This window comes from Esox lucius, chromosome 12 (genome assembly GCF_011004845.1).
Source record: "Esox lucius isolate fEsoLuc1 chromosome 12, fEsoLuc1.pri, whole genome shotgun sequence".
NCBI classification, from domain to species: domain Eukaryota; kingdom Metazoa; phylum Chordata; class Actinopteri; order Esociformes; family Esocidae; genus Esox; species Esox lucius.
In genome coordinates, this window is record NC_047580.1 from 16,473,904 (window position 1) to 16,747,247 (window position 273,344).

Consider the following 273,344-nt stretch of genomic DNA (forward strand, 5'->3'; position numbering starts at 1 on the left):
CTGATCCTGGACCTGCCCTCCAACCTTGAAACGGAATCTGGATTAACACTTCTACTCTAAAACATTATATTAACACAAGGCCTTATCTAGGATCAGTTTATACTTTCAGAACATAATCAGGTCCTGTGGACAAGGAAGGACCTGATCATGCCTTAGCATCTACAATAGATGCTTTATGAGTGTGGTCCTTGATGTGCCTCTGTATTCTGTGGTTTGAGAGGCTCACTGGAATGTGCCCTTACCTTCTTCTGTGGTAGCATTGCCCCTATGGGACTACGTGAAGTAGAAAAACAAGTTACTGGTTAGAGGTTGAGTATGGCTTAAAACAGAAAGCATAAAAAACCTAATGCAGGGATTGAACCCTCAAGCGTTTTAGGTAAAGCCTTGGAGGCAGAACAGGACATAACTCTGTCAAAAAAAGAACAGTTTTGAGTAGTGATGGCAGCATGTGTTGAAGTGTGAATTTGGAGCAAAGAAATATAAATACCAGAATGAAAATAAATCAAATTCACCTTGAGTTTTCAGGTTGACTCTAGCAATTGTATTCCTACTGATTATTCTAACAGCAACCACATTGATCTATAAGAATTATAATAATTCCAACTATAATTTTTTTCCTTGTGGAATTTTAGGACTTTGTCAAGAAACGATTTACTTTAAAAAACGATTTCTTTTTAAATATAATAATGTCACAGCACATATTAACTTGGCACAGGCCTTAGAAGTAAACCACAGTAGAAGTGGAATCCAGACACTGTGTGGCGTGACTCCAGATGGAGCTGTTTTTTACATTTAATCATATAAAAGAACAATTGTCAATTACATCTAGACTGAAACAAACACTGCCTTTTACAGAATTAAAAAAGAACAACCAGTAGCCTGCACTACAACATGAAGTGTAATGTCCCTTTAATTACCAAGCCTACTGTAGTAACAACTAGTTTTAACACAATGAATGGGTTTTAATGTAGCAGTAAACTGCCTGCTGTACACTCGGCTGTCCCACAACATTACAATATAGTTATTGGTACTTATGTGCACAAAACGTTTAGAACAAAGTTTTATGGGGAATGAATGGGTGGTAGACTAACCCGACAAAGCCAATGCCTATTTCATATGTCACATATTTTTTACTGATTTTTGCTAATATTGGCCATGTTTTACAGATTTTCTGCCAGCCTTTGGGTGCATTGAAAAAGGTTTATAAAATATGATATATGATAAAATATTATGATATATTATTTGTTTCCTGTTTGCCATGATTTCCATTGGAGTCAATAATGTTGACTCTTATCAACATTAAAATGTGTTCCCACTTTTTTCATCATTATTTAATATTGCACCTTGCTGGTTTATTCCTCCCTGAATAAGTACATTATTCAGTTACAAAGAATGTGTGATTACAGATCCCAGTATTAGTTGAAAATCTATTACATTATATTTTATTTTGCTTTCAGTAATGCTATTGTCCCCTGTTAAGGTTTGGCATTTAACTATACCACAAAAGGCTAGTGCCTAGCACTGGGATTGAATCCCAGAGCATCTGAACCAGAGCTCAAGGCCCATCCCAGGCATGTACCATTTAAGAGTGGCCAAACTCCATTCACAACAGGTTTCCAATGGTTAAGAAAGATACATTATATCAATAACAGGAAAAGGATCTCCACATTGTCTCAACCCAGCATAGGGAAAAAAATGTAAAGTAATGTTTTTATTGAGAATGTTAAAAATGTTTGTGTACGAAAGTATGAAAATGTATAGTATGACTCTTTACTGCATGCTAAATGACTGCAATGTAAAAGTGTAGGCATCTCTTGAAAGATTAATCCAAATATGAGTTTAAAAAAGATTTAAATAAATACAATTTGTATCCCTGTTTTAACGCCCTAGTGGCCGGTTTTGAAGGTATTCCCAAATATATGGACGGGTTGGATTTTGCCTTTCAGATTTCAGATATGTGTAATTAAAATTACTTCGTTGTTGTCATATGAAAGGTATTTTTGTTTTGGAGTTAATAATTGATAATTTGACTCAATATATTTGACTTCTATTCTTTAGTCTTTTCTAGTGTTTTCTATATTATATCCTTTGTAGATAATTACCATGGTCTATATGTATTAGAATGGAATAGGCTCATCGACAACTGATATACAATTTATTAATGTTGTATAAACTGCTATAAATACAATTCAGATTAGAGTAGAGTAGGGGAATATTGGAACACGTGTCAGAAATGCGACTGTTTGTTTTGCGCAATGACGTCCGTCGCGGACCCCCCTGCACTTTTTCGCGCTCGCAAAGCAGTTTAAATGGGGCAAGCTGAGAAGCAGCGCAGCAGAGTGCAAATCTTGTTTGGTCTCAGTCTGTGAACTTCAGCGTGACTTTAACGATATAACATACACAGGATTTTAAAACAACTAGGTCTACTTCTAAAGTCCCATCAGCTGATTTTGTTCCACGCAAACAGACCTAGTTTTGATTAATTAGAAATATATAGATTTTCTGTATTGATGGTTTTGTTGTGGAGGCAAGAATATAGAGAACTCGCAAACATTTACATTTTATTGTAGCTTACTATTCCTACACATGAAAATACATTATAGTGAGACAATAGTTGTTTACCTACTGTTTCAGTTTAGATTTAAGCCATAAAGCACATAGAAAGGCATTGACGCCATCAAGGAATGTAAACCTGTTATTGCAAATAAATGAATGTAAGCTAGTTGAAATTGAAAGAGTTTCGTAGCATATAACAGTTTAAAAAAAAACTATACCAAAGACACACGTGGGTTATTGTTAGTGATCACTTTGGATAACGTTATGTCTATGGCTAAAGTCTGGCCACTCCATCATGTCTGGTATTAGAAGTGCGAGTCCGATTAAATGTGGTAGCAAGCGTGGAGAGAACCTTCATGCGAGTGGTGGAGCTGTGGCGGCGGAGAGCGCGGCGACTACAGAGAGCTGGAAACTAGTGAATGGCAATCTGTCGGGGAAGTTCAACGGACCGCTGTCACAGAGCGACACGGCAGCCCAGTTTAAAACCAAGTGGCGCGTCTTCATGTCTGGGGCGGCTGACCAACTCCGAAAAGAGGACACACAAGTTGAGTCGGACGAGCTACTAATCACTTGTTACCGGCGCTTCGCTCATAGTAACATGCCTGCCATCAAAAAGGAGAGACTGGATGGGGACGATATGGCATTGGGTGCCTTTAACCAGTCCGAATACCTGGCCCCTTTAAATGCCACGGCTATCCCTGTGGTGACCCCGCATCCACCGCCGTACGAGCATATTTTCCCCCATCACCGCGCGTACTTTGGGCTCCACGACTCGACGCTGCATCACCAGCACCTTCATCATCACCCGGACGACTTAATGCTGGAGAGGTTTTCTTCCATTCCCGACTTTCAGCCGTTTTTTGACAACGGGGAACCTTGCATCGAGGTGGAATGCGGGGAGAACAAAGCTTTACTATACATTAACAAACTGTGCCAAGGTAGTAAGGGACCCTCAATCAAATACAGGGGCGAGTGGCTCACCCCGAATGAGTTCCAGTTTGTCAGTGGAAGGGAGACCGCCAAAGATTGGAAACGAAGTATAAGACACAAAGGTAGGTTACATCAGATGTAATATCCGAATATTTAATATTATTTGTATTTCGTTTTTTTAACTAGGCCTGTGTTTATTTTAAGCATTATTTTCTACCAAATGTTACGTTTTTGTCATTGTTTGGTGAGTGGACATTAGGTTTCCCTGGGTTGGTTCTGCGTTTCGTTGTTATTAAAGGGTTACTCAGTAGGCTACAACAGCTAGCCAACAGTAAGGAGAGATGGGAAAAGGCGCATAACTGGTTGTATCTTTCCCAGGCAGCGCCCATTCTCAAAACGGGGCGGCAGGAGTCTTGGAAAAAGGTGAAAACGCTATTTTTCGGGTACAGTAGCCTAATGGTAAAACATATGTCCGCTGACTAACGTAGGGGGTATTCCGTCGAGTGTTCGGTCTAACAGCAAGATAAAATGTGTTGACACATCAGCAGAATAATTATGTTGGAGACTGAGGGAAATTATTTTACTCGAAGTTGTGGTCCTATATTTCTCACTCTTTTGTTTTTTTCAGATTTGTAACAGTGTAGTTGCAATTACCATAACTATATAGGTTAGCCTATTGTTTAGCCTATTATTTGTTTTGAGAAATGTAACATTGGTTCAGAGAAAATAAAAGTTAAAATGCGTTGATGCATTCATTTATAATTACAATATAGATTTTTTTTGCTGTCTGCAAAGGATATGCTTACATTAATTGGCATAATTGCGCGTAATCGTGAATGGGCGAGTGCACTTGTTTTTGTACGTAGCCTCACCGCGGGTTACGGGAAACTGAGAGGTACCTCAAGTTCTGTTGAGAGAGGGAGGGTGTTGTCCTCAGGTAAAAATAAATACATCCTGACCGATAACGTCTACATTCATTTCTGAATTCATATGCTCTGTGACTAGTAGCCTATGTAGTCTATTTTACCACTGGGAGCTTAATTTGGTTTCAAAAGTTGGCAGTTCAGAAAGTAATCTGCATGTAACTTTGTGGTTTTGGAGTCATTTTTGTAAGTTTAGTGTAGTGCCAACTATTAATTTAATGTTTCTTTTGCCTTTGTATTTGCATTTTAAGTGTAGTCTGATAGCGTAGTCTCCTGTTCACTCTACATTTTTACATTGTCATTCAGTTATGCAGCAGACACTTTTCCTGAGTGACTTACTGGTACTATAAGGATGAAGTGCCTTGCTCAATGGCACAACAACATGTTTTCACTTTGTTGGTTATGAGACTTAAACGAGTGCCCTTTTGGTTATCTGGCCCAAAGATTTAACCACTGATTATTAGTCATTGTTTCAGTATTATTATATCACTGGTGGCAATAGAAGTGGCTGAATTCAGTGGGTTCTGTATGTTGTGTTATTGTTAACGCTTATAGCTCTCTCTCTCTCTCTCTCTCTCTCTCTCTCCTTCTCTTAGGGAAAAGTTTGAAGACTCTTATGTCCAAAGGAATCTTACAGGTACATCCTCCAATCTGTGATTGCCCTGGGTGTCGAATTTCGTCTCCAGTGGTAAGATTATGTTTCCATCAGCATTTCACTTTGTCCATCTGTTTTTCTTTGTCATTGGTTTTAAACGTGTATGTTGCTTTGCAACTCAGATGGCTGTGTTGAGCTAAAAGCTTACTCTAAACTATGCCTAAGAGCTTCCTTTGAAGTATTTTAATATTGAATGGCAGACAGTAAGAACTATTTTAACGACTAAGGGAAATGATAACTCAGGTAGTATGTTTTTGCATGTGTTATTGACAGGACAGTCAGTACAGTTGACAGAGGACACAGTAGAGAGTTACTGCTTGACCAATCCAGGCCACAGGCTAGTATTGAGTAATAAGAGGATGTCAATTGGTTATTTTTCTATCAAAGTTGACTGTTATTTAGGGTGTCTCCTGGCAACCAGATATGTTAACATTTACACTGACATTTTAGTAATTTAGCAGATGCTCTTACCCAGAGCAATTTACAGAAGCAACTCTGGTTACGTTTCTTGCTCAAAGGCATGTATACACATTTCTCACCTTAAAGGCTCAGGGACATGAACCAGTTAGCTTGTGGTTATTGGCATAATGTTTAAACCACTAAATGTTTGAACTAGCATTAATTAGGGCGGATTGCAGTACTCTAACCTAAATTGAAGTTGTACAACTTTTCTAAAGTTTTACCACGCTAAAGCTAGGTCTAACCTTAAACTTTACATTAACTAATGTCAACTCTTAGGGCTAAGCATACATTTTTGTTCTGCTGGTTGAATATACATTCTTTTTGTGATTGATACATACACAGCATTGACATGACCACTAGCTAAAACTGCAACATAAAGACAAGAATAAATGGGATAGCTTTGGACTAAGTTAATAAGTAATATTCATGGGTGACTAATCTGACTCCCTCGCTAGATTGATCTAAATCTCATGGCTATTGTGTCCCTTTCTACTGTTCCTCACCTAGCCTTTGCACAGGGCTTGTGTTTACCATTTGCTGCCCGTTTGGCTGAGCTAACGGCATTACGCCGGTCTGGCATTGAGGCAGGCGGCACAGGCGTGGTGTCTCTGCCAGTGTGTCAGCTTTGCCGTCACCTAATCTGTTCATACAGGTGCGCCGTGTGTAATTTTTTTTTTATCGCTACGGAGCGCATCTGTTGTCACTCCCAAGCGCTAATCTTGAGGGAAGGGCGTAAGAGGCTTAGCGAGCTACTGAGCGTGGCTACTGCTGATTATTGTGCACGAGGCACGCAAGGCAAAGGTGGTTTAGATAAGCTGAAGGTGTTGGAGTGATACAGGTTAACAAGAGTACAGATATACATTACAGACACATGGGGTTCATGGGAAATACTATTGCAAATTGGATGCAGGGGTTAAGAAGGGAGTGTAGGGAGTATTAAAAACATTTGGATTTCAAAAGGAATCAGAATGTTCCGAGATTAATATTGGTATGCTGAAGTTACAGTGTTGTCGGTACACCCTGTAGTCTAAATGAATGCACCAGTGGCATGAGAAACACTGTTGTTGTTTTCTGAAGGTTCCCTTTTTTCAAAATGTACTTGATTTCTACTAACAGTAAATATAGCATCATACAGTGACTTTGCTCAAATATCTGATGACTCAAGCCATGAGTTGTCTTTCTGAGTCCTGACACAATCATAGTCATAATTTAATTAGTATTTTTTCCTAATTTCACTGGTACATTGCCAAAGTCAGGCACTCATATAGATTGGAGAATGTCTACAGCTATGTCCAGGGTTAAAACAAACGATTGTACCCTGATTTATCTAATTATTCCAGCTGCATAGAGAATGAATGACAGCTAGTTTTTCCAGAGAACTGCCTTTTTAGCACACAAAGTTGGAAATGACTGTTTTTTTTTTCCACTCTCTATACGTGTGTGTGATAGTTGGTTATATCTTTTGTTGATGAGCAATTCAAGTTCCCGGAAATTGTATTCACAAAACCAAGTCTGAGATTTAAACAAATCTGAAATGACTGTCAGAAAACACAATGCAGGCCAACAGTACGTGTAACTGAAATATGTACATCTTATCAACTAACGTCATCTCCCGGGAACAGCAGCAGGTCATTGTCGACAGCTTCCGTTCAATGGCATAAGGAGGCAGCACCTGTTGAAAAACCATGATAAGGTTGCATGGCTGTATGTTACCGTTGTGCTGAGTCTGTCCAAACCTGGTATTTAATTAGCCCAGTGTCATGTCTGCTGCTGTTTCTTCTCTTTCTCTCATTCACTAACTATTTTCTTGTCTCCCATCGATTTATATATTCAGTTCAATTTAAATAGCTTTATTGGCATGGGAAATGTTTAGATTTCCAAATCAAGTGGAAAATCCTAATGAAAACTAAAAAGAGAGAAAGGTATAATAATTTTTTATTGTCAGTATACTAACAGCTTTGTAAAGTGTTGTAACAATCTGCAAATTGTTACAATTATGAATGACAAGGGAAAACAAAGTACTATAGAATCATTATATCTAAATTGTTCTTTTGTGCTCCACTGGTTGCCCAAATCTGGCTCCTGTGATTACACAATGCCTTATTTGGCTTAACAGGTATGGCAGTTCACCAGTGTTGATTTGATTTCAAATAATTTTTGAGTCTGTATGATCTGATGGAAATACGTGTCCCTAATGTGGTCACACATTTGTCATGAAGTTGATTAGGAAGTGCAGCTCCATTTCCAATTCCTTTTGTGTGCAGTGTGCACATAGCCCATCTACTCAAAAGACCCAGGACCTATGGTGACATCAAAGTTTTTCCTAATTTTGTCTCCGTCACACAAGTGAGGTATTCTGCCAATATATATTCTCTGCTTAGGGCAAGATAGCATTCAAATTTCCAGTCTTGTTTTTACTCCACTGGTTGCACTTTTTTCTCATGGCAATGGGAGCACAGCACTAATCCTGCTGTTGTGATTACACATAGGATATTGCAACAGATACCAGAGTTTTTCAATGTTTGATTTGACACAGTTTAGGGCAAATAAGCATTCCAATTTGCCTCGATTTTTGGTTGATTCTTCCCATTGGGTAAAATTATTATACTTTAGATTTCTCATGATTTGGGTTGTGTCTTACTGTGCTGCTCTGTGCTGTAAGGGGTCTGTTTGTGTTTGTCTTTACCTCTGTCTTGGAGGTAGAGCCTTTACCTCTAAACAGAATAACACCAAGCACTGGTAGCTTCATAGGAGTCACGGAGGAGGATGGCAGACAACAGGGCTCATCTTGGGTAAAATGTGTTTAGTGAGATAAGTTAGTGTCATGGTCTGATGACTGCCCTGCCAATTCACTGTACATTTCATGCTGCCCATCTTGACCCCCTTCTTCCTTTTCTGCTCCCTTCAATGACCTGTCCCATCTAACCCAACCCGCCCACCCTCAATCAACCCATCTCACCAGAACCAAACCATTTCACCTGCCCAAAGCCACCCAACCCCACCAACCCGTCACACCACAACCAAACCATCTCACCTGCCCAAAACCTACCACCAATCTAACTAGTCCCACCCAACCCGTCCCATCACAACCAACCCATCTCACCCCACCCCACCCAACCCATCCCAACCCAACCAACCCGTCTCACCCACAACAGCCAATCCCAACCCCAACCAAACTGTCTCACCCACAACAACCAGTCCCAACCCCAACCAAACTGTCTCACCCACAACAACCAGTTCCCCCCGCCACTGTAGAAAAACCAACTGTAAACAACCTATAGCCATCCATTTAATTAAAAAAAAAATTAAATAAGTGAACAGTAATGTACAAAGGTACAGAATGTAATTGTTCATGCTGCACATACCACAGTTACCTGTTACACAGTTAACTAAAGCTCACATTTATCAGTAAAAATAGCATGTTTATAGTAGTAATATTTACAAAAAGGCACAAGCTTACTTAATAGTTTTATTGTTCTTAGCAAATCTGCCAAAAACAGCCAAATTCAACAGTACCAGTTGCTGAAAACTAGAAACATGTGTGAGGATTTGACAGTATAGTGCCATTTTTGACTGCAACATTAAAGCACTGATAGTGCAAATAGACAGATGTTTTCCTCTCACCACCAAATATGGGGATGAGCCTAAACCTGGTGGCTGGCTGTGGGAGAAATGGAGCAAGATGGACCTGAGCCGACATTCTTTAATTGTTCTCATCAATGAAACATTTGATCTTCATAAAGTCTATTACAAAGTGGAGTGCATTTTGTGGACTTTCCCCTTTAGCAATGTTTCTAGAACTTCTGACAGATGTTTTGTTCAGACAGAAGGAAAAGGTAAAATTCTGTTATTGCACTTCATTATGTATGTGTTATGCAATCAGAAAAATGAACATTACAATGTACTAACAGGATCTCACAAGCAAGGGAAGTGCGAGTGTTCAGTAATTAAATACTGCTGAGCTTGTTCTTCCTACTATGCTTCACTTGCTCCCATTGGAAACAACTGATTGTGATGGTGTATCTAATGGTGTATTGTTGTTGTGTGCTTGTTGGATTAGCCTTTTTGTAACTTTGTAGCAAGTATGGTCTGCATGGGCAATGCTTTATATTACATCATGACTATGTGTGCTATATGCAGCATATATCGCCAGTCCTTTGGCCAGTTCTCTAATGCCCCTCTAGCCAGTCAGAAACCAGTATTCAACCATGTTGTGATATGAAGCCTGGTACTTTTCTGTAATACAGTAGTGTTGTCAGACTAGAGTCAGGTACATGCGCATTACAGGTGTGGATGAAGTCATGAGACCATAGACTCTACTTATGTGAATAGAAACAATGTGTGTGGTATGACATCTGTCCAGCTGGCCACTTCATGTGTGAAACAATGGGAAGATATGACAGGATGAACAGGACACGCACTTGATAAGAATGTTAATGAAGCCATGTTTTGGCTCCTGGTTTTAACTGCTCCGAAGACATGTGTTCTTCATGCTCTGGTGTGTGTGGTCGATATGCGAAAGAGGGGCAAGTAGGTGGCTTGTGTGTCTGTGCATTTGTCTCTTTAAGCTGCTTGGAGAGGCAGGCAGTTTGTGTGTGTGTGTATATATAATATATATAAGTATGTGTGTGTGTCTATGTGTGGTTGTGTGTGTGTCTGTGGGTGATTGTGGGTGTGTCTGTGTGTGATGGTGTGTGTGTCTGTGTGTGTCTATGTGTGGTTGTGTGTGTGTCTGTGTGTGATGGTGTGTGTGTCTGTGTGTGATGGTGTGTGTGTCTGTGTGTGATGGTGTAATGGTGTGTGTGCCTGTGTGTGATGGTGTGTGTCTGTGTGTGTATTTGTGTGTCTGTGTGTGGTGGTGTGTGTGTCTGTGTGTGGTGGTGTGTGTGTCTGTGTGTGATGGTGTGTGTGTCTGTGTGTGTCTGTGTGTGTATGTGTGTGATGGTGTGTGTGTCTGTGTGTGATGGTGTGTGTGTCTGTGTGTGTCTGTGTGTGTATGTGTGTGATGGTGTGTGTGTCTGTGTGTGATGGCGTGTGTGTCTGTGTGTGATGGTGTGTGTGTCTGTTTGTGTGTCTCTGTGCTCCCAGGAGAGCCGGCCTTCCTCCGCTGTGTTATTCCAGCGGAACCGGCGGAGGCCTGGAGGAAATTACACTCTCCTCCTCCGGCTCATAAAGAGCTCCTCCAATCAGGGGGCTCCCCCTCTCCTGCATCCTGACCACAGAGGAAGAACAACACACACACAAGCCCACACAAAGACACACCCGCAACACACACATTAGTGCACACATAGAATCAAACAAACAGAATCAAACACACACATACACACATTCTATCACCTCCAAGTGATGTTGGTATTACAGATTTACATTTATACAAAACATTTTCACAGAATGTCAACACAATGTTGGAAATTCACTCAATCCAGTCAGTTAATTCTGTACTCAGGTATATATACAGGTCAGCTACAATACAGGAAAGGGAGAGAGAACTGTCTAATCTGTGGGATTTTTTTACAACATTGTGGACATTCAGCACATAAAGTTGTGTTACTTCTACTTTTACAGAAAGCAAATTTGCTTAGGTGGGGATTGAAGCCTAAACATTTACATTAGTTGTGCTTCTCTGTTGTATTCACCTGAATTTCTCTTGCCAATGGAAATTAGACCAGCCTTTCTATTGAGGGTATGGAATTGGATTTTGATGATACCCATGAAGGAATCCTCTGCCGCAATCCTGCTTATTATATTTTATCTCTGAAATAATATGGGTGGCCCTGAATGGCGCGGCTGTAGAGTCACTGCAGTTAGCTGTGTCATTGGGACAACAGGGTTTGAATCCAGTTAGCCCAGGGTCCCAGAAAGGGCAATGCAGTTGGCCAGCTGTGTGCAGAAATTATTGTTGTGATACGGCATGTGTGTGTGGGTGTGTGTGTGTGGAATCCTGTAAGTCCAGTGTGTTTGTGTGGGTTCTTGTATGTTCAGTATGTGTGTGTGTGTGGGGGATGCTGTATGTTCAGTATGTGTGTGTGTGGGTTCCTGTATGTTCAGAATGTGTGTGTGTGTGTAGGATCCTGTATGTTCAGTATGTGTGTGTGTGTGTGTGTGTGTGTGTGGGGGGGGGGGGGGGGGGGGCACCATGGAAACGGAAACGTGGTTCTGGTATTAGTGTGTTTGGTAGTGAATTCACTAAATTAAACAATGCCTGAGTCTCTTATGCTTATGCACTAGGAGACTTGCACTTTGGGTAGCTGAAGTGTTATTAATCAATGTTACAACTTATTGGCATGGTTACACCACTATAACACACATCCCACCTCTCTGTGACACATACAGATGTACACACACACGCGTGCGCACACTCTTATGCACGCACGCACGCACAGGCAGTATATCTACTGTATCCTTGAATAATTCAGTTTGGAATAATCCATTAAGTCTGTGAATTAGCTATTAGCCTGTGTTAGCCTGCACTCTCAGTAAAAGGACCAGATATTGACAGGGAAACTGAAGTCTCTGGTCTCAGTCAGAGCTTCTTTACCTTTAGTAGTGTGTGTGTGTGTGTGTGTTCGTTTTGGTCGTGTATGTGTGTATTTTTGTGTGTGTTCGTTTTGATCGTGTTTGTGTGTATTTTTGTGTGTGTTCGTTTTGGTCCTGTGTGTGTGTATTTTTGTGTGTGTTCGTTTTGGTCGCGTGCGTATGTATTTTTGTGTGTGTTACTTTTGGTCGTGTGTGTAAGTGTGAGACTGAGCGATAAATAACGTGGATTACTCGTCTGTCGGTGGTTTGCAGCTGATGATGACGAAGCCGGCAGAGATATTTCTGGAAATTCTCTCTTCCCGCTGTGTGTACAGACGTCTGGCCTCATCTGATTGTAGAGTGGTGTCTTCCTCTTTCTCTGGAGCCTCTTCTCACACACTGTGTGCACGTGTGTGTACTTTATGTCTCTGTGTGTCTTTTTGTGTTAGAGAAGATGGGAGTGTGTTGCCTACGCAGCTACATTTTTCACACATGGGTCAATTTGTTTGAAAAATCAAGACATTGCCGCGGATATGAAGCCTTCTCATTATTCAGCAAAACATAACCCTGTCTCTCTCTCCCTCTCTAACCAGTCTCTTCTTCTCTGTAAACTCCCCCCTGTCTTTCTTCCCCTATATCCGCCCTCCTTCTCTCATCCCCCCTTTGTTTTTGTCTGAGGAGAAAAGGGCGGAGTCATTACCTGTCCATAAAGCTCTCCCACGGCTGCCTTGGCAGGCCTATCTAAACACGGTTGAGAGAGAGAACGAGAGAGTAACGAGGGAGTAAGGGAGGAAGAAAAAAGAGCGAGAGAGGCGCTGGCACGCCTGGCTGCACCACCACTGACCTCCCAGCGCCTCCGTTGCTCCTCCAACCCCCTCCCTCCTCCCGTCCCTCGCCTGAGATGCTTCATTGGGCCGCAACCGCCCGCTCAGCTCAGCGCGTGGGGGCCAAGAGGTGGGGGCAGGGAAGGTGGGGGGTTGCATTTGTGGGAGGGAGGTGGCGGGGGGAGGGGGCACGCTTGGTCGCATGCCTGCCCTTCCCATAGTGCTTTCTCACAATTTGTTCTCCTTCTGGCCTTCTTGCCACTTGTACCCACACACACACACACACACACACACACGCAAGCACACAAACCGACCCATTATTTTATTACAGTCTTTAAAACTCTCAAATATAGAACTGGACAAAACGTTCATATGCTGTATGGGTATGCGTTCAAAGTGATGAAAAATAGGTTATTATCTCAAACTCAAATTGGAATGCTTTTATTGATTGATTCATGAATGGGTTTCATGAGGGACTTTATTATTTGGATCCCATAATAAAAAGGAATAAACATATGCAAACACAAAGCCCATCCACTTTTTGTTTTGCTCTTTCTTTTACTGGACCTCTGTGAGTGTTCCCTCCTCCTTTCTGTCTCTCTCACTCTCTCCATCTCTTCCCCTGTCGTCTCCTGCCTCCCCCTCCGCTAATGCTTGCTCCTTGTTGGCCCGCCATCCCGCCTCCGCACACACACAGACACACATAGACACACAGAGACACACATAGACACACAGACGCACAGCCACACAAACACACACACAGAGACACACAGGCACACACATAGACACACAGCCACACACACACACGCTGAGAGGTAACGGCAGACAGGCGCGTGACTCATTAGGCATTTGTCCCCCAGGGAGAACGCTGGGGGGGCGCGTGTGAGAGGGAGCACCGCAGCTGCAGGAATGTCACGGGTGGCTACCGCTGTGTGTGTGTGTTTGTGTGTCTACTTGTGTGTGTGTCTGTGTGTGTGTGTGTGTCTGTGTGTGTGTGTCTGTGTGTGTGTGTGTGTGTGTACACGTGCACGCTGTTTTGAGCCAGCGGCAGGGTACAGCACCTTTCAGGAAATAAGGCAGGCAGAAATATAACGTACTTGCCTTTTCCACAGAGGCTTTATTTAAGGTCTGAAATAAGCTTAGTGAAGTAAGGCTTCTTTAATAATACAGCTGACTTTAACGAAACAATATTAGTATTTACTAGCATTGTTTGGCATTAAACTGATAAAATGACAACCCTAGCAACAACAAGCTTTAAAGCGGGCTTTAGAACACTTCTTCTCTCCTCTTGTGATTGTGTAGAAGCCGTGGTACATGCTGTACTAAATATACTGGTGTCCGTGTGTGGTACGGCAGTGGACAGCCGACGCCAGCCTGCTGTTAAACGCACACTTTGGTCAGATAAGTGGTTTAAGTGAAATGCAAGCTCTTTTTGGTACGTGTTCCAGCCACAGAGCTTGTATAGTATTATAGCATAGTACTGCTACGATGTTGAGGTCAAAACCTGTGTCTGTCTGTGTGTCATGGTGTGCAATGTGAAATACAGATATATTTCTTGGACCTGAGCCGTCAGACAGATTGTGTAGGAGGGGATATTCGTAGAGGTGCTTTTAGACGTTTATAAGAAGCGTTTTTTTCCGTGGCTGACGGAGTGTTGACCACAGTCAGGTCGGCTTGAGTATGTGTGTTTGCTTGTGTTGTTTGTCTGTGTGTGTTTGTTTGCATATATGTTTATATATTCATGTGTTTAATGCTACTTCTAACATTGTTTATGTGTTTGTGTGTACAACTGTACGCACCTTTGTTTTAATACTCCTTGGTGGACTGCCAGGGTGTGTTTTGTTTCATGTTTTTGTTTTAGGGAGTCCTCCTCCGCGCTGCGGAAGTGTTGCCAGAAATGGTGGGAGCCCACCCCCAGTTCTGCGTCAGTGGTGCTAAAGAAAGGATAGGGGGTTTCCGGGAGTTGGGGGGGGGGGGGGGTTACGGGTGTGCTGGCGGCCTAGCTATGTCAGGGCCATGTGGGTGGTTGTCTACACATGAAGCCACACTGTGTAGTTCTTCCTACACTGTTGGAGGGATCACTAAAGATTAACTTCAAAATTACACGTTTGCCTGGTTCCCCAAATTGTTGGTATACTCCTTTAGAAATGGCCATTAGGGGCAATGTGGAAAGTGCATAGAGATGTATAGAGTGGGTAACTTGGAAAAAAATTGTTTTAACATTGCCATTGAAAGTGTACAACTTATACAATGTGATCTGCTGGGTAGGACTTTCAACTTCATGAGCTGATCTCCCCATATCACCCTGTTGATCATTAGCTGTTCCCCCTGCTAACCTGCTGGGTCATGTGATCAAGGCTCAAACCGGATATACGATAGAGATCCGCCAATGAATTATCCTGAAATGATCTACAGTACGTTTACATAGAGATGGCTTTAATGGCGGTGCCTATGCTGGAAAAACACACCATAATGGCACAGATACATCTCTTTTCATCACTCTGGAAGACAGCTATTACTGTCAAGTTTGCCGGTGATTGGTTAGGCAATGCGGATGGGGATAGTTAATTGGCTAATTTGCAGACTCCCATTTCCGAGGGTTCAATCTCATTGCTAGAATTTCCCAAAGCATTTGTTTGTCTATCTTTCCGTGGATACATTTTTTATTTATCTGCATGCATTTTGTAGCTAGCTTGTAACTAGCACTAGAAATTGCCAAAGATTACTAGCAGTAGCGCAATGACTGTCCATGCTATCATGCTAACTAAGGATCAGCAGTGGGTCACAAAGCTAACTCTAACTTCATTCATGCTGGAGGCAGAGACATACAAATAATATGTATGTAGATAAAGTGCGTAACTTTCAAAATCCCAAAGTAACTCTTTAACCTTTAAATAATCACTTGGAATATTTCCCTACCCCAAAGTTTAATGTTTTAATATTAGAATGCGTAACTAAACTTTAACTTCAACCCTATTCCAAACCATAACCCTTAACTAATGAACTTAATCCCTAAACCTAAACAGTAGACCAGGTTTGTTTCTGTTTTGTTTTCACAGAGTTAAGGTAACAATGAACCTAGTCACCAAAAGAGTTTTACCCCACCCTGTCATAACGTCTGATTTAAAAGTGAATTTGAACGTCTAAATCTGATGTTCATTCATGTAACTTGTTGAGCCTTTTCTTGGGGACCAGTACACAAATGTTTGCTTCGTAAAACCCTTTCTTCTCAAGCAGGGGAATTTTTCAGGAACAGGTTTTGCGTGTGCACCTGTATCCACTTCCATACTCACTTGCATGTTTATATTCAAGCTTATGAGTGTGAGAGAGAGCGATGTAGAGAGAGATAGGATACTGAACACTTTTAGTCCAAGTTGTTAAGTCAGAGGGAGTACAGTGGAAGTATCAGAACAGTCCTTTCGCTGTCCTCACACAGTTGAGAGGAACTTCTACAAAGCTTGTGCTCTCCACTGATCCGCCTGTGGAAAGGAAAAACCCTCTTTTGGAAAAACAAAAAAAGATAGAGACTGGATGTGGCCCTGCTCATCCTGAGGGATGTTTTCATCTTTTTCCTCTCTTCACCCCCTCCCTTGTTTTAATGTCTGCCACTTGAGATCCTCCAGAGGGTCTGCACCTGTTTGCCTCCTGGCTAGGCGCCCCTGCACCCCCTCCCCCCCCTTCCCTGCCTGCCACTCATGTCGACGCCCCTCGTGGGTTTGCGTGTGGTGGAAGGGATAGCTGGAGGGTGTGGAGGCGCCTGGGAGAGCAGAGTGGAGATGTAGTCACTGAGGGAGCAAAATGGAGAGAGGAAAACGATAGACAGAGAGAAAGAAATCGAAGGAGTAAGAGAAAGATGGAGAGAGTTTTAAAGCTAGGTTCATTCTGCTGGACAGGTTCTCTCTCTGTGTTGGGGTTGGATACATTACAGATTAACCAAACCCCTATATGACATTGTTCAAGCCATAAGGCATAATAGGGTGGGATAGTGTTTTTTTTAGGCACAATGCATCGAAGAGTGCCTTGATACAGCACTTAGCTGTGGTATATTGGAAATATACCACAGACCCCAGAAATGCTTTAGTTCTATTACAATCCTGTTTCCAAAAAAGTTAGGAAGCTGCATTAAATGCAAATAAAAACAGAATGCAATGATGTGTATGTCATTTATCCCTATATTTAATAAACAATTTGAACAAAAAATAGTACATATCAAATGTTGAAACAGAGACATTTCATTGTTTTTGTAAAAATACATGCCCATTTTTTATTTGATGCCAGCAACATGTTTCAAAAAGTTGGGACAGGGGCATGTTCAGCATTGTAGCATCACCCCTTCTTTTAACAATACTCTGTAAGCGTTTTGGAACTGAGGAGACCAATTGCTGTAGTTTTGAAGCTGAAATGTATTCCCATTCTTGCTTAATATAGGATTTCAGCTGCTCAACAGTTCGAGGTCTCTGTTGTATTTTCCGTTGCATAATGCAGCAAATGTTTTCAATGGGTTACAGGTCTAGTGACAGGTCTAGACTGCAGCCAGGCCAGTTTAGCACCCAGACATTTACTACAGAGCCATGTTGTTGTGATATGTGCAGAATGTGGTTTGGCATTGTCTTGTTGAAATAAGCAAGGCCTTCTCTGAAAAAGATGTTATCTGGATGGCAGCATATGTTGCTCCAAAACCTGTAAATATTGTTCAGCATTAATGGTGTCTTCACAGTTGTGCAAGTCACCCATGCCATGTGCACTAATGCACCCCCATACCATCAACAATGCTGGCTTTGTAACTGTGCCCTGATAAGAAGCCGGATGGTCAGTCTTTTCTTTAGTCTGGAAGATGCGGCATCCATGATTCCCAAAAACATTTTCACATTTTGAATTGTCAGACCACAGGACTGTTTTCCACTTTGCCTCAGTCCATCTTAATGTGCTCTGGGCCCAGAGAAGGCAGCGCCAGTTCTAGATCTTATTTCTATATGGTTTCTTCTTTGCATGGTAGAGTTTTAACTTGCATTTGTGGATGCAGCGACGTACTGTCTTCACAGACAATGGTTTCGGAAGTGTTCCTGAGCCCATGCTGTGATTTCCACGAAAGAATCGTGAGGATCACGACCATCCTATATTGGTTTTTGGCCTTGTCTCTTGGATACATAGATTTGTCTGGATTCTCTGAATCTTTGAATGATATTATGTACCATAGATGATGAGATCAACAAGCTCTTCGCAATTTTACATTGAGAAACATTATTCTTAAATAGTTGCACTATTTGCCCACGGAATATTTTACAGATTGGTGAACCCCTCCCCATCCTAATTTCTGACCTGCCCATCCTGTCTGGAATGATCTTTTAATACCCAATCATGTTACTAACCGGTTGCCAATTGACCTAATTAGTTGTGTGAAGTTCCACTAGGTTTAGTTGTTTAGCATTACACAACTTTTCACTTTTGCTGCCTCTGTCCCAAATGTTTTGAACGTGTTGTTGGCATCAAATTCAAAGTGGGCACACATTTTTCAAGAAACAATAAATGTCTCAGTTTTATAATTTGAAATGTTATCTTTGTACTATTTAAATAATTTGCACATCATTGCATTCTGTTTTTCTTTACATTTTATGAAGCGTCCCAACTTGTATAAACTTGGCCTTGGTATAAAAATTGTATACCATGAGAATTACATGACATCACTTTTTACTGCTCTAAATGCATTGGTAAACGGTTTATAAGAACAATAATGCACCTAGTGGGTTTGTGATATATTGCCAATATACCACGGCTAAGAGCTGTGTCCACACAATGCATTGTGCCTAAGAACAGCACTTAACCATTGTATATTGGCAATATACCACACCCCTTTGTTCCTTATTGCTTACATATACTAGGACTTCCAGCCAATCAAGAATTTAAGATTTGAACGACGCACTTTGTAAAGTGAAATTTACAGAAATTATTCATTGGAAATTTGAGGTATATGTATGGACAGGTCAGCGAGCTGGCCAATTAACATTGTGGAAGATGATGGCCTGAGGGATATCATTCAGTTGGCATGGAACAATTCAACATGAGTTACCTTCGAGAGCCACCATCATTACAAGGGTACATGAGATGTACAAAAATGAGAGGACAAAAAAAGTAGAGGAGTTGGAAAACACACCTTTCATTGGAAACCACGGGCACATCAATAAGTTACTGCTGCACTACATCTCTGACAATTAGAAACTGCATTCACAGTCTCAGTCTCATCATGAAACAGGAGAAGGAGAAAGGTACTATGCTGAAACGTTCAATTAAACGTTTCATGGAAAAGCAGTGAAACATTGAACATTAATTTTGTGTGTGTGTGAAAGGTAGAGTGCAAGTGTGCTCAAACTTAAGAAACATTGTTCAGAGGCAATAGGCCTACATTAACCTTGGAATGCATGTCCATTACCTACTATACCTTGTTAAAAGTTGATTTGAGGATTATTTGTATATGTTTGAGTAAATCAGTTGTATTGTGACAAGGTAGGCTGGGTGAACAGAATACTATCATTGTGTCTTTACTGTAGTAGTCCATATTATGGCAAGAACATCTCAAATGAGAAAAGAGACAAGACTGTCCATCATTACGTCAAGACATGAAGGCCAGTGAATCCAGAAAATCTCAAGAACTCTGAAAGTTTCTTCAAGTGCAGTTGGAAAAAACATCAAGAGCTATGATGAAACTCTCATTAAGACATGACAGGAATAGAGGAGTTACCTCTGCTGCAGAGGATAAGTTCATTAGATTAACCAGCCTCAGAAATTGGCAATTAACTGCACATCAGATTGCAGCCGAAATAAATGCTTCACAGACAAGTGACAGACACATCAACATCAGCTGTTCAGAGGTGACTGCGTGTATCAGGCCTTCATGCATGAATTGCTGCAAAGAATAAGAAGAATAAGAAGAAGAGACTTGCTTGGGCCAAGACGTGAGAAATTGACATTTGACTGGTAGAATTCTGTCCTTTGGTCTAATGACTCAAAATGTAAGATTTTTGATTCAAACCACCATGACTTTGTGAAAGGCAAAGTGGGTGAACAGCTTATCTCTGCACATGTGGTTCCCACCAGGAAGGATGGAGGAGGAGGTGTGATGGTGTGGGGGTGCTTTGCTGGTGACACTTAAGTTATTTAGAATTCAAGGCGCACTCAACAATAATAGCTACTACTGCATTCTGCAGCGATACAACATTCCATCTGGTTTCCGCTGTGTAAAGCCTATTTGACCAAGAAGGAGAATGATGGAGTGCTGCATTAGATGACCTGACAATTAATCGACCTCAACACAATTGTGATGGTTTGGGATAAGTTGAAACACAGAGTGAAAAGCAGTGGACAAGTGGAAAGGTGCTCAGTATATGTGGGAACTCCTTTAAAACTGATGGAAAAGCATTCTATGTGACTACCTCATGAAGCTGGTTGAGAAAATCCCAAGTGTGCAAAGCTATCATCAAGGCAAAAGGGGGCTACATTGCCATGGTTTGGTTACTACATGATTTTATTTTGTGTTATTTCCCAGTTTTCATGTCTGCATAAGTATTCTACAATGTGGAAAATAGTAAAAATAAAGAAATAGCTTTGAATGAGTGGGTGTGTCAAAACTTTCAACTGGTACTGTACATGTACAATATTGTTGCCCATGAGCTAATTGACAGTTGTCTGTAGTACATATTTTATGTATGAAATTAGTTTCAATATTCTTTAGACATATTTGGTTAGGCCAAATTCTCATCGAATTCATGGATATAATGTTAGTGATCATGGCAATGACGTGAGAGACGGAGTACAATGCTTGAATTGTCCCTCGTTGAAATTGGGGAGGGTACTACTGATCTTTGACTTTGAATGATATTGATAATTTTTCCATCCATTCGTCACAGAAAATATCTCTGAGACTTTCCTGACCAATTTTTTTAAAACCTGGCTGACTGATGCTTTTAGCCACAAATCTTTTTCTTATTTATTATTTTATAGTTTGGCACATTTGGAACACGTGCTCTGGGATGTGTGTTTAACTAACCCATGCAGTATCAGACACCATAACTATGACTTTGACAAAACTTGGGTGAATAATGTGTCTAGCCAAGATCTGACAGAAATATTTTGATTGGCCCCCATAAATCCAACATAACTTTAGCCACATAGTAAACCTAGCTAACAATATATGTTGGCATTTGCATTGGACAGAATAAGAACGAGTGACTCATTTTTGTTCACAAAAAGCTGTGATAGTGTGTTGACAGTATATTCTTTATATCCCTACTTTTCTCCCATTCTCTCTGACTCACCTCCTTTTATTTCTCTCTCTTTCTTTGGCTTTCTCGCACTCTTTGTCTTACACCCATTCCCTCCCCCCATTTCTTGCTTGGTGCCCTCCCACTTTCTCTCCATAGAGCTGTGGTAATCTGCAGTGACCTCTTCAGGTCACATTAAAGGTCGCCCAGCTTCACTCCCTGAACCCCTTCGGGCCACACTCCTCTTTTCTTATCCTTTCTTTCCCTTTCACTCCACTCATTAGAGCTTTGTGGCCTAAAAGCACTGAACACACCAACCATAATCATATCCTTTCCTCTGTTTGCATGACTTCTTTATCACTCAGAACTCTGCCTGTGATTAACAATGGTTGTTTAGATGATTCACCTAATATGACTGCTGAGGTATAGGTTTTAAGTAACATAAATGTACTGTAGTGTATATTGTGCAAAGACCCACATCCATAGTTTGAAACAAAGTTGAACATTAATGTATGCTATTGATCCTGTGACAGCAGCAGTGTGTGATGGTGGAATATTATTTTCACTGCAATCATGTCAGCTGTTTTAAGCTGAGTGTTTCGAATGCTAACTTGGTATGCTAGATGTTAGCATATTTTGCGCATGCTTAGTGTGTTAGCACATGCATACCTTTAGCATGCTCGCGTCAAACTGTCGCTGGCATATGTAGAGACGTGTTTCTAAAAGCTTCCTCTTCCCTTTTGCTGTAGAACCGTGGGCGTTTGGCAGAGAAGCGCACCATCCCCCTGCCCCCCAATCGCGTGCCCAAGAGGGAGCTGGCCTCCGTCTTCAGCAGTGACGACAGCGAGGGTAGTGACCGTGCCAGCGGAGACCATGCCCACATCAAGCAGGAGGAGGAGCTGCATTACAGTATCATGAGAAAGAGGTAGGGCCTGGGAGCGACTTGTGTGTCTAAATAATGGTCAATATTAGGAACTTTTCCTATTCCCAACATGTCTCTTCATTGGGTTTAAATGGTGTAGATTGTTCAAGCTCCGACCTTACAGTAAATTAAGTACGTTCTGTGTGAATGTGGAACACATTCACGCTTTCTTTATTGTCTTCCTTGATTAGTGTACCCTTGCTTGACTATGCAATATTTTGGTCTAGCTGAAGAGGTGATATTTGTACTGTAAATTGTAACCGAGGGGCTGTATGGCAACCTAATATACATGTGGTTAGAGCTCAGGCTCGGTGCGTCACAGTGATGTAAGGGTTTAGACCCACAGTCCTTCTGAACTGGAACACCGTGTATGTGCCTCCTTATCCATCCTGCTATTTGGGCAAAAGCTAAAAATGTATTGTTGTCTGAGTGCATTAACTCTTGTTGCTTGCTCTTTGGGGTTTCAGGCTGGTTATCTGTAACTGCTGATGTGAAAAGGGTTGTAAACTGGTCCTGTGATTAATTGATTGATGGGTCTTGAAACAAGGGATATACATTTGCTGATTTGTTTACTTTAAATCTAACTTGGCCTTGGAACAAAGGCCGGCCATGCTAACAGTGATTCGATGCAAGTTCTTTGGTGCTCTGCAAGAATCTAATAATCTTTGATTTTGGGAAATCTGTCATTGTGCAAAAACACTTTTACTTACTGGTGGCTGGAGTAATTACATAACATATTGGGTAAAGGGTGTTTAGTCATTTCAGCACATTTGGCTTATCATGGCATACTGTAAGGCACTGAAAATGTAGATGGAGGAGCATGCATGTAAATGAATGTACACATGCATTCGCACACATGCACAAATGCTGACCCAGAGTTACACACCGCTGAAGGTTGTGGTGAGGTCACCAAATGAAGATTAACCCAATTAGTTCAAACAAAGATGTGGCTGCATTGGTCTGATGACATACTCCACTTTCGTGTGTGCTAGTCAAAAAGAATAGAAGGAATTAGGAATGAACATCACCCTAAATTCAGTTTTTTAATCTTGTCTAGGATTAGCTGATTTATATTGGCATATATAAACGATGCCTATTTGAATGTTTTTTAGAGTGTTTTTTGGTCAGTGTGTTTTTTCACATGCTGGCCTGGTTTGTGGATAAATAGGTTATGTGCAGTAATATGAATACGTTATGTGAAGATTGGTCATTTTTGTACTAATAGAAGAACTCCAAAATGGCAGAAAATCAAATATGGCGGACAATTCCTTGTGTGGATGGGGATACATGTACCAATTTACAGGACTCTAAGTCACATGGGGCGAGTGTGGTGAGCTTACAAGTTTGGCCACCTTAACGGTGTATTGGCAGGGCATTGCATGTGGGGGTGTGGCCCATGGTCTTATACTGTGATGCAACTTCTGGCCTTTTTTAGTAATACGCTAAAGAATATAGAACAATGAAGCACAGAAGTACTGTATAATAATAATCAACTGTAACAAATACAATAGTGTTACATCAGTTTCGCTCCTAAACCACTATTAATAATATTAAATATATACATTTAATTTCTTAGACAGTTTCTTGCGCTTCTGTTTGTGCGGTATATCTATGTAAAATGAAAAGCTGGATATAGCATACCCATTTTCTAAAGGTACATTTTCAGGCATTTACTCTTTGATTTGAAAAGATGTTGTGTCTGTTATTATTGCCGGGAGATGTATGATTCACAAATGTCATGGTTTTGTATTGTTTTTTGTTAGCCATGCTTACTAGAAAGGCTACTTTGACTGTGTGAAACATGTTTTAATGCATTAAAATCAGCTTGTGCTATTTGTTTTAGGGGAGGTGGTTGTTGTTTCTGCTGTCTTGGGACTGGTGTGTGACAGAGGACATCAGAGCAACTGTAAAGCTTTAAAAGGATCCACTAACCTCATTAAAGAGCCTTCTTCCCCCCTGACACTTGCACTGCTTGCGTGTTAAGATGATAATGAATTTAAAGAACACTTATGACTAATACTGTATGTCAGGCTTTTACCCTTTAAAAGGCGGCGGACTTGCTGGAGCCACAGCTCCGGTCTGTCCAGGGCATTTGTCTCGGCTGTACTTTACCCCAAATGCAATGTGTCTGAGCAAAAGGGATAATGGGATGTCCAATCAGTGAAATCTGATTTATATTGACCACAGTCCCTTTAAGTGAGTCCTAGAGGGGTCTTAACCAATTGGATTTGGTCAATGAATGGTGAAAAATACAGGATGCTGGATATACATGAATGTGTCTATACTCAACACGTCATCAGGATATACATGAATGTGTCTATACTCAACACGTCATCAGGATATACATGAATGTGTCTATACTCAACACGTTTTCAGGATATACATGAATGTGTCTTGACTCAACACGTCCTCAGGATATACATGAATGTGTCTATACTCAACACGTCATCTGGCTACACATGAATGTGTCTATACTCAACACGTCATGCTGGATATACGTGGATGTGTCTATACTCAACACGTCATGCTGGATATACATGAATGCCTCTATACTCAACACGTCATCAGGATATACATGAATGTGTATATACTCAACACGTCATCAGGATATACATGAATGTGTCTACTCAACACGTTATCAGGATATACATGAATGTGTCTAGACTCAACACATCATCAGGATATACATGAATGTGTCTAGACTCAACACGTCATCATGATATACATGAAAGTGTGTATACTCAACACATTATCAGGATATACATGCATGTGTCTATACTCAACACGTCATCAGGATATACATGCATGTGTCTATACTCAACACGTCATCAGGATATACATGAATGTGTCTATACTCAACACGTTATCAGGATATACATGCATGTGTCTATACTCAACACATTATCAGGATATACATGAATGTGTCTAGACTCAACACGTTATCTGGATATACATGAATGTGTCTAGACTCAACACGTCATCAGGATATACATGAATGTGTCTATACTCAACACGTCATCTGGATATACATGAATGTGTCTATACTCAACACGTCATGCTGGATATACATGAATGTGTCTATACTCAACACGTCATCAGTATATACATGAATGTATCTATACTCAACACATCATGCTGGATATACATGAATGCATCTATACTCAACACGTCATCAGGATATACATGAATGTGTCTATACTCAACACGTCATCAGGATATACATGAATGTGTCTATACTCAACACGTCATGCTGGATATACATGAATGCGTCTATACTCAACACGTCATCAGGATATACATGAATGTGTCTATACTCAACACATTATCAGGATATATATGAAAGTGTCTATACTCAACACATCATCAGGATATACATGAAAGTGTATATACTCAAAACGTCATTCTGGATATACATGAATATGCCTATACTCAACACATCATGCTGGATATACATGAATGTGTCTATTATCAACATGTCATCAGGGTATACATGAAAGTGTATGTACTCAACATGTCATTCTGGATATACATGAGTGTGTCTATACTCAACACTTCATGCTGTATATACATGAAAGTGTCTATACTCAACACATCATGCTGGATATACATGAATGTGTCTATACTCAACACGTCATTCTGGATATATATGAATGTGTCTATACTCAACACGTCATTCTGAATATACATGAAAGTGTCTATACTCAACACATCATACTGGATATACATGAATGTGTCTATACTCAACACGTCATTCTGGATATATATGAATGTGTCTATACTCAACACGTCATTCTGGATATACATGAATGTGTCTATTCTCAACACGTCATCAGGATCCGTGCAAGCATTGTCACCATTGGTTACAATTCATAAGGCAATGGGTACTTTGGTTAAGCAATGACTATAATTTATCAGTTCCAAACATATTGTAAATGTTAAAACAGAAAATACATAGTAAAATAATGTGCATTTACAGAATACCAAATTATAATAAAATCACAATACATTACATCAAATATTCATATTTTGCCTCTATTTAACCATGTAAGCCAGTTGAGCCAATTCTCATTTTCAGTGATGATGTGGCCTGTGGCATGCAGTTTTAAGAGTTACTGAACAACACACAGAAACACATGAATACTGTAAAACAAAAAGTTGAATCCAAATTAATAAATAAACTCTGTCACTCTGTGATGCATTGTGACTGAACACCAATTAGCCATGCTATATTGGCCAAATACCACACCCCTTTGTGTCAGATTGCTTGGTAGATTTGGTAGATTTAAGTAATTCCCTTAACTGGTGCATGCTTAGTAAAGGGAGTGCAGTGTGGATTTTTTTAATTAAAGGATCTTTGAAATTGGATTCATTACAGAGCATATCTCTTATACACTGTTTTAGGTCCAGTTTGGGTTTGGATAGTGCAGTGGAGCAGATTCTTGCCGGATTATTATTGATGTGGTCAATACGTGTAGATGATTTTATTACAGTACTGTTTGTACATAGGTTTACTGGTATTTCTTATGGTTTAAAACTTTTTTGAATGGACACCTTGACAGCCAGTCAATATGACAGACATTACATATTAACAAAAAATATTTCTATTTTAAATTATGAAAGTGTTTGAACAGGGACAATTTATCCTATTATATGTCCACATTCTGACCGAGTGCTAACCTTGGACTGAACCAAAGATAGAAATATTACCTATTTGTAGTATAACTTCTGTTCATTTGCCCTGCATAATTGAAAAAATATTGAACTGGGTAAAATTACTAAGAACCACCTTTTATTTTCAGCAAAGACCTGGGGAACATTTTACGTGGAAGGAGGAGCAATTGAGGTTAAAGGGATAGTTCGTCCAAAGATCATATTTAAGTCTACTCACCAAAAGAGAATCCTGAAGACGCATAGAGTCATTTTTTCAAATAATCCATTAATCAGCTCTGTCCCAGTCTGTAATTATTATAATGCATTATAAGCATCGTCCAAATTTATGAATAGAACGGTTCGTCCCACTATCGCAAAGCTGCATTACAAGCTGAAAACTACTCAAAACTACATTCAATAATCTGTCGCGGCAGCATCGATTTTATAAACTGTGCACTGACGAAACAGGCGGAGGAATTGGCTGATTTCAAACTGGCACTAGCAAAATACTTCCTATGAATTATATAAGAATTTCTGAGTTCGGATAGTACTTTGGAGCAGTACCAAAATATGAATTGTGGACGAGCTATCCCTTAATATAGCTTTCAGCTTGGGATTGGGGGATTTGAACTAGTGACTTTTCAGACACCAGTAAGATGTCTTAGTTACTAGGCCACATTACAACCCTAACATAACAGACCGTGAAATGATTACCCAGAATGTCAGTCATTTCAGTGTACATTTCAGACAGGATACATTTTCCTCACCAACTCATGTAATCAGTTTTGTTGTCCAATAAATTAGACGTTAAGATGTTTGCTTTTTATTCTACATGCCCTGGCAATAACCGGCTAATAACTTGAGATTGGCTCCCAAATGTATATTGTCTGTTAGTTGAAGAAGTGATCATAATTACTATTGCAGCAATCCACACTGGACATTTGAAATGCCCCTAGCCTGCTGATTTGAGATGCATTTTTGGACTATGGACAACAATGTGATCTGGTCACTTCCTCATTAGCTCAATTAGAAAGTTGTAATGCTGCTTTGCAATCTGTTAACAGCAAGGGTTTCACTGTTCAAGGTATTGTTTTACTGACACATTTAGCAAACTTAAATTCATTGGAACAAACGTAGGCAATGAACATTCACTTTATTTGAAGCGTTAATTTTAAATCTGTTAGTTTATTGCTGCTCACAGCACCTGTCAAACTTTGACATTTTGCTCAAGGATGTCGATAAGGTTGGGACTGTTGTTATTAGGGGATCTTGGAGTTAGCTGAAGAACAGTTTATTTTTGGGGGCTTGGAGTTATTATGCACTGGCTAAGTAAAAAATAATCAGCATGGCCAATTCGGACAATCGATCTCTTTCCCTGACACTTCCATGCAATGTGTGGATAGCCAGGAGAGTGAGGATGAAGTTAAAATGTCAGAGGAGTGGTGGCCGCTCAGTCCATCAAATCAGCAGGTTTTGTGGGAGTGACCATTTTCCACAAAGAGTCTGATATGCACTACTGGCTCACAGAATGGCCTGCACCCACTCAATAAGATTACCCATCCTGCGAGCAAGTGGGAAAAAATATTTTATTACTGGGCTGATAACCCAGTAACACCCTCTCCATGGCGCTGTAAAGGTCCAGGGCCCATTGGTTGCAACTCCCTCCTATAATAGGGCTTTAGTGGAAGAAAGTGATTATTCAATCTTTACTCTTGCTATAATGTACTGATTTGCCAGTAAAAATGTGTTCATTGGAAATTAGAAATGTAACAATATCCATTAGTTTCTCACATAGGTGACCAAACCATAATCCTAGCTTGCTATTTTCATTGCGAATTAAATCTTAGGCAATATGCTGGCTGCATTGTTGGTTGAATGCAAATCTGACAATATTACACCCAAAAAGAATGCGTCCTTCAGCCAATAAACATTATGGAATCCAAATCATACAGTGTGTATTTGGAAATAATGCAAAAAACCTGTCCAGAAAGTTGTATTTAACAATTCCAAGGCATAGGTTATTGTTCTACTATTTCATTCTTATGCTGATGGAGAAATATAACCGATTCAAAATAAAAAATTACATTGCTTTATTGCAAGAGTCAGATATTACATTTTTAACATTTAGTGGCTTGCAAGTTTATTGGGACAATGGCTTAGGGACATTCATGGAATTAATCACACCGGCCAAATGTTGTACAAGTGTATGCTTAGATATAATGTCTTATATTACCAAACGGACAAAACAAAGCCTTCCTAAGTGTTGTTTTAGTTGGATGTTGTGTAGATAACACGGCTTTGATTCCAAAGTGCTGATGGAGAGTCTGGGTAATTACCGAGCAACCACCACGGATTATATAAGTTCCACCTGCTGACATTGGGCTTTTAGGTAGCACCCTCGGGAGAAAAGAAAGGCCATGCAAATCATATGTTCATTACTACAGAGAAGTCATAAAGTTGTGGAATTTATGTTGTGCTTCATTTACATGCACACTTCCTATTTCAAAAGGAAATTGTTTTCCATAGTTGTTATTGAAGGAAAACAGGCAGTATTATTTGTGTAGTATAACGGTGTAAGTAGATTACATGTGGGAAATGGGAGGAGGGATGTTGTCACACGGGTTGTGGTAGGCCCTTCCACCAAGGGACAAAGAGAGAGAGGTAAACTGTGCAAATTAGCCATACCTATTTCCACTGGACATACAACTTCATCAAGCAGACGGACCCTAAACATAGTTTCCACAGATGCAGGAACTAGTTGCTGCAGGGTGTCTAGCCCCACTTTGGGTAACATAGCTAACTTATACTGTATGTTCAAGGTGCTAGGGAATTAATCCAGAGGGGGGCTAGCAACACAATACCCAACGGGGCTCTATCAGTGTTGGTATGTACTTGCGTAGTATTTATTATCTGCCTGAATTGGCATGTCTCTACTGTCTGTAGAAGTAGAAAATGTTATAATTGTCGGTATGTTAAACATGTCGTTATCAACAATACTCTGGGAAATGAATTTATTTGATTCAACAAGTGATTTTCACTAGGGAAAAACCGCAGCTAAGATTGATTGTGGTCTACTGTGAAGGTTTAAACCAATAAGACATATATGATGTGTGTTTTCTGTTGTGTAGTACATGAATGCCGACATAGGTATGAGCGCTATACTCATTTAGTGCATTGTCTCAGAATTGCCCAGAGTTTTACCAAACATATAGTTTGGCTTGTGTCTCTTCCATTTCATATGTATAGACATTTGCTTGTAAAACAATAGTTCTAATCACACTATGATACTAGTAGTGTATTTTGGATGTTGACATTGTGTCATCTTAGATATACTATGCCTGTGGTTAATAAATGGATAGAAGCCTTTCACTTACAAGCTCTCTTCTGGTGTTCTTGGTGAGAACAGGGTGCTGTTCAAAAACGTGGATTGATCATGTACCATGGGAAACCTGCCTTTGGGACTTTTTAGATAGTCTTGTTCTCCATTGAATCTCATGCTCATTTGATTCATACATGTACTTACTTAAACATAATATTGCTTCTGCAGAGAGAAACAAGACAATACATCCAATGCAATGAAACAGTTAGATAATGGATAATAAAAAACCCAATAACTGAGATTACATAGGACGTTTGGGAGAGTATTTGGATGGATACATGGCTAGTAACACTGTCATCACACTTTTCCAATAAACATTGAAATTGGATTCAGACGCCATTTTCTTTGTCCGTCTAGCCAAGGTAGAGCACCATACCAAGACTCAACATGGCAGAATTATCTTTTATATCATTGTTCTTTTCTCTCTGTAGCCTTATCGACCCCACATCGGCTTTTGCGAGGAAGGAACAACAGGGAAAGCCCAAGAGATATCCTGGCTAGTTCTTATTTATTTATTTATCTATTTCTGTATTTATTCATGACTCCCTCTACTTGCTCGACCCTAGTTGCAGGCTGTCTTTCCATCCAAATGTGAGCGGCATACAAACACAAATACGCCTCAAAAAACATACGATTTGCGGAAATCCATTTCCTCACTTCAAGCCTGTCTCTTTCCAATTGTTTTTCCTTGTAATAAACAGTCTTACATAGTTGCAGATACTGAAGACTATTCAGCGGTTATGGTCTCATTCTGTGGCCCTCAGCAACCAGCCATCTTTCCCACAAGGTCTAACAAGACTATGCTTGCCATAAGACACCTTTTAAATGTAACGCTACTCCTCCCAAAACTGTCCATTTTCCAACATGCACATACTATCTAGATGGAACATATACATTCCTCTATGTTGTGTGGCCCCGCTCTACCCACGCTTTACAAATAAAATACTGTGTACGAGCAGATGTAGTTGAATAAAGGCGACTCAGATTGAAACCCTGTCCTTTTTAATTGTCTGCGTTGGTATTAGCGTATATCACATGGTATTACATCAAAACAGAGTAATGGCAGGCTTGAGTGGATCACCTGCAGCTACAGGTTTGAGACGGCTGTGTGATCTGTTTGTTGTCTTGAGGTCGGGGGGGGGGGGTTTGCTGGAATAGCGTTCTACCTGCAGGCAGCAGCTGTTTCCAGGCAGGCTGTCTTCTTTCCCTCTCCCCACCTGTGTGACAACTCCTTGGGCCCACCAATGCAGCTGCCTGGTGCCTGGTGCCTGCTCATGCTATGACCTCACTGACACCTGGTCTCCTCTGAGCCAATGTCATGGGGTAATGTGGTGAAGTCACCCTCCAGTAAGGGGAGGAGCTTTGGGCACTTTCACCGCTCTGAGAAGTTGAATCATTTATTAGGCATGTCGCTCACTGAACTGCGTACTCTCTGAATGGGTCAAAGGAGGAGGAGGACATCGAAACAAAATGGTCACTTAACAGTTATTCTGTCGCTATATGCACGTAAAGGCAATTCCACTGCACGTAAAGGCAATTCTTAGATAAATAGTTTCACTGGCTGTTTCTCTAATAATTACGTACACAAAAACATGTAACAGTCTAACAAATAAATGTGAGTTTGGAGAAACTTTATGTTTGATATATATTTTGATCATATTTTAATTTGAATCAGAATGTATTTCAAACAACACGATAACACCATTCTCCACTTTGGCCACTTGGTGAAAAACTGTCAGTGTAGATGTTCCTGAATATTATGTACTTATGTCATTTTTGTCTCATTATGTGCTGTATGTTGTCAGAACCATTCGCAAACTTGGTGTTTTATATCTAACTGAGGTATGATAGTGATTCTACTTATAGATTATGCACATATAAGCAGCACCTTACACAGCCAGACCGAAATGGGAGGTTGAAAAATAATTGTTTATCTGCATAAATTCCAGAATGCATCTGTTAGTGTAAATATTCATAAAAAAAAGACAATCTAAGAATAATTCCTAATGGGAAAATCTCAAAACTCATTTTGTTATTGAGGTGAGGGCTCATGGTCATTGTTTGCAATGCTAATTTATTAACAGGACTGATCAGAACTATGTACAGGCTGTAGTCTTGTGTGTTAGACGGCAGTTCACTTGCTTAGTAGTCTAGGTTAAAAGTCAATGGCCTGCTTCATAGATATGATTACCAGTTTTCTAATGGAACATAGAGCGTATTGGACTGGACTCAATACATTACTTTGAGTGCGATAAGATTGCATTGCAAATAGGGTTATTTATTTAATTTAATTTTTTTATTAAAAAAGTCTAACAGGTTTCAAACAGCTAGTTTCAATGACAGAGCTGTACCAGCTGAAGTAGACCAGACCACATCACCTTCATCTTGGGCCCCAAAAATAGTATTTCTGATTTTCAATGTGATTAATATACTGTAGATATATATTATAAGTTTATATATATGTATCATATAGGTAGATATATATATATAGTTTACATATTGGGCATAAAATAAATGTTAACAAGGGTTTTGATATTCTCTGATTCTCAAATAGGAAGCACTCATGGTAGGCTTCCCTTTGCACGTTGCATTATAAGAGGTAGTATCCCAATATAATCCATGTCCAAGTTACCCAGCATTATAAGAGGTAGTATCCCAATATAATCCATGTCCAAGTTACCCTGCATTATAAGAGGTAGGATCCAAATGTAATCCATGTCCAAGTTACCCTGCATTAGGGCCTAGCTAATACAGCAGCATCTGGGTCACCGCGTCTGTTTGTCAGTCTGTCAGTCTGTCAGTCCTGTGTGCGTGACCAAATGGGGAGGGGGTCGTCAGTAGTGCAGGGATGAGCTGAGGATGAGATGATTGTGTCCGGCGTGCTGCCTAGGTGATAAGACAGCAGCTCATGCCATTCTAAGCTGTCACCGCCCCAGCCAACTCAAGAGGGAGAGTTGTGTCAGTCAGCTAGTTCTTAGCCCCCCCCCCCCCCCCCCCCCCCCCACACTCCTTCCCGTATCCATCCTGTATAACCCTGAGCACATATACTGACCTTGGCCACCTGTATGTGTGTGTGGGGGGGGGGTGGGGGGGCAGGGCAAGAAATATGTGCTAATTATCATCACTAACGATGCCCTTGCTCGTCACAGCTTAGCTCCACTACTCTGCCATGGGATAATAACCCTGTAGCCTCAGTGAGTAGCATTATCGCCGTTACTTTGACTGATAGAGTGCAGGTCAGGTCAGGGGGCTTAGTTGCTAGTGGTTATGTGATCTACATTTCAGATAAGTGTGGAACTCGTGATAATATTTTTGCATGGACCGGTCTGAATTAGTATGCAACTGTCTGACCTATGAAACTTAAGAAAATATACATCCTCAAGGAGTTTTTCATTCAATTGTGTTCAGCTAAGTTTTATTTGAATTTGGTCTCACCAACCGTCACCAACCGTCTGATGTCATGGTACAACAAAATTTGAATTTGATGCTAAGCAATGAGACAGGACTTGTTTGTGTTTTGAGAGTCATGAATCCCCACTGACTGATAAATGACTGGCAACCCGACGTGATTAGAATCAGAATATCATAATATATTCCCCCGCTCCTTTTCCACCGATTTGGGGAAACAGCTTGGAGCGTGCCAGCTTGGTATTGCAAAGCCAGAGACTATAATCACTGTGCAGTAAAAAGACAGAATCCAGCAGCCGCAGAACCGTGTGGCTTCCTCAGACTGGTGGCCAATCAGAACTGTCTTCAGCAACACCGTTAATTCAAGCCTCTCCACAGGCTCTTCCTGGTTATCAGGGACTGTCCTTGAACATATGGGGAACCTTCTGGATAGTTTTTCTTCTATGATAATGTTACTACTAGCATGCAAACTTTAAACTCATTCAGTTGAACTTGATTCTCCAAATGCAAGGAAAAAGCTATGAAATGTTATACTGTGTATCTGATTTATCTGTATCTTGTCATTTTCACGAATAATAAGAAACGTACATCACTCAGCCTATAATAAACCAAACATTGTTGACCGGTTTCTATAACATGCTATTCACCCGTGGCCACCCAGTGACAGAGAGATTTGTCTGGAAGAAATCTCAAATGCTAAGCACCTATTTTCCATCATTATGTCTTTTTAATGCGATCAGATCACTAATCAGATTGCTTGGAAGTACCTCCATGACAGTGTCCGTAGCTGCTGCTCCTGGGTTAGAGGGAGCTGCTGGGGTATTGGGCCGAGTGGGCTGAGCCGGAGAGAAGGCCTTTTCATTTCCTTTACATGACTATGGTTCAAAATTGGCAATTTGGCTAACCAGAGGTTTTTTTGAGTGTTTGCTGGGTGAGGCTTGCACGTTTTGGCCTGTTTCATTGGTTCCATTGCACCTGGATGCTCAGTCAAGCTAAAGATTTTAAGATATTAAGCCAGAGCCCTATATTATGAACCGGGTTTGAGTTAGTAAACTTTGGTCAACTCTGATTCAACTGGGGATAAGCTTTTAGCCAGGTTAATTTCTATGGCTTCAGATTCCTTAAACTAGCCTGATTTAGGGCAGGATAACTTGGCTAACTCCACTTAATTGAATGAAATGTCTAATCCACAAGTTAAGCACCTATCAAATCCCTTCCTCTTGCAAAGTTTGAGAAAGACGACTGTAGGACGATTATTTGTTCGTGAAATGTATGTATTAAAATAAAAATTACACATATAATGACACATATAATAACACATATAATAAGGCATTCGAAAGTTATCAATGCGTAACATTCAACCAATATCTTATTAATAGGAAAACAGGGCCGCGCATTGATAAGTAGGCTTCACTTAAACAAGCAAAATCTACCCTATGTGAAGCAAACTGAAGCTAGCTAGATTTAGAAACGATTTTTAGCTTTAGCTTTCTTTAGCATATTAATGTGCCATGTATGTCAGTGTCTGTTTCCAACCCTCTGACTACTTTCTTCTCCTGCTGTTTGTGTGGGTTTCAGTCGTGACAGTGACCTATCTACAATCATCTCCAACCTTCACCACACCAGACAGCACGGCATGCCCGACGGTCAGCCTGACACCGAACTCAGCACCAACACTGGGCACTCAGGTAGGATATCACCTAAGATGGATGTGTGTGTTTTTGTGCGTTTGTGTCTTTCTGTCTATATTTCTTTTACTTTCTGAATTTTGTTGGTCTTTTTTTTTGTCTCTTACCCCCTCTCTCTGTATTCCCGTAATTTGTAATGAGGTTACATATTTTTGGGGGATTAACGTGAGTAATTAATCACTATTACACATTAGTCTCGTCATTTGCTGTAATTTGTTTGATTGGGGAATTTACTGTAAGCTGATTAGTGATTCCTGAAGGTGGACCTCAAGTCGATTACTTGATGATCTTGTTTGCCTTTTCTATTGCACTCCAGGTTTTTTTCTTAATGCCCTGTTTAAATTAGCACTAAATAAATAGGTTTGTTTGCCATTAATCCTGTTTTATAAGCATAAAGGAACCGTGGTGTGTTTTAAGCTAAGAGCCTTCTGACAGCTTACACAGTTCACGTTAAGACCCTTAACACCAGCCACTGTTTCATTAGTTTTAGTTCTAAATTAGACTAAATGGTGGATCTTCAAGCTTTTATTTGCGTCATGTTCTTTGTAGTTCTTTGTATCTTCAGATTTTAGGGTTGGTTAAGGCACCTGTAGTTTGTGGGTTAAAATAACTATTATAAACCAAGTGTTTTGGTTCATAGATCTTGTTAGAAAGGTAATACTGGATGTAGGTCACGGTATTAAAGAAGGGGTAATGTATGTTATTTTGATATAGCAGCATTATTGCATCCCAGTAAATTGAACAGCAAAGGTCAATGTTTAGTTGTAGTGAAGAGTTTGTAATCTACAGCAAAAAACTTTTCACATGAATTAAATGTAATAAATCAAATGTACAACTTTACCATTATAGTGCATTTTGGTAATTCTCCGCACAGCATCGTTGCCATGCTACACTGTGGTTACAAACACTGCTCTCATTTTCTTGTCTTATGCCATGCTAGCTGGGGGGGGCCCCCAAACTCCCTCTCTCTGAGTAGCCGATACCTTTTCAGTACATCCTTTGACATTGAAATATGTGTTTGATAAAAAAAAACTATTCAATTTTCAAGTGATCAGCTTGTTTGTTAGCTAATTAACAATAGCTAAATATTGTCTTTTATCAAACGACTAAATACCAGCTTGTGACTATATATACAGTGGATATCAAAAGTCTACACACCCCTGTTAAAATGCCAGGTTCTTGTGTCCGAATTTTATCCACCTTTAATGTGACCTATAACGTGAACAATTCTATTGAAAAACAAACTGAACTCTTTGGGGGAAAATAAAAAATAAAAAACTCACAATAACCTGGTTGCATAAGCGTGCACACCCTTAAGCTAATACTTTTTTACCTTTTGATTTTATTACAGCACTCAGTCTTTTTGGGTAGGAGTCTATTAGCATGGCACATCCCCACTCTTCTTTGCAAAAGCACTCCAAATCCATCAGATTGCGAGGACATCTCCTGTGCACAGCCCTCTTCAGATCACCCCACAGATGTTCAATTAGATTCTGGTCTGGGCTCTGGCTGGGCCATTCCAAAACGATAATCTTCTTCTGGTGAAGCCATGCTTTTGTGGATTTGGATGTGTGCTTTGAGTCGTTGTCGTGCTGAAAGGTGAACTTCATCTTCAGCTTTTTAACGGACGCCTGAAGGTTTTGTGCCAAAATTGTCTGGGATTTGGAACTGTTCATAATTCCCTCCACCCTGACTAAGGCCCTGATTCCAGCTGAAAAAAACAGCCCCAGAGCATGATGCTGCCACCACCATGCTTCACTCTGGGTGTGGTGTTTCTTGGGTGATGAGCAGTGTTGTTTTTGCCCCAAACATATCTTCTGGAATTATGGCCCAAAAAACCACAGACTATTACAGACTAAAACCACAGACTGTTTGCCAGAGGCATATTTTTTGTGATGTGTCCATGCAGGAACAAGTAAAGAGCCCTTAATAGGTTGTGTTCAGTGAACAACTTGAATTGTGATTAGCAGCATCAAAAACATTAACAGCTACCATTTAAAACACATGATAACTTAAAAAGATGTTAACACATTCACTTTGACTGCACTTGTTAAAACATATATTTACTCACTTCAGGGTTAATCTGGATAAGTGAGGTTATGTTGTTGCTTGAACTGATACAAGTATGAAAACACTAATAGTTCTTGGTGCCAGTGTGCAACAATAGAAACCACTGTGAATGGTAGCAAAAACTATTCAGAACATTATGGACATAATGTTGCTGGTATTTTGCAGTTCCACTCATTGTGGCACATAACAAAACACAATTTGGTGGTTGGCCCTTGCTCAGTTACCCCCTGTGGACATTCTGCTCCTCTTCATTGCATTAGTCAGAGGGACAAATTTGTGGGATAATCACCCCAAAATCCAACACCTCGTCCACTAGTGTATCCGTTTAGTAGCTTAATTGGCCATCCGGTAGGTAATACAGAGAACTAGGGGAGTGGAGGGATGGTGGGAGGGAGACTGCCTATCCCCCATCATTTGGGTGGGGAAGTTTGGTGTTAAAGTCTCAGCCGCCCACTGTCTTTAGACCCCAGTTTGGGTTGGATTTCCCCAAAAGACCTGTCTAATCGGCTGCTAAGCTTAATGGAGAAATCAGCCTGTGAATAGTAATCTTAATGGAGAAAGACATAAAGGGGGGAGGATGAGAGGGGAGGGAGGGATGAGCGCACTGTGGCCTGCGCCGGAGGGGGCCTGGGCCTAAAATCTGTCAGTTTGAGCATTAGAGGGAGATTTAACTGGGTGGCTAAGCGGCTCGCTCCGTGTCTGTAAACAAGTCCAATCCCATCAGCCACTGGCTCACATTCTGTCTGCTAGGGAAGTTGGAGCGACGCACACAAACAAATGTACATGAACATGCATGCGCACATACACAAACGCACAAACACACACAACACACACACTGGGCCAGAGAGAGGTGATAGGACAGCGCAAACACGTTTATGATGAGGTCAGACTGGGTGACTGGATGAGGAGTTTTGATACTATGTTTTCATTAATTGCTTTAATGCTTGACAGTTGACATTAACAGATCATCCTATAAACCTTTTTATAGTTTTGTTCATTCTTGTCATGATTCCGTAAACCATTTAAGTAGTTCAAGCTATGTATCATGTCTGCTACTATATAGGGAATAGGGTGCTCAACAATCAGACAAACAGCACTGCTATCTCTGGTGATGTGCTTGTGTTGCATACTATTAAGTGCTCAGTGTTCTGTTCTGGTGTAGCGTCGTCTTTTCCTGAGCCCGCTCCCCTCTCTGAGTGTCTCACTCTACCAGCAGGCATGTGGTTAAAAAAACAGAGGGGAGGAGAGATGGAACGAGGGGAATGAGGGGGAGAGAGAAAGAAAGAGAGAGAGAGACAGAAAGAAAGAGAAAGATGAATGACTGTGGTGCCGGTATCAGGGGAGGGCAGACGGCGGGCTGTGGCGGCGGGCGGCAGTGTGTGTGTGTGTGTGTGTGTGTGTGTGTGTTTGTGTGCGCGTGTGTGTGTGGGTCAGAGGAAAGGGAAGCAGGCTGCCGGGCCGTCTCTGCGCCGGAGTGGGCCGTTAATTAAATCTGAGAGACAGACAGGAGGCCTGCCCCTCCCCTCCTCTCCTCTCCACCTTCCCCCCTCCGCCTCCCAGGCCCCTGGCTACTCTGGGGCTGTGGGAGGGAGGCTGGGGGGAGGGGGGAGAGCAGGGGCGCCGGGCTGAGCGTCTGGCTGCCTGTGGAAACTGTAAACCGTGGCTCTGCGGTCAGGCCATAGAGACTAACGGGCGGATAAGGTGTTTTTTGGATCGCTTTTTTTTCTCTTCCCTCCCTCCATTCAGACTCCCAGAGGCAGTTAAAAAGGAGATGACGGTGTGTGTGTGTGTGTGTGTGCGTGCGCGTGCATGTCTGTTGGTGTGTTTGTGTGCGTGTGTGTATGTGTGCGTCTATACGTTTTACCTTATGATTGGGACTAAAAATCCCTGCTGAACAAGAAAAACAAGGAACAAGATTTTTTTTTACATTTGGTTAGGTGTAGGGTTAGGGGTTAGAGAAAATAGGATTTTAAATAATAACAGGTCCCCACAAGGATAGGACATCATAAATGTGTGTGTGTTTAGCTAGTTTCCTCTACCTTTACTGGGTTTAGATTCACCACAACTGTCCTCACATGAAAACAAGAAACATGGCTAAAGGTCAGGAATTTGTTAATAGCTTTTTTAGGCTTATAGGTTAGGAGTTAAGAGGTAAAGGTTGTTCTTAGGCGTAGCAGTTATGTTATAGAGTTTAGGGTTAAAGTTTAAGGTTTACTGTTTGGGAGAATCTTTTTTTGAATAAACAGGGGTTATTTACTGTGTGTGTGTGCGTGTGTGTGTGTGTGGGGTGGGAGTTATTTTCATCAGGGTATTATTAGCCTTAAGGGGAGCGTTAACATCTTGGTTCATCTTGTTCCAACATTCTTATTTAAAACACACACACATTTAGGTTTTGCTGTCGCTGTGACCTGAAAATGATTTCCATTCAAACTCCTATTTGCCCCAACCATGACCTTAACTCCAACCTCTGAACCTTAACCCTAATCCTAACCTGAATTCTCAGGTTAAATCTTCCTACTTTTCCCTTGCAGGTATGTTTGAGACTCAAAGTACAGTAAAACACTGAAACACACACACACACACTGACCACTGATGTACACTGGCTGAGCCCACCCAGTCCTCTTCTGAACAGAAATGAATGTGTTATTCTAGCCTTATTCTTCCTCTTCAATCGTCTCACTGCTAATCTTTAGCCAGCTCTTTCTCCTCCCTCCACCTCCTCCCCATCTTCCTCCTTGTCCTCTCCTCTCTCATCCTCCCCTCTCTCCCTCTCTTCCGTCTGTCTTGGCTCCCCGGGGGAGGCACTGTGGGAGAGAAGGACAGAACGTGTGTCTCCCTGTGTGTGGCATAGCAGTGGCGGCGATGCATCCTCTGCACGGTTTGAAAGGAACCTCTCCCCCCACCTCTCCTCCATCCGCTCACCCCAGTTGGTCCGTAGCCAATCAATGAGGGGCTTTCAGGGCCGGACGACGGACGGACGGACGGGGGGGGGGGATCAATAAGTTATTAGCACCATTCTGTCAGCTGTAATGTGGAGATTGATCGGGATGCTGCGGCCCCCGGCCTTCCCCTTCCCCAGCCCTCGCCACCTCCTCCCAGCCTGATAAAGATGACAGATTAACGGAATAACAGGGGGAATTAAGGAGTCGAGCTGTCTGGGCTGTCAGCGTGCCTCCACGGCAAGTAAAGTGAGAAAAAAAGAGGAGAGGAAAAGAAGAAAGAAGAGATAACAATATAAGGAGTAGACGAGAAGATAGATGGGAGAAAGTGAGAGAGAGGTTGTCCCTGTGGTTGCCTGATAGCCTCTGTGGTAGATAATGGAAGTTGCAAGGCTATTTTTTTCTTTGTTTTAACCTGCTTCTCTTTTTTTCTTTCTTTTTAAGCCTACTACACAAATTCATAGTATTACTCAAATAACGTGCATAACTCAAAGGGGCATTTTCTTGATAAAAAAGACAATCTGCTAATAATAAGGAAACTAATGTGGTTGCTAGTTAAATAGAAGGGAGAGGTGCAGTTCATGGCTTTTGAAAGTGTTTTTTTGTATATGTTTGCAAATCGCCAAAATTACAGAGGTCTTGGAGTTTTTGACTCCTTACATAGGTACTGCCCTGCAGGCACTGCAATTATTAGTAAACATAATTAATACACAGGTAGAAGATTAGATAGAAAGTTAAAAACATGCAACTTTAATTTACTGTTAGCAGTTATTTGGTCTGTGGCTATGGTTAAAGACAAGGAGGAGAATCTATACAGTAGCAACTTTGGTTGTTCAACAAGCTTTCACAATCTCTGTTCATTAACACAATTAAATTCAAGCATGAATTCTGAATGGTCCAGATTATGAATTGAGGTAGTGTTAAAAAAATTATTATAGAAAATAACTGCATATGACTTGACCATGTGTTGCTTGAAGCTGCATTTTTCAGTTTTTACACATATTGCCATTTCCATCCACAACACCCTAGGAAAGCACCTACTATCAGGTAATAGCGCTTAACTGTTGCCCCTAGTGGTCGGTATTGATATCACATCCTAAACATCCTGGTGATCTGGACTAACGTCAGATATTGCCTTGTGTTTGTTGGTAACTCTCTGGGTTTTTAGCATTCGCGGTGGGAGTTAAGGAGTTAGCGTTTGCTCCACCAGAGCTCAGGCTGGTTTAAGGCGGGTTTGTTGTTGAATAGATGCGCCAACGCTTTAAAAAGAACCATTTAATTGGCTTTAAAAGCTTTCCGCCTTAAAATCTCTGACCCTGAGGCAATGGCTCAGGAGAGACACAGTCTTGTGTGAAGTCGGCCCAAGGGAAAGCGTGTGTGTGTGTGTGTGTGCTTGCATGTGCGCTTGCGTATGTCTGTGCATGCAAATGCATGTACAAATATCAGTCTTGTCTTTATGTAAGCCTATTTATGGGAAGAAAGTGTAACTAGTCTGGAATCTTTGTTTAGGGTTAGTCTGGAATCTTTGGTTAGGGTTTGTCTGGAATCTTTGGTTAGGGTTTGGGTTAGTCTGGAAGCTTCGGCATCCCAACATTTTATTTGAGGTCTAATATGTGACACCTATCTCTCTTACTTATCTCTCTCTTTTTTTTCTGTCTCTCTCTGGGATCTCCTCTTGCCTGGAGAGGAGACATCAAACAGGGGTATCATTAGTGAACCTCCTCTCCCTGACACCAGGGCTCTTCTCTTCCACAAACCAAACAAAAGCCTCCAAGACCCCAACTCTGCCACTCCAAGCACTCTTTCATGCACAGGCTTGCTTTCTTTCATCTCTCTCTCTTTCTCTTTCAATATCTCTCTTTCTAAAGGTTTCTATTGTACTTTCTCTCTCCTCCTCCTTCTGACTTTCTTTCTTGTTAAAGAGAGGTGCAACATAATAATGGGCGGTGTAAGGTTATCGGTCAAGGGCAACAATGTCTGAGGTCGAGGTTGGTCTCAGTTGACAACCCTTCCTTGTTGTCACGGTAACAAAGACAGGCAACATGAGTGCACGTGTAGGAAGGCCTGGATGGCGTTCACCGTTCAACTCTTCAGCAGCGCGCGTGAAATAACCAAATAAAACCAGAACCTGAAGAAGAAGCCGATAGAGTCAATGAAAGAGATGGAATCTGTGAGAGAGGAGACAGAGACAAAAAGATAGAGACATGACAAACAGCCTGTTCCTTCCTGCTCACACCACATGCCTTGCACTCGGCGTCCCCACCACCCACTCTTATTAGGCGGATATTGATTCAGGCTCTGTTTGGGGGCCGGGATGGAGAGGGAAGAAAAGGGGGGGTTGCAGCTGTAATCGTCCACTAGCTGCTCTCCTCTCTGATGGCGGTAGGGAGGCGGGGTGGGTAAAAGGAAGGAGAACAGGATGTTACTACGAGGCAAGAGAATTCCCCTGTGCTTTAATGGAAGAAGTGTTTAGATTCACCTACAGCGTAAAAGTCTACGCCCCCTTCAACTTATTCTCCTTCTGCTGTCTCTGTGCCTCGAAGTTTCATGCATTTCAATTAGGATGTTTTTCCATTTGCCATATGCACAAACCGTACTCAACACTTTAAGTGGATTTTTTGCGTGTGAAATGAAATTACAGTATATAATGAAAAAATAGATAACCTCACCACCCTTGTAATAGCAATCTTAAAAAAGTGACACATTTGTGGAAAGACACAGATCAGGGGGTGGTTACAAAAAGTTGTTGAATATCCTTTGGAACATTGTGAAAATGTGCATTAAGTAGTAGAAGATTTGTGGCTCACGATCCTGCCAAGATCTGGTCACCCATCCTAATGGATTATTAAGCAACAAGGAACTGTTTTGTAAAGATGAATGGTCAAATATTGAAACACGTAGTTTTGTTAAATTGGTAGAGACCTATACCAACAGATTATGATAATTATTAGGATATTTCAGTGCTGTATTTTAAATATATATAATTGTATTTCACAAAAACAGTAAGTTCTCCTTAAATTTGTGCAGTTTGGTGTGTGGAAAGTAGAAGACATTCTACATTTGAATAATAAATAGGCACTGACAGGACAATTCTAATAGAAGTATTGTTTCCCATATATATACAGTATCTCACAAAAGTGAGTATACCCCTCACATTTGTGCAAATATTTGATTATATCTGAAACACAGAAAAAATGACACTTTGCTACAATGTAAAGTAGTTAGTGTACAGCTTGTATAACAGTGCAAATTTGCTGTCCCCTCAAAATAACTCAACACACAGCCATTAATGTCTAAACCGATGGCAACAAAAGTGAGAACACCCCTAAGTGAAAATGTCCAAATTGGGCCCAATTAGCCATTTTCCCTCCCCGGTGTCATGTGACTCATTAGTGTTACAAGGTGTCAGGTGTGAATGGGGAGCAGGTGTGTTAAATTTGGTGTTATCGCTCTCACACTCCCTCATACTGGTAGAATTGTTGCTCTACATAAAGATGGCCTAGGCTATAAGAAGATTGCCAAGATCCTGAAACTGAGCTGTAGCACTGTGGCCAAGACTATACAGCGGTTTAACAGGACATATTCCACTCAGAACAGGTCTCACCATGGTTGACCAAAGAAGTTGAGTGCACATGCTCAGCCTCATATCCAGAGGTTGTCTTTGGGATATAGACGTATGAGTGCTGCCAGCATTGCTGCAGAGGTTGAAGGGGTGGGGGGTCAGCCTGTCAGTGCTCAGACCATACGCCACAAACTGCATCAAATTGGTCTGCATGGCTGTCGTCCCAGAAGGAGGCCTCTTCTAAAGATGATGCACAAGGAAGCCTGCAAACTGTTTGCTGAAGACAAGCAGACTTAGGACATGGATTACTGGAACCGTGTCCTGTGGTCTGATGAGACCAAGATAAACTTATTTGGTTCAGATGGTGTCAAGCGTGTGTGGCGGCAACCAGGTAAGGAGTACAAAGACAAGCGTGTCTTGCCTACAGTCAAGCATGGTGGTGGGAGTGTCATGGTCTGGGGCTGCCGTCATTGGGGAGCTACAGTTCATTGAGGGAACCATGAATGCTAACATGTACTGTGACATACTGAAGCAGTGCATGATCCCATCCCTTCAGAGACTGGGCCGCAGGGCAGTATTCCAACATGACAACGACCCCAAACACACCTCCAAGACGACCACTGCCTTGCTAAAGAAGCTGAGGGTAAAGGTGATGGACTGGCCAAGCATTTCTCCAGACCTAAACCCTATTGAGCATCTGTGGGGCATCCTCAAATGGAAGGTGGAGGAGCGCAAGGTCTCTAACATCCACCAGCTTTGTGATGTCGTCATGGAGGAGTAGAAGAGGACTCCAGTGGCAACCTGTGAAGCTCTGGTGAACTCCATGCTCAAGAGGGTTAAGGCAGTGCTGGAAAATGGTGGTGGCCACACAAAATCTTGACACTTTGGGCCCAATTTGGACATTTTCACTTAGGGGTGTACTCACTTCTGTTGCCAGCGGTTTAGACATTAATGGCTGTGTGTTGTGTTATTTTGAGGGGACAGCAAATTTACTCTGTTATACAAGCTGTACACTCACTACTTTACATTGTAGCAAAGTGTCATTTCTTCAGTGTTGTCACATAAAAAGATATATTCAAATATTTACAAAAATGTGAGGGGTGTAGTCACTTTTGTGAGTTACTGTATGTATAAATAGTAGTGCTGTCAAATGATTAACATAATTAATTGCGATTAATCGCATAATCTTCTGTAGTAAATCACAATTAATTAGTTTTAGAATGTGTTTAAATTGCGCCCTTAATACACACTTTTCTGTTTAAAGACATACTTTGTTTTATTGCTAACTATGGACAGTGCTTGACTGGGAATTAAATAAATGCAAGTTGTCACAGCCCTTAATTTAGTTTAATATACATACAATGCCAGTCTATAACTTACCACAATAACTGGCTGCATCTAAATGGAGCCCATGTAAATCTAAACAGAATCTTGCCATCTCATATTGTTTTCTTGATTCACCCATCAAGGACAATATCTGCTATGTTAGGCTACTGTATAAAACACATTAACACGCGTTAACTTTGACAGCCCTAATATATAGAATAGATATTAAGAGAGTATATAATATAGTATATTATTATAATACTACACTATAGTGTATACACAGTATATACATAAATACATATGTATATAAGTATATATATGTATATATACAGTACCAGTCAAAAGTTAGGCAATAGCTTTAAAATATCCACACCCCTGAAATTACCCATTTCCACTAATAAATCAACTACAGCTGAGATAAATCTGCTTGAAAGAGGGCCCCCATCCACAGTGAGGATATTTAGGAAGGTACAACATTTATGGATCATGTTCATATTAGGCCTCACCTCCATGCCAATAAAACCTCTATTTGATAAATTACCTGGAACTTTGATTGTCAACTGTATGGCATAGACTCTGTCAAGGACCAGTTTTAGCCACTGCCAGGATGCTAAAACTGGGTTGTCGTTGGATTTTCCAGCAGATCAGTGATCTAAAGCTTTCATCCAGAACTCTGGCTATGTGTTTTCCCACCTCATCAATATGAGAAGACTCAGTACTGTTATCTTGGCAAGGGGAGGGTGTAAAATATACTAAATGAAATGTAATGCCAACTGAGACGTGTTTTATGAGATTATATATATTTTCAACCAAAGAAAAACAAAGTCTGGGTAAGTTTTGAAAATGAGGGCAGAAGCCAAGGTGGACTTTTTCTTGCTTAGTCTTTGACTGTGAGGTTTGGGTAGTAACACATCCAAAGGCTTTTTGCGACATATGAGAGACATAGAGAACACAATACAATTTTCGGCACATAATTCCTTCTCCCCTATTTCATACACACATGAACACACACTTGAACACACACACACACACATGAACACACACACACACACACACATGAACATACACACACGAGGAACATAGGCGGGATTTGTCATCCTTGGTGATGCAGGCCCCTTCTCGCCTGATGCAGGCCCCCAAACCTGCTCTTCTCCAGAGGCCCATAGCTTCTCCATGTCTCTCTCTCTTTCCATCTCCATGTCTCTCTCTCTGCTCTTTCTATCTCTCTCTTTCTATCTCTTTCTTTCTATCCCTCTCTTTCTATCCCTTTCTTTCCGTCTCTCTTTTGCCCTCATTTCGATTCCAAATCCTTTGTTTCATGACACAGTAATGTACATATGACCAAAGTGTACTTTTAAAATTATAAGTGTAACATTAAAGTTCAAGTGATAATCAAGAAAGTCACGATTTTACTTGACTTTGACTTTAAAGATGAAAATGTTTGTAATATTCTGGTATTTCCCAATGTTTGCAATATTTTGACAGAAACAGGACAATCAGTAAAACATTAATTGAACAAAATGTCAAATTTCAGCATATACCTTTTTATATCACTATCCCTCATTTAAAACAGATAATGTAGAGCGCTGCCTCTCTAATGCTCAGAGAGGTTTTTGAAACCTTCAATAATTTTTCTTCAGATTGGGGAAATTACACACTGTTTTAGATTTTTCTACATCTCAGTCTCTGGTTCTGCTGTGGTACGGTGATTGCACTGCTTTTCCTCAGTGGTGATCCAGGTTTTCCTCTGACTGCCCTTCTCAACAGCCAGGGCTCAATGAGCCTTTACTCCGTCTAGGTTTTAGATCTTTTACCATGGTTTAACAACACTATGGGCCAGCACTTTGAGTTTGTGTTTCTGTTTCCAAACAGGTCATTTTGTTAAATTTCGAATGCGTTCCAATTGTGGCTCAAGGACAGAATAACAGCCTTTTCACCTTGTTGGTTCTGTCTAGCGACTTTGGGTTACAGGTCAGATGCCCTGCTAGGCTGTCTGCTGCCCCATTACATTTGACTCAAGTCTTGGTATTGGTGGGCTTGGTAGACATAGAGTGGGGCTCTGTTTTACTTAGTCTTTCAAGGCGCCCGGCATGTATACATGTACCTAAGGGACAGAGCAGGAGACAGACACACACCTCATTGACTGACCTCTCTGTGTTGACAGATGATCTTCTAGGCAAGAGGAGAGCATACTCCCCCAACAGCAGCAGCGAGTGCCTCTCAGACAGCAAGAAGTCGCGCAGCGTTTCCCCCAAAGGTAAGATTACAGAAAGGAGGTGGACAGAGGAGAAGAGATGAGTGGAGGAGCTTAATTGATTTCCAGTGAGGAGAGAAACTAGGTGTGAGCTGGTGTTGAGTGAAAGCACGGGGTCAGGGTTACACACAAACACACTCACACATGCACTCATATACACACACACACACACACACATACACAGACAGACAGTCTGGGAGAGGGAGTTGGGGGAGGAGTGTTGGCCAGCCAGCAGAAGTAGTTGATATGGAAGAAAGGGTTCGGTCACCTCTGCTCTTCTTCCAACACACAACACACATATACAGTGGGATAATGCCACAGTTATCTGTACTGTCCAACAGACTACTAACACTGGGATAATGCCACAGTTATCTGTACTGTCCTACAGACTACTAACACTGGGATAATGCCACAGTTAACTGTACTGTCCTACAGACCACTAACACTGGGATAATGCCACAGTTAACTGTACTGTCCTACAGACCACTAACACTGGGATAATGCCACAGTTATCTGTACTGTCCAACAGACTACTAACACTGGGATAATGCCACAGTTAACTGTACTGTCCTACAGACCACTAACACTGGGATAATGCCACAGTTATCTATACTGTCCTACAGACCACTAACACTGGGATAATGCCACAGTTATCTATACTGTCCTACAGACCACTAACACTGGGATAATGCCACAGTTATCTGTACTGTCCTACAGACCACTAACACTGGGATAATGCCACAGTTATCTGTACTGTCCTACAGACTACTAATGTCATAGAATACATTATTTGCATGTATTTGAAAGGCCTAAACTACTATGAAAGGCCTAAACTACTAACTTGTGCTTGCCATAGCAATTGGGAATTGCGAATGTCATCAAGAAATGAATATCTTTTCTTGCTTTTCTGTGAGGAGCCAGCATGACTACTTTGTCTCCAGACAAGACTTCCTCAGTTACAGATGGTTAGATTTGTCACACACTGGCACACTATTCATGTGTTTGGTGTTGGTCCATGGTATCAGCTCAAGCAACACATAACCTCACTGATCCAGATGAGCCTTGAAACCAGGACATATGGTCTAGCCATGTACTTTGGTTATTGCAAAACCTTTAGGCAGCTGTGGGGCTAAAGGCAGCTCCACATTTGCTTGTAACACAGCTCAAGCAAGGTCGGCTAGCTAAACCAAGCTATATTGTGTTATATGATGTTTTAATGGGTTATTATTGCATATTATTTAGGGATTTGCCCCAATCTGGCACAAATATTGCTTTGTGCAAGCAATAAAGATGGAACTATGTTGTAATGGTATTGATGGTATAACAGTTGTAACTAAGATGTAACATGGGAACCTCATAATGTTACTAAGGGAAATTACCCATAATGCACAATGACATCGAAATTATTTAATTGAGAATATTCAATATAGAGTAGTATATAACAATCTATAAATGATCTACAAATTCATTGGTCACAATTTTTCATTCTGTATCCTGGGCACGACATACCTTCCCAGAGATATATTTAGGTGGATGGCCCTGGGAGTGTGTGCATGCACACACACACACACACACACACACACTGTGTTGAACAATCTTTTGTTCAAGTTTTTTTGCAGATTAAAAAAGCAAATGCCAGGTTACCCAACCTCAGTTGTGCGGCCAAAGGCGTGCCACAAATATGTATTTTTCATAACGAGTCTGGATTTGACTCTCTGTATGAACATTTCTTTAATTCAAACACAATCCTACTGTTCTGAATGGCTAGAGCAAGGACACACATTATAAAAAAAAACATTTATGTATAAGGAACAATCCAACTGTAAATATTTCATGTAGAGATTTTTCATTGATCTTATGTTGTTACTTTTTGTTTATGTCATGTTGAGGTGTGTTTAGAATGGAGTGTATTCAGTGACCTTTACCTTTATATGACCTCTGACCTGGCTGAGTCCTCACTCCTGTGTGTGTGATCCATGTTAGGTGCGTTAGATGCCCCCATAGAGATAGAAAAACCTGAAATATCTGCCTCTATGTGTTTTTTTTAACCAGTCCACTCTAGGGTTCAATATTTTCCTGACAATCTACCAATTGTGCTACATGCAGTCTGTTGCAAATGACATTAGTTGCAGCTTTGTCGTTTTCTCTTTTAAGGATGTTGTCGCATGCTACTGGTGATGATTTTGAAAGAGGAAGTTTCTGATTGTCCACTATCTAGTGCAGATTAAAAACCATAAATAGCGCTGTGTTAAACAACCGCGCCATTATGTTATTATCAGTAGGCTTTTGTTACTTCTTACTATTTTGCATTCTGTAACTTTCATTAGTCTAGAAATAAACATTTCTGTACAGTTTCTTAGTGTTACAGCATAAAGTTAACAAAATGTGAGCCTTCTGCTTACACAAACCTGAGCTATGATCTTAATAAAAAATCACCCTTCTGCAGTTGCCTCAGTTTTTTGGGGGGGTAGATCTAGAATTATGGATAAGTCAATTCGTGGAAGAGGCTGTACATTTAATGTTTTGCATGGATGTTTTGCATTATGTCTCTGTGGCATTCGTTTTAGTAACGCTATGACACACTCATTACTGATTTTTACTGAATATACCAGTAATTGTAAAGTAGTATCCCAATTTTGTTACCGTATTAGTGCATGTTTTATTCACGTGTAACTGCAGTACAAATAATGCATGTGCCTTAAATGTAAGGTCTGTAACCAGCTTGGTAGGATTAAATCATTTTCTGGCTTAGGGGTTAGGTTTAGGTTAAAACATACAATTCAGGAGTTAGTGTTAGAATTCGGGTTATTTTTAGGTTTAACCATAACTTGTTAGGACTAGGTTAGGTTTTGGCGTAAAGCTTATACTGTTGAGGTTAGGGGTAGGGGTTAGGGGATAGGGAATGTGGATTTAGGGTTTTCCGTTCCTCAGAAGGATAGAAAATCAGTTGTGTGTGCATGTGTGTGTGTGTGTGTGTGTGTGTGTGTGTGAAAGACTGCAGCAGGAATGGTGGATTAACTAAGCTTTAGAACACTGCTGATCTAATATCTCAGCGTGCTGAGCCTCATACACACCCAAACACTGACGCTGCACAGGGGTGTTTGTGTGTGTGTGTTCCTGCTGTCTGAGGGTTTTTACACCACGATAGTGTTGAAACTTTATAGAACACGGTTTCATTTAAGTAAGATTCACATGAAGTGTAAATACAATTTTCAATTCACACAAACCGCGAGTTACTCATGCGCACCTGGAAGGTGTGTAAACTCACGGACAGTGTTGTTTACATGGTAACTTACATGGCGCTCTCCAACGAATAAGTGGTGTTTCTGGTGATAGTAGAATTGTTTTGGCACCAATGTGTGTTGTTTTGAGTTGTTTCCCAATAATGATTTTTGTTTTAATCTGATTCATTTATGCAGCTGGAAGAACTTTCTGAACCAGAATTCCTAGGTCCCTGCTAATTCAACTCCAATACTAACTGGGCAAGCAGTCGTCTTTAAACATCAGTAGCTGTGGGGAGTTTTGGTCAGAAAGGTGTCCCGCATTACCTAGGAAAGTGGCGTGTGGCAATGGACAGCGTTACCCGTCTCACTATAAAAATGTATCTCTGACACAGCCTTGTCCATCTAAATAAAATTATTGTAGTGGCATACCACTGACTCTGGTATACCACTGATTCTGGCATACTACCGATTCTGGCATACCACTGATTCTGGCATACCACTGATTCTGGCATAGGACCGATTCTGGCATACTACCGATTCTGGCATAACACCGATTCTGGCATACCACAGATTCTGGCATACTACCGATTCTGGCATACCACTGATTCTGGCATACTACCGATTCTGGCATACCACAGATTCTGGCATACCACCGATTCTGGCATACTACCGATTCTGGCATACCACCGATTTTGGCATACTACCGATTCTGGCATACCACAGTTTCTGGAATACCACTGATTTGCAGCCTTATATATTTGCCCCGGGTTGTGGGTCCCTGTACCTATTGCATATGCGGGGCTGTGGTTGGCACCGTCTGTGATAGTTTTGGGTTTGATTGTGGGTGTGTGTCTGTGTGTGGTGGGTGTGTATGGGGGTATAGCTGTGCACGGATAAAAAAATGAAATGATGCTAATATACATGGTTTACAGATAGCTAATGTCTGCTAGCTTATGGCTGATCTACATCCACCCCCTCCCAAAAAAACTGTTGTAGTTTTCAAACCCTCTAAGTCTTACCCGATGTGTACACATAATGCCTTAGCAAACAGTGAAGTGAAGAGATGAGTGGCTGAGAGACAGAGACACAGAGAAAGACAAACCAAGACAGAAAGGGAGACAGAGAAAAAGAGAGGAAGAGGGACAGGGAGAAACACAAAGACAACAACCTGGAGAGGGAGAAACAATGAGCAGGACAGAGAGAGAGAATGGGCCAGAGAGAGAGAGAATGGGACAGAGAGAGAGAATGGGACAGAGAGAATGTGACAGAGAGAGAGAATGTGACAGAGAGAATGTGACAGAGAGAGAGAGAATGTGACAGAGAGAGAGAATGGGACAAAGAGAGAGAAGGTAACAGAGAGGTTTGAGTTTGTCAGACACTGTCCTATCTGTGGCAGGTTGGTACCCCCCGCATAGAGCCCACATAGAGAAATGCAGATGGGTAGAGAAGCATAGTTTTCACACACATAAACACAGACACAGACACACATACACACAGACAGACACACAGACACACAGACAGACAGACACACAGACAGACAGACAGACAGACAGACAGATACACAGACACGCATACACACAGACAGACAGACAGACACACAGACAGAGAGACAGATACACATACACACATATACACACAGACAGACACATACAGACAGACAAACATACAGACAGACAGACAGACACACAGACAGAGAGACAGATACACATACACACATATACACACAGACAGACACACAGACAGACACACATACAGACAGACAGACAGACACACAGACAGACAGACACACAGACAGACACATACAGACAGAGACACAGACAGACACACATACAAACAGACAGACACACATACAGACAGACAGACACACAGACACGCATACACACAGACACGCATATATACAGACACACATACACACAGCCACACTTACACACAGACACACATACACACAGACACATATACACACAGACACACGTACACACAGCCACACTTACACACAGACACACATACACACAGACACACATACACACAGACACACATACACACAGACACATATACACACAGACCCGCGCACACAGTTACACACACTCACATTGGTTCACCTAAACCTAAATCCTAACCTTAACTCTGAACCACTGACTTCAACAGTTGAAGTATAATACCAGTGCACACATACACACACAGACAAACACACAGGGGTCTCTGGGTGGCTGGATTAGTTGGAACTTGGCATAGGAGATGGAGACAGCAGGCTTATCCTTTCTCCCTCTGTCTCTCCCTCTTTATCTCCCTCTCTCCTTATCCCTCTCTTTCTATGTCTCCCTAGCCCTCTCCATGCTTCTCCTGCTTGCATGCTCAGGGCCAGGGTCAGGTTTCATTCAGGAGATAACAGTAAAAATAACCTCCTCTTCTTGCTCCACCCTCTCAACCACCAACCACCCTGTCCCCCCCCGCCTGCCAGAACCTCCACCCTCAATCACCTCCACCTCCTTCCTCCATTCCTTCACCTCCTCCCACTTGCCTCTACTTCTTCACCTCTTCCCCAGTTCCTCTACTCCCAGTTTCAGGTTACTGCAGTAGAAAGAGAGAAAAGGAGATGAGATGAGACGCAGAGAGAGCCACACAAAAATACACACATATGCTGACATAGTTTTAATCAGAATAAATACTTTCTATTTCTAGCTTGTAATATAAGTGATTGCTCAGTGACTGGATCAGTTAGAGAACATCTGCACCACTGTTTGATAATGGATTCTAATTATTTGTGTTTCAAAGAGCACCTTGTATTCTGTATTTTTCTATTCATGGTGGGATAGTGAAGGCTGTTAGACACTGAGTGATTGTACATTAAGTCACCTGTGAAAACTATGCTCCGCTGCTGCCTTTGCCATGTTTGTGTGTGGGTTGCTATACTGGTTAACAGTGAGATAGTGGCTAATTAAGTGTGAGGTGATGTTAAGATAACTTTTAGTGGGGAGTTAGTGGTGAGGTAATACTAAGATTATTGTCGGGGTTAGTTATTTGTAAATTAATAGTGAGTCAGTGGTAAGATAATGCTAAGATAGTTGTCAGTGTCGAGTGACTGGTGAATCAATAGTGAGGTAATGCCAAAATAGCTGTCAGTGTGTGGTGAGGTAATGAAGAACTGCGGTTCAAGGCGTGGTAATGCTGAGGTTGTTGCCAGTGGTGAGGTAATGTTAAGATAGTTGTCAGTGTTCAGGTAAGATAGCTGTGACTTAAGCAACCAGATTTTTGACCGACATGTTAGACAGCAATTTCCACCATCATCATCTAAACACCAAATGAGGGAATATCTTCTGGAAGAATCATGTCCCATCCCTCCAGTTGAGAGTCTTGTAATATCCACTGGTAGCTCGCGGTGGCCCAACACCTTACTGAGAGACTTTGTTGTTTTTTTGTTTAAATTGTCACCCCTCAGTATGTTAACAGAAGAGATCCCTATCTTTTTGAAATGTACTATTTGTAGTCTACAGGCCCTTACAAAATAATGTTTTCTTTGACCATAAACAAGATATTACTCCTTGTAAAACTTAAATAGCCATATAGCCTAAAGCATGATTTAAACTATCATTTTGGTATTGTGGATGGTATTTGGTATTGTGGACGGTTTGGGCTACACATTTGAGTATTTATTTTTTACCAAAACAAGTGGGTTATTCACTTTGGTATTGCTATAACCACAGATTCTAGCTTTAATTAATAAGTGTTGAGATAGTTTTGAGCTCATGAACATTGTATGTAGATAATGGTGAGTGGATGGTTCATATTGAGTTAGTGGTGAGGTAACTCTTTTCCTTTCCTCTGTACAGAGAACTCCCACACCCCTGTGCTGGAGGGGGGCAGCCTCATCCACATGACCCCAGAGGAGCACTACAGACGGATGATGTCAGCGCTGAATGAACAGGGTTCTTACGAGGAGCAGCAGCAGCGGCTCTACCAGCTGGCTAACAACATGGGTCTCCCTCACCATGGTGAGTAGAGTGTGTGTGTTTTCATTTTACATACCCAGTTAGGACCAAAAGTTAAGTAAAATATAAAAAGGGACCCTTGTTAGGACCTTTTGCCTGTCCCTGGCTAGGAAAAAGTCAATTTCTGGTTTAGGGGTTAGGTTTAGGGTTCATTTTAAAATTGGGGTTAGTGTTCGATTAGGGGTTACTTTTAGGTTAAGGCATTACATTACACCCATCATACCTGCTCACATAACTGACCCTAGTCCACCACTGGTAGAGCTTACCCGGTCTATGACCAGTATTGGAGCTAACCCGGTCTGTGACCAGTAGTAGAGCTAACCCTGTCTGTGACCAGTAGTGGAGCTAACTCGGTCTGTGACCAGTAGTGGAGCTAACCCAGTCTGTGTCCAGTAGTGGAGCTAACTCGGTCTGTGACATATAGTAGAGCTAACCCTGTCTGTGACCAGTAATAGAGCTAACCAGGTCTTTGATTGGGGTTGAGGGGTCTGTCTGTGAATATGTCACCCTGTCAGTGTAAATCTTTAGCATGGAGCTGGTCCAGCCAATGTCAAAGTGTCAGCCTAGGAGATTTGTGACACGCTGCTACCCGCTTTAAACAACGCTCCCAGCCAGCACGCCCAGGCGCCGCTATCGATTCACCGCTTACACATAGGTTGTCAGCCAACCCTTTAAATCTCCAATACCATGGAAATTACAATGGTCTTTTTTTGCACATGGTTCGTAGCTATGGAGGACCAAAATTATATAAATAATTAAACATGCCACTTTATTATGAAATGATATAATATTTCATAATAATTTAATTATATTATGCGGTTTTCATGATCACAAGTGATATCTCAATCAATACAAATGAGTGTTCTTTAGCCACTGATTGGCTAATGCTTTTACCATTGCTGGTCATGGCTACCAAGGGATAAAGCTCATGCTAGCGATATTCTCTCTGGTAGCATGCAAATTTATAAACAATGTTGTCTACCTGGCAACAACTTTTCAAAAGTTTGTCAAAAAAGACACACAACCTGCAATGCCAGCAGAAGTGTATAACTAGCTAGCTATCTAGCTACCAAAACAGCTAGTATTTGGTAGTCACTAGCAAGCTAATATTGACATTAGATTTAGTACAGACCCTCCAGGATCTATATCTGCCACCGTCTCTGTATGCAAATAGTGCGCAATCGTATAGATCAGGGAATCCCATCATTGCTACTGTGAGTTAGTCCATTTCTTCCTCAATTTTACAAAGAAAATTTAAGACAGCTTACTTGCATTGATTGACATATCCCTTGTGATTATGAAAAAGCATGGTAACATCAAATAGGCCATGAATTTATGAAACAGAACACAATAATATATAAATGGTCTTGAAATTATGAAAAATGCCATGATATTATGTTATACATCTTGTGATGTAAAAAGGCTTTGGGAAATAAAATGTATTATGAAATAGCATACTGTTGTTTTGAAAAGTGGATTTTTAAAAAAGATTTCATAATAACTTGCCACTTAAATAAAATATTTATTAAATTAATTATATATTTATTTATATAATTTTGACTCCTCTGGTCCTCCATACGTTTACTTAAGTAAAGAGAATATACTGGGTTGGAACTTGAACATTTTGAATTAAATCAGAAAATATGGTGGAAAGAAGAAAAAAAAAATCACATTAAAAGAGACCCTCATTCGACTTTTCATGAGTATTTTTGTTTCGGTGCTGTTTTAAACCCATGTGGCATCAGACTTTTACCTTCTGTTTTATAAAGTATTTTTACATAAATTGTCACCAGATTTTACAATCCCCTTTGCAAAAGCACAAATCAAACCGATTCAACAACTTAAACCCTATTTTTCTTCAATCTAAATGAATTTTTATTTGATTAGTAAAGTTGTTTAATATTTTCGACTACATATCTTAGAGTTGAGGACTATGAAGTTTTTAATTTCCATCCCTGCATCTGAGGAAATGTGGGCTGAAGTGCATTGCATTCTGGGGGTTTAATGGCCGTGGGTGACATGTTCTCTGTTTTCCCTTCCCAGAAGGCTCCTCTGTGTCTAAGGCGTACACTCTGGTGCAGTGAAGGGGTCTCATGGGAAGGCTCTCTCTTTCCATTTGTTTTCAGTCTCTCACTCACTTGGTTTTAAAATAATCCTTAAGTCGTTTTCCTCCTTCCTATAGTCAGACTAACTGCAGCCCTTCCAGCTGTAAAAGAAACAAACATAGAGGTGGGGAGAAAGAAAGCCTTTAAGCAGTGAAATATTCTGGACAGATGAGTGAAAGAGCAACAAAACCCAGGATGCATGCTGATTATTAATTAATGACGCCTGGGCCTTGTGGCAGTAATGTTCAGGAAATCACATACATATACTTGCCATTTAAAACAGATAACACGCAGGCGTGCTCACGCTGACACTTCATAGAAGGCTTTTCCTCTTTAGTAATGTGTTCATGTCCTCAGTTAGTAATATAACATGTGGGGTGTGTATGTACTTAAATGTGTGAACGGTTGTGTACTGACTCCACTAAACATCGTCAGCCAAGGCATTGCCAACTCCTCCCAGCAGACAAGTCTTTGGTGTTACTGATATTCATCCTAGATTCGGCACCTGGTGGCTGCCTTCATCAATCTCGCTTTCCCTTGAGCTAGACACAGAAAACTTGCTTTGAAACTTGCACTTCAGTTTTAACACAAAGAAATACATGTGATACTTGGTGTGTGTTTTTGACCTTATGTTAGCCCTTCTCAGTTTCATTGGCTCTTGTCCGTCTTCCCTCCAGTCCCCCAACATTTTTCAAGGAACTGTCCAGGGCTTCCGGACTTCTGTGAAGTATTAACATGTGCTGTGTGGATTGGTGCGTCAGTTGCGTTCAGTGTTTGGATCGCTGAGGGTTGACCCCAAACGACTAGTGAATGTTGTGGGAGTATACGAGTCCTTCAGAATATGAATGTGTGTGGACTGTAGGATAGGTTCCACTTATCACCGCGATATCATCCTCTATGAGGTCATAGCAGGCGTGTCAGTTAAGCGTTTTTTACCTTATCTGGTTTTGAGTTTACAGAATATTACGTTTCGTAGGTGACATTTTCAGGGGCTAGTTTTGTTAAGCAGCTGATTGGTTGTTCCGTAGTGTAAACTCCCTCTAATTTAATTTCATAGGCCAGTGGATTTCCCACCTGTACTGGCTCCCTCCTCCCACTCCCCTACCTGCTTCCTTTACTTTGTCTTCCTCTCCTCTAAGGGGATGGGGTGGAGGTGACAGAGGGAGGGATGGCCTTGTCTGTTCCTTGAGTGGTTGATCTGAATCGCTCCAGTGAGAGCCCCCTTGACATTGACCTGAGCTCTGGTGAGCCCCTATGGTCCTAGTCCCCCCCCCCCCCCCCCCCCCCCCCCCACCAAACATGCTTTTCTTTCCAAGCATTGCGGTTGCTTTTATATTCTGTCTTTTTTCCCTCACTCCTCCTTTTCAGTTTTTTTCTCTCTCTCTCCGACTTTCTCTGTTGCCTTGGTCCCTGCAGAGCATCCTTTCATGTGTTTGAAGTGGAGGGCACTGCAAATGAAAGTGTGTGGAGGGGGTGTGATGGAACCGAAGTGTGTGTGTGTGTGTGTGTTCGTAAGGTGCTCGTTCGGGGGGGCTCTCCTTGGACCTGACGAGGGAATGGAGCGGGGCATTGGAAGTGGCCAGGAGGGTTTCTTCCTTCTCCCCCTTTCTGTCTCCCTCTGTTATGATGAAAGGAGTGAAAAGAAAGGAAGGAGGGGTTGGAGGAGAGAAAGTAGGAGGTAGACATGAAAGATGAAAGAAGAGGGCCTCATGTTTAGTCTCTTCTGTACTTCTTTTTTTGTTTGTCTGCTAGCAGGGCAGCACTGTCTAGCACAGTCATTAGGACCAGCATGGTAGCCACACATCTCTTAATGCCCACAGTCAGAAGCCTAGGGGAACTCACTTCCATTGGCTCTTGTTTTTCCAGAACTTCATCTACTTGTTTATACCATTGGCTTTGGAAGCTGGAAGATGATTCAGTAAACCTATAAAATAACTCTGTGTGTTTGAGTTTGTGTGTGTGTGGTTTGTTTGTGTGTGGTTTGTGTGTATGCACGCGTTACTGTAAGTCATATATAAGAGCGTCTGATCACTGACCTTAATGTGCGTGTCTGCGTTTCTCAGTGAGTGAGGTTGTCTGTTGATTTTCTTTACCCTCATCTCACTATTTTTGCCGGCCTGGTTCCCTGTGGGAGGCCCAGGTGCCCCTTCCTACCTTACATTAAACAGAATAATGGAGAACGACATGAAAAAGAACGCTGGGTTTGGGAGGCAGGGAGGAAGAACATACATACCTTCATGTTCACCAAATCTGTCCTGGAGAGCTTTAGCACGCTTTTGCTCCAGCCCTGCATGGGTGTGGGATTCACACCGGTCAGTGTTAGAGCCACATTACAGGGCTTTCAGATGGACATGGGCAGTGTTTGCTGTTAATGTGGCGTCTGGAAAGGCTGGGAAATTGCCTTTGAAAGGCACATGCATGTGTTCCCAAACTATGTCAACCTGACCGATATACACAGACCCAACCCCCCACCCCTGCCCGGTCAGATGTGTGTGTGTGTGTGTGTGTGTGAGAGAGTGTTGACTCCTTCCCTTATCTACCCCCACCCCCCACACACACCCCGTCTGCCGCCAGTTGAGTCCCCCACGGCCCGGCAGCAGCAAACAGATCGATACCCCAGAGCTGGGACGCATTAATATCTGTCGCTCCACCCCCGACCCTAGCACCCGCTCAACACCCCAGCATGCACGGACACACGCGCGCAAGCACACGCACGTGGAGAGAAGAAGATATATATATACACACACAAACACACACACAGACTCGAGCACACTAAGAGAAGAACACATACACACACACACACACACAGCGACGGCGGCGGAAATGGCCCCTGGATCCCGCGGGATCTGTCTAATTAAAAAGGGGGGATGGAGGAGGAGTGAGAGGGAGGGAGGGAGAGAAAGAGAGGGAGATATGGAGTGAGACGGAGGGAGGGGGAGATAGAAGGATGGATTTTCTCTTGAAAAGCCTCTCATTAGAGACCATGTCTCCAGGTGGGCTTGGCTGATAATGATGAAGAGAAGGACAGAGTGGGAGAGAGAGAGGAAGAGAGAGTGAATGGAGGGAGGGAGCAGGAAGGAAGAGTGGAGGAGGGGAGATCTGGGAATAGAGATCCATGTCGGAAGTTCCTCAATCCTATTATGGAATAAAGGCCAAGACTTTCCAGTTTCTGCTGCTTGAGATTCTGGATTTCCATGGTAGCACTCTTTCTATCTGTCTCTCGGCTTCTTTTCTCCCTCTATATCCTTGGCTTTCTCCTCTTTCTCTCCATCCATCAGACAGAGCTAGGATTTGGATGGCTGGAGGAAACTATATCTGTGTGTTTGTGAGTGTGTAGACAGAAGTCTGCATAAAAACAGTAAAACCTTACAGTTTCTTTTTGCTGGTCCCCACAAGGAGAAAGACTTGTGGGTTGGGAGTAGGTTTAGGCGTTACGGTTAGACATTATGATTTTGTGACATTGTGATTTGCATTGAGCCGTTTATTACTTAGCAGGGTATTTAGGAGCTATTGCATACCTAAGAACATATCCTGTACTTCTGTCGTAAGAGGAAGCACTTTTCCTCCTCCAATTCCAGCTGAACCGTCACCACACATTTAGATGGAAATGAAGAAGTAAACTTTTACGATGACACATACATTCTAGCAAATCAAATGCATAGCTGGGATTCTTAATTGACTTGGTTATGAAATTACTTATGCCCGGTTCCGCAGAAAATCATTCAGAGGAGCGGCTTGATGCTGAAGTGGTTTTGTCTCCTTCTGTAGATCTACTGAGGATGCGTCAGGATGCCCTAGCAGCGGTGAGGAACGCCGGGGGTTTGGAGGCCCATCTCCCCTCAGCGGGAAGCTCATCCAGCCAGAGACGCAAGCAGGGCTTGCCCCAGCATCGAGATGCTCACTATACAGAGAGGTAACATAAGCCAAACGCCCGGTCTCCCTGACAGCACTGTCACTTCCTGGTAGAAAAACAACAGAATAATAAAGACTAGTGTTTGTGGGTGTTTCTAGGGGTTAGGTTGAGGTTAGGGTTAAGATTATTAGAATTAGGATTGTCTAAGGACAGTCAACTTTAGTGTCCCATTGAAAAAGCTAAGTAAACGCGTGTGTGTGTGTGTGTGTGTGTGTGTGTGTGTGTGTGTGTGTATTGGTGTGTACATTAAATCAAAACTGAATAGTGCACCAAAAGCTGAAAATATATATATTTTGAAAATGTGGAAAAGAGATAATGAATTTAATAAAATAAAAATGAACAGGCTGTGTTAGATGAGATGACATAACCCTCTCTTTAGCCTCTTCACTTGGAACCCAAGTTGTTATTGTGAGGTGTGTGTGTGTGTGTGTAACTAGGGGCACACAAACAAAATTGCTGCTGCAACCTTCTCCCTCCCCCCTCCCCCCTCCCCTCATCTCCTCCCCCCATGGCCGCTGCGCCTCCCAAACAAAGCCGGGGGCAGCGGTAGTGGGCGGGTAATTGCTTGTCGATTATTTATGTGGCGCGGGGAGAGGTGGGCGATCGATAATGGCCGGCGGGGCGGCGGCAGGGGGGCGCAGGGGAAGTGTGCGTGTACGGGCGTTGGGGGTTGTGTGGCTTCTTTCTCCAAGCCTAGCGTCGGGGATGTGTGTGTATATGTGGGCCAGAGTGTGCATTTATGTATGTCTTATGCGTATTTGTCGGCTGTGTGTGTAGCTGGGCAGGTTAGCTGTACTCAGTTATCCACCAGCATAGACCGTAATTAGCCTCACAGGACAGGGGGATGTTAACTAGCTCTGTGCACTTCTCGACTTCCCTCCATCCCTCTTGCTCTCTCTTTCTCTTCTTTCATCCATCCTCTCATCCCTCTCTGCCTGCCTCTATCCATCTGTCACTCATTTCTTTTCACCGTGTTGCTTAATCCACACCCTTTTTACTCGTACTCTCACTAAATGATGTAGGGCTTTTGAGTAGAAAAAGAAGAAACTTGCCCTTCCAGCTCCCAGAGGTCATGTGTGTGTGTGTTGTGGTCACATGATTTAATTGAATAAAGGACAGGGGTGTGTGGTCTGCCACGGCCCCTCATAAAAGCAGGGTGTAAGAGAGTGGGAGAGACAGGGAGGTGAAGAGAGAGAGTGGGAGAGACAGGGAGGTGAAGAGAAAGAGAGTGGGAGACAGGGAGGTAAAGAGAGAGAGAGTGGGAGAGACAGGGAGGTGAAGAGAGAGTGGGAGAGACAGGGAGGTGAAGAGAGAGTGGGAGAGACAGGGAGGTGAAGAGAGAGAGTAGGAGAGACAGAGAGGTAAAGAGAGAGAGGGGGAGAGACAGGGAGGTAAAGAGAGAGAGAGTGGGAGAGACAGAGAGGTAAAGAGAGAGAGAGAGTGGGAGAGACAGGGAGGTAAAGAGAGAGAGAGTGGGAGACACAGGGGTGGAGAGTAAAAGAGAATGAGCAGTTGTTACTTTGCTGCACTAATATTTAAATATGCACTAATATAATACAAATATAATACATTAAAAAGATTTGAAGTGCCATTATCCTTTTGAATCATTTGTCTGTGCGATGTTTAACTTCTGAATACTATCTCTGGTGGTGTAAACAAATGTTTGTCATGCCAATAAAGCCCTTTAAATTGAATTAAAAGAGAGATATGTGGGGTGGGGATGTATAGAAGTATAGATGAGAGAGAGAATGAGAAACAAAAAAGAAATAAAGAACAGTTAGAATGAGAGAGAAAAGGAGAGAGGGAGGAAAGAGAGAGAAAGAGAGGTGGGAAGAGAAGCCATCCCTCCAGGCAGCTCACCTTTCCATCGACCCCCCCCCCCCCCTCCCCCCCACCCCATCATTGATTATCTGAGGCCCATTAGGAGCCATTGTTAAAAACAAATCATTAGGCGGGTCGATATACTTAGAGCCTGGCTTTCCATTTGTCTGGTCTTAAATGGCAGATCACATTTAGGGCTTCGTCCCAAATGGCACCCTGATACGGAGCCAGATGTGTCCTGGTCAAAGACAGGACACTACAGAGAGAGACTGTACTGACAGACAGAAGTCTGCACGGGGAGAGACTGTACTGACAGACAGGTCTGCACGGGGAGAGACTGTACTGACAGACAGAGGTCTGCACGGGGAGAGACTGTACTGACAGACAGAGGTCTGCACGGGGAGAGACTGTACTGACAGACAGAGGTCTGCACGGGGAGAGACTGTACTGACAGACAGGGGTCTGCACGGGGAGAGACTGTACTGACAGACAGGGGTCTGCACGGGGAGAGACTGTACTGACAGACAGAGGTCTGCACGGGGAGAGACTGTACTGACAGACAGAGGTCTGCACAGGGAGAGTCTGTACTGACAGACAGAGGTCTGCAAATGGAGAGACTGTACTGACAGACAGAGGTCTGCAAATGGAGAGACTGTACTGACAGACAGAGGTCTGCACGGGGAGAGACTGTACTGACAGACAGGGGTCTGCACAGGGAGAGACTGTACTGACAGACAGGGGTCTGCACGGGGAGAGACTGTACTGACAGACAGGGGTCTGCACAGGGAGAGACTGTACTGACAGACAGGGGTCTGCACGGGGAGAGACTGTACTGACAGACAGGGGTCTGCACAGGGAGAGACTGTACTGACAGGGGGTCTGCACGGGGAAAGACTGTACTGACAGGGGGTCTGCACGGGGAGAAACTGTACTGACAGACAGGGGTCTGCATGGGGAGAGACTGTACTGACTGAAAGGTCTGCATGTGGAGTGACAGAGAGGTTCAGCAAGATATAGCAGAGACAGAGAATACAGAAGAAACAGGATAGGATGGAGCTATAGAGAGAAAAACAGGAAGAGAGGAGAGAGAAAGGGAGTTAGAGGAGAGAGAGGTGTTATGGAGGAGGGGAGAAGGAGTTAGAGAGGAGGAGAGACAGAAAAGGAGTTAGAGGAGAGAGAGAAGCATAGGGAGGGAGAAGGGGTGAGAGCGAGCCTCATCCATTTTAATGAGCTTCCTGTGTAAATGTGTTCCCGTGGAGCGAAAGCCCAAGGCGGCCGCGCGGCTCTCCTAATCTCCCCACGCTCCCGTCATTAGGGCGGCCCTGTCACACACACACACAAATAACACGCACACACACCGACCGAGACGCACACACAGACACACACAAACTGTCCCGCTGTGGGAAGGGGCCGCTGTCGCCACTCTGACAGGTCGTCACACACGAGTGAATTCCCCAGGAGCCCCTGGCCTCTCTGCAGGCGGGAAGCGAGAAAGAGAGCGAGAGAGAAAGGAGAGATGGGGGTTTGGGATGTTACTAGAGCTAGCTAGAGAGAGACACACATTGAAAGAGAAACATTTCTTAATATTCTGTTCTGTGAAAGTGTTGTTTTTGAAGGTACAAACAAATTCATGTTCATGGTTATATGGGTGTTTGTAACGCTCAGAATGAAACAGTAACCCATACAGACATGCAGACACACGCACGCACACACACACACACACACACACAGCCCATGCCAGGCCCAAACCGGTTAATAGCTGCCTCCTTCCCCCCAAATTGCTTCCTATAAAAGGAAAGAGAGCACGTCTGGCTCATTCTCTCTCTCCCTCCCGCCATTCTCCCGATGCCTCGCTCCCACCCTCCTTCTCGCTCTCGCCCCTTCCCTCCCCGTGATTAGGCCTAATTATGGTGTAGCGGACGCCTGGCGGCCTCAGTCATGCAGCTTTAATTGACCGTTATTCATCCGCTGGCTACCGCGAGCGCTAGGCTAGGTTAGGCGGCGCAGGGGAGGGACGAGAGGAGAAATGAATGGGGGTTTGGCATGCGGGGTCCCTTGCCTGCCGTAGTGCAGCGGCGCAGGCTAATTGCTATACCCGAGGGATTAGGCCAGGTGATTACACACTGGGCGGTGTAATTACATAAGCAGCGGCGGGGCCCCGGTTAGCGGGCCCCGGGGTCACGCTGCCCCGGCCCTTCCCCAAGATTAATTGGAGCTGCCACCAGAGTGCGAAGCACCGCCGGAGAGAGTGGTTATACGATTAGCATTAACATTTCAGCGGCGGGCTGCCGATCGATGAATGGTTTTCTCCCCCTACCTCCCTGTTGGCTCCCTGTGTGTACCCCTTGCTGTTTCTCTCTCCATCTCTTTCTTACTGCTTCTCTCTGCACCCCCCCTGCTTTTCTCTTTCTCTCTGTTTCTCCAAGTTTAAGAACAGAGAGATGCAAAGGAACTAAGTGATTAAATTCAACCGGGACAACAGCTGTGGATCCATTTCAGTTTGTTCATATGCAAGTTTCAGATTGTTTATTAGTTAGGATTTTTTTCTTAAATCTTATTTGCCGGTTCCCGCTCAACAATGAATGGAAATAGGGATAATAATAAGAAGGTCTGAATGCAGTATCTGTGCTAATAACATGCATTATTCACATGAATATTGATTATTTACGTGAATATTGATTACATGAATATTGAACTCAAAGTGCATGCGTGCCCAGTTGAGTCTATGTGGTGGTCAGACAGGTCAAGTGCTCAGCAGTCTCATGGCTTGAGGATAGAAACTGTCCCCTCACCTTTTAGTATGAAACCAAGCTCTTCATTATAGTCTGACCGACCGTAGGTGAATGTAAAGCGCGTGGACGTGATGTGTAGAGTACTGGATAATGCTGCAGGCCTTCATGAGGCCGCGTTTTTGATTGATGTCCTGGGCGGGAACCCGGCCTCGTTGAAGCTGCCGTGTCCACTCCCCCGACCCCAGAGAGCCGGTTACGCTGCCGGGCCAGATGCTCTGGGTGTTGCAGCAATTGAATTTGGACCCGTGGTGCCAAATGTCCTCAGGGAATAGACCCTCGCCCACGCCCCCTTCCTGACCACACCCGTGGCGTCGATGGTCCGTGACGAGTCGTCAGATACGTGAACGCTGCCCGACGTTCTGTCTCTCGAGCGCAGGCCTGTTGATGCGGATTGGTGGTCTCTCCTCAGCTTCCTAAAGCCAACGGGGTTCTCCTTTGTGGAGAACCGATGTGGAGGGATCATTTGTTGCCGGTTGGTGTACCTCCTCCCTGTAGGATGACTCATCGCTGGTGGTTATCCGGCCCACAACCGTGGTGTCGTCGGCAAACCTGATGACGGAGTTGGTGCCGGTGAACAGGGAGTAGAACAGAGGGCTAAGGACACACCCACAGTCAGTGAGGACTCAGTGAAGAGGAAGAGGTGTTGCCAATCCTTACAGCCTGAGCTCTGTCAGTCAGAAAGTCCAGTATTCAGTTCCACAGGGTGGACAGGTTTGGAGGGAGCAATAGCCAACAGTCGATGAAACCTCTCAAGCCTCTCAAAGTACCTCTTTGATGACAGTGGTGAGTGTGATGGTGTGTTAGTTATCAGAACGGGCTGTCTTGGTGTTTTTGGGCGCTGGGGTTATGGTGATCTCCTGGAAGTAGGAACTACAACCTGTGACAGTGATGGGTGTTAGATCCCAGGTGGGATGCCAAGTGGACCGGGGACTTTGTGAGGGTCCTCTCTTTTAAGAGTGTTCCTGACATCACGAGACACCTGGTCATCCGACGTGTTGCGCTAGTCTGGAAGGGAAGCATATGTCCATTCAGCTGGTTTTACCTTTATAAAGCATAATGGTGTGTAGATCCTGATACAAATTCAAGTTAATTTGGTCGGTATAGAGAGAGAAAGTATGTGTGTCTTGGTGTCTGTGTGGGAAAGGGGCTTGGTTTTGATAGCAAACACTTAGACAGTCAAAATATCACTACGGACTTCTAATACCCTGTTTTGTCCCTGAAGCGTACCTAGAAAGATTTAAATGATACTTCTGTCGTCTACCTTTCACTCCATCTTTTTTCCGATCACCTCACATTCCCCTGTAGCTCCTGCCTCTTTGGGATGAGGGACAGAGCAGGAACATAAAGACAGAGAGGGGAGAGAGCAGCCGTTCTTTGCACTGAGACAACAAAAGGAGAAGCACATAATAGAGGCTTTTTCATAAATAGGGTTTGCAGAAAATGGCTACCTATTCACTTTCTCAATACAGCCTGGAATGGGGGAAAGAGGGAGGAAACTGGGGAGAGAGGGAGAAGAAAATGAGGGGAGTGAGCGGGAGAAGGGGCTGAAAAAAATGAGAGAAGAGAGGAGGATGAGTGTTAATTAGAAGGTCCTTCAGTCCGTGGCCCAGCTGTCAGAGCATGACACACTCCTATTGTGTATTCAGCCCTCATTATGTGTGTGGTTGGGGAGGAGGGAAGGAAGGCGGCTAAAGCCCAGGGTACAAACATGGCCAGCGGCGGTCTTAGCAGCGTGACAAGACTGACGAGAGGGCTATGGCGACACGGGAGCCCCTAGAGCCTCTAGTTAAAAATAAACTAGGAGTAGAGCGTGCATCGAGCCATAGCCCAGTCACCGAATCACCCCAAACCTGGCCCTAAAGACCCACTGTAGGTACAGACTTTCACCTCAAGAAATTGCACAGACCGAGTCTAGAAATCTGTTGCTAACCTCTCAAAGCTAAAGACCCGATTCACGTTTTCCATGTGTTATTTTACTCAGACATACAGTCAGAGCAGCAGCTATGTAAATGAATCTGCAGAGAATACAGAACTAGATGCCTTAGTTAAATAGAACCAGAAAAGTCAAATCCACAGCCAGTTCATTTTCTATATAGTACAGTAATGAAATCGACTTACACAGCCAACGTATAAATCCACTCTTCTAGAACCTATATTAATTTGAGTATTCTAATAAAAACAACCCCATTCTCAGCTCAGTTGATCAAGAATTCATGTCAATGTTAAAGTACATTTTCTCTAAATCTTTTTTTATTTGTCCGTGTCCACAGGGAGATGTCCCATCCTCCACCTCTTCTGTCCCCCCAGAATGCCCCTCACATAGCGTTGGGGCCACACCTACGGCCACCTTTCTTGGGCCTGCCCTCGGCCCTGTGCCAGACCCCTGGTAAGTTAGATACTAACGCTAGCAGGCTAACCACATACATGTCTGTAAGGCCTACACTACTAGTTAGATGCTAATGTCAACTAGAATCAGGAAGGACAGGCCTACTCTACACAGCAGTATTTGCTCCAAATGTTGAACAGAATTAAAATGTTGTTCTTTTTAACCGGCATTACTGGAAATCTTAAATCGATTTTCAATCTTATGAAGAATATATACTGGTAACGTGTGTTTTCTGTGTGTTTCTCTCAGGCTATGGCTTCCTCCAGCCTGCTCAAGCTGAGATGTTTGCCCGGCAACAGGAGATGCTACGGAAGCAGAACCTAGCCAGGTTTGTCATTTTCCTCTAGAATGTAGTGCTTTCCCTGCTGTCCCATTCACTAGGGAGATGACGGCAGCGCTGAATGTGTGGTGAGGTGTAACCTCTGTCCTACGTGCTCCGCTCCAGGTTGGAGATGTCAGCAGAACTGCTCAGACACAAGGAGCTGGAGAGCCTCCAACGGCAGCAGCAGCGTGTGTTAGGGGCCTCGGACCCCCTCAGTCTTCCCCTCGGCCTTCCCCCCGACCACCCCGCCCTGCGCAGTCTCCACCATCTGCCCGAGGGACACCCACTCCACGAGGAGTTCAGCCGACGCCAAAACGCCATGCTGGTGCTCCGACACACCAACACCCCCCTACTCTCCCTCAACCTCCAGGGGCCCTCAGGGGCCACACTCCCAAAAGACACCCAGGCACAAGGCTCCGGGAATGGGTCTGGATCCAGAAAGGGCTCCCGGAAAGGCCCTCAGCAGCCCAGAGGGGGAGAGCATCCGGAGAAGGAGGGCCGAGGGAGGGACGGCGACGCGGCCGGACACGACAACGACATGAAAGACTCAGACAGCGAGACGGAGATGGGGGAGGACAGGGCCGAGGGTTCAGGGGGCAAGGCCTACGACAGGTACAGGCATCACAGGGACAGGGGGGCAGAGAGCGCTGAGAAGGGGGGAGGGGAGCCTGCCAAGGAAGCGGCCGAGATCTCAGGTAGGCTCAGTGCCCCCTGTAGTTCTGCGGGCACAGATTCCCCACCCTGCCACTACCTCTTTGGCCCAGGGCTGGGCAAGAGCGATGTCAAGTATCACTTTTCCCCCAGTGCCATGCCTCCACTGCCAGGACTCCACGGACCATCGCTGCCATTTGGATTCCCCTATACAAGTCCCTACTTCCACACCGGTGAGTAACACGCTGCCGCATGGTTCCATATGCACCCCCTGATCACCCCTGGTTTCATAATCCAATTGTGGCTCAAACCTATTCTCAACCCGCAACGGGTCAGAGAGAGTCAAAGATCGGGATATGTCCTCCAAAACACGGCCGACAAGACTGTTTTTTGTTTGCCAAGCTTAACCCGGGCATTCTCAACACCTGGGGTTGTGGTGTCGGACAAGGTTGTCTTGCCTCGTCGCACTAAAAAGACTCCCTGTGGTATGTCAAGCTCCTGCAAGCTCAATCATGTTGGTTGGCTGGTGAATGCATTTTCTTCCAAGTGCATAGGTGCTGGCTAGTACATTAGTTGAAAAAGGGACTTTGGTTATTTACTTATTTGAATTATTTGTGTGTTGTTCCAAGTGCAGTAAACAGTTACTTTGCTGCTTATGAAATCAGAAGAAATACCAGTAGAAATACAAAGGATATTTGCACATCCACCATTATTTCTCCACCCTTACAGCCTAGCTTAGACTTACAAATACACACAGAATGGAATCCTCACAGTAGAGCAACTTTGTTTGGGTTAATTAGAAACCTGGTTTTAGTTGCCAGTCTCTAATGACTGTCATTAAATAAAGACACACATCCCTGGGCCGGCATATGAAAGACATTAGCAGCACTCTCCCTCTGTCTCCAGCGTGGAGACCTCCCGCAGGATGGGGCCCTGCCACTGACCCCACCTGACCCCGACACACTGGGTTATCACCACAACCATGTGAAAGGGGAGAGGGGGGAGAGCGTTAGAAACAATACGAATAGGGTGGGGTACACTTTTAAATGTGAAATATAGAATCTCTATTTTAAAAACCTATGCACTCACATTTTCAGAGAGAAACAGAACCTTTCGGCTGCTGTGTCTCCAATATAACAGACCAATGACTGTTCACTTGGGTAAAGGTCTAAACCAACCATCCTATCAGAGCTGTATATATAAATATCTTAAGACATTTTTCCTAGAGCCCACACAGTATTTCAAGGGCCTAGAGAAGTTCAAGGATATAAATAATTATAAAAATATGTCAGTTATTTTCATTCTGTAAACAAAGAGTGATTCATTAGACACAGTGATGATCAAAATCTGTTTCAGTATTTGTAGTCTGCACGAAGCATCTCAACCTACACACCGTCAAAATGGCCCAAATTTGATTAACTTACAAGCATTGGTACTGCAATCTTATGAGTTGGCAAGATCTGAATCAAGGAGAGACCGTCCAGAACTTGGCCAACATGAAACGGTCATTTCTCAGTTTTGTTTGCTATTGCAAGACGTTCCGCTACGGCCAGGCTATGACTGGGTGATGTACAACACTGTCCTCTACCTCACCCAGGTGGTGTGGGAGGTCTGTTCATGGACGACGATGACTCAGCGGCACCCCCGGTGGAGGACATCAGCAAGTGGAGCGTGGAGGACGTGTGCGGCTTCGTGGGCGGCCTGGCCGGCTGCGCCGAGTACACCCAGGTAAGGACCAGAAAAGGAGGGTGGGGGTCTGGTTTACACCCCTTTAAACCAGAGAGAGGGGGAGAGGGGACGGGGCGGCTGGTGAAACAGTAAGGGTAGGTGAGTTTAGGGCCTGGTGACCAGATTGTCAGCTCAAACAGAAGTTCTATTTGTGAAGTTTGTATGGAGTCCATTCCATAGCCATGGCGCCTAAGTTATCTACACACACACACACACTGTTGGATTGAGAGTGTGTGTCGGATGGTGTATGAGTGTGAGTGCATGTGTGTGTGTGGGAGGGCGCATGGGTGCCTGTGGGAGAAAGTGTGAACGTTTGTGGAAGCCCTGTGGACATGGGTGCCTGTGGGAGAAAGTTGTGAGCGTTTGTGGAAGCCCTGTGGACATGGGTGCCTGTGGGAGAAAGTTGTGAGCGTTTGTGGAAGCCCTGTGGACATGGGTGTCTGTGGGAGGAAGTGGGGGCGTTTGTGGAAGCCCTGTGGACATGGGTGTCTGTGGGAGGAAGTGGGAGCGTTTGTGGAAGCCCTGTGGACATGGGTGTCTGTGCGTGTCTGTCTCAGCTCTGGCTGAAGTGGCTGTGTCTCTCCTGAAGGTGTTTCGGGAGCAGGCCATCGACGGCGACACCCTCCCGCTGCTCACAGAGGAGCACCTGCTCAACACCATGGGACTGAAGCTGGGCCCGGCCCTGAAGATACGCTCCCAGGTACACCCCACTGATTGGCCCCACACTCAGGACCGCCGCTGAAGCCTCTGTGGTTGCGTGTGTGTGTGGTTGCGTGTGGCTGTGTGTGTGTAGACCCAAAGTCCATACGTGTTTGTATGAGTAGACAGTTCATGTGTGTGTCAACTGTGTGTGTGTGTGTGTGTGTTTGTGAGAGTGGTGGAAGCTAGTTATGTATGGTGGCCTAAGACAAAGCAGGTACAGTTAGTGTAGCGAATAAAAGTCAGGCCTGTTGGTGCCGATTGTCAGGCTTACCGTACCCTGGCCCTTAACCCTCTCCTCTCTCTCAGCCTGGTGGCACAGTAGGACACTTGTGCATCCCAAATTACACTCTATTTCCTACATAGCGCACTACTTTTGAGCAGCACCACCTGTGCCCTGTTAAGAAGTAATGTGCCAAGCAGGGAATAGGGTGCCATTTGCCTCTAATGCCGGCATGTGGTGTACTCTCTCCCCTCAGGTGGCCCGACGTGTTGGCAGACTCTTCTACATGACCAGCTTCCCGCTGGCGCTCCCTCTGCCGCCATCTGGCCTGCGCCCCACGGACAGGGACCCCGTGCTGCCCGACGCCTCCTCGGGGGTCCCAGTGCGACCGCCTTCAGCCGCCAGCAGTAGCTCATCTCCCTACAGAGCCCCTCAGGCCCCCTGTCGCACCTCCCCGAAGCAGGAGAACAGCAACAACTCTGCGTCGGGGTCACAAAACTCCCTCCTAGAATCCAAGCAGCTGAACAAGGACCCAGGGTTGAATAGGAGGAGGAGGGAGGGAGAGGAGGCGCTGAGAAACCCCGTCTGACGGACACTGAATCCACGCCCTTTGGGTTTGGGGAGTAAACTGTACAAAAATGAAAACATTTAAAAAAGGGAAAGAAAAACTAACAAAAGACAATGAACTAAACTGACTAATCAAAACAGTCCAATCAGTCCCAGTGGGGCTGTTGCAAAGCAGAATCCAAAGAGGGGAAAAAGGGCTGGAGGGATGGATCTGATGAAGCAACAGAGAGACAACACGAAACAGATAGACCGAGGGAGGGAGCAGAATGCTGGTCTCAGACAGCTTGCCAAAAAATGCGAAACCCCACAACGACGTCATTCTTTTGAGTCAGACAGACAGACGCTACAGGAAACTCTTCCTTCCTGGGCTGAAGAAGGGAGCCCCTCTCTCTCTCTCTCTCTCTGTCTTCTCCCACAGTCAACAGCGCCCAGCACTTTTCTCTCGCTCTCCTTTCTCCCCCTCATTTTTTCACACTCTCAGGAGTCTATAAAGCTCAGAGGATTCTGGAAGCTGGAGCGAAAGCGTACGCTAAAAAAGAACTCCAAACTCCCTTCATTGTCGCAACTATGCATTCCACAGTCCAAAACCAAAGATGACCGGATTTGTGGAATCGGAAATATGTTTATTTTTTATTTTATTTTGCTTGACTAGTCTTAGGGAGGTGTGATACAGAAAGAAGAACAGTGGTCCCAGTACCTCATGATTATCTTTAAGAGACATGGGGGGTGACACAAGGGGGACTTCTTTATACACCAACAAAGGTACACACCACAGTTATGCCCATTAGCCGACTAGCCAGAGTTTATTCTCAGATACGCCCTGATTAATGGGGCCAGAGGTTACTGATATGGGGCAGTGATGAAACATTGGCTTTGGCTCATAGGGCTAATGTCATTGTATAATTGTGTTAACTACTGTGGGAGATGCAAACAAGTCGAATTGTACAGAATCATGCTTAAGATGAAAATATCCTGAAGGTTACATACTTGGTACTTTTTGTTGTTAAATGTCATTGCACGAATAACATTTTCTTTATGACTGAACAAATTGTAACTTGCTATCTTTTGGTGGTACTTTTGTTCCAAACTTTTTAGTTTTTTATTTCAAATTGTATATTGAAAGAAGCCCCAATCTTGAATGCTACTTCAGCATATAAATGAGGAAATAATATTTATAGGACTTTTCATGTAGTTAAACTGATGAACAATATGTATAATACTTAGTCCTCGCAATGGATCCCAAAGAACATTCATGTTTTCTCTTGGTTGCAGGGAAATGGAAGGCACAAAGCTCTTAATAATACAAATCTTTGAATTTGTTATGGATTTTTTTATGTGTAAACAATTAATTAAAATGGTCTAGATTTCCCATCAATGTTTGGTTTTGATCCTATTTTTCTATTCGCCACCTGGTGAAATAAATCCTACTGAAACTCATGTAGCTGCTTACTTGTCGGTAAATAGGTTTTCTGGTGTGTCTTTGGCTGGTATGTGCTTTGTATCACATGGGCTGTCCGTGTTTTTAGGGGAGTGGACCCCTGAGACCATGGTCCAGGTCAACACCAGCTGTCAGTGTGTGAGGTTCAGCCGCAGGCCAAGTCCTCCCTGCCTGTGGGGATAAACCTGACCCTCCCGCCTACACGCTACACCCGCACACACGCCCGCACACACGCCCACACACACACACTAGAAAAACGCTCACCAGAGTGGTCACGCCCACCTTTATTCTTCAAAGAAAACTGTTTCCAATGAAACTGTCAGATTGACATCTATCCCCTTTGGGCCACTGCTGAGATTTCATTGGCTTGGTCTTCGGTTCAACTCAACTGGTTGCTACAATGTGGAATTCAAGTGGAGTATTACAAAGGAAACTTGTGCTGAGGATGTTATTTGCAATGTCTGAAAACAATATTCTACTACTTACTAAAACTACACTATACTAATCGTACCACGTCCTGGCAACAAGCATACATTCAAGCCTCACCCATACCCATATCATCTAATGTGCAATTGCAAGGTTTTTGCAGTAGACAAAAAAGACAATTTTCCTCCTCAATAACATGCAATGAGTTCATACCAGCTACAAGCCAAAAAGAAGTATGACATCCTGCCATTTAATTGTCTGCTTTTTCTTTCAATTAGAGTTTTGCATACCCAATCAGCTTATTAGTTAAATTCAAGTATGAATGTTGAAACAACCACAAGGCAGAGGCGCCAATTGTAGCCAGTCCCCAGGCAGAAAGCATAGTCTTCCTCAGGCCCTTCTGCTGCCGATGGAGTCAGCCCCTGAATGTTCAGAAACCAATTCAAACAACATAATGGCTAGGAGAATCAAGACAAGTAATGAATGATAGGGGTGATGTGCACAAGTTAAGGTGGAAGCGGGGAGGAAAAGGTTGTGATTGCAGGAACTGAGGAGGTGATTGTAGGTGAGGATTAAACGAGTGAGGAATGGGGAGGCATTCTGAAGAGTGAGTGGATGAGAAATGGAGAAAGGTAGCAACGTGTGCCTGTGTGTGGGGGTGTTAATTGGCAGGGGGACCGGACAGTCTGTGTTCCTATTTCACCACCTGGGCAGAAAAGGCTGGCGCAGCATCAGACGTGGCCATGCCCGGCTGGCACACTGCTGCCCTGAGGCTGCCCACCCCCACGGTATCCAACACAGCCTAGCCGTTTTAGAGCCCACCCCAGAATAACATGGCTCAGTGTAGTCAAGCGACTTTCTTCTAACAAACGGCTTTCGCTAAAACCTATTTTGGTAAGTCTTCTGGAAACCCAGATTCAAACAAGGAAACATTGGGGCTCTTGGACACATGAAGCCTCGTTGCAACTCCAGACCTGTGCATTTGGTTTCCAAACACTGCAGGTAACTTCCAGTAGTCTGTGTAGAACATGTCACTTGCAATGCCAGCATTGTGAATTTGATTAACAGTCAATAAGAAGACATGATGTTAGACATCAGCCAAATTACAGTACAAGGAAATGTTACCTTGACAACATTTACCAGCCCACTGGTTTACCTATTCAGTTAGTATGGGCTACATAATGTATGGATAGTGTTTTGTTTATATCCAACTTTTTATCCAACTGAATTCATGCCTTATCTCCTCAAAAGTGCACTGCCATCACAGATTGCACAGTATAAGGACAAGGGAGTGAGCCTCAGAAAATAACAATGAAAAACATCAAAATGATACATCTATGTAGTCCGTAAGTATTTGGTTACGTATTCAAAGCACATTGAGTTTGAAATGGAACAATGAACAAAGAGGTTGAAGTGCAGAGGGTCAGCTTTAACTTAAGGGTATTTACATCCATAAACCATGTAGAAATTACACACTCCCAAGCATTCTAAGGGACCGAAAATAATTGGAAAATTGGCAGTCAGATGTTTCTTGGCCAAGTGTGTGTCATTGCATCACAGGTTCTTGCAAAAGAGAGCTAACAAAAGGTCTAGAGGAGATTCTAGATGTGGCATTTGTCTCGCAACATGAGGAGCAAGCGTCAATGCCAATGAAACAGGCCATCATGAGGCTGAATAATCTAAATAAATCAGTCATAGCCAAAAAAAATCAGTGTGTGAAAATGTTCGTTACATTGTTAAGAAGCAAGAATGAACTGATGAGTTAGTGGATGACTGAAGAACATGGCAACTGTGACAAAAAACATAAAACTCATCAAGAACACTCACCAGGATGTAGGCATAGGCATAAAAAAATAATAATACTGGAACTAAGTCTTACTTACAGATGAGGCGAATATTAACCTGCACCAACGTGATGGAAAGAGTGGAGAAAGAAGGAATTGTTTACAATCTAAAGTATACCAGTTTATCTGTGAAACATGCTGGTGTTAGTGTTATGACATGGGCATAAATGTCTGCCACCAGATCTGGCTCTCTTCATTGATGCAACTGCTAGCGGCAGCACCAGGATGAACTGAGAAGTGTACAGAAACATCTGCACCAAATGCCTCAAAACTAATTTGATTGCACTTCATCATGCAGCAGGACAATGACTCCAATCATACAGCCACAGCCACCAAGTTATTCAGTGCCAGAAAATGCTGTTTTTGACTGGCCAACTCAATCACCAGACCTTAATCCAGTTGAGAAAACATTTCAACAGTGATGGATAAAATGCCCCAGAAACAAACAGGAAGTGATTGTGGCTACAGTATAGGCCTGGCAGAGCATCACCAGGGAAGACACCAAGTGTCTGGTGAAGTTGTTGGGTTGCTGAGTTCAGGCTGTCATCAACAGCAAATAATTTGCAGACAAGCACTAAATATGATAACTTAGGATTGTTAACTTTTCCAATTAGTTTTGGTCCCCTGAAATGGAGGCTAAGTACAGTATAAATGAGCTGCAATTAATGTATATACCCTCAAATTAAAGCTGCACCAAGCCACAGTTCAACATCAAATCCAAAGTAGAGAGTCCAAATACTTATGGACCACACAATGCATTGGTTACAAGGCAGAACACATTCCTTTACCATCCTGTACACTTAAATATGCAAATAATGCATTAGGGGGTTATGACATTAAGAAACAGTTAAATGTAATAGGTCCAGTATTATTTATTTTTTGTAAATACAGGGCCAGTTTGTAATGTAGAACAAGATATTTGAACTGGACACAGAGGGAGAAAACCAGAGTCCAATGGAAATGTCAGTGTGTGTCCGTCTCAGTCCTCATCAGACATCTCAAGGTCTTCCACCAAGTCCTCATCTCCTTCGGCCAAGTCTTTTAGAGTCATGCTGGACACCTGCTTTGGTGACTTAGAGGTTTTAGGCCCTTCTTTATCACCTTCATCATCGTCTTCCCCATCACCATCATCTTAATGTGTAGAAAGGAACAGCACTGATCAGTAAGCCATTCTGGATAATATGTAAATGTAAACAATATCAAGAAAACCATCCTAAAGGCTTCTACATATTTGTTATATAAACTGAAGTGGTGTTTATCTGAAATGTCTGGTCCTGTAACTAAGAGAAGCCACTCCACAGACCAGAGTCGTCATCGTCCTCCATGCCCTCGTCACTGCTCAGGTCAGACAGCTCCTGAAGATCTTCATCATCATCTGAGTCCTCCTTTTTGTCCTCCTTTTTGTCTGGCAAGGAAAGAAATTACGACAACATTAGCTCCTGATAGAAGTCAGATACATCATATTGTATTGATCGGTTTTGTAATATACTTTGAACACTTCAGGGCTTTTATTCAAAGCGTTTGAGATTAGTGGGAGTTTTAGGATCATAATGACGATGTTGACATGAACTGAAAAGACCTGTACCCAGAGCTGCTCTGCTACTCTAATGATTTATGAACATCGGTCCACCTGAGGTGTGTACATTGGTGGTACGCAACTCCCTCTTCCTAATCTGTAAGAAAACAGTCTTTGGACACCAAGTGAAAGCCATTAACTAGCAGGGAGAAACCAAAATAATCCAGAAGACACTACCTTTTACCACAGGCAAAGACTCACGCCCCTTAACCACAGCCAAATACTCACATCCCTTAACCACAGCCAAATACTCACATCCCTTAACCACAGCCAAATACTCACATCCCTTAACCACAGCCAAATACTCACTCCCCTTAACCACAGCCAAATACTCACATCCCTTAACCACAGCCAAATACTCACATCCCTTAACCACAGCCAAATACTCACTCCCCTTAACCACAGCCAAAGACTCACGCCCCTTAACCACAGCCAAATACTCACGCCCCTTAACCACAGCCAAATACTCACATCCCTTAACCACAGCCAAATACTCACATCCCTTAACCACAGCCAAATACTCACGTCCCTTAACCACAGGCAAATACTCACGCCCCTTAACCACAGCCAAATACTCACGTCCCTTAACCACAGCCAAATACTCACGCCCCTTAACCACAGCCAAATACTCACATCCCTTAACCACAGCCAAATACTCATGTCCCTTAACCACAGCCAAATACTCATGTCCCTTAACCACAGCCAAATACTCACATCCCTTAACCACAGCCAAATACTCACATCCCTTAACCACAGCCAAATACTCACGCCCCTTAACCACAGCCAAATACTCACGCCCCTTAACCACAGCCAAATACTCACGCCCCCTTACCAAAGCCAAATACTCACGCCCCCTTACCAAAGCCAAATACTCACGCCCCCTTACCAAAGCCAAATACTCATGCCCCCTAACCAAAGTCAAATACTCACGCCCCTTAACCAAAGCCAGTTTCACACATAGTAAACTCATATTGCAGAGATCACCGGCAGACACTTTAGACAGCTACAAATTCCCTCCGTAAGTCTTTCACTGTGTGGATTTTGCCTGCAGGTCACTGTGCTTTATGTGTTGTTGTGCAAAATTATACATGGATTCTAAGTTGAAATGTGTGTGTACATTTCTGACTGAAGCCACGGTCGAGCGGTACCTGGGCTTTGAAGTGGAGTTTGATAACATGCTGGTGGCAAGAAGAGGCGTGAACATCTATTTGAGAACAATTTTCTCTCAAACAATTCTTCCCATGCTTCACTTCTCCACTCACCCAGACACCCAGCATTACAAAACAGCCTAAACATGCATAAGCGGTAATCCCAATTGGTTGGTAACACATGGTGGTGGAGAATGGACTTTGGAAGTTGTTTAATGAAATAATCCGTTGATAGCCAAGTCAAGTGCAAGCCAAAACAATGAATTTTATCAAAATTGCTTTACACAGAGATTTGCTTCAGTAAATAATAGACTAACCTTTTCTATAGAGCAGGTCTCTGATAGGCCAAGATTTGTTGGGTTTGTTGGTCGTGAAGCGAGAACATAATTGTAATACAAAGATTATTGGTCAACCAATTATCAGCCTGGCTGATAATTGGATTTGATATTCATACTTTTTATAACAATCTGAATTGTTAATTTGTCTGATATGATTATCAATAAAATACTTAAATGTTAATGCACTTTCATGGCAGCCGCATCTCTCTGACAGGTTTCTGTTGTATTGGAACCAACTTACACACAAAGACTTCCAATGCTTTGTGCTGTAATAAGTGAAGCATTATTGCACCCTAATAATTTAAGCATACATTTGTTTTTTGACCCTCTTAACTTCCTTTATTTGCTGATGGCAACACCACAGAAAGGTTAGTTACAGTAAAGTTTTACTTTATTCCTTTTTACAGGAAAGAAACCTGACAGATTGTAAACAGTAAAATGTACCTGATTTGGGGAGCTATTTAGTATTATGTTTATCTAAATAAAATCTCATTGAGAAAGAAATGCTGCTAGGAGGTCCCTGCACCTGCTTCTTCTAAATATAATGTTAACATTTTCTGTTTTCTAGTATTTAATTACAATCTTTTAAATGCATATAAAGAAACTTCAGATTTTGACAGTAAAATATTAGATTTTTACCGGAAATGTATATCAACCCCAAATATCGTCATTGGTCTCCTTGATCACTAATAATTGGTATGGCATTGGCCCTGAAAAAAAGATATGGTGGTCTACCCCTAATGACAGAGGACATTTGTGGCCATATGACTATAGTTTGTTAACACCATGTGCTCTAAAACTAGCCATTTGAGAGAACCTTTGATCTAGATGGCAGTTACTGCCGCCCAGCTTGCTGGAATACCTTTCCATGAGAACTTTTATTTTGCCCAAAGTTCTGTTTATAGATGTTGTATGTTGTCAGTTTAATATAGTTTGATTTTGTATCAACAAAGAACCATCAATATTACCAAGTCATATGATAGAAACTGCTGCCTAAAGCTTATAAAGCATAGGTAAACAAAAGTCTGAGGTGAGTGATGGCAGGTACAGGTACAACATTATATTTTCTCTATGAATAAACAAAACGAAGGCATTTGTCCACAGAATAAATCAATTGTTCGATGCATCAAAAAAAGTAATCAACAAATGTTTTGACCAAATGTGCACTTTCTGCTTGGTATTGCTAAGAGCTCTCCAAACCAGGAGGACACCCAACAACTACTAGACAAATTCGTAGAAAACGATTCTCCTTTCTTCCTCCTTTGCCACTGGGGGAGAATCAGCTGGCTCCAACCACATTTTAAGCCACAGGTTGGAATGTCGTCAAGAGGGGTGGGGGGTGGGGGGGCATGCGGAGGCAGCCATTTAAGCCTTGGGAGCTGGAGGGGAAAGTACTGGGAAGCAGCCACCTCTGGCTATTCCAGTGGGCTGTTTTAAATTAGGAACCCCCAGCGGGATCCAAGCCTGGGCTTCCTGTGACTGTGAGACGAACGTTAGGGAAAACAGGGGGAGGGACCAGCCAACGGCTCGCCGGCATCTGCCTGCCCGTTCACAGGGACTCTCCTCCCTCCAATGAGGACCATATGGAACATAATAAGTCCTGTAGTACCCCCTCACTGGCTTCCTCCACTTCCTCCCCACCCTCTCTCTTCTGACCTCTAATGTCCTCCCCCCCCCACCACCCCCGAAGCGTGTCCAACTGTAAAGCTGCAAAAGAGGACTCCTGCCCTGTGGATGACCCAAAGCCAAGCACACGGATGAGAAGAAAACTGCACTTGGCTCCCAAAGAAATATATAAATGAATATATAATGACAGAAAGCCAGAGAGGATGGGAGAAAGAGAGGACAGAGAGGATGGGAGAAAGAGAGGACAGAGAGGATGGGAGAAAGAGAGGACAGAGAGGAGAAATGTGAGATGGAACGAGGGTAGTAGTAGTAGAGGGAGACAGGAAGAAACGATAAGGAAATAAAAATTGCAAGATAATTGAAAGATTAGTAAAGGAACTTAGCAGCAGAGAAAATATTGAAGGCAAAAAGGGAGGAGGAAAACAGACCAGCTAAATGAACAGAGGGTTTAAGATCTGGCAGGAGGGGCAGAATGGCTACACTAAGTAGGCTAGTTGTCACTGTCTCATAATGAGCAAGTGATGGAAGCAGTGTTCATTAAGAAGGACTACAAACCTTACATTCAGTCAGAAAAGGAAGTGACGTCAAGTCAAAAAGATGAAGAGTAAATATTCACCTGGGAAAGGGAAGATCCTTGCCATTAAGGCGTTGAATAGTCTAAAACTCAGCGCGTATAAGTTAGACCATCTAAACTGTCAGCAGAAAACGGAAGCAGCCTGACTCAATACCGCCTCCTGGTGGCCATGACAAAACAGCTACAATGAAACCTCTAGCGTGAACATCAGATGAGACAAGCGAGGACTTCAGGAGCCCTTACTAGTGAGCTCAAACATGAAATGCAGTGAGAGGGTGCCTCAGGCAATTTAACAGGAATTGCAAATAGAATGACAGGTATGCAGAAACTTCAGTGGAATTAATTATAAAGCTAATTCTGACAGTTGGAAATGACTGTGCAAGTCATTAAGGAACAATTCCCCAACGGTGTTAGGCAGAAGACAGTCCAGTTCAGGGTCGAGTTCATAAAGCTACACACTGAGAAACACATTTCAAGGATTTGTTTTTTTCTGGGGCAGTTCCACTCAACTATTTATTATAGAGCTAGAAAAGGGTTTGAAACAAGGGTTCAAAAGAAAATTGACAGATTGTAACCCATACTGACTGAAACGTGCTGGGTGCTGGGTTAGTAGCTTAAGACCACCCTGGGCCACAAAAGGAAAAAATCTTAAACGTTTTGAAACCAGTTGTCACTGGCCGTTGCAGAATGTTTTGGACTGTTTAGTGTTAAATGAACTGGGCCCAGCAGTGAATGTAAATGTAGTTACCTTTGAATTGAAGTCCCCCGTCGTCATCTGAGTCACTGTCAGACTCAAACAGATCTGTGAACTTCTTCTTGTCCTCCGCCTTCTTTTCCTGAATCTTTCTACGTTTGATCTCAGGGAAGTTCAAGTCTTCCATCTTATTTGGGAGAGAGAAATTGTCAATTTGCTGTTCAATTTCATTAGACATTGATTTGATTTTCATTGGGACCATGTCAGAAGAATCCTGTACACATTAAAGGACCAGGGCTAAAACCCTCTAGAAGCAAAGCTGGGAACATACATGCATCCCAATTAATACACACCAATGTCTTTAATCTCGTCTGATATTTACAATATACATCTCGGTCATATTGAACATAATTGGCCACAAAATTTGTGAAATGAAAAAACATCAGTACTTCGTCTGTGTTAGTGCAGCCATTGACCACAGACGTTAGAGTTATCCAGTCAATCAATGAAATAACTTTGTCCTAAAACATCATGAACCAGTAAAGATCTGACCCATTATGAAATCATCAAAAACAAATGAACTGTCAAATACAGTTGTAACATTACATGAAGTTGTTGGGTTATTTTACAGTAGTGGAAGAGATCTGAATAGTGGAAATGTAGAGAATGATCTTAAATCGTTAACTGAACCAACCACACGTCCACAAGTTTACGTTGCCTGTCCCCATCAATATCATGGTACGGGGGCCCAGGTGAATTTGGTTCCACTAACTGGATGAATGAATAAGGGGCATCATGGGGTTTACTTGCTACAGAGTTTGAGTCAAAGAAATTTGGATATGTTATGTGCCCCACTGCACTGCTGTCTCTGTTCTCCTCTATGGTGGTTCCAGAGCAAGCAAATAGCATAGAGGGTCTCCACACAGGGAGCCACAGTGCACTGTTTTACATCAGGCACGCTAAATGGTGAGGGAAGACTAGGTGAAACCTGTGTCAAGTGCCTGGAAAAGGATTATATCTTCACGTTACCTGCATGAGACACCACACAGGGAAACATCATTTAAATGGTTGATTGTGTGTTACATGACAGAAATGTGTGGTATTTGTTTAATTTTTTTTTACACAAATGTTCCTCTTTATAGCAGATAGTAATTCCAAATGTAATCAGCGTTTTAAGTTATCAATTGATTACACGTAGTTGACATTCCTAATCTTCTACAGGAGTCCTTGTTACAAGTAATCAAATACTACCCAACCCTGGTGACCAGTGAAGACCATATGCTCCAACTTTGTCAAACTTGCTGGAAAAGTGGTCAATCTAACAACAGGGAACACAGGCTGTGACTTCAACTCTGTGCAGACATCTTGACTTACCCGGTCCTTTCCAGAGATCTCCAGCTGGATCTCCTTCTCTCTTAACTTCTTCCACTGGCTGTAGTACCTGGTGAGAGGTGTTCCATCCTCCCGAGTCTGCTTCTCCCACTTTGCCTGCGCATGCACGCACACACACACACATGCGCACACACTCTCTTTTACTATCATTTGTATCACCACTGAAGCACACAGACAGACAGAGTTGCAGGATGATAGACAAACAGACGCGCAGAGCGACAGAGACAGACGCGCAGAGCGACAGAGACAGACGGGAAGTGCGACAGAGACAGACGGGGAGAGCGACAGAGACAGACAGACGGGGAGAGCGACAGAGACAGACAGACAGGGAGAGCGACAGAGACAGACAGACGGGGAGAGCGACAGAGACAGACAGACGGGCAGAGCGACAGAGACAGACAGACAGACGGGCAGAGCGACAGAGACAGACAGACAGACGGGCAGAGCGACAGAGACAGACAGACGGGCAGAGCGACAGACAGACAGCAGAGCGACAGAGACAGACAGAGCGACAGACAGACGGGCAGAGCGACAGACAGAAAGACACACAGCGACAGACAGAAAGACACACAGAGCGACAGACAGAAAGACACAGACCGACAGACAGGCACACAGACAGACATGCAGGGAGCCACAGACAGACTGACGGCAACAAGAGGAGACTGGAGGATCTACACCAGCCCTTCCCCTAAAGGTCTTTGCGGATGGTATTGATCAGGTCCAATAGGATTATCTGACCTCCAAATCCAATAGACCGTATAGACCGCAGCTTCCTTTGTCGGTTAGCTAAACCCATTTACGACAATTTGCAGTGGCGGTTATTAGGCTAGGCTCCGACGCAATGAGAGGACATGAAAAGAGAGCCAAATCTTTTTTTAAAACACTTTAAACCCAGACAAAACAATGCTATCTGATTATGGGCAAGATTTCTGCTAGAATGTTCTCTAGGAGATGGGCATTTGGCAGTAGCTCTTCTCCTCAAAATGGTGTATAGGAAAAAAAGTAGTATAGCAATAAACAGGCTAGTTGTAGCCATGTGCAACTGATGCTAACAGCAGTACACTAACAGACAACAGTTATAGAATGCACACCTCATACCATTTTTTCTTTTTTTTAAGAATCTGTCAAATCTAAAGATGGTGGGGCAGTGCTGTCGTATTCCCTTTTCACAGTTGAGCACATAAGTAACCATCAGACTAACTCTCAGGTTGGGATGTGTGTGTATGATATATATATACACACACACACACACACATATATGTGTGGGTGTACTCATTGCAACGGGCTGGTTTGCAGTGCCGCACAGTACAGGGACGGATGCCATGGCGACAGGCTCCTCTGGGCTGGGAGTCATGGAGACAGGCGCTGCCCCCGGTGCCACACTGTCTGTCACTTCACACACACCACACATACACAGCACACACACATACACACAAACATAGCGCACACACAAACACAGCACACACACCTACTCCAACACTAAATTACAAATGGAGACATCCCCCCCCCTCCACATTTAATTTCACTGTTACATGCCTTAAAATATTTATCATGGGCACAGGGTGAGGTATTTGCTAGAATTAGAGGAGCAATGCAGCCTGGGAAGAGTGTGGGTGGTATGGTAGGTAAAGAGTGCAAGCGGAATTAGCATATCTGAACACACTAGAGTGGTGGTGGTTGGGGCAGAGGCCTGATTCAGACTTATTACGAGGGTCGACAGAGCAGCCCTTTAACTAGCTTCACTGTGTTTCCATTGGAATGTATCCTCCAGAACCTCCCTCCCCTTCCTACTCACGTTTCACTGCTGGAGGTGTAGGTGTGTGACAAAGCTAGAGGCATCAGGGGGTTAAGGGTCAAGGGCAGGTAGAGCCTGATGGTGGTGGGGGCTGGGGAAGACTGGGATGGGTTTTTATTGCTGAATAGGTTAAATGAGGTTGGTAGAGAAGCCCAGACAGAAAAAGAGAGAGACAGACTCACAGACAGAGAGAGACAGACTCACAGACACAGAGACAGATTCACAGACACAGATTCTCAGACACATAGAGACAGACACACAGGCAAACAGAGAGACACAGACAGACTGGCACACAGAGAGACACACAGAGAGACACAGAGAGAGACACAGAGAGAGACACACAGAGAGACACACAGAGAGACACACAGAGAGACACACAGAGAGACACACAGAGACACACAGACAGGCACACAGAGACACACAGACAGGCACACAGAGACACACAGACAGGCACACAGAGACACACAGACAGGCACACAGAGACACACAGACTGGCACACAGAGACACACAGACTGGCACACAGAGACACACAGACTGGCACACAGAGAGACAGACAGGCACACAGAGAGACAGACAGGCACACAGAGAGACAGACAGGCACACAGAGAGACAGACAGGCACACAGAGAGACAGACAGGCACACAGAGAGACACACCACCGCGGTCACGTCAGCCACTCCAAAGGCGGCCCTCTGTCTCCGGGCTGTGATGTGGCCGCTGTTCTCCTGTATCTTCTCCAGCAGCTGGCGGATCTGCTTGCAGTAATTGGCCACTTTGCATTCCTTCAGGAACGCTTTCAGCTGTGGAGCGGCAGAGAGGAGGGCAAAGGAGGTAGCAATGGAGGAGGAAAGAGAGGGGGGAGAAAAGGAGAGACTGTAAATAATTATCTAGTCTACTGCTTGTCTTGTCTCACTGGACTGTGTCAGGGGTGTGTGTATGTAAACAGTCAAAACTGGAGTAGAAAAAGTTATGCGTTCTGGAATAGTGGAGGTAGAGGAGAGGACATTAGTGACAGTTTGCTTTGGTGAAGGCAGATTCTGACTTCATTGGCCAGGCCAGCACCAAGAGGACTCATCTTCCTCCATGCCTCCTGCCTTCCCATACACCGCTGGCCATCCTTGACAGGAAATGAGCTCTGCGGTCTGTCACAAGTGCCGTAAAAACAAGGGCACGTTAGCGGGACCATTAACTCTTTACCCTCGTACTTGTAATGATGGACACTGACAGGAGGCAACATTGGAAGGCAGTGGCTTTAAAGTATTATACTATACATGACCTTACAGCTCAGGGGAACACAGTACTGTAAGGCTGACAGATTGTCCACACTGCACACAAGCTAACACAATCCCTCCCTCCAATTAGCCAGCATTTGTCCCTGAGTGAGGGAAATGCATTAAATGAAGAGGATATTTAAAACGGGAGATTTTAAGGTAGGGCACTATATAATAATTCCCTCAGGTGGCACTTGGTTAAACTAACTTCTGATTTGGTCAAACCAATTCTTTACGGAAGCATCACGCAGAATCGTGTTTTGTAATCATCTTATTAGCAGGGCTGTTTTAACTTAGTCGGGGCCCCTGGACTAAAAGCCGCCAGTATGATGTATGCATGTTCACAGTGCAATCTTAAGTTCAGGACCAATGTGTGTACCTTCACAACCCTCCATCTTATCACTGTTCTTTCCATTAACCTTGAGGTGGGCCAAACAGGGTACATAAAAAATAAAATACATAATGGAGGTGAACCCGCCTAAGACATATAAGAATCTACTTCTAGAGAAACAAATACATTGCAGTTGAAAAAGTACATTGATTTAGGCTTATTGGAACATAATCAGTCAAGGCTACCTTGTCTGAACTACACATTAGCGGAGTTATGAGTTGAAAGGGTCTTAGCAGTTCTACTGTCAATACTGCGATGACTTGCTGAGTACGCTATAGCTACAGCCGGTCCTTGCCAGGCGAAAGGTTACATTTTGAAGACCAAACTGCAAGCCCGGTTACACGTTTCCAGACCTGGATATACCGTATGGATAGGCTACTCCACTAGGTAGGCATTGACATATAAGCCTGTTGTTTTTAATCCTTGATCAATCCATGTCTGATTATGCATTATGTCATATTTTACACTTAAAAATGACTTTATTATGACTATTATTATGATATAAACGGGCGGTGTACATGTCGCGGCGGGCGGTGAACATGTCGTGGCGGGCGGTGTACATGTCGCGGCGGGCGGTGGTACATGTCGCGGCGGGCGGTGTACATGTCGCGGCGGGTGGTGTACATGTAGCGGCGGGCGGTGTACATGTCGCGGCGGGCGGTGTACATGTCGCGGCGGGCGGTGTACATGTCGCGGCGGGCGGTGTACATGTCGCGGCGGGCGGTGTACATGTCGCGGCGGGCGGTGTACATGTCGTGGCGGGCGGTGAACATGTCGTGGCGGGCGGTGTACATGTCGTGGTGGGCGGTGTACATGTCGTGGTGGGCGGTGAACATGTCGTGGCGGGCGGTGAACATGTCGCGGCGGGCGGTGAACATGTCGTGGCGGGCGGTGTACATGTCGTGGCGGGCGGTGTACATGTCGTGGTGGGCGGTGAACATGTCGTGGCGGGCGGTGTACATGTCGCGGCGGGCGGTGTACATGTCGCGGCGGGCGGTGTACATGTCGCGGTGGGCGGTGTACATGTAGCGGGTTTGGTGGCATTACCTGGATGATGGTGGGGAGGGCTAGCTCAGGGAAGCTGATGGAACAGGCCTGAGTGTGGAAATACTCCAGGATCAGGTCATATATCTGCTCTATCAGCCCATCCTGAAACAGAAATACAACAACACTCAGTCCCCACCTGTGCACAGACATGAAAATCTGGGATTTTACATCGTTCAATAGACATTTTTATTTCCAATCAATGAGAAAACTTGCAAACCTTGAAGACAGTAATGCCTGTAGACTGTGACTAAATTCCACTATTTTACTGAGAGAAACTTTTCCATAAGATAACTACTGACTGGCAGCATGCACACAGTAATGCATACAGTATAACCACTCCAAATGATATCAGTACCAATATATCATCCAGCAATTGTTATTGGCTGATAATAAGCTTTACTGCTGACAGTCCTTTCGTCTTTCTTTCTTGTGTCATGTGTCCCATGGTTTTATTATTTAATATCTCTTATAGTATTAGAGAAGTCTAATACCCCATTAACTGAATGTCTAAATAAACATTGTATAATGCGTATAATATACAATTACAGGAAGAGAATGAGTATTTATCATAGAATGTATCATTTTTCTAATTATTGTACTTTGACATTATTGTGGGGGGGAAATGTTAGGCTGACTACAACCCCAGTTCCTCAAAGGATGAAATAAAGTGCAAGACATTCTGAGGGTAGACGCTATCACCACGCAAACACCTGAAGGCTAGTGAGGGCTGGAGCACATCGAAGCCCAAACACACACTTCCAAACTGATGCCAGTTCAAGGCCCTAGAACAGACCTGAGTGGGCAGGAAGCGGTTACCAGTTGATTGAGCACGAGAAAAGAGGAACATGGTGTGCCTTGCCACCTGTTCACAGGACCCCAACTCCACCCCCCCCCACATCGTCCTGATAGGCAAACACCCAGAGCCCTTTGCGTCTTTGAAATGTGCACAATTTGAACGGCCTGATTCTGAAGAGGGACTCCCCACACTGTGGACAGGTGCTGAGCCTGATGAGACAGATGACATTTAAGGACAGGTAAAAAATTTAATCAAAAATGATTTAAACATTTACGTCCTGCCAAAAGAGGCTCACAGAAATAGATGAAATATATGTCAATGTGATTTATTTGAACAGTGTATTGGTGCATGGGTGCATTCATTCAACATCTCTCTAGCTGCTAGCGTTTCAAGAGAAATGATGGCACACATTCCAGTAGACAGTGAAGCTGTCTGGGGGCTTTCCTATCACAGTTGCTATCATATGGCATATAAAGGTTTGCCCAACATTATTTTTTATTTACAGCTGTCATAACAATTCTCTGAACAGCTTCCTCTGCTGACTAAAAAACAAAACAAGGATAAAGATCAGGTAACGGAAACACTATGGCGGAAAGGGAAATGTATTCTTAAAGTAACAAAGCTAATACACAATACTCGAAAAAGTGACTGCAAAAACATTACCATGAAAAATACATTTCAAAGTACTTGATACCACATTAAGACATTTTACTGCGTTAATGTTTCCTTTTACTCTAACCTAACATGTTACCCTGAACACTTCCTGACCTACGACCAACTTAACATCAGCCAATCATCGCACAGAGGCATCACTGCAGGCACTCAAACGTGACAACCGTTACAAAGCCTTAAACCCGAAGGTTCCATTAGTAAATTTAGCCCTCTGTCGGCTAGAATTGGAATTGCAGTAACAAATGAAGACAGAAATAACTTGGAACACCTATCCCTCTCCTTTTCTGATGGATTAAAAGCTAAACCATTTGTTATGATGTTCATATCGCCAGATTGATTTTAGGTGGAGTAACATGAGGCTAGTTTACCACACATTTCAGTAAGCTAATGTTACTAGTTAGCTAATGTCATTGTTAGTAATTTTTTACTAGTTATTCTTTTTGATGATCAGGGTGTTTTGCAATAATGTAGGATGTGGGAAGAGTAGGCGAAGAGGTCGGGGAAAAAGGAAGCGCTGCACTACAACTGGGACCCAAACATGCAACACAATGATCAGGGTGACAGAACCTCCTGAAAGAAATATGCTTCAATCACTAATCATTTATGAAGTGCACTATTTTAAATAACATCTTTCCACAATACCTTTTGAAATATAATTAGAACTTGTCTACTGTTATATGGTGGAAATCTTACATATGGCACCTCTAACTGTCCTAGAGAAGGTCTTAGAAATAACTCTGTTAAAGAGAGGTATTCAGACAATCTGAATGTTTAATGTCTGATTAGTGGTTGTCTAATTGGATCATTAATTGAGATTGTAAAAGTATCAACAGGTCAAGTGTCAGGAAAATATACAATTCTGACCACTCTACTTCAGGACCAAACTAGGCCTACTAGTTCAGAAATGCTTTCTCCTAATCCTAACAATAACACAATGAATCTATAAACCCCTCCTGTGGTGGATATTTCTAACTAGCTATGCTAGCAGAACTTGCCTGGGTTTCCTCTGTGTACACAAGCATACTCAGCACGTGAACTGCAAAGATAAACATATTAACCAAGTCTTAGGTCTCCTCCTCTAAAGAACAATGCTAGTTAGTTAGCCTGCATGCTAGTAGTACTCACCCTGTACGCCTTCTCCTGCAAGTTGGTGTGGCTGAGCTTCAGAATAACATCAAATTTGATGGGCTTCAAACTCATTCGACCAGGCTTCTTGTTGAAGTCCACTTGATGGATGATCTAAAAGATTAACAATGAACAAAATAAGTGCAGTTTGTTCAGAAATAACAAAAACACATGGAAGTATAATTATGGTGAAACATTTTGGCAATAGACACTAATAAATGTTAAATGTAAAGACAGCCAAATGATACAGAGCCTAAAAAAAGACCCAGTAATACATCCAGTAATACATGTGTGCGCATGCGTGCGTGCATGAGCGAGCAATCGAGAAACAGGAGCAAGTGGGGAACTCCTGGTCTGGTTTGTCTGTAAAAACAACGGATGTGGTGGCGGTCTGAAGGGGGAGAGGGAAGGCATGGACCTGATATACCCTGATATACAGACAGAGCTGTTGGAGCACAAAGCTCCAAAAATCATACACCACTCTTGGAGAAGCACGCGCAAAAACACACACGGCGTGTAGAGGCACACGTTTATGATGTGTGGTTCGGGTAAGTTTGCGAGAAGGTCAGAATGGAGGCAACAGCTTGGCCTTGTGGGGGTGGTCACGATGATGGCCTGGCTCACATGTGTCTGGGGACGGTCTGACCAGACGAGGCGGTGGTTTACACTCAGCTCCGAGTGCACTCGGCAGACCACATCCTGCCTGCCACCGCAACACACACACCTACAAACGTAGGGGGGGCGGAGGGGGCTTCTGCTGCTCCAATTAAAACAGTAGCAGCACCTCTTTTCTCTTTAACGAGGGTAAAAGAAAGAAAAAAACAGAGGAAATGGGCTGCGTCACAAATAAACACGGCGCTGCTAGGGGGTCTTGGAGTGTGTTGGTGAGGATGGCTGTGCCTTAGGCAGAGAGGATGTGGTCTGCAAAGCACGCTAGGAGCAGAGCATAAACCCCAGTCTGGTCTTTATCGCTCTGGTTAGACCATCCACACACAGAACAAGTCTCAATAAAAAAAAAATAGACACACACACACACGCACTTTTTGCCTCCTAGTTCAGACCCCATTTTGCAGTTAGCCGTTGAGACATGGCTAAGTGCCTCAGATACACCGGACTGTTTTCCACTGACACCTGAAAAAACGTTACATCACTCCCACATGGTTTCCATCCGTCTTATTGCCCAAGCCCTTGTATACCATTCATTTCTACTCATTTCTACCTTGTATACCATTCATTTCTACTCATTTCAACCTTGTATACCATTCATTTCTACTCAAACACTCAGAAAAAGCCACCGTCCAGCAGGTTTTCACTCAAACTTCAGATATACAGTTGTGCCCATAAGTTTGTATACCCTGGCAGAATTTGAGAAATTGTGGCATTGATTTTGAAAATATGACTGACTTTTTTTCTTTTATTTAAAGATAGTGATCGTACGAAGACATTTATTATCCTTTTTAAATCATAATGATAACAGAAATCACCCAAATGTCCCTGATCAAAAGTTTACATTCCCTTGAATGTTTGGCCTCGTTACAGACACACAAGGAGACACACACACGTGAAAATGGCAATTAAAGGTGGATTTCCCACACCTGTGGCTTTTTAATTGCAATTAGTGTCTGTGTATGAATAGTCAATGAGTTTGTTAGCTCTCATGTAGATGCATTGAGCAGGCTAGATACTGAGCCATTTGGAGCAGAATAGACCTGCATAACAAAGTAATGGAACTTCATAAAGAGCATGACCATGACCTGGAGTGGCCATCATAGTCTCCTGACCTTAATATTATCAGGCCACTCTGGGGAGATCTCCAACGTGCGGTTCATGCAAGACGACCAAAGACTTTGCATGACCTGGAGGCATTTTGCCAAGACGAATGGGCAGCTATACCACCTACAAGAAATTGGGGCCTCATAGACAACAATTACAAAAGACTGCACACTGTAATTGATGATAAAGGGGGCAGTACACAGTATTAAGAACTAAGGGCATGCAGACTTTTAAACAGGGGTCAGTTCATTGTTTTTCTTTGGTGCCCTGTTTTGTTTTATGATTGTGCCATTCTGTTATGACCTCTAGTTGAATGTGAATCCCATAAGAAATAAAAGGTTTGTTATTTGAACTGTGCAGGACCCATATTGACTGAATACGTCATCCTGACAATATATTTATACTCATGATAAAGATTAAACTGAACCTAGCTACCTTAGAAACACTGTTGTTTATGGTATTTACGCACATTGAATTTTATTACTTGTAAATGTCATATTTAGAATCATTAAAATGTGTTTCTCGTATGATTTTACTTCATTTAAAAAAAGCATAACCTCCCATAACCTCCTCTCATCGGTTTTCTTTTTTAAGCAATGCAATGCCAAAGTATCATATTTGAGACTGTCAATAAAGGGTTTGGTTTGTAAGACCCCTCATAAAGACAAATATTAATAACTGAATTAAGCTTTATTGAAAGTGTGGAAACCTTTATCTATGATACATGATTAGCATACATTATGGAAGAGTTCCCATTATAGCCTACATAGTCCATACTGTGCATCCATAAAGAAACAACAGATATGGTCAGGGTAGTGAGTTAAAAATTAAGGAATTCATCTATAACAATTCCTTGCTTTTCATTTCATATGATTTTACCATCCTGGTTTGATGGTGAAAACGTCCGGGTTCTGTTTGGGCTTCTCCATGACAACTCCCGCCGTCATTGCCCAGTCTACCCAGCAAAGTCAGAGGAGGACTGTCCACACCTCAGTCTGCCTCCCCTCTGTTCCAAGGTTCCAACCCTACTAGGGAGTTTTTCCTAGCCACTGTGCTTGTGTTGTTTTTGTACTTGCTTGCTCATTGGAGTTTTAGGCCGGGGAATCTGTATAAGCCGATGTAAAATGGCACCAAAACGTATGACAATGGACACACCAACTACTAAGCCACTCTAGATGGGAGCATCTGATGAATTACTTAAATGTAAATGCTAGTAACGCATAAACATTAAATTCCATTTATATTTTAGATACTGTTAATGCCTTCTCCATTTCTTCCCCGCGTGGAACCAATTCTATTTAAGCACATTTTCCACTGACCTTTTGAAGCACAGCACATAACACCATGAGCACTAAACCACATTAACCAACTGCTCCATATTTACAGGACAAAGACTGCAAATACTTTACATGGCTCTGGTCAATGTGTCAATCAGATATGAGGAGTACTCATTTAGCCTGTCTGAAGGCATAACCATAGTCTGGTTGGGGGCCAATTAGAGGGAAAAAAATGCAGATGGCATTTTGTAGTTAAATGCAATGAGTGTGTTCATTCACAATACAGATGTTTATATTTGACAGCCCAGGAAATTAACCAGCATTTGTAAAACACTCGTAAACATATAGCTTCACCACGGGCCCCCAAATGTCCCTGGCAGAGCCAAATAATTGTTGTTGAATACAGGGGGGGTACTCTGTGAGGAGGGATGACAGACCAGGCAGGGGATCTTACCTCCAGCAGAAAGGGCAGAACTGGCACAAAGGTGTGTGTACTGCCAGAGAGGAGGGTGAGGGCTCTCACACAGTGGATCCTCAGAGGGTAGTAGCGTGATGTGGGCACCAGCCTGCAGAACACACCAGATTGATTTACAACAGTGGTGAACACTGCCACCTCCTGGTGAACGGCATGTGTATATATTGGGTCTGTTTCATAGCCAGAGATTAAGCCTACAACACGCACAGGCACACACAGACGCGCACGTGCGAGCGTGCGCGGACACACACACACACACACACACACACACACACACACTTAAGACAACAATATATGCCAACACTAATAGTAAAAATTATTCAATCTTGGCTTCCCCTTAACTTTGTGTGATATGCTAGTAGTGTGTGTGCTCTACAATATCAGAGCTAATGAAAGAATATGATCCCAAGTTAAGCCCCTGGTCCCGGTGTGTGACCCACTTGATGGTGCCCACTATGACCTGGCACAGTGGGTAGATGAGGGGCTGCAGGACGTCGCTGGGGTAGAGGGTGCTGAGCACACGACACCACAGGTACAGGCAGTGGACAAACTGCCAATTATACACCGACTGGTAGGTCTCCTGCAGGAGTCACACACATCACATTTAACACCGGCGTTGATCGACAAGTAGTTGATTAAGACGTATGACACAGCACACGGTCAAAAACATATCTCTCGTTACCATCTTCATCAACTGTACTTCCTGCTCCCCTTGGAACACATGGACATCTACTAGTTTCTACCCAACAGGGTCCCGTATTCACAAAGCATCTTAGAGTTTGGGTGCTGATCTAGAAAGTGTAGCCTTTGAAATCCTACTGAATATGAAAGGGCACCAGATCAGCACTTCTGCCCTGAGAAAGAGTCTGGTGCAGAGCTGGCTGTGGGGAGGTGGAGGCGAAGTGCATACCTTCTTCTTCATGGTCATGGCGTTCCTCAGGTGGATGGCCAACTGGCGGATGTAGATGAAGCTGTGCTGGTAGGAAACTTGTGTGTCCAGTGAGTACATCTCTGTCAGCGTCCGTTGCATGAAGTTGATCATGGGCAGAACAGTGGGCGACGTGAACTTGCAGTTCTGCACATACGATATGTACATTTGCTGTGGGAAAGGGGGACAGTAAAGGGGGTTAGGAGTTACGTCTAAAACGACAGGTTGCTCATTTTGTAGGTTCTGAGCATGGGCATTATATACGGACAGTGACATTTTGGTACACTAAAATCGGATGAATACGTACCAAACGGGCTGCAATTTACAAATGGTAAATTTCAAACATGTTTAAATACTAGGGTTGTAACGGTACGCGTATCCATACTGCTTGGTACAGGACGTTCGGCCCGGTACACAATGTGATCAGAATGAATATAGTCTAGTTTGTACCGCACACATTACCCTCTTGTGTGCAAAACTAACATGTCCCCCCGGAGACGGATCTTGGAGCCATAACTCAGTAACTGAAGTAGCCTAGAACATGTAACGCAGCCTCGTAAATAAATATGGTGAACACAAACGACAAGCCAGAGCTTGAGGACCCTCACGTACCCTTCCTGTTTGGGAAAATTAAGGCTTTCCAGTTAAGGTTTGTCCCCGGTAAACATGTTGTGTAAGCTGATGAGGCCCTCTAAGAGTTGTTTAGCAACACAGACAGTTCAGAGCCAGCGAAATGTCAATCTATAATATTTTTGCTTGCCGCTACTCTCCAGACCATCCGGTTCCAGCAATCCCATTCCAGCCAAATGCCTTGTGTGAGGCAGGCTGGGGAGAACAAGTATTTGACACTCTGCCGATTTTGCAGGTTTTCCTACTTACAAAGCATGTAGAGGTCTGTAATATTTATCATAGGAACACTTCAACTGTGAGAGATGGAATCTAAATTATTTAATTCTCCAGAAAATCACATTGTAAGATTTTTTTATAATTAATTTGCATTTTATTGCATGACATAAGTATTTGATCACCTACCAACCAGTAAGAATTCCAGCTCTCACAGACCTGTTAGTTTTTCTTTAAGAAGCCCTCCTGTTCTCCACTGTATTAACTGCACCTGTTTGAACTCGTTACCTGTATAAAAGACACCTGTCCACACACTCAATCAAACAGACTCCAACCTCTCCACAATGGCCAAGACCAGAGAGCTGTGTGAGGACATCAGGGATAAAATTGTAGACCTGCACAAGGCTGGGGTGGGCTACAGGACAATAGGCAAGCAGCTTGGTGAGAAGGCAACAACTGTTGGTGCAATTATTAGAAAATGGAAGAAGTTCAAGATGACTGTCAATCTCCCTCGGTCTGGGGCTCCATGCAAGATCTCACCTCGTGGGGCATCAATGATAATGAGGAAGGTGAGGGATCAGCCCAGAACTACACGGCAGGACCTGGTCAATGACCTGAAGAGAGCTGGGACCACAGTCTCAAAGAAAACCATTAGTAACACACTATGCCGTCATGGATTCAAATCCTGCAGCGCACGCAAGCTCCCCCTGCTCAAGTCAGCGCATGTCCAGACCCGTCTGAAGTTTGCCAATGACCATCTGGATGGTCCAGAGGAGGAATGGGAGAAGGTCATGTGGTCTGATGAGACAAAATAGAGCTTTTTGGTCAAAACTCCACTCGCGTGTTTGGAGGAAGAAGAAGGATGAGTACAACCCCAAGAACACCATCCCAACCGTGAAGCATGGAGGTGGAAACATCATTCTTTGGGGATGCTTTTCTGCAAAGGGGACAGGACAACTGCACCGTATTGAGGGGAGGATGGATGGGCCATGTATCAATTGGTCAACAACCTCCTTCCCTCAGTAACAGCATTGAAGATGGGTCGTGGCTGGGTCTTCCAGCATGACAACGACCCGAAACTCACAGCCAGGGCAACTAAGGAGTGGCTCCGTAAGAAGCATCTCAAGGTCCTGGAGTGGCCTAGCCAGTCTCCAGACCTGAACCCAATAGAAAATCTTTGGAGGGAGCTGAAAGTCCACATTGCCCGGCGACAGCCCCGAAACCTGAAGGATCTGGAAAAGGACTGTATGGAGGAGTGGGCCAAAATCCCTGCTGCAGCGTGTGCAAACCTGGTCAAGAATAACAGGAAACGTATGATCTCTGTAATTGCAAACAAAGGTTTCTGTACCAAATATTAAGTTCTGCTTTTCTGATGTAACAAATACTTATGTCATGCAATAAAATGCAAATTAATTACTTAAATCATACAATGTGATTTTCTGGATTTTTGTTTTAGATTGTCACTCACAGTTGAAGAGTACCTATGATAGAAATTACAGACTTCTACATGTTTTGTAAGTGGGAATACCTGCAAAATCGGCAGTGTATCAAATACTTGTTCTCCCCACTGTATAAAGTATAAGTACAGATTACTGTAAGCAAAGTTTGCTTACTGTAAGAAACAATAATGGCAGCTAGAGACTAGGATGACAAACAGCCAATTCCTCCCTTGTCTACAACAGCATACACTACGAAAACAAGATGCGAAAGAAGTCTCTCTATAGCTAGCAACCAGGAAACCTAAGCTAACGTTAATAAGGCTAACAATAACATTGAACTCTGAGTTGGTGCTTTTTTGGAACAGGTCATTCTATTTTTCATATTATTATTAGGAACTTCATTCTTTATCGTATCGGGCATTGGTTCAGAACCACTTTCTGACCAGTGAGTTATTGCAAAATGCTGTAATATTTTTTTTTACATAAAAGATCCTACCTAATACAGCTTTAACTACAGTGGCAATGGGAAAAGTTAATAACTATTAAATACCATGAAATGAAATCGGACAGCATGTGCTTTAACTGTACAGTCAATGTATCATTCTAAATTCAAAGCACTGGAATACAGTGAACCCTTCCCAAAAATAGTTTGTCTAAATACACTGTCTTTTAAGAAAAAATGACAAATCCAACTACCATACCAATTAATGGTTACATATGCCTACTTCACACACGGCATCTGGCCTTCCCACATGCGGGAAGAGAGAAATACATAGAAGATGTACCTTGAGAATGGAGTTAAGGTAGGTGTCCTGTTTGTGTCGGCAGATCTTGTTGAGAGCCAGGAAAGCCAGCACACGATTGGTCTCCTCTCCAGTGCTCCACTGCTTAATCAGTTGCTAGAGAAAGGTGAGCGGTAGACTGTGAGGCCAAGCTTCAGAGAACCACCTAGATCGCAATGTAAAGGCTACCAGTACAGAACAGTGTAATGCTGTACAATTAACAAAATAATTTTCAGAAAATAAAGAAACAGCCCTATTGGACCATGTAAGAAAATATGTAATTATGACGATGATTGGCCAGTTCGTACGGTCCTCAATGCACCCCAACACCCATCATAAACTTAACAGATCAACCATTCATTATTTATCTCTATAGGCCAGTCACTGGCAACACTAACCCACAACAGCTATACATTACAGAGAGGATGTGTGTAATAAGTGTGCAATTCCACTTTAATGACCACTGTGCGGTACGGTCACCCTAAATCTAGGTGTTTCCGTGGGAACACCGTGGAGCTCACCTTGAGCAGGTGACGACACTGTTTGGGGTTACACAGGTAGTAGGGCACCAGCTGGTTGGCATGCCTCAGGACAGCGCTGATGACGGTGGCCTCGGTGAGACAGGAGAGGAGCTGGGGATGAAGGAGACAAAGCTGAATTAATTTACCATTGGTAACATGTGTTGGAGTTTACCCCGGTGAACGAGAGGGTCGTTTCCCTGCGCCTACAGGTCGGGGATAGGTCTCTCACTGTTGTTTGTGCCTATGGGCCGAATGGCAGTGCAGAGTACCCAACCTTCTTGGAGTCTCTGGGAGGGGTGCTGGAAAGTGCTCCGACTGTGGACTCTATCGTTCTACTGGGGGACTTCAACGCCCACGTGGGCAACGACAGTGACACCTGGAGGGGCGTGATTGGGAGGAACGGCCCCCCTGATCTGAACCTGAGTGGTGTTCAGTTATTGGACTTCTGTGCTAGTCACAGTTTGTCCATAATGAACACCATGTTCAAGCATAAGGGTGTCAATCAGTGCACGTGGCACCAGGACACCCTAGGCCGCAGGTCGATGATTGACTTTGTTGTCGTTTCATCTGACCTGCGGCCGTATGTCTTGGACACTCGGGTGAAGAAAGGGGCGGAGCTGTCAACTGATCACCACCTGGTGGTGAGTTGGATCCGATGGCGGGGGAGGAAGCTGGACAGACTCGGCAGGCCCAAGCGTACTGTAAGGGTGTGCTGGGAACGTCTGGCCGAGTCTCCTGTCAGAGAGATCTTTAACTCCCACCTCCGGCGGAGCTTCGACTGGATCCCGAGGGAGGTTGGAGATATTGAGTCCGAGTGGACCATACTCTCCACCGCCATTGTCAAAGCGGCCGCCCGGGGCTGTGGCCGTAAGGTCTCCGGTGCCGGTCGAGGCGGCAATCCCCGAACCCGGTGGTGGACACCGGAAGTAAGGGATGCCGTCAAGCTGAAGAAGGAGTCCTATCAGGCCTGGTTGGCTTGTGGGACTCCTGAGGCAGCTGACGGGTACCGACAGGCCAAGCGGACTGCAGCCCGGGTGGTTGTGGAGGCAAAAACTCAGGCCTGGGAGGAGTTCGGTGAGGCCATGGAGAAGGACTATCGGCTGGCCTCGAAGAGATTCTGGCAAACCATCCGGCGCCTCAGGAGAGGGAAACAATGCCCTACCAACGCTGTTTACAGTAGAGGTGGGCAGCTGTTGACCTCAACTGGGGATGTCATCGGGCGGTGGAAGGAGTACTTCGAGGATCTCCTCAATCCCGCCGTCACGTCTTCCATTGAGGAAGCAGAGGATGAGGGCTCAGAGGTGGACTCGTCCATCACCCGGGCTGAAGTCACAGAGATGGTCAAGAAACTCCTCGGTGGAGTACCTCAAGTCTCTGGATGTTGTGGGGCTGTCTTGGTTGACACGCCTGTGCAACATCGAGTGGCGGTCGGGGACAGTGCCTCTGGGATGGCAGACCAGGGTGGTGGTCCCTCTTCTTAAGAAGGGGGATCGGAGGGTGTGTTCCAACTATAGGGGGATCACACTTCTCAGCCTCCCCGGGAAAGTCTATGCCAGGGTGCTGGAGAGGAGAATACGGCCGATAGTAGAACCTCGGATTCAGGAGGAACAGTGTGGTTTTCGTCCGGGCCGTGGAACACTGGACCAGCTCTATACCCTCTACGGGGTGTTGGAGGGTTCATGGGAGTTTGCCCAACCAATCCACATGTGTTTTGTGGATTTGGAGAAGGCATTTGACTGTGTCCCTCGTGGCATCCTGTGGAGAGTGCGTCGGGAATATGGGGTCCTGGGTCCTTTGCTAAGGGCTGTCAGGTCCCTGTACGACCGAAGCAGGAGCTTGGTCAGCATTGCCGGCAGTAAGTCAGACTTGTTCCCAGTGCATGTTGGACTCCGGCAGGGCTGCCCTTTGTCGCCGGTTCTGTTCATAATTTTTATGGACAGAATTTCTAGGCGCAGCCAGGGGCCGGAGGGTGTCAGGTTTGGGGATCACACGATTTCGTCTCTGCTCTTTGCGGATGATGATGTTGTCGTGTTGGCCCCTTCAAACCAGGACCTTCAGCATGCACTGGGACGGTTTGCAGCCGAGTGTGAAGCGGTGGGGATGAAAATCAGTACCTCTAAATCCGAGGCCATGGTCCTCAGGATGAAAAGGGTGGCTTGCCCACTTCAGGTTGGTGGAGAGTGCCTGCCTCAAGTGGAGGAGTTTAAGTATTTAGGGGTCTTGTTCATGAGTGAGGGAAGGAAGGATGGAACGGGAGATTGACAGACGGATCGGTGCAGCTTCTGCAGTAATGTGGTCGATGTATCGGTCTGTCGTGGTGAAGAAAGAGCTGAGCCGCAAGGCAAAGCTCTCGATTTACCGGTCAATCTACGTTCCTACTCTCACCTATGGTCATGAGCTTTGGGTCATGACCGAAAGGACAAAATCCCGGATACAGGCGGCCAAAATGAGCTTTCTCCGCAGGGTGGCTGGGCGATCCCTTAGAGATAGGGTGAGAAACTCGGTCACCCGCGAGGAGCTCAGAGTAGAGCCGCTGCTCGTCCACATCGAGAGGGGTCAGCTGAGGTGGCTTGGGCATCTGTTTCAAATGCCTCCGGAACGCCTTCCTGGGAAGGTGTTCCGGTCCCGTCCCACCGGGAGGAGACCCCGGGGAAGACATAGGACACGCTGGAGGGACTATGTCTCCCGGCTGGCCTTGGAACGCCTCGGTGTCCCCCCGGAAGAGCTGGAGGGAGTGTCTGGGGAGAGGGAAGTCTGGGCATCCCTGCTTAAACTGCTGCCCCCGCGACCCAGCCCCGGATAAAGCGGAAGATGATGGATCGATGGATGGATGGATGGAATAAAACCTGACCAAATTATAAGTTCAAGAGCCTGTGGGTTTGTTTTTATTTACAGTTCCCATGGGGCTTCTATTCATAATTTTATTGTTGCAAGAAGTGGTCATTGGAATTGTCAAATGAGCAGCTCATCATTTCTGAAATCACAATATAAGAGTGCAGGCAGGGACATGAGTAGATTCACACACCAGGTAAATAATCAAAAGTAAACGTTGCCCAGAAAAAACAGCCCTTTACCGGTAAAATACAGGTACCTAAATTGAAATTAATCTTCGAAGCTATAAAATATGAAATGGCAGTTGGAACCCCAGTAAAATACAGATATATAGAATATTTTTTGTCCATACCGGTAATAGAATCTGTTAGAACAAGCAGATCACCTAATTAGAGCAGGACAGTTGTATAGTGTTGTAAAAAGTACTAGTACATAGTTAATAACAAACACAGCCCAGTTAATTGTTCTAAGAGCGGTTGTACATTATCTATGATAAACACAGCCTAGATCACTGGCATTGCTGCAGAGCTGGCCATAAAACAAGAGATGAAGGACAAAAACATTAAGAGCCTAATATTAATTCTCATATATAATTCTGTGAAAACTGTGAGGGGCCCATTGTTAACATAGAAATATTGAACAGAACACCTTTCATCTAAGCTGTATTGTGTTGATCAATTTGGAAAATCCTTTCCAACAAAGATAGCGGATTGGAAAACATGAATGGACAGGAGAGTAAGGAAAAGGTCTACTGAGTTAATTGTATGCAATTACAATGGTTTGTTCCTTAAATGGAAACGTTTTATATGCGTTTTTGATTACACTGATTATGGTAAGCGTGAATAATGATCCTGGATAGAAATGTCATATTTTGCACTTATTCCTATTGAAGGATTTTTTTTCATTTAAGCAATGGCATTCTAATTTCCTGCTCCCCTCAGACAAAAGACAGCAGCCCCATGGCATCCACTGGACTCTTATTCTGCTAAGAAAACCCCGACATTTGCTAGGGCCAGTCCACAGTAACGGAGAGAAGAACACTGTTAATATATCAGAAATAATAGTAAGAAAACCCAGATGTTTGCTAGGGCCAGTCCACAGTAAGGGAGAGAAGAACACTGTTAATATATCAGAAATAATAGTAAAGGAATGAAGTGAAGTTATCAATTCTGTACCCATGTTATAGTAATGTAAAATTGAAATACTGTGTTCATGGCTGATATTCTGTATATGAGCTGACTATTGACCTCCCAGTATTTTAGTTTTTTGGGAAAACGACAACTAAAGGAAAATAACAAGGTGCAAGCCTTGTATTAGGGAGGTTCTGGTCTATACTAGTACGATTGCTTTGCATTTCTCTGTACTAACACTTGGATAAGGAAATGTAATGTTTTCAGAATAATTATACGGTTTATATACTGGGGGGAAAGTACTGGAGTATGAAATAAGGAGTGGGTCAAACCTGAACAATCCCGCTGAGATACATCCTAATGTCCACCTGGTTCTTCGGCCATTTGGGACTGGATGACGGAAGCACTGGCCTGAAAGTGGAGGAAATTGAGAGAGGAAATAAAAGAAAATATATTGTCTCAGTGGTTCATCTATTTAGCCATTTTTATTCATCAAAAAAACTTTTAAAAAGGTATTGAGACCAGGCATCCATTTCTTACTTCTGATCTTTGTCTGGCTTTAAGTTCAGCATCCTCTGAAGAGCCACGTAAATATCTCGAATACAGAAAAGGATCAGGGAGTTGAACACTGTTGGAATAAGCACCGCAAATTAAGTTATTGTCCCTGGATCTGTAAAGAGAGGATCTTACACACTCATAGAGTAGGTTCCCTACCTGAACTTTCTGCCACTTTATATCGACAAGGTTCTCCCTCTCCCCCTTTAGTGGTCGCCACAGCAGCCTTGAAGGCCTGTGTGACCTCTCTGAAGAGGCGAGGAGTCGGCTCATTCTGAAGACAAAGACATGGACGGGAGGCAAAAAAGACATTTAACCACTTTCCTGCTCAATAACACATAAAAACTACGGCAGGTCAATAAAGCCTGAAAAAAATATCTGAAAGAAATACAGTACACACATGCTAAAAAAAACAATCCCCACAATAAGTCAATTTATGTCATAAAACATTTTGATACAGTGCGCTGCCATCAAAAATGCATTTTGTTGTTTTAGAGAAAAAACCTGTGTCAACAGTTGATTAGCCATAAGGACCATCCAGTAACATGGGTCAGTATTGTCTGTGTCCTTTTGTCTCTGGTAGAAGGTTAAGCGGAGTAGATAGCCTTCAAATAACTAGTCTGTTCATAAAATATTTTAAAAAGTGTTACCTTGATTGCCCTTCTCCACTCATCCACCATTTTATCGGTTACTTTGATAACCTCCGCAGTCTTCCTGGATTTCTTATTGGATTCTTCTTCTTCCTCATCAGAACTGTCACCCTAAAGTCATACATGACATTACAGTTAATATGACTATGTAAAGGGCATACAGGGGGGGGATATAAGTTTCATATAATGAAATACCAAATGCTTAGGGAGAAATACAAGTCAAAGTTCCAATACCTCCAGTTTACTGGGAAGGGTGTGATACTTTCTCTCCTCGTCATCCTCCGAGCTGTCTGTGTCATCAAAGTTGAGCAGGGTCTGGTCATTCTGCTGCAGGAACTTATAAAACTCAGGATCTTTGTTCTTTAACCTAGACAGTGAGTCTTTGTGCTGTGAAGCTTTGCCTTTCTTTTTATCATCACCCCTGCAAATAGAAAATGTGTGAAAATGTATTGACAACATCAAAAATTCTACTGTGTTAAGCTATGTACAAAGTATCTGAGGGCAAAGTAGAAAACTTCAATGACTGAAGAAGTGAGACTGAAATACTTACTTTTCTTGAGATGTGGATTTTACTACCTTCTTCTTTGACTTCTGACCATTCTGGCTTGGAGAGTCATCTTCTGAATCGTCCTCACCTGCTGAGTCAAAACCAGATAGCAGGAACTCGTCCACACTTAAGTCCTCCAACTTCCTGCAAAAAAATTAATATATATATATATATATATAACTACTTTAACAAATATGAATTAAAAAGTCAAACCAACCATGTAGTTACAGTACAGCATATATTTTAAATCAGCCTCCCTTCAGGGACAACGCGTTAGTTACATTATAGTAAACTATCCAAGTAATTTGTGGATTTTCATCGGCTAATAGATAGCTAACTAGTTGATAAGTTCATCTTATTTCTATAAGCCTTTGCAAAATCAAACTAAACAGGGTGAAAAGTTAAGATTATAATCACATGGTTTGTTAGAGAGCTAGATATAACCAAATTACTCTGTATCCAGAAAAAACGATTTAAGATATTGCTAGTGTTGATTATCTTGTAGTCCACACTATTCACTCCACTTTTATAAATCATAAGAAAATAGTCAACAAAACAGCTAAAACTTTACATGTACAATACCTACATAAACTGTTTTGTAACTTAATATAGCACATACATTCGTTATTACTACCCATATTTCACTACGAGAAATTTACCTTTTGATTTTCTGTTTTCCTGCCATGCTGGATCCAAAACGTGACTCCTAATTCGGTTCCCACAATGCAACTGTGTTAGTCTGTGGGGGCGTTCAACTATACATTTTGTTGTTGCGCTGCACAACAGCATATTGGCTAGATTGCAGCGCCAGGGCATAAATGCTGCATTTAAATTATGGAGGGAAAATCTAACATACCGGTCGTCCTAGCATAAACAAAAGGCAGAAAGGCGATGACTACACAGGCTAGCAACACTGACTGGTTTGAACCTTACATAACTGCAAGTCCCTACAGTCGGTGGGTAAGACTGCATAGCACATCATTGGGGTCACACTCACAACCATCCAGGTAACCGATCCAAACTGGTGCCTGAAGAAAGCCTTGCTGTTCAAAGACACCGCAACCCCAGCCAAACACATTGTTTGACAGAGAGATTCGTATATTCTGAGTACCTCAAAACCACCCCCTCTGTTTCTTTTGTGAACGACTTGCTGTGTTGATTATTTCTATTGTCTTCCTTCCAACACTGACAAAAACCAATTAATGACTAGTTTGTTTAACCTAGCAAGCTTAAAATATATGCAGTAACTATCGCTCAGGATGAGCTATTACTACTGTACAATTTAATCATCCTCACTTCCTCATCTGATATACATTGTCAATTTTCTCTGTGTTGAAACCGTACCCTTATTTGCATTACTATATTTATTAGTACTGTTTTAATATTTTTTTTATTTCTGTTATTGCTGCATACGGAATGTAAGAATTTTGCATCCTTTGTTTTGGCAAATAAAACTTGAAATAAGAGGCTAACATACTATACGCTACATGATCCATACTGATATATATAGGTTGTAATTGTCAAAACGGGTTTGTTGCCATATTTCTATTGAAAAAGCAAACTGTCAGTGATATGAACCTCCAAAAAGCACACGAAAGCAGCATTTGCTAGTCTAGTGTAAAACTGATCGTGGAGCGTGACCACAAAAGAAGTACGACAATGAACGTGACCAATCTGAAGTTGTTATGTGTGACGTTGCAAAACGTTTCTTCAACAGAAACCAATATAAGGGAACTGGCATTAAACTTATTTTTAATTGGATAGAATGTAGGTATGTCCCGCCTTGTTTTATTGTGTTGAAGAACGTTTAGGATGGTGAAATTAATACACCCCAGTCGATTTGGTTGTTATACTCAGTGGGTTCAAAATGTATAGTATTCAGTTTTTTAATCGTTATCATGTGCAATAGCAAAACATGTGGCCCATCGCTCTGTGTTCATGCAAGATACAATCTATTATTTTAAAATACACAGTCTAAATGTAAGGTTGTCAGTAAATTGTGTTTTGTGTAGCGATGCATAGCGGTGTTTGGATGCGATATACATAGTAATTCATCTAATTTCTTACATTGTAAACGTCGAATATATCAAGAAACTGGTACACAAGACATTTGTGCTGTCCTTGCTACACGGACGACTATTACTGGTGAGTCTTGATTTCCAGCTAGTCAGCTATAGCTATACGCTAGCTAAATCCTCAACGTTATGATCACTGGTGTGTCACAGTGTAATTTAGAAGGATCTCTAGTTATGCACCGGCCGGTGTCTAGTTATAAGAAGTTCTGATAGTGTCACTTTTCTGTAAAGAAATGGTAACGTTCATTGATTTGTTTGTCTAGACAGATGATCAATCATTTGCTGCAGGTTATGTTTTGAGATAATGCGCGTTCTTGAGATATATCTTTTGTCGGACTGTAACGTCTGTGGTAGTCTATACTAGCGATTTAAGGTGGTATATAATAGCATTTTCTTTAACATATAATGTTTGAGTCATAAGCGCGCTTTACAATATCACAATAAATAACAGCAGTCAAACAGTATTAATCCCAGCCAATTTTTCATTAAACACTAGAAAGTTAGTAGTCAGCATCACAGCTGCTGGTCTACCTTAAAATGTGATGTCATTGCTCATGCAGTTTGCATTTACGTCAACAACAGGATTGAAAGAGGCTTTTTATATGGTATGTTTTTATTGCTCTTGTCTGCACAAATATGGAACGAGGCAGACGTATGCTTTTATTGCTCTTCACAAATGTGAATCGAGTCAGACATTAGAGATTATCAAGCTGGAAGTGTCTGATGCTCTTTTCACATTCCCCATCGTTTCAGTAAAAAGAGGCGGTGTCGTGTGTTCAACGAAACCGCAACGTTTGTCACCGGTAATTAGTATTTTCTGACCTTATTTTTCTCGCTCATGATGATACTGTGTAAATGTTTTGTTTCAGGGTTGGGGTGTAGTACCAGATATGTTATTTAAGAATATAAATGAAAAGAAGCAAGCTCAAGCAGGAAGTCGTAATGCCAATGTATTTTAATAAAAGGAACAAAAGATGGTCACAACGGTGAATTGGACAACATTTTTATTGCAACAGTATACCTGGAAGCCATTCACAATCCTGAGTGAGTCAGAAAATTAAAAGTAATCGTTAAGTGCATATGGAAATAGGTTTGTGTGTGCTTAGTGCCATGGATACAGTCAGTCTTCTACTGCCCTTGTCACTGCAGTGACAATAATATATTCTTATTTATTGTTATTGGCAACGTTCAATGTAAAAAAAATACAATATTTAGAATATTATTTCTGTTTCAAATAGTTTTATTAAGAAGCTAAGTTAAACATATGTTACTTAAAAAACTGAAGGCTATTCTAACATTTGCAGTCATTGTGCAAACAGCCAGATGCAAGCCATTGGGCATTTGAAAATGATTTCTTTACATGCATAGAAGTTGTGTATGTCTTATGTAGAAGGAGGTGAGGTTAGACATGATTTGCTGTCAATGATTGAAGTTAATAATAACTGCCATTGATAATGTAATGCAACAGATACAATACCCTCTACCCTGCCTGAATACTGCTGTATTCATTGGCTGTACTTTTTGCTCTTGGGTCTGATTTCCCAGACCAATTTTGAGCAGCTCAGAATGAGTGATTTATGATGAATGACAAGTTCCGTTAAAAGTTTATTGACAGACAGGCACTACCAGAGTAGATGTATTTTCTAGTGGAGCTTTGCTAATATTACAGTTATGGGCGATGCTAGCATATATGCCATCAAACCCAACGAAAAAGGGATCTTTGGAGAGACAACATGTAGGTTGAAGAAAAAGAACGGACCCAGGTACAAGGAAAGAAGTAAACCTAAGATATTCTTTCAGAAACTGTATTGGGCTAGTTAACTAGCAAGCAAACATGATATTTTGTCTTCTGTAACATGATTTGGTGAATATACCTTGCAGCATATGTGGCATATGATGTGATACCTTGCTGTTGCTATGTATCAAATGGCCTGGTCTGACAAATCCCTGTTCAGTTTACTTGTGACCTGTGAAGTCCCCAGACCTCAACACATGTTTGCAGCAATATTGTACTGCTGTCCAATCTGCTGCAACTGCGTAATGTCATTGTGTTAGCATGGACCCACTTTCCAGTGGATAGTTTCCAACACCTTGTAGAATCCATGGCCATAATAATGCAGGCTTTTCTTGTGGCAAAAGGTGTTCGACCCAGTACTATATGGGTGTACCTAAAAAACTGGACATTAAGTGTATGTTGTTAGCAAACTTGTTATTTCCAAAATGAATAGCTCTGTGTAAGGAAGAGAACATTTCCACCTGTCTTGATATCACCAATGTTTCTCACCTTCATCCTCAACAGTGCATGTTTGTTGTAGCCCCAGTCACACCTAATTTAAGGTGAATTTGTCCGGAGCCACAACACATTTTTTTTTACTCTTGGGTGTTCTCTTGTACTGGAGTTGGGAAACATTGAAAATGGAGAAAAAATAAATTACTATAAAATAATTTCAACGATATCGGCAAATGTATAATTTTTTCTAATTGAAATCAAAATCTACAATGTAGTTCTGGAAAGTGTTACGTAAGCAGACCTGCAACAAATAAATGAATAGTTTAATGGTAAAATGGCAGTAGTTGTAATGTGCAGTTTCTTTGCAATACAAGCGGGTGCACCGCTAAGTAAGTACTGTCACACAGAACAAGATAAGCAAAACAAAGGCACAATCTAGACTGTTACACATCACACTGTTGTTTTTTCAAAATAGGAAAGGAGGTGTAGCCAGATATTATCATATATGCATTGATTATCACTGAGGATACTATGGGGGTTACGTTAATGTTTTGTGTCACCAGCCACATTGGCTGGTGGATGACAAAAACCACCAGCCATTTGGATTTTGTGCTAGCCAAAATGTTTTTCCTATTTCTCTGGATTTTCCTTTACTAATATTACATAAATTGTACTTCACGTTGTTATACAGCGTAGGCTACACCTAATGATTTAATATTCATTGATTTAATGCTCATATCCAAAGCTCTACCAGTGATTTGGCAGATCCTCTCACATAGACCACTCCTGTTCTGTAACTCACACAAAAGTCTCCCAAAGCCCACATTGATATTTGAGTGAATAGTCTTGTTCACCTGCTATGTATCATGCTAAACCAAACAACAACTACAAAAACATTTATCTCCTTAATATAAAACATCCAGTGGAAATGGTTTATGTACCTACATAGACAGTGTGCAGAAGTAATGTGCTGGAGCGTTTTCCTCTGCTCTATGCTATGTTCTTCTCTTAAGCACCTACTGTATTGATGAGTTAATGCAGCTGTGTAATTAGCTAATATGTTAAGTAATTACACAAAATGTCCATGAATCTATGACATGAGGTACATGACTGGACTACAGATGTGGTTGAGTGAAACTGCTATTTTTCCTCTGGCAATTAAAAGCTGCGCAACAGCGCCACTGACCTGTGTTCATTGCTGTGAAAGGGTAAATTGACAGTAGAATGTATTCTCTTGTTAAGCATGCGGCTCTCTGTCAAATATTGCACACCTAAATCAAGCATGGTCTGAGGATGAGTTTGTAGTACATCAGGAGTATGTAAAAATACATGTTTGTTATCGTCGCGTTCTGATTATCTTGTTAGGTTGGGATAAAGTGGACAGATTTAGAGATCTGTTGTTGGGTCTTGGGTGCCCTTTTCAAGGCCTGTTAGACTCACAGGATAATGAATAGTGTACTCGGGTCAAGCAGATTCTCAAGGATGTGCTAGTGAAGGGGGTTCAATGCTTACATTACCAGGTCCAGAGCCTGCTGTGTTTTCTTTTACCACCTCATTAATGGCACCCATATGATGTCCCAGGTCTAAAGGCCCTGATTAGGGGGTTGGAACTAAAAGCATGGAGTGGAACGGGCCTTAAGGTCTAATGTTAAAGTTGTGGGTCCTAGAGGATCACAGTGATTTCTCCTAACTGACAGGAGACAAGATCAAAATGTCAATTGAATAGGGGTGCTACTAGATTCTAAGTATGGACTGGACAAAACAGGACCGTAGTCAAGCAAAACATGACAGCGCAGATGTAAGCGGCCCTGTATTAAGAGAGAATTTTACAGTAATGTCTGTTACCTACCCTGTGTGTCTTACGATCACAGAAGAATGGATTGGTGGTTGAGTTGTTTCTGAAGTTACTTTGTTATAATTATAGGGATATTCAAGAAACGGTAAAGTAATTGTGGGAGGATATCCCCTTAATTGGCATTAATTCTTCCTAGCTGGGATATTGGTAGGGTTGCCTGAGAATTGCCTGTTTGCTTTGAGTTGGGAAGAAAATTGACACTATTGTTTCATAGTTTCAAACCACAGGCAGTTCCATTTATCTGGGGAGAACTTAAATGGTAGATGTTTTGATCAAGTGGTTTTGTATGATTTTGTTCTTAGACCAAACTGATTCTATATCCATCAAATAAATGTACTAGGATACTGGCTTGAGTTTTAGTTAAATAAAGTAATCCACAAATCGAGAAATGTTATTTAGAGTATAAGTGTTTAACCCATAGACTGTATATAAAATGGACGACGCCCTTTCGCTCTTTTCCATTGGTGAAAAATGAAGCCACCAGTGTCCCGATACGGCGCGGACATCTTGGACTTGCGTCTGCGCAGATAGCGATCTTGGGACCAGTCCTGCGCAGTAGTTATGCGCAGTAGCGAGCAGGAAGTAAAGCCGTAAAGCCGCGAAATCAATGGCCCCTCCCCTGTGCCCCGCCCTCACTCTCCCTCGCAGAATGCGCATACCGCAATCAATCGCAAGTCCAAGTACAGTACAACCTTTGCTTGTTAAACCTAGACGATATGTTATAGCCTAACTTACATCATGTTTAACCTTAATTTAGAATAGGCCTAATACAAAAATAATTGGTAACTTCTAGCTAACAATCCCCTGCTAGCTATTAACATGGCTATTAACGAGGCTTGTTGTCTTTTAGCTAACGTTAGCTAGCCCATTACATTTATTTACTAATTAAATAGCTTATAAATTTAACTTACCGAAAAAAATTCAATCGATTGGAAATGCCAGATCGGTTAGCACAATGTACTGCATAACAACCCATTATGTCCGTGTGAAATTATATCAATTATAGAAATTTAGAGATTAAATGTAAAGCTCCAATCTCCTCAGTCCTCCGAAGGAGGATGGCGCTTCAGTGGCTCCTTGGCTCAGATAGCTTTCAATCAAAGCTGTGAATCACGACGTCACACCACCGTTTTTAGAGCATTAAATAACTAACTAAAAACCAACTTATTTTAAAAACAAACTCTTGAATTTACATTAGCGTGATACAAACTACAGTAAATGACAGAAACCAGCTTCGGAAAAAGGATAATTGAAGGGTAATTTAATTGTTTAGTTGGTCTCGCGTCCCATTGAATAACATGGGGAGGGCGGGGTTTATGACCTATACTGGGACCACTCACCAGGGGGCGATCGAGACGTTTTGGCTTCACTTTTCAGGGCTTGTGCGGCACGCTTGGTTTAACCATGTATTGCTACAAGATCCCATTCTTGAGCAGTGGATGAAGTTAACATGACTGTCATGTCCCGCTGTAGAGATGAAATGAGGGTGACTAATTAGTTGGTTAGTATTCTAGTGTATTGTCTCCTGTATCAAAGTTAGATCCATTTTATTAACTTGTTCTTGCATTTTAAGTGTCTTTAAATACAGTATGAATGTATGTTTAACAGACAGGTTTTTCCTCTCATTCACTTAATCAAGACAATTTTTACCATATCGTGTTTAGACATTATCTTAAAATGCCAGAACTTAACAGTATCTGACAAATGATCTTGTTCTGTCTGATGCTGGCTTTTGTGTATTGCTCCCTGTGGGGCATGTTTAATTGATAACTGTCTTGTGGGTTAACATAAATTGAAGTTCCCCACACTGCAAGGTTGGCAGATATACGTCATGCTTAAGTATATCATCTGTATCTATTCTTTTAATTGCAAGCTTTGCCATGAAATAAGCAGCAGCAGCAGCATAGAAGTATTGCTACACCTGCACTTTCCCTTTTGCTAAAGGCTGTTAGTTGAATTACACACAAACAAATGTTAGTTTTCTTCAAGACAAACAATAATTGTATCTGGGTTAGTTGCTGGGGCGAAGAAGAGAAAATAAAAACTCCTCAGGATGTTTTCAAAAAGTTGAGCAAAGCAGTTTCTGTAGTTGAGCTCTGACATGCACTGTGAAGTGTGGGACCTTATGTAGACAGGTGTGTGCCTTTCTAAATCATGTCTAAACAATTGAATTTGCCACAGGTGGACTCTAGAGACATTTCTAGAGACATTTTAATGATTAGCCTAATGTGGAGTGTCATGCCAAAGGGTCTGAATACTTATGTACACAAACTATTTCTTTCACATTTTCTAAAACATGTCAGACATTTCTAAAAATGTTTTTGCTTTGTCTTTATGAAGTATTGTGTGTAGATTGATGCAAAAATACATTTAATAAAATGTGCATTTTATGCATATACAACACAACAAAAATGTGGTGAAAGTGAAACAATCAGAATTATTCCAGTTAACACTGTATATAGTGTTATTACCAGCTAAAATACACTTAAATAGTTAACATTTTTCCTCAGATGGTAGCTGTTTCATTGTCATATTATACTGGTGTTCAACCTTCCCAAGTTCTCCTGTCATCCCACTCCTCCAGAAACTCCAAGTTGAAGCTCTAATCTGCTATAAGGCCATTTTGGAACCAGTTTAACATTTAGGCTAGGATAACAGAGTCTGCCAATTTTGAGAAAACGTCTTAAATCATACCCTTTCTAAATGAACTCAAAAGTTACTCGAAAGCCACCTCTGTTGCCTTCGTTCAATGCTTGCTATGTTTTATGTTTATTATTTGCACTGTCTTCTTTCCAGAACTGGCTTGTCAATTTCCTTTGAATGTTGTATGGTGTTTTAATCATGAATGGATACCACTATCTTTATTAAGGGATCCTAATAAACATGTTTCGTTCTAAAAATCAACAATCCTAAAATTGTCCATTAAATGAAAGGATGAAATCATTCAGCCAGGCAGCAAATGTATTTGCGGTAAGTTTAAATTGTGTTGTATTTGTATGAAACAAACCAACAGCTCGCCTTGTGTGTTACAGTCCCCCCGAGTGAGGCTCAGGAGGCACCATGATGGAGGGGGGCATGCAGCTCCTGAACCGCGACGGCCACAGCATCTCGCACAACTCCAAGCGCCACTACCACGACTCGTTTGTGTCCATGAACAGGATGCGCCAGCGCGGCCTGCTCTGTGACATTGTGCTGCACGTCTCCAATAAGGAGATCAAGGCTCACAAGGTGGTGCTGGCCTCATGCAGTCCGTACTTCCACGCCATGTTTACAAGTACGTATGCCTCTGAATGCTCTTCATCCGTGTACTTTCAAGTCTATACTTCTAACATCGCCTATTTTTTTAAAGCATTTTCTTCCTGAATATGACAATGGAGTTGCGGTGTGTTTGGACGGGCCGGAGTTCCGATTCTTGATTTGTAATGTCATGTATTTGAAATACAGTTCAGTAAAATACAACCTCTGATAATTTCCTATATGTTTCCTATATGATCGAATGACAGCTCAGCTCAAATGTAAACATGCAAAGTGAGTGTCCGACTACAAGGATAATGTACAGTCTACACACCCCGGTTAAAATGCCAGGTTTTTGTGATGTAAAAGAATGAGACAAAGAGAAATCATGTCAGAGCTTTTTACACTTAAAAAGTTTACGTTCAATTCAATTGAAAAACAAACAAATCTTTGAGGGGGAAAAATGAAAAATAAAAACCTTACAGTAACCTGGTTGCATTAGTGTGCACACTGTCTTATACAGTGGGTATGGAAAAGAATCACCCTACTTTAAAATAATAAAATGTTGTTGCTTTGCAGCCTGAAATGAAGACGGACACAGTTTTTGTTTCATTCAGCTGTATTTACTCAGTGCAACTTATAACATCCAAGTGAAAGATATAACCCCAACATGTCAGAAAAAAATAAAACAATAAAAAAATCACTGAGTTGGAAAAAGGATCACCCCCTTGTGTCAGTATTTTGTTGAACCACCTTTTGCTTTAATTACAGTCTTTAGTCTGTTGGGATATGTCTCTACTAACTTTGCACATCTAGACGTTGCAATATTTGACCACTCTTCTTTGCAGAACTGCTCAAGTTCAGTTAAATTTGATGGTGACCGTTTGTGGACTGCTGTCTTCAAGTCATTCCACAGATTTTCAATGGGGTTTAAGTCCAGGCTCTGACTAGGCCATGCAAGGACATTCACCTTTTTCTCCTTCAACCACTGTGTGGTCAGTTTTGCTGTGTGCTTTGGGTCATTGTCATGTTGGAAGGTAAATCTTCTTCCCATTGACAACTTTCTGGCAGAGAACAACAGATTTTCATCAAGAATTTGAGAGTATTTTGCCCCATCCATTTTTCCTTCTATCCTGACAAGTGTTCCAGTCCCTGCTGCAGAAAAACAACCCCATAAAATGATATTACCACCTCCATGCTTTACGGTAGGAATGGTGTTATTTGGATGGTGAGCTGTATTGGATTTTCGCCAGACATATCGTTTAGCGTTGAGGCCAAATAATTACATTTTTGTCTCATCTGACCATAACACCTTTTTCCACGTGACCTTAGAATCTTCAAGGTGCGTTTTGGCAAAGCTCAGTCGTGACTGCATGTGGTCTTTCTTGAGGAGTGGCTTTTTTCTTGCAACCCTCCCATACAAGCCACATTTGTGGAGAATTTATCCATCTCCTGCCTGTCCACAACTTTATCCCGGAGATCTTTTGACAATGCCTTGCCACCCATAGTTGATTGTTTTCTTCAGTTGCACTACCAAGGACTGAAATGCTTCAGGAAAAGCTTGTTTCATGCTGAGCTAATCAAAATGACCACAGCTGATCACAGTTGAAAGTAAATTTTTTCCTGACAAGTTGGTATTATATCTTTCACTTGGATGTTATAAGTTGTAAATACAGCTCAATATTGTCCGTTTTCATTTCAGGCTGCAAAGCAACAAAATGTGATTATTTTAAAGGGGGGTGATTCTTTTCTATACCCAATGTTACTGGGGATGTGCCTGTGTTCAGATTTACCCAATCACATTCAAACCCATGTTAAATAGAAGTCATTACACACCTGCCATCATTTAAAATGACTCTGATAATCACAAATAAAGTTCAGCTGTTCTAGTAGGATTTTCCTGACATTTTCTTAGTTGCATCTCAGAGAAAAAGCCATGGTCCGCAGAGAGCTTCCAAAGCATCAGAGGGATCTCATTGTTGAAAGATATCAGTCAGGAGAAGGGTACAAAATAATTTCCAAAGCATTATATATACTATGGAACACAGTGAAGACAGTCATCATCAAGTGGAGAAAATATGGCACAACAGAGACATTTCCAAGAACTGGACTTCCCTCCAAAATGTATGAAAAGACCAGAAGAAAACTGGTGAGGGAGGCTTCCAAGAGGCCTACAGCAACATTAAAGGAACTGGAGGAATTTCTGTCAAGTACTAGCTATGTGCTACATGTGACAACAATCTCCCGTATTCTTCATATGATTGGGCTATGGGGTAGGGTGGCAAGACGGAAGCCTTTTCTTACAAAGGAAAACCTCCAAGCCCGGCTGAAGTTTGCAAAAACAAACATCAAGTCACCCAAAAGCACGTGGGAAATGTGTTATGGTCTGATGAAACCAAGGTTGAACTTTTTGTCCATAAATCCAAGAGGTATGTTTGGAGCACAAAACAACACTGCAATCACCAAAAGAACACCATACCCACAGTGAAGCATGGTGGTGGCAACATCATGCTTTGGGGCTGTTTTTCTTCAGCTGGAACCGGGGCCTTAGTCAGGGTGGAGGGAATTATGAACAGTTCCAAATACCAGGCAATTTTGGCACAAAACCTTCAGGCATCCGTTAGAAAGCTGAAGATGAAGAGGAAGTTCACCTTTCAGCACAACAACGACCCAAAGCACTCGTCCAAATCCACAAAAGCATGGCTTCACCAGAAGAAGATTAACATTTTGGAATGTCCCAGCCAGAGCCCATACCTGAATCCAATTGAACATATGTGGGGTTATCTGAAGAGGGCTGTGCACAGGAGATGTCCTCACAATCTGACAGATTTGGAGCACTTTTGCAAAGAAGAGTGGGCATATATTGCCACATCAAGATGTGCCATGCTAATAGACTCCTACCCAAAAAGTCTGAGTGCTGTAATAAAATCAAAAGGTGCTTCCTTTACGAAGTATTAGTTTAAGGGTGTGCACACTTATGCAACCAGGTTACTGTAACTACTTAAGTGTATTTTAGCTGGTAATAACACTATATACAAGTTGGCTCAAGACTTCATTATGTGGAAAACTGTTGTTGTCTCTGGTCTTGCAGATGAGATGTCGGAGAGTCGGCAGACCCATGTGACCCTGCATGACATTGACTCACAGGCGTTGGAGCAGCTGGTTCAGTATGCCTATACAGCAGAGATTGTGGTGGGAGAGGGCAACGTACAGGTACGGAGAAAAGACTTGCTGCATATTTCTATAGCTGCCCCTTAAACACGGCCCAATTCCCACTAAAAGGACACTTCGTATGTGCACTTCGTAGGCGGCAATATGTATATTCCCAGCCAATTAGGTATATTCCCAGCCAATTAGGTAGAACTCCTACTCTTTAACGTATTCTTAAAGGATGTGTCTTAAAATACTGGGCAATCATTATTTTGCAAGGTAGTCTTGAACTAGAAGATTGTCAACTTTTATGACTATAATGCCTAGCGAAGTAATCATGTCAGAGTTCACTATTTAAACATTTGTGGATAGTGTCAATCTAGCAGCCATCATCCGGCTGTGTTTTTTTACACTCTACATTCTAGAGAACGATCGGTATATTGCTTTGCTGATGTATCTGGAATGATAGGGCCTTTTCTATTCTATTCGCTTTTGGGCATGTACTATTGCTCTCTTCTCGTAGTCCCTAAAGGGTGGACTAGCATATCCAAGTGCACCCTCTAGTGTTGACAGCTATCAGGACATGTTTACTTTAGCTGTGAAAAGCATTGAGAAGCCCCTGACTGTAGTGTGTAATTCGGGGCAAGGCTCAATGTGGACGGAGTCAAACGTTTGACTCCACTTAATACCACTTAATGTAATATTTCTTATGATCTTCAAAACTGAAATAAGTTTGTATTCGATGTCTTCCTTGCACAAACGTGTGTGGTGTTTGTATTCAGAAATGTAATATTAAGTGGTAACAACTAGAGTATGTGAGTGGAGTAGAGCTGATGGAAAACCCGCTCATCGCTCTCTGAGCAAAGGTTACACTCTGCTCCACGTCTTTCCCATCGCTCTGCTCAAAATCACTGCGCTTGCAGGAAAATTATTGTAACTCCAAATGCGCTCCATTAATTTTTCGTTTTGTCATAATTCAAACTTGTTTTGTCATCTGTCAATTTTGTGATTATGTATGTTGAATATTCATTTTATATATATATACACCAAGCCATACAGTATTTTAATGAAGGCTAGCTTGTTATTAACAACATGAAGGGATGGGGATAGGCTATAAGTAATCATCATTTCAAATAGTCTACAGATCGATCTATCTTTTAGACAAAATTCATACACTCAAACAAGTAGCAAGTATATAATCAGTTTAGCGTTAATTGTATACAAAATATTAAAGTATTTCCAACACACTATTGGCTGCTCCGAAAAATCTGATGATCAGCATTTCTTAACATTTTGCCTACAAAATGTATAAATAAAATAGAAAAAGTATCAAATAGCAAATCACATTTTAAGCACTCAATTAGCATTTAATTAGCGTATACATTGTGTATGTTGGCTGTAAAAACTAAAATACTAAATTGAATTGAAATAAATTAATAACATGATGCTAAATGTCTGTCTATAGTAACTTGGAATTCCCATTTAGAACCACGAGTTTGGCCAGAGGCTGTGGCTTCAGGATCATGTTATGATGATGCATTTCTTCCCATTGTTGAAGGCTACTTCTCAACCTCTCTTTTTGTGCCCAGCGAGGACCATTGCAACTGTGTAAAGGAGAGCCGTCGCATTTGTCCCTAAACTGGTTATGCACCAGATCATCCCTTATCAACCTCTCGGTTTTAAATGTTCCATCCATGACAGCAGCTGGGACAAGATGCCCATCTTAAAAGTGCCGCATGTAACGAGTGGAAACATTCTGTTATAGGGTAGTTTTCCAATAATATTATAATTAACAGATAATACAACTATTATCACATTTAATTATATATATATATGACCCTCTTAGCAGAGGTCAGAGCCAAAACTTTTCACCAAGGGATGACTAAATATAGACTCCCCATTGAACCCTTCATGACACGCCGAGATCGCACACTCATACACCTTGAGCGTGCCAGGGGATATTTGCTGATCAAACAGACGTTGCAGGAACAACAGGACACTGCCCATGTCCCAACATAGGGGGTCAACCCCCGCGTCCTCGCACCAGCGGGCAAAGAGCCTCTAACAACCAGCATAGCTAGCCAATGTGGAGGCCGCCCTCGCACCCTGGAGGCCGCCCTCGCACCCTGGAGGCCGCCCTCGCACCCTGGAGGCCGCCCTCGCACCCTGGAGGCCGCCCTCGCACCCTGGAGGCCGCCCTCGCACCCTGGAGGCCGCCCTCGCACCCTGGAGGCCGCCCTCGCACCCTGGAGGCCGCCCTCGCACCCTGGAGGCCGCCCTCGCACCCTGGAGGCCGCCCTCGCACCTCGAAACGTCTCCAGACCTCGACTACAATGTCGGGATGAAGACTCCACTCGTCGTCCCAGGGACCTCCCCGAGACACCAAGTCCGCGCCCACACTGAGCTCTCCGGGAATGTGAAGAGCCCTCAGAGACCTGAGGTGCACCTGTGCCCATTACCCAGATCTTCACCGCCAACAGGTGGAGGGACTCCAAGGAGGAAGAGTCTGAACAACTCCGCACGGCAGAGAAAAAGTTCTGGAGGTGGACGGAGCTCTAGCCTGGCCGGTCACCTCTACCTCTGACTCCGAGGAGAGAGAGGACGTCAGCAAGAGGGACCTCCTCGGGCAAAGTACGCCAGCCTGTCCATCCTCAGGAGGACTGTGCGGGCGCTGCACACAGGCTCCTCTTTGGCGCCGTCGTGAGCATGCAGCAGTCCCAAACACGCACAGCAAAGTGTGTGCGCGTCGACCACCGCGTCAAGCTCACTACAGCGGCATGCTGACAGGGAAGTCGGCAGCCAAGGCGCCGGGCTAGCAGGGACCACTCCAGCGGTCGAAGATGGTGAAGCCATCCTTGCCTTAGTGGAAATCACCGCAGACTGCATACTTAAACTTTTCTCGTGAAAAAAGTTTAAGGGAGAGAGTGAGATCCTCTTTTATAGCCATGGGGCAGATGGCTATGAGAGGTGTGATTTGAATATTTACATTTTCATTGACTGCCTATTGGCTGAGGGGTAAACCAATAGGAGCAAAGCCCCTATGGGCAAAGCTTCACGAAGTAGAACCGCACATTAATGCACGCGCACATATACGTGCTTATGCAAGCATGTTGGTCATCATGCGTGCTTGTGGTTGGTGGAGCTGGGGGTGATTTGAGCTTTGATGAGAATTATTGCTTTGCTTCGCAGTTCCTCACAGTTGTTTGTTTGGAAACATTACAGTTATTATTATTATTATTATTATTATTATTATTATTGTGGTGAAAACCGGGACAATGTGGCAATGATTGTCGGGACCCAGCTAGAAACCAGGACGTCTGGTCACCCTATATTATATTCCTATCCTCTTATATTATAATCGACACCTTTCCTATATCATTCCTTGCATATTATTTTAACACGTTCCATGTCACTCCTTTTTCTTCCACTTCCAGACATTGCTGCCAGCAGCTAGCCTACTGCAGCTCAATGGGGTTAGGGATGCCTGCTGTAAGTTCCTCCTCAGCCAGCTAGACCCCTCCAACTGCCTGGGCATCCGCGGTTTTGCCGACACCCACTCCTGCAGTGACTTGCTCAAGTCGGCGCACAAATACGTCCTGCAGCACTTTGTGGAGGTGTCCAAGACTGAGGAGTTCATGTTGCTGCCGTTAAAGCAGGTAAGGCTTAGTTTCAGCAAACAAGGTTTAAGTTGCAAAACCCAGACAGAGGATCTGTTGCCCTGAAATAGGTCAGCTTAACGTTTGTCTTCTCCCTCTCCTTTTTTTTCTTTCACCCTTTTCCAGCAAACGGAGGTGCACATCTGGTTGTGTTCTAACCTTTCTTTAACCCCCTTAAGGGCCTATATAGAGAGCAAACAACAAAGACGAGTATGTGGTTTCCTTCTCAAAACTCATTAGCTGGATATACCTCTTTGTCTTTCTAATATTAATTTTTAATTGTGGTCTCTATCGCCCTGAACCGATCTGCTTCTTATTTCAAGCCGACTCAGTGTAACAGTTATTGTAATAGTATGCATTGTATTCTTCCTTTGGCTTTATATCACAAAACTATTACAAATGTTAAAGTACAGATTTTCACCTTTGGGGAGTAGGAGTGTACTTAGTTTCACCATTTTGAAATATCATTTTTATGCATAGGGAATATTTTCAGGCCCCTGAAAGAAGTCCACACTTTAACATCAATCTAATTGTTTGGTTTCAAATCCAAAATTGGGAGTATGTGTTGGTGAATGTAGGTTTAAATCACCACTGTAATAGACAGGACCAATTTAAACCGTGAACAGCTGACCAAAACAGTACACTTTACTATTTAACCACTCCTTAATTCTATTACATCGGTGTTTGATCCCTTTCTTTTGTGATGACCTTGCCTTTTAAAAAACAGAGACCGCTATTAGTTTAGCAAGTATGATAGAGATGACAATTTCCTCATCTCATCACCTCAAACGTGTGTGTGAATAATAAAATTACAGACTTCTACATGCTTTGTAAGCAAAATCGGCAGTGTATCAAATTCCCCCTAAATACCCCACTGTATTTAGGGGGAATTTGATACACTGCCGATTTTTGCTTACAAAGCATTTAAAGGTCTGTAATTTTTGTCATAGGTACACTTCAACTGTGAGTGACGGAATCTAAAACAGACATCCAGAAAATCACATTGTATGATTTAAGTAAGTAATTAATTAGCATTTTATTGCATGACATAAGTATTTGATACATCAGAAAAGCAGAACGTAATATTTGGTACAGAAACCTTTGTTTGCAATTAGAGATCATACGTTTCCTGTAGTTCTTGACCAGGTTTGCACACACTGCAGCAGGGATTTTGGCCCACTCCTCCATACAGACCTTCTCCAGATCCTTCAGGATCCTGTCGCTGGGCAATACAGACTTTTCATCTCCCTCCAAAGATTTTCTATTGGGTTCAGGTCTGGAGACTGGCTAGGCCACTCCAGGACCTTGAAATGCTTCTTACGGAGCCACTCCTTAGTTGCCCTGGCTGTGTGTTTCGGGTTGGTGTCATGCTGGAAGACCCAGCCATGACCCATCTTCAATGTTCTTACTGATGGAAGGAGGTTGTTGGCCAAGATCTTGTGATACATGGCCCCATCCATCCTCCCCTCAATACGGTGCAGTCGTCCTGTCCCCTTTGCAGAAAAGCATCCCCAAAGAATGATGTTTCCACCTCCATGCTTCACGGTTGGGATGGTGTTCTTGGGGTTGTACTCATCCTTCTTCTTCCTTCAAACATGGCGAGTGGAGTTTAGACCAGAAAGCTCTATTTTTGTCTCATCAGGCCACATGACCTTCTCCCATTCCTCCTCTGGATCATCCAGATGGTCATTAGCAAACTTCAGACGGGCCTGGCTTGAGCAGGGGGACCTTGCGTGCACTGCAGGATTTGAATCCATGATGGCGTTGTGTGTTACTAATGGTTTTCTTTGAGACTGTGGTCCCAGCTCTCTTCAGGTCATTGACCAGGTCCTGCTGTGTAGTTCTGGGCTGATCCCTCACCTTCCTCATGATTATTGATGCCCCATGAGGTGAGATCTTGGACAGGTGTCTTTTATACAGATAACGAGTTCAAACAGGTGCAGTTAATACAGGTAATGAGTGGAGAACAGGACGGCTTCTTAAAGAAAAACTAACAGGTCTGTGAGAGCCGGAATTCTTACTGGTTGGTAGGTGATCAAATACTAATGTCATGCAATTAAATGCAAATTAATTATTTAAAAATCATACAATGTGATTTTCTGGATTTTTGTTTTAGATTCCGTCTCTCGCAGTTGAAGTGTACCTATGATAAAAATGACAGACCTCTACATGCTTTGTAAGTAGGAAAAACTGCAAAATCCCCACTGTAAGTTTAAGCACTCAGCTTGTCTATACCAGACAGTTCAGACGTACACAACGTTTTTACATTTATTGGCCACAATCCATTGGCCAACAGTAAATTGGGTAGACTGTGACATCTGAAACCAAGATCTTTAGCGTTTTCTTTTTTTTCTTCCCATCCATCCACATATTTAGGTAACTCAGCTGGCAATCCTATCCAAAGCGACTTATGTTATTAATTGATTTAAAAAACTATGTAATTCTTGTTGGGCGGAAAGGGTTGAGGAGGGGAAGAATGAGTCAATCGAAAGGTGGGGAAGATTATGTTGCCATGATGATTTTAGGTTTAGGTTAGACCTTGGGCCCGGACAATGGGGTTAACATCCCCACTCTTATGATAAGTGCCACTGTATTTTACGTTGCCATAGAGTTAGGAAACATCCCAAAACATCTGTTTTAACATCCTGTTAGAAAGAGAGCCGGTTCACAGCCGTGGGGCATTGGGACAGCTCTGCATCAGAACAGGATTTATTCACCAACTGGTCTGGAGTATCTTTGAGCTCACTGAGCTGTGGAAGTCTGATATTTTCTGCTGTTAGACTTGAATGGACTTGCAAGTACAGTGTTGATATACACACAGATAGTTGTTGTATTCTGTCTGACTGTGTCTATTCCTTATGCCACTCTGTGCCTGTAATTCCTTCAGTATTGCTGTCAGTATAGAGGGAGCTACAGTGTGGGGCAAGAGGCTAATTCAGGATTAGAAAAGGAGGCTGGTTGGGTCATGATGTGTCATGCTATTGTTGTGCTGTGGGGTCTTGTAGTTCCTGCGGGTTAGCTGATGCTCTTCCTTTGGGGCTACAGCTTCCTCTGGTCTCCGTCGCAGCTGGCCGTTCTACTTTACCCCAGCCCTGCCCAGTCTCACTCTGGGAGCATTGCCAGCCTGTCTGCAACACACACACCCACACACTAGTGTACAGCCACACATAGTAATACCGTGATATAGCAGGGCTAGCTACAGTCCTATGAATATGAACAAATGCTGGACAGGGCAAACTATTCATCATCATTTTAATTTTGATAATTGGTCCACAATATACATCTGCTTATTATCTGCTTATACATCTGATTTATTTTCAGTCAAGCCATACCTTTTTCCTGAACTAATGATATAAGAATGCCTGTATGTCTCTACACCTCCTTAACATATTTTTTGTGACTGTGCCTTCACATTAAGGTTTTTTCCACTTACGTAAAACACCATAGTTAACATTTTTGCTGTGAAATTAAATCTTATGTTGACTAATAAAAACATAACTGAAATATTGTAATTGGATACATCTCCACACATCTGACTTTAACCATCTTTGACAGTACTTCTGAGTCTGGGTAAAGGGTCATCCAGTCTAGACTTGCAGTTTCATATTTTTTGGAGAAGGCAAAAGATTTTCCTGTACATTGCTCCATACATTTTTTTTGTCTTAGGTACCCCAGTCCATGTCAATGACAAATATCCCCATAACATGTTGCTGCCACCATGCTTTAAAGTAGGGATGGTATTATTTGGGTGATAGAATGTTGGGTTTGTTCCAAATGTAAGTCTTTGAACTCGGAGACCTTTCAGTTTTGTGTGTAATTGTATGATTTGTTTTCCAAAAAATAAAAAGCTTAAGTGTGACATGGCGTAAAATGTTATTAATGCATGAGGTGTTGATTTTTTTTGTTGAGAAACATCAAGTGGGTGTAGACTTTCTGTAGAAACTGTAAATGTCAGGGAACAATTAATAAACTCTTTGCTAGTGTCGTTCGAAAATGTTTGAATATGTGAGGTGATGTGTTGACGCAAGATAATGACTGAAAGTAAATTTGTAATGGAGAAATTTGTATTCAGAACTTGTTTGACTGAGTGAAATGTAGTCCTGCAGTTAGACTAGACTGCATAGTCCTTGAGACAGTAACCACAGTGCTGCTGGACTGAGCAAACATTTTTCAATCTGCCCTTGAGCAAGGGATTTCACTGCTCCAAGGTGCCATTGATAATAGGGGGAAAGGTGATATGCAACAAATTCATTCCAATTTCACTCATCGATATAAAACATGAATTGGCACCCACTTATCAGGATTTTCTCTTTCTGACTTCATCTTTTAATCTCTCCCTCACCTCTGTTCCATCTACACATTTCTCCCTCTCCTCCTCTTTCATCTCTCTCCTATACCCTCCCGTGTCTGAAGGTACTGGACCTGATCTCCAGTGACAACCTGAATGTTCCATCGGAAGAGGAGGTGTACCGGGCTGTGCTGACCTGGGTCAAACATGACATCGATGGGCGCAGGCAGCACGTTCCCTGGGTAAGAAGCAGCGATGTGTCACTCGGGGGTACGACGTCGGGACTGTGGGTTAAATCCCCACTAACGCCACACGATACGTGATTGTATAGAAACCTGCGCTCTCCGCAGTCCCTTTGGATGAAACGCGTACTCTCCCTCTGCCCGCTCCAGCTGATGAAGTGCGTGCGTCTGCCACTGCTACGGAGGGACTTCCTCATGACCAACGTGGACACGGAACTGTTGGTGCGCCACCACTCTGAGTGCAAGGACCTGCTGATTGAAGCCCTGAAGTACCACCTGATGCCCGAGCAGAGGGGCGTGCTGAGCAACAGCCGCACAAGGCCGCGCCGTTGCGAGGGTGCCAGCCCCGTGCTCTTCGCCGTCGGTCAGTGTGCCCCTGAAGTTACCCCCCAGGGTACACACACACACACACACACACACACACATACACACACACCTGAAACGAGTTTGGAATGTCACTCAAGACGGCAGTGCATACAATAGTTGTGGTTGTTTGAATTGGGACCGTTGTCGACCCTGGTTGTGTAAGTAATATTATGGTTACGTTGTTGTTGGGTTTTTTCCTTGCCCGTGCCCAGGTGGGGGAAGCCTCTTTGCCATCCACGGTGATTGCGAGGCGTACGACACGCGGACGGACCGCTGGCATATGGTGGCGTCCATGTCCACCCGGCGGGCACGTGTAGGCGTGGCAGCCATTGGCAACAAGTTGTATGCAGTAGGAGGGTAAGAAATGACCTCGTCGAACGATGGTTCTACCCGGGAGAGGGAAACTCAACAGAAGGACCTGTGGTCACATGGTCAGGTTTTATTCTTGCCCTTGTACTTCACGTGAGAGGTAAAACAGCATATGCTATGCACGGATAATTGTCTGGAATGTCAGTCAGGAATGTACCCAGGTGATGCTGAAAGTCTTTGTGAAATAGATAAACAGATGTCACATTAATTGAAATCCATGTCAAACGGCTTTTAATAGTTGACATTACAAACAGCGCACCTCAGACCACCATGCCAGAGGAAGGGCTTTTAATAGCTGGGTTTGGGTTTGAAGGCAGAAACCGAAGGGCTCTGGGCCAGTAGTCACAAAGAAAGAGTAGCAATGCAGATCAATCCTGTTATATATCTAATGGTGATAAGGTAAAATCACTCCTAGACCAGCGCTCGGAGTGTGCATGCAGATCCTAGTGGCAGATGCCCTCCTCTCTCTGGTATACTCTGTCACTCCCTCAGGTACGACGGTACCTCGGATTTGGCCACTGTGGAGTCCTATGACCCAGTCACCAACTCCTGGCAACCTGAGGTTTCGATGGGGACCCGTCGGAGCTGTCTGGGCGTGGCGGTGTTGCACGGCCTCCTGTATGCCGCTGGCGGTTACGATGGAGCTTCCTGTCTCAACAGGTACACTTATGTCACTTAGCGTTTGTTGTGGAACGGTTAGTTCTGCTGTCACCGTGGCTTCAAATCTGTCCCGTCGCCATTTTAATGTGCATCCTAATAAAGTGTAAGGAACATGAATGTGGGCCGTTTCCACTGTTTAAAGGCTATCCGCTTTGAAGTGAATAGATCTGACGCTGGTGGTCTCGGCAGGTGTGACCTGTCACAGGTGAGATTGTTGTTCTCTGTACGCTAGTAGGGTATGTAATTAGTGTCCCTTCCCGCCCCAACAGTGCCGAGCGGTACGACCCTCTGACCAGTACCTGGACCTCGATAGCTGCCATGAGTACCCGTAGGAGATATGTTCGTGTGGCCACTTTGGGTGAGCAAGTGTGGCCCACCTTAAATAGATTTTTGTCATCTGTTGAGAGAGGGCACGTCAAACATAATGAATTCATGCAAGCAGAAATCTTGGGGCTACACCTCTTCTGTGTTTTTCTCTCTCTTTCCCTCTCCGTAGATGGCAGTTTGTATGCAGTGGGAGGGTATGACAGCTCCTCACATCTAGCAACAGTGGAAAAATATGAACCACAGGTAAAGACACTGACCCAGATTAGGCCTAAAGACGAATCTCATTTGAGTAGGATATACGTTTTTTTTTTATTAATTTCAGTCGTCTGACGAAACCAGCTTAATCGCTGCATAAAGAATGGTGAACATAGATAATGTAGTGTAGTTGGAGCGGTCTCGTTGCTGTGAGTAGGCCTAATCTGGATAAACTGGCCACTGAAGCTAAACCTCTGCCCAAATCTAAAATTAGCAGCCACATTTTGAGTTAAATCGGCACTGTGATGTCCCTCAAAACTCTGACCATGTGACCTCCAACAAGCCCATATGATTGGTCGTAACAGAGTAACGCGTGGACAGCCATCGCCAACATGCTGAGTCGGCGCAGCAGCGCTGGGGTGGCTGTGCTGGAGGGCATGCTCTACGTTGCCGGGGGCAACGATGGCACCAGCTGCCTGAACTCGGTGGAGCGGTTCAACCCAAAGACCAACGCCTGGGAGGGTGTGGCGCCCATGAACATCCGAAGGTGGGCACCTCCAGTCACACCACCGTTTCTAACCGCCTCTAAATGCATTACCAACATTATCTTCAGTTGCTCCTCAAATGCCTTTAGAATACATATTCATTTAAGTTTAACTATGTATCTGATTTAAGAATTTGTTTTATTCTTTAAAAGTGTAGTGTTTCTCATGTTTTTGGTGCAAGATCAAGGTGATAAACAATAATTGCATATGTCTCAAAAGTGCGAACACCTACCTACCTTGACCTTCCTGGTGGAAAAAAGTGAGTGTGAACAGTGAGACACAGAATAACAACAAAAAAATCAAAAATGTTATAAATTGATTTGCATTTTAATGAGTGAAATAAGTATTTGACCCCTCTGCAAAACATCACTTAGTACTTGGTGGCAAAACCCTTGTTGGCAATAACAGATGACAGACGTTTCTTGTAGTTGGCCACCAGGTTTGCACACATCTCAGGGGGGATTTTGTCCCACTCCTCTTTGCAGATCTTCTCCAAGTCATTAAGGTTTCAAGGCTGACGTTTGGCAACTCGAACCTTCAGCTCCCTCCACAGATTTTCTATGGGATTAAGGTCTGGAGACTGGCTAGGCCACTCCAGGACCTTAATGTGCTTCTTCTTGAGCCACTCTGTTGCTTTGGCCGTGTGTTTGGGTCATTGTCATGCTGGAATACCCATCCATGACCCATTTTCAATGCCCTGGCTGAGGGTAGGAGGTTCTCACCCAAGATGTGACAGTACATGGCCCCGTCCATCGTCCCTTTGATGCGGTGAAGTTGTCCTGTCCTGTTGATTCCTTAGAGATCGATTTTAGTCTCATCTGACCACTTTCACCCAGTTCTCCTCTGAATCATTCAGATGCAAACTTCAGATGGGCCTGTACATGTGCTTTCTTGAGCAGGAGGACCTTGCGGGTGCTGCAGGATTTCAGTCCTTCACACCATAGTGTGTTACCAATATTTTTTTTTTGGTGACTATGGTCCCAGCTGCCTTGAGATCATTGACAAGATCCTCCCGTGTTGTTCTGGCCTGATTCCTCACAGTTTTCATGATCACTGCAACTCCACGAGGTGAGATCTTGCATGGATCCCCAGACCGAGGGAGATTGACAGTTCTTTTGTGTTTCTTCCATTTGCGAATAATAGCACCAACTGTTGTCACCTTCTCACCAAGCTGCTTGCCGATGGTCTTGTAGCCCATTCCAGCCTTGTGTAGGTCTACAATCTTGTCCCTGACATCCTTGGACAGCTCTTTGGTCTTGGCCATGGTGGAGAGTTTGGAATCTGATTGATTGCTTCTGTGGACAGGTGTCTTTTATACAGGTAACAAACTGAGATTAGGAGCACTCCCTTTATAAGTGTGCTCCTAATCTCAGCTCATTACCTGTATAAAAGACACCTGGGAGCCAGACATTTTTCTGATTGAGAGGGGATCAAATACTTATTTCACTCATTAAAATGCAAATCAATTTTTTCTGGATGTTTTTGTTATTTTGTTGTTGTTATTCTGTCTCTCACTGTACAAATAAACCTACCATTAATATTATAGACTGACAATTTCTTTGTCAGTGGGCAGACGTACAAAATCAGCAGGGGATCAAAATACTTTCTTCCCTCACTGTAACTGATTGTTATGAAAGCATTTCAACACTGTTCTGATAGCCAGAAAGTTTACTTAACTGGTACCCAATTAAGTGTAAACCAAAAAATAAATCTCATCTAGATGTTTTTTGCCCCTGAAAGAGCCAGGTATGCATAGAATATGGGTTACAATCCTCCAACCATCATACATATACTGGTAGGAGATCACCACTGATGAGTATCACATGCTTGTGCATAACCTTGGTTGTGTTTTGACATGCCCCTCATTTATGGTGTCAATGTGCTGTGAGGTATATACCATACATGAAAAATGGCACAATCCAAAAATCTAAGAAAGTAATTTTTCTCAGATTGACAATGAGGTCCAGGTGGTATGGTCACGTGTTGAGGGAATGTCAAAATGATCGTGTTAACCCACTCCATTGGGGCTTGCTTGGTTAACGTACACTATGTCATGTTCCCATATTCCACCAATTGGCACGGCGTACCCATGGCCTTGGCTTTGTATACATTTATGAACATTCACAAGCGAACGTTCATGTTGATATTCATTTTTCGCCACACATTGTGCTTATGTGTGATTGATAAATGTGCCCCCAGGAATGTGCAGCCATTGACTGTCCCTACACTTTTCTGGGTTACTGGGTTACTAATCCTTCAATCCCAACGTGACCATTTTGGAGAGGAAGTCCAGCTAAGGCTGTCTTTGAATGACATTTAAGCCATCTGCTTAATGACGTCAGTAACTGGTAGATGGCGTAGTGTATATTTCTGGTTGAAGCAGAATTTGGATACTGTTATTAATAGTTTGCCAATTGGTTCCAACGTCTCATGTACTGTAACAAGGTGGCCCAGAGGCCCACACAACCCATTCAGACAGTGAAGGTGTTGACTGAAGCCGGGGTTGTTGTCCCTGCAGGAGTACCCACGACCTCGTCGCCATGGACGGCTGGCTGTATGCGGTGGGCGGCAACGACGGCAGCTCCAGCCTCAACTCCATCGAGAAGTACAACCCGCGTAGTAACAAGTGGGTGGCGGCCTCCTGCATGTTCACGCGGCGCAGCAGTGTGGGCGTGGCCGTGCTGGAGCTGCTCAACTTCCCGCCGCCCTCGTCGCCCACACTGTCCGTGTCCTCCACCAGCCTTTGACACGGGGTTAGGCTCCGGCTGACCTCGGCCTCGGCCGCCGCTGTCACCGCCACGCAGCCAGGCCCCAGCAAAAAACGCAACTGCTCTGTGTGAAGTTGGAGGGGGGGGGGGGTGATTCAGGTAAAGCATGAGTGGTGAAAAGGGGTTCAGGCGGTTAGAGGGGGCAGGGATGGTGGACAGAGGGGGCAGGGTGGAAGAGCGAAAGCTGGAGACAGATTAACACAGAGGGGGCTGCTGATTCTCATGTGTTCCTATTTTCTGAGGTCTCACTGTATTATTGTAAAGAAACCAACTCCTAGTCTCTCTAAGAATACAGAAGATGTAATGTTGAAAGACATTGGGGGGGGAAAATAACTATTTTCATCCTTTTGCAATTCAGTGCTTGAAACATCGAACGCAGACGGTCACTTAGTGTATCATGTGTACTGTAACTGTCTTTGGTTTGTCGTTCTCTGTCCTCTGAAAAATCTATATTTTTGGTTTTTACCATTTTTGCAATAATATATATAAATATATAGGTATAGAAATGAATGATTTTAACTTAGGAATGTAGCTTTCAACCGGTTCTGCCATGCATGCTTACTGGCTTGTGTCCCGGCCTGCAGGAAGAGAAATAAGCTGTGCTGCTGTATGTGTCACACTGGGTGTCAGTAAGGAGCCATGTTGTTTAGCATCCTACTCCACTGATTATCCCGGGGTAGTATTTGCCACTTAGATGATGCAGATCTTTGGTCACTTTATCATTTTCCTCTTAAATGTTAAGGTTAGGAGTGGGGGAGGAAGGCTGGTCCGAAATCAACCCAAGGGAAACTTCAACCAATGAGCTGGAATAGGAAAACAAATATTGATTATTGATTTATCATTACTCAAAATTGTAAATTATTTTAAATCCTTTTTTTATATAAGAACAGAGAATATTACATTTAATTATATTTCATATTTATTCCGTCTAGATGATTTATTTCAACTATTTGAAAGATGCTTTTTGGAAAGCAAATGGACCATTCCTATGACTAAAGAGTTCTGTGTTTTTTGTTGTTCTTAAATTAATACATATCATGGATGAAATTGGATGTCAAAAGAGGTCATTTGTGCGTAGAGTTGTTTGGTTATAGCATCAAGTGTATCCGAGTGAAGAGAGGATTCATGTGGACGTCTTAAAATTAGTAAAAAATGCCAAGGCCTATATTGATTAAAACCTCACAGAGTAGGAGTGCTGATCTAGGATCAGGTTCAGGTTATAAACCCCTTTCTATGTTCGCAAACATACTCCCTGCCACGTAGGTAGCAGAGCAAATGGAGTCAATCAGCACCGTGATCCACAGTAGGCACTAGGACCCACAACCTGGGGCAAATATATTCGGCTATGAATCATTGGTATGCCAGAATCTGTGGTTTGCCAGAGTCAGTGAAATGTCAGACTCAAGGGGGAACAGAAGTCTGCATGAATAAGCCTGTATCTTAGTTCCCTCAGCCATCACAGGCCTGCAGAGTAGGGTTCCTCCTCAATGTATTTCATTATATTCATGTCGTCTTAGTCCATTGTCTTTATTCATCACAAGGTTTTTGTGTGTGTGCGTACCTACATACGATGTGGCCAGATACATGGTTGAGCCTGTCTTAGGTTGTCCCAGTTTCAAAGGTGGGGTGTTACCTGTCTGTGGCTAACCAGGCCTTTTCACTGGCCACATTTCAAGCCCTGTGGGACTGTAGGCAGAGTTACTGTCTGCACTATGAAACATGCTGCACAAGCTAATAGCAAACACCATGTTTCCCCCTCGAGTCTTTAGGGATACCACTTCCACAGTGTTGTCATTGATACAGGCTCCCGTGCTTGACCACAAGTGACCACCTCGGACTACAACGTCAGAGCCAGCACCATCCATGTATATAAGATCTTTGGTATATTCACATATATGTCTATACCTAAGCTCATTTGTGCTTACACCCCCAGGTGACAGCCACACACCCAAATCCAGAATGTTATACCTGCATTCACACACACCTCACCTACAACTGGAATCTTAGCATCTGTTCAAGCAACAGTGGAAACAACATACGCGTATAAGAACCAAAAAAGTATGTTTTGTAATAGAAGTAATGACAAATGTTGAATGGGGGGAAGTTGTGAGGTCCTTGAACATCGTTGATGCTTGTGCTCAACGTCTGTGTTGTTTAAAGAAGAAACATCATAGTGATTTGAAAGTCAAAACTGACTCTAGATCAGCACTCCTAACCTGAGACATGAATGCGGGTAAAGGTCTACTGAAATGTCTGTAATAAGGATCACAGTTAAGTGAAAATCTGGTGTTCCATTAAGCCATGACAGAAAGTAACTGGTGTGACTACAAGTCTTTGCGTTTATTCTTTTCTGAGTTACCGTGACAGAAATATTTTTTATTTTATTTATTTTTCACACCTGTCAGATGCATGACGCAACCGGCGCCGTTAGTAATTATGGCAACTGATGTCCAATAATGCCAGCTTATTGCCCACTAGCTAACTGTTAGAGCCCAATCTGTTGTATCTGATGTTACAAATAGTTGTATGGCGCTTCTCAGCATTGAAAGAGTGCTTTCAGATTTCTATGAAATATGACCAATAATGAGCTAAAATCTGAGTGCAACCATGTTCCTTCTGTAAAAGTTCAGTATGTTATAGCAGCTTTTCTGTCTTAAGGTGAGCATGCCTCAACAGAATGCTGTGCGCATATCATTTTCTTTAAATATTCAAGAAGCCGACTGCCTATTGGCCAGCTCATCCTCCTCAGGAGTATGACATCATCCTCTATGAGGAAATGGCAAGTGTTTTTAATCTTTTGGTTATTTGTTTTTGGCCACAAATATGAGTATGGGTTAACAGAATATAAACTTTTAAATATTTAAGAGCTGGACTTTCATGTCATGTTAGCAAAGTAACAAAAGACAAATCTTAAAACTTGACACTAACAGCGGTAATGTGAATGTGGAACACCTATGGTGCTGTTATTTTGTCTAACAAACCCTTCGTTTTATACTTTCACTTAGAATACCTCACTCCAGTATGGTTGACAAGGATCCAGATTGACCATGTCAATGCTGACAAAATAGACGTGTAAACATGGGATATAACTCCAGCTCTAATGATACTCTGGAACACGTCTACAAGAATACAACCCTTAAAATTAAGGGCTGGTGAAAGAAACGTAGTTTCACCATAATCAAAACTGATACTTGGGATAAAACAGCTGTCTCAGCCACAGGTACGAAAGACCACAATTGGTCTTAATTTGAGTTTGAGGTTAATTAGGTTTAATCAATATGTAGCACAGTGTGATAAGATGTCAAACTTCTGAGAAGTTATTTCCTTTCCTTTTTTTGAAGGATTTTGTTAGTCTGGTTTTGTTTTTCCAGGATTCTTTTTTTTTTTTTTTAACTGCCCTTATGTGTCTCTGAGGTATAATTTAGATCTCCAGGAATGGTGAAGTGTCTTGTGGTTTCAGTGGTCTTCTCTGGAATCATGGGCAGGTTGTATATGCGTTGTTTTAAGACTTCTTTTCAGCGGCCTCCTGAAAAAAAAAAATTTCTAATTTTTTAATCTTATTTGATCTGGTGTCTCTATAGACACCCACCCCAATAGTAATAATATACAAGTAGAACATTTCAAAGCAGCTACATTCTGCTGGCTGTGTTCTTGTGTGTTTGTATTGTACCATAACTGAATACCGCACACAACCACAAATCACATTGGCCTCCATGTAATTGAGTCAAATGTAAATAAGGAATTATCCCGGTTAACAGATTGAAACATTAGTGCAAAGTGACTGCAGCTTTTTCGGTTCACCTTAATTGTTCATTGTGATGTGCATTATTTATTTATAATAGGTTATATTTGTCATATTTATGGAGAATCTTCAAATCAATTTTGCACTATTGTGAAATGGAGCAATACACTGTATAGAAAATAAATAAAAGTGTTTCCAGGTGTGAGAGCCTGTGTTGTTTATGGAATGGATTTTGAACGCAGCACCTTTTGAGCAAAATATGACATTACAACATCTTAGAACATCTTGTGCTAGTAGGGAAGGTTATGTTAAAGGTTGTATTTCTAACAGTGCATGTTTGGTTGTGCGTGTTGCTATGCCCACTACTGTATCATTTAGTTTATCTCCATGCTCTCCTTTCACACTGATCTGAGTAGACAGCTGAGCACTCTCACTTTACCCCTCATGACCTCAGTCACATAGTATGAACACCTGTGGCTGCCTTTGCATGCGCACAGTGGGAACACACACACACTGCTTTTGCCTGTACATAGAGATCACATACTCTGTTATACTGCAGTGGGCAAGAACATCGGTTGTAAAAAGGAAGCTTGTTCATTTTATTTTTTTGCGAGCAGAGAAAATTGACAGATTTAAAGGGCAGGTTCAATAATGTCTGCAGTCTTCAGAAAGGTTACTGTGTAAAGACTATGTGGATAGTAATGAGTTTACAGCTTGGGCACAGACACAGCTCTGTAGCCTGTCACTCAATGGAGCAGCAGGGACTCCCCCTCCTCACCCCATCTCTGTCACTGTCACCCACCACAAGCACAGTCCTGCTATTTCCCTTGGGGTCAGTGTGGCCACGCATGCCTTTTCTGTCCATGGGGATGGACCCACTTTCCCAGGGAAGATTAAGTGTGCCACTATGCCACAACACGAAAAGGACCCATGTCTTTTTGGGGGGGGTTTACTATGTATGAAAACGATTCCAAATAAATATATTAACTTGTCAAACAGGTTTAACTAATAGTGGTTATTTGGTGTTTTCTGAAAAATATGTCTGATCAGGTGAAGAAGAATTTAACAATGAAAATAATATTTTTTTTAGGTACTTCAAAAAGAAAGGCCTGTATACATTTTATTTTTATTGTTCAGTGTGACTGCTCTTTGTAATGTGTTTTTCATATTTGCATTTTTCTCTTTTTATTTGCTGTAACCTAAGTTTCAGTTGTAAAATAGAAACCTAGGTCTCAGACTGACTTCTCAGTATGAATATTAAGGAAAATTTTTGTCAGACTGCTTTAAGAACTTTATGAGGTTGTTGGCATAGTACTGAGCAGTGAGATAGTAATTAGTCATCGGTCACGGAAAGAGGTGGGAACCTACGTATTAAGCTTCAGGAGAAATCCAAGCAGATTTCCATTAAGCTTGTTGAAACAAAACATTCTCAGTTAACTGCTTGATGCAGTTTCATCTGTTAGGTCAAAATGGGAGGTTGCGCCAAATTTTTGATAGAATATGTTACATCTGTACATCCCTCTGAATATCTGCATTCACCACTAAATATTACCTGTTCTGGCCAGCAAACCCTTGCTGAGGGCATATAGGGTTCATAACCCCAACTTCCTGATTTTCTGGGGGCATCCTGACAACTGCATTTTAGCTGGTTCAGTATTGAAATCAACAAAATGATTTGCATGCAATGCAAAAAATGCTTCCTCAAAAAAATACATTTGAAAAAATATATATTAAGCAAAACATTTTGATATTTGTGTTTTCCTTTTTTCAAAGGAAAGTTGTGTCTGATATTGGCTATGTAGCTAGTTTTCAGAATATCTGTCTTGTAAGTAAAATTATCGCACCGAAATGGAAGATTTATTGAGATAGTTTTTTGCAGTATGTAGAATGTTTGTGAGGGGCTTATGTAATCTTTCTGCAGAGATTCTTACAATTCTAAATTGATTGATCTTCTCTTCAAAGACAGCCCAATTAAGCTTACTTTACTGTTTTCCTGTGTGAGAACACTTGATACTTGAGAACACTTTGGACACTTGATATCTCCCCTTTTACCCCTACTCCAGAGGTGTGACTTTAGCACCCCTCTCCTGACCACTGGGTCTGGATAAACAAAGGCGGGTGACATCCCGGGTAGCCCAACATTTTACTCATACCACATATTGTTTCCCCCAGTATGTAGTGACACATCTGTAGTTAGTGGACTTAAAATGATATGTTGTTAGTGGAGTGGAGTGAGGCCAGGTGTACTGCTGCGGCAGAAGTTCGAGTATTGTCAGAAAGCTAAATCGATTTTATACATATATACCTACTGTCTCTGTGTAACAAAGCAAAATGTCGGAAAATATATCTCTAAAAAATGTATTTCCTTGTCAGCAAGCCACTCTGAACTTCTCCCCGCTCTACAAACTTGTCACTAACAACCTTCAAGAATGTTTCTGTCCAACTACTGAAACTTGCAGATGAAACCATTGTGGTTGTTCTCGACGCTGACGGCGATAATTCCAATAGAGAGGTTGACCATCTGGTGGCACAGACATAACCAAAGAGTTGGTGGTTGGACTTGAGGAAATGGTCCGAACGGGTAGCCGGCGGCAAACTGCCTTCAGGCTAGACAGCGTGCCTAAGATCACAGACTGTCCCTAAGCTTTTCCTCCGGCAGATGGGACAGGTCAATCATGACCCCTCAAATCCCATCACATGAACAGTTTCTTTCCCCCTGATGTGGCCCTCAGTAATTGGCCCTCTACACCACAGAGAACCATGTACCACATCAAGTTAACTGATAATTAAACAGCTGCACTACACAACTCTCAACACTCTGATCTGCTCATCTCCCTACATCTGGAATTTACAGCATATGCGTATCATATTTAGACCTGCATAACATGTGCCCCGTTTGAAATCTTCCCCTGGACTAGAGACCTTGTTGAAGCTCCCATACAAGCCACTGGCTAAACCAAGCTTGAAGTGTCTTTCCCTAAATTTTCTTCCTGCTCTCTTTTAATTTGTGTGAGTGAGCTTCATGCCTTGTCTTAGTGTGGACTGTTTGAGATGGAAGGCTTAGAACTGTTAAATCTGTCCTTTTTACAAAAATAACTTTCCTCTTAAGCACATTAAGGAAGTGGTATGTTTTTATATATACAGCTCTGGAAAAAATTGAGGCACAGAGGCGTTCAATTTGCAGTGGTCTCTTAATTTTAACCCTTCTGTTCCTCTCTTAAAACCTTCCTTTTTGACTTTTTTGGAGAGGAAAGAAAAAGGTGCAGGGGTCTCTTAATTTCTTCCAGAGCTGTATATTTTATAACGGCACATATTATTAACCCTTTCTACAATAGATAATCACATCATACTGAAAAGGTCTTGAGTTCTACCTACAGTGGGGAGAATAGGTATTTGATACACTGCCGATGTTGCAGGTTTTCCCACATACAAAGCATGTAGAAGTCTGTCATTTTTATAATAAGTACTCTTCAACTATGAGTGATGCAATCTAAAACAGAAATCCAGAAAATCACATTGTATGATTTAAGTAATTAATTTGCATTTTATTGCATGACATAAGTATTTGATACATCAGAAAAGCAAAACTTAATATTTGGTACAGAAACCTTTGTTTGCAATTACAGAGATCATACGTTTCTTATAGTTCTTGACCAGGTTTGCACACACTGTAGCAGGGATTTTGGCCCACTCCTCCATACAGACCTTCTCCAGATCCTTCAGGTTTCGGGGCTGTCGCTGGGCAATACGGACTTTCAGCTCCCTCCAAAGATTTTTTATTGGGTTCAGGACCTTGAAATGCTTCTTACGGCAAGTTGAGTTTAGAACAAAAAGCTCTATTTTTGTCTCATCAGACCACATGACCTTCTCCCATTCCTCCTCTGGATCATCCAGATGGTCATTGGCAAACATCAGATGGGCCTGTACGTGCGCTGGCTTGAGCTGGGGGACCTTGCGTGCCCTGCAGGATTTTAATCCATGGCGGCGTTGTGTGTTACTAATGGTTTTCTTAGATACTGTGGTCCCAGCTCTCTTCAGGTCATTGACCAGGTCCTGCCGTGTAGTTCTGGGCTGATCCCTCACCTTCCTCGTGATCATTGATGCCCCACAAGGTGAGATCTTGCATGGAGCCCCAGACCGAGGGAGATTGACCGTCATCTTGAACTTCTTCCATTTTCTAATAATTGCGCCAAGCTGCTTGCCTATTGTCCTGTAGCCCATCCCAGCCTTGTGCAGGTCTACAATTTTATCCCTGATGTCCTCACACAGCTCTCTGGTCTTGGCCATTGTGGAGAGGTTGGAGCCTGTTTTATTGTGTGGACAGGTGTCTTTTATACAGGTAACGAGTTCAGACAGGTGCAGTTAATACAGGTAATGAGTGGAGAACAGGAGGGCTTCTTAAAAAAAACTAACAGGTCTGTGAGAGCCGGAATTCCTACTGGTTGGTAGGTGATCAAATACTTATGTCATGCAATAAAATGCAAATTAATAATTAAAAAATCATACAATGTGATTTTTGTTTAGATTCCGTCTCTCACAGTTGAACTGTACCTATGATAGAAATTACAGACCTCTACATGCTTTGTAATTAGGAAAACCTGCAAAATCAGCAGTGTATCAAATACTTGTTTTCCCCACTGTAGTTAGGTTACCAGATCAGAAAAAATCAGGCCTTCCCCAAAAATACAGTTAGGTCCAGATAATTGGATACTGACACAACACTTATTATTTGGCTGTTTGCCAAATATATTCAGGTATCAGATAATTAACCCTTTGACGGGTACGATCACACCAGTGTGATCAGGCTAGAGTGGTCCCTGAAGCGTACAATCTCACTAGCGTGATTAAAACGTATTGTTTAGAATGCACCATTAGCATGCCTAGGTACAAGTAACGTAACAATGGCTGGTCAGACCTCACACTGGTAGGTCGTTATGGAATATTTGAAACTCACGGGTGAAAAGGTTAATGAATATGGGTTTAAAATGCAGTCTCTCAGCTTTAATTTGAGGGTATTCACATCCAAACTGGAGAAAGGGTTTAGGAATTATAGCTCTTTAGTATGTAGCTCTCTCTTTTACAAGGGACCAAATATTATTGGACAATTGACTCATAAGCTGTTTCATGGAAAGGTGTGGGCTATTCCTTCACTATCTCTTCATCAATTAACCAGGCAAAAGGTCTGGAGTTGATTCCAGGTATGGGATTCGCATTTGGAAGCTGTTGCTGTGAACCCACAACATGAGGTCAAAGGAACTCTCAATGCAAGTGAAAAAGGCAATCCTTAGGCTGCAAAAAAAAATCCATCAGAGAGATAGTAGGAACAGTAGGAGTGGCCAAATCAACAGTTGGGTACATTCTGAGAAAAAAAGAACGCACTGGTGAGCTCTGCAACACAAAAAGGCCTGGACATCCATGGAAGACAAAAGTGGTGGATCATCGTATGATCCTTTCCATGGTAAAGAAAACCCCCTTCACAACATCCAGCCAAGTGAAGATCACTCTCCAGGAGGTAGGCATATCATTATCCAAGTCTACTATGATAAGAAGACTTCACGAGAGCAAATGCAAAGGGTTCACCACAAGGTGCAAACCATTCATAAGCCTCAAGAATAGAAAGGCCAGATTTGACTTTGCCAAAAATATCTACAAAAAAAACCACCCCTGTTCTGGAACAACATTCTTTGGACAGATTAAACTAAGATCAACCAGTACTAGAATGTTGGGAAGAAAAAATATGGAGCGGGCTTGGAACGGCTCATGATTCGAAGCATACCACATCATCTGTAAAACACGGTGGAGGCAGTGTGATGGCATGGGCATGCATGGCTTCCAATGGCACTAGGTCACTAGTGTTTATTGATGATGTGACATGAGACAGAAGCAGCCGGATGAATTCTAGGCAAAATATATTTTCCTTTAGTCGATCACAGTTTGTGCGAAAAATCAGGAACTAAAACACGTTTTTTTATAAAAATAATAATGTTGCGAAATGTATTGGGATATATTTTCTGCTCAAATTCAGCAAAGTTGATCTGACCGGTGCGTCACTTTACTGGTGGACAATGACCCAAAACATAGAGAAGTGGAGTATTCTGCAATGGCCATGTCAATCACCTGATCTCAAGCATGCATTTCATTTTCTGAAGACAGAACCTATGGCAAAAACCACATAAATAAACAACCACTGAAGACAGCTGCAGTAAAGGCCTGGCAAAGCATCACAAAGGAGGAAACCCAGCAGTTGGTGATATCCATGCATTCCAGACTTCAAGCAGTCATTGCCTTCCAAGGATTCTCGGCAAAGTATTACAAAATTAAAAATCTTATTTATGATTGTGTTTACTTGTCCAATTACATTTGAGCCCCTGAAATAAGGGGACTGTGTATGAAAATGGTTGCAATTCCTCAATGTTTCATACAATATTTTTGTTCAACCCCTTGAATCAAAGCTGAAAGTCAGCACTTCAATTGCATCTCGGTTGTTTCATTTTATATCCATTGTGGTCGCGTACAGAGCCAAAATTATGACAATTGTGTCAGTGTCTAAATATTTCCGGACCTAACTGTATGCCATGCCTCTGGTTTCACCACAGACAGGTTTAAGAATGCAATCTTTAAGACTGGAGCTTCAGTGTGTTGAATGATTGATGTTTAGTGCCTCAGGCTGAACTGTTTATGCATTCCTGTTCAGCAGGTTAAAATAAACTGTCAGTTTATAGGAAATGTTTGTACGAGCGACATGGGGCCGCCCTCCCGTGGGCTCACCACCCACAGGAGGGACCATAAGGGGCCGGTGCAGAGAGGATCGGGCGGCAGTCGAAGGCGGGGGATCCGATGGCGGGGGAGGAAGCTGGACAGACTCGGCAGGCCCAAGCGTACTGTAAGGGTCTGCTGGGAACGTCTGGCAGAGTCTCCTGTCAGAGAGATCTTTAACTCCCACCTCCGGCAGAGCTTCGACTGGATCCCGAGGGAGGCTGGAGATATTGAGTCCGAGTGGACCATGTTCTCCACCGCCATTGTCGAAGCGGCTGCTCGGAGCTGTGGCCGTAAGGTCTCCGGTGCCTGTCGAGGCGGCAATCCCCGAACCCGGTGGTGGACACCGAAAGTAAGGGATGCCGTCAAGCTGAAGAAGGAGTCCTATCAGGCCTGGTTGGCTTGTGGGACTCCTGAGGCAGCTGACGGGTACCGACAGGCCAAGCGGACTGCAGCCCGGGTGGTTGTGGAGGCAAAAACTCGGGCCTGGGAGGAGTTCGGTGAGGCCATGGAGAAGGACTATCGGCTGGCCTCGAAGAGATTCTGGCAAACCATCCGGCGCCTCAGGAGAGGGAAACAGTGCCCTACCAACGCTGTTTACAGTAGAAGTGGGCAGCTGTTGACCTCAACTGGGGATGTCGTCGGGCGGTGGAAGGAGTACTTCGAGGATCTCCTCAATCCCGCCGTCACGTCTTCCATTGAGGAAGCAGAGGATGAGGGCTCAGAGGTGGACTCGTCCATCACCCGGGCTGAAGTCACAGAGGTGGTTAAGAAACTCCTCGGTGGCAAGGCACCGGGGGTGGATGAGATCCGCCCTGAGTACCTCAAGTCTCTGGATGTTGTGGGGCTGTCTTGGCTGACACGCCTGTGCAACATCACGTGGCAGTCGGGGACAGTGCCTCTGGGATGGCAGACCGGGGTGGTGGTGCCTCTTTTTAAGAAGGGGGACCGGAGGGTGTGTTCCAACTATAGGGGGATCACACTTCTCAGCCTCCCCGGGAAAGTCTATGCCAGGGTTCTGGAGAGGAGAATACGGCCGATAGTAGAACCTCGGATTCAGGAGGAACAGTGTGGTTTTCGTCCAGGCCGTGGAACACTGGACCAGCTCTATACCCTCTACAGGGTGATGGAGGGTTCAGAGATAGGCTTGAGTTTGCCCAACCAATCCACATGTGTTTTGTGGATTTGGAGAAGGCATTCGACTGTGTCCCTCGCGGCATCCTGTGGAGGGTGCTTCGGGAATATGGGGTCCTGGGTCCCTTGCTAAGGGCTGTCAGGTCCCTGTACGACCGAAGCAGGAGCTTGGTCAGCATTGCCGGCAGTAAGTCAGACTTGTTCCCTGTGCATGTTGGACTCCAGCAGGGCTGCCCTTTGTCACCGGTTCTGTTCGTAATTTTTATGGACAGAATTTCTAGGCGCAGCCAGGGGCCGGAGGGTGTCAGGTTTGGGGGCCACACGATTTAGTCTCTGCTCTTTGCGGATGATGTTGTCGTGTTGGCCCCTTCAAGCCAGGACCTTCAGCATGCACTTGGACGGTTTGCAGCCGAGTGTGAAGCGGTGGGGATGAAAATCAGTACCTCCAAATCCGAGGCCATGGTCCTCAGTCGGAAAAGGGTGGCTTGCCCACTTCAGGTTGGTGGAGAGTGGCTGCCTCAGGTGGAGGAGTTTAAGTATCTAGGGGTCCTGTTCACGAGTGAGGGAAGGAAGGAACAGGAGATTGACAGACGGATCGGTGCAGCTTCTGCAGTAATGCGGTTGATGTATCGGTCTGTCGTGGTGAAGAAAGAGCTGAGCCGCAAGGCGAAGCTCTCGATTTACCGGTCAATCTACATTCCTACTCTCACCTATGGTCATGAGCTTTGGGTCATGACCGAAAGGACAAGATCCCGGATACAGGCGGCCGAAATGAGCTTTCTCCGCAGGGTGGCTGGGCGATCCCTTAGAGATAGGGTGAGAAGCTCGGTCACCCGGGAGGAGCTCAGAGTAGAGCCGCTGCTCCTCCACATCGAGAGGGGTCAGCTGAGGTGGCTTGGGCATCTGTTTCGGATGCCTCCGGAACGCCTTCCTGGGAAGGTGTTCCGGTCCCGTCCCACCGGGAGGAGACCCCGGGGAAGACCTTGGACACGCTGGAGGGACTGTGTCTCCCGGCTGGCCTTGGAACGCCTCGGTGTCCCCCCGGAAGAGCTGGAGGAAGTGTCTGGGGAGAGGGAAGTCTGGGCATCCCTGCTTAGACTGCTGCCCCCGCGACCCGGCCCCGAATAAGCGGAAGAAGATGGTATGGTATGGTATTAATTGATCAAATGTTGAAACCCCATCATGGACAGAAACTGGAATTGATGCAGTAGGATGTGGAATGATTAGTCACAGATGATCAATGTGGGTGACTTATTTATTGTCTGGAAACGCACTGTCCGTTTATAAAGACAAATGTTATGTTTGAATATTAGGTTTGTGCCCTCATAATACATTTAAGGAAATTCTGTAAACAGTTGCATTGCTTCTAGTCTTAAACAAAGTACCTAGGCCATTTGTCTAAAAATGAAACTTTTATTTGCACGTTTTGTTGCACCAGTGAAATTCTTCTTTGTTTGATCCCCCATCAAGTGAATGACAATGAAAAACTAAAAGGAGGGATTTTATACATACTTTTATGCATACAAAATGTAATTATGTTAGTGTTACTATAACTCTAAACTCTACCCCCACAATAATTTGGGATTGGTTTAATCTCCTGGCCACCATATCAATTTAGTATATAGATGAAATTGCACAAATTAACTTGACTATAGGTACACAATTGACTCTCACCATAACTTACCCGGTTGTTATCATCAACCACTATACCAAATTCTTGACAGGGTCATTAGGTTTGTCAGAATAAAATACTCCAAATGTCCTTCAAATTCTAGATGCCAGATTAAAATGACACTGCAGTCTCCATATGACGACCACGGAGATAAAATTACTATTGTTTTGACCTAATGTTTAGGTGAACCAGTTCAACTTTAATAAATAAAATTATCACTCTCAACTACCAATTATACATTTGGAAATGGAGGAATAAAGTTGGTCTGGTGAGTGTCCTGGTCAGATGAACAGCTCTCACAACAAATCAAGGGTTTGGTTAGGCAGGGCTGAGATTTTGCTCATGCAGAATCAAGCACGGGGCAGAACGTTATTGGCGTCACTTTCCTCTGATGTTTAATTTCTGTTACTTTAAAGATTGCCGAAGTAGTTGGCTTGAGAGACTAGGTGTCCAATGGCTGACATTGTTCTAACATTCAGGCTTGATGTCAGTGTCAGTCCAACAGTCAGGCTATATGTCCAGGGTCTGTCTGACATTGGTCTAACATTCAGGCTTGATGTCAGTGTCAGTCCAACTGTCAGGCTACATGTCCAGGGTCTGTCTGACATTGGTCTAACATTCAGGCTTGATGTCAGTGTCAGTCCAACTGTCAGGCTACATGTCCAGGGTCTGTCTGACATTGGTCTAACATTCAGGCTTGATGTCAGTGTCAGTCCAACTGTCAGGCTACATGTCCAGTGTCTTTCTGACATTGGTCTAACATTCAGGCTTGATGTCAGTGTCAGTCCAACTGTCAGGCTACATGTCCAGTGTCTGTCTGACATTGGTCTAACATTCAGGCTTGATGTTAGTGTCAGTCCAACTGTCAGGCTATATGTCCAGTGTCTGTCTGACCATCCGGCTAGGTGTCAAGTGTAACTCTAACTGACATTACGTGTCTGTCTGAGCACGTTAAACAAGAGCTGGCATTAATCTTGTCCGCCCAATCCTCCGATTAACAGTGAACAGTTGACTGCGACAGTATTTCAAGGAATTATTGTGAATCCCCTACAGAAAATGAGAAACTAAACTGCAATGATGGCACTCAGAGATAGGCTTGTATATATTAGAACTGCATGTTTTAAGTGAGAAGTATGGAAAGGTCAAGAAGTCCTGAGTTTATATTTGTTGATTGCTCCAAATAAAGTATTTTTCTCTGGCTGCCCTACTGAATAGGCTATTGGCATGGATATGGCATGCAATTGTGTAACTGGAGATGTGTGTGGGCAAAATTAACCTGTCTTCTACCATTAAAATCTATCACAGTTCCACTGGTTTTTCACTTCTTAATTAGTGCCTATAATTTTTTGATGAACACTGCCCTGTTACCTAAATTAGAGACACATTTTTTACATTTTGGATATTTTTGTAATTTAGTAGGCAATCTTATAAAGAGCAACTTACACTTCCTGCATTTAGATAGCTAGGACAACCACACATCCCAGTAATAGGAAACACATTTCCCTTATTGAAGTAGGTATCGGCAAAGTCAGTTGTTGAAGGAAGAAGAAAAAAAGAGTACTGCACATGCTTTAGTGGTGTTTGTGGGGCGGGAGTGAAGGAGTTAAGAATTTGGTGATCTGCTCAGGGGTGCCTATTAGCATTGGTTCTGTCTTTCTGATGATAATTGGAGGAAATTAATCTGCATCCAATATGTTACTTGATCTAAAAAGTTTGACACGGTTGACAGAGCAGATGTATAACTGTGTGTTGTGTGCGTAACAGTGGACTTGGAAATTGTCCTGTCCAAGCGGGAGCATTTAGACCAGGAAGAGAATTGGTCCTAGCATCAAACCTTGTGGGACGCCACAGGTTATGTAGGACTCCTCTGATCTTGCTTCTGGGGTTTATATTCTGACTGTGGTTAGAGAGTTCAAGGCATAGGTGTCAGAATAAAATACTCTCTGATGTTCGGCATTAGTACAGTATGCTCTACTGTGTCAAAAGCACAACTAAAATCCAGGAGGTCAGGATGGAGGAGAGTCCCTTCATCCATGAGCAGGTTATTTACAACTGTCCCCAAGGCTGTCTCAGCACTGTGCACAATCCATAAGGCTGACTGGAGAGCCTCGTGAAGCTGGTTAGAGAATATTTCTTATTTCTTCAGGACCTGAGATAGTGATGTTAGGCCTGTGGGATGACAAGTGATCTGGCTATAAGAGATATAAGAAGCAGTCATCTTGAAGAGTGATGGCACCTGCCCAGTGTGGAAGGACTTGATAAACAGATTTGTTGCAAACTAGATGAGAACATCCGAGCATGTTGTGAACATTGATGTTGGAACAGGTTTGAGAGGGTCACTTACTCATTTTTAGATTAGTGTACAAATGACAGAAAGTTTGTATTTTATTTTATTGCCAAGTAAGTTTCATACAACAATCAAGGAAATTGTCCTGGCCGTTGGTGCAACAATCAATAAAAAAGTTTATTTAATGCTTTGCTTGGTGGTATTTATAATGCAAAGCCTGGTGGTATCTCGTCACGGTATCTCTGTGCATTCAAAATGCCATCAATCAAATGAACCTGTGTTCGTTGTCCATAACACACGCCTGCCCATACCATAACCCCAACACCACCATAGGCCTCTCGATCCACAACGTTGACATCAGCAAACCGCTCACCCACACGATGCCATACACGCTGACTGCCATCTGACCTGTACAGTGAAAACCGGGATTCATCCGTGAAGAGAACACCTCTCCAAGCATTTGCCCACTCAAGTCGGTTATGACTACGAACTGCAGTCAGGTCGAGACCCCGATGAGGACGACAAGCATGCAGATGAGCTTCCCTGAGACGGTTTCTGACAGTTTGTGCAGACATTATTTGGTTATGCAAACCGATTGCTGCAGCAGCTGTCCGGGTGGCTGGTCTCAGACGATCTTGGAGGTGAAGATGCTGGATGTGGAGGTCCTGGCCTGGTGTGGTTACACGTGGTCTGCGATTGTATGTACTGCCACATTCTCTGAAACGCCTTTTGAGATGGCTTATGGTAGAGAAATTAACATTCAATTCACGGGCAACAGCTGTGGTGGACATTCCTGCAGTCAGCATGCCAATTGCATGCTCCCTCAAAACTAGCGACATCTGTGTCATTGTGTTGTGTGCTGGAACTGCACATTTTATTGTGTGGCCTTTTATTGTGGCCAGCCTAAGGCACACCTGTGCAATAATCATGCTGTCTAATCAGCATCTTGATATGCCACACCTGTGAGGTGGATGGATTATCTTGGCAAATGAGAAGTGCTCACTAACACAGATTTAGACAGATTTGTGAACAATATTTGAGAGAAATAAGCCTTTTGTGTACATAGAGAAATTCTTAGATCTTTGAGTTCAGCTCATGATAAATGGGGGCAAAAACATAAGTGTTGCGTTTATAATTTGGACAGTAAGGCTTCTCCACAGGTGCTGCAGCTTGTGATCATGGGGATGTCTGTTGGAAGGTACTTGAGGCAAGGTAGTTAAATGTGTTCCTTAAAGTACTGTTACACATGTCAACCTGTCATGGGGTGTAAATTCATGACAGTCAGCTTGTTGGGTGGGGTGTACTGATAACTGGAAGACAAACTTGTCAAGACACTTAATTTTCTGAATTTCATTATGTCCTAAGGGGCTGGTGCTGGAAAAGCTATAGCCCTTGACAAGGCATTATGGTCAGACACACCTAGCTTGAGTACAGAACAGCAAGGATCTCTACTGTAAATATCTTCAAAAATAAATTAAATGTTTATATTGAGTTTATTTTAATAATAAACACACAGTGACCGTTTCCGACATTGTGTATTATAATATGTTAATTTCCTTTTTGTTAGAAGCTGTTGATTTATATTTATACAACCAATAGAGTATACTGCTGCATACCTTTCACTTACCATCCACAACGTAACCAATAAATAGGTTTCAGAATGACATTGTTGTGCTCAAAGTATGAGTAACAATTAATAGTCTCCTCTTGGCCAAAGACATTTTCATGTTTGGACATGCCCCAGCCTGGAAGGTCCCCCTTTGATTGAAACCATCATCAATTCTGAGTGACCTGTCTTTTCCTTTTCATGATAGTTGAGATGAGGCCCATTTGGCTGGTTGAAGGTGTAAACCCCCCCCCCCCTCCTTATTTGTTGTGGAATGGATTTAACAGAGGGATCCCGGCCAGGGTGTGAAATACTCACACACAGCGCGCACCCAGCACGCACACCCACACCACTCCAAACCCAGTTCTTGCGCACACACTCTCACAGACACACACCCTCACTGACACATTTGCAGCGGTCTGCCTATACAGCCCTCGCCCTGCCTACTTCTCCCTCAGTATCTCACTGACTCGGGTAAGGAGCACACTGCCACCTGCTTTGGATTACCAAGTCACCATCCCACACAGAGGAGACAGAGGGAATATAATACAGGACGTCTGCCGGGAAACGGACAGCCCCGACAACAGTACAGAGCAATATGGGGAGCAGCATGTCATGTGTTCCACAACACAACTTCACGTTCTCCAGCAAAAGTTTCATACGCAGGAACAGGTAAGGAAGAGGAATCTCCCGCAAAACACATGTTGATCCTTGTCTTTCCACAGTACCTCTGGAGTTTGTTTCAGAAAGTCTCGTTCAGCTCGTTTGTCAAGGTGTGCTGTTTTAGGTGTTTCAGGGAATTCCTGGTATTTCAGTGTTTGAACTGTATGGATAGGCTTCTGTAGTCAGGGTCACAGAGGAGATTCAGAACAGCACATAAGCTGTGCTATATGTCAGAGTTTGTGTGATGCCATTGCTATTTGCCTCTTATTTGAATCTCTCTTTAAAACGGTTTTGTCAGCTGTTAGATTAGTTAGATTGGAATATAATCCCTCCCAGAACAAGATCATTCAATATCCTGATCTTGAAAGAGATCTATTTGGTGGTTTAGAGTTCTTGAGAGACTGCTCAAAAATGTATTGGCATTGTTGTAAGCTTGAATGAATCAATGTCTTGCTTATTGACATCCACTTAGCAAGGTGAACGCCATGATATTACAACTATTATGAAGTGTTGCTTTAACACAAAGCTCGCCATCTTGCCTTGTGTCCTATCTTTGATGATTGTGTAGGACAGGGATGTCCTATCTGTGGTAACTTGACCTGGTTTCTGTTCATTTTTACACAACTTACATAAGTACATTGATGTTTAAGTTGGAACAATAACTTCAGTGTTCCTTTTGTGTGTTGTGAAATTTATTCAGTTAAAGCATTCCCCACAGACAGAGTTGTAAAATTTGGGGGGACAGGGGGATCATGACCCCCCCAGTATTACAGACATGTCAATGTAACCACCCCTGGAAAAGAGATAAAATCCTGGGATCCATTGACCCCCCCCCCCCCATAAACAATACAAAGCTACGCTGTTGCCTACGGAGCCAAAGAAGTAAATGCATTCATAGCTTTAGTGACTGTGAGAATGCTAGGTGTGTAGATAGCTAGCTATCTATTATCATGCATTCTTTTACCATTTTCTTTCTAAATTGCGTCTTTTAGTGTAGACAATGTATTGCTCTATTCAGAACTCAAAGTACAATAATGTGGAATGCAGTGATCTTTTTATTTCATGATTGATTGGTGCTTGCCAAGTCAGGTTAGCCAATCATCCCAATCAAAAGGTTTTTTGTTATGCTAATAACATTTAGATTGCACAAAAAGGGAAAGAGATATGTTTGAGGGAGAAAAAAGGGATATTTAAGCATAATGCCTTGCCTAAATCCTTGGTCAAATAAGATTAGTCGCTGTCAGTCTTTCTTTTTTATGTAAATGGTCAAAGTGAAATGTAACTGACTACTGAAAAACCTGCTCAAATGTGTTCAAACCGTAGAACCAGCCAGCTAGTCTTGAGCTCTGCTTTTATCTGCCATTGAGAAGCTAACTGGTAGGCTAGGCTACATGTCTTTATGGTGAACATGGGATAGTTGTGTCACATGCTCCTTTCCCTCTTTCCTCCTGAGCAGCAGCCGCTTGTTCCGTAAGAATAATCCACAGGAAGGACAGGAAAAGTCCAATAGCATCATCAATATTCTCTGCACCGTCACTCCCAGGAAGGTAAGGGTCTTTTTTCCATTCATCCATACTACTTTACTCCTGTACCTCTGGAGCCAAAAAAGGACATTCAAGAACCTTTTTGGGATTATAAACAAACCAACTTTAAGGTCTCCATTAAGGTTATTTTTTGTACTATAGTCAAATTTTCACTGACTTGATTGGTTGCAGGAGATGACCCACAAAGACCTGCAAAAGATCGAGAACATAAAGTGGGACCCTCCATTTCCTTATGACCCGGCCAGTGGCTGGAAGAAGAGCAGCATCAATGTCAAGAACTATGGCAGGATGGTTCACAGCTCTAAAGTTCGCTTCCGCTTTCTCCACTGCCAGGTGAGACACACCTATTGTATACACACAGACACACACACTTACCCACACAAAAAATGGTGTGACCACACACACATTTACATGTCTGCACACTGTCACTGTACTGCAACACCTCTAGTCACTTCGGAGTTAGTTATGAAAAAAAAACATAGCCCACTGTGAAACTGCTTGTTAGTCACCCCAACCAAAGGCAAACCAAACAAACATGTGCAGAGGACAGGATGTAGTCTACGTCTGTGGTCAGGAGAAACAATTTGCTAACACTTTACTAACGTTGACATGACATTCAGCGGAAATAAATCAAAACAGGTTAAACGTAGGGGACCACAGGCCAAGTTTGAACACGCTGGGCACTGAACTGAAACAATTGACACACCTCCCTGAGACAACCTCAGGGCTGATTTGAGAACAGGTATACAGGAAAACACAGGTACTCAATCATGGGAATCTTTCAGATTTGGTGATGACATCATAGCAGCAAGAACACTTTATTTGGCAACTCATACAGCAAACATTAAGTGTTGCTTCACTGTTTTTGTTGAAAAAGATGTGAACCCTATTATAAAAGTTTCTTATTGAGAAATCACACAAGTCCTTGTACTACTAGTTCAGCACATCAGTGTAAAATGTCAAATGAGTGTAAAATGAGTCAGTCAAATCAACATGGACACAGCATTATACCATTATTCAGAACATGACTAGCCTGCTACTACTACCGGAGTTAGAGTACAGGATACTGATTTGGATCCAAGTATAAAACCTTATCTTGCAAAGATTGGTTTAATGATCTGCTTTGTCATCGCCCTCAACACTCCTTTCTCTCTGTCTATCTTCCATTCTCTTTCTCTTTTACTGTATTACAGTCTCTCTATGTTTGACGATTTATGTCTGAAAGTCTCTATAATGTCAAATGGTTTCTCTCTTTCAGACATTCCCTCTAATGGTCTCTGTCTCTATCTGATGTTCGCTCTCTGTCTGATGGTTTCTCTCTGACAGTCTCTCTCTGTTTAAAGGTTTCTCTGTAAGATGGTCTGTCTGTCCAATGGTCTGTCTCTGTCTGTCTGACGGTCTCTGTCTGTCTGACCGTCTCTCTCTGTTTGTCTGATCGTCTCTCTCTGTTTGTCTGACAGTTTCTCTCTGTTAGTCTGACAGTTTCTCTCTGTTAGTCTGACCTTCTCTGTCTGTCTGACGGTCTCTCTCTGCCTGTCTGACGGTCTCTCTCTGTTTGTCTCTCTTGTTCTCCCTGCAGGATGTGCATGACTGCTTCCTGGATCTCTTCCAGACACATCTTCATTTTGTTTCAAACAACACTACTGGACTCACCTACCAGGTGAGAGGGTTTTCAAGCATATATTCTTAATATAAGTCCATTATGTTACCTTTGGTGATTGATGTCCTGATGTTGTAAATCAGTGGTTAATAATATAAAATGTGATCACAAATGAATGGAATGTAGAGGGAATGTTTAATATAATGCATATGGCTCAGGATAAACAAAGTTCTTTATAACAGGATCTGATATACCATCTGTTAAGCAGGGCTTCTTAAACTGTTCCATGTCAAGAACATTAATATGAGCTGCTGGCCATGATCTCCCAAATGTACAAAAGCCTATACAATTTCAATCACACCTATAATAAGTAATGTATAATAAATTATGAATAGAATAAACTCCCATGACACAGCATGCAAAAACAAAGAATAATTAAATGGACACTGCCTCAGATAGATGGATGCATGGGGATTTGAATACTATAATAGGTTGGTGAAACAAGCTAATTAATAACTACATTAATCTCACCTAGCGCTCATTTCAGATGTTGGGTTATTGTATCTAATGTTTTTAAATGGACAAAGCAACCAAAATTGTATCATTGCCCTTCTTGAACGCTTTAATATTAAAAGGCCAGGTTGATGTCAGCTCTCATTGTTAACATCCTTAATAAAATACATTGTCTGTATGTTTCTCTCTTAAACATGTCTGGGAAAGTATGACCTGTCATTCATCAGCATCTATGTTCTGTCTATGTTCATTAATCAGTGCTAGAATTCCACTAGATTCACTGACAGAGAGACTGCTGGAGAAGTTAATGATAAGTCAGTGAGTAAATGGTGAAAAATAGGTCCTCTGACAATTATACCTGTACCTGGCCTTCAGAGTCACTTCTATTAATAGAGATATATGTATGGATTACACAGAACACCTTGTAACTTAAACCCTTTACAAAAAAATGACATGATTTGATCGTTCTATAGGCTCAAGGCAGAGAAAAAGCACACCTGTTTAGGTGAGGAGTTGGCTAGTAGGGTATAACAATTTTAGAAAATAAAAGATATAATCGAAAACTATATCTACCTTCATCAAGTTCAAATGCCAAACACTGCAGGTCAAATGCTTATATATGGTTTTCGTGGGACACATGCAGGTTCTAGGATGAATTATGACCATGTTTGCCATTATGTCATTGGTCAGTTTCTGAAGAGATAGAACAATGGATAACTTACAGTCGTAAACAGGACCTACATCAGGCCAGATTAAGAACAGATCATGTTATTTACACAGTAAGGCAAAGTAACAGAAATTGTTTGAGGTCAAACTCTACATGGAGACAGAATGGTGAAAGGATCTTAAGATTTAAGATCAAAGAAACCTCTCTTTTTTGTTCTTTGACAATCATAATATAAATGCAATTCAACAGTTATTGTGAATACATTCCCACACAGTCAGTTAAGAGAAGCTGATTCATTGATGAAATATAAAATGTTACTGCACATTTTTTGTGAGGTACAATGCAGAGTTCCTCATATTTTCTATACACTCTATTTCTACTGACATGAATCGCATGGCAATACAATTGTATGACTGAAGTTAATGACTGGATGATCAGATTTAACTTATGTCATGTGCTGTGCAGGGGACCCTTCCTCTGAAAGAGCTCACAATCTGCAATCTGCAGCAGAACTGTAACCACAGCCAGCCCCAGGAGTTTGCCTTCCAGATCAACGGTAAGTTGGCCTTTACTTGAAAGGGAAAAACAAATCACTCTTGTGTGGCTGTACAGGCATTCATGGAAAGGTTAATGAATACGTTGCAATGGTTTGTTTTATGTTTTGTATTGACTACATCCAATTAGTCAGTGTTGAGTTGGCATTGGATCGAGCTAATTTAAAAGACAGAGAGAGCCCATTTTGGCATTTCCAACCCTAAGCTGCAAGCACCTGCTATTTTCATACGGTCGTTTTTTTCTATGTTCCCGACATTCCAGTGATTACAATTCTGTGACTCCTTTCACCTCCTCTCAACCCCAAGACTAACTAGAGTCACCCCACTCCCCCCTCAGTCATGGGGTCAAGTCGCTCTTGAAGGACTCCCTTGTTATATGACAGGTGCTCAGCTGTCGAGGCAGAAAAGCTAGCGTCCACTCTAAGCCCTGTCAAGATTTATAATCTATTGCACATTTCCAGGGGACCCTATTTAATGCTTGCTAGTTTGGCCCTTGATCATCTTGGCTTGTACCTGCAAAACACCCCATTGTAACAGTACAGATCAAGGAATCTTTTGACTGGTATTGTACACTCCCTAATACCGCAGAGGAAAGTCCCAGAAACTTTGAAGAAAAGGTTGACTCAGTGTGTAATAAAAGGAAGATGAGACAGAAAAGAGGCCAACGCAGCCATGAAAAGAATATTGGCGACGGGGAAGCGAGTGGGAGCTGGACACCCTCTACATACTGAGGTCGGGATTTGATAGTGATGGTGCTGCTCCAGACTCTTTAACTCCCAACATTCCACTTAATACTGTCAGCCAGATCACTAATACGGTGAACAGGTCAGAACACTAGCCTTGGCTTCTGAAACATTACCCTTGTTTTGGTTGGGTTTTAACTTTCTCTGTCCTCAGTGACCCATGGGCAAGTGCCTCCTTCAAAGGGGTGTCATGATCAAGGTCTAAGATTAAGGCTGGAATGAATAGGGAAAAAAATTATAATGTGAGCAGCATGGCTGCCGATTACAGGAGCAGTCATTTGGCAAGCCAAGCTTTCCTGGCAATGACAAAGGCGTGGGGATGGAATGAAAGAGGCTATATTGTCTGTTATCTCTGGTATGTGTTGTTCTGATAAAGGGAGATTTAATCTATATTCTCCTTAGTTCCTGTAGGGCTAGATGTTTAGTGGAGCTAACTTTTGTATTTTTACTTAAAATTCAGAGAGATTTTGAATATTACTGTCAATCAAAGATTTCTCAAATGTGCTGAGCTTTTCACAAAAACAGTGGTTTGATCTAACTTTGTTGTGCGGAGCTGGTTGAATATGTTTCAAGATGATTTGCAGTAGTAATTATTATTATGTTTTTTTTATTTTACACTTAGTCAAATTTTGTATTACACTTAAAAAGGTACAGTGTTGTGTTGATCATTAGAACAATTCCATCCGTTTTTCAATTCCATACTATGACAACAAATCTATGTTTGCAGGTCTTGTTCTCTGCATGTATGAAAGAACATGTCATTTACATGACAGACTACTCAACCTGAAGTATAGTCATTTCATAATACTTACGTGAAATAGAAGAGACCCCGAAATTCTGACAAGCTGCCATTATTTCTAAACAATGTACATCTATATGTAGCTCCAAATATAGATATGTTAGAGCCTCAGCAGGAAGTGCTTGTGGGTGGTCACTCCCCATCTGATATTTCTGACTCCATGACCTCTTATTACTGCAGGTGTCAGCCTGAACCCTATTGTCGTCTACTGCTCCAACCAGAAAGAGATGGACTTGTGGTTTGGTCTGCTCAAAGAACACATTGAGATCAATGGGGGCACCCCCATCACATCTATGGAGGCCTTCGCCAGGCTTAAGGTAATTAAATAACACTATGTTAAAATGTTATGGCTCTGCAGATGAAGCTAGTAATTTAAATAAAACCAGTCAAACGGCCAATGTAGAAGCTACACCCTGGGGTGATCCTGATGGGAAAAAAAGCAGTCCATCTACAGGATGTATTGAGTCATGTGGGTCACAGCTGTCTCTTCCTGATGCATGATCAGTTCCCAGGGAGCGGTCATGACTGTAGCCACACCACAACAACAGTTACATCACTAGATTCTCACCTGCACTGGGTCATAGTATGGCTACGCCCACAGGTGTGGAAAAGGCTGATTGCGCCCATTCACAAATACAGAAATACAGGTATAACAGCTGACACACTAGCATGTGTGTCAAAAGATACATGCCAATGAATACATTCTGAAAAGCAAATTAATGAGGAAAAACAACATTAAATTCTCCTATATGACTTGTAATAGTAATGTATGGTTTGTTTGTAATACAGTTTTCTCGACCATGTCACTAATACTATTGCAATAGTAGCTCACACTGTAGAGAGCTCTGTATTTCCATTTTGTAACTGATTTGATTAAGCAGATCTTGCCTCACTCATGTCAACATGTCTACCTGTCAACCGCAGAACCTAGAGGAAGGCAGGGAAGGAAAGGACGAACTGAGGAACTCTATCAGTAAAGAACCTATTTACGAGTGGGAGGGCTCTCAGCGGGAGAGTTTGGGGCCTATTGTCTACGTGACCAAAGTCCTCCTGCAACACCTCCCCTGTCAGGTAAGACAACTCAGCTCACTTTTCTGTGCTTCAGGAAGTGTCTATGACACGGTTAAATTGTTCCTGAAACATTATGATTTGTCAGTGACCGTTATAACGTGACAGTGAAACCTATCACAAAATATTTTAACCCCCGTCACGGAAACAATATACCATTTCTTAGCAGAACATGATTTTGATTGCCGAGACCCGTTTCCTTATTCCATACCACTCACTCAAAGAAACATGTATATCCTTGACGTGATTAAGAAAGACGTCTTATCTTTTTTCCAGTGAACAGTAATGACTCCTGTCTGCTACGAGACCGACAGCAGGGATCAGACCATATGTACTACTAATAATAACAATATTTACTTCATAGTCCACTGAGCCATTCACACTGTACTTCTCCCTGTCTTGCACAACTTCAGCATGACCTCACTGCACTGTACCAGGAGTATCGTAACAGTAACCCTTCACTCAACACCGCAGATCTCATACAGTCTGAGATTCTCACAAGACGTGATGGTATAGCGCTGGCCATCAGAGACATCCACCAAAGAAATACATGCTGTCTAGAATAAATCCTATTAAATATTATTGCTCATGTACCCCGCGGGTGTATCCAGAAAATAAGGTTTGGTCTGGAAAAGCGGTAGCCTAATTCAGGGTAGATTGAGAACTCATAAACTGCATGTGTAAGAAGCAGTTGCTCAGGTTACTGAATCACCTCACAGCTGGAACATCAGCTGTCTTTCAGACGGCCCTCGGCAGCGAAACAAACGCACGCGCTTGCTAACGACCTACCAACTGACCGATAACGATACAGAGTTGACCATATAAAATGCTACTATAAAAATTAAACCCCACCTAATGTATATTTGACACAGAAAGCTCAGTGGAAACATGTAACAACATTACAACCAGTGTAATGTGAACTGACAGGAAATGTGAACTGTAAATATATTCAAATGACATAATACTGAATGAAGTAAAAGCTGATTGTTTCTATTGTGTCCACTACAGGAACAAAGTGACAGATTACTGGTAATGTACCCCAGCACTCTGATCATCTTGTCAGAAGAGAGCCATGGGCTTTTCTACAAGGTACCTTTCAAAATGACCCAGTGAATGATAGACGTAGACTTTTAGCTTTTCCCAGATTTGTTTGCTTTATCATGTGTGACAAGGAGTTGGCACGATAACAGAAACTATTTCAGTCTAGCTCTCGTTTACACTGTACTCTACAGTAAATCTACTACTGACCTGAGGCTCACCCCAGAGCGCTCATAAGTGACTAACAGCCAATGACGCTGTCATTACGCTTTAGGAAATTTTGACGAGTTTCTTTGTGGAGAACTGTGTGTAATGGTGTTTTGTCTGCATGCGTGTGTGATTGCAGGGGAAACTTCCACTCAACATGATCACTGTGACCACACCCTGCCAGGAGGTCAAGGCCAACACCTTCAAGATTGAAGGTAATTTGAGCGCTATCTCTTTCGCTTGTTGTGCAACCCCCCCGACCCCACCCCCACCAGTCACATAACATGCAACCTAGATACAGTGTGTTATGAAGTATAGATTTTAATGCTTTGGAATTTTTTACATATCTTCATGCATGCGTAAACTCAATAAAGCTGTATGTACTTGTGAATGTACAGGATTTATACTCCCTACATTACCCTGAACGTTGCCTCACACACTTCAGAGAGTGAGCTTACCCTCTGTTATGGCACTGCTTTAACAGGTAAGCTGATAAACCCTATAGTGGTGACCTGTTTGGATAAGAAGGAGTTCTACGACTGGATCCAGCATTTCAAAGACTTCGATGTCCCAGTTCTCAGCCCCCCGCCTCCTGTTTATGACATCATCTACACCCCCACACCAAGAGAGGTGAGACACCTAACTTGGTTCGCTCAGGACGGCCTTACATAAAAACAATACAGCCCAACTTCTTAACTTTGTCCCTTCTGAAGTTGTCAACATGTGTTCTTCCCCCTAGGCTCCAGAATTTAATAGGTGGAGTTATCACAGCCAGAGCCAGGGTTGTAACAGCCAGAGCCAGGGTTGTAACAGCCAGAGCCAGGGTTGTAACAGCCAGAGCCAGGGTTGTAACAGCCAGAGCCAGGGTTGTAACAGCCAGAGCCAGAGCCGTAGTGAGTCTCTCAAACTGGGGCATTCCTACAGCGGAAGAGGATCTGGGTCCCACCACCTCCAGTTCCCCCCTAGACATGAAGAAAATCCTCTGTCCCCAGGTTACACAGAACCCCTATGTGTAAGCAAGCACTTGAATACTTTCTACCAGGCCTGGGTAAAAAACGGTGCAATTCATTCAAAATATTTAAGTGGCGAGAGGCTTAGAGTTTTCTGTACACTACAACCAACGAACTAGTACCAAATTAAGGTAAATTAAGAATTTGAGCCAACCCTGCATCCTACAAATAAACTGGGGTGAAACTATATGTGTCCTTCCATGTAAACTAGCCCCACGCAAATCTAAGTTATATATAATTTGGGGTGACGTCTCTGCTCAATGGTGGTCATATTTATGTAGCAGGCACGGTATAAATGATTGTTTGCTTGGTTGTATAATTGCTGGCCCCAGAACGGCATCATTTGAGATTGTTTTGTTATGGTGGACTTGAGCTGAACAGTATCAGGCCTACTTTTCTTTCCCAAAGGTGAATTATTAACAAAGCTCTACACTATCCCTATCTTGTTGCAACCCAAACAAATGCTGAAATTCTTAAGCCTTTCAACAATCAAAACAATATTAGTTATTTTTCCCTCCTCTGATTAAGCATCATTAAGATAACTTTGACCTTGAGAAATAAGGGGCATTTAGCCTCAAAAATCAACTAATATACTTATGTTTTAATGGAAGTGCCGTACTTTATCAAGACCTTATGTTGACTCCCTACAAAAAGAAGGAGACAAGACTGGTTGCTCATCCAATTAGCTAATAGTGGAAAAGGCTCTGTGCCCAGAATACGTTATTCTTGGTGTGTGTATTGCAAACTCCAAGCAACTGAACTGCCACTTAAAATTATACAAACCTTTCAGTTTCTTCACCTTGACTTTGGCAACACATTAAGTCAGACTTAAGGTGCTATTGAAATAAATCAGGAATCAAACTTTACTTTTCAAGGCAGGTCAGAACAACAGGATCATATCACGTTTGCTATATTCCAAGTTTTTTGGAGTAGCAAAGATGCCAGATTTCTGTTAGACCTGTTTCTGTACTCAAAAGCTTTTGCAATGAAGTAAGGTTTTTGAGAACCTGATACAAGGATCAACATCAGAGAAAGCACCTTGGCTAGCTGTGATTTCACTAAACATACTTAACCTTTACCCTTTGTATGTCCTTACAGTACACTTCCAGTCGGCCCTCCTCCACCGAGACGGCTTGGCTGGGCAGCCGCAATAACAGTATGTCGTCCCACGCCGCCAGGCCCGAGCGTGACCTCCGACCTTTGTCAATGCGCTACTCCTCCCCACAGCACTGCTCCTACCTCCCTCCAGAGGGACCAGAAGGGGTGGTGCTGTATCCCGTGTACAACACGCCATACTCAGGCCAGCACTGCGACACAGCCAGCACCCCACAGAGACTGGAGAAAGCTACCCTCATCAAGGTACTAACCTCAGCCTGGCAGCACAGTAGACTATGGAATAGTATAGAAGTGTGGTTGTGTACCACAAACCGACAGTGAGCTAATAGAGTAGAAGCACATGTTGCCTGTGGTGTGAAAAGATGTATTAAAGTAACGCTCCTTCTTAATTCACTTTTATGCGGGTTCCAAAACTAAAATTAGACAACACTCTCTCCTCACATACTCACTAAAGAGACCAAAGACAAATCAGCAAAGCAGGCTTAGTAGCACATACCACACACAAACACAGAAAGTTGTCACGCTACTAGACTACACCACCCAACTCCACCCGATCCCCTCCTACCCCTATGAAGATGAGGTCTGAGATTGGTAACCCTACCCCAAATCCCTGCGCTAAGTGTGGCTTAAATGATTAGCTTTTGCTAGCTCCAGAGCGTGAGAGAGTGAGGATAAAGAACCGACATTTATGTGCCGTGTTACAAGGAATGACTGCCTGACCGACGGTGGAAATAACGATGCTAACCCCTGGAAATCTCTATGTGATCAGTCCAGCAGCTGGAGCACCCCGGAGACATACTCGTCCCTGTCCAAGCCACAGCGCCACTCTGACCTGTGCGCTCCCCGGCAGCCCCTGTCGCCCCTGTACGATGAGCCCTGTACCCCTGGACCCTACAGGCACGAGGAGGAGAACCGCTCCCGGCAGCAGCCAACAGTAAGCGGATCCTTACGCCTCAGTTTACCCTGCAACCTAAGTCCTAACAGACATGGTATATGTGCTGTGTACTCACGGCCTGTGGGACAAAGTGTACACATACACACGGCCGTCTACATACAGCTCTGGAAAACACGAAGAGACCCCGGCTAAATGACCAGTTTCTCCGGTTTTACTGTTCATACGTATGTGTTTGAGTAAAATGGACAGTTTTGTTTTATTCTATAAACTACTGACAACAGTACTCCCAAATTCCAAATAAAAATAATTCTCATTTAGAGTATTTATTTGTAGAAAATAGCAACTGGTCAAAATAACAAAAAAAAAGATGCATTGTTTTCAGACCTCAAATAATGCGAAGAAAGATTCATATAGATTTTTCGACAACAAAATGCTAATGTTTTAACTTAGGAAGAGTTCAGAAATCAATATCTGGTGGAATAACCCAGATTTTTTATCACAGCTTTCATGCGTCTTGGCATGCTCTCCACCAGTCTGTCACATTGCTGTTGGGTGACTTTATGCCACTCCTGGCACAAAATCTTTTGATGGCTTGTGAGCATCCATCTTCCTCTTGATCAAATTCCAGAGGTTTTAAATGGGGCTCAGGTCTGGAGATTGGGCTGGCCATGACAGGGTCTTGATCTGGTGGTCCTCCATCCACACCTTGACTGACCTGGCTGTGTGGCATGGAGCATTGTCCAGCTGGAAAAACCAATTCAGAAGCAGAAGGAAGCAGGTGTTCTTCCTGGATAACCTTGTACTTGGCTTGATTTATATGTCCTTCACAAAGACAAATCTGCCTGATTCCAGCCCTGCTGAAGCATCCCCAGATCATCACCAATCCTCCACCAAATGTCACAGTGGGTGTGAGACACTGTGGCTTGTAGGCCTCTCCAGGTCTCCGTCTAACCATTAGACAACCAGGTGTTTGGCAAAGCTGAAAATTTGACTCGTCAGAGTTGACCTTACTCCGTTCCTCTACAGTCCAATCCTTATGCTCTTTTGCAAACTTCAGCCTGGCTCTTCTGTGCTTCCCATTGATGAAGGGCTTTTTTTTTTTATCTTTGCATGACTTTAGCCCTGCCCCAAGGAGTCTCTTTCGAACCGTCCTTGCCATGCACTTCACCCCAGCTGCTGTTTGCCATTCTTTTTGTAGGTCACTTGATGTCATCCTATGGTTGTTGAATGACATTTGATTGAGTTGACAGTTATCTCGGTAGTTTTCGTCCTCTGGCAGTCTCTAGCTTTGTTGTCCCCAATGTCTGTTGCTTGACCTTGTTCTTATGAACCGCCATCTTTGAAATGTTCAGGATGGAAGCAACCTGACGCTCACTGTATCCCTCTGCCAGTAAAGCCAGAATTTAACCCTTCTTTTCCTCACTCAAAGCTTTTCTTTTCAACTTTTTTGTCATGCTGAATAGTTATTTTTTATTCTAATTACCTTTGAGGTACTACTTGCACTGTTTTTGCCATCCAGCTGGTCCTATTGCAAGAGGATAGAGATGAACACAGCAGTGTTTTTTATACTTTTCCTCGTTAAATGAGATTTGGTTCAAGTAATCACCTAATCAGTACCTCATTAAGTAAAATGAGGTGTGTCTGTGATGGAATTTAACAGACCATGGAATGGAATGGCTGCCATATATGCAGAGATGCTGATTTAAGGAAAATTAGGAGTGGTATCTTTTTTCCAGAGCTCTAGACAGGCCTCTACTATGATCCTTATCTTTGCAAGGGCCATGTGAATATTTGAAGAGAAATGTAATTAAATATTAGATTTCTATTAAAGTTGAAATCTAATGTTAAAAGGCTAGGACCCACAGGAACATATTTTGATGGATGTGCAAGTCAAAACTATGGTGACTTGATGCAGAAACACACATTGACATGCACGCTCATATGGAAACTTTTGACCAGTGCCTGATGCAGGCAAGCTCAGGCCTACATGCTGATGACTAATTAATTCCATCTGATGCATAATAAAGTGGAGCACTAAGACAGATTCAATTACTTGTCACTAGCAATGTCCTGTCCTCATACATTAACTATAGTAAAGAGAAATTTGCTTTAATGAACTGAATATTTTTTTATGTCTCAATTTTTTTTTTTTTACATAATATTGATACATGGGTGAGATTGAGGTCCAATTATCGTGACTGGCTCTGGAGTCAAGTGTCTCAGACTGTCATTGGACTGTCCAATGACTACAACTACTGCTACTACCATCAATTTGACTGAGGGTTTTTGAATGCTCTCTCCCTCAGATGCAGGGTTGGAGAGGCCAACCACAGAAGCAGCAGGACCCTCATCTCCTACCCTCTTCCTTCCAGCTAAACGCTCCTCCTCCGGGCAAGCGTAGCCAGAAGAGCTTGGTGCTCTGTCGAGGCCAGGGGGTGGAGAGGGAGGACTCCGAGTCTCCAGCCGAACAGAGAGCAGAGGCTGTTTCCAGACTGAGGCTGCTGCCTGATCCCAAATCAAACCAAGAGGAGGTGAGATCCCGGTTTCATCAATGCATTTGTAATCATGACTGACAGCTTTTATTTGGCTCATTATTCTCCCATCTTTCCACTGTAATAGAAAGAAATTGTAAAATACTATTGGTTGTAAAACTGACTGAACCAGCTGTGCATGCATCCACATGCATCATGGGAAACCACTGTGTTGAAGAGAGAGGGGGTGTTGTAGCGTGTTGAGTATTTTAGATAGGACAAGCAGTTTAGATAAAATAGTTTAACAACATGTAATGCACCAGTCAAAAGTTTGGAAACACCCATTCAGGTGATCAAACTTGTGTCCTCTTATGTTTTAACAGAGGCTCTTCCAGTTAATGGCTACTATGAACAATCCCAAGAATCTGTATGGTTACTCACCAGGTAAGAATGCCAAGCATTTTCATGTAAAACCAGACACTGCCCCACCACAGTGGAACAACATTCTTCACACAGCAGCAAGAGCCAATAAAAATGATAAAAAGTTTACATTCAGTACTAATAAGTGTAACGGCTGAATAATGGTGTAAAATATAGTACATAAAAAACGTTATTAAATTATATTCCCTGTAGGTATATAGCTCCGGACAAAATTAAGAGACCACGGCACCTTTTTCTATCCTTTCCAAAAAAGTTGAAAAGGAAGGTTTTGAGTGAGGAACAGAAGGGTTAAAATTAAGAGACCGCTGCAAATTGAACACATCCGTTCCTCACTCAACACTTTCCTTTTCATTTTTTTTGGAAAGGAAAGAAAAAGTGGTCTAAATTTTTTCCGGCGCTGTATATGCTGGGATGCTTGGCTTCTTGGTAGAGTTGCAAAGAAAAAGCCATATCTCAGACAGACCAATAAGAAGAAAAGAATAAGATGGGCAAAACTGCATAATGGGTCACATAATGAGTTGTCAATAGTTGGAATAGCCTGTGATTTCAATTTATTACTTAGATATTCGGTGTGAATTTGAATCCAGCCCTCAATCGCTTAGTGATTTTGGCTTCCATTGACTGTTCCTATGTCATTTTGTTCTCAACGAATTACACAATGTACAGCAAAGATTGTGATCTTTGAAATGTTTCGTTCATCGAGACCCGATGTGTGATTTAAGTGTTCCCTTAACTTCTTTGAAGAGTGTATATAATCTAAATATATTTATATATGTATTTTCTTCATGGATTTACAGTTCTATAGATTTACTGGGTTGCGTCCATAGATAGTGTGCAGAAAGACTTTGTGATAGAATTACTTAATAGGAAAGAATATCTGAAAACGTGATTTTACGGATAAATGTGTGCTTTACTATTGTTTGATGGCAACTGTGGTAGAAGCACAATAACCACATCTGTTATGTACATTATGTTGGAAATACTACACTCAGCTCCACCTCGTCCCAGTAATGTACAGAAAGTTGCATTCATCCCAAAATTATAGTATAGTGTATAGAACGGTAAACTATTGGATGGGGTGTTTCACTGTCAAAATGCATTCAGACCAGCTATTGCTGCAAAGTGCAGGAAATGCACAGATATTCCAAAGCAATTGGGTGTAGGCATGCTTCAAATATCATTTGTGCAGGTGTATCTCATAGAGGGGAAAGCCCAGTGTGAAATCACTCCTCCAGACAGAATTACTACTGGCAATGATTGACAGCACACAACTGTTCTATGATCACTTACTCAGTTCATATCTATGTGTCCTTTTATCTAGGACAGGATTTCCAAAAGGTATTTAGATATCTCTGATGGAAACCCACTATGAAATAATATGAATCTCAGGACATTTAATTTCTACATTTGAAATGATGTAATTGTATGTCATGGCAATTTTTTTCCTGGTTTTAAAGTGCACTTACATTGTGTAGCAGGTCATACACACCATGAGAGAGTTCCTATTAAAAACATTTGGACAGTGGCACATATCTTCGTCTTTAACACATTTTAGAGTTAGTGCAGGGTGACCCTACAGATTTTATACCCCAATCCCTTTTTAATACTTTTAGGGAACAGAAAGCATTAGCTGAAACACACCCTAAAAAAAGTTTTAAGAAATAATGCCAAGTCACTGTGCAGTTTATACTCTATAACCCACAAGCGTTGCTGAGTTCAAATTGCTCTGTATGGAAATGTTGACCAGAATTTCCCTGCAGTGATATGAGAGACTGATCAGCATGTACAGGAAGAGGTTGGCTTTTCTCAAAACCAGATTTTCTATGCCCAGATAAAGCCACGCCTCCACACCAATAGAGGCTGAAAACTTGGTTTTGAGAAAAGATCATTCGAACGATGGTGGGAAGACATTTTGTAATCGTAAGAAGAAGTGAACGTGAAAAAAGCGTGTTTGAACGAAAACATTAAGATCAGACACGAAAATCCTTTTAATGATTTTAGCATATACTTTAACTACGTTTGAATTTAAAAAATATATACGCTAGATTTTTTTTCCATACGATTACATATATTTTGTTAACCTTGCTTTTAAGTTAAGTTTTTCTTTTCTTACAGTAAATACATTCGAGCCAATATTTGGCTCCATAAGTAACTGCATCTTGCTCTTACAGGGCAGTGTACATTGGACCTAGTCCAAAAACCAGTTACTCAATCTGGACATGGTCTTATATGTTCCAAACAATGAATTGTGCCTCTCTCGCCCCTACAGATCACAACTCATACCTTCAACCATGTGAGCCAGATGACCAGGAAATAGACTATGACAACATTTGGTAGTACAACTGCAGTACTGAGATGATTCAACCCGTGTCTGGAATTTCACCACACAGGATGGGATTAGACTTTGGGGCCAGAGGCCTGGGTGCCATGGCAACCCACCAGCGGAGATGAAGATAAAATCAAACAAACGCCAGTGCTCATCTGGACATGTGCAAACAACAGATCTCTATCAGTGAGCCATACAACAACCCATCGTGTGAACTCACAACTGCCTATTATGGTCACAAAATGGCATCCTATTCAATATACTGTACAATAGGCTCTATTTAAGAGTAGTGACTGCTCTATATAGAGAACATGGTACCATTTGAGAAGCATACCATGTCATCAACAAACCTAATGAACAAAGGATTTTTGTCTATACTTAAAATAAGATTGCATACATGGAAACACCTCCAAGGACATCAAAAAGTTGAATCGATGCGCTACCCTGAATGGTTTAACAGCTATGAGTTTATGAAAATGTAAGACACATAGATTCCACTGGTTGTTAATGTAACAATAAATGTAAAGTGCAAAACATACTTTTTTATCCCTTAGTGTTTGGATTTTATTTTATTTTATATATGTGTCATTGTACTGCATTGAGCTTTGTATTTTACATTTTGTGAGGTTTTTTTGTATTATTTATTATTCATATTTTTCTTTACCACCGTCCTGTTCACATGCTTTTATGTTGTTTTAACTTTTCAATTAATATGTTGTATAAAGATTTTATTCTGTCATCAAAGACAAACATGCCTTTTGTTCTAAGTTGTAAAAAGCATTCCGTTAAACCTAATAACAGTAAAACATCTGAATTATTTATAAAATGTTCTGAAATAACAAGGCAAATGTTAATGGCTTAAATAGACTTGCGTTGCGCTCAGTGCAAAATGTTACTTGTCTGTTTTGCATTTTTCTTCTACTTTGTGGTGGTTATTTATGATTAAAACTGTAATGATATTATTCAATTTCTCATTAATGCAATTATCTAATCAACCAATCACATGGCAGTTGCTTCAATGCATTTAGGGGTGTGGTCCTGGTCAAAACAATCTCCTGAACTCCAAACTGAATGTCAGAATGGGAAAGAAAGGTGATTTAAGCAATTTTGAGCGTGGCATGGTTGTTGGTGCCAGACGGGCCGGTCTGAGTATTTCACAATCTGCTCAGTAACTGGGATTTTCACACACAACCATTTCTAGGGTTTACAAAGAATGGTGTGAAAAGGGAAAAACATCCAGTATGCGGCAGTCCTGTGGGCGAAAATGCTTTGTTGATGCTAGAGGTCAGAGGAGAATGGGCCGACTGATTCAAGCTGATAGAAGAGCAACTTTGACTGAAATTACCACTCGTTACAACCGAGGTATGCAGCAAAGCATTTGTGAAGCCACAACACGCACAACCTTGAGGCGGATGGGCTACAACAGCAGAAGACCCCACCGGGTACCACTCATCTCCACTACAAATAGGAAAAGAGGCTACAATTTGCACAAGCTCACCAAAATTGGACAGTTGAAGACTGGAAGAATGTTGCCTGGTCTGATGAGTCTCGATGTCTGTTGAGACATTCAGATGGTAGAGTCAGAATTTGGCGTAAACAGAATGAGAACATGGATCCATCATGCCTTGTTACCACTGTGCAGGCTGGTGGTGGTGGTGTAATGGTGTGGGGGATGTTTTCTTGGCACACTTTAGGCCCCTTAGTGCCAACTGGGTATCGTTTAAATGCCACGGCCTACCTGAGCATTGTTCCCTTTATGACTACCATGTACCCATCCTCTGATGGCTACATCCAGCAAGATAATGCACCATGTCACAAAGCTTGAATCATTTCAAATTGGTTTCTTGAACATGACAATGAGTTCACTGAACTGAAATGGCCCCCACAGTCACCAGATCTCAACCCAATAGAGCATCCTTGGGATGTGGTGGAACGGGAGCTTCGTGCCCTGGATGTGCATCCCACAAATCTCCATCAACTGCAAGATGCTATCCTATCAATATGGGCCAACATTTCTAAAGAATGCTTTCAGCACCTTGTTGAATCAATGCCACGTAGAATTAAGGCAGTTCTGAAGGCGAAAGGGGGTCAAACACAGTATTAGTATGGTGTTCCTAATAATCCTTTAGGTGAGTGTATAGGTTAACAATAAAACCTTAAAATCAGCCCTAACAGGCAGCCAGTGTAAGGACGCTAGTACAGGAGTAATGTGTTCAAATGTTTTTGTTCTAGTTAGGATTCTAGCAGCTGTGTGCAGCACTAATTGAAGTTTATTTACTGATTTGTCAGGGTAACCGGAAAGAAGAGCATTGCAGTAATGTAGTCTAGAAGTAACGTAAGCATGGATTCATTTTCTGCATCAGTTTTTGATTTTTGCAATGTTTCGAAGATGAAAATAAGCAACTCTTGAGACATATTTTATATGTTCATCAAAAGAGAGGTCAGGGTCAAGGGTAACGCCAAGGTTTTTTACAGTTTTTTGGGATACGACCATGCAGCCGTCGAGGTTCACAGTGAGATCTACTAACAACGCTCTTTGTTTCTTGGGTCCTAAAACGAGCATTTCTGTTTTTCTTGAGTTTAAGAGCAAGAAATTCTCTGAGATGCATGCTTCCAAAGTAGCTAATTTTGGGGCTTCTCCATGCTTCATTGAAATATATAACTGTGTGTCATCAGCATAACAGTGAAAATTTACATTGTGATTTCGGATTACATCGCCCAGAGGAAGCATATATAATGAGAACAATAATGGGCCCAGAACCTAGCCTTGAGGAACACCAAAGCATACCTTTGACTTGTCAGAGTATATGCCATCCACACTAACAAACTGATATCTTTCAGATAAATAAGATTTAAACCGGGCTAGAACATGTTCACGTAGCCCAATATAGGTTTCCAGTCTCTCTAAGAGAAGGGAGTGATCAATAGTGTCATAAGCAGCACTAAGATCAAGAAGCAACAGGACGGATGCAGAACCTTTGTATGAGGCCATTAGAAGGTCATTTGTTACCTTCTCCAGTGCAGTCTCAGTACTATGATGGGATCTGAAACCGGACTGGAGCATTTCATATATGTTATTTGTCTTCAGGAAGGCATTCAGTCTTAAGGAAACACATTTTTCTAAGATTTTTGAGAGGTTCAATATTGGCCTATAATTGTTTAATATGTCGGGATCCAGATTAGATTTTTTTTTAGAAGAGGCTTAATTTCCGCTACTTTTAGTGAGTTTGGTACGCATCCAGAGGAAAGGGAGCAATTTATTATGTTCAGCATTGGCTGACCTAGCACAGGAAATAGCTCCTTAAGTAACTTTGTTGGAATCGGGTCTAGCTGACAGTTTGTGGGTTTAGAACACATTACAAATTTAGTAAATGTGTCGAGTGATACGGTATCAAAAATTTCAAGTGTCCCCATTGACACCTGGTCAGGGAGGTTCAGGACATTCTCAGGACAACTGAGATTTTGGGACAATAACTATTTAAGGAGGAGTCAGTTAACTTTTCATCAAAGTAGTTCATGTATTCATTACAACTAAAGTGAAGACCCACTTCAATTGTTGAGCTTTGCTTTTTTGTTAACTTTGCAACTATATCGAAGAGATATTTTGGATTGTTTTCACTTTAATCAGGTTGAAGAAATAAGCTGATCGAGCAAACGTGAGTGATTTTTGGTATTGTAGTGTACTGTCTATCCAGGCTAGTCTGAATACTTCCAATTTGGTGGAGCGCCTCTTTCGCTCCAATTTTATGGAGGCTTGCTTAAGTGCTCTAGTATTGTCTGTGTACCAGGGTGCAAGTTCTTTTTGCTTATTTCTTTTGTTTTTAGTGGTGCAACTGTGTCTAATTTATTTCGCAGTGTTGAGTTTAGATCCTCAATTTGATCGTTTACAGATTTATTTACTCTGTCGTTAATGAACGAACTTGTAAGAATATTGAGGAATTTATTTGTAGTCCGAGAATTTATAGTACGGCTTTTGAAACTCATTGTTTGCGGAGCAAGTGGATTTCTTGTTTTAACGGTAAATGTAATTAAGACAGTGATCCGATAATCCAGGATTTTGGGGGGGAAATTATTAGATCTACAATATCTCTTTCTTGTGACAGGACTAAATCTAAGGTGTGATTGTTGCAATGTGTTGGACCTGGGACAAGTTGGATAAAACCCATTGAGTCAATTATGGCTTCAAAGGCTTTTTGAAGAGGATTACCTGAAAGTGTTCTAAACAAAATATCAGCAATATTATTTTCTGTTCTATAAGTGGATCAACATGACATCAAATATTATCAGATGTACTGAGAGGAATGCAATTCAGTACAGTCATTTGAAGAAACTTGTATTAATCAGATAGACATTTTGTATACATTTTTGTAATATTTTCTTTAAAGAAAGGTAAATAAACTCCTTGGTGAAACATAACACATTCTCCTGGACAATACTCATGACATGCAGGTGTGGCGATCTGATTGGGTATCTTTGGCAACTAGGGCCGGCTTACCCGTTACGCAAGATTACACTGCATTTTCTCCAAAGTGGCTCCTGTAGTTAACAGCACTTTGCTTAAAAAAAAGGGCGTAGGCAAGTAGCCTGGCAGACACCATCTGCTCCATCTGTACTTGTCTACACATGAGGTGCTGTGACTCACTGGGCTGGACAAGAGGTTCAACATTCTGGCCAACTTTGTGATGTTTCTTATATGCAGGCTATTTGCATGCCATGCAAAACTGCTTCCTGCTTCTAACCATCATTGTGCAATTCTCTTCTTTGCCTTGGTTGGGTATCTCAGCAAGCTATCACTCAGCTTCTTCTGAAATTGTATTAACAATATAAGTTTTTTGTATAATAGTAATTTGATAATGGTATGGGTAAGTAAACGAAAGATTGCTGGTTCTAATCCCCTAGATAGCAAAGTGAAAAATCTGGTGTTCTGTCCCTGAGGTAAGCAGGTAAACCAAATGGCACCCAGGTCATTGCTTAAAAAGGCAATGTGCTTTCAGTCATGATTATCATATTGGTCAAATAAAATTAAAATGTGATGTTGCTGCATAGCTTGCTGAAAGAATTATGCAGTATTCCAAAGAGGACCTGGCTGGAGAAAACAGGAAGAGTTGTGTTGGGCTCCAGTAAGTCCAGTAAGTATGTAAATGTTAGTGAAATTAGTGAACATTGGAATGTCCCCAATTACTTTTTATAATAGGGTGGAAATGACTAAGATGCTCAAATTATATGTAGCTTCAAGTGTCCACAAATTGAAACCATCATATTGGTAATTGACAATGTACAGGGGACAACCTTACATTACGTTTTTGCTTGAGTTGAAGGCCCCAACATCTTTTGTTCTACATCATAGTTGTCATTGTGGGTTTGGTGGTGACAATAACTTAACAGTGTTTATGTTTGGCTTTTAGCAGACAATCTTATCTAGAGCACCTTAGGAACTGGTCATTTTTATGACATGGGGTATCTGGAGGATAAAGTCCTCTGAAAATATGAAAATGACTGAGTCGCCCCCAAGCAAAATATATTTTCATATCACCCTCCTGAGCCTTTGGGAAAAAAACAGGACCCTCCCCAATCAAAATGGTCAGTTTACTAGGAAATATAAAAAACATATATAGCCTAGATTAGCTATATACATTTATATAAATATATAACGTTGAACGTATTCTAACTTAAAGATTTCATCATGACTGAAAATCTGAACCCTTTTTACAGAGTTGTTTTTACTTTTCCAAACATCTATAAAAACATTATACAATAACACTAACTGCATGCCCTCTTTGCAGCTAATGGAGTGAGGCGGGAGTTTTCTATTATTATTTATTTTTGCGTTTACTTTTTTAAAATCAAAATCGCAAGCCCAGCCTGACTACAGAGGAAGGGAGTTCATTCTCAGGCTTAACCCGTTGGCATACTGATAGTCTTAACCATCCACATGTACTGTAGATTCTGCGGGCCATAGAGCACATTCCTTGTGCTCCTACTATTTCTTCGTGTGCTTATATATTTTTCAACATTGAAGTCAACGTATCATCACAGCATTCACCAGAAACTGAGATTCATACAAAATTGAGAAGACAGGATTTTGTTGACAAAATGGTGGTGAACGCATGTGTACTGTGCATGTGAATAAAAATGAATGAATGACGCAAATTATAAACTAAGCTAATAGAAAACTTGGAAGATAACATCGGCAATGGACAGACAAGCTACACTGGCCTTATGGATAAGCTGCAGGCCTATTTGTCCAAAACAGATTGTTGTATTTTTCTATGATGGAAAGGTAAATGATCAGTAGTAATTTTAGACTGACAAATGGTGTCATTTCGACCAGGATCCTTGGTCTGTGATGCTCCTCCTTTTCTCTATAATGGTCCTACTTCGCCATCTGCTGGTGGCAATGGGCATCTGTAGAACGTTACTGGAATCCCAGTTCAAAGTGCAATAACAAGCATGTGGACAGTAACTATAGAAAGGTTATATGTGTGGTTCAGTGTGTTGTTGAGGACATTTTTGTAAATAAATTAAAAAGTTATTTATTATATAGTTATTGATGCTCAAGATTACTGTGGAAGTAGTTTGTACATGACACTATATCACCCTCTGGTGTATGAAATCTGACAGAATAACGGATAAAGACAGCTGTCAACTCAGAAATGTCATGCATTTGAAAAATGTAATACATCTACCCACACGGAACAAACTGCAAAATGACGTAAAGTAATTTGATAGAGGTTAGAAGGCAACACCATCAGAAACTGCCAAACTATAATAACTCCATGCCAACTAAGGAACCTCAACACACTAGATCATATGGGGCCGGTTTCACAGACATGGATTAAGCCTCGTCTAGGACAAAAAAAATCCAGTTCAATAGAAAACTCCATTAAGGTTGTTTTTTCAGTCCTAGGCTATGCTTAATCTGTCTGCGAATCCGGTCCATATAGTCTATAAAACCATAATACTACTCGTATTCCTATTACTACTGCCTTCGCTACCACTAATTGCTATTGTTACTATATAATAATACATCAAGACTATCAAGCACACCACAGTAACTTCTGTAAATGTCCTTCTCCAGTACATATGTATCCATCAACTCCAACTTTGTTGCAGACATGAATTCAGCATGTTAATTATGCATTTTTCCAGACTTAAATTCCTAGACATACAGCAGCATTTAAGTCAGTTTACTGGGTGTTCCGACCAGGTCAAGTATTCAGCACTCTGATGGCTTGTTGATAGAAACTACAGACCATCGTGTTAGTATGAGTTATTATGCTTCAATATATTCCTCATTTGACCAAAGGTAGGCAAATGATAATGCTGCTTTCGCCAGACATCCTTTCTGAAAGAGGTTTTGGATGTTGGCCTGTTGGAACTACAGCCTAGGACAGGAACAGGTTGTCGATGGCTGTTAAGCTGTTTGCCACACACTCAAAAGAAGATAACTTGGGATGTGATCTTCCTTTGAGGCATTATGTAATTTTTTTTGAGGCCCTTGTCGCGCTCAGAATGCATCGGCAAGAGTAGCCTACCTGGTCATCCAGAGAAGCAAGAGCTTTTGTGGTGTTGGCTCAGTGTTTTCCGGCTGGAAGCAAGTGTATAATGTGTTGAGGTCGTCAGAGGGGGAAACATCTCTTTCGGGTATTTCTTGTTATCTTATCCAAGAAAGGAGTGACTTTCGTTAGCGTAGTTTGTTTACAGATTTGCGTTGGGTAACGTACATCCACACGCGCACCTTATACGCAGCACGCAGAAAATATTCATGTTGTGCATGCTCATAAAAACTCAGTCACAATATAAACAAAAGTATTTTAAGTATGTTTTGAATGACACCATCTTGTTTTTTCAAGATATACACACCTGCACTACTGGATGAAATCACACTTTCCACAGTGCATTATTACTTAAAACAGAAACAGTTTTTATTTGTCATGTTTTTGTCATTTTAAAGTGTTCCAAAAGGGTTGCCACCTTCCAGCTGCCATTACGTAACACCACAAGGATTACCTGATTAGTTGGTTGTATTTATCTTGCAAAATATTTGTTGATAGCCTAGTGACATTAACTAACCTAAAATTAATTGTTTTCATATGGCATACATACATATAATTACCATTCAAAATACTATATGCAATTTAAATCACAACAATTTCAATACAGTGGACCACAAAAAAGTATTTCTTCTTCTACGATTTAGGCATGAACCCTTCAGTCATTGCGCAAACCTTTCAGGCACAGCAAAACCAGTTCTTTTATTTTTTCTTTAAAGTAGGACCCCAGATGTGTTCAGTATTTCATTTCACAATTCAGATGAAGAAAGAGAAGAAAGCTAGAAGTAATATAGCTTAACACATTGTTCCTGTTCCCAAATTGTCCCTGGATCAGACGGAGGGGGTTTGGCGTAATGGCTTTTCACCAGTTGCGTCCCTTCTCCGCAGGTAACGAATGGCAGACAGTGCGCTTATGTTGGCCAGGAGAACTGTGAAATATTTCATAGGAAATTAGCATATACCATGGCCTAATTACACTTGATAATGAATACACTTATTAAACTAAGCGTCCGAAGAAAATAAAAATGTCACATACACTAGACCAGAAAATAATAATCATCCTCTAGTGATAAAGTGATCAATTACAGTGGCTTAAAATTACAGGTATATATATATATTTTTCATATGTACATACCAGCTTTCCAGGTATCTCCAGAATCTGGGTTAGTGGACTTCAACACCCAGGAGGCGAATGCAATGCAGACTAAACACATGTCTGACTGTCTGAGAGGAAGGAAGGTGGCATCTAATCCTACAAAAGAGACAGTTTGTTACTGTATAAAAAGGTGAGACAAACAGAACATTGCGCTTTCATGATTAACATTTTGTACTGCAGTACACCATTCAAATTAATGTAGCAACACAGAGCATACTGTGCTGGCCTGGATATTATTTTTTCTGTTTCCTGAGAATGTTTGAACAACATTGGGAAAATGAACAGAAATGGCTACATGAAATGCTAGAACGCTAATGTGCGTTGGCATACATTTGTGTGAAAGTGTTTTGGAGGAATGTAACACTTTTCTAAGATAACTAATTCATCAGTTCCTTAAATGAAGAAAAGACAGCAATCTCCAGTGGCAGCCAAACATGCCCAAAATATAACACCCCCTCTACCTTATTTAATAGATAAGTTGGTACATATGCCAGGTCCCTTTTTATCACTGCACCTTTTCCCTGACATCTCTATGGTGCATGTTAATTTTTGTCTTATCTCTCCACTATACCTTATTCCAGAAAAATGCTGTTTTTATTATTTTGTAGGCTAACTAGTGATTTTCAACAAATGCAGTCCAGCCTCTGTAATTCGACTGGTCGTCTGTGAATGGTAATGGCTGACACATCCACAAGACTGTTGCTGATCTGTTGGACAGTTCTTGTTGTTGTTTATCCTTTCACTACTCATTCACTTCCTTGGTCTAGCAAGTCATTATGTACAATGACTGGACCAAAATAAACAAGAGAAAATAATTGGTGAAGTACTCCATTTTAAATAACATCTTTACCGAATACCCTTTGTTATATAATTTAAATGTTACAACATTTGTATTGTGGAAATGTTTACAAATGGCATCTTTTAGGTTACAGTACACTACGGATAAGATCGCTGTTTGTTTTTGGAGCTGCTTGCTGGATGAACTTAGATGATTCACATTTAGCCACTGTTGTAGGCCTATTTATAATTCCCCTTCGATGGCAAACGTTTTGGCTCTGAGCTGCTGGAAAGGACACTGTGAAGATGGTTTACGAAGTACAACCATTCCTATGGCATTTGGCTTAGCCGTGTGTATACGTGCATCCTGTCTGCTGTACACGGACTGCTGACTTGAGGAAGCCAACTAAGTTCCCAGTAGTTAGTATTAGACTATAACAAAGGTCATCATCTAACACTAAGTTGTCTAAAAACTACACTCAAATGCAAATACGCAGTGTTTTGTTGCATGATCAATGTGCACTTCAGCTTCCATAAATGGGTGTCCTGTCATTTGAAAAGTCGACTCAAGTTTTTTGAAGATGCACCTGAATGCACCTGACATGACGTGTCCACACTCTTGAAAGACTGCGATATAGTGAGATGTTTTGGCAAAAGCTAAACTACATTTTATAGAAATAACCTCATATCAACCATCTTGGTGGTTTTGGGATGTTTTCTGGATGCTCATGACCAATTTGGATCTGCTTAAGAGAATTCTAAAAGAGAATATCTGGCTGAATATAAACCCAATCTGTCATGAAGCAAGACAATAATCCAGTCTGCATGAATTATGTGAAAGTATATTTTGCTTCATATTTTCGGGGAGCTTTGTCCTCCAGATACCCCATGTCATAAATAACGATCTGTCCCTAACTTGGATCAAGGCAATTGGGCATACAGCTTATGTCAAAGTGATATCCCACCATAGCTCTGAACTCAGACTTCAAATACAACAAACATACCCACTTAAATGTCGATGTTATGTCAAGAACAACAGGACAGTAGGTAATGTCATTAAAATATATTTTTCCATCCATCAATTTGCGGTTTCACATCATCACTGGGCAAATCGTAATGTTAACAGGCAGGCCAATTTCAAACCATTAATTTGTAAAGAAAAATTATTATTAATCAAACTATTAGAATGAGGCTGATTGTGTAAATGTAGCCAGTGTAGCCTGTCATTTTATTGCAGCTAAAATCTTGTGTAGCCTATCATGACGTTACTTCTTAAATCAGAAAAGTTCAGACTATGCATAGCAATGTGTACAAAATAGCTACTTAAGTGTGACTCAGTTAATGAAGCCTGGCACCAGTTTGTGGGTTCGATTCCCAGAGACCAGTACGGAAATGTACAAAGTTTAAGCACTGACTATTGTAAGACACCATGCATGAATTAACAGAAAAATAATAATTATAAGAAATATGAATAAAGAAAAAAATCTCCTTACGAGGATTAACAACAGCCATCTGCAGATCTGGATATCTCCTCTGCTGTTCGGCCAGCTGTCTGAAGAGCTTGCCCTCAAGGGTGTACAGCAGTTGATCAGAAAAAGGCTTGTCTTCGGAGCCCAACACATTGATGGATTTAATATTTCTGATGTATGACCTCTTGCTGTTGTCCATAGGAACCATTGACAAAGAGTCAGATTTATGCTTTTGGCTGGTGGAGCCAATGAGGCCGACCTTACGTAGGGAGAAATCATTTTTCCAGAAAAAGTTCTCAATCAGATCCTCATCTGTGAAAACGTTCTCATATATGTCCTGTGCCACTGTGCCACCTTGGGTCTCATTTGGCTTATGATTAAATCGTGTGATCACCCTGATTGGACTGCGGTTATTTTCCTCATCTGAGTCTGAAGATGAGTCACTTGAGAAGAAATGATCATAGGCCTCTGGGAACTGGAGATTATTTTTGGCCAAATGGCTGCAGCTGTAGATGGGCACCAGCTCATCCTTGCTGTAACTAAATGCTTCCATAACAGGGTAGGAAAAGCCTCCTTCATCAAACTCTGAGTAAAAATGTTCATACTCAGGGACTGATTTACTGTTGACGAAGTAGGTGGCCATGCTATCTGGGACTGGTTGTCTAGTCTCAGATTTTTTCCCTCCAAAAAAGAACTTAATTACCTCAGAGAAAGAGAAATTATTGCTTTCTGTTGACACATCCTCAGAAAAAGTAGCTGCAGGTAAAGAATGCATGCTGCTGTCTTGCCTCACTAAATGCCCATCACCACAGGAGTCTATTTCCGGTTCTCGTTCCTCCAATATTACAGCTGATGAGGTCTGACCTTTCAACACTTGATGAAGTGGTTCAGCTTCCAGAGCTAGTAGGTTCTGCACACTGATGTTTTTGTACATTTTTCTTAAATATGGTTGGGAACCACCTGAAGAGAGTGGTTTGGAACTTAGCATTGCTACATTTTCAGAGTATATACCAGCATCGAAACTAGCTGGATCTGGCTTGCTTTCCCCAAAGATACCAATAGAGTTGGTTGACTCATTGTTTTCTATAGGATCAGTGCTTGGATTATCAGCTTTTGGATTTTGTGAGAATTCTTCTGCAAATTCAGTAATCATGGATCTGTCACCACTAGAGCAGTCAGGTTTGGAGTTGTCCACGTAAGAGAAGTAACTTGGATTATTGGAGATTGCTTTTGAAATGTCAACTGTCTCACTCTCTGGTGACTGGGGCAGGACACTGGAGTGCTGGGCATTGCTGACCATACGCAGTTGCAAAATATCGTTAATAGTCAGCTTCTCCATCTCATTCCAAAATGCTGAAATGGCGTACACAGGATGTGTTTCGTCAGATGCTTCTTCAATCCCATCACACTCTGGTGATTTGGTTGTGGTAACTGGGTCCTTTGTTTTGACCTCTATATCAACTTTGACTTCTGGTGGGTCATGTGATTTATTTTGGCTATCATATTTGGACATTTCCCTCTGACTAGTTGCCTTGCTCATGGAATTTTCTGTCTCTGGACTACTGAATCCAGTTTGAATATCAGATGGACCAGACCCCTCAAATAACTTTGATGTTAAGCCTATAGTGTTATGTTTATTAGGCAGTGCTATCACAGATTCTTGTATAGACTGAACCCCAACAAGTTCTCTGGAATCCGTTTGCAAATGAGTGGAATTAGACATTCTATTCAAATAAACACTTTGAGTTAATGAAACATTCTCTGGAGTAAATGAATCCTTTTCAGTAAAATTATTTTTATATATATCATTCATTTCTTCTTCCCGATTAGAGTCCATAGTTACAGGGTTACAAGAAACAGTAGAAAGAGACTCTATTTCTGGCCTCTCAGTAGTTGAATCCACAATTACAGACGGATTAACTGTCTGGTTATATGTTGTCTGATTAATTACATCCTCTGATTCTGAACAGCAGGGGTCCTTAAAACTAGACACTTTGCAAGGTAATAGTGTCTTGGTAGGTTCTTGATGTGCATTAGTGCTAACCACCTTTGATGATAAACTCTCAAAGTTTTTGTCCTGGTGTACCTTAACGACTATGTTTTGATTAGCATACGGTTGCAATGTGCCTGAAATACTACCACCACTGCTGGCTTTACAGATGAGTGTAGTGTCCTTTTCAAGTGCAGCTTTATGTTCTGTTGATTCTGTTTTATTGAAAACCTCAGATGAGACCTCCGCATTCTTCATATTTCCATTCATTGTTTGCAGTTGCGGAGGGTCAGTCTCATTTTGATATCTGGAACTATTTTCTGGGCCAAGCTCAACTTTCTTTGTGACTGGATATGACTCACTAGAAGCACAGAGGGACATTAAAATGGGCAACAGAGGGGATTCGTTATATTCTACCGATGGCTTTAATTGTAATGCCCTGCTAGGCTGTAAATGTCCTGCCACATTATCACCATCACTGGTTGTGTGCAAACCGTTGTCAACTGTTTGACTATGTTGAGAGCTTGAACTATCAGTTTCTTTACTGTTTGCAAGAGAGCTAGATTCGGATGGTTTGCATTTAGTTTCAAGGCCAAGAGGTTCTGCTTTTTCTTGCCGCATCTCTTCCAACTGAGTTACCATCAAACGTTGACTGTCTCTTAGAGAAAGGGTTGGCAATTTGAGACTCACTTTGTCATGTTCTGCTGCAGTTGGCCCATACGGCACATTGTTTATGGCTCTTCTTTGGAGTATTTCTGAATATAAGGGTGGGCACTGAAAACTCTGTGTTTGGGGAGCTGAGCATTTTATGTGCTCACATTTGTAGTCCCTCACATAAGATGCAGTGTAATCTCTTGATAACTGCACATGAGCATCCATGTCTGTAGCCAGTGCACATCTATCGTCCTCTGAGTCATCACAGCTGGCTAAGAACTGTCTTTGACACCCTCGTCCGGCATCCGCAGGTACATCCATACTGACTCGTTTTTTTCTCCTTCTCTTTTTTTTTATGGTGGGGATAGACTCATCTATGTTCCTTTCACTCTGCTGTCCTGGGTCTTTCCCTTCTGTTACTTTACAGCGTGGCACCACTCCAACATTTGAAGGTAAATCCCTGTTCGGGTTAGGGCATGAGGCAAAGCTTTTCTGAAGAAACGGTTGATCTATGAGGATTTCCCTGTGGCTCTCGTCATCCACACTTTTACATACAGCTAACTCAAAGTTCAGCATTTTCCCAGAGGTGGGTGTCCTTAATGAGTCGGCCCTCATTTCCAACACTACTTTGAATAACTCACACGATTGACCCACCTTTTTCTGCCTCTCTGCTTCATTTTCTGGCAACAACAACCAATCCTCTTTGATGACCAACTCTACTTTGGGATTTGTTGATTTGTCTTTCTTGCCCTCACAGGCGTCATTGACTAGGAGTTCAGGGGTAATCTTGGAGTCAGGCCGATTGGTTTTGAGGGCATTGGTGTTGTCTGTCCCTTTGGTTTCTTTGACAATTGCTGTCTCACTCCTGGCAGAAAGGGAGCAGAACTCTGTGTTGCTTATTGGCAGAGTACTATCTTTGGCTTGTGGCCCATCACCACAAACCTCCCCCTGCGCCGCCTTGTCCCTTATTTCCACTGTTGCTTGGCAGTGTTCAATAAGCTGTTCAGCCTGTGGGAGACATTTAAGCCTCTCAAAGAACCTATTGATGGATTCAAGGTGCACATCCTCATCCTCACTGCCAGATAGGACATTCTCCAAGCAACCAACGCCATGCCTGTTGAGGAAGTGTTCTACAGGAGACCTTTCGCGGTCCGTGGGACCGTCAATGGGGAAAACTATCTGCAAAGCGCCTGGCCTGAGGTCAGCTTGCAGCCTCCTGTCTGAGGAAGAGGACCCTGCATTATCAATGTCACTTACGCTGGTGTCACTCATGCCAGAGTCCAGTCCAGCCAGGCCGGGGGGGAGTAGGTCACACTCCTCGCACACGTGGAAGAAGGACTCCCAGTCACGCTCTGAGACATTCACACCGTGTTCATAGTCATCCATTCCGAGGAAGGGGTTCCAAATAGTTTCATCCCTACCTGTGAAATAAAACAACATTTAAATGTCCCAATATCTTTGGCGATATTTCCACACTTTAAGGTCGAATGAATGCTGACATTGTGAAAATGATCATAATGGCCCCTTTTGTGTAAAAGTGGTATTGTAGTTCTGACCAACATCATTATCTTATGATCATTTGATTATGATGGACCATCTTCTGGGTAAGAGGTTGGTTGAAGCCCATCAGGTCTATGTACATTAATATTTTAACGTTCCTTAACGCTCATGCAAAAACATCTCAAAAGCCAAATTTGGAGATTCAGGAGATTGGTTATAGAATATATTTTCACACTCAGATGCAGTTATTATTACTCAGAAGTTATTATATGAATGTTTTTATTAAAAGGTCAACACGGGGACTTTAAATGTTTTACTGGAGCAAATATCTGAAAATATCAAGTGCCTGTTAACTGTCCCTTCACTGTTAAGCAACGTATGCATCTCCCATGCATTCGTATCTGGTGCACTGTCCATGTTTTTAGCTATAGGTTCCTACCTGTTAAGCCTCCTGCTTCTCTGCCACTGTCCTATAAGTTGTGCTCCAGACTGTCTGTCCTCTGCCGGCCTTCGGTGTGTCGTCAGAGGGCAATGTGACAGGCCCTATGATTGGTTATAAATAGCTTGGTGGTTCGGTGCATCTGATCACGTAATACGTGCAATTCTCCAGTCTGGCGCTTGCCATCAATCCCAACAGAGGTATAAAGTTTCAGCACCTTAAATAGACCCCACATTCTAAATACATCCAAGATCTGCCATGTCTTTCTGATAATACTGATGTTAAACTTCTTTGTCACACTTTCATTATACAAGTTAGAGACCAAGTGGTCTTTAGTATGCATCTATGTTCTGGGTGTTTGAAAGATATGTGGCAGTCAGCTGATGCATTCTGGTACGACGCCACTGGGCGACAGGGGATCACAATCTTTCCCCTTAGACACACTGAACAGTTGTGTAAATGTCCGAAGAGGTTGGGGTTTCAGAGAAGCCTGTTCACGTGAGAGTCATCTGGCACAGGCCAAATCACAGGCAGAATCTTGTGATCGTATACCTTCATGACGTAGATATAGGACAATTTCACTATTATCACTATTATAATTTCACTATTCTTGGCACAAAAAGTGACAGTGATCATGTTTTGCCTCGTTAATGTTTGCATTCTTTCAGTCATAGGAGTCGGTTAACATACCTTTTGTATATTGGCCTCTTTAGTTTTTCCTGTTTTTTTTTTTTTATTTAAGCACCAAGTCAAAAGCAGGGATATTCAGTGTAATATTAACCAATGTATATCTTCTACAATAGTTTGTATTTTTACATTGCTACTAGCTTAAAGGGATACTTTCTTTTTTGAAATGCTGTAATGTTCCATTTTGAAATTTTCCACTTTGAGTGTTGAAGCATCATCCAGTGTGTTGTTTTGGTCAAACTTTCCTTTCTGAGATTTATTTGGATGTCTAGTTGTGTGCACAAGCCATACATGCAGGGGTCACAGTTGCTTCAGTGTTGTTCCCCTCACTGACAAAATGGAGTAAGTGTGTCAACTATTGCTTATCAAAGACTGTGTATGCTACACATACTGAACGATACCCATACTGAAATGCAGATGATGTAGAGCTACAACGTCGTATAAACCCTGTATTAACCTTGAAAACCAGACTGTGTGGATGTTTTGAGGTACATGTGGTAATGCTAGACATGCATTGCACAGATGAAGAATGAGTTCCCAAACAAGGGCAAAGCAGGAAGTGAACACAGTTTAAGTGATACACAGTCATGATCATAGTAGTGGAATATGTGTTTTTGCATTGACAGGTCTTAATAGAACTCAAAGACATAATCTGGTTGTGTAGTTTATAGTGGGGGTGTTTTGAAGCATTTCTTTTTCAGTTGTCTGAATGAAAAAAATATGTGGAAAATTAGGTCCAGTATGCAAAAAACAAAACATCTCTGTAATTCTATTACAACTTGAAGCCTGTCTTTAGGTTGCTCCAGGCTATATCAGAGGTGGGGTTAATCCTTTGTTTACCGCTATCAAGTTAATTTAAGGAGGACAATGGGATAACAGGGCCATACCTACGGTCAAGACATCAGGAATCAAGATAACAGATCATCCATGACCTCATAAACAACTGGGTTGAAAAGACTGCTGATATGTCTTGATTGCAATGTTATCTAATGACAAGCACACTGACTGTAGAAGGTATATTGCCAGTGACTCTTCACAATTTATGTCTATTCACATTTTACACCAACTTGTCTGCGGCGTAGCCTACATGAAGCACTTCCACATGGTTTGCTCACACAAACACCATACGGATCCAGTCAGGAAAGAAAGACATTAGGACATGAGACAATAAACCGTCGCAAAGCATTCAGAAATATTCAAGATTTAAAAAACAAGCTGTTTTTTGCATGGCTGTGCTCTTGTTTCTATCACTATTGTTAATTATGGGAAACAGGCAACCTAATTAACACACTGTAGGATTTTAAAGGCTTCTAGTTTCATAAAGAGCCAGGGCCTGAGTGACTACTACACCTGAGACAACAACAACGGGCCGTTTTAACGTGGGTGGGATTCTGTTGCCATCAACAGGATTAGGCCCTCATTAAGTCCGTTTTTTGGATTATGATCGGAATCTGTTTGGATTACTTAGCAGTAACTAATGCCCTGTTGATTTGTGCTAATTGTTTCACCTTGTCAGGTCGGTCAATTCAGCGTTGATGAAAAAGCATTGTAAACAGAGGCATTCAGAGACCAGGCAGAGTGACCTGATGTTGGTTGAAAAGAGATGGTTTATTTTCCTGTCCTCCACCGGCTTGTCTATCTATGTTGGTGGTTCTGACACACACATGGCACAAACAACAAACTACTTATTCAAAAATGTTCTGTCCTATTATTGATAAATTACACTCAATTACTTTTCCTGTCTCCTCTTACAGGGATACAAACTGATGAGGGACAACAAAGCAGACACTTTTTTTTTGCAATGAACCACACAAATAATCAGTATTGAGCGTCAAGAGTGTTCTATTTTCAGGGTACTATTATCACGATACCAACATTTGACTAATACTGTGGCCACAAATATAATATTGCCGATCTAGTAATGTTACAGAATGTATTTTAACATTCTTGTGTTAACAAATAGGCCTATTGTATTTTCTGCTAAGCCCATTTTCCGGTAAAGTAACCAACAATGCATTTGGTGCTTTTGAATGAGCTTGACAAGTTATTGTGTTTAGGTGGCTATATAAGCACTGTTCGGTGCTTTTTGCTAACCGCAATTTTCTGTATTTTTTTGGCCGTTTTTACCGAAACATATTTCAAAATCTTAGGGGTAACAGTGCACAATCGAACTATTTTAATTTTACCGGACGCAAGTGAAGACCCGAGGAAAAGAAAAGAAAAAAGACGTTCTAATATTACGTGTTGTTGGCGTTGTAGGTCCCGGCGTATATGTCCTCTTCCATTCACTCCAATGCATTATAGACACTGAGAGCAAACGCGAGTCGTTTCTTTTGCCTTTTTCAATATTTTGCGAATGGACCTAGATAGACCTACCATCTAAAGAGAAACAGTAAACAACGAAGTTGAAAAGGCTATATGATTCCCAAGCCAAAAAGCAGACAGTGGCAAGGTGCGCTATCAATTCATTAGGTGGCCACAAGATGGCAAAGAAGAGCCATCAAATCTTAATGGGTTCACCGAGGTACCAGAGTTTAGGGAGCAGGCCAACAGCTGGAGCTGGATCGGTTGAGATGAATCGTTGCTGTAATAAAAGAAAGCTGCAATACTGCTGTTCAGTGGTTATGCTATGTTATGATTTGTGAACAACATCTGGTTCTCGGTTTTCGTCTTGCATCAAATCATGCTTGTTGAAAGTTTCAACTTGTGGCAATGTATCTTTTCAAAACACTCTCAGTACCAATACAGTCAGACTTGCATAAACACAGAGGTTCTCAAAAAAATGTTTGTTCTCACTTATGGGTGGGAACTTTGAAATTAACGAAGCTGCACACTACAAGTTCAGACGCAATCATTTGTTTGAACCTCCATTTTTTTTTACAGCAACACTGTCTTTATCATGGTGTCATTATATGGGTGGGTAAAACAAATGTAAGATAAAAATTAAGAGATACTGCCCAGCATTTAGCATTGAATCTCATACCCTGCAATATATTATACACACAGTGTATTTTCTCTTATTATTTTTCTTGCTGCGCACTACGCAAATAATGAAATCATTTAAAAAATACTATCAAGATTTCCACCCTCATTTCTACACACTATTTTAGTTGATCATTAAACCCATCTATATGACATGACCACAATGGTCTTATTGGCCAGTTGACTAATTTAAACGAATAGTGATTAGATGAACGCTAAACAACGTCCTGGTTTAGGATCCATTGAGGTTCACGTCAATGGCCGACAAGGATTTATTGTACTCAGTGAAAGAAAAATCTCCCATTCTCGTCCGCTTATCATTTGTGGGCCGACTGCTAAAAAATCAGTGAGCTGTTTGCTCCCGGTTAAACATACTAGGAGCCATGGGAGGAACCATTCTTTGATGGTGGACTGTTTGGTTTAATTAGTTATCTGACGACAAAGAGTTGACGAGCCCGTCGCCTCCAGCCAAGATTGGCCTTCCTTGTTTGAGCTTGGGTCACCGGGGTTATCAAGGACAAAAGGAACAATAGGAAGTGGCATGGTCAGGCACAGGGTGCAAGACTGTCAGTCACTTCCAGCATACCTACACAGGCTGAGTGCTGCTGGAAACTGAGCTGTCAAGGAGTCCATCCTTGATGTGTCTCTCATCGCCACTGATAAAGCAAAATCCCAGAACCGCGGAGCTCACCGTCGCCACTCGTTAGCTTAGCTGGGATGTCAGTCAATGGCCATTTTTAGAACCTTCGACCTTACTAATCCACCTAAATTACAAAAGGGCACAATGGTTTCCTTATGTGAGCAGTCTATATTACAAGGTATGACAGAAATCCATGCTTTCATTCTTTAGTTTGTATGTCCCTGGCACTGTTTCGAGATGCTTACATTTTAACATCTGCTGCACAAATAGTTTCTGTGTCCAGGTACTGATGTTTCATGCTTTATGTTCAAATCATCATGTCTAGTTTTAGGAATTTTAACAACACCAAAAAGTAACATGTATATAACCCAAAATGATTGGTCATGTGCATAGGTGCCAATTACACTGGGGACACTGGGGACATGTCCCCACCACTTTTTGAAATGGCTGGTTTTGTCCCCACCACTGTTGGTTAAAATGTTCAGAAAAATCAAGCGAACCAATAATTGTTAAAGGTTTATTTGCACAAAATAAAACATGCAATGCAGTTTAGATACAGAAAGAAACAATGTACATTGTCCAAAAAAAGTAACTTAAACAAAATTGCTTACCATGTCATCAACTATCTGATATTTCGATTCTCAAATGCATGTAAGTGTTTGTAAGTTTGGTCTTTTATAAATAATCTTGATCTATAACGTGAGATGGGTGCCGCAATGTTGTCCTTTCAGTCGGATTTAGAGCACGTAATGCATCAGTTTCTCCCAAAATACATACAAGAAAGTGGCCGGTGAACTGTGAGAAGTATAGAGAAAACTTAATAGTTACTTCCACCTATGTTTGTCTGATATGAATAACAATAATGAATAATGGTTATTGCTGCTTCCACAGCCATCAGTGTGTATTTGACAAACTCCAAATGTATTATTTTACTTGTGCTTATGAATATTGAAATGTCTGAAACCTAAAATAAACATTATGAGGTTGAAAACACTGCATAGTTGTGATATATGACAGCGCAGAACACGTCCGACTCTGGCCAGCCCACATGCGAAAGCACAGTTTGAATCTGACAGTTAAGCGACGTCACTGAACATTCTAAATACAATGTGGGACCGTACTCTCAGGGGCACAGAAGTAAAAATCCCATATATGCGACTATAACGGTCATTTTATATGCTGAGTATTTTCGTGTTGTTGACTGGCCTACGCTATGCCCATTTTTGATGCGCGGCAGCGTTATTCAATATTTTTCCCATCCAGCTGTAATGTTTTTTTCATCTGATCTTTTGTCCCCACCACTTTTCAACACAAACTGACGCCCCTGGTCCTGTATGCATTTATTTTGTGTCTATACTCCAAACGTTTGTATTTTTAATGAAACAATCACTATGTTTGACTTAAAATCAAAACCTCTAGAATATAGAGCCAAAAAAAGAAACAGAAAATCTTCCTGACCCAATAATTACAGAGTAAATGTAATTTTCAGCAGACCTCTGAAATAAAAATAAAAGCCCCTGTCTGCAAAAACTGTTCTAGAAATGTAAATAAGAAATACAGTTATGTGTTTAGTTAAATAGTTTTGAAATAGTTGCTAACATTTATATTCCAGTATTTTCATATATCGACTTAACGTGCTGCTACTTGTGGCAACATACAATACATAATCTTTTAATGAATCTGTCAAGTGTCACCTAGACAAGTAGAAGCCGGCATGATGACACTGGGGATTAAGCAAGTGAACATGGAGACCTGAGTTTAGGCCAAACTGCATGGCTGGAAAAACTCTGAGACAATACCATTACAAGGAGTTCACTGAATGGCTTTGCTACACATCTGGGGAGGAGAATGACGTAAAGTCTCGAGATTTGTCAGTACCAGCCACTTAATTAGTCTACTTCTAGTACCATACAGAACAGCACAACAGACTTTAGTCCAAATAAAATTTGTTTTCTTTCAAATAATTAAGCTGTGCTTGATTGTGCTTGCCTAGTGGGATGGATCCAAAGGCGTAAACCTGCCTATGTGGCACTACAAGTGGACACAAGCAAAAGCTGATGAAGGTTGTTTTAATCCTAGGTGTTCAGTACAGTAGAGCACAGCACACTGAACACCCAGCTCAATGTTTCTCTGGAGAGCCCTAATGAGTCAACAGGCCTGTGTCTTTCTCTGCCCTTCTTGCCCTCTGGCTCTGAGTCAGTCTGGTGTTGGTGAGAGTGGATGTTTGCTTTGCTGCCCAGAGTGGGGATCTCCCTGGGGCAACCCCCATTCCATCATCACTCCAGAACTCAATCATAAAGCAAGGTCAAATAAGGCTTAATGCCCAACCCACCAATCACCTCCCAGTAAACACAGTGACTGTGAAACCTTATCTGTGGTTTGACAGCCCTGGATTTCCTCCTCAGTTGAATGCTGTAAAGTTCCTGTTGATTTGGCCTCAAAACAGCTCACCCCACCACTTAGCACATTAGCTTATCAGTAGCTAGCGACAGGACCTCCACACTTGATTAAACAGACAATTCAAGATTTAAGCCCATTTGATTGATTCAGGTGTGTGTTCCTTGTCATCAGTGAATGTTGGGATGCTAAAATGAATGGCACATACTTTACACTATCTACCACTTCAGATATTTTACATCATTTTTATTCTGAGCTTCATAACAACCTGGTCTGATCAAGTGGTAATGAAAGGCAACTAAATTAACACAAGCTTGCCAGTCAATTCTTTTTTCCATTTGAAAGTGTGGAATAATTTGCATAGAAACAGCCACCATTCACAGGACAATAAAGGTGGCTCCCTGACAAGTGCTCCAGCTCTAGCCCCAGGTCTAGAGGAAAGCACTCTCTAGGGAAAGGGACTCTTCACTGAATGGTGGGTAGGGGTAAGCAGAGGACCCTGGCAACAAGACGCAGGGTGAAGCGTATTTGCTTGTGTGTTGCCATAACAGAGAGGGTCATAAGCAGTAGCAGCCCGGTGTGTTCGCCTGGTTAATTGGCCCTGACAAAAGCAAGTGGTCAGAGGTCAGCTACTGTCTTGAGATCTAACCTTTTCAGAGTTTTAGCAGTGACAAACCAGTGAGTTTAGAAAATGACCAATTTCTGTTCTGTAGAGCTTCGACTGTTCATAGATAAAGCACTTTCTGTCCTGTTGAGCTCTGACTGTAGTAAATCTCCAAAAGCTATAAAAGATTTTACAGAATACTACTGTTTATAAACGCTAACATGGGGCACACTGTGCTAGCATATTCACCTCACTTCTGGGAAATTTAGAATATTTACCCATAAACCAACAATGTATGGGCATGCGGTTTCCTTTGATGTCATTTTTATACTCACAGTCACCACAAGTATAAAGAACACAGGCTAAGAGGATGAAACACCTGCTAAACAACTTCTCCCAGCCACAGGTCTATAAGGCAAATTGGTAATGAATATGATGTCATAGCAATCCCATAGTGCACTGCACTTTCTCACAAATCCTGTGTTTGTCAAGCTGCACTGGGCTGTAACACACTAGTCAAAGCAGGAGAAACGCCTGGCCACTGCACAAGCTCAGTCAAAACATTTCTAGTCTGTACATTCTCTCATAATGATCTGGGTTTCTTTTCTTACTGCTACACGACACCAACTGTGATGTATGCCAGAAACATTTCTTTCATCTGTTCAAATATTTAATGGAAAAATATCAAATGTGTTGCAAAATAACTTGATGGTTCTTTCCCACACAACATCTCATTGCTGTGCTATTCGACATGTGCTGATTTGATCTCTAACCAACCCGCTTACTAACTTTGGGAGAAAACCTTCAGTGTGACCTCTTTAAGGTGGACAGTGGGCACTTAGGCTGAAGAGAGAGACAAAGATAGGGCTGGGGGTAGCAACAAAGACCATATACTTGAACAAGTACCATTCACAGTTTTAATCAAACTACAGAGAGCAAGGCATGCTGGGAGGAAAACCTGCCCTTGCTGCAGCCTGGGAAAATGCCAGCTTGTCCAGAGAACTCCCAGACAACCCTTTTTTCATGCTCTACTTTCACAGAACTCCCACTGTGTTGTAATATCAGAATAGAAGGGGGTATATAAGTTGTAGGAGGTTACAGGGCTGGATGGTACATTATAGGGAAGGTCTTGGACAGCTTCACAATATTGGGAAATACTCTGTTGGGCTAAGGTTGCTGAGGGGGAGCGTCTGGGAGGGGTGTAAGACGGGGTCCTGGGTTTCTCTGTGGCTCCCACTTGATTAAAGTTCCTCATCAGGATTTAGGTACACAGACAAGGGGTTCTCTGCATGTCATCATTGTCCTTCGATCTGCACAACAGACAATGCAACCCAATCCACCAGCACTTGAAAAGAAGTACATGTGGCGACATCTGGTGTGAGATGATCAGTGTTGAGATGATCGGAGTGATGTCTTTTAATTTTGTCCTGGAGAGTGGGGTTGTGCCGATTTTCATGAAAGTAATTTAATTTACGAAATAGTCTGTATATGTATATCAATACGATATACATAAAATATGTTTTTTACATTTTTCAAGATTTTCTACTCTATTCTGTATTTATATAAATTGTTTCTAAACTGTTTAGGAGATCCCTCATCTCTCTAGACACCCCTCAGTTCTGACTCCACCCTCAAAGACTCTACTGTCTTTGCAGAGGTGCTTCCTGGAGAGTGCAGAACCTCCTCCACAGAGTGAGAGGCTTCACAGGTAAAGAGGGCCCTGAGGACATGTTCCCCAGCTGTGCCTCCCGGCATGGGAACACACTCTATAGATCAACTAGCTGCTCCACACTCACACTCCTTCAGCACTATGGTGAAAGTACAGAACAACTGGTTGATTGCCATGTTTATGAATGCTCTCCCAGCGGATGGCCCAAGGCTTTCTGTTTGCTCTCTCCACATGACCCCTGTTTCACCTAACTCATTACCATCACCATACTATTGCCATAAAACCATCATCTTGCTGATTTGGCTGTTTTTTTATGACCTTTGGTCGGCCGGACCAAAATATCCAGAGCTTCCTGAAGATTTTGCACATTTGTGTATCATGTTCTCTCCATTCTTCTGTTCCAGCTATAACCCTACTGCATACTCAACTAGGCAAAACACAAAGGTAGGCTACAGCTTGTTAACATCAGCTCTAAAATGAGTTCGCTGTACATTAGAAAAAACAACACTGTAGGCTAATTTAAAACACTGTTAGTCTTTATGGATATCCCCATGAAACTTTACACTCCAAGTCGATCTGGATAGGAGAGTCTGCTAATTTATTTTAAACACTGGTCTGTTGTACTTTTCTGAACTATTCATTGACTGATGTATTATATTAAATTGCCTGTGTGTGTTAAATGACGCTCCACATCCCAGATTCTCTGCTGGGAAGGTGATAACATTGATGCTTATAAAAACAGCTTTTTACTCCACAATAAAACCGATTTGAATATTTTACTTCTAGACTAAATTCAAGGAAAATGTTAGCTGCTGCACAAATACTAGATGGAAGTACATTTGAGATCTTCATTTTACTTAGTTCCCTAACAACAATTGGGTGTAACCTATTTAACCCTATAAACATAAGAAGTACATGAGCCATCCCTGTTTGAAAGACAAAATCTTCCATAGATTCGTTCTGCAAATGAATTCAGTCACCATTCACTATTTCTCTGTGTCGATGAATGTCTTGGTGTGTTAAGTTGAAACCGTGAAATAAATATAGGCTTTATGGAAGTATGCCTTAGCTTTTGTAAAGTAAATGGTAAAAAAGGTACTTAAGGCAATACCTATGAAATAAAGGAGATATGTTCAACCCTGACCTTGTCCACGGTCGCACAGTACAAACCCACAAGCTCCTGCCAAATTTTGCTATGTAACATTTACCAGAAATAGCAGTTTGTATAGCAGTCTAAATTACATATTGAAGACACTGCTCAGCCCTTTGAGTGTGGTAAACAGTATGCAACTTTTCTTTCCACTTGGTTTTATTTATTGTTTTGGCTATAGTGTAGGGTCACAGGTTTTTGTAAAGTGTTCATAGAGGGTTACATGTAAATATAATTTGTAAGGGATTGCCATTAATAAGAAGTAAATTGCATAGAGATTAAACACATGCGCAGAACATTAGAGAAGAAATCATGACTCTACTCAACCCCTAACAGAGAAGTGAGGAGTTTCGCAGCACAAAGCTGTAGATTCTTATTCCTTTCAGTTTTCTTTATAAGAGTTATGAAGTGTTGAACAAAGATCAGAGAGTGTGTTGGTGACATGGTTGAAGATTTCCAAATTTGACAGCCAGCCACACACTCAGGAGTTCCCTGCTGCTCTCTATACTTCAGTCTGAAGTTATTTTGAAGATTATTGATATGTTCACCAGCTGGGTATGTCTCTAAACACCCACCCTGAGCAACAGGTTACAAGTCCAACTCTCTGCCCATTAGGCTCTAATTGATTGTAATGTGGCCTTTGAGAAGTGCTACTAGCTACAGGGTTGTTGTGCACATGCAAGTGTCCCCACTCTCCCCTTCCTCTTGTCTGTCACACCCACCAGCAGGGTCCAAGGTACAGGCACAATCGGCTCACACAGACTGAATCGTTAAAGCAGGCGGGACAGCATTAGGCCTTTCATTGAGCAAGCTTCTGTAAACCAGCTTGAGCCCAGGGACAGTGGCCACTCTGCCTACCCGACGGGGAAGCCCCATCCTGGGTAGGCCATTCTCCCCTTGACTGGCAGCCGGTGGCTCAGAATGCACTGGCTTGATTGTATATCAAGGATCTGGACTACAGGGGAGCTGGGTCAATATTGGTTTTGAGAGCATAAGGAAAAATGTCAAAATGTGAAATTCTATTGACTACCCCCCACACCCCCACCCATTGCTGTTTGTTTCTAGGTGAAAGACCTGGCAGGGCCATTAGTGTAAACAACTCTTTGTCTTAAGACTGAGCCTCCAGCAGGAGGTTGAGAGAACAATACACAGATACAGAGATTAAGGTCTAGCCTTAAAATGACAAAAAAGACATTAGGGAAACATACTGAAATCATCCAACTCTTACAAATGTAAAATGCCTGCCATCTCTTTAATTTGGTCTTCTGAATGGTTCTAGGTGAAAATGATTGTGTTGAAAAATCCATGCATAACAGTGCACGTTAAACAAAACAATCCAATGCTGATTTGTTCCCATGCCAGAATAATAATTTTAAAATGTGTATATTTATTGACAAACGCATGTTTTCAAAATGCATAAAAATATTTGAATCCTAAAATGTGTCCTAAAATGTGCATGATGTGGGCAGTATGTAATCTCACTTGTCATTAAGCCAGACAGGTAGTCTCCCTCATGATCATCTGTGAGCTGAAAATAATCTACAAATGTCTACAAGAAAACTATTCAACAGAATATGAATAGAAATGTGATCAAGGTTTTAGAAAAAATCCTTACATTCCGCTTTAATGTTCTGCATGACATTAAGTCATGCAGAAACCAAAACATCCCTAGTCTTAATACCATATCTTGAAGGGCTGGGGTCATTGTGAAGAACAGCTGTTTTATAGCAGTACGTCCCCTTCCTCAAACTTCCAGCCCTTCTTTTTCTCTCCAGCTGGATTACGTTTATTATTTTTAATTGCTTTAATTAACATATACCAGTAAATGCATTCTCCCTTACCATTGCCGTAGCACCTCTCCTCCCAGCTTTCTTTTTGTCTTTTTAACTGTTTATTGGGCAGCTAGTGTTTGTGCTACACCAATGAGCCACTTCCTCTTGTTCTAGAGAGGCTGGGGAGAGGGGTGAGCATGTAGATTATGGATTATAAATTCAAATACATTGCAAATTGAATGCGGATCGACAGATTACTAGGTCCCCTTAGAAGGTAGTTCTGGCCCAGTTCAGACGGTAATTTCTGTGTACAGAAAAACTACAATATGAATTGCTTTATACTTCCTTAAACCATGGTTGTCTTGGGTCATACACAAAATTACTACATGATTTACAAAAAAGGAAAGAAATACTCTCAACAGGATAATTTGGTTAAAATCATAATAATGCGTTCCTCAGTTGGAGCTCTCAACATCATCATTTTCACACCCTATATTAACCTATACGTTCTAACAGTCTCTTCGAAACAGGAATAAGGAAACTACCAATTTAATGTCACTGGTCCAAATCTGGTGGAACAGTTCATCATGCCTGGCCTTCATTAGCCAATAAGAAAGTTGTGAGAAGAATCATTTACCACATCTTCCCCACATGTCTTTTACACCGAAGTACCAATGACTACCCTTGTAACTAGATCCTGCATAGCTCACTTGGTAAGACCAATGTTTGCTCTACATGAAAACATCTGCTCAATTACTCACACTAATGTTGTTGTTGCACAGCTGAGGTGTTTCAATAGATCCTGCACAAACACTGGGCAAAATCAGGCAGTACTTGCGTCATTTAAATATGTTCATTTTGATTAATCTATTACTACAATAGTTAGCTGGCAAATAGAATTTAGAATTTAGTGTTGTAGGCTGTTTTCTATCTTTCTTTTATGAAGTGGCTGGCTCAAAGTAGATTCAGAAAAAACGGTACATTGGGAGCCACATCTCACATTATTTTGATTTGCTAAAATCAAAATTTAAAAAAGATTGCTCTTGCTGTATGGCCACTTCCTGAAAACCAACTTTTATTGGTTGTGTGCCAGGCTCATTTGAGTTGTACTCAATAGCTTGAACCAAGGTTACACTGGTGCTAATGGATTACTTAACATATTCACACTATGAACAATGCATGTTTTCCTATCCACACTTTGGTGCTAGGATTCACACTTCTGGTTTTGCAGCTCAGGATTGGATACTTTTTTGCTCTCACCTCTTTCTAAACTGTGATGTGAAATGGTACAAAAGTGTTTACTTATCCCCGCGAATTTGCTAGCAAACAGCATTGTCTCATCCCATTCTGATGCAATTTCAAGTATTATTTTCTTTAGAGCATACTACCTAAAGTAGATTGTATACCTAATAGATAACATCCAGTTTGTGTATGTGTGCACAGCTGTGCATGGGTTTAATCAGTGGGCCTGCAGACTTTACACACTCAAAGCCAATGTCTTAACCATCAAACCAAAAGGAAATGTAAATATATGTGCATGTGTATGTGGATGCGTGTGTGTGTGTGTGTGTGTGTAGTCTTTCTCTGGGGTTTGTAACCTGTGATGGGTTACTAGGTTATGGCCCTCGTCTCATTCTCAGACACCCTGGAATGTTGCTGGACGGGACTAGACTTGTTCTCTAGGACCAGGAGACCAAGTTTATTCTTTCCAGTAGTACCCTGCTGGAGCCTGGTGAGGCATTAGATTATTTAGGCTGAATCTTGAATTGGGCACTGAGCAATCAATCAATTATTATGCATAATTATCAGTGTGATCCCTGGCGTTAACATGGTAAGAACAACCCTGACACCAAAACTAGTTGAAATAACTCTGCAAATTAATAGTTTCAGTCAGATAATTTAATCTGGAAAATAATTTTAGTGTTTGAATGGGTGGTATTTCAGACATTTTTATTTAGATGTTCTTTTCTTGATATTGTATGTGAAAAAGTTTAGCTAGCTTTATCTAACACACATGATAGTGGAAGACAGCTAACCACTGCTAGTGCAACACTTGCAGATAGATGTCCTCCTGCAGTCCCCGTGGCCTGGGGTCAAACCACAGCAGCACCACCACCAAAGGAGTCAGAAAGCAAGAGTCTGATTTGCAAATCATTTAAATAATAAATTCTTATTCAATATAAAATAAATAAATTAATAAATAAATAAGCCCTCGTCTTATAAATATGAAAATCAGAAAATGTGTGCACTACATTTGAGTCAAATGCTTCGGGAACTGAACATTTCTGGGAACTTGTTTCTCATTATGAAACATGGTACGAACACTACACGCTAAGTTTATCCTTTTTGTTTAATGTATATTTTAGACTAACAATTCATCCACCTCACTCTGGCGGACGCTGCAATACATTGTATAAAAAAATTTATGATTGTAATGTACTACATACATTCATGTATATAGTCCCACTGCCTTTTTACATAGTTATTATTTTGTTCACTCAAAAGCAATGTGCATTATTCCCAGGCGACAAACACTTCTTTTAGACAAGAAACTATAAACCTTTCTCTCTGGAACTGGATTAATACATTCTCTGCCTCACTATCAATTCCCACAGGGACCTTACAGACTCAGTTCACCAAGACGAACAACAGAGCCACCAGCAATGCCAAAAGGAAAGGAAAAGAGGGCTGCAAGCCAAGCTGAAATGGCGAGCTATGCAACCTCTGCTACTGAGTTTTCTGCAGGCAAATGTCCAATTGTTGGGGAACAAACTTTATAAAGTTTGGGCAAGGATTCAATCATCGGAGAATATGAGAAACTGCTGTGCCTTTGTTCTCATGGAAACATGGCTGACAAAAAACACTCCTAACCAGGCTCTCGAACGAGACGACCTCTTCATATGGACCCATCATTGAATGGCTGCATGTGGTAAGAGCAAAATTTTGGCATTGATTTTGAAAATATGACTGATCATACAAAAATATCCTTATTTAAGGATAGTGATCATATGAAGCCATTTATTGTCACATAGTTGTTTGGCTCCTTTTTAAATCATAATGATAACAGAAATCACCCAAATGGCCCTGATCAAAAGTTTACACAGCCTTGAATGTTTGACCTTAACAGACACACAGTGTGACATACACCTGAAAATGGCAATTAAAGGTGAATTTCCCACACCTGCGGCTTTTTAAATTGGAATTAGTGCCTGCGTATAAAAAGTACATTTGTTCGTTAGCTCTCACGTGGATGCACTGAACAGGCTAGATACTGAGACTTGGGGAGCACTAAATAACTGTCAAAAGACCTGCGTAACAAGGTAATGGAACTTTTAAAAGATGGAAAAGGATATAAAAAGGTATCTAAAGCCTTCCAAATGCCAGTTAGTACTGTTCAATCACTTATTACGAAGTGAAAAATTCTGGGATCTCTTGATACCAAGACAAGGTCAAGTAGACCAAGAAAGATTTCAGCCAAAACTGCAAGAAGAATTATTTGGGATACAAAGAAAAACCCACAGGTAACCTCAGGGGAAAAACAGGCTGCACTTGATAATGACGGCGTGGTTGTTTCAAGGAGCACAATATGATGATACTTGGATCCATGGTCAAGCTGCCAGAAAGAAGCCTTTACTGCGCCAATGCCACAAAAAAGTCTGGTTACAATGCCCGACAACAACTTGACAGGCTTCTGGCACACTGTAATTTGGAGTGACAATACCAAAATAGAGCTTTATGGTCACAACCATAAGCACTATATTTGGAGAGGGGTCAACAAGGCCTATAGTGAACAGAATACCATCCCCACTGTGAAGCATGGTGGTGGCTCACTGATGTTTTGGGGGTGTTTGTAGTGATGGCCAAACGAGGTTTCATTAGTGTTATTTTAGCAGCCGGATATTATGCTGGCAGCTGTCAGATTTTCACAATAAAAGTAATCATTGAAATTTGTAAGGCCATATATAACAATCTAGTCTGTAAAAAAGAACAGACAAGAACAACATTGGAACGGACATTTAACATAAAATTACAGACTAGATTGAATGACTAGTTTGTTAACTATATTGCTTTATATATTTCTGCAAGATGCTATCCTATCAATATGGGACAACATTTCAAAAAAATCCTTTCAGCAACTTGTTGAATCAATGCCACGTAGAATTAAGGCAGTTCTGAAAGCGAAAGTGGGTCAAACACAGTATTAATATGGTGTTCCTAATAATCCTTTAGGTGAGTGTATATATATGCACCAGATTGCCTTTAGCTGGCAACAGGTTTTGATATCTGACAGTCCCGCAGTTGGCCGGGCTCATCAATAAATTATTCAGGAAGCAGCTAAGGGAACACACCCCAAGCCACATCAACAGGGCTGCAGTAGAGAGAGTCAGGAGTTTAAGGTCCCTTTAAGTCCACATAACCAATGAATTTTCCTGGACTATTAATAGGTGACTCAATAGGTTTGGCTTGCAACCCTAGGTCTGTTCAATATACTATTGATGTCCCATTAAAACCATCCTTACTGGTTGCATCACATTATGGTATGGAAACTGTAGAATGTTTGTGGTATGTACCAAAAATTATTGGGGTTCCCCAATGTTGTGTTTTCACATAGATAATCGTTAAAAGATTTGATCAAATTGCTTTAATACAAGCAACGTAAACGTAAACACATTTTTGATATTTGTCGTTATTCCCCCTTTAGAGGCAGTTAGCTTTGACGAAGATCATAATAATGTTAGCTAGTCACTAACTTAGCAAAAGTAGTTAACTTTGGTGATTTATTTGTCAATTTGTGTGTGTTGCACTGGTTAGCTGATTTGTAGCATCGCTTTGTATGAAGTTGCTATGACAGAGGCTGGGTTGGCTAAATTTAGTAGGATATATAGCTGGCAATGTTAGCTAGCTAATGTTGGACAAATCACGCTAGATTTTATGACATTGTCAAACCTGACCATTGCCAAAATACTGATGACTGAAGAATAAAATGCCTTGACTAGTTAAACGGAACAACTCAGTCTTCATCAAAGAATGTAAACATTATTAACAGTATTTACAGATTTAGGGTTTTAGGTTTTTCTTACGCATTGGACCTAATGGTCCTTAAGATGGCGCCACAGTGCTGTATGCTTGTCAGTAAGGTGCATGAATAGGGTGTTGTTGTAGCAGACATTTGCAGGACACAGATGTGAAACCACATATCAGCTTAGAAAAGATTGAATGGTGCCAAAGAGGGTGGTATGTTACTGCCACAAATGGCACAGTATGTGAAGGTAGAATTACAAGGTAGCAATTGTCTTTACCATGGACATAGGTCCCTCTCCTCACAAGGAAAATGTTTGCTTCAGGGTCTGCCATAATGAATTTACTGCCATTTTGAATTATGAAAATTGCTTAAACCTAATTAAAGTTTTGCACTGAATGCGCTGATCTGTGCAGGTTTTATAAGTTACCTTCTGTCACTGGGCCTATTATGTCCTATTTTATTGATATAAAAACTAAAGGGTGACTTTACCATTTAAAAAGTGTAGATATGCATTCACCTCTGCCTTTACACCACACACAACACAGCAGGTCAGCCACAGACTGACTTCATTGGTGACATTTCCCAGGTTTAAATGAATATGTATCATCAAACCGATCTCTCCCTGCTCATCAGGCATGCATGTTTCCATTGTTACTTGGTTAAAAACATGGTTGGCTTTACCTAAAACTAGGCCTCAAGTAAATTACTGTACAATATATATTGTATATTGTACCTCTCTAACAACATAGTTCTTTGAAGACCACTGTAATATTTGACCACTTTCAAAAGTTAGATAAAAACATTCAAGTGTGAAATATTCCTTCTCTTCAATGATTTTTGTAAGTGACAACAAATCCACTACCACAAACTAAATAGTTAAAGCCCCATAACTTTATTTGTAAAGTTACAATCTAGTCTGGTTTGGGTTCATTTAGTAACTGGGCAGGTTGTGGGTTGCCCCTCCCAGTGAAAGCATTGGTTCCCAGGTGAGAGAATAAGAAAGAGAGAGAGAAAGAGAAAGAGAGAGTGAGAGAGAGAGAGAGTAAATAAGGAAAGTGAGAGGGGAGGAGAGTTCCCACCACGGTCGCTTGCCGTTCTCACACTGGCCTATTGGTCAAATGTTGCCTCATCTGTGTAACATGAACCACCCCCCTCCAGTGGATCTGGGCGGGGCAGACAGGTGCCTGGGGTTGCATGACAGAGATGATGTTATGTGTGTGTTGAGCAGGTTTCACTCTACTTTGCTGTGCCTATTTGTAACCATGTAGGATACCCATAATATAATGTAAGATGTCTTCTATTTACTGTAACTACCAGTGGAAGGTAGTGATTGGCTAATTGTTTTGTTTTTTTAAGTTACTGGTTTACTGAACTGAGAGGACCTTGGATTTTAAAGACATCACTTCTGCACATCATTGTTCCACTGTGGTTTGCTGATATTTAGAACAATAACATGCACTTAAATGCACTGTTGACACAAGTACAGACGCAACTACCACAGTAAACTTATTTACTGTATTTGCTTGCTAATAGCCATAGTGACAAATTAGTTGCGCTGCGTTGCCTCTAATTGGTGTGGATCATTGTTTGTGCCAGTTGTTGTGCCCCAGTTAGCAGTTTGCATCTCCTTTTGTTATTTTTGTGTTATAATTAAAGGATGATTCCCTTTCCTCGCTCTGCACCTTGTGTCCTGCCTTTTCTGAACCTTGCCACAATATCTTCAAGGTTATTCTACAACATTTGGGAAATATACAAATATACCAGTAGAAATATCTGTCCAATTATGTTTTTGATAGACCAGTTAACGCTTTTGCAGCTTTCCACTAAATATGGCTGTTATGAATGATGTTGTTTGTTCCAAAATGTTCAGAAATGTTCAGGTTGCAGTTGTAGTTGTTTTACATTTGACAGATAAAGACAGATAAAACACTTCTGCTCATGTACAATATACAACAGACAGGCAGCAAGATCCCTGTCAAGAAAGGTTTGGCTCCAGTGTTGTTGTAAACTTGCAATTTGAATGACAGTAGCCATATTTAAGAGTAGCTTTGTCTTCTACATTATGATTTCTAACCCCAGATTGTAGTAGTTACTGTAGATTCTAAACCTACCCAAAAGAAGCAGAACATCCCCTCCCACAACAGCAGTTTCTTTTGCAATAAGAAAAGCACAGATCACTAGAATTCACTTAAATATTTGCTGTCTTGTTCCAAGTGCAATTACTAAATACATTGATTGCTGCTCACATAAAATGGGGGGACAGAACTCTGACAATGCTGTTATTCTTGGTTGATAAATATATGTGTGTTGAAACGGAAATAAATAAAAGGTGAAATTCTGTACATTTGCCTTATGTTCATTATTTAAACAAATTTTCATATGCCTTGAGTGTACAACAGAAATAGCTATTTTAGATTTGACTGTCCCAATACACAGGGCAGTGTATGTAATGTTTTCCATTGTCTTAGTGTACCTTCACATCTGAGAGGGAAATATGCGTTATGTTTAACGTTTGAAAGAGGCTTTTTACCATGGAAGCTATTGCAGAGGTACATGATTTTCTTTGTTCGGTTACTTCAGTTTATATAGTGTGCAACAGTGTAAGACAAGGTTAATCATGGCTGGATTGTTTTAGAGAATAGTTAAACTCTTCCACTTAGGGCAGGACAAGATTTCAATGGAATGCAAGAAACACAGACACAACACAGCCAAAATAGCTATAATAGAAATTAATTACTTGGTCAAACCATAGAGGAAAATTTAATTGATAATTTGTACATTTAAGGTATAAAAATATTATTGAGGTAGTTGCTATTCTACAGTGGCAGTTCCTGACTCAGTATACGACATACTAAAAACAAGGAGACAACACAGTTGTGTCGGATATAAATGAAGGAATGTTATGCAAAATTATGCTCTTTAAGTTGTCAAATTACCTGGTCCTGCTGTTGGACACACGTATGTTGATGTTTACATTTTCTACTGTGATTTGTCTACAACAACAACACCACATTGAAAATCTGCTTAGCTGACGAGTCTTATGTGCCCAAGGGCCACCCAGTCCAAAAGGATTTTATTGAAAATAAAAGGGCAATATATATTTTCTTTGGCTGTCTTTGAGCACCTTTAGTAATAAACAGAGCAAAAAGTATTTGATGTGTAATTATGTCATTGTAATAAGATACTTTTAGAGATTATGCTACATTATAACATTTTTGAACAACTCACTAGTGCAGTTTTGTTTAACTGCCCCTTACCTCTGCTCTTTTTAGGTCCTGTCAAGTTCAGTGTCAATTTCTTTTGTCCTCTCTTGAGTCTTTCTGTGAGCCCGTATCTCGTGTTTTTGATCTGCCAAGGGGTTCCCATTGAACACGTCTCTTCTAGTAGCTGGCATTGCAGGACTTTGGTGTAACCTGGCATTTATTAAAAAAAAATCTACTTATTATGCATTCATGCAATGCTTGCTAACTACTCTCTGCAAGCTACAATAACTCAAGCGTTCCCAAAATATATTTGTTCCTCCTGTATAGCTAGCAACCTGTTCCCACCCAAGATCCCTTTCCCTTCATTTGTCAATCTTAACCAAGACTGATTCATAAAGGCTTATTCAAAAAAAAAAAAGAATATGTTGATAAATAAGAAAACAAATACTTCTCTTGTAGTGCGTGAATTTATGACATTCAAATGGTCACCATGAAGCATTTAGTTAGAAATGGTCACTGTTCATCCAGTTGGGGTTGCATATTCGTGCTGAATGGACACTGTTGAACTCAGAGGAATGAACTGTGTATGAACCTAGAACCCTTGTTGGTCTGTCCCTTAGTAACCAACACATTCACAACTGTTATCAGTTTACCTCAACTTATGCTCCTGCAAATAATCACATAGCATTTTTGTGGGTTTGGACAAGATGTCTTTCTCAGTGACATGAAGCAATAGGCAAATGTTTAACCATTACGGGCCTGCCCATTTTCATCATCAAATAAAAGCATCTCGACAAAGGGCTATTGTTCAACTGTTCTTCATTGACTGAAACTTTTGTGGTTTTTACAGTACCAAACAAAATCCCAAACCCAGTATTCATCCATTGCAAAGAACTCAAAGTGCTGGTTTTGACGGTAACCTAAAAATATTAAGAATATTGCCACTTTTATGTGAATTAAATCATGTTAGTCGCAGGTCAAGGGAAAGTCTATGACACCAACAAATACTCAGAAAGGGAACCAACCAACCCTTCTCATTCTCTGAACAAAAGGAAAAGATTGTTCTAATGCCAGCAGTCTCACGACAGACCTAAAAACATCTTATTAAATATAAAGTAAAATAAGGGGATCTTGCATGGGTTGCTAATAGACTAAAATTGTGCCTTGGGCTACTGAAATAAAAGTAATTTAGTTATCAAAAATGTTTTGGATTTGCTAAACAAAACATTTCTAGGGATCATGGACCATCTATTGTTTTGTTTTTTTGTCACTCTCACTTAAATAAAAAACTGCAAGCATGAATTTCAACTCTATGGCATAAGTGTAGAATTGCAAGAATTTCATTTTAAAACTGAAAATGTTCTTCACCCTTGAAGTGAAATACACTGATGAGCCAAAAAATTATTACCATTTGCCTAATATGGTGTTGGTTCTCCGCGTGTCATGAAAACAGCGTCAGTCTGCCGAGGCATGGACTCTGCAAGACCACTGAAGGTGTCAGGTGGTATCTGGCACCAGGACATTAGCAGCAGATCCTTCAAATCCTGTAGGTTGCAAGGTGGAGCCGCCGTAGATCGGACTTGTTGGTCCAGCATCCCACAGATAATCAATTGGATTGATATTTAGGGAATTTGGAGGTCAGAGCACCACCTTGAACTCTTCATCATGTTCCTCAAACCATTCCTAAATGATGTCTGCAGTGTGGCCTGGCTCATATCCTGATGAATAAGGCTGCTGCCATCAGGGAATACCGTTGCCATGAAGGGGTGTACCTGGTCTGCCGTGATTGTTAGGTAGATGGCACATGTCAAAATGTGTAGAATTGATGAAAACGGTCGATTGGGTCATTCAGTCCTGTGGCTGTAGGCTAAATCAAAGGGAGACTTCATCTGCAGACAGCAGAACTAAGGATACAATAGGAAAACCAAACATTTGAAGAATGGCCTAGAGAAACAATAATCATCCTTTCAGACTAAAGATTAACACAGAGATTTCCACCTGTTTCTACGTACAACTAGGCCTACATCTAACAATGCAGGAGGATTTCAAATAAGTGATGTAAGGACAGACGTGGACTAGGCAAGAATTTCCTTTACAGTTTGTGGGTTAAGTTACTGTTAAATGAACACATTGTGCCTATTCAAACCTTTTTAATCTAGTCTATAATGAAGGCTTATCAGTGCGTGATTTTAAAAGGAATGGCTACTTTGGTGTATGAGTTGAGTTGAGCATTGTCATTATGTCTGATTATAACATTTATATGGCCATCAGAGGCTATTTCTTGTGAATCTAGGCAATATTGGAATTTAGGCCTACATTTTAAATAAGCCAAAGCCTAAACAGCAAGCTAGGGGCTAAAATAGAGCATTATGTTCAAATGCTTTTGTTCTAAAAAAGATTTAATTAGCTGTATTTAGCACTTTAAGTTTAAGTACTTTATCAGTAGTTCTGGAGATTGGAATAGTGTCATTTTTGTGTAACAAAAGCAAGGATTGGCTATTCTGCCTCATTCTTTTTACAAAACATTTCAGAATTTATTCTGCGATTTCTTGTCAGTTCTGACAGCAGATTATTTTAGTTTTTTGTTTCCTAGAACTAATGAAATTGTGAACCATCTACATCCTAATGTGTCCACAGACTTTTAGGGTTGTTAAACTCTGTCAACTGCATAGCAGTGAACATGGGTACTGTGTTTCCAGATTACATCACCAGGAGGTCGAAAATGTTGTGAAAATAAAAGCAGTCTTAAAACCAAACATTGAGGAACATATCACAGACCAAGTTGGGTTTCCAATCTCTCCAAGATGCCGTAAAGTATGGTGTAAAGGTGGCAATATGGTCAGAAAGCACAAGAACAGACTAGGAGATTTGATCTAAAAATCTAAAACCAGAGTGGCATGTTTTGTATACATGGTCTTCTGAAAGACAATGAGTTGTTCAGGGAGGGGTTGATTAAGTAGCTTTATTACTGACATTGATTTAGTTTGGTACAAAATTAGAAGACAAGATGCAAAATTAGAAGGCATTTATTTTTTGCCATGCCCTATTAGGTATTACTCATTTGAGTTTCTATCCTTAGTTAGGTTGTTATTATATTAATTAACTATAACATTCTTGAATAGGTGAAGGGAAACTGAAAGGGCCTTCTGGGAATCTTTGTGTTGCTTGAGAAAACATAGTGCAGCATCTAAAAATCAATGTGTGGAAGGTTATCATTACTGTAATCTGTAGGACGGTGTTCTTTAACATGGTGTTCCAATAGTCAATTATTATAAGAACAAATATTTATATTCACATGATCTATTCTAACGGACAAAATAAGATCCTGGTTGGGACAGTGGCAATGTGTTGGTCCCAAGAGAATAGACAAAACCCACTGAGTTGATGGTGGGATCACAGGCCCTTTTGGAGGGGATCAGCGAATATTGAACAAAAGTGAAAAAAAAAGTATTATTGCAAATATGGTAAAAAAAATGCCATTAACACAAGGTCAGTTAATTAACACAAGGTCAGTTAATAATTCCGTAAACCCAGTCAGCAAAGCTGTATATGACCTGCCAGTCTTATAAACAGTAACTATGAAATGTGTTTGACAAAGTTGTGTAGATTTCAAGACTAGAACCTCAAAATATGAAAAGGCTCTCATTGTTATCATTTGTTGTAAATTGCAATTTGGTGCTATAAACGTCAGTAGTAAAGCAATATTCCTGCAAAGTTTCTATGGTTGGACTTTGGCTAGGCTGCTTTGAAACAATGTTAAGACCTGTCTTATTTAGTAAAAATCCCAAGGTGTATAACAATAATCGTGTTCAGCAGATACTGACCCTTTTCTCTGCTTTTACTAACATTTTATTTGACTTATTATCCTCTGCCAACACAATCAAGCATTATTCCACCATACATTTTTCAAATGTCCTGCTCCCATGTCCCTGACAATATTTAGTGTGCTATCAGGACCAGATCAAATTAATATTAATTGCTTTTTACCATGGGGTGGAGCTTTATGAAGCTTAATTGGTTCTAGTGTTGTTGGAACTGAGTCTGATGGTTGTTGGCCTTGTATGAACCTGCCCTGACACACACAACAAAAATGGAAACACCCACACTCAAACACATTCACACACAGATATGTGTTTAAGGTAAAATACAGAGTACTTGCATTTGTCCTGTTCCACACATACATGCACACACACACAAATGTTTTACAAGCGTGTTGGTGAGAAATGCTTTCTTCTTTGTGACACCATCAGAGTTTGGTCTCGACCAGACACACACACATACAATAGGCAATTGTGGACACTCCCACTCTCAGTGCTGTATGAGTGTCTGTTCCTTCTGAAGGGCCTCTGTCACCATTCTATGTCATCCACAGAGTATGTTCCACACCCAGAGCTGCAAGGCCACAGCACTCAAAAGGCACAAAGCATATGGGACATCATAGTCAGTAATGACAGTATAAGTTCATGTCTTATTAGTCATATGTACCGGATGTATGATGTATGCCCCTTTCAACTAAAGGCAGATGGCCACTTGACAATGCATCACAATGAGGAATTATAAAAGATAGGGCTAAGTATATAAACATAGGCAGAGAAAAATAAAGACTTAAATTGAAAACTAAAATAAATTAGTTTTCCTGAGGAAGTAGTAAAAAAAATCTCCAGGCTTCCCATTATGGCCCTTCAAATCGGAAGTTCCATTTAAAAGAATAACACCAGCAAAAATAAATCAGTCATGATCATATTACTGTAAATCTAGTAAAACGTGGCTCTAAAGTTGTATTTGTTACAAGTTATCAGCTCAAAGCTCTGTGAAAGCAACCACAGTATTTAAGTTATGTAGGCTAGTTTAAACTCACACCCTTCCATAATATTCGGCCAACTACTAAAATAGTATACAGTTATTAGGCTATATTCAGTCTATTGAAAACAACTTTTGAATGAAAGATGCTGCTTTCTCCTTTTCTCTTTTAAGGTTGTGGTTGTCCATTCCTTTGAGAGAGCGAAGTATCGTATTGTTAAATTTTAACACATCAAGAGGAAATTCAAAACAATACCTCCCATACCCAAACCTTCCATACTTCCTGGATCCAAACCTTCCAAACCTTCCATACCTCCCAGACCAAAACCTTCCATACCTCCCAGACCCAAACCTACCCTATCTCTCACACCTAAACCTCCTGTACCATACCTGCACTTATGCCTCTCACATGCATATCTCCTTCACGCATACTTCCTATTTACATACCTCCCACACCCATACCTCCCACACCTCCCATACTCATACATACCATAACTCCCGGACCCAAACCTTCCATACCTCCCAGACCCAAACCTTCCATACCTCCCACACTCATTCCATCCATAGCTCCCCAACCCACACAACCCAAACCTCCTGCACCCATAGCTCCGACACCTCCTGCAGGAGTACCACCCATAACTCCCATATGTCATGCACCCATACTTCCAACATCCATATCTCCCATACCTACCACACCTCTTGCAGTAATACCACCCATACCTCCCATATGCACCCATACCTCCCAAATCTCATGCACCCATACCTCCCATACCTACCACACCTCCCGCAGTAATACCACCCATACCTCTCTTATGCACCCAAACCTCCCATATCTCATGCACCCATACTTGCAACATCCATACCTCCCATATCTACCACACCTCTTGCAGTAATACCACCCATACCTCCCATATCTCATGCACCCATACCTCCCATATCCCATGCACCCATACATCCCATATCTCATGCACCCATACCTCCCATATCTTATGCACCCATACCTCCAACATCCATACCTCCCATATCTCATGCACCCATACCTCCCATATCTTATGCACCCATACCTCCAACATCCATACCTCCCATATCTCATGCACCCATACCTCCCATATCTTATGCACCCATACCTCCAACATCCATACCTCACATATCTCATGCACCCATACCTCCCATAACTCCTGCACCTATACCTCCCACACACCTATACCTTCCACACCCATACCTCTTGTACTGAAACCTTCATGTTAGGCCACCCAGGGCGAAACCACCTCATCATCCCCCCAGCAGTTCGCCAGTTAAGTTTATATTGTTAGGCTTTTCCCCCGATTTCCTGCTATGTTTTTGTTAATAAAAGCCAGGAACCTAAAACACCCTTGGCCAGAAACACACACAGGCCCGTGTCCATACCTTATCTCTCTCCTCAATACAAAAGGAAAATGGCATCAGTGTGAAGATTCACAACATGAGCACAGAGCACTGTTTGTTTGGATGTCTTGTTGGAAGTGAACAGCACCAGTAAGATGACTTTCCATGTGGTGAGTTTTAACCGTCTAGCAGCATTGGCTCAACTAAATTCAACCAGGGTATTCTCTAACACAGCCCAGCCCACACCGTCCAAACTGTCAGACTCTGTGACAAGCGTATCTTCATAGCACTGATTAACCAATGTCATTTCTGGTGTGCTAAACTGGGATTTTGACAAGGTGAGTGGCAAAAAATCTCTGAACTAATAGCAGAGATCACTGGGTTTTACTTAAGTTCCATTACTGACTCCATTACATTACTAAGTTCCATTAACAAATTCAAAAGTTAACATGAATGAATGATGAACAAACAGTTAATAATGATAACCCCTACCTCATTAATGATTTACCAATGCATTTGACTAAAAGAGTGTAGTGTAATTTGTTCATGTTGAAACAGAACATGAACTCATGTCATTAGTTAGTGATCATTTATGTACGATAATTCATCACTTTCCTTAAGGGGCCAGAAAATAATTAACTAATTTTGAAGTATCAGTTATTAAGGATTTATAGCTACCCATGTGTCATTAGTTAGTGATTGTTAAGGTAGAATAATTTATCACTTTACTTAAAGGGACACAAAATACATAGATACATAATAGTGAAGTATCTTTTATTAATGCTTTATTCTGGCTCAATGGTTACTCAGTGGGCCAAAAGAGTAATGGTTTGGTGTTAGAATACTAGTGATAGCACATAATCCACCCTTCAAGAATGACAGGATTAACTAAGTGTAGGCTATAAAGACAATTTGTAAAACAACCAGTCTGGAAACATGGACATCATGAAGGAAGAGATGAGTAATGTATTTTCAGTAGAAGTGTAAACAGGCAAGTCTTATGCAAAAAAAAAATACATTCACATTAATCATTCAATCAAACTTAATTTAGTCAAGCTCTTTTCATATCAAACATTTCAAAGTTCTTATACAGCAGTAATGGTGTACTTAAGTGTAAAACACTTGGTCTGTCTGACCTATTACAATAACTCCAGCAGAATTAAACATTACCTGCTACACATGCTACACATTATCAGGAACAGGATTGAAGAAATGATTTCTTCCCATAAGCATGTTAATATCACATCTTGCCAGTGAGATCCAACGCTCTCTCTCCCTCATTTGGAGCATGGACAACTGTTTTTGCCCTCACCTGAATTCATCATCTCTGTCCACATTTTAGTTCCTCCTTCCCTACTGTGTGTTGTTTGTAATTATTTAGTTTTTGTGTCGATGTGGCATAGTTTCTGTGCTGTAGTTTCTGTTCTGTTATCTTAGTTCTTTATTAAAGGTCCTCCATGTGCCTGTCTTGGCCCCTGCCTACAATGTCATGCCATTGTTTGATAGAGCCTGCTGTCTGAGTTATGTTTTGTAGCAGTTATTTGGCCTTTAGTTTGCCGGTTGCTTGATCAACAGTGAATGGTCTGTCTTCTGACAAATGAAAGGCATGCCTTGGTGTTCATCAAGGCTTTGTACTGGGACAAATTTGGTTTAAATTGTGCTATATGTGATGAAACACAATGAATCGATGGTTGTACAGTAATCTCCAAAAATGTAGTTGACACATTTCACGGAGAGACAGGACACAAATGCAGAGTAAAAGTAATAAGAGAGATTAATCCAAAAGACACAAGAAGGCTAAACAGTACTCAGCTGGAACTAAATGTAACGTTAAACAATGACCAACAAAGAGACAGGGATTGGGGGAGAATAAATAGGGAGGTGGTAACAGGAAAATGAGACCCAGGTGAGAAGACTTAAGACAGAGGTAAAATCAATGAACACAAGCAATGAAAAACTGAACAAAGAAACAGAATGACTAGAACCTAAAAACGCTGAACATAAGTATTATGAAGTATAACAACAGACACAGTGCTGGCCATACCCAGTTGTTACAGGAGTTACTCTGGACCAGATTTCTCTTTTGATGAACATATAAAACATATTTAAAGAGCATTTTTTTTCCATCTCCGGAACATTGTACATTAGCTAATCCACTCTTTTGTTACTTCAAGGTTAGACATGCATACCTGTATGTGCACTATGGTCAAAAGATGCAGGCCTCTTTACTTTACAGAATTTATAAACAAACTGCTTGGGGCAGGGCTTTCTCCCATGGAACACGATAATTATTGAATGATCTGCTTATTAATGTCAGAGACACAGGCTCAGTTTTTACCTTTAAGTCTTTAATGTTACAGTCAATGACTAAGTGTAGCCAGAGGGTTATATGGTTCTGTCTGCAAACCCAAATCTGGCAGAGGACATCCCATGCTTTGCCACCCCACTCTTTTTGTTCATAAACTTGCCTGCTAAAATAAAGGTAAAGTAAATCATTACAAATTGTATATGTAAATTAGTTTATCATTGGGAAAACATTGAACATTTTTAAAAACACATTAAAAAACTGGAACTTTACTAGGTTAATGTGGGAGACATGACAGTGTGATTCATGACTTCTATATAACATCTTTCTATTGGCTGTCACATTGTAACTCTCCAATGTGATTGGTTGGTATTGCTGGATTGTTGGGCTTTGAACAGACTGGATTGTTGGGCATTCCTGGATTTCACAGGCGGTATTGGCTAATGGGATCAGCAGAGTGTTTTGCAAGGCCCCCTTGAAAAGTAAAAGGTAGGTAGTAGTGATATTTAGTAGTAGGTGATATTTTGTAGTTGTTGTGTTTTAAACTATGTAAGTTATTGTACATTGTTTTCAACAATATTTACTTAACATTCTAAATATCCCCTTTCCACAACTATTAATTAATATAAAAATCTCTAACTCCTCATTAGTAGGCTGTTCTTGCTTATCTAACTAGTTACATTCATACAAGCAGGGCCAGGAATACATGCAGGCCTCTCTATCTGCCAACTAATTAGGCATGGGGTCATAGTGACACAGACCCACATGCTTAACCACAATAACAGGATGCATTTCCATTCACAAACATCAGTGGACCGTTGTATAGTAAAAGAGTTTCCCACCGTAGCTGTAGGAGTACATTGTTAAAAATAGTACGGTCCACTAATGGAGATCTAGGTCCTAGGTAAAACATTTGAAGAAGAGAAACTGACCGACAGAACAAGAAAACCCAAAGACACAATAAAACGGATGGGTAGTGTTGCCGAGATCAAGCAACCAGAGATGATATATAGAGTTGTGCAATCAGTGTCAGAATGGAGTGCCACTCTGGCTTGAAGTAGTCTTGGTCTTGTTCAGCTGCTCTGTGAATATTACCAAGACATTGATTAGCCTCAGTCAGAAGAGTCCACTGTCATGTTCAACAGCTGTTTTTGTAGGTTACTACCTAACGTAAGATGGAGCTGTGACATAATACCTGACTAGAACACCCAATCCTTTGGACACACCCAAGTCACAGGCCCTAAAAGTAAATCTATCAGCCAATCAGGGGAGTACAGTGGGGAGAACAATTATTTGACACTCTGCTGATTTTGCAGGTTTTCCCACTTACAAAGCATGTAGAGGTCTATCATTTTTATCATAGGTACTTTTCAACTGTGAGTGACGGAATCTAAAACAAAAATCCAGAAAATCACATTTGCATTTTATTGCATTTTATTGCATTTTATTGCATGAGATAAGTATTTGATATATCAGAAAAGCAGAACTTAATATTTGGTACAGAAAACTTTGTTTGCAATTACAGAGATCATACGTTTCCTGTAGTTCTTGACCAGGTTTGCACACACTGCAGCAGGGATGTTGGCCCACTCCTCCATACAGACCTTCTCCAGATCCTTCAGGTTTCCGGAGCCACTCCTTAGTTGCCATGGCTGTGTGTTTCGGGTCATTGTCATGCTGGAAGACCCAGACACGACCCATCTTCAAAGCTCTTACTGAGGGCAGGGGTTTGTTGGCCAAGATCTTGCAATACATGGCCCCATCCATCCTCCCCTTAATACGGTGCAGTCGTCCTGTCCCTTTTGCAGAAAAGCATCCCCAAAGAAGGATGTTTCCACCTCCATGCTTCACGGTTGGGATGGTGTTCTTGGGGTTGTACTCATCCTTCTTCTTCCTCCAAACACGGCGAGTGGAGTTTAGACCAAAAAGCTCTATTTTTGTCTCATCAGACCACATGACCTTCTCCCATTCCTCCTCTGGATCATCCAGAGGGTCATTGCCAGACGGGCCTGGACATGCGCTGGCCTGAGCAGGGGGACCTTGCGTGCGCTGCAGGAGTTTAATCAATGACGGCGTTGTGTGTTACTAATGGTTTTCTTAGAAACTGTGGTCCCAGCTCTCTTCAGGTCATTGACCAGGTCCTGCCGTGTAGTTCTGGGCTGATCCCTCACCGTCCTCATGATCATTGATGCCCCACGAGGTGAGATCTTGCATGGAGCCCCAGACCGATAGAGACTGACCGTCATCTTGAACTTCTTCCATTTTTCTAATAATTGCGCCAACAGTTGTTGCCTTCTCACCAAGCTGCTTGCCTATTGTCCTGTAGCCCATCCCAGCCTTGTGCAGGTCTACAATTTTATCCCGGATGTCCTTATACAGCTATTTGGTCTTAGCCATTGTGGAGAGGTTGGAGTCTGTTTGAGTGTGTGGACAGGTGTCTTTTATACAGGTAACAAGTTCAAACAGGTGCAGTTAATACAGGTAATGAGTGGAGAACAGGAGGGCTTCTTAAAGAAAAACTAACAGGTCTGTGAGAGCCGGAATTCCTACTGGTTGGTAGGTGATCAAATACTCATGTCATGCAATAAAATGCAAATTAATCATTTAAAAATCTTACAATGTGATTTTCTGGAAATTACAGACCTGTACATGCTTTGTAAGTAGGAAAACCTGCAAAATCGGCAGTGTATCAAATACTTGTTCTCCCCAAGGTATACACAGCGGCATATGGAACAGGATGTAGTGGGAGACTGGTTGTTCAAGTTTGTCAATTGAGCTGACGATTTTTGGCACTATTCCTATTGGCTACAGAAGGCCAAGTTTGAATCAGACCTCCCACAAATTTATCCGGAAGTATTTGGTGTAGACTATTGTTACATTCTGATAAAAACTAATAAAAACATAAACTCTTTTTAACTTGACAAAGAAAATGGGATAATTATATGTACCATCAAATCAAGTGTTATGTATGACAAGTTACTGATCATGTGATGTTGTAGATTGTGGTATAAAGAGGGCACCTGACACTGAAGCAAGACACGGCATGCAGTTCATCTGTAACCCTTATGGTGGTAATGAACATATAGTAATATGAAGATGTGGGTGTGACATGACATAATTATCAAGAACTGTGGAACAATTGTGATGCTATCATGATATTAATCTGTGGGATGGTTCTTGTTTTTTTAAATGTACTTGAACTTCGATTAAAATGTACTCCTTAAAGTCATCTGATTACTAAGCAGTGGAACACCATTAACCGTGTGAGTGTTTCTGACATAACTATATAACAGGGACAGAAATTTCCTCAAACTCTGGTTAAATCAGAAGAAGTTGACAAATCCAGACATTTCACCGGTCCCCATTCTGGAAAACTTTTCCAATTTTTCTATCATTTCTGCTTTAAGTGTTAGGTTTAGGGCAATTATAACTGGGGTTAGAATTTTAGGGGTGAGGCTTAAAGGTCAAGATTTAAGGTAATGTTCAGATTAAGCAAGATAGGATTTTTCAATGGACATCATTCAGTGGTCCCCACAAGAATAGTAAAACCTAAACTCTGTATGTGTGGGCGGCTGCGCACCTCTGGCTTCTGTCTGTTAATGTTACAGTCTGCTGCATGCGGGGCGGTAAGCCTGGCTGTGTGCCGCTGGGTATTGCGTGTGTACGCGTGTGTGTGTGTGTGTGTGCGTGTGGGCCGCTGACGGGACCTGTCACTATCATCTCCACACATCTCTGGCACTGTCTGTGTTGACACTGTGCCCGAGGGGGAAGGAGTCTGCAGAGGTTGAGGAGAGCAGCGGTTTCCCACGGCTGCTGCTTGTGGCTACAGCCCTGCCTCTGCATTCCTGGGCTGCCAGCGATCTGTAAATGTTTGGACAGCCTTGAACAAATAACACACCTTGAAAGGCACAAGCGCAGGCTCTTTCTCTTTTCCTCTCACACCCCCTCCTTCTCATCATCCTCCTTAAGACACCTCCCCGCAGCCCAAACCACAAACACTACCAACCAGCCTGCCAGCCTGCCTGCCTGCCTGCCTGCCTGCCAGCCTTCCTGCCTTCCTGCCTATCTACTACATCCAAAATAGGCCACTTAATGTTGACAAAGGCGTTAGCATTTTCAATAAACTTTGCTTTGCACAGTGTAGACGTTTTGGTAAGATGTCAGTTTAGGATATACCCAACGTGTTTACATGGCCTGTAGTCTAAACCACAAGTTAGACAGACTTCCTGTCAAGTAGGACTTGTAAGCATTATGAGGACACATACCCAAGCTCCATTTAATTTGTTTGTTATATTTAAAACAGTGTGCCTATTGAACACATTTCATTTTGGCTTCTATATACAATAATATAATGAATCAGTTGTTTTACTTTTTTTATTTTTGACTTGAATGTTTGGAAGACTGATAACAATTACTGCTAACACTACCAAAAACATTACATGCAATCCTTACCCATGTAGTGAATAGCCTAGACTATGAACTTTGACATGATTGCAACGTTACAGAACATATCCTTAAATCTTTGAGTGCCTCAGAATAGTCATTTTCTGTATTACTTTGTTCCAGTAACAACTAACACTTGTGTGATGATTAAGCACCTAATCAGTGTGAGACTAGATTATACAAGCTTTGGAATAACATATGCAATAACATGGTATGATAATTATAAGGCTTGACCCAAAATGAATTCCCCCCACAACCACCCACACACACGCGCACTGATGTCTGGCAGCAGCTGTGGAATTCTGGAGTTCCTCTGCTTATAGTAAATCCCACGTAACATAACGCAGGACAAGTTACAATGCATTTCTCCAGGCAGCAGCAGCCCAGTCAAATGCAGCTCTGTTTTCATTGTAGGGAGGCCTTGGGGTACATATTTCTGTAATTAAGCTTTTATGCTCAGCAGTTTTGCAGCTGTGATGACATTTGGGTGTCGCCCCCCTGTTTCTCACGGTCCCGCTGCCAACGCTGGGCCGGTCGCTGGTCGTCAGCCAAGACTGAGGTCTATGTGTCAGCCCCCACTCCCTGTGTACACACAGAAAGAAGGTTGCTTTAGAACAAATATATATTTCTGGCAAGTGGAAGCTGACCACACTGGTGCCATTTCAGGGTCAGATTTCAGACTGTAGCTCCCTGGTTTTAGGGGACGGAGAGGAAAGGTTACCCGAGAACTGAAGCCCATTGAAGTGGTTCTGTAAAGAATAACAATAACAATAAAGACATAGGTTCTAGCTGAGGGCTAGAGTGGAACCAGTGCCGTGTCAGTGCACGTACACAGGAGGCGGGAGCTTAGATCACTGGACCACCCCACGTGACATCATAATAATAACGACAATAATATTTCATCCATTACGAAACCAAATCACTGTTGACCAAAACACATCTTTCAATAGAGTGACTGAGAAGATTAGGCAATAAGCGTGCTTGGATAGTAAAAAAAATTCCGGTGTGGTCATTGAAGCTACCTCAGTGACACGGTGGAGTGTTCCAGAGCTGAGGGACGACATTCGCACAGGTTTGTGGCTGGTGACCCGATATTCTTAATCGGATTATATTAGTGTGGGTGCTGGGAGCGCTTCTCTAGAAGTTGGCATATGTGTGTTGGTTCACTGAGGATCTCCAGAGTAAATTACCCGAAGAGGAGAATCTTAAATGAATGATAATGTGTTTTTTGTGTGGTTTGTGAACGCATACTGGCAGCTGTATTCTGGATCAAATGGAGTTCTGACAGGAGAGTTTCAGGGATACTCGTCAACAGAGTATTACAGTGATTCATGGCTCCTTCATTGGCTTAGTTGTATAGGTGGTACCGAGTGGTGGCCAATTCAATTCAACAGACATGCATCCACTAATAGCAGGGGTTCCAAGTCATCGAGAATTCCCTGTTATCTGAATTACCCCAATCACTCACTGATGATGTCAAAATATCAATAAAGTTTCAATATGATGTCAAAGTATCAATACGACTTTGTTTGACCTTATATCTGCAACCAGTAGTAAGCACAAACATGGAAGCACATCTACAATGAAAAGACTGATCTAACACTCCCTCGTCCCAGGACCATAGTTGCCTAGGTTGCCTTGATACCTGTACAGGAGTCATCTCAGCCAGTTTCTACTAAAACATTTCAGATAACCTAGTGGTTATTGGACTATGTGGTTTCTGTGGCCAATCCATCCGCTTGAAAAGGTCAAGACATTCTCCTCTGACCTCTATTAATAAGTTGATTTTGTGCTCACAACTGCCGCTTACGGCTGTTATTCATCTCTCTCTCTCTCTCTCTCTCTCTCTCTATATATATATATATATATATATATATATATATATATATACAGCTACGAAAAAAATTATAGACCACTGCGCGTAAATTTTTTTCCGGAGCTGTATATATAATGAAAATTTAATCAGCATCTTTACATGTATGGCAGCCATTCCATTCCAGTGTCTGTTAAATTCCAACACAGGCACACCTCATTTTCTTAATGAGGTACTGATTAGGTTATTACCTGAACCAAATCTAATTTAACGAGGAAAGTATAAAAACCACTGCTGTGGTCATCACTATCCTATTGCTATAGGACCAGCTGGATGGCAAAAACAGTGCAAGTAGTACCTCAAAGGTAATTTGAATAAAAAAATAACTATTCAGCAAGTCAAAAGAGTTGAAAAGAAAAGCTTTGAGTGAGGAAAAGAATGGTTCAATTCTGGCTTTACTGGCAGAGGGATACAGTGAGCATCAGGTTGTTTCCATCCTGAACATTTCAAAGACGGCGGTTCATAAGAACAAGGTGAAGCAACAGACATTGGGGACAACAAAGCTACAGACTGCCAGAGGGCGAAAACGACTGTCCACTGACCGAGATGACCGTCAACTCAATTGAATGTCACTCAACAACTGTAGGATGACATCAAGTGACCTACAAAAAGAATGGCAAACAGCAGCTTGGGTGAAGTGCACGGCAAGGACTGTTTGAAAGAGACTCCTTGGGGCAGGGCTAAAGTCGCGCAAAGATAAAAAAGGGCCCTTCATCAAAGAGAAGCAAAGAAGAGCCAGTCTGAAGTTTGCAAAAGAGCATAAGGATTGGACGTTGAGGAATGGAGTAAGGTCATCTTCTCTGACGAGTCAAATTTTCAGCTTTGCCCAACACCTGGTCGTCTAATGGTCGGACGGAGACCTGGAGAGGCCTACAAGCCACAGTGTCTCACACCCACTGTGACATTTGGTGGAGGATCGGTGATGATCTGGGGATGCATCAGCAAGGCTGATTTGTCTTTGTGAAGGTACCTTGTACTTGGCTCATTGATCAAGCCAAGTACAAGGTTATCCTGGAAGAACACCTGCTTCCTTCTGCTTGGACAATGTTCCCAAACTCTGAGAATAGTTTTTTTCCAGCAGGACAATGCTCCATGCCACACAGCCAGGTCAATCAAGGTGTGGATTGAGGAACACCAGATCAAGACCCTGTCATGGCCAGCCCAATCTCCAGACCTGAACCCCATTGAAAACCTCTGGAATTTGATCAAGAGGAAGATGGATGGTCACAAGCCATCTAACAAAGCCAAGCTACTTTAATTTTTGTGCCAGGAGTGGAGTCTGGTGGAGAGCATTCCAACATGCATGAAAGCTATGATTAAAAATCAGAATTATTCCACTAAATATTGATTTCTGAACTCTTCCTAAGAATTTGGGAGTAATGTTGTCAGTAGTTTATAGAATAAAACAAAACTGTTCATTTTACTCAAACACATACCTATGAATAGTAAAACCAGAGAAACTGATCATTTTGCAGTGGTCTCTTCATTTCTTTCGAGAGCTGAATGTGTATACAAAGTAAAGATATTACTGAGTGTGATACACTGCTTTGTTATTTGTAAAATTTGTTATTTGCAATTTTTATGTAACACTAAATGTTTTCTTTCTTGGTGTATAGGACTGATGGGTAACAGGACAGACATCTGTTGCTGTAGGGGTCTACACCGATTTGCAGAAATAATCAGTTGGACAGCCATTGGATTTTCATTCACACGCTTATGCACATATTTAGTTTTAAATTGCCAAATGGGTGTCATAGGAAAGACATGTAGCCAAACTGAACTGCTTTAGATCATGAACATGATCAGTAATGGTGTTTTCTTTATATTATCAAACTAATTACTCCAGCACCCAAATGGTACACTATATACCAGCCAACTGTACATCTGTTACCGTCTGAACCTTTTATATTTAAATATTTTATTTTAGACAGGCATGGAGGTGCAATACGGAGAGATGGATACCTTTTTTACACAAACATTAGACTATTATTACAGTCTTTGATGCTCACAATTAACAGTACGTTACGACCACTTCAGTTTCTGCTCTCAATGTCCAATAGCTGGCCCGGTAGACTATGTAATTGGAAAAGTTTCTCTAACCCATAGGCAGTAGGCTCAGGCAAGAGTTGGCAACCATTTTGTTAGCTGCCTTACTTTCATTAAAACAACAACAGGAATTTAGCTGTGGCTCAGCGAAGAAATTAAAACTAGTTCTAATGTAGAAGTAGAACCGCTGCAGCCTACCAGGCTTTCTAGACATTTGCGTTCTGCAATGTTAGAGAAAATGTTTTGGCGTGCTCCATTCCTATTAAGAGTAAATGCAGTCTGATTGGTATTATAGATAGGGTGGTTGTCTTGGCCAGTCAAGAAATTTCAATTATTTGGGCGCTGAAAATCTCCTTGGTAGTATTGGCATTGTGTTTGGTCAGTAGCAGCCATACATGGCCAAGCCTTAACATTACCTCAGCCATGTTTTGCAGAGGAGGTGGTATACTTTAGAGCATGGAAAATTCATTTTCTTCTCAATTTCCTCTTTCCGTCACTCTGATACTGTTCTGTTTTTTTGAGGCTTACTAGTGTTTGGCTGGTATATTTTTCTTGAGGCTTCCATGTGTTTTGCAACTTGTGGTATACTGTCTGAAGTTTAGTTTGTGTACTTTGGTCCTTAAAATGTCAGACACCAGCTACCAACTCGAGATGCAAAGTGTAGCCTTTAAACACCCCCAACTGTTATGCACTACCAAGGAAAATAAACATACCGGCTTAAACTGTTAATCTGATATGAATTTAAAATATCGCCAAATTCAAGTTGACTCCACTTTGCAGGAATAAAGAGCCCCCCCCCCCAGTAAACGATGTGTTACTGTACCCAGTATGTACATTTAGAGTATTTGGTATTGTATTTCTCAAAACCTATCTCTAAATACAATAGCGTTACACTGCATTGAGGCAAGAAAAGTCCAGAAACTCATTTTGTGTGGTTTTGTAGGGTTTTACCTTTTTCTATCCGTTTTGTTTAAGTAAATGGTTAGGGTTAGTTTTTTCTAAACACATTTCTCCCAATATCAGTAATGTTTGCCCACAAACGCACTTTACTAAACCTACTCCACAAGGATCTCACAATACTGGTACTTTGCCATGTTTATGATCCTTTTGGGGCACTGGATTTATTCCCTGTTTAGCACACTACCAAAGGCCTATGGGCCAATAAACAGTCATATAAGACATTTAAGGGTCTGCCTAGGACACTTCTATTTATACTCCTTGTGGTTGGGGGGATATTCCCCACATTATTTCCCCATTCAGAAAGAGCCCAGCCCATGAAGCGTGGGGGGGAGGGCGGTTCTAGAGTAGTCCCAAGGGGGTGATAATGGGTGGTGTTCCTGTGGTTGCCCCCTATCTGTCTGTTAGCGCTCAGCTGTCTTCCCGGAAACCCCAGTCCAGCTGCTGCCCATTACGCCAGGAATGCATCCTTGGGTCAGATGCCAGGAGTGTGGTTGCACATTAATAATGGGATGACCACCAGCCCAGGCCACTTGTGAGTTATTAACATTGCACACACAAGTCTTCCCATGCCCCCCGTTCTCCTGCCTTAAACCCCCCACCAGAGCAGCTGATACATCCACACTTACCCAATGTGTGTGTGTGTGTGTGTGTTTGAGCATATTTGTGTGTGTGTGTATATGACAGTCATTGATTGTTTAAGCATGTGTATTTGTCTGGGTGTAGAGATTTTATTTGTTCAGGATATCTGATTAAGCCTGTCAGGGTCTAAGCAGATACTCTGAAATATTATAGACAGACAAAATATTACAAGTTATGATGTAATCAACAATTGTCATTCAAGTTATAATAAAGTTCTGAATATTGTACCCACAGTAGGCCTATTTCTATGAAAGATGAACAAAAGACAGCACAACATGAAAAGACAACAGCTCAGTCAGTGAAACACATTACCTCTGTGTCCACGGTAGACAAAACAGTTGATTCAGAATGACTGGATTGTGTGTGCATTAGACAGGACTTTGTGTGTTATTCACTTCCTGGTTCCACAGCATCAAAGGCCACGGAAGCTCTGAAGCGCCTTTGAATTACCTGATGAACAAACACCATTATGTTTCTTTGGAAAGGCTTTTTAAAGAACCTTATTTAATACAGTAGTTACAGTAATCACGCACATTTTCAACAGTCAACATAATTCCTTGGGTAACTTCATTATGTCTTGGCTAAGTAACAGAAAGTGTGGAGGAAAAAAGGAACTGGCACACCAAATCATCTGTGAAATGAGGAGGAGGGGGAGTCATGTTCAGTCGGGTATGGCTGCCACTGGATTTGGCCCACTTGTCTTTGTTGATGATGTAGCAGCTGATAGCAGGAGTAGACAGAATTCTGAAGTTCACAGAAACATCCCGTCTGCTCAGATCCAACATTTTTGGACGGGACTTCACCTTGTAGCAGGACAAGGACCCCAAAAACTGCTGAAAATACCAAGGTGTTTTTACGGCCACAATGTTAAATGCACTTTTCAACAAGTCAACCACCTAATCTGAATTCTACTGGGCTTGTGTTTCACTTGCGGAAGACAAGAGAGAGAAGGCAAAAATGGCCCAGAACAAACAGGAACTGAACATGTCTGTGGGATAGGACTGGCCTTGCGTCACTGGGAAACCATCACATTAACTGGACACTATTTCTGTTTTCAAAATGCCGTGTGCTGTTTACTAATTCAATCACTGCTTGAAATTCCATACTTGACTGAGTGACCTTGCAGGTGTTGGTTGTACAATATTTATTTCTAAATAAAATTCTAATGCAAATCATTATTTCACATTGATCAAGTCCACGTAACCGACGATGTGATTTGTTAAGCCAAATTTGACTAATTTAGGGTTGCCTACACAATACTACAATAAATGCTTATGTAACTACTATATTTCAGATATGGCTTTTTTGTCATATGTAACAAGTGGTTGAAATGTATTTACACGTTCACAAATACATTTTCATTACAATTTGTAATGCATCAACAAGTAGATTTTGCAGTCATGATGCATTATAAAATCCATAATTTAAGGTAATGTATTGAATATAATATTTTTTACATGACTTTAGATTGCAAAAAAGCTGTGTTTGAAAAATGCAAAACTCTCCAACCACTTCTCCATCCTAATTTCTTCATGTTCCTCTACAATAACAGTTTAACATAATCAGCCATGTAAGTACCTGGGTGGATACCTTTTGCCTAATGATATAGGTCTGACAAAAAAACAACCCAATTGGTACTCAAAGGTATGTTTTTCAGCCCAGGCCTAATTACGAGAATAACGAGAAACACAAAAATATCCAAACGTCTCTGTACTTAATTGGTTTCCTTTCTTTTCTCCTTCCATGCATGCTATTGAATCATCAAATGGAAGCAAACAAAACCTTGCTCTCTCCTTGACCCGAAAAATTCCCTCTAATTGCTGCAGCCTGCATGGTCAAATGCAGCTGGATTTGGTCTCTCCCACAACATATTAGAGCATCTGTAATGGTCATATATAACCAGAGGGGTTTTACCGTGCTACAGGACAAGAATGAGACAAAGGATCAAAGCCATAAGGAGTTCAACCTTCCTTTGGCAGACACAAAAAAGAATGTTCATATTATGAACTTAATTAGTATGTGTGACACCCAATGACTTTAGTGTGAATTCCATTTCATCATGTTTCTTTTTTCAAATAGCATGAAAGCAAATATCTTTCAATGTACAGTAGAATTCCTTAAAATGTACACTCCTTTATATTTCCTTCTATTTAATGTTATTCAACCCAGCATAATCACATAGTGTAATTACAACACTGTCTCTCTTGTATCTCAACAAGGACATTTATTGTGTTGTACCGCCGCATTCCAGGTGTGCCATAGCTAGAATGTATCATATCGTCTTTGGGTTATGGGCTGCAGTGACACGCAGCCCTAATGGGATCTGCTGCTAAAGGTTGTGACCTCGCAATCACACATGTGCCTTGTGCATGGTGGTCACATGGCTGCAGGGCACTCCATGCATCCACCATGGAGACGACTGGCTGGACATGTGCCGACAGACACAGGCTGACAGCCCAGACATATCAGTGATCACTTCAGGAGGCTTCTGGGCAAAAGGGGTGACAGTGGTGACCACCCCAAGAGAAGTGTGTCAAGCATTAAGTTGAAATATCTCATGGCACGCCCGCTGGAATAGATGCATTTTGTAGTCAGGCCATGTGAACTTCCCAATGTTTTGAAACAGATCTGGGCGCGATACTGTGGCTTTGCAATTGTCTCCAGGAGAAACAAACCATAGAATTGTGCTGTTTCTTTTTTTCATGATCAATGCACGAAACAGCATTCCTGAGTTTGTAGGTTTCACTCAGGTGAATTAGACCAGGATGACTAGTGGTGGTAAAGGCAGACCAGGAAGGCCAGTGGTTATAAAGGCAGACCAGGAAGACTAGTGGTGGTAAAGGCAGACCAGGAAGACTAGTGGTGGTAAAGGCAGACCAGGATCACTAGTGGTGGTAAAGGCAGACCATGAAGACTAGTGGTGGTAAAGGCAGACCATGAAGACTAGTGGTTATAAAGGCAGACCAGGAAGACCAGTGGGGGTAAAGGCAGACCAGGAAGACCAGTGGGGGTAAAGGCAGACCAGGAAGACTAGTGGTGGTAAAGGCAGACCAGGAAGACTAGTGGTGGTAAAGGCAGACCAGGATCACTAGTGGTGGTAAAGGCAGACCAGGATCACTAGTGGTTGTAAAGGCAGACCAGGAAGACCAGTGGGGGTAAAGGCAGACCAGGAAAACTAGCATTGGTAAAGGCAGACCAGGAAAACTAGCGTTGGTAAAGGCAGACCAGGAAGACTAGTGGTGGTAAAGGCAGACCAGGAAAACTAGCGTTGGTAAAGGCAGACCAGGAAGACTAGTGGTGGTAAAGGCAAACCAATCAAAAAGGGCAGTTCTGCACAAACTAGCAAAAGCGCTTTGATTTTCTTTAGTACACTAACTCAGAGAAAAAAAAGATGTAATCCGTATGGTACTTATCATGAAATTACTGGTAGAGAAACATTTCAGCATAAAATGGGCAGTGTTAATGCTAGTGCATGTACGCATGCTTGTGCATGCGCATGTTCCCCATTCCAGCCGCACACAACTCCCCCTTTCCTTTCACCCACACCGCTGCCTCTAATCTCTGACCCCCATCAATAAGATGCTTTCAGACTCCATCAAGTAGCCGAGCTGCTGTGCAGGCTGGCAGGCACCGCTGGGGGGAGGAGGACCCTCAGTCCTGGGAAACCCTCCCTTAATTGTCTCTCCGAAGCCTTTTTAAAGAATATTAAGCTGCATTAGCGGTCTATGAGCCTTTCTTTCCTGGCCTTTCTTTTGGAGAGGGGCTACAGTGGCGCACTCAGCCGACAGACCATTAAACGTGACAGGTCTTTGTGGTGGACGGGGGGAAACAAACCGCAAAGAAGTGAGGCTGGTCGGGCCGGGCAGGTTAGTTAGGGCGTCTGGTTTGTGTCAGGCCACTCCGCTCCTCCCGTGCTGCCATAGCCTTAGATCTATTAGGAGATATTACCCATCGGTGGAGAGGAGGAGTGTGACCATCAGTGTTGTGAAACTCTACTTATTCTAAGTGGACAAGCAGGCAGACTCAAAAGAGCATAATCATTAGCTTGACGTTTTCCAGTGTTTGTGATGCAATTGCTTCAGTTAAACTGTAGGAAGTGGTCAAGTGGATTTTCTGATTACTTTGATAAGGTACGGACTTTATTTGGTAAGAATTGCATTTTAGGGTATTTGTTAATCAAAGGTAATGTACAGGGCAGCTATAAGTGTTTTTTCCATATTGAAATATCCAGTCTAGTCTGTACTGACGACTGAGATAGGAAACAAGACATTTTTAAAGCGTTTCATATCCAATTGTTTTTATTATGCATGTAGTTTGCATGTAATGTCACCCAACCATGCTGACATTACATTAACAGGAATGTACTGGGCCCCCTGTTCACATTAGCCAAAGGGCAGACAAGACGAGCACTGAAGCAATGAGTAACATCTAGAACCCTCAACACAGTGTCTGACAGAGGGATGTAGAGGCAAGGGGCCATGAGGATAGCACGGATGGGCTGATCTCTGTTGGGTGGACTTTTTCCAAAGTATGTACTTGCACACCTCTTATCATGTTTTTTATTAAAAACATTGGATTGGTATAAGAGCTGGCCTTGAGGGAGTTTCCACCTTTTAAATCTATTGTTACATGTTAAATGGGCAATGTGCATTTGAACACTTTTGAGGAAGGGTGAAGAATTAGGATGAACAGCCAAGACAAGGGGTGCAAACAAGCTTAATTAATTGTTGGACAGTGTTTCCTCTATTTGTTGAAGTTTTTAAAAGAGCTTTTGTTAATTGCTTATCTCAAAAGGAAAGAATAATTCTTAAATTATATTTGTCTGTTCACTATAATAGAAAAAAAAAGAAATCAATGCAAAATGATTAATAATCAGCAATATTCAGAATTAACTCTATTACTGGCATATCAGTGAAATCTTTTGTCAGAGAATTAATTTGTCTCAGAAAAACAACCATAACAACTTAAACGCATTCACAGAACACCATACAATTACGATTGTTTTCCTTGCAATGGCAAATGTCCCTTTCTCCCCCCCTTTCCTTTTTCTTATTATGTGTCTAAAAAGCTCGGTCTGACCTTGTGACTTCATTACTCAAAAACATTAACAAATGTGCTTCCCTTCTGGACCCTGAAACTGACATATGCTGCACAGAATGGGCCCCACATTAATCAAAAGCAGTTAAGCGCTAAATAGGCAGATATTGGAGGAAGGGACAGCGTTTAGGGTTAGGGTTACTCACTCCCGGCCCCCACGACAGTTCCAATAAGCCCAGAGAGAGAGAATTCATCACCATGTCATAGAGGAAAGAACTCAGAAAGGGGAGTGAATAAGTGGGGTGATGGGGTGTTAGGGTGAAAGAGAGAAAGAGCAATAGTGGGTATGGAGAGAGTGTTTGCATGAGTGTGTGTGTGTGTGTGTTTGTGTGTGTGTGTGTGCAAGCGTGTGTGTTTGTCTCTCTGTGCGTAAAAGAGTAAAGGAAAGAGAGCAGGGCTGGGCGGATCCCTCCTTGTTTGCGACACAAAGCGGTTGCTGTGCAATCAGCTCAGTGTAAAATCTCAGTTCTGTGGCTCTCACAATGGAGCACAAAGGCAGGAGTCTGGTGGCTGGGGCGGGAGTGCGGTGACACAGCTGTGAGCAGAGCCTACACAGCCTCACTCAATATGGGCCCTCCTCACATCTGTAGCAGTTCGCTACTCGCTTCCGCCAGGACCCGGCACAATAGGGCCCCTCAGCAGACCCTTTTGTTGCAAACTTTTTTAGAGTCCTTTTTTAGCCCAAATCTTAAATATTTCATTAGGCCTCCTTTGCCCCCGCTCCTTTTCTTTCTCATCCAATCTAAAAAGCAAAGCCGGACCCTCGGCCCCTACCCTTAACCCCCCATCTTCAGTAAAGCCCCGAAGTCAACAAAGGATTGCTTCAAATCTGTTGGGTTTAGTGCAGTGCTGAAGCTTCTCAAACACAAGCAGTGGTTAATATTAAATACAACATATATACTGTTTATTTCAATTCCCTTGTAGTCCCTTACAAATGCACAGAGATGTGTTGCTAGAAGTGTTGGTCCAGTGTTACAGTTCCTGTTTTTTCACCCCTCCACCCACCCACCCCTTTAATCTCTCCTCCTAACTTTCTGATGTCCAACTAAACAAACAATTCTTGTTTTGTTGCAGAAGATTTGAAGATTGTGCCATGTCTTTCTCCCTGTGCTTTTTATTTTCACATTGCACGTCTAACTAAGGAATCAGTCAGATAAGCCCATGTGAGGACAAGCTCGCTTGATTGATGACCTCAGTTAGCTTTTTGTAGGCAAATACTGTTGTTGTAAATTTTGAGTTGAAAAGGCCACTGGCTTCCATCTGCAATACGTTGATTGGATATTACATTTCAAGAACCCTCCCCGCATACCTGCTGTTACAATATGTTATGTTCGTCACAATTTTCAGATTAAATAGGACACCTTTCACAGAACGTTGTTCCAAATGCTAGTTTGCATCACTGCAGAAAATGGAAGAAAATCTGGAGTCAAAATGTAATTTGGTTTTGCAAGAAGTGTGCTCAAATTATAAAATTGGCACACATCTAAGTATTTTGATAAGATTTTAATCTGTGACTCTTCTTTACACACTGTTTTACATGCTGTTTAGTGAACCAAATAGAAACCCACACATTTACTCAGTAAGTAACCATAGCAATGCATTGTTACTGACAAGGTTATTATGAGAGAAAACATTTCACCAGTAATTAAATTGAAATCAAATCATTTCTGAAGGTCTAGTTCCATTCCATAGCCAGTGTATAACCACGGTGAATAATGACCATGCCCCATTATTGACAGGTATAATAACATGTAACTTTTACAATGGAAGTTTATTAAAATTCAAATATATTCATGGTGACATATGGCCACTTTATTGAGTATCATAATGAGCTGTTTAGGCTGTGACTCTGACTGAGCTCATCCCCATATCAGAACCGCAGAATGACTGCTAGTGAATGCCATGAGAAGAGGATGACCAAACACTCCCATACAAATATTAAACACTTGTTAATAACTTTTCTGTCCTTTTAGCAGAGCTCCTGTCTTGGCGGATAAATAGGGCAGAAAAATATTTGCTTGCTGTCTTTCAGTGATTGAGCTTGTGACAAAAGAGAAGCTTTTGTGAAAACGGGCAAAGAAAGGGGGGGGCAGTATGATTTATCTAACACTTTAAGAACCTCCTAATGAATAATTCAATGTTATCATTCAGCTTGACACTTGATTATTATGTTTTTCTTGGCTCTTCACACGTGAGGGACCCTGCCATATAGGGGGGTATCATGCAGGGGTGCGCAGGGGGAAGTAATGCGCGCCCACGGACAAAACAAGAAAGGATGTGGTGCAAGACTCTGCTGTCAGCTTGATAAATATAATGTGTCACCAATTAAAAACTCATTGCCATTCTCTAATTCAGCCAGAGCCTTGTTAACCACTGCCTGGCAGGGAGGCTGCAGTCTCAGCTCCTGGCACCCAGCATCATAAAGGCCCCGGCTTTCCCATCCTTTAAAAAAAAACACAGCCCTTCCCTTTGGCATGTAAATAAGACATTCATCCAGACTTTTCCGATAGGAAAAAAATTACCATCAATGTCTTTGGTTTCATCTTTTTTCTCATAAAACAAAGAATTCTATAGTTTTCTGAATTTTTATTTGAAGGAAAAAAATGTTTCGGTCCTTTCTTTAGGGGCATTCTCATGATAATGGTGTTGACACAACTTTGTGCAACGTGGGTATACAATGCATATGAACCCTAGCTGGAGTCCATTACAGAAATGCCATTTAGCAAGCTGTTTCTATGAGAAAGTCAAACGTTTGAGAGGGTTTTCTTGTGAGAGTTGGGGACGTGGGTTCCAGAGAACCAGCGGGAGTCCTTTGGGAGAGTTTCAGTGAAACTAAAGGCATCTCAGGTCTGAGATGTTTGCCAACCGAAGTCAAAAGTAGTGAAAACACAAGACGGCAGTTCTTAAACAATGTCTAACTCAATGTCAGCCTTGGCTGTTGCACTCTTTAGCAACCCCTCTGTCATTTTAAACACCAAATGAATGCATAGAGCCAACTCTTTTTTGTTTAGCATTTCATTATCTTCAATTAAAAAGCTATTTATTTCCACAAAAAACACTTTGCCCAAATGTGTTAGTTAATCAATCTTAATCTATTAAAGAAAGAGTTAAATTTAAAAGGAGATATGACATATGCCGGAAAAGGTTCTGTGAGGAACTGTGAGAAAAATTACCAATGAAAATTAAAGAGACAATCATGGTTTGTCATAATTTTAAACAATTAGAGGAGAGTTATTCATCAGTCAAATATACAGGTTGTGATTCCTTAATTTTGTATATACTAAAATATGATTAATTAACATGATAAAAGATAATATAATGATATGATAAAATAGACTCATTACTTTGCATTGTTAGGACATGTCCAAAATAACATTCAAACAAGTGCATTTTAGGGGATTATTCTATTTGAAGAGTGTGCATCTTCTCCATGATGTTCAAGTTATAGGTTTAGTCTGATATAATGAGTTTTGATCCATCCAACTTATCCATGAAAATGCCATATGCTAGTTCAGAGTCTATTGGTAAGATGTGGTGGTCTGCCCAAGGATCAGTGGGGAATCTAGAGGACCCTTAACATCTGATACCTCCCCTCAGCGTCCCTCTTCAAGCCCATTTGGACAGTAGACTTGGAATGTGAAATATGTCTTTTAGAGAAGTAATAACCATTGCACATGAAAACAAAGAGGTGGGCAAAGACTGAGGTAAAGAGAGCTAAATTAGGTGAGCACCCTCCTCCTCTCCCCAGATCCCCCTCAGCCTAGCTCCTCATTAAGCCTGTCACAAGGGCACAGGGCCCATTTGGCAGAGTTTCGTGGACTTAATTGAATTAGACATACCCGCTTGTTTAGGCGGTGTGGTGGCATGAGAATCTCCTGACCATTTTCGCAAAGGGAGAGAAAGAGACAAGGCCGCGGTAACACTTGTTGAAAGATCTGAGAGTTCTCTCTGGGAAAGGATTGCGCACGGTGCACCAGCGTGCCCCTGTTCTCTAGTGCCTGACCTAGTGCACAATGAGGCGAGCGATGGACCCGTGGGAGGCTGATCTCCCTCTGTCTGTCAGTGTGTGTTGGGGGAGCATAGTATGACTGGAGCAAAATTACATTTGACGCATAGATTAGGCCTGGGCTTCCAGGAAAGCCGTGGTCAGTCTCAGCGTGAGAGGGTAAAATTAAACCCATGGTGGGCGATTGATAAACTCATTCATGTGTCGAGAAAGATATCAATTACATTCTTACGAGACAATTTCAGCTTCATGGTGAGTGAATGGTAGACTAGTCAACACTTGAAATGTGAGTCCAACCATATGTTGTTCAGGTACTTGCGCTTCCCTCCTTTGAATTTTCTTTGACGTGGCCCTCATTCCTGACGGCAACAGCAGTAGCGTCAGCTTAACCCGGTTGACTTGTGCCTTCTGCTTTTCATAGCCCGGGTTCTAAGGCTGACTTAAAAGTCAACAGCCAAGGCGCACTTTTCCTCGGATTATAGAGTTTGCCTTTAAATATCGAGGGCAAAAAACTCTCTAATGTGATTGCACTCTCCATTTATCCAGCCAGGTCTTTAGAAGGTCTAAGAGGGGATGCACCAGCCCTGTCACTACACAACGTCACCTTCATAACCCCGGGCGTACCCTCTGGATTGACACCGTAACCTACGGCCCCTGATCCTCATCCAGCCTCTTTGGATGGGCACCCAGCCAGCAGTAATATGGCCCGCACTTTATTCATTTTGAGATCAGGGGACCTGAATAGATAAGCTCTGAATAATTGGGGCCTATGCACCCCAGAGAATCTTATTCCGTCTTTAACTTCGTTCCTCTTTCTCGCACTGTCCCCACACCAACCCCCACCCCTCATTTCTTAAGGACACCCTTGTTACCTTGGTTGAGCAACCAGATGGGGTGATTGGGCTATTGGATTGTCTGGGGTGATGGCGAAGATGTAAGGCTCTTTAGAGAGCTAGATGACACTGGCTGAAGGGACCTGTCAGTCAGTGCTAGAGGGAGTGAATGAGGGACTTAATGGATCCTCCACAGCCACCAGTAGACAAGGAGATGGTCTGTGTGGCCAGTGGATACTACACATCCAGACAGCTAGCTGTCAGCAATCTTGGCAATTTCCCCACTTTTGCCAAACCCTCCTTTTAAATATTGGAATAGTATTAACTGGTATAATGTTCAATTTCTTCACTTTTAGCAGCACAGCTTTGAGAGGGGTGTTTGATCCTATGTTTTAGATTTTTAATCATTTGAAATTCAAACTTCATCATCAAATTGTAGAAGACTTTGGGTCACCGGTGGAGGGTTAGCAACAACTTTGCAGATTTTCTGCATTGCAGGGCTTTACATGTCCCCCTAAAAGACAGCTACAGCATTTTGGAAATAAAAGTCAAAAAATGTAATGGCATAGCACACCTATGTGAAAATGAACAGCATTACTACTGTTGTTGCTGTAGTTACTCATCCTTCTGCCTCTGTTGAGAGTCCATGACAGATCAATGTGTGTGTGTGTGTATGTGTGTGTGTGAGAGTATGTGTGTGTGTGTGCGTGTGTTTCCTCAGTTTTAGACTACAGGTCCCATTTTGTTTTGGGATGACACCAGAGGAAGACACGCTGGGATCTGCCTTTCCACTGTTGTTACAACATTATAGTTTTACTGTAGAAGTCTACAGCTAGAATGAACTCCAAAAGGCAGGGGAATAACAGACCCACACACTCTCTATTGTCACACAATCCATTTCCTTTATTCTCTAAAAACCATAACCAATGATACATATTGTGTGGCTTTTATTTAATGGATACTTCTATCCAAAGCAATTCACAGGCCTGTGCGCATGATGTTTTTCTTTCTGCATGGGTGGTCTTGGGATGGTTCCAACTCTACCGATACCATTGTCACAAAAACTATTGTGTTAAATAGCCAATGTATCCACCTGGTCTTTGTCCTCTAGCCAAGAGCTCACAAATACAGTGTAGGTATAGGCTTTCCAAAAGTATTATTATGGATTAGAACAAGATCATTACTATTAACAGAATCATGAATTATAATATATATTTTTGTTTATGATTACATTTTTAGTCTTGAGGTAAAAGCTTGAAACACCAAATAATACACTCTTAGTTTCCTTGAAGATCCTTTGGCGGTTTTTCAAACTAAGATTGTGAGTGAACCTCTATAATGTTATTGGGGGAAAATGTACACATTTTAAAGAAACCCGTAGAGAATCCTCTAGAAAACTTAATTTCAATATATATGTTTATATGTTAGACTTTTCCGTCTCAATAAAAATCTGTCCTTTTATCATAACCCAAAATATTTTGTTACGGCAATAATTATGTATTAGTAATTTAACTGGGATGGACAAGGTTAAGTTCTAGAAGTTGAGTGGGAATGTTCAGAGAATGTTCTAGAGGTTGGCGAGTGGCCACACCATCACCAGGGTACTGTTCATTTGGCAAAATACAGAAGAAAATAGACTATTTAGACAATTCATTTATTTTTTCTGTAGCTATTTATTTTCTTTATTTTAACATGGACCCAATGAACACAGACCAAGAAAATTGTAATTATTCCAATAACACCAGACGGTGCATGTGACCAAAGCAGACAAAACAGCCTGGCTGCCTGGGATTGAACAAATTGCCAGCGATCTAGTGAAACTAAATATTTTCTTTGCTCAATCATAATGGCACATTGGTTCCTGTCCAGGACAAAGTGTCACCCAATGTAATTCTTGTTTTCCATCAAGTTATTTCCTTTAAAGGCAGGTGTATATATTTATACGCTCATATAAAGTATAAACATATATATAGCTCCGGAGAAAATTAAGAGACCACTGGACCTTTTTTCTTTCCTTTCCAAAAAAGTTGAAAAGGAATGTTTTGAGTGAGGAACAGAAGCGTTCAATTTGCACTGGTCTCTTAATTTTAACCCTTCTGTTCCTTACTCAAAACCTTTCTTTTCAACTTTTTTGGAAAGGAAAGAAAATGGTGCAGTGGTCTCTTAATTTTTTCCGGAGCTGTACATAGAGGTTACAATTTAAAGTCCCAAAATATTTCTGTAGATGCTCTACAGATAATCTACTGAGCGCTTTTGAAAAGAAGAATGGGCAAATATTGCCACGTCAAGATGTGCCATTCTAATAGACTCCTACCCAAAAAGACTGAGTGGTGTGATAAAATCTAAAGTGCTTCAACAAAGTACTAGTTTAAGGGTGTGCACACTTATGCAACCAAGTTATTGTAAGATTTTTATTTTTCATTTTTCCCCTATGAAGATTTCAGTTGGTTTTTCAATTGAATTGTTCACATTATAGGTCACATTAAAAGTGGAAAAAGTTCTGACATGATTTATCTTTGTCTCATTCATTTACATCACAAAAACCTGGCATATAGTGGGGAGAACAAGTATTTGATACACTGCAATTTTTTTAAGAATTCCGGCTCTCACAAACCTGTTAGTTTTTCTTTAAGAAGCCCTCCTGTTCTCCACTCATTACCTGTATTAACTGCACCTGTTTGAACTCGTTACCTGTATAAAAGACACCTGTCCACACACTCAATCAAACAGGCTCCAACCTCTCCACAATGGCCAAGACCGGAGAGCTGTGTAAGGACATCAGGGATAAAATTGTAGACCTGCACAAGGCTGGGATGGGCTACAGGACAATAGGCAAGCAGCTTGGTGACAAGGCAACAACTGTTGGCGCAATTATTAGAAAATGGAAGAAGTTCAAGATGATGGTCAATCTCCCTCGGTCTGGGGCTCCATGTAAGATCTCACCTCGTTGGGCATCAATGATAATGAAGAAGGTGAGGGATCAGCCCAGAACTACACGGCAGGACCTGGTCAATGACCTGAAGAGAGCTGGGACCATCTCAAGGTCCTGGAGTGGCCTAGCCAGTCTCCATACCTGAACCCAATAGAAAAATTTTTGAGGGAGCTGAAAGTCCGTATTTCCCAGTGACAGCCCCGAAACCTGAAGGATCTGGAGAAGGTCTGTATGGAGGAGTTGGCCAAAATCCCTGCTGCAGTGTGTGCAAACCTGGTCAAGAACTACAGGAAACGTATGATCTCTGTAATTGCAAACAAAGGTTTCTGTACCAAATATTAAGGATTTTTGCCACTCACAGTTGAAGAGTACCTATGATAAAAATTACAGACCTCTACATGCTTTGTAAGTGGGAAAACCCGCAAATTCGGCAGTGTATCAAATACTTGTAATCCCCACTGTGTATATATATACAGGAGAAAGAATTCTAATACAGTTATCTTGAGGCCTGTCATTTAATATACACAGGTTGCAAGATTAAATGCTATTGGCACTTAACTTGATATATATCAACTTCATAGTTCCCAGAATGGCAAGTCGAACAACATAGAAAGATCCCAATTAAAATACATGTGGGCGTAGTCTGACTCAGGTATGCATTCAGATCTACTGGAATGGTCAATTGGAAAATAGTTCTGTAACCAGACTTGGTACACATGTTCAAAACACTGTCAAGACTCAATGTGTGAAGACACGTTCAGCTTGATCAAACAGTGACGCTCTAATGACCCCATGTTTGTATCTTTTGATTGATTTTATTTTATTGGAGTCTAGCTAAGTAGCAGATTTTGTTTCAAATTGGCCAAATGGTGGCGCTGTTAAACCGGGAGAACTTTTTATGTGAAATGATTGGCTCATAGCATCCGTATTTATTTCAGCTACTCCTGCAAAATGTAAGGTTTCGAGACAAGGATACCTGGGTGTTATGTACCACAGTCTGTTCAGATCTGTGTAGCTGTTCTAGGATAAGTAAAAATCACATCATTAAAAATCAGCCAAAAATGTATGAAAATTATTTTGTATTATCTGTTCAATGTTAAAATGCAATCTTTGGCAAATGTAATTAGTGTAAACATTGCCCATCTTACAGCATTTTTTTGCAAATGGAGGTAGCCTTAGCAATGCTGCTTGCAGGTTTAAGGTGATAAGACTGAGCTAATCAAGACATTATTTACGTATTGAGCTCGACTACTTGTACCTTTACAAACGATGAATACTAGGTTGAAAATGCATTTAAGTGAAACACATGCAAAGGATTTGTCGATGTGTATGTAGATACCATCATCACATCTAAGGTCTGATTCTGGATTATTTTGGAATAAATCGGCCGATCGAGTAAGAGAGGCTTGTATCATGGACAGGCAAGCTAAAGTGGCCCAATGTTATAAATCAATGACGATTTGTAATTCTGTTCATATTAACAAAGGGGAAACGAATAAAAAGCCATTAAGATGACATGTGAATTGGCAAACAAACTGTTTAATTTGTGTCTGCAGTGTGAAGTGGGCTCTCAGCCTGTGAGGCCGGGGGCAGCCCCAAATTTACATCTGATTGGAGTTTAATGGCCCGTGTCAGCTTCGCCAACCAATCTCCATGACGACCAAGCTTTTCTCAAGATTTTCAACAGGCTAAAATGTTCTCTTTTTTTTCATTGGAAATGTGTCATGCGAGCTAAATGGGGCTGGAGCTTGTATGTATTAATTTGTTTCTGTTGCGGGGCTCGCAATAGACCTGCAATGAATATATGGGCCATTGAGTCTCCGCAAACAATGACCACAGCTGATGTGGTTGCCACAGAGACACGCCCACACAATGGCTCGGAATGATGACATATGGTCGCAACCTGCCCATTGCATGGAACCCAATGGGCTGACTGCATTGGCAGGACAAAACCCCAAAGTTAGCCATTTATCCGTGCCTACTCATTTCATGGTAAAATAAACTTTTTATAAAGTTTCCACAGCCGATGCACAAGGAGTAAACCACTGGGGAAAAAGCCACCATGAAAAGTGGGGGAATTCATCATGAAGTGATTAACAAAGGCTTCTTTACCACCTGCTTCTACATTAATACGGCCATTAAATAGACTCTCATCCTGACAAAAAGAAGAGAACATCACTGTAGTAAAAAGACACACAGTTCTGAATCTAGTTCTTATTCTGTCAAATTAAATTAAATCAATGTTAATTCATTAATGGGAAATATGTCTTGGTTAATTTACTACTGAATTTAATAGCTATTGATTATAGCATTTTGCATTGACTTATTGTATACAGTGGATATAAAACGTCTACACACCCCTGTTAAAATGCCAGGTTTTTGTGATGTAAAAGAATGAGACAAAGATAAATCATTTTAGAACTTTTTCCCCTCTTAATGTGACCTATAATGTGAACTATTCAATTGAAAAACCAACTGAAATCTTCAAGGGGGAAAAATAAAAAATAAACATAAAAATAAATAAAGTGTGCACACCCTCTTATAACTGGAGATGTGGCTGTGTTCAGAATTAACCAATCACATTCAAACTCATGTTAAACAGAAGTCATTACACACCTGCCATCATTTAAAGTAACTCTGATTAATCACAAATAAAGTTCAGTGGTTCTAGTAAGATTTTCCAGACATTTTCTTAGTTGCATCTCAGAGCAAAAGCCATGGTCCGCAGAGAGCTTCCAAAGCATCAGAGGGATCTCATTGTTGAAAGATTTCAGTCAGGAAAAGGTTACAAAATAATTTCCAAAGCATTAGATATAACATGGAATAGTTAAGACAGTCATCATAAAGGGGAAAAAATATGGCACAACAGAGACATTACCAAGAAATGGACGTCCCTCCAAAATGAATGAAAAGATGAGAAGAAAACTGGTCTTCCAAGAGTCCTATACTAACATTAAAGGAACTGCAGGAATTTCTGGCAAGTACTGCCTGTGTGCTACATGTGACAACAATCTCCCATATTCTTCATATGAATGGGCTATGGGATAGGGTGGCAAAACGGAAGCCTTTTCTTACAAAGAAAAACATCCAAGCCCGGCTGAAGTTTGCAAAAACAAAAATCAAGTCCCACAAAAGCGTGTGGGAAAATGTGTTATGGTCTGATGAAACCAAGGTTGAACTTTTTGGCCATAATTCCTTTTTGGCGCATAAATAACAATGCACATCACCCACAGTCAAGCATGGTGGTGGCAGCATCATGCTTTGGGGCTGTTTTTCTTCAGCTGGAATCGAGACCTTAGTCAGGGTTGAGGGAATTATGAACAGTTCCAAATACCAGGCAATTTTGGCACAGAACCTTCTGGCGTCCATTAGAAATCTGAAGATGAAGTTCACCTTTCAGCATGACAATGACCCAAAGCACACATCCAAATCCACAAAAGCATGGCTTCACCAGAAGAAAATGTACGTTTTGAAATGGCCCAGCCAAAGCCCAGACCTGAATCCAGTTGAACATCTGTGGGGTGATCTGAAGAGGGCTGTGCACAGGAGATGTCCTCGCAATCAAACGGATTTGGAGCGCTTTTGCAAAGAAGAGTGGGCAAATATTGCCACGTCAAGATGTGCCATGCTAACAGACTCCTACCCAAAAAGACTGAGTGCTGTAATAACATCAAAAGGTGCTTCAACAAAGTATTAGTTTAAGGGTGAGCACACTTATGCAACCAGGTTATTGTGAATGTTTTATTTTATTTCCCCCCTCAAAGATTTCAGTTTGTTTTTCATTTGAATTGTTCACATTATAGGTCACATAAAAAAATTTAAAAGTTCTGACATGATTTATCTTTGTCTCATTCTTTTACATCACAAGAACTTGGCATTTTAACAGGAGTGGGTATACTTTTAATATCCACTGTACATGTGATGTATATAAAGAGTAAAAAATTATGTTGACCAATATTTTATTCAGCATATCAGTATTATATTCATTTAAATCAGCCCTAATCAGAAATCAAATTTGCCATCATCATGCTTTACACATTTAGTTGTTCACAGATTGAACATGTAAACTCATCATAGATCTACTGGAATGGTCAATGTTGCTGTGAGAAACGTTTGCAATTCCTTTGGTAATGCTACTTCTTTCTCACTGTCTTTCCAAAGACCAGCTAAAAAAGCTAAGCCTCTTGTACAAGCATACGATATGCATAATTTTTTCCCTCATTCAATACAATTATAATTACAACAAAATTAATAGTTTACAATTTCAGGGCCAAATCCAAAGTCCTTGGATAACCCAATAAATGGTTTGCTCCTTTGGAGGCCTTTGTGAAACTGGCACACACACAGAAACCTTTTCATTAAATTGTGAATTTGGAAAGAGACATTCATGACAATATCAGTAAATTTGCATTGCCCTGGTTTAAAAACTTTCCTTGCAAAATAAGGATATGGTATATGCTGGCATATCATTCAAACAAACCAATCTCTGTCAGTGAAAGTAACAGACTATAATTATGTCTATAATCCTGGTTCCCTGAATGTGGAAATTAGTTTTGACACATTGAACACACACCCATACAATACCCAATGTGTTCTCTAAACATTTATTTTTTAAACGTTTTGAGGACACACTGACAAACTGAACAGCAGGTAACGGTGAGAAGTACTTACAAATACGGCTTTCATATAGATTAACCTGTTCAACTGGCTGCCTATCTAATGCATGGATGACACCATTGGCATTCAGAGACCAGGTCCTGAAGAATACCTTTTTTGAGAGGGCAGGATATGATCCTATGAGTCCTTCTGAGACACTCCATTCAACACGTAGAGCATTGCTGTCTACTGTTGAGGTGAATATGGGGATAAAACAGCAAAGGAACAAGGAAATCCATGTGACATAGAAAGTAATGCAAACACAACCATCACACACACCCTCACTTTATACTATGCACGCACCACGACAGATACACTGTACTGCATAAACAGACCCTTGAATTCACATATGATTTCCCATAGGATCTAAAAATAGATCCCGGAGGAAACTCCACATTCCAGAAGGATGGACCTACACTACAAAGACAGCCAAACAATAACGCTCTCTCCCGAGTCGGAATCATCCGAGACAATAAAGGAAGTGCAAGGCATCAGAGGGCTATAGTTTCCCAGACAGACTGTTGTGTCTAGGACTAGAAACCTCTGACCAGGAATGCTGACCAATGGGCAAGTGGCCACATCTAAATGAATGGGACGTGTAGATGGGATAAACACATACGGAGGGAAACTGACCTGCATACAGTGAGTTTGTGCCCCAAATGGCGCCTGATTCCCTATAAAGTGCACTACTTTTCATGTGTATTACAATACAGGGACATTTGGGATACAGACCAAGACAATGGTGAAGGCAATGACACAAAAATATAAATCAGTCAAGGGTTTCCAGAGCTTTCGCTGAGCTACTGAACCTAACTACATGAGGTGTCAATGGGTATTGTTGGAGTTTCAACACAGCATTCTCAGGAAAGTATCTCTAATTTAGATAATAGGGTTTAATGAGTCGCACATCTTTTATTTGCTGACAGCTTAATGTAGGGGAGCCACTACCTTTACAAAACATGCCATTATTTCGTGGTTAAGATCAGTTCAGTTGGGATAATATATTGTATCGAAGACCTCCTCATAGATTTAGGAAGCATGCAAATGCTTTGAAAATAATCATCTGGTTTAGCAAACCTGTTTGTGGTTCCAGGTAGGTTCCCAGCATGTCCCTGAAAAACTTTTTAGGATTTTAATTTCACTATAGTAAAACAGAAATACTTTTTTCCCCAGGACATCACGAAATAGTAGCGTAAAGTGGTCAGGACTTCATGGCCTAGAGGTTTTATTTGGTTAAAAGTTGGTCCCAGAGATGTTTAGATCATTAAAATCATTTTAAGTAATTTAATTTAATTTAATGGTTAGATTGGTGTTCGATTAGTGGTCTAGCTAATATAGTGTACAAATAATTAATGACAAAATGCTTAGATATTACACAAGTTCTAGATTTTTGTTAAAAGTAGGCCTACATAACTGAGAGTATTTGGCCTTATGCAGCTCATTGCATCTCTCTCTTGGCATGTGTGACATGTGGTTAAAACAAGGAGACAACTTTGCTTCCGGCTGACTGACAGCCACACAAAGGCATTTGGAGCAGTGTGATTTGTCAATGGCTAAAATCAACACAAAGAGCCATTGATTGGAAGGAGACAAAAAGGTAGGGGACAATAAGCTGTGATGGTGAAGTGATCAATACTGTCAGTTCTGCTTGAGGGATCCATCCCAATCAATATTTATACAGTGAGACACAGAGTAAAGAGCATCTATTGTTCAACAGACCTCCACTGTCAATCAGTTTGGCACAACACAGCAGGGGCACTCACAAATGCGCGCTCACATGAGCATGCCATACAGACAGTATTCCCACAATATTCCCGAAGGTGATCATATTAGAGTTGTACCACTGTTTCTGTGTGTTTATGTCTATGTGTGTGTTGAGTTGTGTGGTTGTGTTCAGATTTCACCACCCATTGTATAGTGTAGTAAAAAAAGGAATATTTGACCACGTGGGAACATTTCTATTGGGACTAAAGTGTGCATGTGTTATTTGTGTGCATATTTATCATATACAGCGGGGAGAGCAAGTATTTGATTTTGCAAGTTTTCCCACTTACAAAGCAAGTTTATAATTTGTATCATGGGTACTCTTCAACTGTGAGTGACGGAATCTGAAACAAAATCCAGAAAATCTCATTGTATGATTTTATGTTATTAATTTGGTTTTATTGCATGACATAAGTATTTGATACATCAGAAAAGCAGAACTTAATATTTGGTACAGAAACCTTTGTTTGCAATTACAGAGATCATACGTTTCCTGTAGTTCTTGACCAGATTTGCACACACAGCAGCAGGGATTTTGGCCAACTCCTCTATACAGACCTTCTCCAGATCCTTCAGGTTTCGGGGCTGTCGCTGAGCAATACAGACATTCAGCTCCCTCCAAAGATTTTGTTGGCCAAGATCTCGTGATACATGGCCCCATCCATCCTCCCCTCAATACGGTGCAGTCGTCCTGTCCCCTTTGCAGAAAAGCATCCCCAAAGAATGATGTTTCCACCTCCATGCTTCACGGTTGGGATTGTGTTCTTGGGGTTGTACTCATCCTTCTTCTTCCTCCAAACACGGCGAGTGGAGTTTAGACCAAAAAGCTCTATTTTTGTCTCATCAGACCACAAGACCTTCTCCCATTCCTCCTCTGGATCATCCAGATGGTCATTGGCAGACGGGCTTGGGGGACCTTGCGTGCGCTGCAGGATTTTAATCCATGACGGCGTTGTGTGTTACTAATGGTTTTCTTAGAAACTGTGGTCCCAGCTCTCTTCAGGTCATTGACCAGGTCCTGCCGTGTAGTTCTGGGCTGATCCTTCACCTTCCTCATGATCATTGATGCCCCACGAGGTGAGATCTTACATGGAGCCCCAGACCGAGGGAGATTGACTGTCATCTAGAACTTCTTCTATTTTCTAATAATTGTGCCAACAGTTGTTGCCTTCTCACCAAGCTGCTTGCCTATTGTCCTGTAGCCCATCCCAGCCTTGTGCAGGTCTACAATTTTATCCTTGATGTCCTTACACAGCTCTTTGGTCTTAGCCATTGTGGAGAGGTTGGAGTCTGTTTGATTGAGTGTGTGGACAGGTGTCTTTTATACAGGTAACAAGTTCAAACAGGTGCAGTTAATACAGGTAATGAGTGGAGAACAGGAGGGCTTCTTAAAGAAAAACTAACAGGTCTGTGAGAGCCAGAATTTCTACCTGTTGGTAGGTGATCAAATATTTATGTCATGCAATAAAATGCAAATGAATAATAAAAAAATCATACAATGTGATTTTTGTTTAGATTCCGTATCTCTCAGTTGAACTGTACCTATGATAGAAATTACAGACCTCTACATGCTTTTTAATTAGGAAAACCTGCAAAATCAGCAGTGTATCAAATACTTGTTCTCCCCACTGTATCTGCTAGCGTCTTATATACGAAAGGACGAAGGCCACGATACGAATGGACTTGTGAGATCAAGTTGAAAAGATGTGGAGAAAAGAAGTGGGAATTAGTAACACCTTACAGCACGTCAGTCCAATTAAATCCCCTGCTTGAGTGGAGTTCCAAAATGTGCTCACTAAACATGGTCATGGCTCCAAGACATACAGCTCAGGTCAAAGCGATATCTGGACTCAAGTGCCTTTCAGACTGGACTTTTAAATTGGCATCAAGGCGGTGGGTTTCAGTGCATTGTCAATGGTAGGAGGCAAAGAGGGTTTTCCACCACTGATCTAGAAAGATAGGAGACAACAGAGCAAACAGAATTAGACATAAATGCTCATTAATTGTGTCTAATTATAAAGAAGTCTATATCACCAACATTTGAGTGACATTTCTCAGGAAATGCCCACAAAGTGATGAGGTGTAGGCATGCAGAGTGTCACGATGCATTCAGTTTCGCTTTCATTGCTAGTCAGTCTGAACAGTCAGTAAGACTAAGTTACGCTAACTAACTGACTGCTGTAGCTGACCACCAGCCGGGAGCTAATCTAAAGGTGACCAATACTTTCAAGTTTAAATAATTTGCCCATCAAACCATTCTATTATAGTAACATACCCATTACCTAATGATTGTCCCTTGGATAACGACATGCCAGTATGACCAAACATCCTACTACATCCGATCCTGAGGCACACCATGGGCTGCCGGTTTCAGTATCTCACATGAACAGTATTGATTTAGGATCATCTTTGTCTTTTAGATCAAGAATACAATTATACAGGAATCATACAATCCTAGATCATCCCTCTGCTTCAGCTCTGGTTGACGTAAATTAATGTTTTTCACAAAAAAGCCTTACTGTACTCAAGTGTATGTGCAAGTATGTGAAGGTATGTCAACAGATAAAATATAGCATGTGTGCTAGTGTGTGCTGGTACGTGTGGGTCGTTTTGTTAGTGTTAATAATCTTATCTGCCTACATGCATTCATCATACGTATGTGTCTCTTGTCCTCTCAAGAGCAGACTCCAGCAGATTCCAGTTGAGTGGTTCTGGTGGAGGGGTGATCCAGATCCATCCTCAGATAATTGCTGTTAGAGAGTAGGGGCATCCCAAATGGCGCTCCATTCCCCATAGGGCTCTGGTCAAAAGGAGTGTATAGTGGTGTTCTATGAAGGGAGTGTATAGTGGTGTTATATGAAGGAATTGTTCAGTGGTGTTATATGAAGGGAGTGTATAGTGGTGTTATATGAAGGGAGTGTATAGTGGTGTGATATGAAGGAATTGTTTAGTGGTGTTATATGAAGGAATTGTTTAGTGGTGTTATATGAAGGGAGTGTATAGTGGTGTTATATGAAGGGAGTGTATAGTGGTGTTATATGATGGGAGTGTATAGTGGTGTTCTATGAAGGGAGTGTATAGTGGTGTTATATGAAGGAATTGTTCAGTGGTGTGATATGAAGGGAGTGTATAGTGGTGTGATATGAAGGGAGTGTATAGTGGTGTGATATGAAGGGAGTGTATAGTGGTGTGATATGAAGGGAGTGTATAGTGGTGTTATATGAAGGGAGTGTATAGTGGTGTTCTATGAAGGGAGTGTATAGTGGTGTTATATGAAGGGAGTGTATAGTGGTGTTCTATGAAGGGAGTGTACAGTGGTGTGATATGAAGGGAGTGTATAATGGTGTTCTATGCAGGGATTGTATAGTGGTGTTATATGAAGGGAGTGAATAGTGGTGTTATATGAAGGAAATGTTTAGTTGTGTTATATGAAGGAATTGTTTAGTGGTGTTATATGAAGGAATTGTTTAGTGGTGTTATATGAAGGAATTGCTTAGTGGTGTTATATGAAGGCAGTGTATAGTGGTGTTCTATGAAGGGAATTGGGTGCCTCTTGACAAACACCCAGGGAGAAAAAGTAGAGTGACAGAGAGGCTTCCTCTGTTTATTCTCTGCCTGCTTGCAGACATAATCTATTATAAATGATCAGAAAGGAGCTGTTTATTATGTCAGTTTAAATGCAGGGATTACATTGGGATGACTGAGTAGAAAAACTGTAGGTTGAAGCTATAGGTTTTTTTCAGGGTGTGCTGATGTTAAGAATGTATTATGGTATGATACATGGAGATTAAATTAACTTCACAATTGATCACAAGTTGATGACACTGACTTACCGCTACATTATTTTAAAATTCAATTATAAACAACCGTTTAAAAAATGTATTAAATGTAACTTCAATGTAGATTCTAGAGGGGGAGAGAGAGAAAATGAGAAAGAAAGAAAGAAAGAAAGAAAGAGTGAGAGATGGACATGTTTGTGTGCAGCAAATGTGTTTGTTTGTGTGCGTGGCTGCATTCTTTACCATTCTCTCAGCACATTTGCCTGGAGTGAGACCATCCACTTATTGACACTTGTCTCCCTTACCGCTCACATGGGAATCAAAGCATGAAAGGCCTGAGTGGTGTGGTGGGCACACTGTTTAACATGAGAAAAAACAAGAACCAAGAGGAACAATGTTTACCTTCCCATGACATGAAAAGAGGATAGTAGAATCAAAGAAAAAGACACAGGCCATAACTCTGGCTCCCAACACACACACACACACACGTTTATCTTTCTATCCTTGTTGTGACCTGAGACCTATCCCTGGCCCTCAAACCCATGTTCTCTATTCCTTTTATTCCTTAGCCCTTAACCTAACCCTAACCTTAACCTAAATTACCTAACTGTTATACTTAAAGTTGACCTAGCCCAAATGCATAACTCTAATTGATAATGACTAAACTCAAAAGTAACCCAAATTAATTTCAATGCCCAAGTGTATGTTTTTCCCGAAACGTAACCCCTGAAACAAAAATTGCATTTTCCACAGAGGACCTGCCATAACCCTTGTGACAACCTTTCACATTTTGCTGTCTTATCTTTCAGATGTTACTGTCTTTGTGTGGCTATCACACACACACACACCTCTGTTGCTAGTGGCTGGAGGATATGTTTGCCATCAAAAGCAGAGAAACAGGGGGAAAAGGGGAAAAAAACAAATTGATCTTTTGAAATAGGAAGGAAGGACGACATATGGCTTAAAAGCAATGAAATCTTTTCAAAAGCTGGTGACATCTGGTTAGAGGATTTGTTACAGTATCACTACACACATCACTCCCGAGACACCAGCAACTCTCTGTGTGTGTGTGTGTGTGTGTTAGACACCAGGACATCCTGTTTTGTGACAATGATCCCCCTAGTCTTGGGGCACGAGCGTGAGAAAGTAACACATTACAACAGTTGTATCAGTGACTGGGACCCACGAGAGCCTGAATCCAAGGATCACTGGACCACTGGTCCTGTCTCCTAGCTGTCCTTGTCCATAGTCCAACTAGTCATGTTGCTATTTATGTGACAGCGTTTAGCCAACTGACACATTTTACTCCCCAGGAACAGACCTTTGCACCCTCGTAAACACTGTAACTATTTTTAAATGGTTGACTATGGAAAGCCAAGGGAGGTTTTAATACACACTTTAAAGATGTATAAAATAAATTATATTGATTGATTGATTGAATTCAGGTTTTTCTGCACCTGTGGAATGACCTACAATTTCCCATTCAGATGGAGGAATTGGTGACATTATTCAGGAATTGTTACAGTTTTCTGTGATTGTGTTTGTGTCATTTTCTGGGCTGATCCCTCACCTTCCTCATGATCATTGATGCCCCACGAGGTGAGATCTTGCATGGAACCCCAGACCGAGGGAGATTGACCGTCATCTTGAACTTCTTCCATTTTCTAATAATTGCGCCAACAGTTGTTGCCTTCTCACCAAGCTGCTTGCCTATTGTCCTGTAGCCCATCCCAGCCTTGTGCAGGTCTACAATGTTATCCCTGATGTCCTTACATAGCTCTTTGGTCTTGGCCATTGTGGAGAGGTTGGAGTCTGATTGTGTGGACAGGTGTCTTTTATACAGGTAACGAGTTCAAACAGGTGCAGTTAATACAGGTAATGAGTGGAGAACAGGAGGGCTTCTTAAAGAAAAACTAACCGGTCTGTGAGAGCCGGAATTCTTACTGGTTGGTAGGTGATCAAATACTTATGTCATGCAATAAAATGCATACATACAATGTGATTTTTAAATAAATCTCTCCCAGTTGAAGTGTATCTATGCTAAAAATTACAGACCTCTACATGCTTTGTAAGTAGGAAAACCTGCAAAATCGGCAGTATATCAAATACTTGTTCTCCCCACTGTAGCTTGTTGCTGAAAAATAGGATATTTTCTCCATCAACGCACCTGGTGAAAAAAGTATTAAATAAATGGATGAACTAGGTATTTGAAATGTTACGAAAAAAGCTTTCTTGTGAACATGAATCGTGTATCAAAACTCAGGTTGTCTCAACTGTTATGCCAAGGAATCCAAACCACAGTAGGCACACTGTATGAGTCAGAGTAAGTTGCTTTCACGTGTAAAATCTGGGGCATGTCAGGGCATGTGGTTGACAACACACATTCACTCATTTACACACACACACAGACACACACACACACACAAAGCCTGAAAACCAGTAGAAATTATTTCACACACTAGACGGAGTCTACTAAAGTGTTGTGCCAAAAGGTAGGGAAGAGATGCTTTGTATAAGCTTGAGTTAAAGTGTTTTAAGTGACAAAAAATCTTGTCACCAACTGGATGAAAACCTATAGTGTGAGTAGTTCCTTTCACAATTCAATGGCAAAGTTTAAGTTAAAACAAATAATTCTATATTGAAAACTGGGAAAACCAAAATACAATCAAAAAACACTGCTTTACCAAGGTGTTTTTCTGCCTCTGGACCAACAAATTTGTTTCTGGGACCTATTGTATTGGTTAGAATAGGTGTACAGTACAGTGCAAAAGTCTTAGGCACCTGAAAGTCGAACAAAGGCCATTTATTTGGATAATAGATATTTTAATAAAAAAACATAATATATATAAACGCAGCATCTCTCTCTCTCTCTCTCTCTCTCTCTCTCTCTCTCTCTCTCTCTCTCTCTCTCTCTCTCTATATATATATATATATATATATATATATATATATATATATATATATATATATATATATTATTTTTTACAAATAAACACTTACTATCCAAATAAGTGACTTTAGTTTGACTTAAAGGTGCCTAAGACATTTGCACAGTCCTGTATATTCAGAATTGTCTTCAACAAGTGAAAATTCTCTTCAATAGGATTTAGGTTGGGTGATTGACTTGGCATATGAATAACACTCAATTTTGTGGTCCTGAAAAACACCTTAGTTTCTTTAGCAGTATGTTAGAGTCCTGCTGCAAGTTGAAGTGTCGTCAAATGAGTTTTGAGGCATTCAGTTGTATCTGAGCAGACAACATTTTTCTACTCTTCAGAATTCAACCTACTCCTGTTGTCAGTGAGCCAGTTCCAGTGGCTACCATACATTTCCAAAGTATAACACCCCATTTACTTATTTCACAGATAACTTGGTACGCCAGCACCTTTTATTCAAACTTTCCTTTTGCTTTAACTCTTCTGGTACATGTTAATAATTGTCTCCTCTGTCCACAATACCCTTTTCCAGAACACGGAAGGCTCTTTTTGGTATATTTTAGACCTTTCAGTTTTTGAAGCTAACCAGTGTTTTTGCATCTTGCATTACAACCTCTATAGTTCGAATTCCCATTATGGTGAGTATTCTTTGCACATCCAATATAAGTTTTGGTCTATCAGGTCATTTCCCATTGATGAGCTTACCAGTGCTGTCTTTCTTCATCTTATTATCCCAAACATGATTTCTGCACACCTATTGCTCTATGTCTCTGATCAATTTATTCTGATGTATCTGCATCATGATGGCCAGCATAACTTGTATTAACAATGTTTGCCCCTTTCGTTAACAGACACAATAACAGACCCCAAATGCAAATTCAAAGACTAAAGATTACACATTGTCAGTACATGTATACATGCACTAATGCAAACAAACACACCTGCCTAATAAGACACAGCTGTGAAGCCCATTGCCCAAATATGTTGGTACTCTTAAAGAATCCCCTCCCAAAATAACTTTACGTAATTTTATACAGCAACAATCCTGTAATTATTGTCTTTGAAAGGGATATGTTATTTTCCAAAGGTCATTCGATTGTTTGCTTAGCCAGTCACCCTTTGTATTAAATGTGATGCTTCCAACAAACCAGATACCTTGTTTTTACACATTGCTGAATACATCAAACAAAGCTCTCAAGCTACCTAAATAGCTAGCTATCTTTGTTGAGCTTTTACACTGCCTTTTCAATTACATAGTTGCCTCTCGAATCCAGCTACGGTTGGGTTTAGATGACCCAGTGTTACAATGTACAAATTCCAGAGAATCATCCCAGTCTGCTCCATGAACGAATTTCTGATAGCATTCCCTTTTATACTTTGGCAGGGAAAATAGAGAAGCCAATTTTGTCAGTAAGTTAGAGTTAGCTATGTAGCTAACTATGTGAGGTAGCTACAGCAATATGGATAAGCAGCTTATTAAGTCACTGGTGGACAATGCGCTTGCACATAACTAACAGAATGTAGCCACCATTTCTTTTTTAACCCCGGTATAAAATGGAAATGAGGATCTCTCAATCAGGATGAGATTATTAAAGTTGTTGTTTATGGTGCAATAAACCTATTAACTATAAGGTGTTTTTCTTTACTTTATGACAGCATCATCTTTGAAAAGCAACTCAAAGCTGTCACCCGTTTAAATACAACAGCTGACCAGTTTTGGAGAGGAAAAACAACAACCCCCCTCCGATGGATAAATAATTCCAAATATAACGATTCCAGATTTAAGACCGTGGCTCCTTCAAGGCCACCTAGGAGAGAAGTATAAATACTTGGGTGAGACCTCTGGCCTGTCAAGAGGGTCCTTAACTTTCTCCTGTGGAATCTGCACCAGTTGCAAAGGCTTTAATCCAAGGGCCCCATGTCTTGAAACTGGAGAAGCCGCTGTAATGCCAAACCTGGCTGCAGAAATATGTCCGGCAGACAAGCGACAAGGATCAGCAGCCCCATGTAGCACCCAGCCCCTGTGATATTTGATCAGCCATGGCGCGTCCCTACGTGTCTCACCTCTTCTGGCTGCACACCCCACTCCTGCTCTAAGGGATAACAGTCCCTTACTATAAATACTAGGATAGAGTTTGGGGTGGTGGTAGTGTGGATATTTTTTATTACTAAGTCAGAGTGAGGCTGAGGTCACTTTTACATGTGAGCCCTGCAGATGCATATGCTTCATAAACCAAGACAGTGCAGTTAATTTATACTTACTGTTAAAAAGGACCAGCCCTCTTTCTCATGCAAAAAGCATTTACGTTGGATAAATCTTTGGAGACAATTGGACCCAATTTTTTAAACAAAAAACGATGTGGTCCAAAATGTCTTTCACGCATTTGGCAGATATTTGGTGCAAAAAATAGAAACACAATCCCCTTGACAGTAACAAAGTTGATGCACATCATGCGTCATAACTTCAGCAACCTTTAGGCCCTCAAGTTCTATGAAGGTCATCATACCACACAAACTTGTCTTGCGCAATGCCTCATTCACTTTAACATACTGTTATTTAATTACACTCTGAAATCTGCACTCCCCTAACTTATGGTCAAAACGCTAAACACCTCAGAGATTTCGTGGACTTAAACATTTAAGAGATGTGCTTTCACTACCCTTCTGCACCATGTCTGTTCTCTGCTACTCATTATGTTAGCTCATTATGTTAGCTCACTCTTCGTGCTGTAGCTAGATGGCACAATGTTGACCGATAATTCATAGCGATTTTAATGCACAATAAACATTATTTTGGGACACTAAGCCCATATTTAGTTTGGATTCAATTGTATCTTGAAATGAACCACACCAGTGTTCATTTGGAAGTGGACTAAGACCACCACGTTCAAGCGGACCACACTGAGGTTTTTAGGTGCGCACCCAGGTGCAATTGGAGTAAGGGGGAAAAACCCCTAAAACAGGTGTGAAAGCAACGGATGCGATCAATTGGATTGAGTCCAGCCCACAGCTTTTTCAGCACAAATATATCTAACGTTGCCCATCATCATCGAATAAAACATACAATTTATAAAACTATATCTTAAAAAATGACAAATTGATAAAAATGACACCTGCTAAGAAAATCATTATTTCTCTAATCTGTGTTGTAGGTTGTTGATGCACAAATTAAATTAAATATTGACTTCCATTAATTTCTTTCTCTCTACTTTTCTCTCTTCTCTCTCTGTCTGTTTCTCTTTCATGCTTTTTTTTGTCTAACTCACTTCTCTAGAAAACAGGTTTGGAGAAGTGTCCTCCTCTATTTTCCAGAATAACCCATCTCCCATCCACACACACCCCCCTTCATTTCCGGCATCCATAGCCAAGCATGCTGAGCATTTCCTTCTATAGTGACATGAAGATGTTTTCAGTCTGGAGAGGAAATTTTACCTGAACCCCATTTGAAGGTGGATGTGGTCAAGCTTTGTCACAATCCTCCCTAAACCTGACACTGAGGACTTTGTTGAGTGCATTTGACATGATTTTAAATGGTATTAGTGGAGAAAAAGACACTATTTCACGCTGTAACTTCTTGAAAGTAATTTCGTTTTATTGCAATGCAACAAGCAACTCATAAAAGTGCTCTTTCACGTTTAATTAGCCTGATGCCAGCACCCAACGTGTCCATTATAAGTCACGAAAACAACAGATCTCATGAGCAAACAGCATATTCAACTTCATCCCAATTTACAGCCATAAGTATGTGGACATCCCTACTAATTATGTAAATGTAAACACCCCCTTGCTATTAGCTGGAACAATCAACATGCAATGATGCAAGCTAACAGTGCATAACTCTATTGTTCAGTACCAGTATTGAGGAACCACTGCATCTAAAAACCCAATCAGCATTATAATCATTGTTTAGGAGATTAATGATGGACTGGCAGAATCTAATGAGTTGTTATATGCCAGCATGACCTAGTGATATCTTTGAAATCTCAGGTTGTTCTAGCAGCAATCACATAAACATTTAATTCTGTATAAGGATGTATGCTTTTTAGGGTAAGATGGGGTAACTTCACCCCTGGGGTATCTTGCCCCCCCCCCCCCCCCCAACATGTTATTTACAAAAATCCCACAAGGTGTGACCAACTTTTTTGCCCAACACTTTCCCTGGCTGCCACTGATCTTGCTTAACTAAACATTTTCTCTGTGTCATTACAACATTTGGACATTATTCCAGAAAACAATTTGGACGTAAATTAATTTAATTTTTTGAAATGTTTAAAGATTGAGTTCAGATGAGTGTGTTGGGGGTAACTGGCCCCCTTCTACAAGGGGTAGCTGGCCCCAGGGACTAATTACCCCCTTTATGGTTATGCATGTCATTTGTAAAATCACCAGCTCAGTTTGTGCTTGCTAACTGTAATTGGTATTAATTACAAAAACAATTATGCATAAAACAGATTAAATACATTTTAATTAATGTGTAAACCCCTATTGTGGTAACTAGCCCCCCTGGGCCAGTAACCCCACGGGGGGCCAGTTACCCCAGTACAATTATTTTTTTTCTAAAAACATTTCATCAAATATCTAAAAAAGTATCCATTTGGTTCCCTTATGGTTTATTCTCCTAAGCCTATTTATCATCCACATGCCTTTTTCCCCCCAACATTTTTATTTCAAGTGAACAACGTTTTTATGGGGTTAGATACCCCATCTCTCCCTATATTTTATTCTAACCATTCTTAGAAAATCTTGAAGTGGCAATTTTAGACCTATACATAAGACCTAATAAGACCAAACGGTCCCGGAATTATATAATAGAGACAGTACTTGACTTGGGGCAGAAAGGACAGGAACGGGGTTCCGGTACTTCTAATTTGGGGCAAACAGCGTTCCGGTTCCTTTTTTAGGCAAAAGAGCCGTCTGATACGTCTATAAACTATTTTAAAGGAACAAGCTTTATTAACACATATATGTTATATAGTATATATAGTCTAATGTGCGATTTGTCAGTTCCTGCACTTAATTTATCCCAAGTCAAGCCCTTAATACAGATACTAGACACTACAGCATATTGCTACATTATTACAGCTAGCTACATTTCAGAATTACAAATTATTCTACAACTAACAAGTATAGAGAATGACATCAAGATGTCAGTGCCATAAATTGTTCACTGGTTGTTTTTATTTACCCTTTTAAGATGTTTTTCACAAGGTTCACAATTAAGTTAAGACAATTTCCAGAGCCATCTAAGCAAACTCACAAACGGAAATCTGCCAAAATCCTGAGCATCCATAAAGTCAGTTTGCAACCATAATTCCGAGTAATTTTAAGTATTCACAAATACTGTCAAAGGAACAGGGAGGTAAAGTCCATACATTTATCTATGGGGTAGAAAACCTACAGCTTACTACCATTAACAACCTACTGCCGTTAAAAAATGCACTTATGCAAGAAAGTGGCATTTTCAAAGAAAATATTTATATCAGTAAAATTAAGTGTTTTGAAACAAAAATAAAGAAGACTTGTTTATTTTGTGGTGATTCAGTCTGATATGTGAGTGTGGTTGTTTGTGGACAGTGACCAACGATACGGATAATAATAGGATATCTCCAAGAAGGCGACCCGACCCTTCCAATAGCATAAATTACCATGGGGCACTAGGCCTACCTCCTCACAAGATGGGCTTTATTGTCTTCATTCATTCTATAGATCATTAAACACACCAGCAATTCCCAGGTATTCCGTTTTAACTTGCATTGCATACTTTTTATTTTATTTTAAATGAACACGTTAACATGCATTAATATTTGAATTGAAAGTTGTATGCATTGTGCCTCAATTAGCTTCCTTCATATTGTTAAAAAAAATACCATGTCGCCATAAGCCTACTTTTTGCTTGCTGCTGTTGAAAGAAATACCATATAAAAATAGGAGGACTCGACTTCCTCTGAGCGGTCCGGTTGGTGTTTGAGCTCTGTCCAGCTTCTCATTTTACACCAGCAGCCTACAGGCTCACTTCCTTGAGGACTGCGCGTGTGCGCCTCCTCACTTCTGCAGAGTGGTGGCGCGGCCCAACGTACAGCCCTGCCTGCCAGCGCGGATTTACTGATTGGCGCAGTGCCCGACCCCAAGCCGTCTATGCTCAGTTCTCACGACCTCAGCTCCAAAAAGGCAGCTCTGAACTAGACATATTACCTCAAACACACAGGCACAATAAACAACCACATAGGCCACACACTGCCAACTAGTGTTTCGGTTACGTCTCAGTGCAGAAGCAGACTTCTTTTTTATATATCGATGGTCGGAAGTTTCAGAATGGCATATTCGAGGAGTCATTCACAGGGCACCAGAGAAAAGTAAAAAAGAAACTACACAAATTAACCAAATACAAAACGAATCAGTGTTGTAATCTAGGCTTACAGTTAAACGGTTAAAAGGCATATATGCGTCAACACATTCACTGGTTACTGCACTTGGAGAAGTTATCAAATAACATTTTACACACGATTAGTTTCACTAGTTGTCTAGACAATGAGATAAGAAATAAGCATGATAGGTGAATACACTCCAACAACAAGTATGTTAAAAGTAATAGAAATGGTATTGTCCCAAACTAGACAATAATTTGTTAAAAAGTAGCGTTTTGTGTTCATCCCTTCTATGTCTCATTACATCTTATTAGTTAATTAGAGCTATTTGTGTAAGGCTTGATATTTGGATTCCAACGGTTAATATAGCCTACAAAAACGTATTTTGTAAGAGAAAATTATTGGTGGAGGGGTGGGTTTTGTAAGCAGTAGGGGTAACCTACATATTAGGTTATAGGCTATACCAAAAAAAGTTTTTATATTTTAGGCCAAATTCCAATTGAAAATTATCAACACAGATAGTACATACACGCCACAAGCTATCACTCCATAATCTTGATTTTATTTGTAGATACTTCTGCCAGCGATTACAAGTGTAATCTAATCTCAAATTAAGTGGGGCATATGAACTGGAAGTGGCGGACACAGCAAACACCACGTTGCCCGCAACGGCGAAACCGCAAGGGGGAGCGAAGAGAGCAAATTGTTGTATAGGATGCAGAGGTGGTGGAACAAATCAGATGGAACATGACATGAGCCATACTTTAGCCATACTTTAAAGCCATACTTTAATATTTCGTTTATCATGTAATGCATTTAGTACACTTTGCAACATCGTGGGCTGTTTAATTGCTCTCATCAATTCAGCTATCCCATCAAATTCACCCGCTAAGGCACTACTCCCCACGTTTTCACGTTTTCTCGCTATTCAGGTATGCCTACAAGGGATAACTGAACAATTGGTTGCACAAAAGAAGCAAGGAACCTTCCATATTCTCCATTCAGTGAAGCAATCTGTTAGTGACATTAACCCCAAAGCGTATTTCCCAGGCTCATGAATAGGGTTTAAGACTTCTTAAACATCCCGCTGCATACAGGATGAGACCCCTTTCAAACTTTTAATTACCTTTTTGCACACAAAAAAGCCATTGTCATCTCAAATCATTTACATTTTAGAAGACACACAAATGACTAACTTCCCGCCAAACTTGAGAAAAATGGTAAACAACTGTCTGGACATTTTACCACCCATTTCATTATGGATTAAAATGACTATAACTAAACCACTGACAAAAAAGTAGCCTGTAATGCCCATGTTGAATTTTCAAATGGTTATTTAACCTTTATGAATAGGACTTATAATGAATATATATTTTGAGATATTTCATTACCTATATATATATATAAATCTATATCTATATCTATATCTATATATATATATATATATATATATAGGTAATGAAATATATATATATATTTCATTTAATGCATGGACCATATAGAAACAATAACAGCACCCAAGCCTGCATGACTATAGGCCCTAAGTGTGTTAGGGAAGTAAAGACAACATTTTTAATTTCTGACAATTGATTTATTTTGTCAATGGGCCAGCGCCCAATTTCCAAACATTTAAGAAGATATAAAAACACAGCTTTGGTATAACAATCAACTTTGTACAAAACTAAATCTTTCCATAAAAAGTACTTCATTACAATTCAATATTTGTATAGATCTTCCATTGCATGGACACCCTATTTACCAACAACATCCAAATTTTGGAATCAGCCAATAAATAAACTTCCACCATGTCCAACAAAGGAATGATGTCCCCTAGAACGGAACTATTTAATTAGTTAAAATAACTTTCATTATTGTAGTGTCCATTTCAAACTACCAGGGTCGCCAAACAGGCTCGGTTCCTTCCGAACCAGTCCCAACACCGACCGGGCTTACGGCCTGAGGTACCCCAACGAATGATGTCATTCCATGGATAGGGGATGATACTGGCGACGAAGAGCTGCCATGGACCGGACTTGCGTTGACTGTCAAAGGCACACCTGCGTTAGCGTACAGAGGGATAACTGGGGTTGATGCAGAGGCGAAAGCAGGGTTGGGAATCAGGAAAGCAAACTGTCCATCTGTTGCGGGCACAAGCTGAAACCCTCCAAAAACTTTAGGAGACAAGGATTCTCCCGGGCTGAGTTTGGAACCCATAGAGGCACTGTTGGGCAAGGTAGATGGTAGCTGCACGTGAAGGGGCTGCGCGAGGTGAGCCTGTTGAGTTGGGGTTGGCTGAGGGTAGTTCATGGCGATCATCTGGCCTAGGCAACCAGACAGGTGGTTGAGAAGCCGCGACCTCACCTCCGTGTTCACCCCCTCGCTGGTGGACAAGAAGCGAGTGACCTCGTTCATGCATTCGTTGAATCCCGCCCGGTATTTACTGAGGACGGTGGTGTCTGCTGACAGCGCTGCTGAGACAAGAGAAAGGAGAATAATTAGTAATTGTGTATTTTGAATAAACATGTAGCCTATAAAAAATGACAGATGTTGTCATATTACACACGCATTTCAACTTACCAGTCATCTGCACACGTTGTAAATTCCGTAAGTGCTTCACTGTCATCTCCAGAATATCGGCTTTCTCCAATTTAGAATGTCTGGAACTCTGTAGATAACAACATTACAAAAATAAATAATGTGCAATGATACTAATAAAGTTACAGGAATAATAAAAAAGCAGTGATTTGTAATTGTGAAATCGCTTTGACTTACATCCTTTTTAAGTGCATCAAGGATGAGTGTCTTGAGTTGGCCAAGACTTTCGTTTATCCTCGCTCTCCGACGTTTCTCCATGATGGGCTTGGATGACTGCAAAGAATCATATTTTTACATTAATTGAAATTAACTAAATACATCCGAATGTAGACCAAGCCTTTGTATTTATTTAGCCTTGAAAAATCAATCAACATATAATGCATTTATTTACAAACAAGTGTTGTGGTTAACCTACCTAGTTGAAATAACCATTTCAGCTAGCTGGCCTTTACTACACACTTCAGATTAATTCGCTACATTCATAGGATTTTTTTAAATGTATTTGCTCTACCTTTCTATGTTCGCTGGCATTCTTGGGTTTGTCTGGAGTACAGGATCCATTTGCAGGGGCACCAGCAAGAGGAGATGCCGTTTGCTTCTCCATGGTGTCGGCTGGCATTTTGGATTATATTACCTCCTTAGTCTGATAGAAAAAAGTATCCTTTTGGAGACGTGGTAAAAACTGGCAATATAACTGAGCTCAACGTGCAGATCAAATCGTGAGCAGTGTTTGAAATATATCCTACGTTAGTCATACAGAAGTGAGCAATTCCCACTGATCAGCTATATCATTCTTTATCGCGGAACTGTCATCTGAGAACAAGCGCGTGCGCGGGGAGGCTGCTCTACGCAGGTCGAATCTGCTCTGCCGCCGACACACGCCAGCAGTACTTATAGATGATTCGCATGCTCCCAGTTCGTGTGAAACCCTCTCTGCATTCTTTCCCACACTCGTCTCAGCCAATGGGCGTGCGGACTCACCCATTGGGCGAGGGGCAGACTGCTGATTGGACAACACCCCCGCGGGCTGTCAGTCACGCGCTGCTCAATCAGCCCTGGAGGGACAAACAACAAAGCAGTGAGTGCAGTCGGTCAGGCTGTGAAGTGATAAGGGGAATTGACGGAATGCGCTGGCTGTTTGCTTCTAACTTCTTCATACCCGTCAAGCATTTATGCTTTTTGTATTAACAAAGATTGTTGATGTGTATATTATTTTACACGTTATGTCACTATAAATTGCAAAGCATTCAAATTATATTTTTCATTTATATCTGCGGTTTGAATTTTAAATGAATTAACTGTTTAATAAAATGTTTAGTATTTCTCAGTTGGAAACAATTGTCCAGATTCAAGCGGTTGTGTGTGGCCTTTATAATAAAGTAGCAAAATAGATACATTTATGAACTCGTTATTTAAATGCTATGCGTCATTTATTCCGCTTTGCCTCTACGAGTCATTAAAAAAATATAAATAAAAAACAGCTGTAATGGCACGCGAGGCGGTTTGCAGCAGCACGCAGTAAACCAATGGCAAGCCGTCTCTTTATGCAAATCTAACTGAGAAAGATCTCTTTGGCTGTGTGAACATCCGTGTGTCAATCATTACAGCGCGGGAGCTGTGAACGGGTTGGTGGGGTGGGGGTGGGGGGTCGGGGAGACATCTGTCCGCGTGCCAGTCGCACTGTGTGCGCCTGCCCAGTGCACTTCAGCCTCCACTGAGCACGTGCCAAGAATGACTTCCCAAGAGGGGTACTGTACTCCGTAATTTCTCTACTGAGAATAGAAGAATTTTCTCTGTGTTCTTGCAGCCAACAAAGATTATTAGTAATATGGTATAGGCCTATGTTTTATAGATTAACATAGTTATGAGGTCATCATTTGATCAGACATAAAAGTAAACAATCAATAAAATAATAATATAGCCTCCACTAATATTTCGTTATTACCTACATCCGATTATAGACATACAATGAATACCATAAAATCTTAAATAAGTATTTTTACTTTCCAGAGTTAGCATATTCTTGACAATATCCACTTAGGTAGGCTAGATGAAAACAAAGAATCACTATCAGAATATCTCACTTGTGAGTACTTGTAGCAACATTGTAGAACGCAGGTTTAATTTTTAGTAACATATCACCGTTTCTGACGGCCTTGTTAGAATGTATCAGTTGGCAGAGTAAATGTGTTTTGTGCCAGTGTCCAGAAGATCCGATTTGAAAGCTTTGTAGGTAACTCAATGTAGGACTTTTGTAGAGATCCTTGCATAAGCGATTGCAATTAATGTATTGCCATTAAAGCCTATAATGCAGACGGCAACGCACTGAAATATAAATCACATATAGCCTACTAATATGATTGAATAGCCTAACACAGTCATTTCGTTGAAAGCCTAATAAATGAATAGGAGAATGGGATGAGTCATGAGTGAACCAGAGTTTGAAAAGGGCGCCATCTATTGACACATTTCGTCTCCCTGTCTTCTCACACGCAGAACCAAGCGGAGCTTTTACTGGGTTGACTTGCAAGCCTTTTCCACTTAGATGTGCAATGAAATAGCAACAGCTTGGTTAGGCCTTATTGTGAAGAATTTGGATGAGAATGATAGTAGTGTTATAGTTAGCTGAAGTTTCTTAGCTGGGGAAAGTAAGAACCGAAATGAAGAGTAACATAGGGCGGCTCGGCTCAGTCTAAGTAACTTCCTTAGCTGCACATATATTACTGATATTATAACATATTTTATGCCACAGCAAGAGATTGAAACCAGCGCAGTGCTCTTTCAGCAAAACCTTTTTTCTTTATTTTTCTCAACTGTCTGTCAAAATACATTAGAAACATTTTTTCTTAAAAAAATAAAATGAATCAGAATGGAAAGAGGAAACAAACTAGCCTATATTATAAGTGGACATGTAGTCAGTCTACAGTGGAGTGGACATGTAGTCTGTTACTTCAGTGATTGTTTACCACATAAGTATTTCTGACCAATTATACGCTTACTCAGAGAGGATTCTTTGCACTGTCCACAAGGTGGCACAGTGTAGCTCAACTCACTAGTTGAATCCTTTTACAAATTAGTTGGCTTAAATAATATTTTCTTCTGCTGAACTAGACACCGTTGAAAACTGTTAACATGGCTTGTCAATATGAATATTTACATTTTAGAAATAGGCACATCTATGCTTTATCATGGCAGAAGGAATGTATTATGAATCAATCAACCAATTTTCTCAATTTATCCTTAAAATAGACAACACAACTTGTAAATAAAGGGGAGTAACCTACTTAGTATATCATCAAAATGAAGTCAGTTTAGAATTCAACATAAATACACGTGTGGTTTGAAAATCTATTGATAGTACATGTAATTGATTCATGTAATAGGAATTAAAGCAGTAATTGCTATTTACAGCTATAGCTGTAGAAGCACTAAATGCAATACAAGTTTATAAGATGAGCTCCTGCATAGATTCTGGACCGGTAGTGTATTAGTCATTGTTCATGAGCTCTGGTCCTCTAAAAGAGCTTGCTTGACACATGTTTACTAACAATACCAAGTGTCAAGGGTCAGATATGTGTATTTTAGCTCACATTTGCTTTTTGATATTAGGTAAAATTGTTATGGGTTGCTTAGCAGAGCATAGGTTTCACCCTACCACTGCCATGTATTGCAGTGGCATGTACTGGCATTTTAGGGATTGTATTTTTGTTATAGGATATTGTTCAATGACAACCCAGTTTTTGGACTGGATTCAATAAAACAAGGTTATAGGGTAACTTTTAATTCAGAAGATCCAATCATTCAATGGCATTTTAATTGACAAAAAAAGGCAACTTCACATCCAGAAATTAACATCCATAATTCCAATTACATTCCGGAACATTAAAGTTGCATCTCTTTGTGCTGCATAACAAAGAAATCCTCTTCCAACTCGCTGAAACATTGCATTACATCCTTGAAACACTTGTCAACACTGACAATATTAGCTAGCGGAATGCAGAATATAGGAATCACTGCTGAGAACGGATCTAGCCTAAATTCATCAAACAAGCCCAAAGCACTTGCTTTTTGACTTAAGTTTATGCGGGAGTGAAGAGAAGCCGGGTAGATGAAAAGACCCAAGAGAAGGGGCTATGTTAACACATTTAACACAGTCCAGTAGGCTGTTGTCTGGGTTCAGAGAATGCTCAGCAGCTCCCTTTCACTGCTGCATGGTTAGTTTGTCGTTGGTTAATGAGCCACCATCTCCCTAAAATCTGTGTGCAGAATGCAGAAAATAGAGTCAATTATATCTGTATTAGTTGCAAGCCAGTCCCCTCCCACACTCTTTAATTGCAGTGCTTGAAGTTTTGTTTACTATAATCAAGCCTTGCAAAAGGCAGCAAACAAAGCCTGCAAAGGTGACGTGTGTTTTTCCTCTAAATAACCACTTTGGCTACCAAAACACCAGGCAAAACCCCCTGTAATGCACCTGTAACATTTAAATAGATTATTACCAACTAGATGAACAATGTTTGATAGATTCCCTAAACCATTTTGAGTCATGATGTTGCGAAAGCTATGACATTATGAGGAACTGGTGCTTTGTGATTATCAAGTATAAGTGACAGAGCACTTGCTGATACAGTAAATAAGCAATTTTAAGAATGCGCAATTGCTTCCAAAATGTGTTAGTTGTTGTTAGTTTGTTGAAAGTCCAAGAAACTGAAGTTGCTCATGTTTGCTCCAAAGATATGCTTTTAACAGTACGATATTGTTAAGTGTAATGTATGTGTGTATGTATTGCAGTTAGTATATATATATATATATATATATAAAATGCTTAATTGGTAAGGAAATGTGACAATTGAAGACAATACAGTTCAAAATAATGTTTAAACAGAAAAATATTACAACTGATTTTGACAATTATTTATTCTGATTTAGAACAACATGGGAACACAAAGTAGTTTCACAAATAAAACACTACAGGAATGCAGTTAAAGTTTGTGGAGTTTGTTTCCATATTCCACCAGGCAGTTCATTCACCTCGAATGAAGCAATGGATAATGCATGAAACGAAAAAATTTGGTAAACAATATTAAAGAATAATCCTACTCAATAATTAGTTATTATAAGCCCATATGCAGACAGAACACTATTAGGTATTAGATATTACTGGCTAAATATCTAATGATAATTTCTCTTGGCTGGGTAAAATATCTAATTTGTATCATTGCTAGGAGTGGCTTTACATTTTGTTAATTTTTTTGTTTACCTCCATACACAATAACTTTATTTTCATATTTGATATATCATCAGCACTATTTGGGTGTTTTAGGGGTCAGAATTTACATTGAATAGGTGTCAATAATGCCAAGTCAGCTATATATCTTATAACATGGTGGGGGGTGGTTAAATTCAAAGACTTCAAAGCTGAATGTTAGCACCAAAAATGTGAATACATATTTTTTGTGGACTTTCATCTTATTCTTTCTTAATCTCATTACTTTCTGCACTGTTCTCTTACCTAAAAACATGGATCAATTATATTTACCTTGCTTTTTAAGCAGCATGTCCAATACAATGTGATGTATTCACAGACCCTCCTTGGTTTTCTGCGCAGAGAGAGACCAGATTCACTTGCTTCTCAAACCAATTCATGGCTTTCTTTTCCCTTTTAAGTGGGCTGTTGATGAGGTTAGCCTAATCAGATTAAGTCAACTCACATCGGGCACCGTAGTTTATTTTCTTTCCAAAGGCATTCTGACATCTCCTATACTTCTTCATTCTTCTTTTTTTGAACTTTTCATAAAGACTTCCATCCATTTCTACCAAATCCTTTGGGTGCAGATTCCAATAGATTATTTGAATAAACCTCAGTACCCCAATGATATAGGTTAATTAGAATGGGTCACTACACTGCAATACCTTAGGGGAGCGCTTTAAGGTTCTGATATTACACATTTTGACATTTCCACTGGTGTCTGTGTAAAGAGGCAGAACGCCACAGATTACAAATAGACAAAACAGAAAATTTCATTCTGGAAATTGCTGGAACCTCTGATTTGATTCCCAAATAAATAGCTGAAGGATACTCCATTAACTACAAGACTTAATGCAATCTTCCCTGATTTCGAAACAAAAGGGAGGACCAACATTTTCACGGTTGGTTGTTAACAAGTTTTTAGTAAAATAACTATCCAGTGTGGAGATTACATTAATGGAAATGAGTATACTACCCCAATTATATTTAAACAGCTACATTTATCCACTTGATCATCCATTAGTTTCATTAAACATGAAATGTATCTGTAGGCCCTTTAGGAACTTGATCTGAGTTGTAAACTCTAATTGGGATTTTTTTTTTAAAGAAGCATTTACTTACCATTATGATGACATACATACACCCATATGTAATATTATGATGACAATATTTGTTGTCCTTTATTCTGGAAGGAAAATATGATGAAAAGAAGCGTGTATTTGTTTCTGTTCACTTACATTATTCTTTTGATTTGGACTAGATCAAACCTTTGTAAAAAAAAAACTATCACAGTAGTATTTTGGTACAGGTCTTAATGACAGAAAGAAAACCTGAACACCAGACAAATATATTGTTTAAACTCCTGAGGAATGATATATATATTACAGTACGAAGATATTCACCCAAATGTTTGTAAAACCCAAACCATAAGAAATAGTCCTAAAATTCCAAATAACATTGCTAAATTATAAATGTTATGATAATTCAAAAATAATTGCATATGTCATCATAAATGAATGGAAAGGGATTATAATGAATACTGTTAAAATAAGTAATTAAAATGTGGGATACACCCATTTATTCACCTAAGGACAATGTTCATTCAATAAAAAAGTGCTTCCAATATTTGGATAATTCTTCATTATGATAGTTTGACAATAGTTTAACAATAATTATTATTGGCGGTATTTTAATTTAAACTCTGCACCAAAATTCCTAGTTAAAAAGAAATGTCATCTAAAAACGTACATTTGCTGCTGTTCTCATCAGTGGTGTGCTGTAACTTGATTCCCCCCAAAATAACAGGTTTACAAAGACAAAGGACACAATGAGTGCAGAAAAGACCATTTTGTGACTTAAGAGGCCTCCCTTGAGAAAGAACAGTTCACTGACTGAAAGGGAACTGTGGAACAGTTTAAAGTTAATGGATCTGAGAGTCTTTCGCTATAATCACATTATAGGGGTTTCAGCAGCCATTTGAATTCCACACTTACAGCTTGGACAAACCAGTGCTCTGCACTGGAATTTTGTATGACAGATATGGCCCTCTTATACACTGTTTGAACAAGGTTACACTCCATGAAATGAGGCAACCCCCTCTTTCTCCTGTCTGCAAATTCCTATAGTTTAAATAGAGGGTGGGCATGACAAAGACTAAGAGTCCAATATATATGGTAAAGCAAATTGGAAATGTAATTATTACAAAGGCATGTGTCAAATTTTTTTTTGCCCATCTCCAGTTGTCCTCTTTGAGAAAACAAAAAAACACTAAACACTTTTGTGGAAGTAGAATATTAGTTATTTTTATGTGAATGATAAAATATAAAATATATGAAATATAATAACAATGTTCAGTGATAACATGTTTATTAAAGGAACTGTGCAGATGCAAAGTTCTGTAAAATTATTTTGCTGCACTTGTACCCAATGCAAAGTAAAAATAATTTCAAATATAAGCAATTGTATTGTGCTGAATTTAAAATAAATGTTTGCCTGTCTGTTGATTTTTACCAAGGCATTACCAGCCTAGGCAGGCAGGAAAACGTAAGTTACTAGGCAGGAAATCTTAAGAGTCTACTTGAAAGCTATAGAGCACTTCGTTTGACTAGATGAATTTTGGCAATTGATGAGGCAGCCACTGTGTTTTGCATGTTGCTCATGCATTTGTATTTATTAAACTCTGGAAAGCCACACAAATGCAGATTTTTTAAATCCAGAATGCAATGCTTAACACTAGAGACACATTAGCAGCTGGTTTGTGTTTCAGAATTCTATCACTTTCCAATTATATACAATGTAGGACTCCACCCACATGTTAAATTTTAAACTTGTTGCAGGCAAGACAGGGGGAAGGGAGCAGGGGATCTGGTTCACTACAGAAGGAGAGGATTCCATTCAGCCCTCCCATGATATTTTTATCAGCAATTATATGGAAGAGCTACAACTACTGACAAAAAAGGCTAACAGGATGTTAAAAGGGCATACCATACTGCCACCCATGCCCTACTGGAGAAATGGTAGTGACTAATTACATTTTGGAAGATTACTTTATTATTTCATAGAAGTTAAATATCAGCATCGCATCCCTGGTCAGTAGCAGTTATTCAGCCGCTAGTAGCCAGACAACCATGTAATGAGATGACCTTTAACACTGTAGTTGCTGACTTGATGGGTTCAAGACGTTCAAAATGACTGCAGGTGACTGCCTCTCTCCTAAGCATCCGTGCCAAGCTATTCTGCTTGTTTTACACTGCTGTGAAACCAGGAAATTGTTCTAAAACTGCCTAATCTACAGCATTTTAAAATAAAGCAGAACATTTGTATTACTTATGGCACCTCCACCCCAGGCAATGCCGGACAAATTCATCAGCCAGCTAATCCTCAGGTACATTGTAAATCTTTTTACTGTACTGACATAGGTTGAGTTTTTGAGTAATGATTCACAATTTACAAGTAAAGTAAAGCAAGTTTAAGTCCTGACCTAATGGGCGAATTCATAGATGAGCGAATACTGCACTTACATGTCTCCTAGATGAACTACTATCTAACATATGGAGCTAACAACTCGCGCTTTCCAATCAGAAAGGAAAACAGTGTAGAACCACACCAACCTACAAGAGCGGTGGGGTGAAGTTTCTAGAAGCCTTAGTGCTAGGAGCCCGCACAACTCAAACCTTTTTTGAAATGCAATAGTATCATTTATTGTACTACTGATAGCATTCCTTTCTCATCCCCATGTTACTGTGCGGTATGGCAGTTTGGAAATAGCCACTCATTACTTGTCAATATTTGTTTGTATTTTATATTGTCCAGAACCAGAAGATTTGATTCTTGTCATAGAATTTCCCTATTCTGCTGATTCTTGGTTTTTTGTTTTTGGATCATACCCTACTGTTAAAAAAGGCAAAATAACCACTCTTACAATAAGTGGTCAAACTTTATTCTTGCCTCTGGTCTTATGTTTTCAATTGTCCTGCTTCATTTTTTTTTATGGATACAACAAACATGTCACATTTATCATAATATGGTTGTGAATTAAATTTCACAAGAAAAATAAGGCAGAAAATGCTTATATTTTATCTATTGGCTTGAATTTAGTTTGTGACGAATCAGTTAGGATAAACAGATGTAAAAGGCGAACAAGTTGGTTCTACGGGCTGTGGCTAATGGTTAAGTCAAACAAAATAAGACAGCACAGAAAAAGCCCATGTCACATTGCATTACCATGCTGAAAACAATTGTCAATGTTTTTGATGTATAAAGGATCCTTCAAGACCAACCAAAATTATTCAAATTTAGACTGATGTTTCTTGTCTTTTGATTACATATGCACAATCTATAGGGAACTCACAGAAAAGCTGTGTGCAAAGACCAAGTGGAAAATCCTCCAAAACTAACAATACACAAAAGACCAATTTCAAGATTTTCCTCCTTGATAGCCCTATTAAAAGGTGCCCATTGATCGTTCTGTTCCATTTGATTGGTAAGAGAACGCTTTGCCCTCTAGTTTTTGAGGACAAAAAATTACCCTTTTGTCAAAGGGCAAAATCAATGCAAATTAATCTTTTATGCATTTCCCTGTGAATAATTTTAAGTCCTTTGCACTTTTGTTTGGTGTCTGCCGCTAGCTAAACAAAATCATAAGAAAGGTGGAGAATGAGAGCGTTTGTTGGTCAGCGGAGAAGAGAGATGACCCTGCTCTCAAGTTAACAAAGAGCCCTTTATGGTAACCAAGCGTTTCTATAAAGACAGAGTATTCCGCTCTGACTGACCAACACCACAGGAGACTTGAACACGTGGAAACAGTGCCCTCAGCAAAATCAGCTCTATTTACTCACATAAATAGAGCTGATTTTGGATGGAGAGGAATACTAACCAACCACATCTATGGTCATGAGCCATTCTTGGCCAATATTCCCAGACAATCTGAAGGACCAGAACCATAATGACCAAGGTCTGGATGCAGTTTTATTGGCAGACACTATATTATCAGTTAACAGTAGTCTAGAAAGAGGGGGCTTTCTCATAAGAAAGGTAGCCAGGGGCCTCATTTATTAATCGTGTGTAAGTTTCTCACAAAATGTTGTTGGAAGTGAATTTACTTACCAAATCTGGGTATTCATCAGATTGTCACACACAACACATGCATATTTCCATTGATAAATCACAGCCATATTATTATATTACACCCCTGCCTTGAACACACTTTATTCACCATTTACTCTGCTGTGTGATTAGGTAAAAATGATACCCATGTACATATTTTATTGTTGTGACACATAATAGGTTTTCAAGGAAGAAAAATTATGATAATTGTTATTTACAATGGCTAAGCTGATCTACCACTCTCAACAAAAGCAAAAAGTTATTTCCCTTTTTTAATTTGTGTGACTGTTTTAATCTCCTCCTTTTTCAAAATAAAAATGCATGCCATTTATTAGGTTTGCCAAACACTAGCCAGTCATTGACAGTCAATATAAAACAGTTTGTATGTCAATTAGCTTGCAAACTTCTATGTATTTATCCTCTGATATCTTTCCATTGAAGGGGGTGCATATTGCAGTGTTTTATCAACTAAGAATTACCTCTACGACAACAAAATAAAATTGTTTGTAAAACCCAACACTAACAAGTAAACTAACAAGTGTGATAAACTAACAAGTGTGACAGAGCATATATGAAAGCAAGGACTCAGGTCGATAAGATTTAATTTCATAAACTCTTTTCTTACAGAAAAAGCTCTTAGGACCAAAACCATTGGTTTAAACCAGGGGTGTTCAAATAAAATTAATTGCACCCACCCGCATGTGTCCTAAGTCTAAATAGGTCCCTGATAAGGGAATTGCAATTGAAAATGTGGAACTGGTTCGAGGTCCAGATTTGAATACCAGTGGTTTAAACGATTGGTCTGAAATGGCTAAAAGTGAACTTTTCTCAAAGGCCAACCTGGCAACATTTGCCTACATTAACATAAAATATATATTTAGTTTTAGATTCACACTAATAACAGGTTACTCTAACAGTGCTGTAAGGCGAAACAAATGCGGACGCTTTTGCCAGACCACTGACCTGGAATAAACTTACTGACAATGTTGTTTACCTAGTAACACATTTTTTGGTGCCAATGTGAGATGGTTTTAGTTGATTCCCAACTCCAATTATCTTTCTGATTTTGTTTAAACATGGAGCAGGAACTGACTTGATTTGTCACTGATCCTTCCACTCCAGTACACACTGAGCAAGACATTGTCTTTAGACATCAGTAGCAGCAGGGAGTATCTGTCTGGAAAGTGTACCACATTACCTTGGGACGGTAGCGTGCAACAATTATGATTTGTTTAAACAACTGTTTAAACTGTTTAAAGATCATATTTGTTTAAACAACTGTTTAAACAATGAAAGAAAACATCTCTGACCCACTTCTCGCCACAAGTGTTCTAGTTAAAACTATCATAGTATTAAAGACGTATTTTCAAGTCTTTGGAAGTCTTTCAGGGTTTATACACCCTTATTAAAGATGCAGCTTTAAAGTCTGAAAGGCAGAAATCAAGACAAATTATGTCAAACCTATTTCAGCTTTAACAAGATCTTGTAACCAACAATATTGAAGTGATAAAAAAAATTTTTTTCTCAGAAATAATAATAATTAATCTATTTTTATTTTGTAATAAATGTGTCAGTGAAGCCAAACCTATGAAGCTACAAAAGCAATACCTCTTACCACTGCTTCTCGTTTCTATACACACACACCTACCAAAGATCATACACATCGTCAATGAATTGTGTCAAAACCATAATTCTCTCCCTGAAATTGGCATACGTTCATCATACCCACCCTGTCCCTGCTCCAGCCCCTGCCTGCAGCTGACCCTATGTGTACCCGGCCAACGTGCCCCGGCCCGACCCCTGTGGGTCCCCTCCCAGACCAAGCTCATGACGGAGCTGCGGTTCAGGCTCATTAGCAGGGCCCACCTGGAGACTGGCCAGGCGCCGGGAGAGCGCCTGTGCCCTTGATCTGTGGTCTACGGTGTGACAAACTGCCTGGCTGTGCTAACAATACAGCCAAACCTAATCCAGCCCTGCACACAGGCCGTGGAATAAAGATCCCCCTCTATCCCTCAGCCAACTAAAGCCCAATCACTTTAATTGTCCCTACAGCCAGAACCAGCCACCCCACTCTGTCCCTGTCTTCCTACACCACCTGACAATTCCATTCACCCAGTATTTTAAAGAAATACAGTAGATCTTATAATGAATTAGCTGCATGTTTATTTCACAGTTTTTCTACTGTTGCTGTTGTTAGTGATTTCACTGTAAAAGATTAGCATACAATGCTGGAGGAAAAAGGGAGTTTAAGGGAGTAGCAACAGTAAAAACAGGGCCATCGATTCTCCTATCAACAAGAGTGGATGTTTGGACTAAGGTCTATACTATCTAAAAAAAAAAAAAAAGACACTTGAATTCTAGACTACGCTAATAATTGTACATCAAGAAACATCAACAGTTAAACAACTGGACATTTAGTTGGTCTTCTTTTTGTCAGACACCAGCAACAGATTCCAAATGCAAGACAAGGAAAGCATATAAAGGTAATGCGATTTCTATATGGATCGATATAGATACAAATACTCTCAAATTAAAGCTGGCAGCCAGCACTTTCATCTATAATGTCAAATCCACAGTGCTGAAATACAGAGACCAAAAAACAATCGTCACTGTCATTTTTCTTTTTTGACTTCACAATACATCTTAAAATATATGATAAAACGATAATATAACTTATATGAAAGTGATATATATTTTTGTGTAAGGGTTTAATTGCTCTCTATTGACTCCTTGTGGTGACTTGGCGTCTGTGAGCTCAATAAAGGTAAAACTTCTGACACATAAGGATTTTGGTTAATACTTCATGGTTGAGCAAGAAGTGTGCTAAGAACATGAATGGCATTGAATGAGCAACTGAAGACACATAACTCAACATGAATCAGGGTCATAGTCATGAATTGGATATCTCCAAATTGAGGAAAAGAATGGGGTAAAAGTAAAAATATAAAAAAGAATGAATTGCTACATACAAATGTTGGTTGAGTGCTCTCCACTCCCTCTTTAGCATGTAGACATATTTTAGAGCACAATATCAGGAGTATGATGACACCAAGATGTTGTTTACACTATGTACAGTTCACAAGTGTTAGTCAAGGCATGTCTGGATTGATTAATTATTTATGAATTATTTTCATGGAAAAGTAAATGTAAAATACAAACCTTAAGGGCCATGGGAATGAACTAATGATCACCAGAACAATCTAAGATGCAAAACATTTACCACTAACAGCTGTGGAACTGGGCCATAGCTAAATGGAAATACATGGCTGATTTTAGGTTAAAACATTTTTTTTACATTTACTTAATAGCCCATTATGATATAAAAACATCACCGAAGAGCCCAATGACAACAAAACGGAAAGTGGTTTGTCATGGTTTGTCAAGGTTCCTGTCCATCACAGTATTCCCTGTTACAAATGAACACATTAAACCTCAAAATAATGTATACATCTTTAGCCAATATGGACGTTACTAAAGCAAATCAATTAAAACATTAAAAGATTGTTAAAAATAAAACAATATACAGTACAAAACAACATTGACGGCTATACTATTAGCATGAGCATGACTCTCCAGGCATTCTTTCTGAAAGCCTGACTAAGCACATTCCACCTGCAGCTCCTGCAGCCAGTGATTCAAAAGGCCCCCATGATCTCTCTGCTGCCCCTCAGCAGTGCTCTGGAGTCGGCCAGCAGCCACCACCATCACCACCACCCCTGAGGCTAACCTGGGTACAACTAACCCATCTCCACACCACAGGTGACCAGCTGCTCCATCAAACACCACACCTCCCCTGATATCCCCCACAACCCATACCCTTACCTCCCATGGCCCTTATGTGGATCTGAGAGAATTTACTTGCAGGTTAGGTACACTATAGGTGAAAATTAGAGGGAAATATGTTGATACTAACAATACCTTTGCCCATCCAATTCTCTCCACATGTTTATAGTTGATACATCATTCTTAATACTACTATTTCAATAAAACATCTAGGTTTCTAAATAAATACAGAATTACGTAGTACTTTTGTTTAGTTTTATTAAAAATCTTTCTCTAAAAAAGGCTATGCCAGGTTTTGGTTTTACTTCCAAAGCACACACATTAAAGTTAGCAAGAGATATGTGATACTTGTTGAAGATTTCTATTGCGACTCAACAACTAAACCCATTGCAATGCTCTCTGTACGCAGGCTGGCAGGCTAGGTAAATGTTTACCTCTGTGGTTAGGTAGCAAGAAAGGTATCTACACAATAATATCGAAGGCAATATAAAACAAATTAAATGTATTTATATTGTTGTAAAATCCCAAACTGTGCTATAAAAACAAAAAATTTTTAATTTGGAATTAAATGGACATGGAAACAGAAAAGCAAGGAGACTGAGAGAAATTTAGCTTCATGGTAGTTGGAGGTGAAAGTATATTAATCCGAGGGTGCACAATAGGAAATGTATACTTAATATATACTTTTATGATATAAAAAGGAACACATTCCTTTAAATTCTTATCTAAACATCATACTCCAATTTTATGGGGAATGTTTTTATTATTGTATCATTATTATAGATCTGTTTCCACAACTTTCTCCCTTAGTTCATTTGAAAGGTCCTTAATTCTTATGAATCAGTGTTTGTAGTTCACTATACAAAAACATAAATGGCAGAATTTATTCTAAAATCTTGTAAATCACAGCAATTCAACAGAGGTGGATGCCAACTGACTAGGTTTTTCTGGTTACACATTTAAGCAAATTTAAGATTGCTTTTAAAAGGTGGTGGAGAAATACCTAATTAATTAATTTAAAAAACACTTCAAAAGTGTGGAGTATGGTGTATAGATAAGTGGGCGAAAGTCGAACTGCATTAAACTGAGGCACTGGCACAACAAAATCTGAAAAAGTTTCAAGGGATCTCGACTTTCTTCTTAAAAAAGTCCATTCCCCAATTTACACCACTTCAACTCACATAGAGATATGGGATTGGGATTAGACATTGGAACGGGGCTAACAGCTCACTGCCTCAGGTAATATTTAAATGGCAGTCACCTCATCATTAACATTAGCCACAGCTCTGGCCACTGACAGAGAGCACGAGGGGAACAGTAGCATATGGTCAGCTCTGCATCAATTCCCCTACTGTTTGAAGCGACTCCAAAAGGCCTGGAGGGTAATTGGGACGTCATGCTCTCTCTTTACTAGATTAAGGCAAATCATTTCTCAATAACAAGACTTTAAATCAGGACTGTTAAACTGCAGTCCTCTGGGCTTGTTTGGCATGCCTTTTCTCTTCACTGCCTTTTTATGACATCAAGTAAGAGTTGATGTTCCTCCCCCAGCTTCCCTTTAAAAATGTGTCAACAAAAGCAAATGGGTACTTTTGAATATACAATACCTAAACTTAAAAACTGAAAACTGGATTTAGCAATGTGCTAATACTAAGGAGATGGACAAGTACATTTTCAGATATAAAAGTTCAGATTTCTACAGGAATAATAGGAATAACATTTAGGTGTTTTGAAAATACATTTAAACATTTTACACTGACTTCCTAATTAATTAATGACACAATAGAGGGAATGAACAAATACATTTGAAGGAATGGATTAAGTTAAAGGAACTAAATAAAAAGTTAAGGGAATGGATTAAAAACTTAAGGGGAACAAAGTAAATGTGGAGGCAAAGGATTATATAATTGAGGGAATATATAAATTTATTTTAAAGGTGAGAGAATGGATTAAAAAGCCCAAAATACAGATTACTACATAGGCACAATTTGACTGAAATTATAGAAATGTACATTAAGTAGTATCAAGAATTGGCCAAATAATATATTTCCTCTACAAATGTAAATTTTTGTGATTGGTTACAGTGGTGAGGGCATACATATATATATGACGCACTGCAGTGCATTTCAAAATGCATAGAAATACATTATTAGCAATTGTTTATATTTAAAAAGATTCTAAAATATAGTTTAAAAAGATTCTAAAAAAAAAAAATCATATGGGAAAAAACTGAATCCTATCTCTCTGCATGGGCTTGTTTTGATTAAAACCCGGAAAAAACTTTGCCATTGTGGAAGTTTGCATTTACCCCTAGTTACCTTCCTGGGAAAGGAGTGCTGAGTTCATAATGAAGCAGGATCTCCTGCTGGAGCAGTGATTAGGAAGAGATGCCTTAGCTATGAGGCAGCTAGACTGCGCGTCAGCACAGTCTCCAGCCCTGTAGGACTAAAGTCATTCACTGTAACACAACACTGACCCCGGAGTTCTCGCACTCTCTCAGAGCTCAAGCTGTAGAGGCAGGAAGAACCCCCAGAGATAAAATATATTACTTGTTCAAAAAGTTTGGGATGGGGGCTTTGATGGTGGATCTTAAAGCTAGACAGAGTATTACAATACTGCACTACCACACAGCAAATTGCACATGAAAAAGGACAGTTATAATAATGCACTCGGAGACATGTGAGAAAATCAATTTGTTATGCTGATCAAGCTGGATTGATATGACTGAGGAGGATTGTGATAGGCCTCTATTGGTAATGTTTTTCACATTGCGTTTGGGTTGACTGTATACGTTTTATAATGTAAATTGGTAAAAATCTAAATTGTTGACAGCCACATTCTGAGGAAACAGGGGTACCTTGCTATAGATATCCCCCAATGATCATTGCTGTGTTAACACTGTGTCAACCATTTGAGTGGTGACTTAAGACCTATCCTTAATATGATATTATGAACTGCAATGACCATAAAGAGAAATACAACATGTGGTGCTGGTCCTATTTTTTATGAGCCGAAATAAAATATATTCCATAAACATAAAAAGTTGTTATTTTTCCAATGTTGTGCACACATTTTGCTTACACCTGTAGGCATATAGCCATTTGTGTAGTGTTTTGATATTGAAGAAATGTCACCCGGAATGAGTCATGGGAGAAAGAGAAGCTTTTATTATTAAAAGGCAAACTGGTCTGATGTTACATGTTCATCGATCTCACAGATTTTCGACATGCACCCTCATTTATACAGGAGCATGGCTACCCAGACTTCAACAGTACTATAAGCCCATTGACTAATTACAGTTGCGCCCTTTGACAGAACGTGACTTCCTGTGAACGTGACTTCCTGTGAACGAATACAAACAGATGTTCTGTTTGTTATCTAAACACATTTAACTTATAACAAAGCATACATTCATACCATAATTCCACACATCCCTGTTAGAGAAAATGTCTCCTTTGCCAAGGTAATGCATCTTGGTAATAAATGTGTGGCATATGCAGAAGCTGATTAAACAACATCATCACTACACAGGGGCACCTTGTGCTGGAGACAATAAAAAGGCCACACTCTTTCAAGAATTTCAAATAAATGTATCTAGCAACTCACTTCCAACATAATTTCATAGGAATGAGGTATTATGTCCAACCAGCCTAACATTCTGTCTCCCTATTCACCCACGACTGCATTCCTGTGTACAGTTCCAACACCCATTGTCAAGTTCGCAGAAGACACCACGATGGTAGGCCTGATCAGTGATAATGACGAGTCAGCCTACAGGGAGGAGGTCAAGTGCCTGGCGGCATGGTGGGCTGACAACAACCTGGCCCTCAATGAAAACCAAGGTGGATTGTGGATTACAGGAAGCCTAAAGGGTGCAGTCACGCTCCAGTTCTCATCGATGCCACGAGGTGGGGTGTGTCCCCAGCTTCAAATTCCTGGGTGTCCACATCTCAGAGGACCTCTCCTGGACCCTCAATATCTCAACCCTGATCAAAAAGGCGCAGTAGCACCTGTAATTTTTGAGGAGGCTGAAGAAGGCCCGCCTGTCTTCCAAGATCCTTGTGAACTTCTACCACTGCACAATCGAGAGCATTCTGACGAACTGTGCCACAGTGTGGTTTGGCGGATGCTCCATGCCCAGCTCCCAACCATCGAAGACCCCCAATGCAAGCGATGTCTGCACAGGGCGTGCGGCATCATCAGGGACATTTTACATCCATGTCACAAACTGTTTGCCCTCCTCCCATCAGGTAGGTGGTACAGGTCTCTTGGTTCTCGTACCAGCAGGCTCAGGAAGAGTTTCTTTCCATCTACTGTAAACCTGCTGAACTCCGTGACACATCACTAACCATACCTTCCCGCCCATCGCTTACTACTGCCTCTCAGGGACCTTGTTGCACTACTCCCTTTGTACTACTGGACTCTGACACTGCCTTGCAAAGTCTGATAAGGAAGGTCCAGTTGTTACATATACGTGTCTACCTCGGGAACCTCATTGCTGCTATCCCTGCATTTCTGTTGCACATGCTACCTTGCATCTTAAATTTGCCTGCACTGCACATTTAGAATTGCCATTTGTATTTGCTTTTGTCTCATTGCACAAATATTAATTTCCCACCTGAAACATATATTATACATAATACTTGTACATTTCCCTCCTCTATTTGCCTTCATTGCACATTTAGAATTGCCATTTGTACTGCATTTGCCTTCATTGCATATCTACACATTCCACTTGTAACATACACTATATTAAATATTACTAAATGTCCTGCCCTCGTCTATTTGCACTTCTGATTAGATGCTAACTGCATTCCGTTGTACTGCACTTGTACTTGTTCAATGACAATAAAGTACAATCTAATCTAAATTATGTTTTCTTGGCGCTTACATTTTGATCAGCTGTGCACGGCTGTGACGCCGTCAGTCAATGAAGAACATTTTGAAAACTCATGTTAACTAAGTAGTTACTAACTTAGCAACAGCAACAGTCAAACTTAAAAAAGGCCAGCCCACTGGCCCACAAAACTGTGATGTAAAATGATTTAATATAACCTCCTCATCAAACCATAGCTGTGATTAGGCTACACAAAACCTACCTGTGACTAGGCTACAGTACACCAAATTCACATCTAGTATATTTAATTGAATTTAAATAATCTCATTATGTTCTGAGGTAAAATTAAACGTCTACCAATGGTGTGGTATTCTACATTCTTTCATTTATTTTATAAAAGACAGAATTAGGCATACTGCTGTCTTTGGCACAATTACATTTATTAAGAGCATCTCCAGCACCATCACTGCTGCCACATTTCTATAAGGAAACAAATAATTAAGTGCTAGCAAAGGTTGGAGAAAAGAGAAATAAAGCTCATGACTATCAGACCAGAAAATGAAAGAGACACCATGCAATTCCCATTTGGTTTCGTGAGACATAGAAGCATGCTCGCTTCTCTCTCACCTCAGCAACGGCCATTCATTGGTCTCAAGGCTTATACTGTTGTCCAAAATGTAAGCTTGGACCAGCTCAACCTTAATCAGGAGCAGTTAAAAACATACACATTTTCACATACTTTTTTTCAGGAGGTCAAAAAATTAGAGGTTATTCCAATTAACTTAGTTTGGTAGTTTATATTTTAAAATAATTAATAAAACTACCATCACTTTCCATGCTGAGGTACCTGAGCTGGGCAAA

The 273,344-nt window shown here is 41.4% G+C and overlaps 6 protein-coding genes across 18 annotated transcripts; 3 read left to right on the forward strand and 3 right to left on the reverse strand.

Moving 5' to 3' along the window:
- The first annotated feature begins 2,435 nt into the window (after positions 1–2,435).
- samd11 (sterile alpha motif domain containing 11) lies at positions 2,436–73,173 on the forward strand. 6 transcript variants are annotated; one of them, XM_010875560.3, is made up of 13 exons: positions 2,436–3,608; positions 5,006–5,097; positions 21,871–22,046; positions 35,059–35,168; positions 47,230–47,322; positions 54,371–54,532; positions 60,403–60,547; positions 67,431–67,546; positions 67,796–67,874; positions 67,992–68,752; positions 70,117–70,247; positions 70,837–70,947; positions 71,426–73,173. In XM_010875560.3, the coding sequence occupies exons 1-13, from the start codon at positions 2,852–2,854 to the stop codon at positions 71,756–71,758; spliced, it is 3,066 nt and encodes a 1,021-aa protein (XP_010873862.2). In that variant the 5' UTR covers positions 2,436–2,851; the 3' UTR covers positions 71,759–73,173. The 6 variants fall into 6 exon arrangements, with proteins under 6 accessions (XP_010873862.2, XP_010873863.2, XP_010873864.2 ...); XM_010875561.3 differs by having other exon boundaries at positions 5,006–5,046; XM_010875565.3 differs by lacking the exon at positions 2,436–3,608 and adding an exon at positions 3,790–3,909 and having other exon boundaries at positions 5,006–5,046; positions 71,426–73,111.
- Positions 73,174–76,298: 3,125 nt separating this feature from the next.
- noc2l (NOC2-like nucleolar associated transcriptional repressor) lies at positions 76,299–104,386 on the reverse strand. The gene is made up of 19 exons (XM_010875559.2): positions 104,301–104,386; positions 103,645–103,785; positions 103,329–103,515; positions 103,095–103,205; positions 102,604–102,718; positions 102,430–102,517; positions 102,222–102,300; positions 97,928–98,038; positions 97,410–97,523; positions 94,325–94,513; positions 93,855–93,994; positions 93,394–93,505; positions 89,890–90,003; positions 87,297–87,398; positions 85,244–85,387; positions 82,775–82,888; positions 81,455–81,587; positions 76,748–76,849; positions 76,299–76,575 (listed from the first exon to the last, which is right to left on the reverse strand). The coding sequence occupies exons 1-19, from the start codon at positions 104,324–104,326 to the stop codon at positions 76,424–76,426; spliced, it is 2,274 nt and encodes a 757-aa protein (XP_010873861.1). The 5' UTR covers positions 104,327–104,386; the 3' UTR covers positions 76,299–76,423.
- Positions 104,387–105,387: 1,001 nt separating this feature from the next.
- klhl17 (kelch-like family member 17) lies at positions 105,388–133,548 on the forward strand. Of its 6 annotated transcripts, XM_010875558.4 has the most exons (14): positions 105,394–105,412; positions 105,733–105,786; positions 106,470–106,519; positions 112,834–113,075; positions 116,127–116,248; positions 119,620–119,841; positions 124,255–124,371; positions 124,522–124,735; positions 124,950–125,094; positions 125,599–125,766; positions 126,036–126,124; positions 126,263–126,336; positions 126,654–126,835; positions 129,352–133,548. In XM_010875558.4, the coding sequence occupies exons 4-14, from the start codon at positions 112,862–112,864 to the stop codon at positions 129,578–129,580; spliced, it is 1,776 nt and encodes a 591-aa protein (XP_010873860.1). In that variant the 5' UTR covers positions 105,394–105,412; positions 105,733–105,786; positions 106,470–106,519; positions 112,834–112,861; the 3' UTR covers positions 129,581–133,548. The 6 variants fall into 6 exon arrangements, with proteins under 6 accessions (XP_034151949.1, XP_019907619.1, XP_010873860.1 ...); XM_020052060.3 differs by lacking the exon at positions 106,470–106,519 and having other exon boundaries at positions 105,389–105,412; XM_020052059.3 differs by lacking the exons at positions 105,394–105,412; positions 105,733–105,786 and adding an exon at positions 106,251–106,321.
- Positions 133,549–147,044: 13,496 nt separating this feature from the next.
- On the forward strand, positions 147,045–164,991 carry plekhn1 (pleckstrin homology domain containing, family N member 1). Of its 2 annotated transcripts, XM_010875557.3 has the most exons (16): positions 147,048–147,470; positions 148,918–149,008; positions 149,177–149,338; positions 150,585–150,665; positions 152,251–152,341; positions 154,062–154,198; positions 154,806–154,952; positions 155,958–156,038; positions 156,334–156,409; positions 156,679–156,824; positions 156,934–157,206; positions 158,303–158,563; positions 159,090–159,254; positions 161,522–161,746; positions 162,070–162,130; positions 164,397–164,991. In XM_010875557.3, exons 1-16 carry the CDS (start codon positions 147,397–147,399, stop codon positions 164,462–164,464), a joined length of 2,139 nt encoding a protein of 712 aa, XP_010873859.2. In that variant the 5' UTR covers positions 147,048–147,396; the 3' UTR covers positions 164,465–164,991. The 2 variants fall into 2 exon arrangements, with proteins under 2 accessions (XP_019906971.1, XP_010873859.2); XM_020051412.2 differs by lacking the exon at positions 156,934–157,206 and having other exon boundaries at positions 147,045–147,470.
- Positions 164,992–172,353: 7,362 nt separating this feature from the next.
- On the reverse strand, positions 172,354–179,438 carry perm1 (PPARGC1 and ESRR induced regulator, muscle 1). Its single transcript, XM_010875580.4, has 3 exons — positions 175,433–179,438; positions 173,142–173,258; positions 172,354–172,935 (listed from the first exon to the last, which is right to left on the reverse strand). Exons 1-3 carry the CDS (start codon positions 179,436–179,438, stop codon positions 172,838–172,840), a joined length of 4,221 nt encoding a protein of 1,406 aa, XP_010873882.2. The 3' UTR covers positions 172,354–172,837.
- A 73,048-nt stretch (positions 179,439–252,486) lies between these two features.
- Positions 252,487–254,386, reverse strand: her9 (hairy-related 9). 2 transcript variants are annotated; one of them, XM_010875556.4, is made up of 4 exons: positions 254,024–254,386; positions 253,690–253,785; positions 253,495–253,582; positions 252,487–253,385 (listed from the first exon to the last, which is right to left on the reverse strand). In XM_010875556.4, the coding sequence occupies exons 1-4, from the start codon at positions 254,129–254,131 to the stop codon at positions 252,808–252,810; spliced, it is 870 nt and encodes a 289-aa protein (XP_010873858.1). In that variant the 5' UTR covers positions 254,132–254,386; the 3' UTR covers positions 252,487–252,807. The 2 variants fall into 2 exon arrangements, with proteins under 2 accessions (XP_010873858.1, XP_010873857.1); XM_010875555.4 differs by having other exon boundaries at positions 252,487–253,388.
- Positions 254,387–273,344: the final 18,958 nt, after the last annotated feature.

What these genes read in the sequence shown, in the direction of transcription:
- samd11 (XM_010875560.3), top strand. Translation starts at nt 2,852, where the DNA reads ATGTCTGGTATTAGAAGTGCGAGTCCGATTAAATGTGGTAGCAAGCGT. An exon ending in GTCGAATTTCGTCTCCAGTG is followed by an intron (nt 5,098 to 21,870) that starts GTAAGATTATGT and finishes CTTTTGCTGTAG; the next exon opens with AACCGTGGGCGTTTGGCAGA. An exon ending in CACCAACACTGGGCACTCAG is followed by an intron (nt 35,169 to 47,229) that starts GTAGGATATCAC and finishes CTGTGTTGACAG; the next exon opens with ATGATCTTCTAGGCAAGAGG.
- noc2l (XM_010875559.2), bottom strand. Translation starts at nt 104,326, where the DNA reads ATGGCAGGAAAACAGAAAATCAAAAG. An exon ending in TAAAGTGGCAGAAAGTTCAG is followed by an intron (nt 102,518 to 102,603) that starts GTAGGGAACCTA and finishes TTATTCCAACAG; the next exon opens with TGTTCAACTCCCTGATCCTT. An exon ending in AGTGTCGTCACCTGCTCAAG is followed by an intron (nt 97,524 to 97,927) that starts GTGAGCTCCACG and finishes ACCTTTCTCTAG; the next exon opens with CAACTGATTAAGCAGTGGAG.
- klhl17 (XM_034296058.1), top strand. Translation starts at nt 112,862, where the DNA reads ATGATGGAGGGGGGCATGCAGCTCCTGAACCGCGACGGCCACAGCATC. An exon ending in CCCCGTGCTCTTCGCCGTCG is followed by an intron (nt 124,736 to 124,949) that starts GTCAGTGTGCCC and finishes GCCCGTGCCCAG; the next exon opens with GTGGGGGAAGCCTCTTTGCC. An exon ending in GGAGCTTCCTGTCTCAACAG is followed by an intron (nt 125,767 to 126,035) that starts GTACACTTATGT and finishes CCGCCCCAACAG; the next exon opens with TGCCGAGCGGTACGACCCTC.
- plekhn1 (XM_010875557.3), top strand. Translation starts at nt 147,397, where the DNA reads ATGGGGAGCAGCATGTCATGTGTTCCACAACACAACTTCACGTTCTCC. An exon ending in GCACCGTCACTCCCAGGAAG is followed by an intron (nt 149,009 to 149,176) that starts GTAAGGGTCTTT and finishes GATTGGTTGCAG; the next exon opens with GAGATGACCCACAAAGACCT. An exon ending in ACACCCCCACACCAAGAGAG is followed by an intron (nt 156,825 to 156,933) that starts GTGAGACACCTA and finishes TCTTCCCCCTAG; the next exon opens with GCTCCAGAATTTAATAGGTG.
- perm1 (XM_010875580.4), bottom strand. Translation starts at nt 179,438, where the DNA reads ATGGATGACTATGAACACGGTGTGAATGTCTCAGAGCGTGACTGGGAG. An exon ending in GATGGCTGTTGTTAATCCTC is followed by an intron (nt 173,259 to 175,432) that starts GTAAGGAGATTT and finishes TCTCTTTTGTAG; the next exon opens with GATTAGATGCCACCTTCCTT. An exon ending in TGGAGATACCTGGAAAGCTG is followed by an intron (nt 172,936 to 173,141) that starts GTATGTACATAT and finishes AATATTTCACAG; the next exon opens with TTCTCCTGGCCAACATAAGC.
- her9 (XM_010875555.4), bottom strand. Translation starts at nt 254,131, where the DNA reads ATGCCAGCCGACACCATGGAGAAGCAAACGGCATCTCCTCTTGCTGGT. An exon ending in ATGCCAGCGAACATAGAAAG is followed by an intron (nt 253,786 to 254,023) that starts GTAGAGCAAATA and finishes GATTCTTTGCAG; the next exon opens with TCATCCAAGCCCATCATGGA. An exon ending in TTGATGCACTTAAAAAGGAT is followed by an intron (nt 253,583 to 253,689) that starts GTAAGTCAAAGC and finishes TGTTATCTACAG; the next exon opens with AGTTCCAGACATTCTAAATT.